Genomic DNA, 251,140 nt, shown 5'->3' with positions numbered 1-251,140 from the left:
CCCTTGAATGCCACTTCATCCTTGCTCTTGCCATTGCCACAGCTTCCCCATGCAGGGTGAGGGATCTGCCTCCTAGCAATGGAGGGGGTAATGCTGCTTTTCAAATCCCAGCTCAGAGGATGGAGTGGACAAGTTCTGGAATCCCAGTGCAAACCAAGCAGCTCTGTGGAAAACACCTTGTACAAAACACAGGGATTTTGTATCCAGTTGCAGGCCGACTACTTTGACAATGGAGCAGTAGCACGTGTCGGCAGCTCTTGTTGAACTTTTGGGGCTATGGCTTCTCATGTGGAAATGGGTGGTTTGGGCTGCTTTCTCACTGGGATAACCTGTCCCAGGTGTCCTGTTGGGTCTCAGTAGTTAGAAGAGGCTGAACAGTAGAGGAAGGTGAGGAAGTCCAGCAAATATTTCTCTTCCTTCTGCCTTCTCTCTTTCCTCCCCCTCCTTTTTGTCCTTTCTTCTCTTTGCCTTCATCTTCAGAAGTCTCCCAGCACTGGGCATTCACCTCTGGATTACTGTATAGCTGTTCAGGTATTTTCTGAAATATACCTACACTTTGTCACTTCTGGTGAGATGTGGCAACATACTATTGCAGCAGAAGGAAGGAAAGAACGTAATCCAGAGAGCCAACAGCTGTGTCCTGAGTGTGTGAACAGTGAGCACTGTCACTGATATTACAGCCTGAAGAATAAAACCATGGTGCTTAATTCAGTGCCACAAGAGGCCATTATAGTTTATTTGTCTTCAGTTCCTAAAAATATCTGAGATTCACCAGTTCATTGGATTTTTGCATGGTAATATTGCACTCCTCTGTAAGTTTTCCCACTGCAGTTTGCGGTCCAACTGGCAGTGCATCAGGATTTCAGTCCAATTTTCATATGGCTCTTCCTGCCTATCACTGTTAACACAAAGTACTTCTCAGAAGAGCTGAAGTCAGGTCCCCTGATGGGGAAAATTCTTCTTGGTCTACTGCTTCCATCAAAGCTTTGCTCTCTTGCACCAGCTCAGAATCTGGCCTGTGCCATACCAGAACAACTGGAGCACTTCCTGAGCCCATGGGACCAGTGTAGTGTAAGCCTCTGTAATTGTAGGGCTGAAGAAATCCTTAGAAGGAAAACACCATAGAAACATGTCATTATTCTAATGGCCACTATTTTTTCTCATGAGACAACTAAAATCTACAAAAGTAGCTACCTTCTAGAGGGTGCTATTGCCATAAGTGCAGAAGCATACCATATAGCTGTATGGATACATGGGAGAGAGACATGGGGGAAGCAACAGCAAGTGTGCATGAAGCCTTTAGCAAGCACCAGCACAGAACCTCTCAGCCCAAGAGCTGTAGTGATCCCAGCGATTTCCTGTCCCCAAGAGCAACTAGACTTCCTACAAGCACTCAAATTGATGGCTTTGTCAGTGTCTCCTCCCAGCTACCTCACTGCAGCAGGAGGCACTGAGGAAGGAGTGACATTTCCACTCCACTAATGAAATCTTCTTGGCATTGCTCCAGTCCCCTAGGAATTCCTATCAGAAATGCAAATGACCTGGGGGGGGGGGGGGGGGAGTAAAGCTTAGAGCTTGGAATGGAATTACATGAGCTTGTTGTGCCTCAGTTTCTCCATCCCCCTCCTGGGGATAATGCAGTTTCCCTGCACTCCTCCGTTTAGCCAGGTTTCCAGAGTGTTGCAGGAGCTGCTGGGCAAGTGCTGCACACTGATGGCTGTGGCAGAACTAAAAGCTGCACCGTGCTGTAACGGTATTGCTCCTTATGGCGCCTTTCAACCCAGATTCTCACAGAAACTCCTACGAAAAGGCAGCGCCAGATTTTTTAACAAACTCTTTGTGAGTGACTTTTTCCACACCGTGCTAGTAGCCCTCTGGCAGCAGAGATCTCCCTCCTAAGCTCTCTCCCTACTTTTCCGCTAGCTAGGAAAAGTGGTCAAGGCCGAGCCGATCCTGCTTGAAGGGCACGGGTGGATCTCCTCCCCTTGCCGGTGCTCCTCCACAGCTCAGCCGCCGGGATGGAGTGACCGGCATCCCTGGAGCCGGGGGCCGAACGGTGAGGAGAGTGGCCGAAGGAAGGAGCTGGAGAGGGCCGGCCGAGGGAGATGGGCCGGGGTGCTGTGTGCATGAGGGGAGCTTCTGCTCATCCCGGCAGGGGCTCGGCTTGGGGGAAATGAGTCCCGGTGGCGGCCCCAAGTCATCCTCCCCTGAGGGGCTGGATTGTGCCCAGGGGCTCCAGAGGGACCAGGCTGGCCTCTGCTCCCACATGTAGGGAGAGGGATAAGCGATGCCCCGGCAGCTCCTGCCGATGTGGATCACCCGCTCCCGGCGCTCTGGAAACCAGGCCGCCCGGCGGAGCAGCCCTCGAGGGACGCCTCCTCCACACATCTCCTCGACCTCAGCCTCTCCCGCCCCGCCCCGCCCTGCCCCGTCCCGCCCTCCCGGGGGCCCGGAGCCCCGGTCCCGTCCCGGGGCGGCGGAGCGGGGGCGGCGGGCGCGGTGATTCGCCGCTTCGAGGGCGGTGGGCGCCCGGCTCATGCATATTCATGAGCGTGATGTCAGAGGGGGAGCACAGCGCGCGGTGACCGCCCGAGAGCGCCATTTCCTGAAGGAGGCGGCGGCGGCTGCTGAGCTGGGAGGGACGGACGGACGGACGGAGCTGCAGAGTAGCGCCGCGGCGGCCGAGCCGGCAGGGGGAGATCGCCCGGCGGCGACCGGACCGGAGCGGACCCGACTCAACCCGACCCTACCGACCCGCGCCGTCGCCCCGCAGCAGGATCTCTCGCGGCTCGCCCCGGCCGGAGCCAGAACTTTGAGCATCCCCGTAGCCTCCCCGAACCCGCCGGTATCGGGCGGCGACGCGGGGCTGCCCCAGCCGCTGTCGCTGTCGCCGCTGCCGCCTGCACGGGCGGTGGGAGCCCCCGCGGCGCCGGGAGCAGGGGGGAGGATGGTGGTGCGGGAGCGATGGAGCTGAAGCGGAGCATGGCGATCCCGCGGCTCCTCGTGCTGGGACTCTGGGCTGCGACACTCCGGGACGTCGCTGCCGTGGCAGGTGAGAGGGGCTGACAGCCCGCGGGTGGCGGCGGGGCAGTGCCCCCCGAGAGCCCGGGTGCGGCGGGAAGGGCTGCGGGGCTCGGCTCCCGCCGCCGGCCGGGTACCCCCGGGCAGCTCCCGCCCCGCCGCCTCTGCGAGTATCGGCAACCCGCTGAGGGTCGCCGGGCAGCAGCGGCCGGGCGCGGTGCCGGGGTGCCTGGTCCGCCCGGTGCGGCGGTCGCGGGGCCTCGGGCAGCCACAGGTGGGGGTCGGGGCCGGCGCATTTTGCCCCTCCCGGCCGGGCACGGGCGGCTCCGCCGTGCTTGTGGGGCCAGCGACGTGGCGCTCGGGAGCCGGCGGGGAGCCCGGGCTGCGCGAGTAGAGTAGCGAGTAATCCTTCCCGGTGTTTGCGGAGGCATTGCTCTGGTATGTGCCTAGCGCGGGCCGTCGCCGAGCAAAGCCGGGCGCTAACGCATTCCTGAGGGGCTTTTGTTGGTTTTTTTCCCCTCCTGAACTCATTTTCCGAAGTTTCACCCCCCAGTCGGCGGGGAAAGGCAGCGTGCTGGAGCGTCTCGGCGCCCCGGCCAGCCTGCTCCCGACTTCAGCGGGAGTTCGGGCTCTGCGCTGTGTGTGGAGGGATGTGCGTGCGGAGACACGGAGCTGGGGAGGCTGTGGCACAGGCTGGATCGCTAGAGTAGTGTCCTAAGGATTCTGAGGAGAAAAAAGCCTTTACCTTGGCATGCATGAGCAGACGTCTTCCTCTCTCCGCTCCCAGCATAACTTCACAAAAAACATATTCTGTTCTTAGGAATCAAAATATTCTGAGGAAGCAAGTTTAAAGAACAAACAAACAAACAAACAAACAGATGTGTAATGTGTTTTGACAAGTAGTGTGTTTGCTTGCTGTCAATTCAGACAACTGCTTGATAAGAAATTTAATACATTTTTATTCCCTATGTGTACATTCACAATCTGCAGCTCTTACAGGCAGGCTTGGTGGAACCTATTTTGGATGAAATTATTTCTTACACAGTCAAGAATGTTGTCAGATGAGGAATGATGAGTGGGAGAGTAGAACGAGGAATAGGTGGAAATTAAAATCCCTATTTGCCTCCTATGTGATTCTTCCTGATACCTGCAGGAAGAGATGCTGCAGCCAAAACTGCATTTTTGACCTGTGAAGTTATTAATAATATCCAATCTCTAATGCTTCATTTTGGTTGCTATTGGTAGAGTGGTTACACTTGGACAATATGTACAACTCTGCCTGAACGCTTGTACTGTCTGTTAATTTCCTGCATAATTGATTCCTGTGCAAACTGAAAACCATAAAAGATCTCTAACTACATTTCTTTGCTTAATTCATGGCTAACTCTTTCAGCAGGGCAGTCTGAAGGATGCTGAGTAGTTTGATTTTCCATGAAGGCACCTGTGAAGAAAATGTCTGTCAATTTGTGCATGTGTTCAGCAGCCTGGCTACATCAGTTTTCTGTAACACAGAGAGAGCTGCTATGAAGCTTTCATGTTATATTCCAGTATTGTGAGTGGTGAAAGGGAGGATGCTTTCTGGCATGCACTGGGACATGTAGTTTGTGTTACATTCGAGTTAAGTAATGGGAGGTTAGATCATCCTCACCCAAGGTGATTAAACCCTTAGCCCAGCAAACGAGCTGTAGCAACTAAACTCAAATGATCAGCTTGTCCGTTTTCCAGTGCTCTCTGTAGATTTGCTAAATGAATAGCAGTAGATTGAAAGTCAAAAGACTTGAGTGTGGGAAACCAACTGGGGAGTCTCATTAAGGAAAGGAATAAAGACTTTCTGCCTGTGTTCTGAGTTTGCTCCTAGACTAGTGGTACTCATCTGGGTACAGGCTGCTGGTGGCAGAGTGCTGGCTGGTCCCACAGTGCTGGTTCCCCTTCTCCCAGCTGTTAGAACCACGCTGTGAGTTCTGTGCTGCTGCTCTGCCCTGTGAGGTGTTGCCCTCGTGGCTGTGGGAGGGTGGCGTTTTGGCAAGAAGGGAAGTGGCACATCCAAAATCTGTGTTGGATCACTGGTAAGGCTGTAACAGAGTTTGAGAGCAACAGGGCTGCTCACTTAGCAGCACTTTCTGACTGGCTCTGTGGGCTAGCAAGGCATCCTGTGAGAAGCTGACCAGCCAGTGAAGTGGATGAAGTTGTAATGTACTGTGATACATGGCCAGGCAAGAGTGATGGAGTAATTTTTTTCTGAAGGATGTGGAGTCCACTGCCAGGGCATAATACTGGACTAGGTTAGACCTGTTCTGGTCTGTCAGTCCTGTGCCACTGCATAGGGAATAGCCACTCTCCCTAACAAAACTAACTTTACATTTATTTTCTACATTCCTGCTTTCCCACGGTCTCTTTTGATCTTCTGGTTCCTCCTTTATATGCCTTTCTTTCTTAAATGTGCTTAGATAGTTGGCTTCCGTGTCTTCTCATGGTAACAAATTCCATACATTCGTTTCTGCTTGAGGGAAACACTCCCCATCCACCCACTCATGTAACAGTGCTCCAGGCCAAATTCTGATCACGTTTGTGTCACCATAAACCTGAGCAGCTTCACCAGCTCTGGCCCTGCTGCTCTGGGGTCGCAATGGTGTAGTTCTGGGTATAATGTGGTCGTTTGGCTGGACTGAAGGGTCCTCCAGGCAGCTCATTTAGCACACACCCACATCACGCGACAGAAATATCTGTTCTCTAAACAGTTCTGCTCCTCAGTGAGGTATGCTGTGGAATAGGCTTTGCTTTCATGGGTTTTGCAAATTGCAGAGAAGCTCTCTGTAATGCAAGGGAACAGTGTATGCTGAATAACAAGACATAATTGATTCTTTCTCATATCCAGTCTCTTTACAAATGCATACAATGGAGCAAGCATGATGATTTCTTAGCAGCACGAGAACACCGTAGCTTAAATTCAGGCCTGGGGAAAAGAGGGAGGTGTGGTTGCGTGTTGAACGAATGCAGTTAGCACTGCTGGATCACTGACATGGCGAAGCTCCCGGCGTTTCTGTGCGTGTCTGCTTGGGCACTGCTCTGCAGAACATCACCCTGCTGTTACATGAGTTGAAAAAATCCCCATGTACACACTGAACCACCACTTTTCTCCAGCTGTTGTACTTTCAGTGCTTGCCTTTGGCTATTGCTTAGCAGACATAGTAGAGCAGTGCTGAAACTAACACACTCCGCTGCAGCGTGTGCTGGTAGGGTATGTAACTCCAGACCACCAACCTAGAGTAATTTGCTGTACTCCAACCCCCCTTCTTCTGGGGGTGGGGCGGAGTAGTATTTTTTTTTTAGGTATGAAATTTACAGGACCTCCAATCAAATTAAAGGTGTCCCAGGGTCAACCCGTGAAACTAAATTGCAGCCTCGAGGGAATGGAAGATCCCGAGATGTTGTGGATCAAGGACGGAGCAGTGGTGCAAAGCGTAGACCAGGTGTACATTCCAGTAGATGAAGAACACTGGATCGGCTTCCTCAGGTACAGCAGATGCAGAGAAAGAAGAATATCGTGGAAACAGTTTTCTGCTGTCAGCTATATCTCTGCAACTGCAATGCCCTCAGTGGGGCAGGGTCCTTAGGTCTGCAGTTCACTTTGTGGCAAGGGCATAACTGAGAGCAGAACTGAAGCCACTGAGCGCTGAGATTTTATGCACTAGAACCATACTGGTTTTCTGACTACTGTGGGAACAGGTGCTTTGCTAATGCTTGTGATGCTCGAGACGTGACTTCAAGGTGAAAGGATGTTCTTGCCTTGTTTACACATCTTGTTCTGCCATGCAGCAGCATAAGTAGGTTTTCTCTCTTGTATTCATCCTGTTCTCTTACTCTCTCTTTTGAGCTGTCAGTCTGCCTAAAGGGTGAGGATTGTTAATTGAAATGAGACTCCCAGGACTACATCCCCTTCCTTTCTTTAAGGAGGAGTGTTTGTCCTCTGAACTATTCCTGATTCATTTTGCAATGAATCCTAATTCACTCCTAATACACTTACAGTACATGGTATCAGTCCTGCCCCATTCAGAGGCATGAAAACCCTCGTGCAAAGCCGATCTCTGTACCTTTATTTCAGCAGAAGAGGGATGTCAGCTAGTTTTGAAAGTACTGAGTTAAACAAGACCCAAGGTTCTGCTCTGTCTTTTTTTATGCATTAAAAGAGCTTGTACAGGCAAACATACCAATACCATGAGAGCTCAAAACTGTTGACTGACTGAGAATCATTCTTCCCTGAGCTCTTGCTTCATCTTGTCCTAGGTTTCTTGGATTGACATTGCACAGAGTCTCCAGTTCCACTGACTAAAAGTCTCTGTGTTAAAGCTGGTCTGTAAAAAACATTTTGGTGGGAAAAAACATCTGTGCACAGTAAAACTATTGCATAACATTGTGTTGTGGAAACAGTTTGTCTTGAAACTATACTGTTTACTTCCCGCCAGTTCGACTAGTTAGCTCTGTCCTTTTCTATCTCAGTCTGATCTCCTTTCTTGCCTCTTGTTTTCCTCCACTGATAACTCTCTGCAGCACCAGAGAAAAGTTAGGGTGCTAAATCTGGATGTGTCTGAATCTTTTTCTCCTTTTTTCTTTCTTCTCCTAAAGAGATCATTTCTACCACCCACGTGTGACTCTCTGCTGTGATCACTGTGTTTCAGACCATGGGCAGGACAGCTGATGCCATTTGGAGGTCCAGCTCTGAAAATCAGGCTGTAGTGGGTCCATTTTGCGCATTTCGGCAAACACTCTCCCTTTTCTGTCTTCCTTCCTGAGCTGCTCTTCCCCTTCTCCAAGGAGGACTGCTAGCTTTAGCAAGGTGGGCACCAGCTCTGCGGAGGATCCCTGCATGGCAGCAGACGCATGGCTGCACATCCCACGGGGAGCAGTCCACACTGGTGCTCTCAGAGTCACACTGTTGCCTTTGGTAGCTGAGACCTCCTGGCTTTGGGACCAAATTCTGCCCTTGCTCACCATGCACCAGCGTAACCCCTTGAAATCACAAACTGGGAGGCCCAAGGAGTTTTGCAGAGTGAGCTGCTCTTGGGGTCAAAATAGGACTGAGCACAGCTGAGCTGAGGGGGACCCTTTTCTGACCCATCTGCTCCTGTACGAGGCTGGTGCCGGTCCTGTCACCTGAGGCAAAGCAGTCGAGCTCGTTGGAGGTTTGCAGTTTGGAGTTTCCAGCTTGCTCAGATGTTGTAGGCCAAGCTGTCGCACTTGAAGGCTAGCTAGAGTCATGATTCAGGATTGAGATGACCCTTTCCTATCCTCAGAGGACGCAGATGACTGGTTTTCTACGAGGATGTTTTGGAGGAAGACTGTCTGCTCTGCGAGGACTCTCTCCACCCACTTTAGAGAGGAGCCTCCCATCTCTGCTGTTTTGCCATGTGCTTTGTGCTGGCTGGCTGTTGATCTCCTTCCAGAGCTGGCTGTGTGTCAGTGGGTGTTTTCCATGCATCTGGTTTGCCAAACACTGGAGGGTCCTTTGGGGCAAAAACATGCTTTATCCACATAAAATATCGATATGGCTTTTGACTTTTTTCAGCTTGAAATCCGTCGAGCGGACAGATTCTGGGAAGTACTGGTGCCAGGTTGAGAACGGGGGGAAGAAGGAAGAATCACAACAAGTGTGGCTCATAGTGGAAGGTAAGGAGGAGTAGTAGTGCTGGTTTCCTTTCAGGGCTGACCCACCAATATGCTCTAGGTCGGAGTGGTGAGAGCAGATTGCTCCAGTGACAGGCTTCTTGGCTCTGAGCCATTGCTGCTAACTGCAGGGAGATCGCTACAGAGCAGGAGTAAGAAATAGGAGAACTGCTTCAAAGAGCAGAGCTGTCAGTTCATTACCTTCTGGTTTTATTTTGGCACGCTAGGAAACAAGATCTTTTCATGCAAACACATTTATTTCCAGCTTCTAAATCCATTATTGCGGTTATCTCTAAATAATTCAGAGAGGTGTGAATAATTCAGGTTGAAAGGGATCCATGGACTCATCTGGTCCACCCCATTTCTCAAAGCAGGGTCACAGCTTGGTTCTGTGTCTCAGCCAAACAGGTCTTTGTGGGCCAGGTACAGTTTTAACTCAGTTGTGAGTTTTGGGAGAAGTGCTGTACATCAGCACTTCATAGCTGTGACTGCTCCACGTGCCACTTTGCTGTCCAGGGTTGTCTGATATGAATAGCTTCTACATGGCTGCCCGTAAGTCACGCAAGGCAGTGTGGGTTGGTGGCTTCTTACTTTCTCTAGTCTCATTTCCCATGAGCTGTGATTCTGTTAGATCCTTACCCTAGTAGTCATAGGATGGTGTAATATTTGGTGAAGAAGTTGACAGGAACAGTGCTTTTGCAGCAAGAAATAGTTTTTTGGATGTATTTAGTAACATTTTAGGCTAGAGCTGAATTGACAATCCTAAACAGGGGGGAGCAGGGAGGGTGTCGTGGGAGGTGATGTGGTCTGGGTGTTTTACAGCAAAGGTCTTGCTCACTCAGAGCATGGAAACATTCATAGCAGCTCTCACAAGAAGAGTAACACATTCTGCCTTCTGTAAATCCCAGGCTTTTTTCCACCTAAATTTTCAGGTACAATTTTAACTGGAGAATGTAGCTTACAACTTAAAACACTTTCTTGTGCAGTTTCAATTTCTGTGCAATTACTATGGCCTGCTCCAGAGAGGGCTGCATTTACATGGTGGGTGCATCAGGAGTGACTGGGGAGCTCAGCATGCTAAGCTATCTGAAAAAACCAAGGTGCCCTTCTGACTGCGCAGGCCAAAAGTATCAAAGTCACAAAAAACAGCTGCAGTTGGGTAAGGCAGAGTGTGTTGAGAATGAAGGCCAAGGCTTACAGCAGAAGTGAAGAAAATGCAACCAGATGCCTTTATGAGAAAAGCAAGTATCACATAAGGTAGTTAAACTTGAACTGAGCATGTAATCATGTGTAAAGGGAGTTGGTGGATAAAATTAAAAATTAACAAGTAGTGATAAGAGGTGGATTTTTAAAAATGTGTCAGCTCTTAGTGTAAAAAAACACCTGGGAATGCAAAAGCCTATCAGTCCCACCTTCGCTGTTATCTGTATGTATTTCTTGTCTGGGTGTGCCAGCTTTGTCTGGCAGTGTTTGCTGTATTGATAGCAACTGTCCTCTGACTGAGACAGGATCTTTACTCTGGTGATTTGCAGCTTTCAGTAGGGGCTGACATGCTTCACTGTGGCACACAAGCAAGTGTGGACTATTGGTGATCAAACTCAAAGTGAGCTTGACTGGATTTCTGTGCTGTATAATATCTGCCTTGAGATCTGCTTAGGTAGATTGTATCTGCCAGAATTGTTAGCAATGGTATTTGAACTGTTTTTGCAATAAAAATGTTTGATCTTATGAAAGACATCTTGGAATTTACAAAAACAAAATTATTTTGAACCTCTTTCCTGGTTTAGAAACTAGACGCTGGCCTTACTGAGAGCATGATAGTGTTTGATGCCTGGAGAGGTGATCTCAGTGGCACACTGTGGAGTGTTACAAACACGGATTATGTTTCTTACAGAATTTTCCTTCTGAAATTACACCTCTGGCTATATGGGTGTTCCTGGGGCTGCTATCCCCCATTGTGGCTACAGTCAGAGCCCAAGCCACACCTGCGTGGACACATTCCTCTGAATTAAGACTCTAAAAACAGAGCTGTACCAAAACAAATCAGCCTTATAGGTTGGATGCTGGCTTGAAAGTGGGAATAGGGGATCATTTCCTTGTTTTGCCACTGATTTCATGACTGCTGGCCACTCAGTGCCTCCGTGGTGCATCTGTGAAAAGGATGTGTTGGCACTCACCTCTTATACCAGGAACTGGGAGCTAAATGTGTCACAGGTAGTGAGCTGTCCAGGTAACATATGGACGGGGGCAGTGCGAGTTCCTCAGCTGGATGAGTCAGCTGCACTCCCTCAACTGTGAGAGTTTTTAATTGTGGTCTTGTCTGCTCTGTTTAGCTGCTCCCAAAGTGAGAAAACCTGCCGAGCTGGGCAGGATCTTCCTGAAAGTTTACCTTGGGTGTCATGACAAATGGACAGGAGGCAGGGATCCTGCTCACAGGTAGAGAAATGGTGACTGTTTTCCCTTCTGATCTTCCTTAGAGAAGGAGGGCAAAGCAGGCAGAGGTGTTGCAGCTGGTATCACAAATGCTTACTCATTTTTATTGTTATTGTATGAATGCAATAAAAAAATGAAGTACATTATGTCAGCAAAAACCAGCAGTATGCCATGATGATGGATATACCCGTCCTTAACATTAGCCTTTGCACAGATAGGCACTGTCATTTCTCAAGAAACTTGGGTTTAGACCTGTATTAATCTGTTCATTTACTTGCTACTGTAAAGGAAGGAAGCAAGCAAGGCACAAAGGAACTGCCACCTGAAAGAGACAAGCAGTGACTGGACAGTCAGTGAAAGACTGAGGAAAGCACTTTTGGCTGTAGCTTGGGCGAAATCTCAAGCATTAGGCTTCTAAATACCTGTTTTGGCACCTATATTAATTGCCTGCTGGTGGAGGTGCTCAACATCTGCCACACCAGTGGGAGCCCTTGGACCTGTCATCTTTGGCCAGGGACAGACAGTGTAATTTCAGCATGTGATGCACAAGCTTCGCAGTTCCTCTGTTTCTGTGAGGCAACAGATCAGTTTCCAGAACACACTTTTCCAGCTGAGAATACCTGACTTTGGAGTAAGTGCAGTTGGTAGCAGCAGTGCTTGACACACAAAAATTTCTGTATAGAAGGGAATGGAACATTCTCTGGGTGTTCAGCTCTTTCACCAATCACCAGAAATACATACTGGCTGTCCTGCATGGTCAGCACTGGTGCTGATGGCTGGTGAAATTTGTGCTACTGGTTTGGAGCGCTGAAACCACAAGAGTTTTGGCATTGCCCATAAGAGGAACCACATCTCTCGATGTGTCAAATTACACTCAGCTATTGCCACTTAGGGATGACCTGAGGAAAGTGGCATTGCAGCTGCGTTCCCTGTGGGCCTAATCTGAGACCCGTTGTACCAACCAGGAGTCTTTCCATGGTGGGGAACAGATAATTATTGAGAGAGCTGTGTCCGTGGATAGCCTTCAGCTCTGCAACAAATTACCCCGACTCCAAGGCAGCCCAGTTGTTGTGGTGTTAGAGTGTGCTGGAAGGCATCTCCAGTCAATTAAGCTCCAGACAGAGCTTTGTAAATGCTGCCAGGCTCTCACCGCGGGGATGCTTTCCTCAATCATGGGTTTGTTAAAGCCGGTAGTTCAACGCTTTCTCAAGCTTCACTTTTTAGTGCATGGCAAGAAGTATCTGCAGCTGGATTAGCTGTCTTTTAAAGTGGTGTCTGCCACCACTGAAGTTATTGACTGTTGCCTCTTTAAGGTCCGATCTCTCCAGCTGAAAAATTGAAAAAATACTACCAGTAAAAGCTGTTTCACAGGGGAGTCTTGAATTGAAAGTGGTTTTTCAAAGGCATTTTGGGAAGCAAGCACTCTTTCTCTCTGACTTCTAGTGGTAATATTTAGGCATCCATGCCCTGAGGTGATCCAGCATATCTGACCCTTGGTTCTTGTGAAGGGCCGAGTGCGTCAGATTCGGCATAGCAGCAGGACAGGTGGGTGTCCAGTGTTGGGCACTGGTATTAGTGGAAATAAAGAACAGGCAGTTGCTGCAGTTATTGTCACTTGTCTGTTGCTTTTCTAGGTGTGCCCTACTTTACTGTGGAACCTGAGGATGTGTCCGTGTCCCCTAATGCCCCATTTCATATGGCCTGTGCTGCTGTTGGTCCCCCTGAACCTGTGACAATTGTCTGGTGGATGGGAGACTCTAGAGTGGGGCTTCCAGACGTTTCCCCCTCCATCTTAAACGTGTCAGGTAAGGCTGCTGCCACTGCAGGGGATCACTTGGAGTATCAGAAGAGGGGAAGAACTCTCTTCTGATCATGCCTTGAACACTGAGTAGCCACGTAGTGTGGGAATGGCCTTTCACTTTGTATTAAGGGTTGAGTGGTCATGATCACATACAAAGATTATCTCGAGGGGTGATGATTGCTCAGTGTGTTTTCTGCTGGCTTGAGGCACAAGAATTTGGGTGTGGCTAGCACTCCTGTTAAAGATGCTACTGAACAGGTGATGCATTGGGTGCCTCTTGCTCCACCTCCTGGAGGGTGTTCATGGTTATATTAAATGACTTGGTGCCATTTCTGTTGGCACTTTCCAAGCATTGACATGTAACAGATGCCATCCCCTCCATCTGTGCACAGCCCTGTCACGCACTGCTTTCCCCTCTCTTACCTACCCCCATCTCTGTTCTTGCAGGCTTGATGGAAGCTCTTACCATTAAAATCTGACTACCTCATTGTATCAGTGCTGAAATGGGCTGGTTAATACCCTTCAAGACCAAGATTTGCCCCAGAGCAGAGCCTTTCTCAGGAGGGTCAGCAGTAAAACTCAGGAGCCAGCAGGTGTTAGGGCCTGTCTTCAGACCACTTTCAGGGAAGGGCGATGTATCTCCACCAGGAACTGACTGCAGCTACTCTTGTTAGCTCTTAAAAGTACCTTTATTCTAGTTAGTTGTCAGACAGCCTTGTGTTACACATTCTCTTTGCTGCTGTTCTATTATTCTCAGCAGCCCTGACCCGAAGTTGAGCTAGTTACTTAGAAAAGGTTTTACAACTGAAAGTCATCTCTGGGGCCTCCTTATCAGTGTTAATACAGTTACACCCAGGTGAGTTTTTGTATGTCTTTGGCCATCCTTTGAACTATCCAGTCCTATTCAGGCTTCCCTTAGAACCTTATTTATACACAAATCAAAACCTAATTTGTGATTTGCAATGGTTTTAATCATCTGCTCCCTCTCTTACGTAGCAACTGTTCCAAGTTGGAAATGAAAACTGCTCCCTTATGATATAATCTGCCTGTTGAAATGGAAACTGAAAAGATGAATAGTCAAGAAGGGAAAGACAATAAAAACATAAGTCACCCTTCCTCCACTAAACTCATCCCATGGTGCCTCACAAAACTTCTGTCTTTGTGGGGCAGTGGCTTGGAGGCCTGAAGAAGGACATCTGCTCCTAGTGATTCTCCAAATGAATTGCTGGTTTGCATATTGTCATCAGCACCTTTATTTGCATTCAGTGTTCTTTGGGATGTTCTTTAGGCACATCCTCTGTCATTGCACTTTGGGGTGTCTCTTGGGCATATCCTGTCTTTGCAACTGAAAAAAGGTAGCAGGACACAACCTGCGTGGTTGGATTACCAAAGCATGTTAAAAAAGACATTTGGTAAGAAAACAAGCATTGCTAACTGCTGAAAGTATCATGCTCTGAAGAAAATAGGAACAAAATACTTGGTTGAAAAGCAAGCATTTAGAAGGTTCAGCAATGTTGTATTTGGAAAGCAGTGCTGGCATGGCGCTAGGGAACATGCAGTTCCAGGTTTGTGGTGTGTTTTGTGTTTTCCTCAGGGCAGGGCTGTGTTAGGTTCTGTCTTGGGGCAGGCCTACCACATCAGGTGCTGCTCTGCCATGCTTCCTGGCCTTCAGCCTGCTGGCAGCATCTTCCTCTGATTCACAGGGACCAGAATAGCACTACCTCCTCTCTTCCATTACACCTTCTTTGCAATGCTGTTAATCTCAGGCTTGGGAGATGAGTCAAAGGTCAAAGACACTGTGTAAGCTGCTGTGTGCAGCTCTGAAATGTTTTTCCTTCCTAAATTGTGTGCCAACAGTGCACCAATCTTTAACTTTTCTCAGACAGAGCCTCTTAAGGCAACTGAGGGCCAAGTCAAGTGGCAATAGTTGTTGGACACAGTTTTCCATGCAGTCTTCCAATCTCTCTCAATTCTGATTAATTTACTATACCTATATGCATTTTGGAGCTGCCAGACATCAGTATGATGCCATGTTCAGGCCCTGTGGGATGGATGCATGCATGCATGCATGCATGCTCACAGAAGACGGGGAACCTTATTCTTATTTGTATTGCCCCTGAAAAGTGTTTCAGTGCTGATGCACTAGCATTTAACTTCCACTTTCTTTACATGTCTTCAAAAGTCTGATGCAAGGTGAGGGGCAGGTGGGCGTTGACTTGAAATAGGCAGCATCTGGTAGGAAGTTTGCCTGGGCTTATAGCCTAGTTAGAAGATGAATGTTGCTGAGGTGTAGGCTGAGGCCCAAAGCATTGGGCTTTGTATAAGCTCACAGATTAGCACAATCCTTGCTCCAAAGATGCTCACCAGAATGTGAGAAGCAGACTGTACTGCCTGAGTACTATGAGCTGTCGTCCTGACAGATTCTTCCTTCTTTTTCAGTGCTTTCTGACACTTCCATGGAAGCTTTTTTACATTGCCACACTCCCTCCATTAAAAATGTGTTTAGCACATTATTTACACTGAAATCCACATGCCTCTGAGTGGCACCCAGCTCACCCCTCCAACTGCCTGTACAGCTTGAGCTGGATGTCACAAATAATTGAAATTCTACTGAAGGTTGAAGCTGGATTATATAGCTGTTTGTGTTTCCTTACCTTTTCTTGGCTGATTTCCAGGTATTAATCAAAGCACAGTTTTCTCCTGCGAAGCTCACAACGTAAAGGGACTGTCTTCATCTCGGAGTGCCACTGTTCAAATTAAAGGTGAGAGACTGGGTGCAAGAGACTGGGCAAGGGCCTTGGGTTTGCTGTCTGGGGAGGGAAGGCAGGGCTGCTTAATGCAAGGAGTTGCTTCAAAGCTGCCAGCAGTGGTTGGAACTCTGAGCAGTTGAAACAATGCTTTGTGTTCTAACAGCAATTCCCACTTCCTATGCAGGGCTGTATCTCAGGCTTTTGAAAATAATCCATATCTGATTCAACAGTGGAAATGTGATGTCAAATGACAGTTTTTCCTTGAGAAGGAGAGAGCTGGGGCTATTAAACTGTTTGTGAGAGATGAAGCTGATATAAATCTGTAGCAGGGAAGGTTTTCCCTCTTAGGGATAGGTGGCTCGTGTTAGAGCTAGAGGCCATTACTTCTGCTTGCTTTTATTAGCATCACATTGGATGCTGAAAAACGTCAATGAAGGTGATCAACAGTGGCAGTAAGATCTGCTCATCCACACTGGTTTTATGGATTTTTTTTTTTTTTATTCTTTGCTCTTTAAAAACTCATTGAAAAAAATCCTAGCCTGTGCATGACCACTTGCCATTTGGGAGTCTCCAGGCTGATGTGACATTTCCTCTGTTCCTCCAGGTGACTGAAATGGGGATAATCAGAGTAATCAGCTCTTCCCTTCCTCTTCATGTTGAGATGCTTCTGCATTAGAATTTTTAGTCATGCTTTAATGCACTTTTAATTATATGACCATCAGTTCCAGGAGAGGCATGGCACAAAAATCATTTGTTCCAAGTGGTAGCTTATTGCTCAGCACAAATACAAGCAATCCTTTATGTCTGTATCAGTATCAGAACTCACAGTTGAAGTAGCTAATGTTCATTAAGGGACAGATCAAAATCCAGCTGTAATCTACTGCTCTTGGAGTGTGTTTTTGTTCAGGACATTGTGGTTACTGCTATGCCAAGAATGCAGTATGTTGGACTAGTAAGATTTATAACTTAATTTAAAACCATTGGGAGTTGTTGCCTTAAAGGCTTGTCTACACCGGGGAGTTAGTTATTGTGGAATATATCTTCTATGGGTATTTTTATCCTGGGATGGAATTTAGCTCACAAAGCTATTGCACTTTAAAAAAATCTCATCAAGCCATAATTAGAAAAAAGCATTTAGCATAAGCAAGCTTTATTACTTTTTAAATGTTAATACAGATTATTACTATTTTTTTAAATATTAATAAGATGAAGGGGTAAAGACCTCAGAAGTCTCTCATTTCCCAGCAATTATATTTAGCTGAAAAGTGCTCCACGGGGGTCAATCATCAGCTAATGGATCCACACAGCCTGTTTAGGAGGGTCTTATTGCCATTGCACACTTGTGTCATGCACACACATTCTCGAGGTGAGAAACAGCAAGCTTAAGTGACTCAACAACTGTTGCACCAGTGTGTGGCATGTCCTAGAGACAAAAGTCAGGTTTTGAATAGCAAGTCTAGTGCTGGTGTCATGAAAGTTATATCTCTAAAACCTCAAAGATATGTCTATAAAAGTAGTTATAAATCTGCCTAAATGATGAGGCTTTTCTTAATAGAAAAACTTCGAAGATCTAGTACAGCCCTGTTAAAATTAAAGCAAAGCTCCTAATCAGCAGAAATAGGGCAGGCCCAAATAATGTTTATTTAGTTCTTGATCCTGTGAACATGCAGAATTCAGTTAAATTACTCCTGGGAGTAGTTGTCTGCACATGCATGTTCAGGGCCTTCCTCTCTTACACAAACCCATCTGCTAATGAGGACTCTAAAATCTTTCTACAGTTTTTTAAACAATTAGCTTCTTCTGTGTTTCCAGAGGCAAATATTTTTGCTAGGACATTGACAAACTGTTAACATTTCTTCCTATTTGCTCCTGTTGTTGTTCATTATCTATTCTCTGTAGTGCCCACAATGTGCTGGGTGTACTCCAAGCAGAAAATTACTGTTATTGTAGCCCACAGTCCCCAGCCGTGTACAAAGCCCCATTGTTCAGCCACTCTCCAAGCACAGAGGAAGTTAACTCTCATTATGTTAACACTCAAGGTCCTGTTCTCAGGCGGGCTTTGCTCTCCTTTATGTGTGCAGCTAATACTTTTAGGGTTGTATCCCGTGTTTCAGAGCACAACAGGAAACAGCCGCCCACAGTTTTTTCCCAAGAGATGATGGGGGAATGCTTCTGGCCCTTCTACAGTTTGCAGAGTTAGGGGAAGGTGCTAGCAAGCCAGCCCTCCTCAGCTGCTGTCTCCTTTACACAGGGGTTGTGTTAGTTGATTTTTTATTCTCACTGGTGGCACAGCACATGCCTCCTTTGGGCCTGTGATCCAGTGTTGAAAATTACGTATTGCTAAGCCCAGAAGTTACAAGTGTGTCTGCAAAAGCTTGAGTTATGGGCAATATTTCAACAATTCCCAAGTAAGAAGTAAAAGCAAGCTTTTTTTCCCCTCAAAGAGTTTACAGACCTGAACATTGACATCAAAAGAGAATGAAATGAAGGTGCAGGAAAGTCTAAGGTAACTCGCAAAGAACTTCTTGCCCAGCTTCCATCCCAGACCCTTGCTCTGCTGCCCCACCTCCCACCACACACCCTGTTCTCACCGAGGTGGCAGGCCCCTGCCCTGGTAACTGGTTAACCAGACAACAAAGGATTTATAGGGTTAATCTGTGCCACCATCTATTCCCTGCCCATTCTCTCCTCTAGGCCCTCTGTAGAGTCCTGGGAGGGGCCTTTGTGCTCTGCATTTCTCCTGCAAGATGACCCTGTGGAGATGCTGAAGGCAGCAGTATTGTGGTTGTCCTTGGTGCAGTGAAAAAGGTGCTCTCTGGCAGAGTAGAAGATGTAGCTGGAGAAATCCTGGCTTGCAATTAGTTTTCCACTGCTGCCTTCTGATGGACACAACTCAGGAGAGGTGGAAAATTTGATCTGCAGGCAGAGACTTGTCCTGAGGATGGGTTTTTGAAAGAGGACTCCTGAGGTACAATTTGTTGAGGTGCTACAGGAAAAGTATTACAGCATCAGATAGAATTTTTTTAAATGAGAAAAAGGTCAGGGGAGAGGTTAGTATTCATGAAGCTGCTAATTGTGTGAGGAGTGAGGTGCCTGAATGAAAACTCAGAGGTGAAAAAGAGATGGTGAGTGGAAGAATAGGAAGTAACTATGTGGAGTTGCAGTGAGAGGAAAGGAGAGGTCAAAGGGAAGCATCAAGGATCCTAAAAGGCAGCCAAGCACTTGGGTGCTGTGCTGTGGTGGTAGGAAGCACAAGCATCTGATTAACTGTCCAGTCTGAGAATCCTGATTTTGTTCCTGGCCTTGCCCTTGGTTTGTAGAGTGGTGTCGGCCATGGGATAGGCACTCCCCTTGGCTTGAATTTCCCCTCTGTAAAATAGAGTTTATTCATCCTAAGCCTGAGGAGGCAGTTTTTAGTCTCGGCTCTGTCCCAAGGTGTTTCAGCAGGAGTTTGCAATGGAGGCAGCACAAAGAGGGTCTACTGCAAATCCAGCTCCAGGGTATTCAGGTCACTACAGCAAACACTCTCCACCTGGTGCTGGCAGAGCTGGTGTCAGAGGCTGGTCTGAGCACCCGAGGTGCAATTTTAAAGCCCTAATTTGGTTCACAATGTAGGTCCACAGGCAACTGTGTGAGCAGGGCTGAGTCATGCACTGCAGTGGAGAGGGCAGGGAAGAGGGCTGAGTAGTGAAGGTGGAAACATCACACACTGGCATTGCTGTCAAAGAGATCAACTGCTGCCTGTGTGCATCAAGCAAATGTGCTGGACAATGATAGAATGGCTGACAATAGCTTGTTCAACATTAAAATAATAGTTTCATTGACAACAGTCAGGGATGCTCTCTAAAGATGTGATATTGTACCACATTTCTGTTAGTGATTTCATTGCATAATTTTTAGCCTCAAGCCTCTGCCATTTCCATGTGAATACCTGTTCAGTTCTGTGTACACTGAAAGGTCTCTTTGTTTCCTTTCTAGCCATGCCTCTCCCGCCTCTCAATGTAACTGTAAGCCAAGTCACCAGCAGCAATGCCAGCGTGGTCTGGGTGCCAGGATTTGATGGCCGTGCACCCCTCCATTCCTGTACTCTTCAGGTATGGCCTCTCTGGGTTGTGCCCTGCCCTGCATGAGTAACAGGAATCTCCTGAGCCACAGCATTTCCTGGGACATCTTTTGCTCTCTCAGCTTATTAGCAGAGTTTCAGTTCTTGTTTCACAGTCTTAAAACATGAAAGCTTAACAGGAGGCAACTTGAGGTATATATAGGTGCCAAAGAGCAAGTCATGAACTTCATGCTCAAAAGTTAAGCATTAAAGACTGGCCCCATTCTCCTTGCCAGCAGGCTATCACATCAATTCCTTTGTGGCAGCTGTTCCATACAGGTTATTGCACTGCAGCACTCATGAAGCACACAGCACCCTGTGGGAAGTGCCCTTGAGCAGCTGTAGCTGCAGGGTGCTCACCCTTCCTGCATGGAGCAGTGGCCCATGGTAGCTTGTTCCAGTGCAGGTGCTCTGAGTCCCATGCCAACTCAGGCCTGTGCTGCATGATGCCAGGGGAGGTTCAAGAATTCAGACATACCAATGAGTCCAAGGAATGAAGAGCTTCAAGTATGGGATGTGGTACAGGAAAGGTAGGAATGATGGAGGCAGGAGACAGATTGGACTTTCTGATACAAGATCAGGCCTATTTGCATGTTTCAGAGTAATTTTAAGCCCTGTCTGTAAATCTTGAAAGGTTTTCCATTGTCTAAGACTAGTTCTGCCCAGATAATCAAGCTTGGTAATGTCCTGTAGCTCTGCCAGGAGCAGAGTACTCCACATCTCTGAAAAATTGGTCTGCTTCTTGAAGTTCTTGAGAACAATGTTATGTGTCTGACTTCAGACAGAGTTAGTTTCTATCATTGCATGCTTAGCTGTAGAATCAGATCAAAGAACAGGTAACCAAGTGTCAGAATAAATGGTGATACCCAAAGCAGGCTGTGCAAACACAGCTAGGCACATTCCCCATGGATTTACTTGCCAGGCCTCTATGCTTTCCTTACCTGATTACAGCAGCATTGTGAGCTGGAGTGGAATTTCTGCCGGGTGTTGCCAACTATGCAGAGGAGGATTATAAACTCAAGATATGCTGGAATCAGTCTAGCTAATTTACTTGCAGTCCTCTTTTTATTTGGGGAGGAAACCCAGAGATTTCATGCTCTGATGTTTATTATATTTCATAAGTAAGAGAGATTATCCTCTACTTTGAACTCACTGGCAGAAAGAGCTCCTGAATGCAGCTGGCCCTGGTCTCTGGGTTTTGTTGCTGCCTCTGTTCTTGTTCACAGTTGAAAATGCTTTTCTTCCTCTGTTTTACAATGCCAGTTATCTCCATCTGGAACAGCCTATTCTCTCTGGCTTGCATGCTGCAATGCTAATCATTCTGGGATTTAAGTTCTCCCTCACTTTTGGCAGGGGCAGGGGTGGGGGATGGTACATGTGGAAAAGAGGCTGAATCAGAACAGCCCAGTTTCTGTCCACTCAGCAGTCTCTCACCCCTTTTCTAAGCCTTTTCTGTTCTATTTGGGGAGGACAGAGTTCCTGCGTTTGAGTCTGGGAGCAGGGTAACTTGGCAATGACCCTGCGCTGTCAGAAAACCGTGCTTCCTCTGACTCCCACATTGAGAGAGGCTGTGTGAGACATTGACCTACATTTCCATGTGAAAATGCACATGTTCCTGGCTCCTCATGATTGCACTTCTGCTGGGAGTCTCCCAGAAAGAGAAGGGGGATTGGAAGTTTGCTGTGTTTTCATGGCGCTCGGCGTTGCCGTGGGTGCCCCAGAAGCACCATGTTCAGACAGGCAGATTGCTTCTGGGGACAGAGCAGGGAATGGCAGCACTTTCTGACTGTTAACACAGCCAAGTTCCAGGGTGTGAAAGGGGCAGATGCAAGAGCACCAGCTCTTGAGAGTGTTGAACAGAAACACATCATCCAGCAGACAGGGTTTTACACAAAAGTCATCTTGTTGTTTCCCTGCTTTGGATGATACTGATAATGACAACAATGTGCTTTTCTATTCAGGAAACTTAAGGTTCTTCCTTTTTGCCAGCCAAATAAATCAGTGTGCCAAAAGTATATGTGAGAGTGAGCAGAAGGGCAGTGAGAAAGGGAGAAAAGCTGCCATATAAAGTATATAAAGTGCGTATGACTGTTCGCTTTTGTCAGTACATCTTGCTTTTACTCTCAGCTTTGCTATCTCATACACACTTGAGAAGAAAGTCTGAGCCTGGAGCTATGCAGTGATTTCTGCTGTTGTCAGTACAAAAGTAGGAACATGGAACCTGTCTGTGGATTAAAAGTGCACAGTGATATCTGATTTAAATTAACATTCATGCTACTTTAAAGCTCAGATTGGGAAAAAAAAAAAGGAAAAAGAAGGGTTGCAGGAGTGGTAAGAAGTTTCTTTTCAGTTTAATTTGAAACAGGTTAGTTGATCCAAGCCACCTATGTCTATCATGTCTCTCATCCACTACAAAATTGAAAATATACAGACTTCACAAAAACAGAATTTGGCAAAAGGTGACAGTAGGCAACAGGCAAGTTGCTCTACTGGTTTTCATTGCCCAAATTTAAACAAGCCTCAGAAGCCTGATGCTAGTACTCAAAGTGACAAGCGCGTTTAGTTTTCTTTAAAGGAATAATAAACTGTAGAAATTGTAACAGAGGGAAGGAAATGTTTTAAAATATGGATCTAAATTTTCATCGGGTGGAAAGTTTTTGAATTGCCTGAGTGATGTCACTGCATGGTTCTTAGTTTGACAACTCCCTTTTCAGAATTTTAAGCATCGCTGCTACTATATCTATTCTTACACGTTCCTAAACTGACAATTAAATGGATTCTTACCCATATGGACCTGTTAGTCATATTGCTTATGGTAACAGTCATCTCTATTTGGCTCTTGGCACAGGTAGCTGAGTCACCAGGTGGCCAGGAGGTCTCCACTGAAGTCACCCCAGTGCCACCCTTTGCCTACGGCGTGCAAGGCCTGAAGCATTCCACCAACTACAGCGTCCGTGTGCAGTGCAGCAATGAGATGGGCAGCTCCCCTTTCACTGACAGGGTGTATTTCCAGACCCTGGAGCTTGGTAAGAAATGTCAGACAAGAACAGGACTGCAGTTCTGAACCTGAAAAAGAGACTGATAAATGTCATTAATTCCTTGCTCATTCTGAAATATGGAAAATGTTGTGCTGTTAGATTGCTCGTCCACTCTAAGGGTCTCCTAGAACAAAATAATGATATACAGTTAAATGTGGTTAACAGCAGTGATGCATAATACAGGACTTGACACAGCCATGGAGCTTCTGCATGCTGGTCCATTAGCTCTGTGAGATTCTTGGGATCTTGAGAGAAATTACAGGTACTGACCTGTTTTCTCCACTTGAAGGCACAGAGTGCTGGTGGCCTGCAGAAGTTGTTCTCTCCCCTCACATCCTCTCTTTTCCAGACGATCTCAGCAAAAAGGGTGAAATTGCCATTTTCGGTGTGGATAGTGCCTTAATTTCCTGCACACAGTGACTGCGTTCTCTCCTCTGCTTTCAGCTCCAAGCAGCACCCCTCAAAATATCCATGTTATTCAAAGAGATCCGGGTCTAATTTTGGAGTGGGAAGGTGTGGCTCCAGATGTGCTAAAAGAGAATGTCCTGGGATACAGACTGGAATGGATTCAGGATAATGTAACGCAGGTAACATATTGAGAAGGTACTGAGCTATTGAACACAGAGTTGCAGAAGGTTCATATTAAATTTTCTGGGCATTTAGGGTCCTTCATCCATACCAGGGGATTAGATTGCTGGCATTGCTTTTGTGTAAATGGGTCTATTCTGATTTTAGGGAATGCTTTAGTATTTGACTTCAAGATTTAGGACCATTTCCTCCTTCCTGGCATATTCAGAATTCCTTCACTTGAATGTTTATCTGCAGACAGACTAGTTCTCTGCCATTCCTTGTACAAGGACAGCATAGAGAGAATCCACTTTGCCTCTCTCTGCCTCTCTCTAGGGCTGTCCAGCTCAGACAGTGCAGGATCTGGGCTTCCTCTCTCCTGTGACTGGGCCTTGGCTTTCCAAATCCTAGCAGCAAAGGGATACTTCACAAGTGAATGAGTTATGCTGTAAATCACAGAAAGAAGGTTGTGGATTCTTTAGCTTCATTTACAACACTTAGGGAGTTGAAAGGACCCTGGCAGGATAGAAGGCCTTTCATTTGTTCTTTGGCATTGACCTTTCCCAGGTATCTATAAGCCTTTGAAGCTCACAGCATTTCTTATGGTTTCTAGCTTCCTAATAGGTATTTACCCAGTGCTTATTAATGAAGAGCAAGCCTATAATAATAGACAGCTAGAGGGAAAAGAGACTTATTTCCTATTTTGTATGACCCATTTCACACTAGGTCAGCGTTGTTGACTTTGAGTGATGGTATTTTCAGTTCTCATTGAATTTACACAGTGTCAATGGTGGCAGCCAAATGTTCATGGGTTTACTGCAAAAAGTGTGTATGAAGATCCACAGAACTACTGAAAATATGTTAGCCTTGCCATCCTAAGTGAAAATTGGTGCTGGAATTCAAAAGCCATTTAGGATTTGGTCTGCAAATTAAAACAGACAGGCAGACTCCTCCCTTGGATTAAAACTGCCAGATGCTTTACAGTAAACCACAAGAAGGAGGTATATCTTTTAATAGCAGAAAAACCCCATATTTCTATAGCAACGTACATGGGAGGACCTCAAAGGAAGAAATCATTAAGCTTCTTATCTGCCTCATGCCTTGGGAAACTATTAGCAATTTTTGGTAAGAGAAACCCTGGACAACAACCCAAATCCCAGGCAAAACTGAGATAAGGGCCTAGGAGTCACAATTCCCAACCCTTGTTATAGCACCAGTGAAGTACATGGTACTATTTTGGTTTAGTTTTAAAGGTGAAGTTTTACGCTAGATTCCTATTAAGACACCTCACTGTTTGTTGTCATTTGTACCCAGGGGGAGATGATCGTGCAGGATACAAAAGCCAATCTCACTATGTGGGATCCTCTCAAAGACCTGATTATCAGGGTGTGTGTGCTGAACTCTGCTGGGTGTGGGCCCTGGAGTGACCTCTTCCTGCTTGAAGCCCAAGAGGTCATGGGTGAGTGTCCATTATTGTCACTTTGGGGAAAAAGAAGTACTGGGACTGCTGTTTTTTCTCACTCTCTTTCTACAGTGCTTACAACTTACTGAGACACATGGATTTATATAACAGTACACTTCATCAAGGAGACTGGTAATTCAGTAATCTTTAAAGAGCTGTATAAACAAAACAGCTTCTGGCCTCTATTGTGTCTTCTTTATCAGGGTTTTACTGTGCTTAGAGCAGAGCAGAAGGGCAGACACAACAGAAAATATGCAAATGAAGGTTTACACAGATTTACACGAGTAAATGTGACAGAAAACTCCTCTAACATAGGTTCTTTTCTTTGATTTAATTTTATGCCATTCCTGACTAGTTTTAGTAAAGCCTGATTTAAACCATGGCCACGTGGGGGTTCATAATGGTTTTACTGAATATATTTATATTAAACCAGTTTAGCTGTCTCCGTGGAAAAGCTGAGCTACTGGTAGAAGAGAAAGACGATAGTACAGACGCTGTACCATGCAATCTGAACCACATGGAAGGGTTTGTTGGGAGGAAAGAACGTGTAGAGTGCACTCCTGGTGCTGAAGGGCAGTTAGGCTCACCTGGCGTGGTTTGCTTGCTGCTTGTGTTTCACAGTGAATGGGAGATCAGAGTCAGGCAATGAAGCAGGGCAGGATGTTACATAGGGACATGGGTAGAAGGGAGAGAATGCTCTTGCTTGTGAACGAAACTTTAAGAGAAGAGGAATACATTGCAAATAAAGATACGGATTGGTGATACGACGTCAGTCAAAAATCCACAGTCTCCTGAGGTTTTGTTTCCAAGTGCCTGTGGCAGGACCAGATAGCAATCTCTAATTTCTGATGCTGACCCACTTGCTGCTGCTTTCCTCCCACTCCACATGGCTTTGAGGAATCACATGCACATTGAGCTCTCCTGACCCTCTGCACTTAAGGATGGCAGGGGGACTCTAGAGGGGAGTTCCCAGGCAAGCAGGAGGTGGGGGATATGGGTAGGGTAACCAGTAGAGAACTGTATCCTTACTTGCAGTAGTGCATTTTATGCTGGTTTTAGCATTCACGTTGCTCAGGTCCTTTGGCTGCCTGGTCCCTGTGACAAAGTCAGCACTGAAGGTTAAGTGTGAGCACACAATCACTGTGGGATCAAAGCCCTCAAATTATTTAAAGCAGAATGAAGGGGTGTGGAGGTTCAGAGCTGAATCTGCTGAGGTTGGTCATTGGCTCCATCGATTTTTTCCTCCTGGTTATTAATCGTGTATTTTTTGTGGCACCCAAATACAGATAAAAATACCTGAAAGAACTAGGAGATCCCTTTGGAAAACGTCCATCACTGGCAAGAGGCTCCAGGTTATGTTTAGGGTTTGCATTTTACAGGGAGCTGGAATGGGATAATCCTGAAAGCACTATATGTTGTTTGATTGTTTTTATTTACAAACCACTTCAAAAAAAGTAGCATAGGAGTGGTGCTTGTTTTTGCTAAATGCTGTCTGGAAGCACATATATTTCTTCACAGGCATAACAGGCTGGAAGTAAAAGTTTGCCGTGGAAACACTGACAGGCCTTAAAGAGCAGAGCTGCAGAAAGACTGCAGTTTTGCTTCAGGCCTGGTAGAAAATACAAGTTGCTTCCTTTCCTAAAATAGCAAACTGGCACTGGTTGCTTTCTGTGAGAAATGCCAGGGGTGGTTTCTGACCAGCTCCCAGTGCGCCAATAAGGATGACTAAGCTCATATAAACTTTAAGTCGAATTTGTCATCACAGCAAAGCTAGTGGGAGCTCCACCCTGCTTATGCAGAGATCTTGTGTGCTATTAACAAAGATTGTTTTAATATTTGCAGAAACTTTCTCAACAGAAACCTTTTTTTTTTTTCAATTGTAGAGCGAGGAACAGAATGGTTTAATAGCTTTTTCCTATCTGTGATCTTCTTGATTGTAGGCAGAAGACTCTTGGATTATGTTCTTTGCACACCTTTGAGATATAAACTTTCTGTGAAATAAAAGGGCTCATCATCAAAGGGCTCCTAAATACTTTTTTTAAACTCTTCTGTTAATACTTCTAATAATACAGTCTTCTCTCTGCCTTGTGCAGTCTTAAGGCATATACTGGTTGAAAAAGGGAGAGGGATGGAGATGGGAGAGAGACATAGTTGAGAGAGGAGAGGCAACTTGTGGGCTGCAGGCTCCTCTCAAGCTCAGTGACAGGAATGGGAAGCAATGATGTGTGGGGCAGAGGAGGAGAAGCAGTGAATTTCAGCATTCATTTCTATTTCTGACACATTTGCTGTAAAATGTGGGAGGGGCTCCTGATTCCCAGCAGTTTAGAAACAGGGAGAAGAATTTAATTTAATTTTGTTTTCATCCATACTCCTTTTGGAGGGGCTCCCAGGAAGTTGCCCTAAATCCCTGCTCTCTCACCAGACCAGTCAACGGACAGAGACTAGAAAAATAAGCCGAGAGAGGTTTATCTCAGCACAGGGGGAGGGAAACCTTATTGTTAACTATCAGAGAGGCCCTTCTACATCAGTGTTGTCAGTTGTTTCTGCCCTGATTGTTTGGCAGAAACAGCCCAAGTGATTGGCTTGGGAATTGTGGAGAGGGTTGGAATTACCTTTATTGTATTTGAGAAATACAGCTTCTGTTTCTGATCTCTTCCTCCTCATAAACAGCCTTGAAGGCTGGGTTGAAAGTTGCAGCAAGAGGGAGTATCATGAGACCCAGAGCCTGTAAAGCCTTCTGGGTGGTAAAAGAAGAGGTGAGTCACTGAAAGAGATAAGATGGTGGAAAATAAATACTAAGGATCTAATAATTTGCTTCAAGTGGAGAAGTACTAGTTTGCTTCCTCATTGGTCCACAATTCTATTCCCTGAAGCTCTGCCTGTTTATTAGACTAATACTACTTCTTTAAAAACTTGGATGATAAGGCTTATCAATGTAGCTGGTAATCAAGCCTCAGAAACCTCTTGCCTGCCAGGACTCTGCCAGTAAGGATCTTCTGACTCCTTTTCATGTGCATCTGTGCAGAGATTCATCCAAATTCCAGCCCATTAACCTAACATCTCTTTTAAGGATAGGTTTACTTCTACTGTCATGACTTATAACAGGGGGACTTACATCATCAAAGATGATTCTTCCTTACCTTCTGGTAAAGGGCAGTCAGCTGCTGAGAGCGAGCAAGTGAGCATGAAGATGAAGGAGGTGCTCAGGGACTTTTTCTTGTTCACTCTTAAACAATTTGGAGATATGAGGGCTATCCTAGATTTTAATAAACCCTTTCAAATTCACATTTAATCTTAAGTAATTGTATTTGGAGAAGAAATCTCTCAGGGAATTGGTTTAATTTTTTTTTTGCCAAGCATACATAATATTCTTTTTATTCATAGCTTCCGTGCCTGGCACCTTGCTCAGCTTGGCAGCATCTCCATTTCTTCTGTAGACAGCTTGTAGTCAAAATTATACATATTCTGGGAGCAAATATTATTTCAGAATTGGAACCTGTAGGCTGACTAACTTATTTCTTGACTAACAGGGGACTTTTTAAAATTCACCTTTTCTTTGGAGATAGACACTGAGAAGCTGCAACCAACCAAACCAACAACCAACCAAACAACATTGTGAAGTTCCAGCTAATACCAAGGCCCTCAGGGTGCTTCTCTTTGTGGGAGGGGTTAGAGGAAAAACGTAAATATTTTTAACCAGATTGCCATGAGTCAATCGTCCTTCTCTGTTGTCTTTCAAAATGTTACCAGGCTGACATTCAGGTAGTGCTGTGTAACCTGGTCAAGGTTCTGATGTCTGCCTCAAACAGGACAGGGTGAAACCTGCACGCAGAATGCTTGTATTAAGCAACCTTTTTGTCCTGAGGCTCAAGTTTAAAATGCCCCAGATCATGAGCTCATGTAAAATAGTATGGTCTGGTGCAGCACCTGTTACTTTCTCAAGGTTCAAAACCAGTAGTTTCTGATAACTAGATGCATTTGCCCTGCCTTTGCTGTGTGAAAGAGCAAGCCTTCCTAATGATTGGCTGAGTACCTGTTTATGCCAAATTCCAGTGCACCAGGATCCACCAGGTGCAGTGGCATGGCTTTCCCATTTAAAAGCAAAAAGGAGAAATTGGTCTGCTTAGCATTGACAGTCTTCTATTTTCTGACTGGTGTTTTCTCCATCATCTAGGTGGCCAGAGACAACCTCCTTATGGTACATCCTGGGTTCCTGTGGCGTTGGGCATTCTCACAGCTCTGGTCACTGCTGTTGCCCTGGCTCTTATTCTCCTTCGAAAAAGAAGAAAGGAGACTCGGTTTGGGTAAGGGAGTTTCTCCTTGTCTTGGTTAGAGACATCTCTGCTTTCTCTTCTGTTGTGGTTTCTGACTCAATTATTTTTCAAGAAAGCATTGTGGATGAAGTACTTTTGACAGTTTCTTTGGATAACTGTATTGGTTGGTTTTTTGGTTGGGATTTTTTTTTTTATTTTGCAGATATTGTTTTTTTCCCATAGTTTTGGGGTGCCTTCCTTTTCTTCAAAATGAGGACACTAAAAATACAGTAGAAAAACTGCTATGTAAATAGCTAGGTCTTATTAGGCTGTAGAAATATAAACTCAAAGTAATTCTTAGCACTGCTGCTTAAGAGATTCAAAGACAAAAGATGCACAGATGAAACATCTGTATTCTTATCCCTTTATCCCATGCTGGTTTTCAATCTAGCAGCTGGTCCTAACTGCCCAGAACCCTCTGGATCCCCAGTAAAGTTTCCTTTCCATCACCTCTGACATTTGGCTGTGGTTTACTCCCTACTGCAAACAAGGTTCCCGTTCCTTCCAGTCTCCCAGACCTCCCTCTCACACCAGCATCTCTGTTTATATGACTCCTGCAACCTGCCCCAACCTGCAGTTTCTCCCAGGCACTTGGGAGGAGTGATTCCCCTGTTTTGGAAGGCTCTAGGTACATCAGCAAGGCAGCATAAACCCGTTGTTCCTCCTCTCCAGCTACACCCTCTTTAACAAAACAGTCTGCAGTATTTATACGCAAGGAGCAAAAAATCATCCATACTGTCCAACACACCCTTTTAGAAGTGAATGGCCCATGTAACCATGGCCCTGTGTGTCTTTTCTGCCTTCTAGCCATGCCTTTGGCAGTGTGGTTGGCAGAGGGGATCCAGCAGTCCATTTCAGAGCTGCCAGGTCTTTCAACAGGGAGGGCCCAGAGCTCATTGAAGCAACATGTAAGTAAAATGATATGAGTGATCCTGCCTGGGAAGCTGTGTTCATGCATGTACTATGCTCTCTGTGTTTTCACTGAAACTGATGTTTCTTGATCAAAAACATGGGATTAATTTACAATGGGGCTTAGACACTATGAATTGCAGAGGTGAAAGGCCAGAATTGCTGTTGCCAAACCAATTACATAGCACTTGCTAATTACAGCTACAGTCATTGTGTATATTAATGCAAGACATAAATTTGCCACTCCCCTGCCCCAGTTTCACTCTGAAAGGACTCCTTCGACTGGAATGTAATACAAAGGTGAGATAAATATAAGCAGTAGTCTTTAAACTGCTTTAAATGTGCTGAGCCATGGTACAAGCACAAAGCAATTAATAAGTCTTAGAAACCCAGGAATTAGTAACTTATCAAACAGGAGGTTGAATCCCAGGAATGGCCAGATGATGCATTAAGGTGATGAATTTCTGTCTCCTGGTTCAGGAGGGGAACAGCTCTCTGTGGCAGCACTGCATAGCTGTGTTAGGGTGATGCTCCAGACAGTCATTGAAGTGGTGCAGCTTCATCAACTTAAATTAAGCTGTATGAAACAGTGCCTATCAATGGCCCTTCATACTGGATTTTGTCTTCTCAGCATTATTTATGTTATTTCTGTATACCTGTTGTTCTCGGTGTGTTTAAGGGTGGTATTATCACACCCTCTCCCTGTAAGTACTGTAGGTACATTTTCTGATGGTTGAAAGTTACTGGCCTCTTGTCTGTGGTGAGAATGGAAGGGAATTCTGGAAGGCAATTCTGCCTTTTTCAGGTTTTCCTGCTTACAGTGTGGGAATCAGACTGGAGATGGAGGTTAGAACAGGTGACTCTTGATGTTGTGACAGAATATTTAAATCCCTCTTATCTGACTTTTCATTTATTTTGTTGTTTGGTTTTTTTCCAGTGGAGAGTGTAGGGATCAGTGATGAGTTGAAGACAAAACTCAAAGATGTCTTAATCCAAGAGCAGCAGTTCACCTTGGGAAGAATGTTGGGCAAGGGTAAGAACCAGAACTGAACAAGGCTTTACACTGAAAATCCCACTTGTATTGCTTTTACTGTTGAGTAGGGAGAAAGCAATTACAAACAGCCTGTTTTCTCTCCTGCTTGTAGATGGAAATTTGAATGGAACTATCCCTTCCGCTGGGATAAAATGTTTCAGAGGTTTAGCATAACTAAGAGGATATTGGCTAAGCCATTCCTATAATATGGCTCTGCACAGTCATGAACTGCAGTCTATGCTCAGCTTTCCAAAGTACTGTTGATTCACTGGTGCATGAATTTCTTTCAGAGATTCAAACAAAGGAATATTCAATTAAATTTCTACTCTTTCTACCAACAAAGTAATGCTATAGAATTCTTTCCATTTACATAAGCATGCATGAAGTATTAAATGGGCCAACACAATACAGAGACAGAGATTATCTACATCAAAAACTCCAACCCCTCAAAAAAGTGATACAGTTTCAGGTATTCTCTATGTCTTAAGTGGTTTGACGCCAGATTTTAATTTGGGCTCTTACAGAGGCACATTTGGAACAGGTACTGAATTTTGCTGCTATTTGTCCTCATTAGTTCAAGTCCTTAAGAGTGCATCTGGGTCTCACACACAGGTGCTCCTAACACTTCTCTGAGGTTTTCAGATCAGGAGGGATGGACAGAGCAAAAGTGGAATGTTTCTCAGTTAACTTTAGCTGAGAGATTGGCCCAGAAACTCTGTGTGGAAAGATAGGTTTGAATTTAGGTTTCCCAGAAGACAGGTCAGTGCTAACTGTGGAATCATCCTTCCCTGCTTCTCAGTTCAAAGGTAGTCTCTAGAAATAAATGAAAATGGGCAAGGGTAAAGCCAGTAACTAAGATGGGAGCATAAGTAAGGGGTCATAAGCAAAGGGAAGCTGAAGTTTTGGCTTCCTTTGTCCTTATAAAACTAGTTTTATTGCAGGTTTTTTGGACCCTTTCCCACAGGGAGCATTCTTCCACTCCATCCCTCCTAGAACAAAGGTGTTTCTTTCAGAGCAGGAAGATGACCTTCCTGCAGAAGTGGTCTCAGAGGGCTTAACAATGCTAAGTAGTTAAACAGCTGTGTCATCTGTTTGTGAGTGTCAGCTCTTGGCCAGTGTCTGGGATCCTGCTTCAACCCTTCTGGCCTGTCCCCATGGCAGGTAACAAACTGAAATTGGCTGCAGAGCAGCCCCAGGGCATGGCGTTCGTGTGAAGATGCCAGCTGGCAGGATCTGGTGTGTGTTGTCAGCCCCACTCCCACAACCCCAGGTTACAGGTTAAAAGGTGACATGACTGTATTATCGTAGGCTCTGCTGACTCTACAGCTGAGCAACAGCTCCACAGGATGGAAGCAGCACAAAATACCTTTGTATTTTCCTGGTTTGTGGTCAGATCCACTGTTCATGGCTATTGTGAAGTAAGCACACACCATAGAGTAGTGAAGGACACCAGTGAAAAGCTAATGGAAAGATAATGATAATGCTTCTGGGATAGGTGTCCTGACTGCCATATTTTGCTTCCTTCTTTTCAGTACCAGAGTTCCTCACACTAATGCATTTTGGGTGGGATAAGCAGTTGAAAAATTAGGGAGAGCAAATCTAGAGCCAGATCTTAATGCAAAGAGGCTGTTAAGCTGTGGTATAAAGCCTCTTCAGGCTAGAATATTTTGAATATCTCCCTTATGGAACCAGGGCAAACACTGCCTTCTGTGAATCAGCATATCACTCACACACAAGAGGTACTCTTACGTTTTCTGTGGTCAGCTGTGATTCATAGAAGTCATTCCCTGAGTTTTGAGAGATAAGGCTGACTGTGTCTCAAATGGTTGAGTCTTGGCACCATCACTTGGCTCTGATGGCTATCCACACTAAAAGCTTCCTCAGCGAACCCATCCATTTGCAGCTCCAGCTAACAGCCTCCTCACTGACCAAAACCTCACTCAGACTCCTGTCTCATGATATGGCTTCCCCAGAAATGTTTGCCTGTGGTCCCAGCTTAAACTCTGTGTCTGTATCGCCTGTCTGGTCAGGGATTGCTTTTTTCCTTCTTGTTTTCCTGTGCCTTCTGGACTGCCAGCACAGTCATCTGTCTACTCGTAGTGAGAGCTCTTCTAGACACACACATGCTGAAAGCTGCTATCTGAAACTGCAGAATGAAAAATGAAGCATTTCTTATGGTTACTCAGCTTCTTTGCCAGTGACCCCCAAAGTGAACCTGTTGTGAATCATACTTTCTTCACAAGAAGCTGTTCCTCACTGCCTGCTCTGATAATTTTACAGGGGAGTTTGGGTCAGTTCGAGAGGCACTACTGAAGCTAGATGATGGCTCTTTCCAGAAAGTGGCGGTGAAGATGCTGAAAGGTATGTGGGAGTGGGGATACCTGAATTACTTAAGAAAAGAGAGCTTGGGAGGATTATATGTTGTCTATCCTATTCTCAGCAAATATCCCCGATGCTCTTTATTCCTTTCTGAGATTCCCACTTGGCCACTCCATTCAGGTTGTCTCCCATCCGTTCTTGTCAGTCTTTTTGTAGTGGAAGCTCTTCAGGGAAGGAGCTATACTCCCATAGTTGCTTCTACAGCACATAGCACATGGTGAGTGCAACCAAAACCACTACATCATGTAGCGTGGACAGCCCAGATGGGTCTGCTTTGCCCTAATAATTCAGCAGTGAAAGAATAGTATTCCTCCAAGCATATATCCTGGCATAAACATGAGAGTTTTTGGGCTGAATGCAGTGGCAAGCTAACTTATCTCAGTCAGCGCATTTGTCTGAGCAGTCCAACTCCCTTCTGATTTGTCATTTGAGTGTACACAACAAGGGCAACTAAACACGTTCATCAGGCAGAAGTCTGTAACAAGAAAAGCAATTAAGAGATAGGTATAAATCAAAGCAAATACATGCATATATATTTGTGTTTGTGTATGTCAACCTGTGTTATTTGATCCCTCCTGCCTGTAAGGCAAAAATTAGCTGACTGACTGAAAGCAGTCACAGTCACTTATCTCTGGACTTTGCTGTCACAGAATACCAGGTTGTACTGGTAAATACACTAGTATCACTCTACTGTAATTTGTATAATTTTATCCAATTTCAACAATAATTCTAATCAGTTTGCAAGCTTTTGTGTAGTCAGAATATCTCCCTTCAGGCATCTAACTTAGGAACAATCTGTCAGCCTGCAGAGGCACTTTCCTTTCTCATTGACTGTAAAAAGGGGAATCTCCTTTTGTCTTCTGAATCATATTGAAATTACTTGCCTAAAGCAGGTAATGTCAATACTCCCCTACAGGTCTGAGTCTGATCTTGCAGCAGGGCTGGAGGACTCCTGCTAAATTGAGCAGTAGCTGTGGTGGAAGTAGTTGACTGGGATACTTCTTGATTATATTGATGTGTTTCCATAAATCTGGAGTCATAGCAATGAGAATAATTCACTCCAAATTTTTGCTGATGTATGCCACTGCTGAATTTCGTCTGAGCTCTCCAGTAGTGTGGTTATTTAAGAAATCTTAGCTCTAGCACCTAATAAGACTCAATCATGCTAAGAGACATAAAAGCATTGATCTTTCCGTGTCAGAGATGAATTGGGCCCTGCTATGCCAGCCAGGAGCTCCAGGCCATCTCCTCAGTTTCAACATTTTCTTTCATTTGTGCAATGTCTCCTCTCCCTGACATTTGTAGTTTAAGTTCTTTTACCTAACTAATTCTTGTATCTTTAACCCCCGCATGGTTTGCACAGCTTCCAATGAAAGTTCCTACTGAGAAAAAAGCTGCTAACCAGCTCTATTCCACCAAGTACCAATTTACCAGATGTCCCTGATATATGCTCACGGCTGCCCATCCCAGGAGAGAGTGTCAGGCTCTGCTTTGTTGTAAAATGGCTTATCTAGGTATAGTTCTGAGAGGAAAGAACAAGCTTTTGATAATCATTATTTGTGAAGTCCCATGGAGCCACCTACAAAGAAAGAAAACTTACAGTAACTTTTTCTAGCGGACATCTTTACCTCGACTGACATTGAAGAGTTCCTGCGAGAGGCTGCCTGTATGAAGGAATTTGACCACCCTCACGTCACCAAACTGATTGGTAAGACAATCAGTGCCACAGAGCACCTCCTGTTCCTGCACTATCCCACACAGCCTCAGTCCCCAGTGCTGTCCAGCAGCAGTGCTGGTGCAACCTGCTCTGTGCTGCCTGGAGTCCTCCGTAGGTCAGCACTGCTCCTCCCCGGGCCCAGAAGGACTCAGAGTGTGTAATGCTCCCCACACCTGCCCTCCTACACCAGTAATAACCATCTCCTATTTAAGCTATTTCTTTGGGTCTTGCAAATGTATCACTGAGACTTTGGCTGGCTGAGATGTGCCTAAATTGCTGTGAAATGTGGACGGGTGGGCTGGCAGACTGTAAATAGAAGGAGGGAAGATTGTGCCTGTCCAAAATACTGAGTAAGAAGCAAGACATTTGTGGGTGGACACTTTGGAATGCAGGCATTTTCCAGCGTGTGGAGACTGCTCTGCAGAGCCTGGGGCTGGGGCTGTCTGGTCTGGAGTGATCCTAAAAACATTTATAGTTGGTCCTGCAAGAAGAGCAGAGGGGCACTAGGTTCTTAGTATGGCCTCTGAAGTAAAGAGGGTTAGAGGCATCTTAACACCTCCTGGCATAAAGTCATAGAAAGGAGCTTGGAGCATGGAATCTACCCACCAAAACTGGACACTTGCCTCCAGATCTGTAAGACAAAGGGGCAGCAACCTGTGAGATTCCCCCTGGGAGTGATCTGTTTGCTAACACCCCTTTGCTGTGTGTGTCCTCATCAGGAGTCAGTCTACGAAGCCGTCCCAAGGGCCGTCTCCCAATTCCCATGGTGATCCTGCCCTTCATGAAGCATGGAGACCTCCATGCTTTTCTGCTGATGTCACGGATTGGGGAAAACCCTTTTGTAAGTCAATCTTACTGTAGAATTTCCTCTGGGAGGGTAGGGATTTTCAGAGAATGTATTTGGGAGCAGTTCAGGATTGGTCTCCCAAAGGCACTGGCAGATGATTCGATTTTAATACCAGAGTAAGTTGAGAGATGTGATCTTGAAGCATTTTATTCCATGCATGTTGAGGACCAGCTCATCCATCCCATCCTCTCCCTATATATCCCCCATCCGTGCTCTATGAGCTAGCAGCAAACTGTGCAGTGTTGTCATACATGCTTGAAAACTTCCAGTAACTTAAACTGCTGTTTCTTACAGAACTTGCCGGTTCAGACACTCCTCAAGTTCATGATTGACATTGCCAGCGGGATGGAGTACTTGAGCTCAAAAAATTTCATACACAGGGACCTTGCAGCTCGGAACTGCATGTAAGCAACTCATGAGTTTTTAGAGAAAAGAAAGACCACAGTTGGTTAAGGAGGGATGAGAAACATTTTGCATGACAGAAGTGTGTGGGTGTCCTGTCTGAGAATGCTGATCCTTGCATTTAAGTGACAATAGGCATAGGGGAGTCATGGTCATTGTGGTGGAGTATGTGGTGGTGCTGCTGGGAGCAGGGAGCAACTCCTAAAGTCCCACTGAGTTTTCAAACAGACCCTTTCTATAAGGAACTTCTTCATCATTGGTCTGCACATAGAGTTTCATAGAGTTGATTACAATATGTGTTTGTAATTAGCCTCTCTAGTGGCTGTGTGTCAGCATAGGCTGTTTGTTCCACAATATAAAGTAGCCAACACGAGGGCATGGGTTTGGCTGTGTTAGGAGAAAAGAACTTTCATTGTATCCTGAAGTCTCTGTTCTTGTATCTATTTTGAGGACTTGATATTCACAATGAAGAGTTGTACTTTCCTTGAAAGCTTGTTGAGAATGTCGTTAAAAATAATTGCATGGTGAACACAGCGTATGATCCCACTTCACTGTTCTTGACACCAAACAACCTTGACTGCTTTGAAGGGAAGAAAAGTCCTTTTTTTATCCTTTCCACTCTGCTTCTTCCCTGAGAATGGAGTAAGGAACAACTCATTCTGACAACAGAGCTCTGTCTCTGAACAAAACCACGACAACCAATAAAATCCACAGTGAGACACAGATTTCCAAAGGCATTTGAATGTCCAGATGTACAAAGAGCTTGATAAGAGCTTGATAGTCACTATGAAAAATGATGGGTTAGCCTGCTTTGACATTTATGAGAAACCCATACTGATTTTCTGGTTTTGTAGACATCCTCCAGAGGAAGCTGAATGCCTATTTCAGCACATCTTCTGGGGAAAGCAGTGAGTCCTTTATGAGGCCTGGGAGCATGAAGTCTTTGTGGGCTTTACTTGGACTATCTGCCAACATTTATAGGTTTAAGTGAGTGACAGAACAGTTCAGACCATTAACCAGGCCTGGAGAGGAGCTGTTGCAGATCTAGTTCAAGCAGTTTTAACAGGCACACTAGGCAATTGCCCTATGATTTTTTTGGTTGCCAATGTGGGGTGCAGGCCTTGGTGGTAGCAGTGAGCACTACAGATGTCCTCCAATAATCTTGGAAACAACAGAAAGTATCTCTTGCTTTGTTTAAGAGAGTAGACCATCTGAGCATAGCCACTTCCCTAGTCATAATTGTTTCCCTGTTAGTCTGAAGGAACTGGTTTGAGACCACTAAGCTACTTCACATTGGTCACCAAGTAGATGAAATCATTCTCCTTTTGTGTAATAATTGGTGAACTGTATACCTCAGTTCTCTGAACTTTTTTTTTTTTTTTACCTGAGGTGGCCAAAAAATGCTTTCCTTTCCTTAATTGTGAAAACTTTCCTATAGGTTGGATGAGAACATGAATGTGAGTGTTGCAGACTTTGGACTTTCTAAGAAAATCTACAGTGGAGACTACTACCGCCAGGGTTGTGCCTCCAAGCTGCCAGTGAAGTGGCTTGCTCTGGAAAGTCTGGCGGATAATCTGTACACAACACACAGTGATGTGGTGAGGTTTGCTCTAGTGCATTTGGGGACCACTCGTATTCCTGCTGAAGTGCAGGAATCCCACTGAGGGTGGGGAAAAGCCCTAGTGGTGGGAAAGGGAGTTTGCCTTGTGCTTGAGGGATGGTGCTGCCTCTGCCTTGGGTGCTGTCAGAACTCAAGGCTAAAAAGATGAGAGCAGTTAATGGCAGAAGACATCAACCCTTTTCTTCTTGTTGTCCTTTTGTCCTTTATTTTTCATTGCTTTTCCCCATCCTCTTCTTCACTTCCCCCTCCTTCTCTTCCTTTTCCTCTCCATGCCGTTTCTTCTCTCGTGCTCTTATTCTTTTTCCTTTCTCTTCTGCATGGCAGTTTGAAGGTGACATTTGAAATGCATGTAACCCACACACTTATGTACAAGGGTAGCAGAGGTACTTTGTGCTGCAGAAGGCATCGGTGGAATTTCATAGATCTAAATAAATCAGTGCTTAAATATTCCCCATCACTTTACCCCTGGGGAGCAAGGCTAAAACCATTCCTCTGAAATTGTTGCTTATTTTTCCTTTGGGATTTTTTTTTTTTACTTCTGATCTCAGCTTCTCTCCTCCTTGCTGCCTTTAGATCTATTTTCACACTAGTATTGTCCTTCAGTCCTGTGGACTTGCCTTTCCAGTTTTCCCTGTCATGATGACCTTGAAGAGATAACGAAGCAGGGAACTGTCTGTTCACTTGGTCTATGTGCTGTTCATTTGCAGTGGGCGTTTGGGGTGACCATGTGGGAGATTGTGACCCGAGGGCAAACCCCTTATGCTGGCATTGAAAATGCAGAAATCTACAACTACCTCATCAGTGGCAACAGGCTGAAGCAGCCCCCGGAGTGCCTGGAAGATGTGTGAGTACTTCCTCACCCTGCTGACATGATTTCTTGCGACATTTGGCTCGCTGGAAGGAAACAGAGGCAGCTGGCTGGGATGCTGATCTGAATCTGTCCACTTTCCAGGACACAGAGTCATTCACTAGAAAGTCTCTGGGTTAGCTACTAGATACTCTTTGCTGGCAGAGCTCCCAGGAACCTGTGGTAACTACACAAGCAGCTAACTTGGCTCAATGGTTTCAGCAGTGTCAACATTAGCAGTTCTTGGCTTAGTGAAAACTGAAACTGTGTTTCCAGAATCACTGAACCTTGCCCTCCTCAGGCCAGCATCTGAGCAAAGGGATGAGTTCCATGGCACACCCTGAAGGCTGAATAGAGAGGCAATCTAGCAAGACCGTGAGGAGGCTGGATTGCAGTGGCAGTGGCCTGCATGTGTTTTTCAAAACTTGGCCCAGTTTTCAAAATTTGAACTACAACTCGCAGAAATAGCAGGCAGAAAGAGAAAAGAGCAGATAGGAGAATCTAAAGTTGTGTCGATCAGTGTCCCACCTCACATTGCAGCTGGAAACAAATCCAGGACAATCATGCAGATTCTGGTTTCAGACATTTTCAGACTTACAGGAAGGACTTAGATAGTCCAAAGGGCAGCAGGTAGCCACATCCTGCAGCTTGTGCTCCTGCCTTAATCCTGCTGCCAAGGGATCATTCTTGGCCAGCAGATCACATGAAATGTTTGCTCAGGAACCCCTCTTCCATGGGTGGTAGCTGGAGATTCTTGGTCTCTTCACATTGGACTGAGATTCCCCCAAGGAGTGTCAACGTAACTTATCCCAGAGTAAAAGCTTGCCTTGCCTGGACAAGGTGAAATCATTTCACTGAGGGCCCAAGTCTCTGTTTTCTTTATTGTGCTCAAAGCAAGACATAAGTGTAAGCACTGATTTTATGGTCTTTTAAAGCCATTCCTTGTATGTAAAATGGACAACATTAAATCTTCTTTCTTCCCTCTTCCCTTCTGCTGGGATGGTGGATTATTTCATGTAGTTGCTTTCTCATTTTTCTTTTTTTTCCCACACAAGGAATAATCTGTACTCTTACTAAAACTGTACACTTTCATTTTCTCAGCAGTTCATTTTAACTTTTACTGAGTATAAACGAAAACATTGTTATATCACTGCTTAAATTCTTTACATGTCTGCATCTTGACTGCTGTGAGTAGCTTTGGTTCCAAGTTGTGGAACTTAAAACTGTAAGATGTTACAGATATAGAAACTAGAGAAGAGACTCAAAAGCTTACCAGGTAGGCATTGGAGAAAAATCCATCAAAAACTACTGAAAAGGTGCAACCACTGTTTTGTGAGGTCCTTGAGCTCCAGGTTTTTGAGACCTGAGAGAATATACCAGAAAGATCTCACTGCATGCTCACTCTCAGCTTGCACACTTTCCCCAAGTGTTGCCACTGAACTGTGTCAGACACAGGGTATTGGGGCAAATGGACTTTTGGGCTGATTCAGTACAGCCAGTAGTTTTCTACCTTTCCTTCAAATGAATTTCTGCTGATTGTCAGCAAGGGTAAAAGAAAGTATTTAATTTGGTGCCACAGAATTGGAAGTTTCTGTTTTATCTGGAGTGTGTAGAATGATTTCTACTGTTTGTGAGAGATGTAAATCAGGAGTAAGACAACTGAACCATAGAAGCTTTCTGTAAAAGTCGCGTGAGATCAAAAACAGTCTTGTAAATCTGATTGCAAGCAAGGAATACAAAAAGTAAAATAAAACCCATCATGAAATGCTTTATTTCCCAGTAAAGGCCATATCAGATTTTTTTCCATTTACAAGTTTAACTGAGGTTCATTTGTATGCAGTGTTTTTCAGTGCCAGCACTGTGCTTTGTTCCTGTTCCCTGCAAAACTGGCAACAATAACACCATAGGAATGCAGCTGCCAGTCTTGTGGATGATGCACAAAGAGGAGCAGGACAATGGCTCTGGCTGTGCTCCAGCTCAGTGCTCCAGCTGGAGGTCTGGCTGGCAGGAGGGCAGCCAGCACAGGCACTGAGCTGTGAATGTGGCCGCAGGGGAGAAGAGCTCCTCTTCCTTGCCCAAGCACAGCCCAGCAGAGCCCATGATTGTCTCTTTATGCTGGCCTTGGTCAGCCAGAGCTGAGGTGGCTAGCATTTGACCATAGCAGAAAGGCTGCAGGATGGGACCTGAGCCTGGTAATGGCCCTGAATGTGTCTTATGCACAGGGGTGGTGCCTTTGTAGTTGAAAGGCCATTTCAGCATCCCTCTTCCACCACTGAAGCTGTTGTCCATTCTCTAACAGCCCTCTAAACAAACCCAGAGTGTCTTTTTCCAATCCTGTTGATAACCTGTCAGGCAGTGACAGCAGCACACCTCTGTTACTCTGTGAGCGCTGAGTCAACATGGCATGAAAAAAAGAATGCTCTGGAAATAACATGCACCTCCCACAGTTTGATCTTTGTTTTTTTCCTGTGATTTATCTGCTCTTGAACTCGAATTTGGAGGGATGGCTTCAGCTGTGGCAGAGGTTGTAAGGGTGCTTTTTGTGAATAAATTCAAAAGCTATTACTAGGTGGTGTCTCACTCACAGTCCTATTCTAGCTCCCTAGAGACAGCAGAACAAGGGCTTTACCAAGAAATTCAGCATGCTTTAAGAGGGCTTTTGGCGTTCTTAATACTGTCTAAATAACTATTTTTACCAAAGTGAGAATGCCCTTGAAAATAAGAAGAAACAAGAAATTAGATCCATAATGGTTATCGATATGCTGTGTCACCTGTGCATGGCTGAAGCTGATATGTTTTGGGGGAAGCACCTGTTAAACTTCACTGCCCAGAGGCCCTGTTCAGAGGTTCAGGGCATGGCTGCTCCGCTTCTCAGTACTCTTGTCTCCCTCTATTTTGCAGCTACGATCTCATGTGCAGATGTTGGCATCCTGAGCCCAAGCTACGCCCCACCTTTGGAGTGCTCCGGTCCCAGCTGGAAATGATCCGTGGGAGGATGTCCACACTCTCTTCCAGTCAGGATCCTCTCTATGTCAACATTGGGAGGGACAAAGAGGTGTCTGCAAGTGACCCTGCCCTGCACGCCTCTTTTGGAAATATGGATGCTGAAGAGACTGTTGCTGGGGCAGCTGCTGCTGTCACAAGTGACTATCGCTACATCATGAGCCCCTTGTGCCTTGGAGATGATGCTGAGGGTGAAAGGCATCCAGATGGACAAGATGGGGAGGACAAAAGCCTTCTGTATGAGCTAGAGACAGGAGCAGAGAAAAGTTGTTAGCCTATAAATAGCAGTGACACTCTGCTTCCCTGGGACGGGATGTGTGCAGCATGGTGCTGTGTCTCTTCTGGGGCTCTGATGCCAGACCTGGAATGGCTTTGAACAGCACTGGCCAGGGCTCTTGGGCAGCTTTTGTAGCTTTCACCACCTGTGTGGGCTGCAGTGGCAAATAGCTTGGAAGAACTGCGACCCCAACAACCCCTTGGATTTGGGGGAGGGAGGCAGTAGGGTTACAGGTTGACCACATCCTGCTCAAAGGAGTTCAGAGCTAAGGCAGCAGTCAGAGTCTGTGCTCTACTCCTCCTCACTGAATGCTGGAGCAGAGCTGAATACACCTTCTGTTCAGTCAGTGCTTGCTCTTGTGTAGATGTTGTCTTCAATCCAGGCTGCGTGACTTTGGGACTGGTACCTCTGAAAACACTAGTGGGTATTTATACTGTCATTCAGGACAAGAGGGCAAAATTCCCCTCGTGTTCACTCAGCAGTACTGCCTAGACTTGTTGCCTACCTCAGTGGTTCTCAAACTGATCAGCGGATCTGCTCCTACCCAGCACTGAATTTGAACATCTGGCTCATTTCATGCAGTGACATTTGCCGCTTCCTCAGTCCAGGGCTCTTTTAAGAGTTTCAGACATTTTGGTGAGCAAGGAAATCAGAAAAAAAAAGAAAATCCAGCATTCCTCTTCGCCCCATGTACCTTTTTTATGTCTTTCTTTTTCTTCTGTTTGATGCCAGTTCAGGCCTGACTAGACTTGCAGCTGACATTAAAATGCAAAGGGAGGGAGAGCAGCTGGCTTGTGTGAGGGCAGAATCCAACTTCAAAGGGATGGAAAGGAAGCAGTGTAGAGAGGACTTAACAGCAGTATGGGGAAACAGTGCTAATTAATGCTAAGTACTGCCCTCCAGGAGAGGAAGAAGACTGAGATACAGAATGGCAGACTTGCTCAGTTTCAGCAGGAGCAGGATTCAGCATTTGCTTCAAAATTGGATTCTTTCAGTCATTCTCTTTATTAGTCCTATGACTTCTTCAAATAACCGAGAACTGTAGCTGCTATAGTGACGTGTGAAATCAGTTTCGGGAAGATGTGTGTGTTGGGGGAAGGGATCGACTGGGAGATCGCTTTCTGAAGAGAGAGGCTTCATGATGAAAAAGCTTGAGAACCACTGGCCTTCCTATTTAGGAGGTTTTCTGGCATCCTGTAAAAGTCACATAAAACATGGAGTAGTATCACTGCAGCCTTCCAGACAGGGCAAAATTAATGGTTTTGCTCTTCGGGTTTTGTTTTGTTTTCCAATCAGCATGTCTGACTCACTGTAACTGCAACTGCTTGTGTGGTTTTTAATAATTTAATATTTTACTGTAAATCAGCATTTGTTTTGTGCTGTGGTTCCCAGCAAGGAAGTGCAGTTACATCTTACTCTACTTATCCTAAATATTTGCTAGATCTTAATTTCTTTTATTTTCACTGCGCTGAAAACTTGGCAGTATTACTTAGGATTCAACATTGCACTTCCTCAAACTAATACCACAAATGTCAGCATTTGCTGAGTTGGCAAAGGTGGGACCAAAAAGTCCAATGAAATTGCAGACTTGGTATTGGAACACTCCACCCTTTGATACCCAGTATTTGCTTATTGTAAGGTTGGGGTCTAGCTATAAAATTCAGGTCAAGTTTTAGCCCTTAGTGAGAACTCTTCCTAGGGAAGGGGAATTTCAGCCTGGGACTTGGGCATGGGTCCTTTCAGTAAAGTTTCCTACTGAACAGAGATGTCCTACAGATGTCTCCAGAAATTCAGTATGGTTTCTCAATCACAGATACAAATACTACCATCTTCCACCCCAGGCGGCACAGGGTTTCTCTTCATTTAGCTGGAATGCTGTAAATGCAGGTGATAAGGTAATACCTAACAAAGGGTAACAAAAACATGTGCAGTGCACTTTTGCAGTGGGGGCAGAAGGCTATGCTCCCTGCAGCTGCCTAGGAAGCGCAGATGTACATATAGACTCTAACTCTGGGAAGCATGTCTTTAGTTTTTATGCATTTTTTAATAATAAAACCTGTACTGTGTTTGAGTCCCAGCTTCTAATATGTGGCAGAACGTGTGATGATGCTCACTAGCTGTGTGGGGTCATAGCCAGCTCCAGCTGAAAGTCGTCTTTCTCCCTTCACCAAGCACAACTGGGCTACTTCTTGGAGGCAGAGAATGTTTGGCCTGCCCAGGTGACAGATACTCTGCGTTGCTCCAACCTTGAGATTGTGAAGGCCAAAATCTGATGGGCACAGGCCAGTGGTTCCACAAAGAGACAGGCTCTGTGGCCACTCTTTGCAGGAACAGGGAGAAAAGCTCTTACTGGGATGTGCTGCTTTCTACCCAGGAATGCAAGACCTTTGCATCAGTTCCTCCCTGAAAACTGTCGCACGCACCCATCTAACTACTGGCAGTGCTCTCAGTGGAAGAGAGGTTTGGAGGTGGTAAAATTCATCTCCTGACTCAGATGTTCCAAGCACAACATAAAAGAGTCCCTGGATTTCCAGCTTGCAGAGAAGAAAAGGTGTACCTCACGCTTTTATTCTTCACAAGCAAACAGCATGCTGCACGCCCTCTGCCTGCAGCTCACACAGAGAGGAAGAGTGATGGGAAACGGCACAAGCACTCACCCCCCCATCTGCAATGCAGGAAAAACGACTTCCGAAGCATGAAGCGGCTGATTTAGTTAATATTTTAAGGTTCCAGTGTCCAGTGATGTCCCTTGGATCTGGTTCAAATTATTACTTAATCCTTTCGCATACAAGCCTGGACAGACCAGGTACAAATGAGGCTATGTTGTGGGTGAGAGAGGCAACACCAGAGGAACTAGTGAAAAAAGGAGGGAAGAAGAATTTAAAATGGGGACAGATGGGATGAGCTGTCAAGACAGCAAACAAGGAAGTCAGAAAGCAGAAATGTGAAATGTTATATACGACATACCAGAACAGAGATGGCATTGCCTCAGGTGGGACCAGGCAGGTAGGTGTCTGAGGTGGGGGCTGGCTGTGTGTTTTGGTAAAGGATGAGGTGCTCTGGTCCAGCCCAGGTGCCCTGCAGTGTTTTGCTCTTAAATAACAAAGAGGCTGTAGCAGAGCTGGCCTGGCCCTGTGTCTGCTTAGAGACAGTGCTGTTACCCTGACTCTGGGGAAGCTCCAGCCTAACAGCTCTGATTTAGGCACCAGCCTGGCACACTGGTTTCCTAATTAAATGAAATATTTCCCCTATAACTACCCTTTTTTTCCACCAGCCCTGTACAACAGTGCAGTCCCTCCCATCTTCCCAAGCAGCAGCCCTTGCCCAGTGTAGTGGGGCAGTGGGATGGTCAACATCTGCATGTTTATGCTGAATCAATCTCTGTCCCACATGGGTAAGCCTGACCACACTCCTTCATCCACATCTCTCTGAGGATAAGACAGGGTCTCCTTTTGAACAGAAGCTCAAGCCATTTGAAGCAGTCCCCAGCTGAGAGGCATCATGATCCCACAGCACCTAGCGAAAGCAGAGCAGACGCTCACAGCACGGCCTGTGTTGTGTAGTAGTCCATGAGGAGTTGGTCCATGAGGAGACATGCCCCAACACCTCCTGTTGCAGGGCGGGCTGAGGGGCTTTAGACTGTGGGCTGTGTTGGCAGCTCAGCCTGCAGACACTGGGATGCTCCAGCCTGACCCAGTACCTGATTAGGAAATTGCATGTTCAGGGCTGACAGCTCAGCAGATGCTTGCAGCAAGTGCATGGATCTACCTTGGAGCTAATGCACAGCCACCTTGGGACCTGCCACCTTTCTTCTTGACCTGTGTTTGGAGGGAAGTGTTGAAGTCTCAACTCTGTAAAAACACTCCCTTGAAGTGAAATGCAATTAATTTTGAGTAAAAACCTGAGCCTTGCTGACCAGTGAAAGGAACGATATTTGTACACAGATATTTTCCTGACTTACATTCTATAGATTGCTGGCAGTATTCATCCTCCCCTGATGCTCGACAATCACTAACTTTTGCAAATCCTCCTATTTTTTACCAGGGATTTGTGTGAGGGACCTTCATAGTCTCCTAATTTTATGCTGATTTGTTATTTCACACCTGCTGAGCTCCCTTAAAGTAGCAAGTTGTTCTACAGACGCTGGATTCCTGTGGACTTGGATCCAATGGGTGACTGTAAGCCCTGGGTGAAGCTTGCCCTTAGTTAAGGTTTGTACAAGACCTTTTCCCTTGGTGGAGTCTCTGGTGTCCAATACTCATTGAACTTCCATGTGTAGTGAAGGTACTGATGGGGAAGTAATAGAGTCTGCCACATGCAGACTTTTTAAGAAAACTTGTAGGAACTTAATTATCCTTCAGACCTCAATCTTGCCATTGCATTTGGCTGACATAAAGCAGTGGATTCCAAACCTATTAGGGCCAACACGTGCAGCTGGTGATCAGAGAGCCTTGTTACCATGGGCAACAGAGCTAAAAAATCAATTACTTTGTCCAAGAACAGAAAAGACCGATGGACATGGGTTTTGATTGCATTTTCTGTCATATAAAAGGAACTTGGCGTCAGTTTGAATCAGAGCTCAGTCACTGCACTGAGGTCTAGCAACAAGATGATCAACTCCTCACTTCCTAATTACTCCGTGGATCCTCCAGCTTGAGGCATGGCAAGCCAAGTCACTCCCAACTGCAGTTAGGCAAAATGGAACATCTTTTGGTTACATTTGACAGTAGGACTGAAATTAGGAAACAGCTCAGCAGCAAAGAAAGTATCTAAACAGCCTTTTTTTCCTCCAGTTTTTTTAATGGCTAAAATAGAACGGAAAGAAATGTGTGACCCCCGGAAATAGATGACACTTGTTGATTTAAGCTTTGCTCAGTTCAGTATAGATTTTATGGGACTGGACTAGTTTCCAGAAGGGTCTTTATGGGAGCTGGCTCTTGCTAGCGTGTGGTGTAAAGAAGCAGATATTCATGACAAAGAAAGAGGGCTTGCATGCAAAAACGATCCAGTATTAGAGATTGCAGCCCAAGCTGGTAAACACACAGTTCAGTAAAGGTGACAGAAAGGGGGAGCTGAAAGAAATGGCAGGTCATTGGAGAGAAGCAGCGTGTACTGCAAACATGGCAGTTAGTACAGCAAATTCAGAGGGTCGCTGCTTTCTTAGTTAATATGTAAGACAGTGATCCTGGCTGCTACCCTGTCATTACCTGAGCTGCGTGGGAGACTGCTGCTGCCTCTCTACTTCTGTTCTGCCAGTGAATGCCTCTGCGACTTTTGCTTGTGAGACACGCTTCCAGCCAGAGCAGAGAGCCCTTTGGTCACTCACTGCTGCCTCTCCCTGTTTCTTCTTATTAAATTGCATTTAAAGAAGCTAAAAACCCCCAAGGTTCACATTGCTGGATGATGTAAAGCAGCATGCCTCCCCAACATCAGGCAAGGTTCAGAGCTAATTAATACATTTGCTGGTATTATTTGTCTGCAGAATCCCTCTTGTGCAAAGAGAAAGAGGAGCAGAAATACTGTACAGGCATGTGGCTGGGCATATGAGGAGGCACTGAGCTTTAACAGCCTTTTGGTGACCCTGAACCTTGTGCCTGAGCTGCAGGGTGTAAGGGCAAAGGAAGATGCAGACTTGGGGCTTATGCAGGGGACCCAATCTGCATTCCAGAAAGAAGCAGGCACTTAGCTGTTGCCAGAACCCCTGTTAAGTGTAAAAAAACCCTGTGTCAAATCTGAACTTCAAGGCTTGGCAACTCATCAGACAGATGGGGCAGCTTGAAACCCTCTCCCCAATATTTGTTTGCTCCCTCTCTGCTGGAATTGGGGACCCCATCAGCTGGGGCCAGTAGTGCTGGTGCTGCTGAAGGTAGCAAAGCTATAGCTGATGATGCACAGAAAAGGATGAAGCACATGCACATGTTTCTACCAGCACTGCTGTGGGGGTGGAAATCTCTGGCAGAGCAAACAGCCGGTGACTTCTCACACTCCCTCCCCCCTGTCTGATTCACTCCAGCTTGTCTGCCAACACTCCCAATTACGCCAGTGCACTTCCATTGAAGCTGATATGTTGGGCTGTACCTGAGGCAATGATCAGGCTCGCTATGTGAAATCTTTCCCAAATTTTCCACCTATTGATGAAGTCTCCCTGGGTCACCAGTGAAATTGCTCAGGACTGCTGCTCTGCCAGCCGCTGACTTTTTCTGCAGACATCATCAAGCAAGGATCCAAATGAGAGGGGCTGAATCTTTTCATTTTTAGCAGAAATTAGCATGGCTTGATATTTGTCTGTTGCCTCTCTTAATATACTCCAGGAAATATTGCCAGTCTGCTGAGCTCTGTCAGCCTGTAGGGTAGGGAGCTGCAGCACTTGAACTGAAGACACAGTTGGCCCACAGGGACTGTTTTTTGGGATTTATGCTCACACACTCGACCATTGTTGTCTCAGTGGAGCAGACCTCATCCCAGAGGCCTCCTGCACTGCAGGTCTGAACCACCCATTGCTGATAGTGGTGTAAATCAGTGAGAAAGGCACCGAGATCATCAGAGCTTGATTTCTGAAATGAAAATAACACAGCTGAGGGATGGACGTAGTCTGTAACCTGGAAATACACCCACAGCCTGCCTATATTCCATGCCCTGACCTCTCCTGGGTGCGGATGATCTGCTGGGATGACGTCGGTTTTCTTCCTTGCGCCTGTTCAGCTGCTGAAGCACTGTTGAGCACTGCTGAGCCCTGATGCTGATCCCACAGCAGGGGCACTGCGCAGCAGCTCACGGAAGTCCAGGGGATGATGCCGTCACAAGGCTGGCAAGAATTCAACATCGTGCTTTACAGCTTGCCAGTTTATCAGAAATCTGCGAATGTAGAAAATAAGCACTTTCCTTTGTTCCAGGAAGACTCTAAAATTTCACGAGAAAATATTAATGGATTTATTCTCTCAGTAAACGTCTTACAGAGCGTCACTGACACTGAACTTGGCAAATAAAGAAAAAGCTGTTCTTAGCTCAACATTAGTGCAAATGGGGATTAAATCTTAAAGAAGATGAGGCTTTCTGTGGCATTGCCATGCAGTAGCAGGATGAGGTGTATCTCTGTCTCTCCCACAACTCTCTTTTCCTGGACCTGCTAGCACAGATGGAAGCAAGGCAGTGCCTTTTTTTTCACCAGGTGTGGTTAAAGGGCACAAAATGCCTTTCTCTCAGTGCAGATGAATCAACAATGGCTTCCATTACCACAGTTTCTTCCCACTTGAGCTCTTGCTTACCAGGAGGATACTGGAAACAAGAGCTGGGATGGCTGAACAGGCTTTGGTGGTGGGATCCATCATGAGATGGCAAATGCACAGAAGAGCCCAGGGCAGCCTGAAGTGAGCAATCCTGAGGAAGTTTGGGGATCGATTCAATTTTGCACCCTCAGGGCCAGTTGCTGAGTTCTGGCCAGTGAGCCAGTGTTGTCTGCTCCAGTGAGAGCCGGGACAGCTCAGAGAGGGCAGGGGTGGGATAGTGTGCCATTTGGGGGCATATTGTACTCAGCAGCATGGCATTTCTGTCTCAGAAATGCCAGTCTCCTGTCCTACAGAAGGAATTGAAGCTGCCCTTGAGACTTGTATGACAGCAGACTTTGCCTGATTTTTAAAATCCCTCACATTCATTATTTACAATCCTGAGAAATATGCCCATAAAGGCAGTTGAACATACGCCCTTCAGAAAGCTGAGACAGTAATTTAATGATCTGCAAGTCTAGAGGGGAAACCTTTCCCAGCAAGTTCTGTTTCCCCTGCAGCTCTCCCTACTGCCTGCTCAGCCATGAAATCCTATTTTCATCCCACAAACACAATTTCAATATCTCCCTTTGGACACACTCTCCTTGCCCCAACTCAGATTGAGAAAACAGCCATCCTGCCTGGCTTGGGGCAGCCCCAGCACCAGCAGCAGCCCCTGATCCCCAGTAGCACTTACACCCACAAGGATGCTGTGCATGCCCAGCTGGATCCTTCCCCTTGTTGACCAATTCAGGACCTTTGCCACCATGCCACTGAACAATTCTGGGGGTCCTTGGCAGCAGGCACACTTCTCTAGACAGCCTCATTGCTTTACTCTGCTTAGTGACCTTGCTGGTGAACAGAGAAGAGTAATCCTGTTTATGTTTATGAATGTTTTTTTATCATGATTTAGCTGTCAAGGAGTAGGAGATTGCTGAGTGTGAGAAAATTCTATTCTCTGGCTCCATGCAGTCTAAGAGTCCGGGGATTTTCTTGGCCAGACTTCTGCTCTGTTACACCTGTTGACTCCTGCAAAACTACAAGAAGCAACTGAAATGAGAATTTGGCCCCAAACTAGTAATTTTTGCTCACATTGACATTCAGCATGCAAAACCTGATAAGATTTCTGGATGTAGAGTTGGTGAACTGCCCTATGAAGCAGGCTTGAGAGAGATGCAGAAACACCTTCAAGTGCCAGCTCTCAGACCATAGAGAGTTCGTTGCTTGTTTCCTCCCTAGGCTGTCTGTGCAGTTTTGTGATGTGGTTATGTTGTTTATCAGCAGCATCTATGAAGAAGCTACTTTGCATATTTGATGATTGCCTTGTCTGGGCCATTTTAGTAGTTTCTCTGAATGCATTTCAGTGAAATACATAACATGAAAACACTGGCTTGAAGTGGACAGCTTAGTGTGTCCTTGCTTTAGATAAGGATGCTGCATTCATAGTGAATGTCTCGACAGCTCCTCCTCACACTGTATGGTGGAGTTTTGGCTGAAGCCACACTGGGAGGTGGGCTGTGAGAATGCACCTACTGCTCACAGGCTGCCCAAGGGCTGCCCGTTCCCAGGCCTGGTGAGGAGCTGGACTGAGGAAAGCACCCCTGCCCAAATGGGTACAGCACAAGCAGCAGGTTGTTACTGCCAACTGCTTTGGTCTGTGAACATGCTCTGACTGCACTGCTCACTGATGCAGCTGTAGCTTTTCAAGCAAGTTTCCTTGCCTCAGGCCAGGCTGTGAGAGCTGGTGCTCTGCTGCCAGGTATCTGAGCTGGTCTCTGCATTGCATGCCTGCCTCTGGAGCTTTATTTTTCCTTTGCATCAGCCTTACAGGTAGGACATGGGTAGGAGACAAGTGCTTAGGGGAGCAAGTTGCTTTGGATGGCAAAACTGCCCATCCTGCTGCTTGGTTCTGCCAGGGCAGCACTGCTGAGGCTGGGAGACAGGGGATTGGCTCAAGTGGGACAGCCAATACCTTGGGCTCCCCTCACCTGCTGCTGACCACTTACACGCCCTTGGGGAGGGCAAAAATTTTGCAAATGCATGAGAGCCTCTAGATAATTCACAATGGTCTAAAAATGGTTTCCAACCCATCCAGCAAATCTGTGCCCCCACTGCTCCCCTCTGAGAAGTACCCCAGTGCCTGGTGCCTCCCTCTTCCCTTTCCTCTACTCCCTTTTCCTTCCTCCCTGTTACCCACCGGGTAGGCCTCCCGCTTTGGGGAAGGTCCAAGACCTTGGCCCCAGTGTGGCAGTGGCAGTCTGGGCTGCAGGGGCAGAGCTCTGCCCCTTGCAGGAGGGATGAGCTGTGCATGCTTGATGTCTCCTCTCACTGGGAGAGGCTGCAGGGCACGGGTAGAGTCTGTCTGTTAGATCTTTCATATCGTTTGAGGCTCTCAAAACTGCTTTAAATGAGGATGTTGCAGCACGACAACGACTAGCTTCACATATCTGAGAAATCGCCCGCACTTTCAGTTTAAAAGGAAATAATTCTAGGAGCCAGGGAGAGGCTTGGGTGCTGTGGAGAAGGTCAGCCAGGAGCGTGTGCATCCCACGGCAAACGTGTGCAAGGGGTTTGCAGCCGGTGCTTCCTGCCGGGACGGCTCCGTGCTCACGGGAATGACGAGCTATCAGCGTTGGGTTCCCGCGGCGTGGGCACGGTCACGGGGGAACTCTGGGCCCGGGGACGGAGGGACCTGGGGCGGAGGGCAGCCCCAGCTCCCGCCCCCATTTATCAGCAGGACTCAGGGCTGTGGGGCCGCGACAGCGAGCTGACCCCGGCAGCTGCGCCGGCAGCCTCCGTGCTCGGGGTTCGGGTGGCGGAAGGTTTAACCCCTCGTGTCCCGGTGCCGCCCGTCACCGTGAGGAAGGGGCAGCCCAAGGTCTGGGGACGGTGGGTTTGAACCATTAGGGCAGGAAAGGGTTTGTTAGGCTGAGGTCCCTTCAGAACGGGAAAAGGAAGGAAAAAAGACTGGGCTCGGCTAGGCTTGTGGAAGCAGAAGAGCCAAAACTGCGGCAAAGAAAGCAATTGGGAAACCAGCGAGGCCGGGAGAGCTCCGCCGGGATGGTCGGCTCTGCTCCCTTCGGCGAGCGATGATCTTCGGCCAGATCCCAAAGGTAGTATGTGCCCGTTAGGAGCTCGCCCACAGCAAGAAAGCGAAATCCCGACGTTTCATCACTGATGCGTTCCCAAGGGGTTTCTGCGTTAAGTAAACACCGTGCCAGCAGCGAGCTGCAGAGAGACGCGCCGGCGCCAGCAGCTCCCCTCCTGTGGGTGCTGCCGCAGGTCTCCTCTCTGCAGCATGGCGGAGGGTGAGGAGCTGAAGTGCAGCCCTGTTTCAGCCCTGTCTTCTTTGGGCTCCGGAAGGCAACAGCTTGGGAATTCAGAAGTCTCAACTGTCCTTGGCCCATGTGGAGGGGAGCTGGGACAGGACGACCTCTGTGAAATAGAGGACTTGGCCACCTTGCAGTGTTCTGTAAAGAGAGCAGAAGCCCAGCCTCAGGAGCACAGGCTCCTGCAGGTGTCTGGAGACAGGAAGACGTAAGAAGGACAGCTGCAAGGGGGAGCAGTCTGGAGACCTCGAGGAGCTCTTAGGAGGCTTTATTACATCTGTGGAACAAAAACAGCAAGAAAGCTAGGGACAGGTCTTCTACTTTTCCTGCCATTTTTCCTTGTCGAATTATTCAAGTAAACCTGGACAGGTTTTCCTCCCAACCTTACCTTTCCAGTCCCCGTGCCTGATTCCTGTCCTCTGGCTTTGGAAAGGAGAACCTTTCTTGCTGTACAATTACACCACTGCCTTTGCAGCTCGGTATAAAGGGAAGGTTCAGGCTTAAATGGTGATGAGGATGCACAATAGCAGTGGCTCCAATGTGACCGAGACAACTCATCTTTATTAAACTTTGCCCAACAAGAACAACATTAGGGAAACTCTTAGAAAGCAACTATCATCAGCGAAACCTTTCCATGTATTAAAATAAGAAATGCATTATTTGGAATGCAAAATCCATGCTAGAAAGCTAGTAAATGTCAGCTTCACAATTATCTCAGCAATCTTTATCTAGTTCCCGTGTGTGTAATGCTGATTTCATGAAAAATTCACACATTATTTTCTTCATATGATCTTGAGTTGCTTAGTGCGCAGGAAGTTGCATCTCTAATTTTGACATTTTGCAGGCTTTGAATGATTGATTAAAGCATTTAAATAACATACTTCAAACATAAGGGTGGTGGTGGTTGTTAAATGTAATTATTGTTGTTTAAATGTAATTATTTTTACATTTTGACTAATTATAAATGGGTATTATTAATGGGAGAACAAAATTTGTTTATAGGGGTTTGATTTCTGCAGCCATCAGGAGTAAACAGAGCAGGTAACGAGTTTGGCAATAAAATGCCAGCCTCAGGCATAGACCAGATTTAGTACCACCCTTTCTCTTTGTATCACACTTCCTTCCTCCCACGAGTTCAGCCCACTCAAAACCTGCATAATTTCTCCCTATAAAAGGATGTGCCTGTTTCTGCTCAGTTTTCTAAAGCCTTTATTTCCTAAATATGCCCCTCAGTGGGAACACTTCTAGTGGATTTCCAGGCCCATTTTATCACTCCTAATGGGATGGGTGGGGATGGAAGAACTGAAAAAGTTGGGTGTTGATTTCAAGTGAAAGGAAGAGGCCCACAGTGAATGATGTGTGAACAGGAGGGTGGAGAGAACTGGGATAGTGAGTGGGAACCCCCGGGTAAACAGATGATGTGGAAGAGCAATGTGGTACCTGGGCAAGCATGCCCCTGGAAGAACAGGTTCTGACTGCTCTTTCTCCACTTGCCCTTTTTTAAAGGTTTTATTCCGATGGGAAAGGAGGGGGAGAGGAGGATTATTCTTTTTCTTGCTTATTTAAGGGTCCTAAATCTCAAATGAAGGATTTAGTTAATTTTTTTAGATTAAAAAAAAAAAAGCCAAAAAACAGAAGAATTTTTCTACAAAACCTCACTATGTAATTTGGGCATCTCTGCTTCAAATGACATGTACATTTCAAAGTTAAGATTTCCCAATCTAACTTGCATAGGAACTTCTTCAACAGAGCAGTAATGAGATTTGCCTCTTTCTAATACAGAATACTTTTTGCACTTAGAGACCAAAACAATTTTTTTTAAAGCTGTAACACACATTTGGCTCATTTCAGTGATATTCACAAACACCATCAGGTTTCCTTCAAACCTGCTCCATTCAAAATGTCTTTTCTCCCCGAGAAATTATCAAAGACCTACTTCCCCTCCATGTTTTGTCTTTCATTTGTCCAAAACTCCAATATCTTTGATTGCCTTGGCATTACTTCTTTATCCTTTCCTATGTTTGCAACATCATAACAGTTAATGTCAAACAGTACATTTTATTTGCATGACGTTTCTGCTGTTTGGCCTGTTAACTAAAACAGATCCTGCAGCTGGGAATTGGGCACTTCATCCCCTATAGCAGCAAGAATTTCAAAGAAGCTATCCCTCAATCTGCTCAGAAATTCAAAAAAGACAGGTCCTAAACCCACCAGTGCTTTGTCTATTGATGCCCAAACCCTCCTGAACTTCGGCTGTAAGACTGTAAAAGTCCAACAAATGTTTAGCTCATGTACCAGCTAATATATCTGTAACTTTTGTATAAGGATTCCTCAAATATACTTATCTAAGATGTGAGGGAAAGTATTCTTGAGCTTCTCAGTAATCTGAGAACCAACCACTCAACTGAGAATCAATTCAACATGGAGTTCAATTTTGCAGCAGTATAAATCTATGCCCAATTAGAAACTTTTCTTTTTACATGCCCCATGGACTCCCCAGCCATACTGCCACACATTCTCAGGAATGTCACCATGCCTGGGGAATGCAGATAACTGCTGTAACTGAGCACCCTTCGAGGCCAAGACTTCCAACACAGAAATTCCAGCCCAGGGCTACATTATGGTGCTGTTTACCACCACCTTTTGTTTAAATTTTAAATTAGCTTCCACTACATGCGATCTGCCTTTACCCTAGTCAACCTGAAATTAATTTTCAAGACTTCACAAGAGGCCTGGCCTTCTTCATTGACACAGTTTCAGTCCGCAGTTGGTTACAATTACCACAGAATTCATCCAACCCAGAGCTCAGGGGGGTTTCTTTATGAATTTTTTTCTTCTTCAACATTTGTTGCATTATTTCACTGTATACCAAATACAGGCTTTCTGGCTAAGAATCTCCGGAACCACCTTTTGCCTAAACCACACAGGGCTGGTGTTATATTCAGAGGCATTAGCAAATACATCGCTATGCTGATGGGCCTTTATTGAACTCTTTCGGCTCACACGTAGCCTCAGGCAACTTCCAGACAACTGGGGGATTGGTGTGAGTGCAGTTCCGTGGGTGCTCAACAAACACTGCCGTCCCCAGGAGCCCTGCCGAGTCCGAGAGCCTTCTGCGAGCAGCAGCAGCACCCAGAACGTGGGAAATCCTTGTGCACCCCAGCGCCGCATCGTCGGCGTTCGCTCGTGGCTCCAGTTACCGCCCGGACATCGCACTCCGCCGCACACGAACCCCTGTCCCGTGATTTACAAATGCTGCCGGGCGGAAGGCGGCGGAAAGACGAGGAGAGCCAGGCCGGCGCCGCGGGCGGCCGAAGGGAGTGCGGTGCCGCGGGAGGAGCGCGCCCGCAGGGCCGGGGCCGGCGTGGCGGCGGGAGCGCGCTCGGTGCCGGACGGCCGTCGGGAAGGCGCTCGGCCGGCACGGCCGCCGGAGGCGCTACGGCGCGGCCCCACGCGCGAGCGGCGTGTTATCCCTCGCGCACGGCCGGGGGAGGGGCGGGAAGGGCGTGGCCCGGCGGCGCCCGGGGAGCGGAACTGCGTCGGCGGGCGGCTCCGGCCAATCGGCGGTGCGCCGCTGGCGGGGCGTCGCGAGGCAGCTGCACCGCGCGGTCGCCGCCGGCCCCCGCGGCCCCCCGCGCTCCGCCCGCACGGCCGCGCTCCGGTACCGGCCTCGCGGGGGCGGGAGGAGAGCCCGGTGAAAGGGCAGGGGAAGCGTGCGCCGCCCACGTGATGGGCCGCGGCGGCCAATGAGGACGGCAGGAGGTCGCGCGTGGCGGGCGAGGGCCGCGTGGGCCGGGGCGTTGCCGGGCGGCGCGCGGAGTCAGGTAGGAGCTGTCCGCCCCCCTCCGCTTTACAAGTTTTTCACTCGAGGTGGCGCGAGGCGTGCGCGCGTCACGTGAGCGCGGCGGCCGCCCAATCACGCGCGCGCGCGCTGCCTGTCCGCGCGCTGCCGCCGCGCTCGCGTTTGAGGCGAGGGGGTCGCGCGCGGGACGGGAACGGGACCGGCGGCCGCGCGCTTCCCTCGCGCGCCGCCGCACCGCTCCGTCCAGGGGCGCGAGCGGGCGGGACCCGGGGGCGCGGGCAACGGGCAGCGGCCGGCGGTCACCTGACCGGGGGGGTTGTTAAAGGGACCGAGCGGCATCCGGGCTCTCCGGCCGGGGAGGGTCGGGTGAGGCCCGGCCCCGGGCAGCTGCCGCTGCTCCCTAAGCCATCTCGCTCCCGGGGACCGGCCCCCTGTGGGGGCGTGGCCCGCGCCACCTGTGAGACGGCGCTGGGCTGCCGGGGGAGCGTTTCCCGGGGAGCGGCCCCGGTGCCCCTGGGTGCCAGGGGCCGGCGGGCTGGGCGGGGCGGAGCGGGGCCCCTCGGCCGGGGGCGGGGCGGCCCGCGGGCGGCGCGCGTGCGCCCCGGCACGTCGCGGGGGGCGGCCGCGGGGGCCGCGGGGCGGCGGTCGGTGGTGGCCTTTGGTACCGTCGCGTTCGAAACTCCTCGTCCTGAGCTGATGAGTTTAAAAGGGAGTCGAAGCGCGAAGGGGAGCTCAGTGAGGAGTCGGTAGACACGAGGGTCAGCGGCTGTTTCAGCAGCCTGGGGAGATGAGTGGTTTCCCATAACGTGGTTGGAGCTTCTCGCCTGACTTGTTAAGATGTCAAGTGTTACGCAACAGTCACGCTGCCTTGCTCCCAACGTGAACTGTGTGAAGGCATGGGCCGCCTGTAATCGTACTGGATGGGCTGGGCTAAAGCCACGAAGATTTGAAATTGCTGCAGACTCTGAAAACCGAGGGTGGTGTAAAGAAGAGGGCCGGGTGGTGCTTTGGTCTTGTCGCTTACAGATGTTCTGCTCAGTGTAGCTGCAGCACTCTTTCAGTGCCCTCGGGCACAGTGCCTTGTGAGTCTGTACTGAAGACTGGAAAGGGAAATTGATTCTGCTTGAAAAGTATTCCTGTAGGTGAGCATTTTTATGCGTCATTATGTGGGGAAAAACCCCATATTTCTTAAGTCTGGTGGAGATGGGCAGCATTTGTTCACGTCTGTATTTCATGTAGCAGCATCTGGCTGTTAACCTCACCTATTGCCGCAGTATTGGTGCAGACGCTGTTGTACTTGCCATGGGAGGGAAATGTGCAACTGGAGGAAACCACTTGTGAGTAAACTAGTTTGGTCACCTTCCAGAAGGAAAAAAAAGGAAAATAATTTTCTTTGACCTTAGGCCGCTTCTTTGTTTATACACAAATCCACTAGATGATTCCTAAAGTTTGTGTTTGTTTTTAAAACCCGTTTTCCTAAGGAATGAGAAATCAAGACATTTTTCTTACAAACACAATGAAATAGGCCTCTGCCTAGTAGAGTAAGAAAGAGCTCCTCACTAAGAGGAGGCTGTTGTCTGTTTTCTGTTCCATAGACAGCAGACGATCTACAAAAAAAAATCAGCCAGTGCATAGGGAACAGTGCCGGTAGCTGTGGCACCAGCAGGACTTACTTCATGTCTTACTCTTCCATACTTAAGGATGTGTTGTGTTGTGTTGGTTTGCTTTTTTATCTTTCTTAAGACTGGGTAACCCTGGAACAAAGAATCAAGTTATGATGGTGGAGTTGCTCTTCTCTCTCCACACAAAGATGGAATGTGCTTTCACTGTTGGATTTTGGCTGAATTTAGTAACCTGTGGTAAATCCTTGATACATCTTGCTGAACTAGATAAGGAAGAATGCAATGAGAATGATATCTGTGAGAAGTATGATGAGGGCTTCTCATGAGAGGAAAGCAACAAGGAGAAAGTTTAAATTTTTTTTCTTTTTTAAATCAAGCCCAAAACAGAAAGGCATTAAAGGAATGTGAACAGTATAAAAGAGGCAAGATGAGTGTGGGAAGCAGATAAAACCTATCTACAATAAAAATGTATTTTTTGTTCCAATCACTATCTTCAGGAAAAGCCAGTTTGGAGAACTACAAGACTATGAGCTAGTAACTGTTAACCAAATACTTGTGATGATGGAATTGTGCTGTTTTGCTAACTGTTGTAGTACAGTGCTTTCTGCTAATATGGTGTGGTCTGCCTGACCACAGGGTAAGTCAATAAACAGTAATGAAGATTGATATAAACCTGGAACACATTGCCAACCGTCTGCACTTTAATTGTTGTCACTTTCCTTTACACCATAACTTAGAAGGGGAATACAAGTTCCATGGCAGTTCTAACTTGCTGAGCCACAGGTGACTCTGTAACAATTAGTATTGCTATAAAATAGCTGGATGCATAGGATAGTCCTAAGCTCAGGTGAGAGCTTTTAATTTACCTCATTTTTTTCCCTTCTATGATGTGGACGAGATCCTCAGCTGAAGATTCATGAATATGATGAATGTTCCTCATGATGGCCATAAAGGAACTGAAATTCATCAAAATGGTTCTATTCCTGCTGATTATGGCTAGTTTCTGCCAGTGTTGCATGGCGAAAAGGATAAAATACTGCTTTATTGTTATATTTTGTGATTTTTTGATAGTTGAAATAATAGTATATTAAAAATACAGCATTCATTGAATGTATGAGTAATGAGCATATCACTGACCAATGAAATATGGAAAGTAATGTAAAATACATTAACCTAAATGTAACACATATACAGATAAAAAAGAGCATTTATTCTAATTAACACTGGCTTTCCCCCCTGCCCTCTTACCACTGGTTCATTCTTCACATAAATAACAGAATCATCTAGGTTGGAAAAGACCTCCAAAGTGATTGAGTCCAACCTTTGACTGCTGTGTCTGTCAACCATACCATGGCACTGAGTGGCACATCCAGTCTGGTGCATTTCTATTTTGCAGTCTTCAGTGTTTGGGAAGTGTTTCCCAAAAGTTCAAGTAAGTCTTGAGAGATACAGAATACTGTGCATTGTATATTGCGGGATTAATGCTGTTTGATAAACTAGTGACTTTATGGGGAGCTGGAAGTTCAGACTCCATGGCATGGTATGGGGTATTGGAGGGGTGAAGTGGGTGTTTCTCCCTCCCCTCCATCCCCCCAGATATGTGCCTTGTTCCTCCAAAAGCAGCTGCTGCTCTTGCAGGCATGTAGCTCTCAGTTGGTGAAACACTTTCTGAACTACCACCTATTCATCCTGCAGCAGTCAGGGCTGTGAGTGTGAAGTGAATTTGGTTTTAGTATAAAACAATGCTCTGGGGTGAAATCTGGCAGTGCACAAGCTGTGTCAGACTCACTGTGGGGGTAAGTACTTTCTGATTGCAGCTGGAACATGTGTTTCAGCATGTTTGCATCAGCAAGAAAGCTAAATCTGAGAAAAACACACTTTTTTTTCTGCAACCATCCATTTCTTGCAATATTTTTTTTTTCTTAATCTAACTTTTTGTCTAGATTCTGCCACCACTTTCATCTTTATTTTCTTGGCACTGAATTACACTTCTTCACTAATGCTAAAGAAAGAATTTAAGCTAGTTTCCTATAAAATGTAACATTATGTAAACTTTTTTTAAAGTACATTTGGGCTGATGTTCTGTTGCTTAAGGACATAGGTCCAGAGGTGACATAGATGTTGCTAATTATTACAGACATCTGTGTACAGCAAACATTCAACTCCTACTACTTTTCTACTACTCTGGGAGAAGCAGTTGAGGGCAGTGGGGCTGGTTATGACATGGAAAATGGGACTAGATACCTTTTTATATGCAGTTTAATCCAGCCCAGTGTTTTGGTTGGATTAACAGAATTTCCTGTGGGGTGCTACTGTTAATCATTCTCCAAAGTGGATAAACATTGTCTAAAGAAAGTATGTTTTCTGTATGTTAACTCTTCTAGTGTGCACATTGCACAACAGTTCTGATTGTAACATCACTAGGTTTTCAGCTCTTTAAATGCTTGTGGATTTTGTTTTTTTGGTTGGCGGGGTTTTTTTTCCTAATGGACAAAACTTGGGATTTTTGAGCCCAGTCAGGGCTGTCTGGTCGTAGTTAGTGATAATCTTGTAGACTGCTGTAATAAACTGGTGATTGCTGCTGTGGGTGTGTTACATTGGCACAGTTGGTTTTGATAGCTGTTGTTTCCAGCTAGTGGGTGTAGATTTCAGCTAGCTTGGTTTTATCGAGTGAATTCAAGAGCTAAAAGCCTCCTTTATGCTCCAGTAATGCTCCTGTAGTAGTGCCTTTTAGACTATACTTTGTGACAGAAATGTCCTGTCATGTATCTACTTGTGTAGTAGCAATCTTTGTATTCAAACTGAAGAGGGGATTTGCTAACAAAAAATGTAGTCGATACCTCTTGTGTTTTTCACAAGTTGGCAGCTGTTCTGTTTTGGTTAACTATGTCTACATTGTTCTCCCACATCTCTATCTTTAGCAAAGCTTGGGACTTGTGACCGTCCAATTCTTGATTTGTTACTGAAATCTCTACCACAGGTTAGACATAAGAGTGGCTGAAGAACAGTTTGTTGCTGCAGCTCCAGCGGTTACAGTCTCTTATTACTTGTAGCATGTAGGCTTGAACATGTAGGCGTTACTGAAAGGAGGAGTGTGATTTACTGAGAGCTGAAATGCAGCTTTTAAAGACTAGTTCGTACTTTCAAGGGAATATGTCTGAAAGAAGCAATTGGGAGAAGAGTGTACTTCTTGGTAGTGAACGTGAGCATTTCAGATACCTTACACAAACCAATAACGTGATGGTTGTAGCTCACTCTGATCAGGGAGGACAATACTCAGTAGGTGCAAACCAGTTCATTTCTGTGTTGCCTATTCATGTTTAGCACAAACAAGTCCTTGAAACTGTTGTTTGATTGATCTAAATGAGATGTTCTTCACTGCAGAACTGCTGTTTCTTGTCAGCTTTAAGCTGCTTAGAACTGGGTTTCTTAAGCTGGTGGGAGTCTAGTACTGCTGTGACTTCTACTGATGAACCCATTCTCTTGATAAACTAGAGATCCAATTTTGTGGCAGACAAGCATTTCTACCTGCCTTAGGTAAAATTGTAGCAAAATCTCTGGCAATGTCAGCAGTCTCTGGTTTGTTTCTTTTATCATCACTGGAGCATGTGGTTTGTGGGCCATGAACATGGGGCACTGTCTGCTCCTCAGTTCTGTGTCTGCTCTCAGTAGTACAAATGTCTCTCTTGCTGAAAAAACCATACTTAGTTCTGTATTGTCATTGTTCAGAAGTAAATTGGTTAATACATAATAATGTCTATCCTGTGGCCCTACAACTTGATCACTACTTTATGGAATACATGATAACTGTAGGCATAAAGTGACTGTTCCTGAGATAAGTATAATTATTTCTGACTGGATTTGTTACAGGAAACAAATCCAGTGCTGGATTCAACAGCTTCAGGCTGTTCCAGCTCCACACCCCCAAATATGACCAGTAATAAGGCTGAAAATGTATTGCTGGTAGGCACAAGCTCATAGAGCACATGCACACATGACATTTTCATGTAAACATGTCTGGCCACACTGAACAGGCAGAGACACAGGAGCACAGCAGAGACAGCCATATCGTGCTGCATTCCCTATGTGAGCAGGAGGAGGTCACTCACAATGCATATATGTGTGTGTGTACATATATATATATTTATGTGTAGGTACTGGGTAGATACCCTCCACTGGCTGAGCTTAGACACTGTTGGTTCCTGAATCCCAGTCTCCCTGGTTTCTGGCAGCACTGTTCCCGGTGCTGGCACATGCTCTCTTTCAGGTGGCTGAGACTGCCCTGCTTACCTAATGTCCAACATTGGGCTACCTCTCCACCCACATGCCCCTGCCCGTTGGTGACAGGTGTGCGTACACTGCCCTGCACCCCCATACAGACCCACTGTGTTACTGTTCTGATGCACATTCATCAAGTCTCTTAAAAAATGGATTTTCTTTGGTTCTGTGCTTCTGAGATAGTTTCCTATACCATAAAGTCATATTGCCAGGAAACCTCCAATGGGCTGCTGGCCTTTTGTAATGTTACTCTGGTTTTTCCCATTTTCAAATAAGGCAAAATAAAACCAAACCAAAAACAAATTGAGAAACAGTCCCGACGAAGTTACAGTTTGCGGTAGGCAACAGTCAGTGCAAAATTCAGGTCTGTGGTGAGCCTGTACCTTGCTGTCACCCTGCTAACTGATGCTTTTACCTTCTGGCACCATGTATGTCTCTGTCGTTTCGTAATGGATGCAGTGTCGTAAAATAAATAACCTTAATAGAAAAAGGGATGGGATGGGGGGGCTTTATAGAGGTCATCCTGCCTGCAGCCGTGATGCATTTTGGTGTGAATTCCCTTAGCATTCAGAATTCTGTTTTAGTGGGCTTATTCTCAGAAGTTGCTTCCTCAAGTGAGGGTTTCCTGGCGAGGCGGCCGGTTCCTGCCGGCGGCAGCGCTCCGAAGTGTGGAGAGGCGCGGTGCGCGTTGCCCGCGCGGAGAGCGGCGCTCCTTTTCCGGAGCGGGCGGCCGCTGCCCAGGGCACGGCTCTGGCGGGGCGCTGCCGCCGCACCGCGCCCGCCGGGGAACCTCCTGGGGCCGAGGCGGCGCCGGCCCCGACCGCCGGGGGGCGCCGTGCGCACGGGGCCTCGCGCGCACTCGTCGCGCGGGCGCGGAGGCAGGCGGGGCCGCGCGGCCGGGGCCCCGGGGGCTTCGACGGCCGCCGGCGCTGGAGCGATGCGCGCGCCCCCGTTCGAGAAGCTTCCCCGCGCGCGCGGCGCTGCGCGGGCCGGGCCGGGCCGGGCGCCGGGCCCTGCGCGCGGCGCGGGCACGTGACGGGCAGGCGGGAGGGAGGGGGGCGCGAGCCCGCTGCGCGCCTGCGCGCGCCGCGGCGGCGTGACGTCAGCACGGTGCGCACGCACGTTGTCCCCAGCTGGCGGACACACGGTCCGCGTGAGAAAGGAAGCGGGAGGCCGCGCGCGCCTCGCGCACGGTAACGACCGGGAGCGGGAGCGCAGCGGGGGCAGCGGCCGCGTCGCGCGCGAGCCCCGCGCGTCTCTCCGCGCGCCCGCCGCCCGCCGCCCGAGCTGCGAAAATTGACACCAGGCGCGGGCACGAGGCGGCCGGGCCCGGGCCCGCCGTCCGCGCCTCGGCGGCCACGCGAGGCGCCGCTGCGCGCTAGCCGCTCGGGAGTGCCGGCGGCGCCCTCCCGCCCGCCGGGGCCGCGCCGGGTCGCGGCGAAGAGCGGCGCGGCTTCCCCACGTGCGCCCGTCCCGCTGCCCTCCGCCAACCGGCACGGGCGGCGTTTCCGGCTCGCGCTGCTCCCGAGCGGCTGCCGCAGGCGGCGGCTGCCGGTCCCCCTCCCGAGGCTTCTGGTTAGGAACCGTCCGGCGGGGCCGGGGAGGGGAGCGGGGTGCCGGCGGGCGGGGAGGAGGGCGTTCAAAGCGACAAGTGCTGCGCTCGGCCCGCGGCTGTGACGCCACCTGCCCCGGGCGGAGCCCTCGACTCTCGCCGCGGCGTCCGGGGCGGCCCCTCCGGTCGCCGCTGGGTCGGTCGGTGTTGAACGGCGGCGTGGCGCGCGCCGTGGGGCTCCCGGCGGCAGCGGGTGGCGGCGGGCGGGGCAGCCCCGGGGCTCGCGCGCCGCCACCGCTCCCCTTCCCACGGTGACTCCCGGCGCTCGCCCGCCCTTCCGCCCCGGAGCGCCGCGCGCGGAGCAGCGTCCCGGTCGCCGCGTGGGGAGTGGCGTTGATTGGTTTGTTGGTTTGTTTGAAAAGGACGCTCTCACGTCTGACTGCCGTGCTGCTTTCAGCGGGTCTGAGTGCGACTTGTGAGTGATTTTGGCCTCTGCTCTCTGCTCGGACGCTGCTTCTCAAATACAAGGTCTGCGTGTAGAGAAGGGAAATACCTGAAGCTGTTTAGAACTTGAGCTTCCACAGCATACACGTGTTTCCCCTGAAGTACTGGGTTAGTCTATGAGTCTATAATAAAATAGGTTACTGTGTGTTACCAAATGTAATAAAATGTATGAAATTGCTCTCTGGTAACAGACTGTGCTAATGGTGAAATAACATAGATTTTGGGCACTCTAATTGCACATAATCACGTTTTAACCACGCTCCTCTTAGATGGACTGGATACCGTGCTTGTTGTAAAAATGGCTACATAAGAACTTTAAGTGTTGGATAACAGAAACTGTTACTGTGTAGGTCTTCATATGCCTAGAACTTTATGCATGATGGTTAGCTTTTTTTGTAATTTGTTTGCTGGTATGTCTTAAGTAAGATAATGTAATCGAGTAAATCTGAAGTAATCAGATAAATTTAAAGCTACAGGCGTTCTGCATATCTTAAGCCAGATCTGAAACCACTTTGATAGTGTGTTTCCTTTATGAGCCAATACAATTTTGGTGCATACTGCATAACATTGATGTGTACTCATTTTCTACTGTATATTTACTATACATATAAATGTATTGTGTGTGTATATAGAGAGTAAGTTGGTGGAAAATCACATAGAAGTTAGACCGTGATTCCATTTTCACCACTCTCTGTATCTGAGATTTATATGTCTATTCTGTTTTTATAGATGAACATGAAAACTGTTATTTTTTGGGGATAGCTTTTTGTGTTGCTGGGATTTGAGGTGCAATCTACTGAAAAAGCAGAACAGTATACTTAAATTAATTTTCTATCCTGGACTGTGCTAGGGAGTCCTCAGTGGGTAGGTGGTTGTAGGTGTGTTTGTGGGGGAGAATTTCCTCTGCAAAGTAGAACTGAGAACCAGATCTTGTAACTCAACAGGTATCAAAATCTGTGCACAACAGTTTTGGTTTATTTCCTCCAAGTTAACTTTTACATTAAGTTTTAAAGTATGAAGTGTAAAGGGTGGAAATAGATCTCTTATATTTCCTGGCTGTCAAGAACATTTAAGATAGGATGTAAATTGTCTCCTCAGCTTTGAGGTCATTTGCCCCATGCATGTGGCAGCTTGTTTGCGCAGAGGAGTGTTTCCTCTACAGTTGCCCAGTCCTAACAAAATAAACATGTCTTATTAAATATCCAGTTCACTTATAACTTGTGTATTAAGAGTTAATTCTTTGGAAAGTGATACGGTTGTTTTCCAACCCATAGAATCATGGAATGGTTTGGGTTGGAAGGGACCTTAACGGGTCACCTAGATCCAACCTTTCTGCCATGGACAGGGACACCTTCCAGTAGAGCAGGTTGCTAAGAGCCCCATCTCCAGCCTGGCATTTAACACTTCCAGTACTGGAACATCCACAGTTTCTCTGGGTAATACATTCCAGTGCCTAACCACCCTTGTAGTGAAGAATTTCTTCTTAATATCCAATCTAAACTTACTGTCTTTCATTTTGAAGCCATTCCCCCTTGTTCTATCACTGCATGCCTTTGTAAATGTTCCTCTCCAGATTTCTCTAGGTCCCCTTTAGGTACTGAAAGGCTGCAGTTATGTCTCTCCAGAGCCTCTTCCAGGCTGAACAGCCACAACTGTCTGACTGTCTTCAGAGAAGATGTGTTCCATCCTTCTGAGCATCTTTGTGGCTTTTCTCTGGACTTGCACCAAGTGGTCTGTGTCCTTCCCATGCTGGAGACCCCAGGACTGGATGCAGTATTCCAGGTGGTGTCTCACCGGAGGGGAGGGGCAGGATCCCCTCCCTTGCTTTGCTGGCCATGCTGCTTTGGGTGCAGCCCAGGATGTAATTGTTTTTCTGGACTGTGAGTGCTCGTTGCTGGGTCATGTTGTGCTTCTCACCCACCAGCAGCCTCAAGTCCTTCTCAGCAGAGCCACTCAATCAATTCATCCCCCAGCCGGTGATTGATACTGGGGTTGCCCCAGCTCAGGTGCAGCACCTTGCACTTGGACTTGTCAAACCTCTTGTTGGTCTCGTCCCTTTGGATGACATTCCATCCTTCAGGCTTGTTAGCTTCACTTATCTCTCCAGTATTGACCTCTGAGGGATACCAGTTGTCACTAATGTTTTCTGAGACTCTGTGCCATTGATCACTACCCTCTGGATGTGACAATTGTACTGATTTCTCATCCACTGAACATCCACATCAATTTTTCTCCAATTTAGAGAGAAGGACATTATGGGGAACTGTTTCAAAGGCTTCATGGGAAGTCCAGATAAAAAACGTCCGTAACTCTTCCATTGTCCACCAATGCAGTCACTCTACTCTAGAAAGCCACTGGGTTGGTCAGGCAGGACTTGTCCTTGGTGAAGCTATACTGGCTGTCCCAAATCATCTCTGTCCTCCATGCACCTTAGCATAGCTTCTAGGAGGATCTGTTCATGATCTTCCCAGGCACAGATGTTAGGCTGACAGGTCAGTAGTTCCCAGAATACTTATTTCTAGCTTTTTTAAAAAATGGGTGCAATATTCCCTTTTTCCCAGTCACCTGGGACTTCACCTGACTGCTGTGACTTTTTGAATATTAGGGAGAGTGGCTTGGCACATCAGCCCATTCCCTTAGGACTCTGGGATGCATCTCAGCATCTAGCAGTGGTGATTAACTCTGGTCACTGGTTCCCATCAACTAGATATTTGATAAAAGAATCAATCTTTTTTTTGTTTTTGTTGTATTCCACATACAATAAGGATCAAAATACAAACATCTGGATGTGGAAATAGGATTCTTGTGAGTTACCAGAACTGCATATTTTAAATTTTCACATAGAGAAATATACAGGCTATTTGAAAAATGAAGTAGTTTATGATCATTTGTTACAGTGTTGACATAATCCTTAAGCTGGGAGGTAGACATACAAAAGTGGAATTGTGCATATGTAGATAAAAGTAACTTCTTCAGTTCCCTAAACAGAGATTTTGCTAATCATAACAGTAGAAATGTTTCCGTGTTTGATTTAAATTATTTCCATAATTCTGAAGATAAAGGAAGCTAAGGCTGGCCAGTGCTTCAAATCTGTCCATTTAATCTTAGCTGCATGGCGTTTTGGGGGTTAGTTTGTGTCTTTTTCCAAAGCTTATCAATTTGATGTATTTTGTCCCTTCTTTTTCTGTCTGCCCTTGGCAGAAAGTTAGAAGTTCTTGGGGTTGGTGAGGGATGTAAGCAAAGAAATTCCAAACACACAAACTTAGACAATTTCAGTAAAGAAATTCAGAGACAATGTTTTAAACTTTTCTTTCCTGTTTTAAAAATTTAACAAGTTGTAGACCTCAGGGAACTCTTTCTGGCAAGATCTTTGCCTTTGTGTCAGAAATGTGCCATTTTCTCTCTTGAAAACTTCTGCATGTTTTGTGTAATGTTGTTAAGCAAATAATCTGAAGAGTAGAGGCAATGTCACAATGAAGTGCTTAGAAATACCAAGAAGAGCAATGAGTTCTGTTGTGGCAAAGCCTGTATGAAAAAGTAATTTAAAGGTGTCATAGCCCCCACATCTATAAGGTCAAAATTACATACACACATGCAGCCTTGATTTTTTACACCCTGATTGTGCTGTGTTTTATAGTATTGCTTATCTTTTAAGTTTTTAATGTGGAGAGCTATTACAAAAGGTATGTCTCATGAGACTTAATTACTTTCTTAGACTGTATTGTACTAATTTTAACTGTGTTTTCCTTTTTTCCAGAATGGTGAACACACATAGAATATTATCAGAACTCTCTAGAATTTGGATTTGGTTTGAGAGCTTGTGAGAGTGCTCATCATGGAGAAACAGCAGATTGTCTTGACTAGCCGGGATGGTGGGACTGCGTCTGGTGCAGCGCCTGCTTTCTTTGTCATCTTGAAACAACAGCAGGGAAATGGAAAAGCTGACCAAGGAATCCTAGTAGCAAACAGTGATGCTTGTGCTCTTGCCAGCAGTGTATCAACTCTAGTAAAACCCAGAGTCAAGACCTGCCTCCCAGCTGACTGTGTGTCGGGGGGCATCACTGTCACCCTAGATAACAACAGCATGTGGAATGAGTTCTACCATCGCAACACAGAGATGATCCTGACGAAGCAGGGGAGGCGCATGTTTCCCTATTGCCGATACTGGATTACAGGGCTGAACTCCAGTCAGAAGTATATTCTGGTCATGGACATATCCCCTGTGGACAATCACCGATACAAATGGAACGGCCGTTGGTGGGAGCCCAGTGGGAAGGCAGAACCGCATGTTCTAGGGCGAGTGTTTATTCATCCAGAGTCCCCTTCCACTGGCCAGTTCTGGATGCACCAGCCGGTATCCTTCTACAAACTTAAACTTACCAACAATACCTTGGACCAGGAGGGTCACATAATCTTGCATTCTATGCACCGTTATCTGCCACGACTTCACTTGGTGCCTGCAAACAAAGCCACAGAAGTCATTCAGCTTAATGGCCCTGATGTCCATACATTTACCTTTCCACAGACAGAATTCTTTGCAGTTACGGCCTATCAGAACATCCAGATTACTCAGCTGAAAATAGATTACAATCCTTTTGCTAAAGGGTTCAGAGATGATGGGCTGAATAGCCGACCTCAGCGTGATGTGAAACAGAACAGCAACTTAGAATTGGAAGGAGGTGATGTTTTTAGCAATTCTGGCATTTGTGGTCGCCCTGCTGAAGTTGATGCATTAGAAGTGCGTCAGAGAGGTTTAGATTCTTCATTCATTGGTCAAAATCCATCAGACATTGAGCTGGATAAAGAGTCCTTTAATACAGAGGGAGACTTCTTGGGTCTCCTGGACAATGACCTGCCTTCAGGTGATATGCCAAAGCTAAAACAAGAAGTCTCTGAAAGGTAGGTAAACACTGCATTTTTATACAACTGCTGGTTAAGTGGGGTGTTTGGTAAATAAATAACAGGATGCTCAGTGTGCAGATGTACAGCTAAATCAGTCTTGACTTTCTAAGGTGTCTGGGGAATGCAAGAGTTCGGTGTTGTTTTCTGTGTTGCTTTAGCTCCCTTTGTTGAAAAGCATTGAGGGGTTTCTGCTAACCCTCTTAGCATTTTAGAAGGCTAAATTTTTTCAGAGTTTTAGACAGAGCACATTGCAGTCATCGAAACACTGCCTTTCCTTTTAGGGTTGCTCACCACGATGACGTGCTGTCTCTATCTATAGCTTCAGTTTTCATTAGTGAAAGTGAATGGTGTGTGGTGTGTGGGTATTTAGGTTGGGTATGTGTTGGGATTGCTGCAAGGCAATTGTAGTTGGCAGCGTGCCACTGTTTTGTCAATAACTGCTTGGTGTGAATTCTTTTATTCCACAAAGAAGTATGAGGTAGCTTGCCTGTTGGTAGTCAGTTGCCTCATATTTGCTGTGAGGTAAGGGAAGTACTTCAGAATAATTTGGCTTTTCTAAAGCAAGCCTGGCAAAAGCTATTATTTTACTGCACTTTCACTTAGTTTTGAAAAATCTAAGCAAAAGAATAGAGCAGACTTAGTGAATAGTTAATGTGCATCAAGAGATACTAGAGATACTTTGAATGCAAAGAAATTATTAATAAAAAATAGAAGTTTCTTTTCTGCCATGTTGCTTCATGTCACGTTGTTAATATCAGGCTTAATCTGCCAAAGATTTAGTTACAAAAGCAAACTTTGTAGATCAGAGCACCAGAAAATTATTTAACTGCATGATATCAGTATGATGTTAATGGTTAACAGTGAAATTAGAGGTCAGTTCTTAAAGGCAAAAAGTTACCTTTATGATGTAATTATACAGGCTGTATTACTGTACAACTGTATTATGCAAAGGCTGTATTACTATACAACTGCAGTGTGTTTTGGAGAGGACAGAGGTTTCCTCAGTTGTTTTAGCTGAAAAACTTCAATTTACAAAGTTTTCCATACTTTGATGCTTTATTGAGTTTATTTGTAATAATTCTTAAGATTACTAGAATTATTTTATTTTGAGATCTAGAGTGTCCAAACCTTTCTTGTGCAGTATTTTCACATGTCAGTCTATTAGAAATAAAGTCTTCTAGACTTACTATATTCTCAGAAAGTGTTGTTCTAACTCAAATACTGAAAATACACTGATTACAGAGAGGATGGGCCTTCTTTAGTTCCTAAGAGTACAGCGTGGAGGAGTGTTTAGATAACTTTGCATATTGGAAGTAAAATCCAGAAAATAATTATTGACAGCTTTATTTTGCTTTCATAGTGATATTTCATTTGCCTAGAGCGAGTCATTGAAGCAAATTGTTAGGAGACCTGTTTATTCCTAAGGAATAAAAACCTTTGTTTTAAGTACTCAAGGACCTTCCTTAAAAATAGCTGATGCAAATTGGCAGATTTAATTTCTTTTGGTCCAGAGCATGCTAGATTCTTACTCTGGTTTTGCCTCCAAGGCAGTTGATCTCTGAAATGTGCTAAAATCTGCACAGACAGGGAAAGACTGCTAAGGATCTTTCTGTTGTCTGGTCTTGGACGCACCTGTCATTTGATGAATAAGTGTTACCTCTGTCCTAGCTACTTTCAGGTATTGGCCACCTTTTTTGTTTTATGTTTTTGTAATCTGTATGAACAAGTCAAATTCTGTACTTGGAAAGAGAAAATTGATCTTACTCAAGAAACGGCAAAACTAATTTGCTAAGTGCTGGAGTTTTTCAGAGCGTTAGTTCTCCTTCCTTCTGATCTGCTCAGTGTTTTCATGCCATGCAGTTGAGTTTAGAAGTATGTCAGCCTTGGACAGCACTGAGAGTATGGCATTTTTCTTTATTGAACTAAACACATTAATATCTGCATATTAATGAAGACTGGGCAGTATTTTTTTGTGGTGGGCAAGCTCTTAGTAGTAGTTGATAGGCACTGTATTGCTTTTAGGCAGGATAGTGATTTCTGTTGAGTTTGGATTTGAGTGAGAGGCAAGTTGGGAACTGCTACCACTCAGATGATCCTCTCTAAAAAAAGTGGAGTTCCTAGTGCTGTTGAGGGTGATACTCCCCACCAATACTCAATTCCTGACATTTTTGAGTCTAGAACCATGTAAAGGCTGTATATAGCTAAGAATTATTTTCATTCTGAGTTATTAGAGGACTTCAGAAGCAAAGCACTATTTTCTTTATAGAGGGTACTATGTGGGTTCTTTTTCTCCTGCGTCTGTAGTTTGATAGTATATTTAGTTTAATTAGGTGTATTGTAAAAAAAATAAATGTTTGAGCTGTGGATATTTCTATAGAAATGCTTATGCCTGGAAACACTTGGATGTTTCGGCCATGGAAGGTACTACAAACAAATTTTACTGGTTCTTAAGTCTTACAGGCTAATGTGCTCTTTATCCCTTCCAAGGTCTTTTGAATTTCCTGCTTCAAAAATAAAAACCCTATTGGATTGTTAATGTTCTCTTGTTACTCTAATTTAGTTGTTTTGTGTTTAGTCTTGACAGTTTGGGTTTTTTCCTTCCTTGCCTTCCCTTTGGGAGAGGCAGGCAAGTGATAAGCCATCAAACCTCTGCCGTAGATTGCTAGATTAATCCCACAAGAAATCGCATTCCCTCTCCAGCTCCTCTCTGGTGTATTTGAAAATTATGTACCTTAAAAAAAAAAAAAGGGTCTTGGTACTTTCAAAAAAATTAGCAGCTTAATGGTTTTTAATTTGTAAAAAGCCAAAAAGCAGTTTCCCTGCTTTTATTGTTTTATTGCGAGTGAACCAAATACATTACTTGGGCTATAAGAAAGTTGGTTTAAATACAAGCATTGTTCCATATCAGGTAAATAAAAAGTTAATTAAGACATTATTTTATGGTTTTTACATGATCTTGGATTAAGTTGAGGATTTTTAGAGGACAAACTTGCTTGATTCATCTTCCCATGGATTAGAGGAAGAGAAGTTTCTCTGACTATGTATGTTGCATGTAACTTTACAAACTAAGGGCCAGATGAAATTGCTTTAGTGCTAAAAAGCAACTTTTTTATTCTTTGAGAAGTTGATAATTGCATCAGAATTCAAAACCAGCATTTTGTGCAAATCTTTTATCTTCTCATGCATAAATGTTCGTGGGTCATACCTCACACTTGTCACCACCTGGCTTATGGTTGCATTATGCAGAAAAAAACCAATATTTGTGTCTAGAAGTTTCAGTTTTACAGCAGGGCTTTTTGGTTTGGATACTGCCCACATTCCTAATAGAAAGGTAATGCTTAGCTTACATGTAGACACCTTGCAATAGATAAAGGAAAATAACTAGAGAAGTCCAGGCTTTACTGGGCTTCCAACTGGAAACACTAAAACTTAGATGAGAAATTTTTTCCTAGCCTGCAAGTTTTCTAGGGTTTTTTTCCTCTTTATTTTCGAGAATTTTAAGGTAGCAGAGCAAATAAATCTTAATAGTACTGACTTTAATTGTGGATCAGCTGTACTGAAACAACCTCTTAGCATAGTATTGTGGTGGGATTTTCAGCTTCCCATAACCTTTAAGTAGTCTGTCTTTGCATTTCTTTAATAGTAAACTCACTGACCAAGAAAGGCTTTTAAATCTTACATTTCACATTATTAATTAAATAAAACCAAGAAAATTTTTAATAGGAAACTTACTGTCCAGAGAAAACAGTAGACTAAACAGGACTGGTATTCCACTGTCCATCTGCCTGCTCTTCCCTCAAGGCGCATTTTTGCTTTAATCTTAGTGCTAGTTACTTAGTGTCCTTCTCAGTTGTAGCAGGCTTCCTGGATAGCTTCTCTTGTTCTTTAGAATTTTATGTGTAATACATAAATCTGTGTCTTGACTGTCAGCTCCGTGTTTTGATACAGCAGTCTTTCTTCATGAGGGGAATACTCCCAGCTCCATGGTGTGATTCTTGTGTGTCCCAGCTTTTCTCCCTTAAGTATATCCTCAGTCTATACAGGGAGAAAGCAGCTTCTTCCTCCACTTCTTTTCCCCTATCTCAGTCCCAGCTGTGGGTTCAGCTGAGCATAGCACTTCTTTAAAGGTGGATAATATTAATGGTAAAATAGGCATACATATATACATCCATATATGTAAAGCAATATTCACTGTATATATATATATATATATATATATATATATATATATATATAGTGTTATTACAATTATGTTAAATTTTATTTGAACTCATCATCATTAACAAATAATTTTAATAACATGAAGTTGACAATAATAATATAATTAAAATTATATGTAGTGTATAATAAATATAAAGTTATTATTGGAATGCTATGTGATATGTTTAGTAAATGAGTTGTGACTTTTTTTCTGAGGTTCATTCTGGATATGAGTTTCTGGTTTCATACCTTAGCAATTTTCTCTTATGTCAAGGAGCCAGGTTCTGATACACTAAACAACACTACTGACTGTAGTTCTTTGACCAATGTGTCTGGCCCTTGAAGAAGCCCATCAGCGGAGTGCAGCTGTCTGTACTGTTAGTCCTCAATATCTAGTACATGGTATTTTGAATTGTGATTAGGTTAGTACTCAGACCTAGTGGAAAATGCAGCAGGATTCAGTAGGATGTTAGTATGCTGTAAGTGTTCGAAAAACAGTTCACTTAGGAAGTGTCTGTATGTGGCACTAACTAAAATTTTAGTGCATTAAGGGCTCACTTGGCTTCTTACTTGCAAGCACAATAGCTTTAGTGTCTTAATGAGGTACACAGCAAACTAAGGCCATTTCTGAGCATTTCAAATACTACAGTTTAGCATTAGTTCATGCTGAGTAAAAGGGGAAAAAGTGCAAATGTCACCCTGATATTAGTAGGGAAGGAAGTTGTGCTGCTGCTGTCAGATAAGAAGTTGGATTGTTTTTAATAATGGCAGTTTCTTGGGGTTTCTTGAGTGCTTACTTCTGAAAATGTAAGCTTGTAAATGATAGCTTATTTAGCAGATTCATGTCTGTGAGCATTTTGGAAGCTTTTTACAATATGCAACCAAGGATTATGGAACATGGTGGAATTTTGGTAAAGGAGATTTGATAAAGATCTTACCTTGTGTTTTGGTTTTGTCCCCTCCCTCCCACCCCAGTCCCATAGCTAGCAGTTACGAAAGCAATTCCCGTGTGGAATCTCCACTGGACCCAAATGGACACTTTAATGTAGTCATTAAAGAAGAGCCAGTAGATGACTATGACTACATGTCAAGTGTTTGCACGCAAGGAGTAACTGTGAAACAGGAAGACACAGATGAAGAAACTGATGAATATTCCAATGCTGACGAGGATGATCCTGTTGTACAAAAACACCTAGTGAGACGCCATGAAACAGATGGAATTGATGGAGAATTCAGGTCTAGGAAGCGTATGCTAACCACTCCTTCAGGTGTTGCCAAAGCAAAAATGTTAAAACTGGATAGTGGTAAGATGCCTGTGGTCTATTTGGAACCTTGTGCAGTCACAAAGAGCACAGTGAAGATATCTGAGCTGCCGCAGACCTTGCTTTCCTCTTGCAAGAAGGATAAATCCTCTTTGAGTGCAATCCTGGATGCCTTGCCTGTGTGTTTTGAGAATCACAAAGACTCTTGCTCAGACACAGTGACTGTGCCTGAGGAGTTAGTTATGAAAAAAGAATCTCCTGGGAGTAAAATGTCACAGAAATACTGTTCAATTGGAGAGGCCCAGTGGGCTCTATCCAAATCACCTAATTTTAATCTCAGGGGCTCAGTAAGTGACTTTCCAGATAAAGAGATCTGTGGCAGAAAAAGGCCTGGCATACTGAAGAACTCTATGTCCCTCAAAGGCTCCGGGAACAATCAAACCACCCTATCATCAGTTACAAATAAAAGAGGAAGGCCACGGAAACTGAAAATTTCAAAGGCTGGTCGACCACCTAAAGGTATAGGGAAAACTGTAGGAATGAGCAAGAACACTTCTCTGGGTCCCCCGAGTATCCTTCCAGATGTTAAACCAGACCTTGAAGATGTTGACGGCGTTCTTTTTGTGTCCTTTGCATCAAAGGTAAAACCTCACTCTTGAGAGTAAAATTCAAAACCTGTTTAAGCCCTTTGTGCTTACAAGCTGAGGGTACATTTTCTTTTAAACTGAGTTTGGAGCTTTGTGGCCTCTTTTCAAATCTGTTCTTATTCTGTGTTCTTCATAACATTGTCTTTCTTCGTGCACCTTAGGAAAAAGTAGTGGAATCTTGAGTTCTGTATAAAAGAATGCATGCTTGTTTATAAAACAGTCTCATGTTTTGAATAATTTGGTGATATGTGATGTGGCTTAGTTTGCATCTTAGTGTTTCAGGGTATCTTAACTTACTCAAGGCTCTTCGTGTATGTAGGAAGCTCTTGACATTAACACTGTTGATAGAGCTGGTGGAGAAGAGTCACAGAATCTTCAGGCTCCCCTGTTGACTACGAGTGATCCAGGTACTTCTTTTTTTTTGTGAGTGGCTCTTCCCTGCAATAAGAGAATTTGTAAAGACACGCTGAAAAATTAATAATTAAGTCAGGTTTTTTCATGGAAGAAGTTTTTTATATGTTCTCTTATTTTTTGAGTAGATTGTCAAGCAAGAATACAGGTGCTGGAAAAGGAGTTGATGGAAGAGCTGAAGACATTGAGGCATAAACAAGTAATACATCCTAGCCTTCAGGAAGGTAAGTGGTGGTGTACATACTGATGCACCTGGTTGATCATTGCACTTAGTCATACTGAGTTGATCATTTCCTACTGGTGGCAGTACTGTATATGCCTAATACAGCTGGGGCCTGGCTTTTCATGTGCACACATATTTGTTGCAAACTAGAAAATGTGGAGTGGCAAAAGGTGAATCCTGAATCTCCAACAGGAGAGAAGGAGTCTGCATGTTACATGCCTTTTGCAGAAGTTGCTCAGTGTTCAGACAGTGCCTGTTCTGCAATGACCTAAACGTGGATGAAAGCAGATGGAGTTGGTTTTACTCCTTCGTCAGAGTAGGCACTTTCTGGTAGTAGAAGAGCTAGAGATCCAGCAGGACGTAACTAAGACTACATTTTCTGGTTTGAGTCCTTATTTCTTTGAGTTACTATTCATCTAGTTCACTAGCCACGTAAAAGGGCTAAGCAAAGTACTTGTAGTTCATGGTCTTCTGTTTATATGCAATGTTATCCTGAGGTAGATGGAGGAAAGTCAAGGATCCAGAGAGTGGAAGTGATGTTCTTTCTACTCATGATGTTTAAACCCATCAGCATTAGTAGTCCTGAGACCAGTGACATTAACATAGGCATGAGAGGAGGTGGTGAAATTACTGATCCAAATGGAAGTATTGTACCTCATACTCCTGTGGTTCTGGCCCTGAATGTTTCAAACACATAACTGTAATACAGTAGAGACATAGACTCCAAATGCTGATGTTGACTCTGATACGAGCTGTTCTGGGCCCTCACAGAGCTGCTGTGGTGAAGAATGTTGGATTATCTTGGGGTGTCATGAGAGCTAGCAGTGTTAAACCTTTTCAGGATTTTATTGTGCACCTCCTAGGTGTTACCTTTACCCAAGAAAAGTATCATAAAATTGCAGTGTGTTGGCAACCATGTGATACATTGGCAGTTGCAGCACTAGCGAGGGCTGTTTGACTCATGAGATGATCCTGAAAGTGGGAATGTGTACAACCCACATGCTTTTTTTCCAGCTGAAGTGTGAGGTGCCTTCTGTAGGGTTTTGAGCAGTTCATAGATACTACAAAATGGGCAAGAAATGTCAAGCATTAGGCTAAGAAAGAGACATCTGAAGAATTTGGATTTTCTTGAGTGGTTATGACCATGATTTCCAGTGTTGGGATGGTAATCTGCTGAGCCTGTTAAATAGTGAAATCGCAGTTCAGCAATGGTGGAGATGAGCCACAGCTTCTAATTTTTAGAGGGAAAAAAAGATATGGGAAAACTTATTTGTAGCAAGAGCATTACTATAATAGGTGTAATCTGATCAGGCTGTGAAATGAATTACAATATGAATACTTTAGTTGTTAGACTTCAGCTGCTGCACGTGAGCAAGGAACCAGACTCTCTCCAACTACCTTCATCTTCCAAATAGTTACAGATCTCTTGGATTGCATACTTGAGATCGTGGAAGGAACACAATTATGTTAATGGAGAGAAGGAATATTTTTTCTTCTCTCTCTCCCTAGAATATCATCAATGAGATGTAAGAAGGTGCCTGGGGAGTGCTTTTGGGGCAAACTTAAGGGTTGTATATTTTTTCAAACATACTGATTCCAAATAGCATCCTAGATATTGGTGTAGCCTCATTACCCCTCTTGATTCTGATACTTGTTTTCAAAATGTCTTGGCCCCAGATCATCCTTGTCATCTACCACACAACAAACAAAGAGACATGGCTCCCTTCTGTCTGGAAAATGTGAAGTGCACGTTTCTAAATGTGCTTTCAGCCATTTTGTGGAAGCTTAATGGCTTGTACTGGCTTGCTGTATTGAAAAACAGACACAGTAGTTTTGATGTTAAATCTGGTTTTGATTCTCAACAGTGTAGTTGAGAAGTTAAAGATTCTTTTGGAGATTCACCGATGAAATGTTGGAGCTATACCTGAGCCCCACAATTGCTCTTGATCTGTGAAGTTAATAACAGGGTGATTGAGGCTGTCCAGATCTTAGAGGCACCAGAATTGCAGGAAGATGCTTCAGAAAGAAGGGAATCCAACTTAAGTGTGTTAAAAGGAAAGTTCCTGCTGGAGCATTGCAATGGTATGGGATGCTTCTTTTACTGAGCTAAGTTGAATCCCTGATTATACTCTTGAAAATTGAAGGCCTGTTTCGATGTGTTGTATTTCAGATTAATCAGCTGCAGCTGATGGAGGGGAGAAAGTTCTTAAAGTTCTTCATTTGCTGCTGTTTGCTTACAGCAACTGAAATTTAGCAATACTCTGGAGATGATAGAAATTTTAAAAAGTGATAGTTCACCTGCTGTGTATGAGGATGTCTGTATTGACTTATAATACAGACATATTTATTATACAGACATATAATCTGACATACAGACATACTTATTATACAGACATATAATCTGTATAATACTTAGCTGTTACCATTTGTTCCTCTTTTGGCTGCCTGCGGTCATTCCGTGTTGCACTTCTTGGACTCATCCTCTTGGGTTTTGTCTCAGTGTATTTTGCTTCACAATCCTAAACTGAAATAATAGATAGTCTGCATGTCTGATGTTCATATTTTTGTTTGAGTGTAAAACAAAGATAGGCTTGGTTTTGCAGGTGACAGAAAGGAGTGTGAAGAAAAACTCTGTACTCTTTCAATTTTATTTGAATAAAGAAAAGGATGGCATCTTGACTTTTGTCAGTTGGCATGTTTTTATGCAGAATGCCAGATTGACTTGCTTGCTTCTCATTTTTCCTATGTGGATGTGAAAATTCAATCTCACTAGACTGTCTTTGATAACAGTATTGGTTTAAACAGCCATGCCTGAGATTTGTTTCATGCTGATTGTTTTCAGGCTGCTAATAATCTGGTCACCGTGTTTCCACTTGTGAAAATAAATGTGTACTACCAGCACAAGGTTTCTACTGTATGTGCAAATTCTACATTGTTTCTTGAGCCTTGTCAAGTCACACATTTTCAGTTTCAAGATGCGCACATTTAATGTATTAATTTTGGACTTGTGAGCAACAGGAGCAACATTTGTAGGTTTTTAAAGCTAAAAACCAAAATAGATGTTCTCAGCTCCCAGCTGTGAGCTGAATTTCATTGACAGTGATGTCCTGAATTTGACGTAACAGTATTTGCTGAAAAGGTGCAATATCAATTTTCCTAGCTTCTGCTTTTCTCAGCATTTCTGTATCTATATTTGTTTTGCCATTGACAAAGTTAGCTTTTGTTACCAAGTAAATCTTACAATTTGAGTATTGGGGGGTTGTTAATAAATGAATATGTTGATGCCACCTCAAATACTTCACTGCCTATAATAACACAGATTGTTTAGTTTCTTCATCTCCATTTTTCCCCGTTTCAGGGGGAAAAAAGTGGGTTTCATTGCAAAGTGCCAAGTCTGAGGGAAAAATAACCTACTGAGATTTGGAGAATTTAATGAACTAAGTCCTGAAATCGCTGTTTAAACTCAAGTTTATATCATAACAACCAATCAAACAAGCTCACATTCTTCAGAGCTAAAATGTGGTGTGGTATCTCTTATTGCTGGTTGAAACTGATAAATGAGTGGTGTATGTTCCTGCACAAGTTTAGCTCAGTACAGCAGGCTTGATAACTTAGGGACGTGAAATGTCAGTCAGCTGAATTGGGTTCAGAGAGTAACTCTAGCCTTCAAAGATGTAAATGGGGCTGACTTCCTCAGAAAAACAGACAAAAGCTTTTATTATGAGATTTATTACAACACTGGCACTGTGGTTAATAAATTTCTGTGGAAACTTAAGTAGCAGTCAAAAAACCTGAAAAGTAATTCAGTTTTTTTCTCAGATTCCTATTGTATAAACAGCTCTTTAATTTATACCTGCTATAAATCCAGTGTAACTGTTATGGCAACAATGCTTTTTTCCAAGTCTCTTTAACTTGTGGGTGAATGCTAGAAAAGCCAGTGTATAACTTAATGATTTCTCTTTTAGTAACAATCTTGACTTTCTTTTTCTTAACATCTGGCTGCATTGAGACATTTTCTGATGCTTGCATTTTGTAGTGGGACTGAAGTTGAATTCTGTGGACCCAACAATGAGCATTGACTTGAAATATTTGGGTGTGCAGCTTCCTCTTTCCTACTCAAATTACTCTGTGTGGAGCTATCCAGGTACCAACCCCAATTCTCCAGGTGGGTAGAATATGAATTTGCTGTGATCTCAAGTATCACCTTTTTATTGTCAATAATGAGAATGGCTGTTTAGTTCAACTTGGTATCTAAAGAGATCACAATGATACTAAAATGACAAAATATGAGAACTTCCTTAGATCATTATGTGGTTACTGGGCAAGGAGTCCTAGGTAAATTGTGGCTGGATTGTTTTCAGGGTTCCCCTTTTGTCATGCTTGTGATTATACTGACCTCTTCAATTGCTCAGAAAATGCAATCTGAATTTGTCTGATGTTGCTCACATACCAAACAAAAAAAAATTGTCTTTCACAGAGCTGAGTATCAGAATTTTCCAGAAGAAGGGCTTGAGATGTCACTTGGGGGCTACCCTATAACTTCATGTAATTGTCTGTTACAAAAGTTGTGGCTGATTGTTTTTTCTTAAACTTACTTGGTGTCCAAACAAGTGCATTTCTCATTGTACTGTGACTATGATTCTCGTACTGTTGGTAGGTACTGTTTTTAATAGTGAACTGGATGGACAATGTATAGCTTATCTTATATGCTTATCTGTCTTCCACTTAACTGTTTCTCCCACTGTAATATTCTGATTACTTATGTCTTTCTTGATCTACTGCATTTAGGAGCTGGTCTGGTAGAGTAAGACGTTGAATCTCAGATTGTTTACACTGTAGGAGAGGAAGATACAGTTCAGAAGACCTCAGTCAGCTTAGTGTCCAGTGCAATTATTTGTAGCCTAACAATATGTTAAACAGTCACACAAGTCCCTGTTAGTATTTTTACATTCCATTTTAGCTCCCACAGTTGATGCATAACTTGACAGAGATGTAACTGTTTGCCTTTTGTGGTTATTCACTCTCCATGCCCCTAATTGATACTCATCTAAATTTGACAGAATAGCAAACATTAAATCAAGTTTCTACAGGTCTTGTAAAAGTCATTGGCTCAACTGAGGGGAGAGAATCAAATTACTCTTCTAGCTGAGTGAGGCTGTAGTACCAGCTCAAAACCTGCCTGTTCCATTTTAGCCTACTAATTAGTTGATTGGCCCATTAGACTTTTGGAGCCCACTGCTTTTGCATGTTGCTAAGGAAACTAAAACTGAAAACGCAGGAAACACTTTTTGTATGGGATAGCAGGTGCTTCACCATAGAGCAGAACGGTGCTTGGCCTTGTTAAGTATTCTGTTAATTAAAAAAAAAAAATGAAGTGGAAATGAAGTTGCATCAAACCTTTTGATTTTGCTACTGTTCACCTGTCCCTGGAAAGGAATAAGCAGAGTTTGCTAAGAAACTGGTAAAATCAAACTTGGTTCATAAACTGAGGCTAGCTTTCTTCTTTTCCAGATACCGGATTTCCTTTTGTTTCCAGGACAGGAAAGACAAATGATTTCACAAAAATCAAAGGCTGGCGAGGGAAGCTTCACGGTGCTTCTAGAAACGAAGGTAAAAAAAATAAAACGAGAGATCAGTATATATATTTCCAATATGTGGCCATTTTCTTGACCTTCCATAGATCTCTCAGTTTGGTATTTGTGTGTGTCTTAATGAGAGATTTAATTTTTTTATGTTGAAGCGGCTATGATTAAAGAATTTTTTAGTACTGGTTCCATAGTCAGAATGGAAGTTAATGAGAGGAGAGAGAAACCTTGAGTAAGATAAAAATACATGTTGTGTTCTACACAGAAAGCTTGAGTGAAGATCAAAGCTGTAATAGTTTTGATTTTGTTGGTGGGTTTTGAGTTTATATGTAAGTACGGTAATTCCAGAATTCTCTTGCCTCAGGGACCCTAATGAACCTGAGTAATTTTCATTTATATTGGTGTATTTTTAACTCCAGTTAGAGCAGGTATTCCTCGCATATGTGATTATTTTGCCATACCTCAAATGGATTGTTGAAAATTTGCCAATTTTTTACATTATATGTAGGTTAAATATTTTTATTGTACCTTGCGCATGTCTATACAATGTTGCATTGTGTTCAGGGAAGTGCCTGAACATCACCTGCTGATGGGAAGTAGTGAATAAATCTTTTATTTGCCTTTGCTTTCACACATGGCCTTTGCTTTTACTTTATTAAACTGCTTTTATATTGACCCATGGGGTTTTTTTGCAGCTTATTTTCAACCTCCCATTCCACTGAGAAAGGGGAGGGATAGAATGGCTTGGCAATTACCTGGAGTGCAGCCAAGGCCAGCCCACCACAAATACACATGTAAGATCTCCACAAAAATAGCTGTGGAGGCTGCTAGTTGTATTTCAGAATGGATTATATTTGGTGTGCCTATATTATATGCAATTCTTGTAGAAGAGTGCATTTTTTTGAGATGTATTTACCTATCCTATAGTGTTTAATTATTATAAGATTTAACTCCAGGAGTTAAAGTGCTCTTTATTTATTTAGGTGGCAGTTCAGAAGGTTCATTGAAGAATCGCTCAGCGTTCTGTAGTGACAAGCTGGATGAGTACCTAGAAAATGAAGGGAAATTGATGGAAACAAGTATGGGATTCTCTTCTAACACTCCCAGTTCTCCTGTGGTGTACCAGCTTCCCACTAAGAGCACTAGCTATGTTCGAACACTCGACAGTGTTTTAAAGAAGCAGTCCACTGTAATTCCATCAACATCTTACACATTCAAGCCTGCTCCTCCATCATCTACCTCTAGGAAGACGAAGACTCAAACCAGACAGACATCTTCGAGCAGTAGAGTAAAAGCGTCTTACAAGCCTATTCTGCCTTCACCTTTTCCTGCAAAGCAGAAACAGAACTCATCAGCGTCAGGGGAAAAGGCTGCGAAGTCTGCTAGCAGTTTGAGTAACCAAGCAGATAGTTTTGTGATGTCAACTGTGGATGAAAATGCATTTCCAAAACAGATTAGTTTGCGACAGGCATCACAGCATCACCAAGCAGCTCGTCCACCGGGTTTGTCTAAATCTCAAGTGAAGTTAATGGACTTGGAAGACTGTGCTCTTTGGGATGGGAAACCACGGACTTATATTACAGAAGAGCGAGCAGACATCTCTTTGGCAACCCTGCTTACAGCTCAGGTAGTTCTGTAATAGTTTCTCTCTTCTCTGTACTGTTGCTTATTTTAATCTGCCCACTTCTGGATGTTGTGTAGAGATGCAGAAAGTAAGACTGAAACTTCTGAGGATCATGATAAAGCATGAGATTCCTTTGTGGTGCAGTCTTTGCAGTGAAACTTGAGGAGTACTGACTTAGCAGTATGTGAAAAAACTAATTGTGATAATAGTGTGTTGATAAAACTTACTAATAATATGAATTGTCTAAAATTTTCAACATTAAAAATTTGAGTTAATACAAGTGTTATTCAGTAACTGCATTTCCTTGCTGTTTTTGTTTTTATGTTTTCAGTTGAGCTGACTGCAAGAAAATTCTGGTCGTGTAGCCTGGTTGTCACATGATAATTTCTTTTGCTTTTTTTCACATCCTACTTATTACCAAGATGGTTTTGCTGTCTCCAGTTGCCTCTCAAAAAACTTCAAATGCAAACTCTGTTCTTTTCTTTTTTTGTTGTTGGTTTTTCTTCTTTGGTATGGATAACAAATTTTCATATGTAAACAATGTAGCTGGAGGAGTTTTCCAAATGAATTTTGAATAGCAATTTTGCATATGCTTGATTTAACTTTACGAAAATATTCCTCTTACTAAAACTTAAAGTTTATGCTTCTTTAAAACTTTTTTTTTAGGCATCTCTTAAAAACAAACCTATCCACAAAATAATAAGACGACGAGCACCTCCTTGCAATAATGATTTCTGCCGACTGGGTTGCATATGTGCCAGTCTGGCACTGGAGAAACGTCAGCCTACCCACTGCCGCAGGCCAGACTGTATGTTTGGTTGTACCTGCCTCAAAAGAAGGGTGTTGCTGGTGAAGGGAGGATCAAAACATAAGAAAATGATGAAAAAGGCTGCGCGTGGAAATCTTGTGCTGTTTGGAACACAAGGACAACAGCAAGCGGATGAAGATCTGGAAGAAGAGGGGGATGGGGAAGAAGAGGAGATGAAGCAGAAAGATAGGAAGAAGAGAAAAAGGGTGGAATACAGTGAGTACTGGTGGAGATTACTTACAACAAATCACCAATGTGGTGGGCATTTTTTATTAGGACATAGTATTCCTAATTTCTGAATTCAGCTGACTTACAGGAACTAACACCTTTTTCTTCTTTTTTCCCTTTTTTTAAATTCTTATGTGATCAGCATTTTGAGTACTGTCTAGTTATTTATTGAATCAAATTGCTGGAGTTTCTTTTTGGTAATTTAAACTCTTGCTCAGCTCTCCAAATATCTTTAAAGGCTGTGGATATGAGACAATTACTGATATAATTGTTGGTAATGTTCACTGTTACAGTGCTGTTATCTTTCCCTGTTAAGAAATACAGAGCATTTTCAGTTGCTCTGTATATAGCTGTATAGTTCATGGACTTCACTGAAAAGAAAATTTCAGATCTGGCCTAAGGTATGCTCAGAAAACCAAATTAGTAGAAACTTTTAATGAATTTACATTTTCAGTTTCTTGGCAACAGTACTTTTAGCAATAGCTAAAACAAAGTATTCTCTGATGTTTTATTGAAATAGAATAATTCTTCCATATAGCTGCTGTATACAGGTCTGGGATTTTTTTGGGGTGTTTTGCAGTTTTTCAGTACACAGCATCAGTGAAGGTCACTAATTTTCAATGCTTTTGTGTGATCTTCTATCACAGTAAAAGTGAGAAACAAGGATTAGTGTAGTAACATTTTTATTCTCGTTTCTTCTTTCTTGTAGACAAATCCCAGTCATTTTTGACTAGAATTTGAGGCAAGAAAAGCAACCAGTAGTACTTTCTGGCAGTTTGAACTAGTGATTGCTGCATGGCGAGACCTCAGTCTTAAACAAAAAATTCTGTTACTGCTGTGTTAGATGGTGTTTTATTTGTAAGCTGTTTTTGTTTTCTCTCTTTTTTTCAGCTATCTGTGACTCAGAGCCAGAACAACCTGTTAGGAATTGTCCATTGTGGGTGAAAGTAGAGGGTGAAGTAGATCCAGAGCCAATTTACGTACCAACACAATCTGTTATTGATCCAGCTAAATATATGGTACTGCCCAACCCTGAGGTCTTGCCTTCTAGTAGGAGCAGATCTTCCAGTGGAACAAAGCCAGGCAGAGTGTACACTCCTAGACCCAATCCAGTGGTAAGGGAAAAAAAGAGATGCATGTTTTTCTTTGTACTGAAAATTAAAACAAATACTGCCAAAAGCTTCTGTGCTAGGCAATTTTAGAGATATCTGAGGTGAAAGCTTAGGACTGACTACCCATAGCATAGGTATGTTGATAAGCTAGGGTGAATTGTATACAAATCTTCAACTATGTCCATCTTCTGTTGAGAATTTACTATGGCAATATGGAGATGAGGGAAGGTGATTATGGTTCACTAATAGCCTCATTTAAAAATATGGTAATATATGCTATTTTTGTCAAAATGATTATTAGTCCTGTAATGTTTGTAGAAGATACTAGCTGCATAATGTAGCCTATCTAAATATGAATTACTTGCAAAGAAATGTTGGGATGCAAACACAGAGCATTCAGTGTAGTTCTGGAGTATTCCTTTTTTCTTCTTTTTTGAGGTTTCACTGCCAGTGTTCAAAGAATCTGGCTTTGTGTCTCCCCTCACCTTAGTATCAGACAAAATCAACAACAGCAGGAGAGGAGAAACAGCTGTAGATTGGAGTGTAGTTATATCTGAAGAGCAAACATACCAGAGTAGCTATTTAATGTATACCAGATAATGTTAAACAATGTGTAACACTTAGTATTTGTTTGTTCACTTAGAAGAATATCTGAATGGGTTTGAATTTTTGGGGTTAGTGGTGGCAGGCTGGGTGGTGTGATGATGCTGAGAGGGTAGATTCAGCTTTAAGTGCTAGACTTTTCTTTTGACCCTTACTATTGAAGCATTTATGTTGAAGTAGTGCTAAAAAGCAAAGCTGTTTCATGAATCTAATGTGTATCTAGAACAGAGAGGACAGGTTTTTGTCTTTTTTATTTTCTTTTAGATTCGAGAGGAGGACAAGGATCCTGTTTACATATACTTTGAAAGTTTGATGACTTGTGCAAGGGTGCGAGCCTATGAACACAGGAGAGAGGAGAAAAAGCAACAAAAAGACAAAAATGATTCACAGAGTTGTGTTGTAAAGGTAAGAAGTCACACTGTAACTAGTGTGTATTATAGAAGAGGCAGAAATAATCAAAATGGCGAAGTAATTTTTTCCCCAGAAACTCCTACATTTCATGAGGGCTTGACTTGCATTTGGTGGTGGTAGGGCTGTGGAAGCTGGAACCTAAATCACTTTGCAGTGCTGATAAACTTACCCTGTTACTGTGATATACATTGTCTTGTCTGGGGAAATTCCTGGCTGCCACAAGTGCATTATTATATAAGGCTCAAATGTTCATTGTTACTAGAGCCCTTCTAAGATGAAACTTGTAACATTATTAGACACACCATATTTTTATGATTTGGGGTGAATAGTTCATTTTGTGCTGTGATTTTTAGTGTGGAAGTAAGATGTGTAGGATGAATATTTTCTTGAGTTTCTTTCTTCCAGCAGGAGTGTGAGCCAGAGCTTCAGTCTCCTGAGAAGGCAACCTGTGAGGTAGACAAAGACACTAATAAATCAGGAGGTAAGAGCTGAGTCTTAAGTGTAATTCGACCTCTAGGTAGTTCAAGGTTTTTGTGGTATGTCTTAAAAAAAAGTTGGAGCTACTGAAGAGACAAAAATCTGTTTGCTGGGGGAGTTATTACAGTTGTTAATAAAAATCTTATGATATGCATGCAGTTTCCTGTTTTCTTAGCAGCTGTGTGTGTGGGGGCCACATGGAGATACAGCAGACTGAATATCCAGTACATGCTGTTGCTCTGAAAGTAAGATGACCAGTGCTGCAGTGGCTTGTTTAGCAGTAAAAGATAAAGCTTCACAGCAGACTTGTCTTCAAGAGAGATAATTGGATACTTGGAAAGGAATGGAGATGAATGGTTTTGCTTTGTCTGGGTATTTTTTTCTCCCTTTTACTTCTTTAGTATTACTTTGTAGTTACTGAAGAATTGAGTATCCAAGTGGTACTGGGAGAATGGGATCCTCATGTTCTTCACATAAAACTGTATGGGACAAAGAAGCACCTGTGCTTTATTTGGAATTTTTTTATGTTGAATTTGTTTAGTTCAAGTTGAAAAGTTGAAGTTTTGCTAAGTTATAGATCCTGGATTTGAGTTTCTAGTTCATGAAGAAGTAGGCTAGACATCTGTGTTCTCTTTCAGTCTGAAGCAGCCTAGATCATGTTATGAGCCTTAAAATGAGACATATACTAGAGGCATTGTATCATCCACTAATTAAATGTATCTGCCTTTTTGAGCTGATTTTTTTACTGTTTAATGTATACAACAGCGCACTCTAAATCTAAGGATGGGAATGGAAAAATAATATGATTCATTGAAAATGCTGGTACATTGGTAGGTGAAATTAAAATGGCCAGGACACAGGGCTCAACATCCTCACAGTTTTGCAAAACGGGTCGTTGTATCTCTAATAACAACAAAAGGTCAAGCTTCTGTTTACACATCTTCTGCAAAAGACAGTTCTGCTAGCGGCGTGTTTGCCCCTCATGCCATTATAGTGCACGGGCATGTTTCTCACTCCAAGATAAAAGTGCCATCTCTGGAAAAACCAGTGATGCTTCCTACTGTGTGTTGGTGTGTTTGGAGAACTTTCAGCCATGTGTTGAAACAACCCAGCTTTGTTTAGCTTGTGATGCAATGGGATACAACCTGACGTGGTATGGCTGCAGGGATTGAACTGTGAGAAATAATTACATTAGTTTTGCAGTGAGAATTTGCTTGCTTGTGAAGCTCTGCAAGGGGAAGTGATGCTTTGAACAGTTCTTTTACTTGTTGTTGGCCTGCAGCTCAGCTGAGACAAGGGTGGAGGTGTGGGCAGAATGAAATTGTTTGACTATCTAGGTGATTAAAATGCCATCGTATTGCAGAAACCTATTTCAATTCTTTCTCAGAAAAAAGCTGGTGTTCTTCCCGTAGTGAGGGGGACTCTTTCTCCACCTCCTATGTTCATCACACCACTCAAGGTGAACCAACCAAACTTATCGAGATTATCTCTGACTGCAACTTGGAGGAAGATCACAATAAGATCTTGACCATCTTATCACAGGATATCAACAGTAACGCGCCACAGTGCCTCAAAGTGGGTAGCTTCTTTATTGAATTGGCTTCGGAATACAATGTCCAGGATGAGAATCATCCTCCTGTCTGCTCGTCCAGAGTGAAAATTTCAGTGCCGTCCTACCAGGACAAGGACAAGAAGCCTGAGATTCCTGTCTTGGAGACTCCTGATAGCGCAGTGCCGTCGTGCAATAACTCAGAAAATGTAAAGGTCATGCGGGCAGAGCCAGTGGACAAACTGCGGGAGAAGCTGCATTGGGGCAAAGGCTTGCCTTTTTATGCAGGGGTTTCTCCTGCGGGAAAGCTGGTTGCCTACAAATACAAAGCTAATATGAGCCCCTCTGGCTTGATTCAGGTGGGTCCCTCTGCCTTTACTGTGGAGATTAGATGCAGTTTCATCCAGTGCCATCCCAAAACTCCTTGAATGGGAGAACACTTTATTTTTCTACCTAGACTTTTGTCTGTCCATACAAGAGTTCTTAATATCTGGTGGCATTCCTCTCCATAAGCTTGTCTCTTTCAAGATTGACTCAATAGCAGGAAATCTGATTGGAATCCTGACATCTGATGGTTTAACTTGTCTTTTTGACAATATGAGTCTTGTTGACCCAAATACAGAATCTCTCTCAAGATCTTTTTAATTCTTTGGAAAACCCCCTGAAGGTGCAGTTGACAGATAATGCTTCTAAATGAATTACTGTATGAGTCCACAAAAAGAATATTTTCTGGGGAAGTATACACTGGGACAAAACTTTAAAATGAAAATGTAAACCTTAAATTGCTTTTTGCTACAGTTTATTGTTAATCTTCACTGGCAGCCTGAATCGTCTTTGTAGAATATATGTTTTTCATCAAGAGACTTCATAATCCTAAATTCAAAGGGTCTTTTCCCTGCAGTTTTATGTTGCTGGCTTGGTGTTAACTATTAGTAGTAGGAACTGTGTCACTAGGATGAAGATCTTTTTCCACCATAGAAATTTGCATTTATAGTAAAACCATTTTCAGGAAAACCATATGAATTAGAAAATGAGAGTAACATAAATTTTCATGACATTTTGCAGGTACAACGCCCTGTGAAAGAGAAGCTAGTGGAGAGAAAAACAATAGATTTCTTACCTTCAATAAAAGTTGATCAATAAAAACCTATGGTTTATTTAGTAGTGTGTTAAATATATTTGGCTTTTAGAAAGTATTATCAAACAACTTGAAAGCAAAATGCAACACTACCAAAACTTCCTATCTTCCACTAGGCATAAAGCCTGACAGTCAGAAAGATGTTCTGTTTTTCCCTGTGCAGTCCATTACCACTACAGCTTTGAATTTGAAGTTAGTCAGCTCATTATACCTTAATTACAGCATCAAACAATAGTGTGGATAAGGAAAAAGCTGATACAGCTTTTACAAGTTTTTTAGAGTTTTGTCTCAATGTATATGTCATCAGTATTCTTTCTTTTGTGATGCTAGGTCTTAATTAGGTTTGAGAATTTTATCCAGAATTCTTGAATTTGGGAACCTATTTTTATTCAGGGCTATAAGTAAGGGATGGGAAAAACAGGTGCTGGCTTCAGTCTTACCTAGTTTCAGTGATTTCACATGTTCCTTGGACTCTCTAGTTTTACTGTGAGAGTCTGAGCAGCATTTAAAATCTGTGTTACAAAGATAAAACAAGAGGTGTTTGAGGGTCTCCTGGGCAATAAGGAAATTAGGAATTCCCATTCCAAATTGCAATGGTTTTTTGAAAAGGGCATTTAGAGGTCCCGTGGAATGAAACACCTCTCCAGAAGTGGTGAATTAGCATTCTTTTCACAAAATTTCCCTTTTCCACTTTTTTCAGGTTAATGATAAAAGGTATCCTCAGGCCAAACTGCTTTTGGGACAGATGGGGGCATTACATCCTGCCAATCGGCTAGCAGCTTATATCACAGGCAGGCTGCGGCCCACAGTACTTGATATCGCAGCCCTCAGTACTGTGATCTCCAAGGTAGCACCCAGTGCTAAAACACCTGCTTCTGGGACACCATCAGTCCAGGGGCCCACAACATCAACTCCTAAAACTACATCTTCCTCCAGCACTACTTCAACCCCCACTGTGACGACTCTGAAAACCCATGTCCCAGCACAGAGACAGATAGGTAGGTTGGAACTTATTACTCTGTTTTAAAATGCGTGAAGCTGAAGTACAGAGTGAGTGTACAGCGTTAATGTTGATTTCTGTGCAACAGTGCATGCTGCCTTTGGCTGCATTGCCTACCTAAGCTACCTCTGCAATGAATAACCTCTTTAAAGCAGAAAGTTTTATTTTGACTTCAGAATAGGATTACAGATGTTGATTGTAAGTTATTTTATTAAAGCTGCTAGGGCATATTTTCAAGAGACAAGGAAGAGGAGATAGAGACTCGCCAAATACTAATTTGGATTTTTGTTTGGAGTTTCGTTACTATCGTTTTTAATTGCTTTTGATCAAACAGAGATTAACTCAAATGAGTAAAGTATCACTCTAATACATGGTTCTTCGCTGGTAGATTTTCTGCTGATGTTGCACTCATAATTCTTGTGACCACCAAAGATGTATGAAGCAGCAGTGAAAGACAAGATGGTCCAAATCTGGATTAGCAAAACAACAGGTGTGCAGCCAATAACCACGCCAGCCTCTAATCGCATTGGATTTCACAAGCTAAACGGGGTTGGACTTAGACAGCACTTTGAGTTTAAAAAAAAAAAAGATTGGAAGATGCGTGAGTTACTTCTGTGTCTGAGTTGGTACTGAAATGGTTACCTCAGCATGGCAAGAGAGAAAGTTGACTTTAGCTATTGCATTTTGTATGAGTTTAAAAAAAAGAAATCTAGTACCCATCCACATATTCCCACACATTATTTAAAGATCTGAAGAAGCTTCACAAGGGAAAAGGATGTTACCTGTGTCCTGGCAAAACTTTAATTTCTGATAGATTTTTTGTTGCCTTTCTGCCTAAATTTGCATTGCCGTATAAATGGGTGTGTTGTTTTTCTTGTCCTGTAATAAAACTTGTTTTGTGTGTTTATGCAGTATGAAAGAGCTGGCTGTGTTTCATTGATGGGTGAAGTCATTGCTGCATATGTAATTTAAGTAAAAAAGTACCAGTTTTGGCATAGTCTAGGTTAAAAATGCTGTGTGCATAAATAATTGCAGTATTTAAGTTGGGCTTGCTCCATAATCTCTCTGCTGTTGTACTCATTTGTGGGCATCTGGAGTGACACAGAGTGCAGTTTTCTGATCCCTTGGAGAGCAAGGGATGAGGTAAAGGATCTTCCTAATGGTGATTAATTTCTTTCCATTGGTTGAATTTGTTCCATCTAGTCTGAAGTTGCATGAATGTTGTTGCAGTTAGAAGGGGAAACTCTCCATCCATCCCATCCCTTTCCCCTGTGCCTGTGTAAGATGAATACAGTAGAAGGGGGATGAAAATCAAGAAGCAGTAAAAAGGGGAAGATGGCACATGCTGTTACACAAAGAATTTGAGGTTTAGCAAATAGTTGGAGCTCATTATTTCGCTTAGGGGTTTGTTTTCCTGCACTGTTAGTTAGGATTAACCATTGTTTCACAATGAAGAACAGCCCTTCGAGACCTAATTCTTTTATGTGTCTGGGAAGAAGTGCAATAAAAAGCTACAGTAGTGGAATAAGGCAGACATGTTTCTAACATGTAAGGCATGTTCAGGACTGCCATAAAGGCTATGATTCAATTACAAGGTACATAGAAAATGGAGGCTCAAATTCATGCTGAAATGACAATTGTAGCACCTCATCAAAGACAAAAAGGAAATCTATTAAAATTTTGACCTGCAAGTTTTTATTTGCAGCTGCCCGACCCTCACCTGGTGGTGTGTTTGCCGAGTTTGTGATAAACAAAGCAGGAGTTCTCGAGCAGATTCCTGGAGTCAACACACGCTTGCTTGCCTCAGGGCTACCACAGTTGGTCAGCATCAAGCCCACACCGATCACGGTTGTTGCTCCCGAGGTTCCTTCAACACCATCTCCAGCTCAGTGCACAGTCTCTCCTGGGGACACTACAGCCAGCACCACTTCTCCAGTAACTGTGGAAAGTAACAGTGTAGCAGCATCTCCTGTGACCTCTCCTGGCCAGACAAAAGCTGGTGAACCTGCCTGCTCTCCTCCTTCAGTTGCAGTCACAGCTGCTCCTGCAACACCTGGAGTCAGCACCTGTACTACTCCCTCATCCAGCACTCCGACTACTACTGTGAACACAGCGAAAACAACAGGGATTGTTGCAGCAATAGCAACGACATCATTTCCAAAAACTGTAACACCACCAACTGTTACTTGCCCTGTTGTCACAACATCCACTTCTACAGTTGTACTAACAACAGCTGCAGCAGCAACACCTGTGGTGACCACACTAACTTCCTCTGCTGTCTCTGTTCCAGTGATACTATCAGGAGTTAATTCAAGTCCTCCACGGAATCAAAAAAAAGGTGATGCTTAGGGCTTTGGGTTTTTTCTGCAAATGCTTGTTTTTATAATTCTGCCTCTTTTCATAGCTGTAATACAGTCTGCAAGTGCTTTCAGTTTAAATATGGATTCACTTGGCTCACCCCCCCTTACAAAATAGGATAAGAAATGTCATCTCTTAAATTGCTTTTTGTATTCCAGCCTGAACTGGTAGCGAAGGAAAAAAATGTAACTATCTGGTCAGTGACTGCTATGAAATGAACTGGAAGCCTCACATCATTCCTTGGCCTATAGAAATGTGTAGCACAGTTATGACTGCTAGAATTTCATGGTTGGCATAGAGTCCAGGAATTAGGTATGGAATTATTCTCCTGTGTCATGGTTGAGAAATGTCAGTGGAACTGCATAGAAAAAAAATCAAAACTGTTCTGATCTGGTTGGTTCTGTGCATTCTGTGAATAAAAAAAGAAAAACGTTCCTTCAAATAAATTTAGAAGAGATGCAGTTGTTTCCAAAATATTTGCACTTGTATTTTTTAAGAATAATGCCTGATTTGTAGGCAGTCTCTTAAACTGATTTTATGTAACTTTTTGAAATATTTCAGAAGAGGCTGTTCCACAAGCTGCAAGTAAGACTCCCCCAAAGATAGCTCCTGGAACAGACAAACGTGTTGGACCTCGATTGCTGCTGATTCCAGTGCACCAGACGCCTTCTGCTCTGCGACCGCTGAACAACACGCAGCTGCCACAGAGACAGAAGATGGTCCTGCAGCCTCTCAGGAGCCCTGGGGCTGTGAACCTGTTCAGACATCCCAATGGGCAGATCATCCAGCTTGTTCCCCTGCAACAGGTTCGAACTGCGGGTGCCCAGCCCAGTGTGCAGCCAGTGATGCTCCGCAATCCAGGTACAAGTCCTGTGCTTCTTTAATGACTGACCAGCGTGTTACTCAGAAATTAACAATGACATAAATGCCTTTGTGATTCTCTTTTCACCTGATGAAAGTAGTTGAACAGGGTCTAATTTGATTCTCTGTGAGTAGTTGAAGAAAGTAGTGTAATTATTCAGATCCAGTGCAACTTAAATACCATGTGTGTAACATTCAGAAAGTGCAGTTAATAGCTAAGTCATCAAAATTTGGAAGTACTGTACCACAAGTAAAAAGGCCTATGTATGTGTGTGGCAGTGGAGTCATATTCATTGTACTGTCACAACTTAAAAGAGGCTGGACCTGGTGATGCTAAAATAATTCTTGTTGGAGATTCTCTTAAAAACAATGAGCTGTTACCCATGTTTCATTGGATGTGCTGCTCTGTTTTTGTTGGGTTTCCAGGTTGGTTACTGTATTTACAGAAGACACTCAGACGAAATGTTCACTACAGTACAAAATTGCCAGGTTTTTGCCTCCTTAAGAGCGTGAGAAGAAAAATAAGTGTGATTTTCAGTGTATCTCTAGTGCACAGTTAAAGACAGGGTTGTAAGAGTTAGAAATTGCAGGTTGGGTGTGCTGTTGTATGTATTTGTAAATGCTAACCCAAATGTACTTTAAATGCATGTTTACTCTATAGTAGGACTTTCTCTTCTGTTCTCCTGTGTCAAAACACATCTTGAAGAGAGTGAGAGTAGGGTGGAAGGGAGAGGTGAGAGCAAGCACAGTAGATAAAACTGTGGGGAGGAGAGAAAACAGTGTTGCGCTTTAGTCAAGGTTGGAGCATGAGGTGTAGTGAAGAATCAGCCAAGAAGTTCGTTTAATCTCTTTCTGTTTTGAAGTTCTTGCTGAACAAGAGAAACTAACTGACAGGGGTAATATTTTTCTTCCTTGTTTAGAGAGTGTTAAAACACTGCAGAAGAGTTTATAAAAGTGAAAAAGATTGTGATATAATTGTGTATTAGTGACATATATTTTCTCTGTGTAAGTCTTTTCCTGAGAGAAAAAAAAAAGGGATTTTAAAATTAAATACATTTTTTTTACTTCTTTATTTTGCAAAACTGCAATTTCCCTGTTTTCCAATGAATGGGAAAGTAAAATGCAGGACTTCCAATGCAGTCTCTTTTTTGATTAAAAAACTTAATGCTGGAAGTTACCATTAAGTCTGTTACTTTTAGAGTGGCCAATGCATGTCTTTTAATGGGGTGTTACTTAAAAATTCAAGTTTGTGCAGGACTGAGTTTTCCACTGAAAACTTGTGGTCAGGCACCTGATTACATTATGATCTGTGAGAGTGGTGTCTGCTTCTAGCACAGCATCAAATACTAAAACTGAAAGAAAAAAGTTGCTCTGAGAAGGTCTTAGCTGATGTTGTGTTTTCCTCACAGGATCTGTTGTAGGAATCCGGTTGCCTGCACCTTCTAAGCCTCCTGAGTCACCTGTTTCTCCCACTTCCTCTGTGTCTTCCACTTCTCCTGCCACAAATTCAGCTGTACAAACTGCAGTACCCAAGTTATCACCCCCATCTAACTCAGCCACTCAAGCATCTTCTGTTCTTCCTTCAGTAACAAGTTTTGTGTCACAGTCAGGCACTCTGACTCTGAGGATCTCTTCCTCTGCTGCAAACAATGTCACAAACCAAACAGCTTCTGAGTCTAAAATAACTTGCAGCGCGGGTGGTCTGCCAGCCACCACTGCTAATATCATACCTTTACAATCAGGAAGTTTTGCTTTACTTCAGCTCCCAGGACAGAAGACTGTGCCAAACTCTATTCTTCACCATTTTGCATCTCTTCAGATGAAGAAGGATTACAGGAAAATATGCAAGAAAGAGGAGTCAGGTGCTACTCAGCAGAAGGAGAATGGGAAGGCTCCATGCTCAGGTGAGATTGAAGTTACAGAGTCTGTGGTCACAGTGCCAGATGGGAAACAAGAAAATGAGTTGTCAGTTAGCCAGTCAAATGCTGTTGAAGAGTCAGCATCTGGCACAGACACACCTAGTGGTGATAAAGATTCCACTACATTGGAGATGGTGGAGAAGAACTCGAAGGTGCTAGAGAGTTCTTGTGATGATAGCTTTTCTTCTCAGCATGATGTTTCTGCAGATGTTGTTTCATCTGACCATTCGTACATCAGTGAGAAGCCAAATGATAAGGAAGAAAAAGGGGCTTCTGGAGAGAAAGAGGATTCTCTCACTTCTGAAACTATTGTGGCAGTTTCAGCTGACTCTGGAACTGTTTGTGGGTCATCAGACCAGTTTTCAGTTGCTCCTCTGGATAATGCATATTCACAGAGTCTCGAGAATCAGGAGACTGCACAGTTGAACAACCATGGGAAGGAACAAACACATGCTGAACATGAGGAGAAACAAGTAAAAGAGGAGGAGGGAGATGCACAGACCCAGATGAACAAGGACAACAGAGCAAGTTCTGGGCAGTTGCATAGTAAACAGGAGCAAGATATACAGGTGAAGATCAAGGAGGAACAAAGAGAGACTGAAAGGTTTCAGAACAAGCAAGAATGCCAAGGTGATGCTGCACAGCTAGATGTGGAAAGGAGGGAGTACAAGGGCTCTACAGAGGTGGAAAACATACGAGAGAAAACAAGAACTAAGTCTGAAATTGGTTCTGCAAAAGAGCAGGATAATGCTTTGGGAGAAGAGCATACACTCGATACTGAGGAAGGCAAAGGAAACATCACTAGGCAGGAGGGCAGTAACAGCAAAGAAAAAGGTGCTTTTGATTCTCTGGAAGAAATGAAAACAGGCCATGATATTCTAACACATGTCAACAGTTCTTGGAGCAAAATATCTAGCATTGTACCCCCATTAGAAAATAGAAGTGAAGTGGGTAACAAAGCTGATACATCAGAGAAAAATGACTTCTTGACAGAACGAGAACAGAGGGCACACAAAAAGGATTACATTGATAATTATATTGATATAACTGCTGATGATACGGAAGAGGATGAAGAGGAAGATGAGGAGGAGGAAGAAGACGATGAAAAAACTGATGATTCTGCTGATGAGATGCTGGATGGTGCTTCTGACTTCCCAAGTGAAGAGGAAGTAGATGTTGAAAAAGTGGTAAGTATTTAACTATTTATGAAGTGATACTTTTTCTTTTTTTTTTTTTTTAATTGATCAACTAACATGTCATAACCTATGGATTTGAAAGACAGAGTATGATGTTTGTGTTTTGGACTTCAGTTTCTTTAGAAAGTCTAAATCAGGGTTCCAAGTGGAAATATCTTTTATTCTTCTTTTATTTCTTAGTTGCATGGGTTTTTTTAGGTAGCAGTGTAGCGAGCTTGTAGAAATTGCATGTTTTTCAGATGATAGGAGTTACATTGAGCAATCTGTAATAGAACCATTGCAAGTTGTCTTCCTCCAATATTTACTCAGATAACTTGGGTTACTTGTAACGTGACTTAATGATCCAAAAATGTAGTAGCCAATCTAATATTTCTGTTATCTTAAGCTGTTTTCTTCTGTTTAGTTTTTGTAGCCTTAGTTAACTTTAATTTCTGGAAGGAATGTTTGAATCTATCCTTTATCCTTTTTTAAGTTAATAATACATTTAAATGGTATGTGAAAGCACTAATTCCTTATTTAATAGAAAACAAATTGCTCCAAAAGTCACAGAATAAGGGTAAAACTTTGTGGTTAATGTAGTTAAGATATGTTTAGATTTTAATGCTTGTAAAATTTCCATCAAATTTAACCCAAAAATTAAAATAAAGCAATCCTATGTGTAATTCCTTTACTTCTTACATGTCACTACATGACTTAAGACACAGTGCATTGTTACTTAAAATTATGACACTCTAGTTTCATGAATCAGTCAAATGGACATATGAACTAAGATAGCCTTTTCTTGCAATGAGATACAAAATGGAAAGAGAAAGGTTAAACTGGAGAAGAATTAAAGAACAGACAAATTAAAAATAGGAGAGATAATGTTAGTGTCTTCAGGATTTTGAAAGTATAGGATTCTTTTAGTCATTTTGTGTTAATGTCCTTGTGCAGTTGAAAATCAGATTAGAGTTCTTTGGTGCAAACAGGTCCAGAAGATTCCTAAAACACCTGGGCAATAACTTTCTGGTATTGGTACTACAGGAGCCAGCTAGAAAAGGTGCCTTCCTTGAACTGCTGTTTGGTAACAGAGGGGGCCTGTGAGTGAAATGGCAATTGTTTGCTGTCTTGGCCACAGCAGCTATGAAACAAGCGAGTTAAAATCTCTGGTGGCAGGAGGAAAAGTCCCACCAAAACTTAAACCGTAGATATGTGGAGAGCAGACTTCAGGCTGCTCAAGGAACGAGTTAAGGTGCCCGAGGTTACCCACCTAGCTGACCAGTGGAAACCAGTTGATTTAATCTTTTTGGATTTCAGTAAAGCTTTTCATACTTTCTCTCGCGGGATCCTTCTGGACAAAATGTCCAGCACTCAGCAGGATAAACACATCATGTGATGGGTAAGCAACTCGGTCACAGGTAGGGCATGAAGGGTGATAGTGAATGGAGTGACATCAGACTTGGTGGCCTGTCACCACTGGGGTTCTGCAGGGCTGCATCCTCAGCCCTGTGCTCTTTAGCATCTTCATAAATGATTTGGAGGCAGTAGTGCAAGGGATACTATGTAAGTTTGTGAGGGACACTAAACTGGGAGGAGCTGTTGACTTGAAGGTAGAGAGGCCCTGCAGAAGAGACCAGCCATATGAAGTTTAATGCGGGCAAGTGCTGGATTCTGCACCTGGGGACAGGGCAACCCTGGGTGTACAGACAGCCTGGGGAATCAGAGACTGGAGAGCAGTGCCATGGAAAGGGACCTGGGTGTCCTGGTCTGTGGCAAGTTGAACATGAGTCAGCAGTGGCCTGGTGGCCAGGAGGGCCAAGTGTGTCCTGGGGTGCTTCAGGCACAGCATCGCCAGCTGGGCAAGGGAGGGGATTGTCCTGCTCTGCTCTGCACTGGGGCAGCCTCACCTCAGTCCTGTGTGCAGTTTTGGGTGCCACAATGTAAGAAAGACATTAAACTATTAGAGAGCACCCAAAGCAGGGCCATGAGGGTGGTGAAGAGCCTGGAGGGGAAGCCATATGAGAAGCATATGAGCTGGTCTGTTCAGCCTAGAGGAGACTTGAGGGGAAACCTCAGTCTGCAATTCAGTTGCAGTCTGCAGCGTCCTGGTGAAGGGAAAAGGAAGGGCAGACACTGATCTCTCTAATCAGTGACAGGACCCGAGGGAATGGAATGACGCTTAGTCAAAGGAAGTTTAGATTGGGTATTAGGAAAAGGATTTTCACCCAGATGGTGGTTGGGCACTGGAACAGGCTTTCCAGGGAAGTGGTTGCAGCACCAAGCCTGACAGAGTTCAAGAAGAGTTTGGACAGTACTCTCAGGCACGTGTGTGATTCTTGGGGATGGTGCTGTGCAGGGCCAAGAAATGGACTTTGATGATCCTTGTGGGTATTTTCTAACTCGGGATATACTATTATTCTGTGATAGCCAAGTGAGCAACTCTGGGTTTTAGAGAATCTCTTCAACTTCCAGAAAAATAGACTAATCAATTCATATTCAGCTCCCTATTCTCAGACAAGATGATAGCATCTCAGCTGCATGAAGGTGAGAGAACTGAACACAGATGTTATTTTTGGAAGTTCTTTTAAGCTGAAAACTGAATTGTTGCTGTCTTGTTTTCAGTTGGGTGGTGGCAGTTTCATACTTCCTGTATCCTTCAATAACTTGAGCAGAGTTATCATCGGGTTTTGAGAACCACAGTTAATTTGTTCCTGATGCCAGATGAGCTTTCCAGATGTGGTAGTCTTTGGAATTCGTTGGTAAACCAACAAGAGGGTCTAGGTCACTTAATAGTCTGTTATTAAGGTTGATGTTTGAAAGCTGTATTTTCTTTTGTCCTGCAAAAGGATGATGAAGCAAAATAGTAATTATTAGAAATTACAAGAAATGCTTGTTTTGGAAGAAATGTATTGTGCAGGTTTTGACTAACAGGGTTTGGAAAGCCATCTAAGGGTGTGTCACATGAATATGGTAAGCTAGCCTTGGTTCTAGAGCAGTAAAGCTGAGGAATGAGATCTCACAGGACTGTAAAAACCTGTCTGGAATTTGAATTTCTTAATCTCTGTTGCCTGCAAGTTGAGGTAGCATGTCAATGCCTAACGGAGAAACCAGGTTTAGATTTAAACGTGTTTTTTCACTGGGATGTACTCTTCTCTCAGCGTAGTGCTTACAAGACAGACTGCACTGGTATTGTTTGTCAGACTGTATGAAATCAGATCATGTAAATAGGCTAGTAGAGGATGTTTATCTGCTTCCTTAAGCTAGTGGAAACAAAGATGTTAAGAGTACACATGTGTCCACTAATAGTTTTGTTTAGTGGAAATACTTAAAACAGCTCTTTTTCTACTAGTTTGGAATGTGAGCTGGTTTTAGTTGCTCAGGAAATGGCCATTTAAAACCTCAGAGAACTCCAGTGAGAGTCAAGATGATTGCTACCTACCTGTCGTAGCTATTCCTGGTTATTTTTAGCACATTTTTCCACACTGGTTGATTGTTCTTAGTTTTGCACATCAGAGCTTTTGGGATTACCTTCTTACCCTGTGCTGACTTTGTGTCCTTGATTTAGATACTTTTCTAGTCTCCTCTACTCAACAGAAAGAAGCATCCTGGGATGGTACCTTTGCCCTTTTGCATTTCCTACCCTGAATTGCAACAAGAGGGGCTTAGGAGGGTTAATCATTGTGGGTTTGGTGATATGAATAAAACCTCCTGGGAGTATCTATAGAAGCAGACTAAAGAGTATCAGGACCTGCGGTCTGAACAAATTCAAGTGTGATGGTCTGGGAGGTGATGTTAAATTCTTGATCTCCAAGGCATGATGACTGCACACAGAGTTCCTGCTTGGCCTGGGCTAAGTCACAGACTTCTAATTGTGACTCCTGATTGTTCATCAGTCCTTGTTGGTTTAAGGCAAAACCATGCCAGGGGTTTTTCTGGTATTGTAATGCTACAGATAAAAGTCCCATGGTTCAGCTTACTTACTAATCTAAACACAACTTCTGTGTCTGGCAAGATACTGTATTTTAAGTGTTGTTTAAAAAGTGTGGTTTTCAGTCATTCTTCTTCTGAGCTGAACATTGAAATTGTAGGGAACTGTTGTGAATTACTATAAAATGCTTAGTGTAATAAAAAGTGCAAGTGATATATTTTCTGGACAATTTAAGGTCTTACAATCTCTTGCATGTTCTCAGCTTCTAGTTCAGACTATGTGTGAAACCTGCAGACATTGTAGCATAGAAGGCAGCTCTAGAACTTACACATTTATTTGGGTAATATGTAATGACATCCAATGTCATCTAACCTCCTTCCTCAGCACTGTCACTGAGAGTCCTCTGCCATCAGGAAATTTGCTATTTAGGAATTGACAATAAGAGTTTAGGCTGCCAGGAAAGAGAGAGAAAAATCAGAGGAGGGGGCTTATAAACAGGTGCTGAAATGCAGGGAGGGGAAAGTCCTGTCATTTCTGTAACAACTTCAGAACTTCTCTTGTAGGGTGGGATTGCTCCTCTTGTGTCTTCATTCCTTAAGGTGTTTTACCCTTACTCAAAGGCATTTAGAAGTTAGTAACTACAGGCAGCAGTTTGGAAAGACTGAAAACAGTACAGATTGAGAAATGCTAGAAAGGTAGTGTTTCCACAGGCGCCTTCACAAATCATGATTGTAAGGTTCAGCCTATGGCAGATTGGCAGTACTTATATAGAAATAGCTGTTCTTAATGTCAGAACTTATGTGGACTTCGTTCTGGTGATCTTCATGATTGTGGTATTTTTCCTGTTGTTAGGAATTCAGCGGTAGAGAGGAAAGATTTACCAACCAGAAGCGTTTTTCCCTTTGTTGCTAGATGTAAGAATGAAAAAATGAATTACTTTTGTTTTTCACGTGTCCACATTCAAAGATGTGAAGCTCTTGGTGGGCAGCGGAGTTTTCTACTTCTGGGTTTTTTGTCCATCTTTCATGAAAAAGATGCCACATAATGTTTTTTGAATACCATTTTTCTAATATAGCATGTAGAAAGTTTCAGTCCTAGAGCAGCTCTAGCTGTATAATTGCTATCAACCCTTTGATTATCCTGGTATAACTTACCAGCACTGAAAAGCTTTATTACGATAATGTTTCTGTGGTAAGCTAATTTCCTGTGTTGTTTTTCTTCTTACTGTCTGGATTGTAGCATCTTTTGAACTACCTTGCCTGACCACCTTCCCTACAATGTAATGGTTTACAAATGCAATTTAGACAAGGCAGTCCTATCCACTGAACAAAACCAGTATGCATCTCGTGCAAGTAGGGGTCGCAGAAATGGTATTGTATAAAGTGGAAAAGCTTAGAGAAAGTATCAGAAGGCTTTCAGCATCAAGGTGGCTTTATGAATGATCCAGGAGAGCAAGCCACAATGTGAAGTGCTCTTTGTATAAAGAAGTAGATCTGTGTTGCCATTACCTCTTGTACATGCAGTATTTTCAAGATAATACTGAACAAATACTGTATTTATTCAGTAGTTCTGTGATTTAAATGATATCTTTATTTGAATAGTTTTTGTTTAGCCAGGATAGTTTAGGCAACTGGGTGAAATAGAGTAGAGAATGGAAGCATAATTACATTTTCTTGCTTGAGGAGAGAGTTCTTTGTTTTGTAATCAGACCAAGGATTATAATGTAAAAACCTTCAGTAAAAAGTGTAATACAAAACAGTTGATTGAATAGGCATGTTTTCTTGGAAGAGGAGGTATCACCTGGAACTACAGATGGCCACAAGATTGATATTTAACTACTGTAGTTGCTACAGCACTGCAGTTCTTCTTTATCTCTCTCTTCACAAAGTAGCAAGTTTTCTTGGTCAGGCAAGCATGGAGAAAAAGTACTCTTCAGAATATAATAAATATTTAAAATAATGATTTGGCAGCATTTTGGAAAGGGCCAAAATCATACTCCTCATTGTGTAAGCAATTACTGTATGATCCAAAGAAGTCTGACTGTATGGTGTTCTGACTTTTGCTGTCTTAGGTATGACAGGCCATTACTCAAGGTGATAACTGTTTCAACTTCTGTAAAAAAAAAAGAAGTCAATTAGCAAGAGTCTACAGTAGTAGGTTGTAAAGGCAGTTTGATCTTACTTGAAAATAGAAGCAGGAAAACTCTGCCCTGTGAAAGCTTTTATGTCACCCATAATAAAAGCATAAATGACAGAGATGGGTTCTTCCCTTAACAAAATGCATTTTACAGAGTTGCTAGTGGGAGGAATTCCTGGAGGGTACAGTAAAAGTAACCACCTGCTTAGCACTGTTTATTGGCCAGTGTAGCTGGAGATGTTGATTCCTTGATGGTTCTATATGTTATAATGTAATCTCATTTGAGACTGAAGTGAAACTGTTTTGGCCTGAGCGCTATTGCTAAGTAGAGACTCATTTTAAAAAAACAAAACAAAACCTGTTCCAGGATGCGTGTGAATACAGAGAGGATGACGAGCAGGTGGACATTGAGACCGTGGAGGAGCTTTCAGAGAAGATTAACATTGCCCGTCTGAAGGCCACAGCTGCTCATATCGAACCCTCCGACCAGAAGTAAGCACCCCTGAGAGCACTTCATACAGTTGTGTATCCTATTGCTGAGCTGCTGTCGAGTGATCCCATTAAACAGCAGCTCTAATGTGATGACAAGCTAAAGCAAGGCTTCTGTCCGGCCTTCATCAGCACTGGTGCTTCCCAGTGACTGTGAGGATGGTGCTGGCAGAACTAAGAGTAGTTCCAAGGTGTTTTAGACTTTTTCCCCTCTAATTAAGGTGTTTATGGGGATGTATCTTGTCTTGTAAAGTTAATGAGTGAATAGCCTCCCTTCCTGCAAACTGAAAAGTAGCAGGGTTGTCTTTGTTTTAAATGTAATTTTGCAAGTTTTGTTTATTCTTGCTGGTGGACTTTTGGGCAGGAACAGTAATTAGGTTAATCCCTGACCCTGTAAATGAAAGATTTGTCTTTGGGACTATTGCCCCAGCAAAGAAAGTATTTTCTTATTGACGGATAGTCTGCCATGGTTGGATAGGTTGGTGTAATTTTTTTTGTTGGTTTGTTCTTGTTACTGTTGCTGCCCTTGCATTTATAATGATGAAGGCAGAATAAAAGCATGGCTTACTTGAGGAATGTAACGATAGTCATGGCTGTTTTGCAGTTCCATCAAACAGAGGAATGGAGAACATTGTATCTATAGTTTTTTTTTGTTTGAAGATATTTTTTTTAGAAACCTTGAAAAAACTATTTGGTGATATTATATATCTACCAGATAGTTATCTTTTTCCCCCTCCCTTTTAATGATACAGCTTGACTTTTATCCTTAGGTGCTGACTTTGCTTTCAATTGTGAAGATCTTTCAGTGAGAGAAAAAAAATGTCATGTTTTGTAAAAAATAATTTTCAAATGTGTGTTTTCTTTATTTTCTTGCAGCTCCTGAGATATGAGGAAGCTGCTGTTATTATGTATTAGGAATGTTAATAAATGTGAGGATTTTGATTGGTGGCTCTTGGTGGGGGAGGGTTTGCACTGCCATCTATATTAAATCTGTGTTTATTAAAAACGGAATAAAATGTAATTTTAAAAGACACTTTATTAAGCTAGCAGTCACAAACTGAATTTATTCTCTTTATCTTATAGTGAAATAGTCTGTCTTTTGCACTATGAGATAATTTCACAGCTTTCAGAACAGCTCAGTTATTTCCAGGATGATGGCATTGGAGATAAGAGTTCACTTTCTTGAGAAAACTCAACAGTCTCCTGCTTTTATGCAGTTACACAAGAAAAGTTTATTTCAAGGCATAAAAATGGGCAATTCTAGACTGCTGGAATGTAGTTAATGGGAGTAGAGTGTATGAGATGAGTAGCGTTGGGAAAAACTTTTTACCTTTCTTCCAGATACCATCCTCCTAATTCTTCGGATGAAACATTATCAGAAAAACATTCAAAGGTATATGCTTGCTCTCCTCTTTCCTTTTAGTATCACGCCTCCATATTAAATATAAACTTTCATGTCACGTGCAGCTCTTAATGTGCTTTATCTGCCTTGCAGATACTTGTGATTAAATGCAAGAAACCAAATGTATTTGTTGGGGGGAGGTGCTCAGTCCAAATCTCCTTGAAGCAAAAGGGCTGGTGCTGGCATCAGTGGGTTTCAGATTCAGCTTTATCTATGGGAGGAAGATCTGCCTTTTATTTAGGACTGCGTTTGCTTAGGTTTTGTGTTCTTGGCATGAATAATATTTACAGCACACTTAAAATAATAAATGAGAACTATTTTCATGTGTTGAAGAAGACATGTAGGATTATATAGGCACAGCACTGGATGAAGGATTTCTGAAAACAGAAGTTTGAATATGTGTTTAGGCAAGTTAAAGATACCACAGAATCCTTTCAAACCAAAACTCGCTGCAGCTCTTCAGAAACTTGTGCTTTATTTTCGGGTGGCTTTGAAGCCACTTTCTCTGTCCATAACTATCTGGGAAATACTTGATATCAGCTCTCGAGCTTCCTCCTGTGGTGGGGTGGGGCTTTGAGGTGCAGTGGGGACCTGGTGTATGTCTTACGTGTTGGAGCAGACTGGGATGTATGCCTTTGCCTGACACAGGGATGGGTTCCAGGATGCTCTGTCTACCTCACCTTCCTGGTGTATCCTCCTCTCTGCCCTTGAATTTACGTTGTAAGGCCCTCTCTTGACTAGACCCTATGGCAAACATAGGAGTAGATGCAGCCATACTGTGCTCAAGTCTGCCTGTGAGGGCAGAATGGATCTCAAGAGCCAGATTTCAGGAGATAAGTCTTCAGATTCCTCCTAAGGCCAGCAGGCTCAGAAATAGTATCATTAGATCTGAGGAGTCTTTCCACTGATGCTCTGGAGTTTGAAGCAGACCTAAAATTACCTAAAAAACTGCATTACTTGCTTCCCCATTAAATAAATAGCATAGTTGTACAAAACTTGGAAGAGTAATGATGGCATAACAAACTTTCAAATCTGTGAAGATGAGTAAGTTTGCTTGTTGTCTGGCAGTCTTTCTAGAAACTTAAGCAAATTCAAAACCACAGGCTTTTGGCCACATTCTATTTGTTGGTGGATGTCTGGGGTGATAATTGTCAATGCCATCTTTCACATTTTGACTTACAGTGTCTCCAACACTTATGAACCTATGAAAGAAAATGGAAATCAAACTAGTTTAACACCAGGGAAACATTCAAGTCTCCTGTATTTGCTGTAATTTTTTCATTCATTAGTAGACTTTCTTGACAATCGATAAAAATATTCAGCTCAATATTCAGCTCAAACGTGTGATTTTGTATAATCCTGTGGTTTATCAAGTAGCCTTGTGTTGCCAAAAAGGAAAGCTTATGAACAGAAGGGACTCACGATCTTTTCCGTTAGGATTGATGTGATTATGTTGGTCACTTCCTTGGTCAGCATTTCATTTCTTACTGCGTGTGCTTCTGATTCTGAACTTTCAGGAAGACACAGTAGCAGGATAGTATGACATGGAATATTGAGATGTATGTAGAAAGGCTGTAAATCTTTGATTTTTTTTCTTTTTTTTTTTTTTGGCATGCATTTGAACATTGTCTGCCATTACACTGCCTTCTTTGCTTAAACTGGTCAATCTGGTTACTTCTCCAACAGAAACATCAGACCTGGAAAAGAAAGCTGAAGTCGCAGGCAGAAGCCTTTGCTCATTACCGCCAGACACACACGGCAAATGAGCGTCGGCGACGTAATGAAATGAGAGGTCTTTTTGACATGTTGAAGAGAGTTTTGGGGTTGCAGAACCTTCCCAAGGTCTCCAAATGCTACATTCTCAAGCAGGTAGGTATTTTGGAGCTTAAGTGGGGAGGAGAATCATTTAATCTGGGCAGAGTAATTACGCCAGTATGAACTCTTCAAGTGAGTCCCAGTGAAGAGGGAACTTCTGTCATTTCTGCAGGACTTTCTAGAATAAAACAATACCTGCAAGAATCTGTATTCCTAAAAGCTTAGTCTTGTTGACATGGACACATGTTTTTGGATTAGCCCTTCCCTTGAATTCTTTGTGAATCATGGAAGGTTATGTCTTACTTCCTTAGTGGTTTACTGTGTACATCAGGAAATTTTTAAATCCATTGAAGGTTTACTTTTTCAATACTCAAGAAGATGGCATTCCATTATCATTGTACTGACATTAAAAGCTTAATTGAAAAGATGTAAATGGCAGGAAATGAAAGATGAGTGGTAGATACATAATTATGCTTATCAGCTGTACCTGGAAATGGGGAGATAAAAGTTTGGGGGTTTTTCCTAAAAATTGCTGACCTTTGGGGGAAGTTCAAACAAGATGTTTATCACTCTTCAGCCTGCATTTAGGGAAAGCTTGCATTCCATGGTACTTCGTGCTTTCTCTCAATCCTATTTTCTCAGGATTACAAAAATTTGTAAATAAATTCTGTAAAAGTTTCTGCAAAGGAAAATTATTGTTTTCTGCGTCACTGGTTGCGAATCAGTTTTCTGATACTATTCTAGGCCTTTGAAGAAATCCAAGGACTGACAGATCAGGCAGATAAGTTTATTGGACAGAAGACATTACTGACACGCAAACGAGATAGTCTGATTCGAAAAGTATCTGCGCTTTCAGGTGAGACTGGTTTTGGACTCAGACTTGCTGTAATAATGAAAGAAAAGGCTTTTGGGAGTGAGAATGGGTGGAGTAATCTGGGGATCTGGGTGTGTAATTGGTTCACCTAAAGTTCATTTAAAATTTTGCCAAACAAAATCTACTATGCTCTGATTCAATGGTAGGCTCATCATGCCGATAAAAATGGCCTTTGTTTTCCTTCATGCCTAAAGGAAGTGTAGAATGCTCTCTGTGCTGCTAGCCACAGGCTTGGGTTCCTTTGGAAGATTGGAGTGATGGTGATGGTGTCACTTCATTCTGTCATTGGACACTCCCTGAAATGCTTTTTCTGCTCAGCCCTTCACAGTTGCATACAGCTGTCTTTGGTCAGCACCGAAACCTCCGACTCCTTGCATAGCAAATGACTGTCCTTGTGCTGCTTTTCCAAGAACCAGTGCTCCTAGTGGCTAGAAGGCATCAGCTCTTTACACAGAACACAACTGCAGTAGATTCGAAGCTGCTGCTCATCCAGACATTTCATGTCGTACTTACTGTGTCTGTCTCATTTGGAAGTGTAGGAAAGCTTTTCAACCAGTGCCAAAATGTGTGAGCAAACAAAATACTCTTCTACTCTTCTTGCACTCTGGGAATATAAACAGGAGAATGCCTTTAAAGTAGAAATGAAAGATACTTAAATCTTCTGTATTTATGTGAATCAGTTCATGCATATTTGAGATATTTGTTTTATAAAAGTAAAAAGCGTTTTAGTGAAGTCTAGTAATTCAGAAATGTATGAGAGGCCTTTTGAGCAGAGATTGAAAGCTAATAGCTTCACAAAGTAGTTACCTGATCTTTTTCATTCCTAGTGAAGACCCCAAATGTGATGAGGAAAATGTCTTCTCTCAGGACAGTTAGTTAAATACGGACTTAATTGAAGATGTAGTATGATGTTAGAACATAAATACTAAGCAGAAAACAAGCTAGTATAGTTCCTTGAACTTTGATAGTATTAAACTGTGTTCACTTGTAGAAAACAAATTATTTATAAAATCTTTGTGTTTGTCCAAGATTAGAATTTTCATGGCAGTGATAAACAGTATGGGAGTTTACATTCAAGTGTCATTTGAGTAACAGGGTCCATTTGTCCAAGAAATTTCATTCCAGGTAAAGGTAACATTTTGTCCAGTAGTTGTGTGTTTATCATTAGAAGAGGTGGGAGGATTTTTTCATAACTGTGGGTGTTTTCAACTAGTACTTGTTCAGTAAGAGCCTGTGCTTGTCCAAGCTGATTTCCGCTTATCAAAGTAGAAGGTAAATTCTAAAATGTGTGGATGTTTCTTAAGGAAAAAAATAATACTGGAATAAATAGATAATTGCTTCCCTCTGATACTAAGTATGCTATTTAGTTGGTTGGGGGTGGTGGTTATCTGTTTTATAGTAATTGAATAATGTCATCTTAACTGACTATTAATTCTGCCTTCAGCATTTTACTTTTGGAAAGAGAGTTTGAAGGTAGGCTGACTCTGATAATTTTTCTGTAGGAAAGACAGAGGAAGTTGTCCTGAAGAAGCTGGAATACATTTATGCTAAACAAAAAGCAATAGAAGCACAAAAAAAGAAGAAAGAGCCTGAGCCACAGAAATCAGCTGCACCCTCAACTACCAGCACACAGCAAGAAGGATCCTCTGCTCCTCCCAGAGAGCCAACGCCGATAGCGATGACAAACAGAAGGGGCAAGCCGTTGATACTTGCCAGGAGAGGAGTGCGAGCCACAGGTGGGCTAAAAGTGATGCATGTTCTGCATTGGGGGGAGACAGCCATTGAAGCATCACCCTGTGGGAGTGCAAAATGCCAGCTGGCTTGTGCAGGCAGCCTCACTCCTGAAACAGAATTGTGCATAGGACCAGGAAATGTCCATATGATATGTGTGGAAACCACTTGGTTTCAGTAAGGATGAGACCAGCAGTACTGAGGTCTTCAGGTGAACATGACTTCAGAGTTTCAGAGTGATGGGAAGTAACTTCTTACTAATTTGTCCTTTGATCTCAGGGACTTTCACTGCAATCCAGCAGTAATTTCTAAGAGTTGAAGGTAGTTCTTTTTCTGCTGACTCAAAACCTGAAATTCAACCCCCAGAGTGCTGGAGTTGCTAGAATAGACTCAGTTTTTAAAACCTCCCTCCTCAAAAAGCTAGCTCTCAACATGGTGGAGACTTGCTCTTCAATTAAATGGCAGAGTTGTCAGACTCTTGAGAGTTTTTTTGTAGCTGAGAACTTGCAGAGAAGTGTTCAACATTTGTGGAGACCATCACATCATAAATGTGGAAAGGAACAAACGAATGACAGAAATCCAAACTTCAGTTGTAGCACCACTGTAATATTCTGGTGATGTTTCTTATTTTGGAAATAATAAGATACTTGAAGTATCCTTGGACTTATACAGACAACCAATCATTTTGGTTTACTAAGCTTAATTTTTGTCCATTCCTAGGGAAGTTTCACGTCAGAATTTAGATGTTATGAAAGAACTTGCTTTCTTTTTTTTCTTTCTTTCTTGGCACTGAACAAGTCCCCATTGTAATTTCAGCCAGACTGCTCCAATAGTTGTTCAGGATGCTGTTCTGGAGAGTTAGGATTGTTACTACATGAAGAGATAGTATACACTGTTTCTAGCTGTGTAGATGTAGTTCCCAAAGCCCTCGTAGGTTTTGGGCTTTTGTTCTGGGCCTTGTAAACCTTCTAGCCAGAGTTCCTTCCAGAACTGTACCTAATGCTGGAATGCAGGGTGCTACTTGCCATCCAGGCGTGCTGCACCAGAATAAATGAGTGTTTTACATACTTCTTTTCTTGCAGAAGACTCCTCAGCCCCTCTCACACTCACTGCTGCAAGCGTAGTGATGACTCCACAGGGACAGGTGCTTACTCTGAAGAGCCCCCTGGTCCCAGGGCAGGTAGCAGCTGTTCCCTCCACGCTGTTGCAGGCTGAATTAAAGCCTCGAGGGGTCGGTACTACCATGACAGCACAGCCAGGTAGGATCATGTGAGATGATGCTAAAGAAAATGAGTATAATGCTGTTCACAGATGCACAGAGCAGTTTATGAAGTAATAGGTTATTTAGTTTTTGCTTTAATATTTCATATTTTTTTACAATTTGACTGAGGTAGAACCTGACTCTGATAAGAGAGATTTGATGTCATTAACTCAAACTATCAGTTTATCAACAGGTAAGTGTGTTAAATATTTGCTATTCAGAAATTAGGGAAACATAGGGGAAAATTCCTAGTCACATAACCAGTCTGTATTTCTGGTTTTACTACTTTACGTTGTTATTATAATGTAAAGTCTTGCCTAGAAGTGCACAACTCTTATTTTCCATGCTTAAGAAAGGCTCTTGTTTCTACTTTATCCCCTCTTTCCCTTTTCTTGGATAAGGTATTACTTCTGTGATGATTCAGCTGCCAGGATCAACAGTTCCTGTCCAAGTAAAAGGAATCCTTACTAACTCTACCATTCCTATTACACTGTCAACTGTCGCTGGAAATCCAGTGCCCTCAGCTACAGCACCCAGTTCAGGTAAGCTCTTTGTTTTTCATGGATCTTTCTGCTTGCATGCAGGGAACGTTATCCTTGTAAAATTGAAGGTAAATTGTTTGCTCACTAGGAAGTAATTGTTTTTGTCTGGGTATTCAAAGAAAATCACTATTAAATGTTTTGCACAGTTTAGAGGAACCTCTAGGAGGTTATGAATTAGAGCTTTTTAACTTTCATTCATCTCACTGAGCTTCCTTGCTCTCAGCAAAGTCAGAGTAAGTGGGTAGTGGGATGTGTCTGTGGTGTAATGCATCCCACTGGGGAAGCTTCAGCGCAGCGTGGTGGTGGGGCTGCTGAAAATCTTTGCCTGTAACGTGCAGGCTCTCACTGTGGCACAACCCCTTTCCATACCCTGCCAGCTCTGCTGCTCCTGGGAGGGCTGTTTTTCAGGACCCCATCCTGTACATTGGGTCTAGGTGTGGGGTGGTTCCTGCCAGCAGGGTTCTGCTTGCCATCTGTTGTGCTAAAAAGCAAGTCACTCACTTTCTACTTCCTTGTAGTCATTTGGTCATAATGAAAAAGGAAAGGTCACTTCAGATTTGGGGCTGGGAAAAATCTGTGTGCTGTTAACAGGGAACAGCTTGGAGGCAGAAAATAAGTAATCATTTAGTCCCTGGAATGCCTCTGTGGTGCACAAAACATTACTGCAAGATGTGATCATAAAAACAAAGCAAGAAAAAACAGTAAGAGGGAAAATTCTCATTACCTTGTGCATCACCATCAGAACTGTAAGCATTGCAGTTAGTTGCACTGGAGCTTGTTCTTGTTCTACAAGGTGAAAATTAAGCGATTGGTGTGTAAGAGCTTCACTTGACCAAAGCTGTGTAAGCGATTTAACTTGGGAATAGCAGTTTACTTGAGGAAGACCTGATAGTGAGGAAATGAAACTTAGTTAGGAATTACCTCGCAGTTAACACATATCCTGATGGATGCTGCTTTGTGTGGTTTTGCAGAAAACGAAGATTCATTCATGATGCCAAAGATTGTTAATGTAACATCACTGGCTGCTGAAGCAAGCATGAATCTAAACCTAAACCGAAACAAAAATTCTAATGTAACAGCAGCTGCAGGTACTCCAGCCTCTGAACAGTCCTTGGCTGTAGCACCCCTTGAAACTACAAAGAGTGACAGTGCACTTTCAGATGAAAAAATCAAACCATGTCTGGGAGATGGTGGTGGAGATGGAAGAAATACCACAGGTCCCACAAAAGTTTCTTTTGAAAATAAAGATGCCCTTCCACAGCTCTGGAACGTATCACGTACAAAGGAACCTCCAGAAACCTTCAGCAAAAAGCTCTGCACTGGTGAGTGTGTAGGAAGCCAAGCCAGGAGGAAAGATGTTGATTCTGGAGGGGAAAGATTAAAATCCAAAGAACTGTCATTCCGCAAGCTGCAGATCAAAGATTCCAGGATAGAAATGGAGTTGAGGAAAGTAGCATCAGCAATGGAAGAAGCAGACCTGGATACAAGTGAGATACTGAGCAGCATTGAGGAGAGCGATGACACTGATGAAACCCTCACTTCACTGCTCAATGAAATTGCCTTTCTCAACCAGCAGCTGAACGATGATGCCTCAGCCATGTCAGAGCTGCCCAGCAACCTCAGCTCAAATTTCTCTCATCAAGATGCAGAAGCTCGTCGGGGAACAGCCAGTGATCTCTCCACTGCAGATGGCTCTTCCTTCCAGTTTGGCCATTTGGGAGGCAGTTTTAAGGACCTTTCTGAAGTTCCAGAAAGTGGTGGCTCTTTAAGCCCTCTCCTGCTGCACTTGGAAGATGATGACCTTAGTGATGGGGACAAGAACTCCGGAGAGCCTTCATCTGAAGCAGATGTCTTAAAGATAGTGATAGGTACTGAAATGAAGAACCCACTTTCCAATCTGTCCACAACCAGTGGTGGGAATGGCAAAACAGTAACAACCTTGTCAGATGCCACTAATGTGACTCCACCAGTTTTGCAGATGAAGACTAATCCAGAAGCCAGTAATGCCGACACGTCATGGAGGCCCATGCCCAAGCTGGCACCGCTTGGTTTAAAAGCGGCAAGTCTGCCAGTGGACTCAGAAGGGCAGAGTAATAAAGTGATGCCCTTACTGGCACCTGTAGTTGCAAAACTAGCACCTAGTGGGGTAAAAAATTCATTACCTGCAACTCTTCAAGAAGGACAGGATAACAAAGTGATGCCCATGTTAGCACCTATTGTTGGGAAGTTGAATACTGCTGGAACCTTGCCTTCAAATTCAGCAGGCAAATAGGTTCAGATGTTTTTTATCAGACTGGAACAGAGATCTGGAGCAGTGTGAGCCAGTGTCATTGTTCAGCAGCCTCCACTGTCTGCAACACTTGTTTTCTGTATGGCATCAGCACTGTGTTCATCTCAGGGGCAGGCCCCAAACTGACAAATAAGTGTTATGAAATTGTAAGCATGTTGATGTATTTTTACCTCACTGTTGTATTTTGGGTGTTCTCCTTCCCCTTCTCGTGACAAAAAATAAGATCTATAACCATTGCTGGGCATATGGTATCCTTCCAAAATTGGGTTCTTCACAGGAATAGTTTGTCAAGGGACTGAGAAACTGAGGCTGTTAAAAGAGATTTTTTTTTCTCTCCCCAGTAGGGAGGCAGCTGTCTTTTTTGGGAAAAAAATACGGATTATTTGTTTTTGTACCAGGCAAATTATCTATGCAGAAATGGCATTGTTCACATTTGCTTGTTTTCATATTTGCAGAATATGATAACTGTGCAGAAATCAGGTTGTAGTTACTCTCAAAGTTGATACTTACAGCAGCAGAACAGAAATGTGAGATTGCAGAGGGCTGAAGTGAAAAGGCTTCTTTGGTGCTAGGTAGTTCTCTAGCAGAGACTTTTTAAGAGCTTATGCACAGAAAATTTTAATAAACATTTATAACTCACTTATTGGGGAAGAAAAATATATTTCCCAATGTAATTAGAAGTAGGACAGTATGTTAACTTTAATAACGCTGTCCTCACTTTCACCTCCTGTCCCCACACAAATACTTCCCCCTTTGATGCTTAGGACATCTGTAAGGGAAAATTGCAGAGAATTGAAAGAAAATATGGGCACCCTATTGCTACAGTTTTAAATACATTGCTGAAGTAGCTCGAGTGTTTTCCCAGTTCCTATTTTCTTTCCTTCTGTCATTCCTCAAGATGTATGTGGTGGCTGGGAATGTTAATACCAAGTATTGCTTTGTGAAAATGTGGAATTCTTTCAGGACTGTTGTAGCCTGGCATAAGTGAGCGAGGTGTACATGTGAATGTAAATATGAAAATATGTGTATAGCTTTCCAAACCTTTCATTTCTTTATAAATTCAGGAAAGGTACTCAGAGGTTTCTCACTGCATTTGCACAAGCTGTGTATAGCAAAAAAGTCAACAAAAACGCTCATTACCAGGGAAATAGGGCAGTATTGAATCACAAGATGTATTTTTTATTCTTCTCTGCCACTGCTTACTCAATAACCTGTAGATGCTCTTCACTGTTCAGCTGTTGGATGTGAAGGGCCTGCAGACTGTAAAGATATTTATATTTTTGTACACAATTTCTGTTTTCATAGTTTTCTTGACAAATGAAGTTTTCAGCCTCGGAGAGATGATTTGTTAATGAGTGTATACACAATCTTTTCCTATCAAGTTTGTAAATATAAGTTACGGTGCGACTGGGGGGCTTCTTAACTGCTCCAAAAAGGTAAAAAATTTTGCTGTGAAAATTATACAGAATTTGATGGTGCATTTTGTTTGATGTTTAGGAATGTAATTCCATGTCTTACTGTTCCAGCAACAGCAGCTGGGATCACCCCCCCCCCCCCGCCCTCCAGATTCCCCATCTTTGGTGATGCAGTAATACAGGAATTTCATCCTTCCAGCACTGAGGTTGTGCAGGTGTTGTGAGTGATGTTCTTCCACAGTTAGGGAGCAGTGTTTGTGTAACCATACGCCCTGTTCAGTACGCTGCATCTTCTGGATCCATGTCTAGGTTAGATCCATCAGGGAATATACGTACCTTGGGTGTTTCCTCATCTTTTTATTCTTTTATATGATGCCGCAGAGGAGAGAAGCCCTTCAAGCTCAGTGTGTGTAAAGTTACTCCAGAGACAACGTAAAAAAGATTTTTCACCTGGCCGTTCTAAACAGTGTGTTATAAAGCAGTTACATACAACTCTATTGCCTCTTGCATATTTACTATTTTACTATTTCATACAAGTCCTGTAGTAGAGATTTGGAAAAGAGAGTTTAGGTCATTATCAGAGTCCTGTAGGGTCTTACAGTTGTCACTGACTGCCTTAGGAAAGGGGATTTACAGTCCCAGTAAGTACTTAGACACACGTTGCTTATTATTAAGGAATTTTAACCTTATTTTAAACTAGTAAGGAATTTTAACCTTATTTTAAACTAGTAGAAGTCTGGAGTAACTAAATTATTGTACTAGCACTACATCAGATTTAAATTTATTTACCTGGGAATCTGGTTCTGAGCATTTCCAGTAGGCTGAAGTTGCTTACTTTTTTAACTTGTGGCAGTTTTTTTGCCAATAGATTTCATTCCTCCTGTGCGAGAAACAGCAACAAGACTTCTGCTGTGATTACTTTTAAATTCCTAATCAATGACCCTTGTTTCTGCACCACACTCATTTATGGTTCCACATAGCTAATTTTAATTAGCACGCAGAATTGTGGGACAGAGAAGGCTGTAACATGATAACTGATCATGCATGATCTAAAATAAATGCTGTACTTCTAAAGATGTTCTGTTTGTTACCTGGTAGTGTAAAGTTTTTGGATGTAAATTTACCGTTTGGCACTGGGCAGTAAAAAAATTTTACTGCAGTAAAAATATATTGTGTCAAGACAACAGCAAAACTTCTTGGTCCCTAAATGTTATTACTAAATGAATTAAGAACAGCCCCCTAGTCTGGCTGTAAAAGGTGGCATTTGGTGTGGTTTCAAGAAAGGTCTTTGATGGGTTCTACCAGCCAACAAAGCATGTTCAAAATGCTCTTGGGTTTTGCTCCTTTCACTGTCTCGTGTCTGCAGCACAGTATTTTGCTATGTATTTAAATGCTGACTCTTCTTCCTGCTTTTCCCTTAAGCTCCCAAACTTTAAAAAAATTATATATGCTGTCATTTGAGGCAATAATCATAGAATATGACACCTAATGAGATGATTTTGGAAACAGGAGAACCAAGGAAACCCCTGCAAGGCGCACGCTCTCGCTAGACCAAGAGACCTGGAGATTTTGTTTTTTACACATCTGTAAATAGACTGGAATGTTTTTAAGAATATAATAAAATGTCAGATTTAGCTTTTTTCCTTTTATATATTAAAATATATCTTTCCCTCTTTTTTGCTTTTGAAAAATTGATATTTTTGTAGAAATCTAACAGTACAAGACTGTATGTGAGGGACAAAGTGTAAAACTAAAATAAACCAATCAAGGTCAACTAGAAACTGGCTTTGAACGTTTGTTACAGGGAGGGAGAGGGAGCAGAAATGATATGGTGTGCTGTTGGTGACACGTGGCATTGGACCTGCACAAGTGACACACAAATGCTCTGAGGCAGAAGTTTTGGCAGCACAAACATCTGGGTTTTGGTTCAAGTGATCAGACAACTTGGAGATTTCTCCCTTCAGTCTTGTCAGTATGCAGGAAATGTCATAGCTTAGAAGAGGGAATTTTGACTGACTTGAGTGCAGAAAAGGTACCAAAGGGGCTTTATTTTCAACGAGATGCATCCTGAGCAGGAAGCCAAGGGGGTAAACATTTGATCATAGCATAAAAAGAAAAAATGGGAGCTGAGAGATTAGGCCCACATAAAAGCATTCTCCAGATTCCTTACCCCAACCCCAAACCAGGATTTGTCCTTTGTATCTGTTTCCTTTAGAGAAGTTGAACATGAAGGCTGTCCTAATGGGAGCAGGTTTGCAGATCTGCCTTCAAGTGAAGTGTCAGAGAAGAGAGGCTTTTAAAAAAGAAATAGATAAAAAGCCTGTCATGAGTAGCTGTCTATTGCTTCCATATATGGTAAATGGAAGATAACACACTTGAGAGTGTGTGTGGGTTCTTTCATTTGGGATTTTTTTGGTGTTTCTTTTTTCTTCGTTATGTAGTAAATGTCTATAAATGAGAAGTTAGTCTTACAGATCTGAGAAAAGAAAACACAGTGAAGAGAACTACACAAGAGGGTAGGTGATAACTGGAGAAGAGATGTCACAGAATTTATTTAAAGAGGAACATCAGACCTCACAGGAAAGAATGAATAAAAATGGTTGATGAAGTCAGCATATTTATGATTACTTATGAAACCCTTCAGCAAGGCCTCATCCTATTACTCCTTATTTCAAGGGCTATCATTATTTCTTGGAATAGAAAGAAATACAAGCATACAGTATATCCAGTCAGACTTGCAAGAAAGAACTTTCCAGTAGAGTCCCGCAATCTGTGCTGGGACCTATGTGTTTTCCAGCATATTCATTGTGTTTTTGGAAATGCAGATGGTGGTACAAATAAACTCTGTTGACAATGAAGAGTTACAGGGAGACTGTGCTATAACTGGTGCTGAAGCCAGATTTGAATCCATAAATGAAACCCAAAAATGTGGGGACCGGTTTGTCCATAATTAGCAATGAATGGAATCTACACCAATAACTGTCATTTGGGGTCATGTAGTGGAGGAATTGTAATGCCGTTTGTTGTCACTTATGCTCAGTGCCTCATCTATTTGCTCTTTTAACTGCTCCTGCAGACCAAAAAGGCATTGTTACACCATGGTGTACTTGGGTGTTCCGGTTCATTTGGATTTTGTGTTGCCTCAGCTTGCATGCGTGTGACAGGTGAGAGAGAGCTCTTCTGGAGGTGTCCTTCTCTTCATTCTCTTAACAAAATTCTGCCCTAGAAGGATTTAGTCTCCACTGTCTTGCGTGTTGGCTAATGAAGAGGAGAGCCTCAGCGTGTCCACCTCACCAGCCACCTGGGTCTCACAGGCTGCCAGCACAAACTTGTGCAGTGTTTCAAGCAGCTGGAAAGCCCTTTGCCCCAGGCTTCCAGCCACACAAACCTCCCGCACGCTCATCAGTACGAGCACATCCCCATGCCAGTGAGGCCTCGGGACCTACGGTTGTGTCTGTCAGACCCAATTATGCATCCAGCCCAGCAGCCTGGGGTGTCTGAACTGTGTTGGTGTGTATGGCAATGTCCCTGCTGTCCCCTGTTCCCATGGGGCTGCTCTCTGGGAGCCCCTTGCTGCCAGCAGTTCCTGTGACACGAAGCACAAAGACCTCTCCTTGCTTTTATGGTGGTGGCAGGTAAGCACCTGCTCTTTTTAGGCTTCCCTGGATTTTGCAGGGCTGTCAGCATACAGGACTGTGGTTCTGTGAGGTTACAGCTTTGACCCTGGCTCTAGTGGAAAGCAGATGCTGGAAATCAGAGTAGAGGGACTTGAAGGCAACATTTGCCAAGGCAACATTTCACCCAGCTGTCCGTGCATCCCTCACTCCTTGGCTCTCAGCGTGGGAGTAGCTGCTGGCTGGAGCAGGATGCCTGCCTGTGTAAGGTGTGGATGTGATGGGGGTGTATCAATGGACAGGGTGTGAGCAGGAGGGTGCTGTGCTGCAAGAGCAGGGCTCAGTCTCTGCCAGCCTGCTGGGACCAGCTCCAAGCAGGGGGAGGAGACAGGCTTTCCTGCCTGCCTTTGAGTTCCTTTCCCGTCCCTGGTGAGCGCAGGGCTCCCTGTAGTTCCGCCATGTGGCGCAGAGCGGTGCCCCTGGCAAGTGCTGCAGCGTGCTGTGCCTCGTGGGCTGAAACCAGGCAATTAAATAGCAGCTAAAAAAAGATACGCAGACATAAGCTGTGTGCCATTTTTAGTGGCTTTCAGCACAGATTAACTCCTTAGGCAGCAGCTGTATGAAACAGCCTGCCCAGCTCTTCCCGGTCTGTCCTGGACAAACCCCAGGCCTGCTGGCGCAGGGCTGTGGCTGCCCACAGCTGAGCAGCAAAACCTGAGGGTGTGCAGCTCTTCCCTGGCTTCTCCAGTGCACAGGGCAGTACAGGCACAAAGCTTCTGGTCTGTATACTCATGTGCATCTGCAGAGCTTACACAAGCAGTGGGCTCCAGTTTGCAGCTGAAGGTGCTTAGCGCTTCAAGGCTGTAAAATTCTATGCCTCTGAAGTGCCACTGGAAAATGGACTTTGGATCCCTGAACTTTGGGAGCTAGTCATCTGTGATTGTCATAAGACAAAAAATGTAAGATAACCCCAGTGTTAATACCAATCATCTTTAAAAAAGAGGCCGGAGTTCAATTTTTAAATTGTGCTGGACCCAATCTAGATAAAAAACCAAAAGGGACGATGAATGCATGACACAAGCTTGCTGGTTTATAGCACAATATGTTTTCAGCCCATGGGGATGAGATGACTGATGACTGTTGCCCTTCCCCTGGATCTTATGCAGTGTGACAATATGATCAAGAGTTGTTTGATTTGTAGATACTTGACTATTCTATTTAACAAGAAGCCCATTAGCAGGACAATAAGAGCTTTACAGGTATTTTTAGGACAGCACACCACTGTCCACTGAAGGCTGTTGCAGGAGCACGTGCCACTGTAGCCTCCATTTCAGTGCCTGGTCAGGATTTCCTGCAGCAGTGAGAGGAGAAGGGTGGGTCTGTGCTGGAGCTGACTGAGTAGTTTGGCAGAAGTAAGTGGGGAAGCTGCTGCCAGCTCTTGCACCACCCGTGCCTTGCTGCCTTCACAGTGCCCTGGGAGCCAGATCCCCATGCAGGAGCTGCACATGCTGCTCTTGGCCTGAGGGGCAGGTGCTCCTCTTTCTCCCTTTCTTCTGCCTGCTCAGGCCTGGACCTCTGAGCCCTATCCTCAGGAAAAGGGGCTCAGACCCTGCCTCTTCCTGCACTGCACCCTGGCCTGCTGTGACACACACACCCCAGAACCACAAAGCCCAGGCCTGTGGCTACACTTGCCTTCTGGCACTAAGTCAACTGCTAAACACATGCTGGGTTTTCTCTTCTGAAGAGCAGCAGTGTCACGCCAATCCCTCTGCTCTCTTCTTCTTCCCTCTGGCACACCCTGCACTCAGCATGGCTCAGGACTTGCCAGCTGTGCTTTTTTATTCACAAAACATGCTCCAACCTAAGGTGTCCTAAAACAGCAGTAAAATTTTTGAAGTGATCCTGGAATTCCTTGCTGAATTTCTTTTCCCCTGAAGGAAAAACCTCATTGGAGACTCAAGGTGTCTGGTTTCTTTTGGTATCCAATGAAGGCCAGAGCTGTTTGTGTAAACAGCAGCTAAAGGTGCCTCTTCCTGCAGGAGCTGCTTGTTGCTTGGCATGGGTGAAACTGTGCTGTCCTTGGCCATGAGCCCTTGGCCCCCGTGGCTCCCCATGTCCCCACAGGGGCACAGCTCTTGGTTAGACAGCCTTGTCTCTCCCTGCCTAAGCATGAGGCATGGCAGTGCTGAGCTTTGACAAGGTGTGAGCTAATGCTGTGCCTTATTTCAGAGATGTGCTGGACCTGGACATTACTATAAAACATTATGTGGCTAGAGTAAAACATGATTTGATCAAGCATTAGTGTCCCTTCGGGGCCTGGCTGGAGCCACGTTTGTATGTTCAGCCTTGGAAAGGCAGCAGGACCTGGACAAGGTTCCCCATGCCTGAGCAGCCCTATGTGGGAGCAGGACACTGGGGCAGATGGGGGCTGGTGGGAGCCCCACAGCATGTGCCCCTTGGATGCAGAGTGGGGGCAGCTGCTGGTTTGGCTGGGGCTGGCTGGATCTGGGATGTATAGGAGGTGGTGGTGTGGCCTCTCTAATGGGGGGGACAGGTCATGGGGCTGGATAACTTCAGATGGGCCAAGCTTCAGCAAACTTCAAACACATGTGAAGGTTATCCATATGAGCTGGCTAACACAGCAGTATGATTTTCCTGCTTATTTTGATACCTTTTTTAATGGTGTAGATCTGATGTGATCATGTTTTAACTTCTGTCAAGATCACTGGCTATAAAAGCATGACAGAAAAAGGAGGTGCTGGCAAACCTTTTGCAATAATAATGATTAACTTCTGCTCCCCAATCAGTGCTTGCACTTCTAGATTACAATGGCTATTTGGTCTTTAAAAATGGCTCATGGAGACTTGCAGCTTCTGACTGCTTTTGCAAAGCTTTGAATTTCCTTCCTCAGCTTTTGAGTGTCCATGGTAAAAAAATCTCACCCCACAAATGTTTTGTGGCTCTGCCATGTGGGGCAATGAACTTGAACCGGGAGGTTTAGTCTTCAGGAAGAAATTTTAATAAACGGCTCCTACCAGGCGAGCTGAACTGATGGCAGCCACAGTGGGAATTGTTACTACTGTGCTCCAGTGTAGACAAGGCCTCATTGTCTGGCTTTGATGGGGAAAATGTCCAGTTTCGCAAAGTTTGCTGAGCAAGGGGGAAAATAATTATATTGCAGATCAGCTTACAAGGGGCACATTCATGTTTGAAAGAAAACTTGATTTTCATAGGGTGAGGAAGAAAAGCACAACTGACAAAGAAAAAAGCCAGTGGCTTTGGTGACCTACTAAAATTGCCTCAAGTCAGAAGTTATTCCTGGGTGAAGGTGAGTCCCAGGGGGCTGGATCCTTGACTCTGGCTGAGAGGCATGCAGTGCAAGTAGGAAGTGTGCAGGAAACCAAGCAGTCCTCTGCCTCTGAAGCTGCTCTGTGCTGCCAGCACTGGGGTGAGAGGCAGATGTGGCAGAGAGCAGAGTCCTTTTGTGGCTCGACACAGAGTTGTCGCTGCAGCTGTGTCATGCTCATGTCTCCAAGCATTTGCCAGGGCAGAAGCCATGTAGCAAAGTCCCACATCCCCATCCTCTTCCTGCTGCCTCAGAAGCCCACAGGGGCTTCAGGCAGGTCAGCACAGTGTGTCCTCCGTAGGTCATACAGCCCTGCTGCTGCCCCCGGGTGTGTGACTGGCCACAGCAGTGCCACTGCCTCAAATCTGCCCAACTCCCAGTTTTCAGCTCCCAGTTACTGCAGCTGAGATTTCATTTGCTATATTTGAGCAAAACATTGCAAGTGTTTTGCTTCATGTGCTTTTATTTAAGAAGACTATGGGGCAAATACTGAAGAAATATGCTCTATAATACTTGGGCTGGCTGTGCTGAGCCACAGGCAGCCAGGCTGGGCTGCTGACTGGCTGCCTCCCACTGGCACTAGGAGTATTTGCTGAAGCCACTTTGGTTGTCTCCCCAAGGGGGAGGATGTAATTATCTTCTTTTTGCAAGATTGCATGTAATTTTCTCTTCACTATCTTAAAAAAAAAAAAATTGAAACAGAAGCATAAATGAACTGTGCAACAAGCTGATAACCCATTAATTCTTTCATTAGATTGAAAGCAAAGCTCAAATGAATCTAGTGCTATAAATCTTGGGGGGGTTCTGAGCATTTCTTTCAAGGAAGTGTGCACTCTTCTCTTTGCAGGAAGCTGCAACACCAGCAGAAACCCAGTTTGTTGTCATGGCAATGTCAGTAGTTGCCTTCTCTGTATGCCAAATCATTGGCATTCATAGGATCATAGGAAAATTCATTCAGGAAAGGCCCTCTGAAGATCTGTAGTCCAGTTTCCTGTCCAGGGCAGGGGCAGTCAGGGGATCAAACCAGGCTGGTCAGTCCATCTAGGACTTAAAAACCTCAAGGGATGGAGATTGGGACTCCTTCCTGGGCAGCATTTCTAGGCTGTTACTACCAGCTTTATAGACTTCCTAATTCCAGTCATTCTGAGAATAATATTTGGATTTGCTGTGACTTTGGTATTTAGTCACTTTGTTTTCTATTTTTCACCACTGTGAGAGTGAGATCTGGTTATACTTTTATATTTGCCTCTCAGTCAGTTATCTTGCCAGGCGAGTAACGGGCTGTGTTTTCTTGTATTTGACATTTGTTTTCTGCCCACATTGGCACTGCTTAAGGAAAGCATGCCTAGTCAGACCTGTATTTGCACATTAGCAACAGGAACAAATGTATCCATCCATACAGGTTCAATGTGTGCTTTAGTGCTCTTCAGATAGACTTACAAGCATGCAAATGTAGCCGTTAATCCCAGTCATTCCTATTTGTTGTCATCTATGTAAAGTGTGCTGGACTAAAGAAAGGAGAGAACGTGTGTGTTTGTGTGTGTGCCCAAGAAGGGCACCCTCTTGCCAACTCTCTTTTAACAGGATTGTTTCATGAGTTTTGTGTTTCACTCTCCTCCTGCTGGTATCGTATTTAGTATACCACGTCCTGTCCAAGGACCAACTGCTGTCCAAGGTTTGTCTTGTTTAATTGAATTATGGTTGCCATGGGGACTGGAAAGGTCAGATTTCATTCTGCATGGTGAATTTTGGAAGCCAAGGTATGTTACAGAGGAAGGGGGAAACCTGGATCTCAAAGTCTGTGCCAGGGAGCAAGAAGTTGAATGGAAGGGATTTAAAAAGGGGTTTATGGTAATTTGTTGCTGTACTTCCCAAGGAAATTAAGTTAGATTTGGGTACAAAATTTAGGCTTCTTGGAAAATCCCAGTTCCACAACCAAGTGCCACAGCCCTTGTTGCACCTATATCCTTGCTGTCTCCCTGCTTGCTGGATAGATTCTCTACTGGGACTGAGTTGTGCTCTGCCTCTGACACCTACCAAAGTCCTCTGAGAGAGTCTCTCTTGAGAATCAATCACAAGCAAAGGGACTGACATCAATTGTGTTCTCCTAGGTAGGGCTGGGCAAGATACCAGCAAGGGGCAGGAAAACTACAAGTAGATGCAGTGCCAGCATTTCTGGTATTTGGTTTCCAAGCAGCACAACATGTAGTTTGCATTTCATTCCCTGTGCCTTCCTCCAGCATCTCTGAGGTGAGAGGATAGAGCTTGGTGCTCAGGGATGCCACAGTGCTAAGCCCTCCTCTACAGGCTCTGTAACAACCCCTGCAGGCTTTGCTACTGACCTCTGTGCCAACCTGACATATGGACCCCAGCACAGCCCTGCCTGCAGCAGGGGGACACAAAGATGGGCACCCCAGGGGGAAGCAGCAGAACATCTCTGCAGGAGGATCTGAAACACAACAGGAAGTTTTGGAAAAAGCTCTCTTGCAAAGTCTTGTTTCGATGTTTAGTTTTGTCTTTTAAGGACGTGAAAGGTGAAAAGCAGTGCAAGTGAATGGAACATAAGGAACATTCATGAGCTCCCCCCTCCAAGCAGGAGTTCATGAGAACAGATGGGGAAACTGAGATAAAAAGTAGTGCCTGAAACCTGCCCAGCTGAGTATTGCCCAACAGCATAAGGGATCGAGTGGGGTAACTTGCATGCTCTGTTGCATTTGATTTTCCAGCATTCACACTTCATACCTCATGGGGAGAGCAGGGTTGTGACATGAGAGGAAATTTAGAACATCATCAACATGCTAAGCGTGATTGTGGGAGACAAAGCGAGCAGCTGTGAAAACTGATACAAATGGGTGGATTTCATGGCTTGCAATGTAAAACTTTGACATCACTTGCCATCAGAGGGACTTTCATATTTGCTTGTTCACTTACAGTTTTGCTCTAGTTCTTTAATTTTGTTAGAAGTAGTAATAATAAAAGACATCAGTGGAGGCCATACAGTACAGTCAAGCAGTAAGATATGTCATGCCATCTCTTTCTCAGGGCAAAACCCAAAGCTGCCTGAGTTCTGATTTACGTTGTTAGCTTGCTGAGGAGCACCAAGGGCAAGACTAACTCCAGCCAGGCCACTGTCTGCTTTGGGCTTGCAGAAGATATTCATGCTGCATTGTTCTTTTAAATTACAGCTCTCTGGAAACATAAGGCATGGGATGGAGGAAAATGAAACAAACAGGCTTATTTAGGTCAATTACAAAAGTACGGGCTAATTGCAAACAAAGTGGTAAAACAGGAGCAGTTGAGGCTCAGAGGAAAACAATGTGAACAGTGACCTACATACCCTTGGGGAGTGGGGGGAGGTTAGACAGCAGGCCATTCAGAACACCGGCTCAGCAGAGAGCAGTTTGCAAGCATCTCTCCTTTCAGGTCCCTGGGCCAGGGCCAGCCCGTGTGCTGAGTGCCACCCGTGCAGTCTGTGCAGAGCTGGCCTAAACACGTAAGAACATTCAGGGAGACATCAGCCAAGTGATGCAGTGGCTTTGTTCCCATGTGATATTTGGCCCCATAGAAAGCTGCAAGGCCACTTCTGTGAGGGCAGAACCTGGGAAATAACAGCTCCCTGCTTTCCACTGCAGAACAGTCTGGGAGTGAAGATGGTGTTGGTTTGTACACTCTTGTTTATGCTGCCAGAGGGAGGACAAGTGAAGGACAATCAGTTGCTTAGACATATGCTGAAAAACCTATCTTGTGATTCCTTTCTGTGCCTGTAACAGTAAGGAGCTCTCTCTAACCTAACCTGGCCCAACGTTATGTAGCCCAACCCAACCCTTCTACAGTAAACAGGCTTCTGGGTGCTCTTACAACAGTCAAGAAACAGCTTTCAGCCTCTGCTCAGTGAGCCCTTGCAAGTACTTTTAAGACATTTGTGAAAAGTAGCTCTTCCCAATTGCCTTTCACAAAACTCTTAAGTCCACTGCCAACAAGATGAAGTGTGTAGATGTCTGCACCCCCACTCACTGCAAAAGGGTCCAAAACTGGGAAAGGTATAAACTGATTGCTCTAAGGGAAACCTTTATCATTCCTCAGAGAGTTCAATGGTAATTTCATCCTGTGCTATGTCTTTCCAGAGGGCAGTTATTAGGGAGAACAATAGAACACAGCTCTTACAAAAGGGAACAAGGATTTGGCATCCCTTATTAAGTACCAGCTCAGTCAAATGCTTTCCTATAATGTGGTTTTCAGCTCTGGACTCCCCTTACAAGTAGGAGCTTCTGTATCAAACATCAAATCTCTGTGTGCCTGGCAGCCCTGGTGCCTGGCCAGCCAATAGGAGACAGCCCTCTCCTGTCTGCATGCTCTTGTCACTAAGCACATCTAAGGTCCCAGCCAACTATGCTCTAAAAATGACAGAGTTCATGCAACACTGCAATTCCACTGTCGGCTTTTGAGACTGTGTGTAAGTGGGGCCAGACTCTGTTAGATCTATGCTTGAAGGAGCCCCTGTGGGTTAGCCTGGGTAACGTCATGGCTTATCTGACCAGCCAAAGCTGCGCTGGTGGTGAGTTCACCAGCCCCAGGCAGTGTTCAGGCTGAGTTTTGCCTCAGTACTTGAGGTATGTCCTCCCTCATAACCTCCATGGGGCCAGCAGGAAACACAACACATTTACATTCAGCAGCTACTGCACAGCATTCTGACCCCTGCCACTGAAAAATGGACAACAAAGCCAGGTTCTCCTTCTGGTGGAAATTTAATAGGGTTGTAATATCATTTATCTCCCTCCACAAACTGGCTAAGGCACAAATGTGTGGGCCAGGCCACAACTAGTGGGGATAGCTGTTTGCACAACTGGTGTTGTACTAGTGGAGAGGCTGGAGCAGAAGCAGTGGGGGCTGTGCCTTGCTCTTGGGGAGCCACTGGCCCCTGAAGGGCCCTGCCAGGCCTGTCTGCCCCTGCAGCACTCAGGTGTTGCTGAGGCTCACCTGAGAACCATTCACCACATGTGCTGCCCAAGGCGGCTGTGGGAAGTCCAGCAGCCATTCCCCCAGGCTTCAATCAGCTGGCACAGATATTTTTAATCAATCACATCTGCCACGTCACAACAGGCTTGGAAGCACAGCTCACTGCACACTGGATGCACACGTGCCTCGGGCACCAGGTGAGTCAGTCAGGTGCCTTGCTCTGACAGCTGAATGGACATTTGTGCGCACTTTGCTAATTATGTTAAAAACAGTTTTAATTGAGGGCATGGGTTTTGTTGATCCCTTGAAATACAGGAGTGAGACATAAGCAGACTAGTTCACCTGTTATAATAGCAGAGTGAAAATTTACATGGATTTGTAATTTTTTTCTTTAGTTTAGGGAACAATCTTCTAATTCAGAAAAAAAGTGAGTGTAGCCGTGCCTAGGATTTCCAAGTACATCTGTGCACCTTTTGTCTTATTACCAGAAACTATCCATCCTTGGTGGATACAAGCCTTTTCTATGCAGTAACTTTCTATCTTCAGCTGGACTTTCTATACTACACATTTTGTTTGTACTCCCCATGATTTCCCTTTATCAGCACAATTTCTTGGCAACCAGCTGAATGGCATTCATGCATGTATATTTTTCTTTATTTAAAACACAGCTGGGATCTGTGATATAAGCATATTCTCCCTGGATGCACTATGAACCATAGATGTCTACATGACTTTTCCATGGGAACACATTAAGAAATGATCCTGTGTAACTGCTGGCTGGAATCTAAACATTTCAAGTCAGGTATCAGGAGCCTGATAAAAAGACCTAACCTATGGTTGGAAACAATTTCCAGAAACTCATTCTGCTTACCCCTTGTAGCTGTGGCAATAAATGAGAGAGAGGAAGGTACAAAGCTCACTGCTGGAAAACAAGTCAACAAAAGCAATTAACTCTGTTTGGGCTTTATCACCTGACACATTGTGCATTGAGCTTTGGAGACCTCTGTGTGTCCAGAAAAGAATTCTCATCACATTTTGCCAGAGCAAATTCATATGTAATTAAGAGGTTAATAATTAAATTATTATTAAGCTCATGGTTGTTTTCATAGTTGAAGAAAAGTTAAATGTAAAATGCCCTCTATATACTGCCTGGTAGCTGCTTTTCTTCTCTTACCCTCTACCTGTCTAGTTTCTCATATAGTTATTTTTACACTGGTCTAGACCAAAGTTGTTTATCTTTCCTCCTCCACCCTCTCTCCACATCTGAATGCCTGCTGTTCACTGTTCTAACAAGAAGTCAACAGAAGGAAAAAGGCATAATGACCCTGCTGAATCAACATCCTGTGAGGCTGAAATGATAGTCATTATCCTAACTGGAAGGCAGTGTTATGGTCCTTTGGAGGTAGGAGGGCAGGCAGCTCTTTACAGGAGACCAAATGCTCTTCTTTCATGGAGTTTCAAAGCTTGTGGGAAAAATGTGTTCTCTGCTCTTCACTTGGCCTGAAAGCTGCTCAGGAACACAGCAGTGAGGGTGTGGAGCAAAATGTCTGTCCCCAATATTTTTGCAGACATGTGTGAAGCAAGGTCAACCCATGCTCTAAGCTGTGTGGGAGCTATGAATCTGCATGAGTGTGACGCTGATCCCTGACTCACTCACCTGGTCGCTGAGCTGGCCTCAATTGCTCATGCTGGCTGCCTCAGCTTCCAGTTTGGAGCTCCCTCTAGTACCAGGAGAGCAGGTCAGCTCCAGCACATTGGTGTCTGAAAAACTGAAATCCTTTCTCAAATCTGTTTCCCTGGCTAAAAAGCCAATTTTAAAATGGCAAAACCCCAAGCCGATCAAGCTACCACCCAGGGGCATGGCTGTGGTGTGGTATCAGCACATAAGGGTTTCAGAGGCACAGAGCACCTTGCAGTCCCCATCACACAGGGAGCTTGGGAAGTGCTCAGTGGATCCAGTCATGAAACTACATCTGCCCTCAGCACATCAGCACAGCTGGCTGGAGACTCATCTCATGCTCCCTGCCAGGCCACAGCTAGTGAGAAGAGCTTTGTAAGGAGAACAAGTTCAAGGAAAGGTTTCATATCACACTGAGAGGACTCCTGTAGCACTTCTGCTCTGTTGCTTTGTGTCTTCTTTTACATGCTCTTTTTTATCATCATATTTTTAACTATGAAAATAATTTTGTTTAAAATCACTTCCAAAATGTTCCTTTTGCTTGGAGCCCTACGGGATTACAGAACTATTGCAAAACGCTGTTTCTTAGAAAAGCACAGAGGATTTCTGCAACAACGAAAAACATTTTCAGATACTTCATTACCTAACGCTTAAAAATATGGCATTTAATTTGTTGAGGCATCTGTTCTTTCATTATTTAAGCTATCCCTAAGAAGACTTCTTTAAGAACACATCATTCAAGACGAAAAATAAATGACATAATTTATTAATGGTACATTATCCTTTCTGTCAAGGAAGAATTCATGACCTCTGGAGTGAAGCTGAAAGTCCTGTTTCTTTTGGTTATTATTAACTGATCTCAGTCAAGGCACTGCCCTGTGGAGATGGGCCTTACAGGAACATATTGTGAAAACACAAGCCTTGTTCAGAAATAAAGGCAATCTGTGGCAATAGTGAGGAGGCAATAGTGGCACAACAAAACAAACAGCAGCAACCTTAGTGGTGTGTGAGCAGAGTGAAGCACATTCTGCTGCACAAGCCACACACATACTTTTAATGAGCTTCAACACAATGACTGGCCAGCAGATTAGCAGCTTGACTGCTGCCGTGGGAGAGCTTATTTTGGACACCATGGGCAAGAGCAACATCAGGAGGCTTGTCATGGAGAAGCAATTGCTTCTAGACATGCCACTGGATGAAAAGCAGTTTCTCCACTTCAAGTGGTTTGGTATTTATTGGAGGATAGGGCTGGGAGAACAGAAGCCATGCAGGACAGCATGATCTACTCTGGTTTCACCCCAGCTAAAGCTCCAGTAGTTGTAGAGTCAGTACAAGGGTTTTGCACTAACCTTTCATAAATTTGATATTACAATAGGAAAATCGTATCACTCTAACAATGAAACAGGTGTGTGGTAATATTTGTACTGCAATCCATAGAGGAAACTGGTGTTTCCTGCCTGTTCCCTTTTGTACTATTGAGATCAAAGAAAAAAAGAGCAAGTGTTTTTATGAATGAAACCATAGAAAAAAGTTTCTAGTTTATTTAAAAATCACTGGCAAGATCTTTCCCTTTAGGACGAACTGAAAAAACTGTGACCTTTCATGCTGCTTCAAAAATAACTAGAAAGGTAGTATGCTTTAGTCTGAAAATCAGAAACATCCATTCCCTGTCCCAGTTCCTTTTCAGTGAATTTAGAAGTCCAGTGATGTTTCAGAGTTAGCCTGTCTCTTCAGTCGCTTCACAGACACAAAGAATTGTAATCACAAATCACATTATGCTGTGCTCAGCTTCCAACAAAAGAGGAACAATTCTAGTCGCATTTAAACAGCTTCTCCCAAGCATACATCTCAGCTGTCCCTTGTTTTCAAAGACATCCCTCAGTTCTTTCTCAAATGTATGCATATTTCTTCCAAATGTGATGACTGTGATGTTTCAGTGTTGAATAGCGGAAATTTAAGAACTATTGACTACATTTTTTTTTCCCTGTGCAGCACCAGGTCCCAGTCCTGTACAGGCTGGTGCACATTTCAAACTCTATATCCACTGTGAGTAGTTCCACTCACTAGAATTGATAGCCTGGATAAAACTAAGCACGTGTGCAAATCTTCATAGAGAGGGATTTTATTTTTGCAGCAGTAGCAGGCCTGGTTTCCTTCATGAGTTTCTCCTCACCCTTAGCAAAAAGGCACCATTACTGAGCAATAGCAAAACGGGGTTGGAAGGAATGGAAAATATTCACATTTTCTAAAAGAATCCTTTTCTTATGTGCCACCTCTTGGTGGCTGAAAGCTAAGATACTTAAAAAAGCTAAGATACTTAAATGATTCCATGATTCTATATGTACTCTCTTAGCTCCATGGACTTCAGTCACTTTTACTTTAAAAACAATTGCAATATTACCAACTCTTGCAATTTTAATATAAATCTCACAAAATTCAGTATCTTTCAGAAAGCCATAGTTCCCAGAACCTTGTGACATTTTGACACAGCAACAAGAACAGATTTCTTTATGGCACATGTATCAAAACAAAAGCTGTTGAAGGTTAGACACTGACATTTTAAATTCACTTCCTGCAGGTTACTGAGACATGACTGGAGCTTAGGTTAAAAGGATGTCCTGTTATGCCTCTGGGTGTTTTCATCAATCCATGCAGATTTCTGACCAGAAAAACCATAAGATCCTCGTCCTGCAAGCCCTTGTGCCTGCTTGGAATGCAAACAACCTTTTCCTGAAATTCAGGTGGTACAGGTTCACACAGTCACAAGCTGTGATGGTGACAGTGTGCTGGCCACACTGGGGAAGACCATAACCCATGTGGATCATCTGTCATGGTAAATCTCTGCCTGAACTTCAGCAAATTTTCATGGGCTGTATTTTTTGAAGGATCATCTCCAATTGCTATGAATACTCTGGGTTTGAATTAGTCACTGAAAACAGGGCAGTCACCAAAGACAGGAAAAGGAGCAGGTCACCCACAGAAGGCAATAGGAGCCAGAAAGATACTCCAAGGACATACGACAGATTGCAACAAATGGCATGTTAAGGAAGAGGGAGCTAGCAGGACTTTTCCATGCTATGAAAGGCTGGTTTCCTTTCCCCCCTTTAGGGCTGTGGTGTGACCAGTGTGGACACACGCAATCTCTTTGAACTGAGAGAACTACAACCTAAATGTGTGCCCTCTGATAGCAATTCAGGCTTGCTGGCCTGATGTATATTTGCTTCTAGGCTCCCACCTGCTATGAGCCAGCACACAAGTGTTCAAATTTTTGACTCCGTGGCCATCTTGATGTGCCAGTGGGCTGCCAGACTCCTAGCAAAAACTTTGAAGAGCTGCGGGGAAAAGGAGCTCCAGGACTTCATCATGGGTGGGAACCTATGGGAACCTATGCAGTGGGGCCCTACCATGCCATTTTGTGGCTGTGGACTCCTGTGGTCATCCAGAGGTACCCAGCTCAGCTCCTTATGGGTTTGGCTTTGCCAGCAGCCTCCACACCACCTCTGTGAACGTCACAGCCCCAGTGAAAGATCTACACACCAGATGTGAGGTGTTGGCCATCCCACACTATGGGGGCACAAGCTGACATCCTCTGTCACCTTTCCCACCCCAGAGCAGCAGGGTCACAGAGTCCCACGGTCCCCTTCCCTGTCACTTCCCCAGAGGGCTTCTGTCGTGGCACAGGCAGGATGTGGTGACAAGCCAGGAACGGCCAGGCAGGTGTGTGGGACAGACAGGCCACTGTGACATTCCCAGTGACAGCAACACCCCCAGGCACAGTGTGATGACATACCCTGAAGGGAAAGGAAGCACCCCAGATTTGTAAATGCTCGTGGTCAACAGAAACAAAAGTCAGAGTCCACAAAGAGTGTGGATGAGTTGTAGACACACTAATTTGCACCAACGATTCATCCCATTTGACAGACTAAGATGGGTTAAATGGCATCTGTTGTTGTCCTACCTTTTGCATTATGTATGGGCCAATTTCCCATATTTCTGTGGTGTCACTATCCAAGGGATGCTTGATGGGCTGGTTCTCCAAATTTCTGGTGTCACTGTCCAAGGGATGCTCCACATTTGCTTAGCTGGTGGTGGTTGTGTGAGGGCAAGTGTAGTTTGGTTATTTTTGGGAACTGCTACATGAAGTTTGGATGTTAAGCCAACCCACGTTCCATTTCGCCAGACACACCACATAACAGGTTCAACCAGGGTAAAGACGGACAGGCTGACAGGGCACGGTGGAGGTGCGGGCAGGAGCAGTGGGCCCTGAGGGGCACCGGGCACGGCAGGACGGCTCTCTAAGGTGCCTCTACCTCCCCCCTGCTCTCACTTGGCTCTCGCACGGGAGACTCGCCCTCAGCTCCCCCGTTAGAGCGCGCCGGAGCTCCACCAGCGCCGCCGGGCGCCCCGAGCACAGCGCAGCGCGGCCTCCCCACACACACCGCGCCCCGGCACGGCCAAAGCGCCGCGATCCCTCCGCCAGCGCCGCCCGTCTCCTTCCGCCGCCCCCGGCGCCGCGGTTTGGCCCGGGCGGGCCGCCGTAGGGCTGCCGGGCCGGGGCCGGGGAGCGGCGGGACGGGCGGGCGCGCTCCCCTCTGCTCCCCTCTGCTCCCCTGCGCTCCCGGGGCTCGGCGGGCGGGTCCCGGCCTCGGCCCCAGCGCCTGGCTGGCACCTGGCACTGCGGAGCCGCCCCCTCGCTGCCTCCCCCGCCGCCGCCGCGGCCGAGGGTACGGCCCCCGCCCCAGCCCCGCCCGCAGGGGCGGCCCGCGCCGCGGCCCCTCCTCGGGGCAGGCCGGTTGCATGGGCAGGCGCTGCGGGGCACCGTGGGCGCCGGGATCGCCGCTCCTGGGCGCCAGGTAGGAGAGGTTGAGCGCGGCGGGGCGGGCTGGGCTGGGGCGGGGGAGGAGGCGCGGCTCGTCACCCGCAGCGCTGCCGCCGCAGGGAGGAGGCCGGTGGCTCTGCTGGCTTGGACCTTTCTCTCCTCCTCTCCTCTCTTCTCTCTCTCCTTCTCTCTCTCTCTCTTTCTTTCGCCCGCCCCCATTTTGCACAGAAGCCGGGAGGGTAATTCACTGCAGGCTCTGACTGCATCCCTCTTTTCCCCCGGCCACCAGCGGCGCTCCGGGAAAGGTGAAGGTGTTGTCCAGGGGTCCGCAATCCTTGGCAGCAGCTACAGAGCCTCCTTGAGCCACTTTATAAATGGGCTGGGGGGACTTGGAAACATCATGTGCCTTTATTATCTAGTATCACGCACTATGTGATTGTATGGACTTAAAACAGAGATAGATTTGTTAGAGTTAAAAACTCCCTCGTGTGTTCTCGGCGTTCTTCTGCGACTTGGCGTTTAATAGTCATGTACAGCATTGTGCTTTCCAGGCTGTGATGCATAGGGTGGAATGGATGTGTATGGAGCAAAAGCAAGGGGTGGGAATTTTTGTCTTTGTCATAAGATGATACTGAAGTGCAAAATCTAAATTTTGAATTTGGGAATTAGTGTGGATGTGTTAATTGATACTAACTGGATCATAATTTGTGTGGAAACCTCTGAAAATAGTAATGCTGCCTCCATCCTCGTAAGCTCTTGCATTAACATTTATTGTACAGAACGAGGCTAGAATTTATTGTGAATATCATATTGACTCATGGTGCATCTTTCAATTTAGATTACTGCTGTTTGATCCTCTGGAATCTGCAAAAGGAAAGTCTGCCAGCCTCTGTGAATCGCTTTGCAGTGTAACAGGAGTGGAGTTCCCGAGCAGAATCGCTGAGAGATATGTGAACGTGTGGGAGCAAAACTGAGCCCTTCGGTGTTTCTGCCTCCACCCGGGGCTCGTTCCCCAGGCACAATCTGTGTGTGGGGTGAATACCTCCGTGGCACCTGGAGATGATGTCTGTCGAAGGATCTACGATAACAAGTCGGATCAAAAATTTACTTCGCTCCCCTTCAATTAAGCTGAGGAGAAGCAAGCCTGGGAGCAAGCGAGAAGATATAGGCAGCAGGGTGAGTGCTCTGTGCTGCAGCCAGCATGCTTTTACTTTGTTATCTAAGTTTTCATCTGTACTGATAATGCTGCTTTGGGAGACCTGGTATAACTGCAGAGGAACTGATCCGTGACTGGTCTGTCTTTTAGTTGGGATCTTTGCTGCACTGCAGGTCCTTCCTAAAGCCTGTGCCCCTCTTCCAAAACATTCTTTTTGCTTGTGTGATATGAACCCAGTCTATATCAGAAAGCTTTTGTTGTTTCCCACACTGTGGTGTGTGAAGTTGTTACAGATGACTGACAGGAGAAATGCAGTGCTGCCTCTTCCTCCATGTTACTAACTGCTAACCTGTGTTACTGGCAGCTGAGGATACAGAAACACCTGTTCTGTGTAAGCAATTGCTCTCACTCTGCAAAGGAATGTTCTGTGAGCACGTGGAGAAAGAAAGGATGCTGTGAAAGATGTGAAACATGTCTTGGAGATGTCTGCTCAAATAGGGTCTGTGTTCCACAGGTCTGGATGTGCTTTCATCTGTGTACTTCATACCACCTTTCCTTGGGGTTATCTTCTGTTGGGTGTAATTGGTTCTGCCAGAAAAATCCATCATTCTTCTTGGTGTTGTGGAGAATTCCTGACAGACAGTCACTCACTGGGAATTGACTGGTGTCATGAGCAGGGGAGGATGACTTAAGCCTGGTGTCAGGGAGCACAAGAGCTGGGTGGCATTGCCTTGTGCTGACAGCAGGTGCCTCTGAGTCAGGGCACCTTGTTCTGTCCCTACCACTAATTCACCTGTAACCCTGGGCAAATCACTCAGCCTTTGTGTAGCTCTGTCTCCATAAATAGGAAGCTTAATCCCTTCCCTTTTGTGAAGACTCGCTAATAAATAAGAAATGCTTGTAATATATGTCTGAAAAGTGCATTCATTGGTCTCAAAACAGTAATGCTTCAAAATTTCTCTCTTGAAGTGAAGAGTGTATATAAAATTTTTGGGAAGGTAAATGACTGTACCTAAAAATGGTCTTTCCCCAGCACGACATCCTGTTCTCAGAACTTTGGTTCAGGTCAGAGTTTCCCTTAGATGGCTCTTTAATACCAGGGAACACAGTATTCTTCTCTTGCCAAGCAAGAGAAAAACTTGCACGGCTTCCTCAGAGTTGTCTAGGGGAACGTCCTTGGTGCTTGCTCTTGACCTCAGCATGTGCGTGTGCATGCATGTGCATTTAATGCAGCCTATGGACTGCCACTGAAACATGCTTTTGGTCCAGCAGTTTGCTGGTCTGTATTCTGCAGAGATTTCTAGTGGAAGAGACAAAAACCACTTGTACCCCCACATATGGTGGGCATTTGATTTTGGGTCTGTGGTCTGCACACTTCTTTTCAGGGCTGGGACCTGCTGCTACATACCCTGGGTATTCTCTGGTATATGTTTTCCTTACACGTGCTGTTTGGAAGAGCTCCATTTTATGCTTTGTGCTGTCTCCCAGTGTGCAGTCAGGGCTCTCTGAGCCCCCGGGAAGGGATATCATGGATTCATTCTGCACCATCGAATTAGGGTTTCGGGGCTGGATTTTGTCTATCTTATTAGTAAGAGCAGTTAATCAGTGAGATACAAAGGAACTGATGGGGAGTTGGCTGGTAGAATCAGTTTGGCATTACGAGGAGTTAGGTGCAGGTGTTGGTTTCCTAAAGTGATCTGCTCTGAATTAGCTCAAATGAGTTATGGTCTGCCTTCAGTGGGCCAGCTGGAGTGGTCAAGGTGAAAGGGAGTGGGCCCTTTACCAAAGGTCTGACATTTGTTGGGTGTCTGTGGAGATGCTCCTTCTACTACATGTGTGCTCCTCTGCTTTCCAAGATGAGAAGCAGCTCTACTTTTCTAAAATAGCAGGAAACAGATTTCAGTTTGCTGTCTGGTGTGTGTAAAACCCCTGGGACTAACACTGAGCATCATACACATTACTCCTGAAGGATCTTTTCTGACCTGCAGGAAGGAGTTTTTCAGGCATCTTTGTCTCTTGGTCTTTTTGAGAAATGACTGCTCCAAGAGCTGTATGTAACTGATCAAATGGGAGCATGGAAGGGCTTATGGAGTTGGTCATCTCACCTGGATGCTGCTTGGTTACATAGGATGGAGCTGGACTGTTGCCCTAAATTGATGCCTGAAAGACTGTATTGTGCTTTGCATGTTGAGATGTAGGTGAAGAACGTGCCCTCAACAGCCCTCTGAGTCCCTCAAGCTTTCATTGCAACCTGGTGCTCAATTTAAGACAGACAAGCACCCTCAGTGACACTGCTTGAAGTTCCATGAGCTGTGATTTTTAAATTTTTTTTTGTATCCCTCCAGTGGGACGAGTCCTGGCTCTTTCCTAAAGAACCCTTTGGGGTGAGGCTTGCCAGGCTGTCTTGGTGGTCAGGGACAAACCCCTTGGGCAGTTGGTCATGCTGAAGAGAAGGCTGTGAAATTGGCTCCTTTCAGTGAAGCAGCTGAGCAGTGCTAGGCTGGCCGTGGGCAGGCTGTGGGAGGCTGGCTCTGCAGAGACCTGTTTGTGCATTGCTGTGGAAGGGGGAGTGTGGGTAAGCAGAGATATTTTGCATGATGGCTGTGCAGGACATGCAGTGTGTTACTTGGGATCTGTACAAGAGAGAACTTGTTTTGTGACTTCCACTAGGACTTATTTCTTGGTATAATTCATGCGTGGTTTTACTGTAGAGCTACAGGAGATCTTTAAAGGAGTAAAACTAAGGAGCCAGTAGATAATCATGGACATTAAAAAAAAGAAAAAGGGGGGGAAAGGAATGGGAGCTCTTTAAGTAAAGCTTGTTGACAAACTGGATGTAATGTTTGGTTTTGTTGCTGCTTTTTGAAAACAGCTTATGTTTTGTGGTAGTCCTGATTTTTGTTGCTGCTTGACTAGTTTTGTGTTTAGACTTTTTTTTTTTTTTTTTTTGCATGTGTCTTCTGGTGTTCATGGCTTGAATCCACTTTTGCTGTACTCTCCAGATCTCTGTTTTTTTCTGTTTTGAAGCAATATAGACCTAGAGTACTGTGACTTAAGTCTAAGGCCTGTTGACTGGTGGGATTTGTAAGGTATTGGTGTGGCGGTTGGAAGCTAAAATTTCCTCAGATAAGTTGGTTGGCCTGCATTCAATTTCTAGAGGATTACTAGCCCTGCCAGAAATCCAGCCGTGCATCTGGTCACGGTGCTTGTGATTCCAGTAGAGACACAGGGTTAAAAACTGGGCACTAAGTGCCTTCGAATCACCCTGCAGAGCAGCGCTATCAGGACAGTGGGGAAGCTAAGGGTTGACCAACCCTTACTAAAATGTCCTGGTTGCTGTAGTACCCTGCTCACAGAAATAATGTACCTAAGCAGGTACAGTTCCTGCAGGGGCTGTTTGTATTGTTGAGCTCTACACTTGTAAATATAAACCTCTTTTTAACTGAGGTAGCTGTGCCTGTTTTAGTGAGGTGGTGTGTGCCAGTATCCTTAGTCAAATCAGATTGTGAATATCAATGTAGAAACAAATTGCTACAAAACCTGCTACAGGCTTTCCCTAAAAGGGGGAGCCAGCAAATCAAAGAAACACATTTGGAATTTGCTGCTTGTTTCTTTGATCTCTCCTGTTTTTTTCTAAGCCAGAAATATTTCAAGTTGCCTGTTTAGAGGAGTGCTTTGACTAAAACCTGCATTCCTCAGCAGGAAGTCATTCAGCAGGGAACTGTTGTGTTGTGGTCTCCCTCCTCTCCAAGTGGCATGCAAACATGTGCAGCTGGAGTGCCTGTTCCTGCCCCATCATGCTAGGTTGGACTGGGTGGCTCTCTAAAACCTTCTTGAGAGCTTTTGTTCTGAAAATGTATCCTGTCTAAGTTGCTCCTAGTGGGACAGGGTTTCCTGTCCTCCTTTGGTGAGGCATGGTCTGTTCTTGCTGCCAGCCAGCAGAAACAAGTACGTGTACTTCTGTGTCCTGCCAGTGAGCTTGCACAGATATAAAAGGAAAGCAGATCCATGGAAGCTTCACACTGCTCATGTCTTGTCATTCCCAATGAAGTTCTCCAGCTTCTTAATCCCCTGAGAAACTGGAGGGCTGAGCTAGGACCACAGGCTGTCCTGTACACAGGAGAATGGAGTACTGTTTCTGCCTGACTGTAGCTTCTTGCCTTCAGCATAAAGTCCTTTTTGTTTGAAAAAATTGTAGCTTCCAACTTGAATCAGTTTTAGACCACTGCTGGCCTTAACCGGATCAGCTGAGAATAGTTAAACCTGAACTGGAACAGAACCAAAAACCACACAAGTTTGATTCATTGATATAAATGCATAAACAATCATCACCTCTTATTAAATCACTTCAGGTGTAGCTGAGGCTTGTTTCAGAGTGGGATTCTTTGTAAGTCTTTGGGAACAGTTTGGTCCTGCAACAGAGCCTGCTGGATTCCTTGTAGGCAGCATTTCCCAGGGAGCTGGATGTGGGGCTGAGCAGCCTGGCCGTGTGGGTCAGTTAGAGAGCAGCCTGTCTAAAGCTGACATACATTCTTCTTTTGGCAAGATTTGAAAGGGTGTTTTAGAAAATGATGGTGCTTTTGAGGAGCTCTTCAGTGCTGTATTGCCCCATACACCCTGCTTGTTCCACCACAGTCTGAGTGGTGCTCAGCCCACCATCTCTGGGACCTGTGCAGCCAGGGGCACAGCTGAGGGAATGCATCTAGTGCTGGTCTGGCTGTCTGCTGCTGTGCCTGTTCTGCTTCAGCATCCATGAATATTGCTTGACCCTGGTTGATAGCTAGGGATCTCTCTCACAGCTCTGCACTGCTCAGTCTAAACATACCCAATTGCTTCAACAGCTTAGGGCCTGCTGTCCAGAGATAGAAGGGATTTCATGTCTGTCTCTGGTCAGGCTTATAATGTCCCTTGAAGTGGAGGACAAAGGCTGGTTGGCTTCTCCATAGCCAGACCTGCATTTCAGTGGTGTGTCTGTATCTGTAGATAGAGTGAATGGAACAACTGAGAGTGTCATAGCTTGGGGGTTGAATCCTTCCCTGCTGCGTTGCTCTGGTACCCCCTATCCCATCCTCAGATATGTGGTGCACAAGATGATTCTGTGTTTGTTAATAGTTTCACGCACAGCATTTTCTTGTTCCATTCTTCACTCTATTAATGATATGCCTTATCCTGAAAATACAGGGTGATCTGGCTATCTCCCCTGGTCTAAACGTGAGTGGTGAATGTGACTTACATACACAGAGCATATCAAAGCCAGACTTTGTTTCTTGAAGTATGGTAGATATAAAAGCATATAACAATTCAGCATATTTGATCTTGTTGCCTGCAACTGTATTCATAAACCACTGTGATGCTTCTTGCCGATCTTGAGGCAGATTGCTGGCAAGATCCTTCTATACTCCCCTAAATTATGTGCTGTCTGTACTTTGAAAGACAGCAGGAAGACCTCTCCATGGCAAGGGGAGCATGATGATGTGCTGGGGTGAAGTCAACATAAATAACACAAACCAAGTCATTTGCCTAGCGGGTTTAAGTGGTTCTTGCTTCCTGTGGGTGGTCATGTGCTGCTTACCTGGATAGGCTTTCACAGCTACTGTTGTCCTGCTTTGAATGTTGTTCTTCACCTCCTTCAGATGAGCTGGGTCCTCTGAGAGGGCATGTGGGACTTGGCTAAGCTGTCTGGAGAGGCTTGTAAGCAGGTTTTACACTGCTGTCCCTGCTGTGCTGGGTGAGCTGTGCACACACAGCTCCACTTTTGCCTGTGGGCTGTGAAGCATGTAGTGTTTGCAAAGACCTGGCTGGGATGGTAAGATGGCAGAGCTCAGGGCTGGTCAGAGGTCTCTCAGGTGGTACATTTGCAGCTTGCTAGTCAGAGCTGTTGTTCAGTGGGGGCTGGTGGATAAAGGCATCCTTAGACACAGTAGAAAGAGACCTCCCTCAGAGTGTACCATCTGTTTCACTAGCTCTGTGCTTGGCCCTATCTGTGGTGTGTCACCTCGTTTGTTTCAGAAGGGCAGAACAATTGAAGTGATGGTTGGGAGTTAGACCAGGCTGGATCACTATCTGATTTTATATCATCAAGGATCTGCAAGCACCTGTAAAATTACTTGTATATTATTTTGCTGTCCTCTGTGTTTAGTGGACAGTAACTACAGGACACCACCTCGATTTCTGGCTGAGAAAGTGGTGGTCAGCATTTTGAGGGGGCTGGAAAATTGAAGTAGGTATTTTGTTTCCTGTTGCTCTGGTCTTAGGGAGAAGTTGCTTGATTAGCTTTGGAACAATTTTCTCTGTGAGTGTGAATGCAAACACCATGCACTAGCAACTCTTCAGCTTTTTTCAACGGTTTTGATGTTTGGTGCCAGGAGTGGTGCTTACATGGCACTCAAACAGTGCTTAGCCTTGACATTAACGCTGAGTGATCCCATCTAAAGACTGAATAATTAACTATCACCAAGCCCAGTTTCAGTTACTTCAGGCTTCTGTTTGTGCCTGATGTACCTGCCTCCACATAGCTGGAAGTTTCTGAGGGCTCTGGTATGTGCGCTGCAGGGTTGCAGCATGCTCGCTGCTCTGGTTCCCAGATGTGGGCTGGTCCCTGTGCCTGAAACCCTGTGGGCTTTGCTGAGGCTGTACCCACCAAGGGGTGGCTACTGCAATTCAGAAAACCCTCCTACTATTTTCTTTCATCACAATGCTGCTTAGGCTTGCCCTGAGAACGTCTGTGTGTTGTGCAAGGAAAATACAACTGAGGTCTGCAGCTGTTGTAATCAGCTGTGCTATGTGATCTGTATTCAAAAATATCAATGCAGAGGTGACTTGTTGCTAGTATTTGTATGACCACAGACTGCAGGAGCATCCTATCTCTGTACCTTGCTTTGGTGAGTGCTGGACACACGGGATAAAGTAGACCCAGCCCAAAGGAGCTTCAGACTTAAAAAACTAAAGGTATGGAGGGAATGGAGCATGCTTTTTCTATACAGACATGGTTCCAAACTCCCAATGGGAAGTCTGAGGCAGACCTCGAAATTGAATCTTGATTCTCTAAGACCAAGTCCTAGCCTTAGTCGCAAAGCCCAACCTCTTGCAGATTACCAGGGATGTTTCTCGCCTCCCACATGTGAGGGGGACTTGGGTTCATATAAGATTATTTGCTTAAAAGTCCCCAAACTGTGCTCTTGTAAATGCTGACTCGGTCCCATTGTCACTAATGATTTCAGTAGCTCTGGTGATGATGACTTTCCAACAAGCTCAAGTAGATTAAGCACCATAAGAAGGTGGAAACCCCAGTAAGCCTTGTAAATTTGCTAGTGTCCCAGGAGACCAGTACTGTTGTTAGTTACTGTGAGGAAACTGATTGAAAATAGTACTGTAGAAGACTATGAACTGCTGGTGTATTCAGAGTTTCCAAGTCAATAGCAATAAAAGTCAGACCTGCTTGTTCTCCCAAATACAGTATTAAAATTCACAGTTGGTCAAGATGGCTAATGCGATATAACAACTAATATGAGATTTCTTACCTGATGAAATTTTAACAGTAGCATTCCTGCCTTACAGTGATGCTTCTTTAATTTCTCTATCTCCCTGACATTTTGCACAGTTACTCTGAAATTTCCCCCATTATGGATCCAGAAAGACTCCTTTCTTTGGAAGAAAGTGTATTGTTGGAGGTTGCACTGTAGTAGAGAGTCATAGCATTAGCAAACATCTTGAGAGCAGGGAGATGGAGGAGTATGTGAAAGGAGAAAGCAACTTTGTCAGTGTCCATGGATTCAAGGATACAGACTTGTGAAGCTCTCTGCTCCTGTTTTTCTCCCAAGCAGGCACTGTGAAAAACAGTGCTGCCTGTTCAGAAACCCTTCCCTGTTGACAGACAGGCCCAGCATAGGGCAGCTGTTTGAAGTGCCAGTATTGAAGTGTTAGCCACCTCTCCTGTGCTCAACAGTGGTAGCCTTTGAGGTCTGCCAAGGGCTTTGAAATTAGCTGCTCACCTTTGAGTAGCACATAAGGGGCTGCTTGCCTTTGAAGTCTTGTTTGTACTAGGGATGCTTTCATTTGCAAAAAAAAAAAAAAAAAAAAAAGCACCATTGCTCAGGCTAGGCTTTGCACCAAAGGGGCTTGAGTTCATTGCACAGTTCCTAATGCAATCTAGATGCTGTGGATACTGAAACACTGAGTAGGACTGAGGGTGAAAGGAATGTCTGCAAGACCTGCCTCCTTATTTGGTGGCAGGTTTTGGTGTTCAGAACTCGCTGTGCTCTGTGCTTTGGCCATGGCCATGCTGTGACTGGAACCATGAGGGCACAGGGATGGTGTTGGAGGTATCCTGAAGGGGCATGAGTGTCAAGGTGTACTTTGCTAAGCACTTGCCTGTGCTAGGAATAATTTGCAGTCTGAACTTCAAAACCAAGTATCTTAATGGTAACATAGCATCAGAAGAGTCTACTGAATGATCCTGTCCCTCAGAGAAACAGACTGTACCAGTGAAAGGACTGCTTTCTTCCAGTTATGTTTCATCAATACTAGTCTTTTCTGCAAGAGCTTTGTGTGGGCTAAGAGTCATATTTTTCATGCTCTTAACCAGTGCTGCTGAACTGTATAAAGGTAGAGTGAACCTTGAAACAGAGCTGTGTAGTTATTTTTTTTTTTATGCAGTTAAAGTTTTTGGGTTCTGTGCTCCACTCTTCAGCTGCCTCTGAGCCTCTTTTTTTCCGTCAGTGCAAAACAGACAGGATACTTTTCCACTTACTGCAAAGCGTCCCAGCATCCAGGGCTTTAAAGGAGCTGCATAACTCCTTGTGTTTGGCTTATCTGCCAGTTTTGAACTAGATATAGTGGTTCTAAGCACAGTTGTTTCAAACCTGCTTTGGGGGTGTCATTCTGCTCGAGCAGCTGGGTCCAAACGCACTGCTGACTGTAAACTGGAACTGACAAATTTGGGACCCGCTTTTTTTGCTTAAGCCCATCTTGTCCCAACTCATCTAGTTTTCTTGGACTGAATCATGGCCAGACAGGCTTCAGAAATGGTTCTGTGTATCTCTCCAAACTGCAAGGGCTAGCTGGAGAGTGTTTGTCCAGTGTGTACCCCAAACCTGCTATGGGAGTGGTGTGGGGAATAGGTACAAGGTGACATGAAGTATTCTTAATGAAATGTATGAACAAATATTTCTGGTGAGAGTGTGCTGGGCCTCAATGAATGTAGCTGTTTCTAAAAGCCTGAGCAGCTTTTGAGGCTAGAATTGGGATTCTACTGTCCTCTGCACCCGGAGGATAATCTTCCTCCCTGATAATCTGTGGTTTGTGCTGCCTGTCTCTGCAGGCTTCCCGAGCTAAGCTGTTGAGATGTATTAACACGCAATCAGCAGCCTGAATAACTGGAGCTGGGGGAGGATGAGGGTGAAGTGCTCTGGGTGAGAGGCAGCTGTCTTCAGCTTCTTTGATGCTGCTTGCTTTGGCCACAGCTTCTGAAAGAGCAGGTCTCCTGCATCACCGTTGTGGTGGGTGACTTATGGACTCTTCCTTTGTGACGTTCTTGGCCCATTTTCTGTAGCAGGGCTGCAAATAAGCTTTTTGATGTTTGAGACCTGCAAAAAAAACTTTTTTGATGGAGCTATCGGTGGAAAAATGAGTGTGGTGCTGGGGGAGAAGGTGCAGCGCCTGGACTATTTCTGCTGTGTGTCGAAGCTGCTCCAGCTCCTTGGAATGAATGTCTCTGCCCAGGAGTGTCAGTGTGTAAACATGGCTGTTAATAAAATGGCCAAGGGGCTGATTAATGACCTTCTGCACAGCCTGCTGGAGTCAGGGTGAGAGCCAGTGGCCGCACAGCATTTGGGACGCAATTGCATGGCCTGGCCTGCCTGCTTGCTGGCAACTTCATGGCTTCTGTCCTGGCTTCTTCCAGGTGCTGCAGCCTCCCATGGCCATGGGCATGCTGTGGTGTGCTTGGGGAGGGGCACCGTGGCCCTACCTCCAGCTCTGTGGGTACCCAGTGCCTAGGGAGGGCTCTGCATTGCCTGCGGACTGTGGCCCTGGGTAAGCCTGCAAAGCTTAGTTTAAACACATGTTTGGGAAAAGGAGACAACCAAGCTCCCAGTCTAGACAAACCTTCTATAATATGCTCCAAGTCTGTTTGTTTCCAGACAGTGTCTGGACCTGCATGGTGGAACTCTGGTGGCCCAAGTTCCAGGCTGACCAGCAAGCCTTGGAAAGACCACCACATTGCCCTGGGTAGTAACATTGCCCTCTGTGGTAGAGGATATGATACACTGGGCAGCTTCTGGCTTTGCACGTCTGCCAAGGAAACTGAATTGTCTCATTAGTTTGGAAAAATCTGCCTCTTTGGTGAGAGAAAGTGTTTTACAGGGCACCTGGGGAAATCTGAGGTCGCCAGGGGTTGAGAAATACTGCTCATTGTGGACAGTCATATGATGATGTTCTTCTGGGTAAAGAAGAGTGCTTGTTGCAATAAGGCATTTAGTTTTGCTGTTAGTATTTTCCAGAGTTTTAAAACAATTGGGAGCACTCATCACCTACTGCCTAAAGGTTTGTTGGCAAGCAAAAGAATCTTTCTTTCTACTCCTAGTTTTTTCTGGCACTTAGGGCCTGTTGTACTGGGAGGAGCAACTCGGCCCTCTTTAGCCAGCAACCCTGGCTGAGGAGAGGAGGAAGCTGTGTAAAGAGTACTATAACTGTCCAGGCAGAGAGGAGCTGGTATTCCTGCCCTGGGTTGTGGGGAAGGGAGCTGTGGGCCTGAAACATGTTTGTGTAGCATTTGGGATTAGTTGTGTTGAGGAGCTCTCATGCTAAGGAGATGGCAGAACTATAAATCATTAGTGATCTCTGTAGCTGCAGAAGCAGTTAGGAAGAAGGAATGGCTTAGAAAGAAAATTAATCATAAAATGTCAAAATGGGTGGTTTCCCTTGCTGGGGAGGGGGTCTTGTCTCTGGACAGCAAAAGGAATGCTGCCTATGTGTTGTGACCATCTCTCTGGAAAAGGAATTTGCTTCCAGGTCTGCTGCCTGCGTTTTGTCCCATGTCCTGCTCTCCCACTCTCCAGTGTGATTTCATTTGGATGCTTTTCTCAGATCCCCAGAAGGGAAAGTACTGTAAACAGCTGCCAAGCAGGGTTTTGCCTTGTAGAGTGTACTTAAATGCTGAGGCCTGGTTGGATGATGGTATGATTATGTTTCTATTTTTCTGTGTGTGTGTTTAATAGGAAGAACATATTCTGTTCTGGTTGAGTGTATGTTACTTTTCTTAGTGTGCCTGTTAGTACAGTAACTTACAGCCTGCTCTTTTCCCCTGCTTATAAAGTGACAGTGGTATGGTCTTACAGCTGTAATGTACACAGTCTTACACAACTCTTTGTAACATTTTTAGCGTTGTGATGACCTTGAAAGGTTTAAAAGAAAACTGAATGCAAACTCTGGCACCACTCCTGTGAGTGCTTCAGCATGTGCTTAATTCTGTGTGAGGTAGTACAAGTGTGAGTAGTTCCATTTCACCCAATGGATATAAAGATAAGTGCCTCTGTTGCTGATTGCAAGATCAGAGTCTGTGTGTGATGATTCATTTAATGCATGTAACTGTATCTGTGTGCATGCCTTATATGTATATCATGCAGTTGTCCTCATCATGTTGTTTTGACCAGCTCAGCTGCACTTTGTCCATTAATCCATATTTCCTGAACGTGTTGTTGCTAACCAGTCCTGTGAAGCCTGGAATAGAGACTGTTTCTCTTTCCCTGTTTCACATGCCCCAAATAAACAGTTAACCAGAGAAGTTCCATTTTTATTTTGTATCCATTATCATCCCTGAAATTGGTTTCCCCTTTTCTCCTCATCTAGAAGCTCCCTGACAGAGTGACCGAGCCTCCTCTGATCAAAGCAAGATGCTGACCTGGCATGTTCAGGAAGGGCAGCTTCATCCCTGAAGTTACAAACAGGTTTATGCAGGAATAAAGCTGGGTTATTTATACCCCAGGAGAGGAGACGTCTGTCTCTTCAGAGGCCTGAGATGGTGGTCATTAACTTTTCTGCTTCCCATAACCAAAGGTGCCGTGCCTTTTTAGATACTTCTGAAGTAGTGATTATGCTTTCCTCCTCTTTTAAGTTCTGTCCCATTGGGTTCAGGCATAAGAAAGGCAAGCTTTTTTAAAAAACATGTTAATCACATATCTGTCCTTCCACCCTCCTGGTATTTAGCTGTTGCAGAGAAAAATGTGATGAAAGGTTGTTTTTATGTCTGTTGGGAAGACTGACAGGGCTGTGTTTGAAGCCTGTGAGAGGGACAATCTGGTGAAAGGCATGGTAATTATCACCTGGTGCTTCTCTACATGTGGGCTGCTGTTTGCAGCTTGGCTCACCTGAGGTTGTGTTAAAGCCTAGGCTCAGCAGTGAGATCAATAACCTGTGAGGTTTCTAGCAAGTGTCTTCCTCATCTACATGTCACTGAGGCCTCTGCAACCAGTGCTGAGGTAAAAACCATTTGGATATTGGGCTGGGGCTCCTGCTCCTTGCCATTCTTGTGTCTTTTCAGTGTGTGAGTCAATGGGTACTGGATTCAAGTCAGGCTCATTAAAATATGGCAGCACTGCTGAAGTTTTCAGTACAGGGTTTACAAAGAGAGCAGTGCAAATCTAGCTATCTTCTGTCCACTCTTAAGTTTACAAAATGCAAGTGGATACTGGCAGATGCTCTGTGTATTGCATGTCTGCCCTTATGCTGGCCCACACCCTGGTCACCTCCACATGGTCTCTTGGCAGTCAGACACTATATCTTGATGTGACAAGAGCTGGCTGTTAACTTAAAGCTATAAATCTGTTGGGGCTACAGTGGAAGTCTGTCAGTGCTGTGCAGGTGGCAACTGGCTTACTTAGCTTCTGGGTGGATAACTTTTTAATTCTTTTTTCCTATCACGGCTTGTGTTTCTGCAGTTGTAGAGCCTGTTCTGGTTACAGTGGAGCAGCAGTTAGCAGAGTTTATGGGACATTGTTTCCAATTGCTGTGGTCTAAACATATGTACACCAGCATTGAGTTACTTCTGCCTGGAAATAAGCCACAGAGCTATATATAAAATATGTTTGAACTGTTGCAGTAATGTTGTCGGTATAAATAGAAGAAAGTGGTAGACCCAGGGCTTCCCTTCCTTAGAGCTGATTCAAGAAGACTTCCCAGATACTTTATCTTCAGTGGAAAAGTGGAAGGTGGCTGAAAGCAACAACAAAATGCCATATGGCATGCTTTCAGGGAAGAACAAAAGTACTTGGGTCTGGAGCATTAGCTTCCTGCTTGAAGATTGCTCAGCTCTTTTTCCTTGTGGTGGATCATCTGTCAGAAATCCCATAGGATTCAGTATGCAGCAACCTGGTGACCCAGCGCCACAGAGTTTGGTCTGTGACAATATTACTATTTTGGGACTCCAGAACTGTTGCTGAGTTTGCTTGAACTGTCAGATATTTTTCTACTCAAATGACTACACAAGTACTGTGGGTACTTGTAGAGCTGCCTCGATCAGCATGTTGTGACACATTTTGCACATGTAGGGAGCAGTATTTTGAAGTGGCATCACCTGTGGCTTCACAGGTGCATTGGGATGCTGCTATCATCTTTTGAACTATGGGAAGTGTGCATAGGACTTCACCCAGGCAGTGCTTGGAAATGTAACTCTTCAATTTAGATGTACTTTTCTGTTTTTTTGTTGAGGTTGTTTAGTGCAAGTCTTTGCTCAGTCAACTTGGCTGGTGTAGCAGATTGTGCCAATTTCCATGGTCCTTTCTGTCACTAATAGATTGGTGTCTCCCCTAAAAGGAATGTAGGAAGTGACCTCTGTAGAAATAGCAGAAAGTGCTGATAAGCACTGAGCAGCCAGTTTTAGTCTTTGCTTGTGGGTGATGTTAATACCATCTTTAAACTCTAAGTACTTCTTTGGCTAATTTTTAAACAGATCCTTCCACAATATTGTCTCCCAAGTGCTCTATTGCAGATACAAACATGTGGCAATGTTTGCAGGTGGAAATAATGTCTTTTCTTAAACAAACTGATGAAATTAGAAGAAGAAAGGCAAGACTGTGTATATGTGGGAACATTTTTGGGGTTCAGAGGTCCACGAACAATTCTCTAGAGTAATTTCTTTTTGCATTTTCTTTTTAAGAGTCCAAATCATCAGCTGTGTTCTTTCAACTCTGACAGGCCATCAGCTCCATTTCATCCAACATCTCTTCTCTGGTCAGTGATGGGAATTGCAGCCTGGCTTCCTGCAGGAGCTAGTTCCGGTGCAGGAGTGACAGTAAAACTTGTATCCAGCAGTTGCCCACTACCTCTCTGACAGTGTACCACAGCAGGGAGTGTTCTTGCTGCTTACAGGAAGAGTTATTCAGGTCTTTGGGATGCTGGTTCTAGGTCATAAAACTTGTAAGACATTTTAACTGTTTGGAAAAGACTAAACTGAGTTCTGCATCTGCTGTAACTGTGTTTGATTATTGCCTCTCCTGCAGTACCAGTTTGCATCTTTGCAGCAGAAAGATGGTGTAGTGGTGTGTACCTGACTGAGCACATGTGGGTTTGCTGGAGGTGTCTCTGCTGGTGGCTGAGCAGAGGGGGCAGTGATGGGGACACGGTATTACCAGAGAAGGGCTTTCCCCTCTACTGGAACAGGAGGAAGTGGCAGCAGGATTGTTGAGGGGACAATGGAAGTCAGTGCTTGCGCTGTTCTTTTCAGTTTGCTTTCTCAATCTTTGGCCCATGTTCCTGTGTATTGTTTCTCGTGGGGGACAGGACAAATCGTTTGGGTGCTCAATATGCATGTTGATGGACAGATGTGAAGAGCTTCTTAATTCCAGGATGCACGAGGGGCAGTATGCTGATAAAGGCTATTCTGTAAGAAGCTTATTCTTTGAGGCAGAGGGCAGGGAAGAGTACAGGAAGGGATTGCCCAGAGCTAGGCAGGGAGTGTTGGCAGGGGGTAAGCAGGAAGATTGAAGATTCAATATATACTGTATATTGTATATCCCTGTATATAGTGGTTGGTTTGGGCAAAATAAAGAAATCTTATGCTTTCTTTTGATTAATTTTTAAACATTCTTTAAAAATATTGTCCTTGACCTCAAGCAGGAGTGAGATATGGCAATGGTGCATCATGGTCTGCACAGTGGATAGCTGCTTGAGTGAGGAGAGTGGATAGTGGATAGCTGCTGGAGTGAGGTTTTTGACTCCCAACAGTTCTGTTGCTAATTTGTTGCGACATCAGGACATTTAACCTCAGTGTTCGTGTGGTATTGCCACCTAGTCCTCTTATACTTGGTTATAGATTGCCACCTGTGTGAGAGTACCTGTTGCTGTCTGCTGTATGTACAAGGAGGAATTCATGTTTGTTGGGATTTCTTGCAAGTACTGTGAAACAAATAATAAATAGTCCAGACAACATTTAGGGAGAGAAGAAATACGAATCTCTTTACCTCCTGCCTCCTTCCATAGGGATGTTGTCTGTGCAATGCTTTGTGCTTACTCTGACATTCCTGTTGTGTTTATTCCCATCTTAGTATCTTTTAAATTGCTGCTATGTAATTTTTAAATATAATTTAAGTCAGTTTACAACAAAACCATTTTCTCATTCCCTGAGGATGCAAGTATGTACCTTCCCCTATAACATCACTGCAATCTTAAGGAGATGCGTGCATGGGAGAGCAAGGTGTCTAGTCCTGCAGTGGTTCAGGTGTTACAGGCAAGATCCTTCAGGTGTTGGGAGAGGTGAGCTCTCTGACCTCCTATGGCAGGGACAGATACCTGCTCTGTGTAAGGAATCTATGCATAAAAAAGTGAGGCTTTTACATACAGAGGGTCTATTTAAGACACTGCTTACAGTTTAAGACTTCCTACAGCTGTGCCCTGCTTTAGAAAGCATAGTTACCTTCATGGCAATGCGGGCTGGGTAGGCAGGGATGAGATCTGGCAGGTGAGGACTTTTAGGACAGAATGGCTGTGTAAATCACTGGTGAAGGATAAAAATTAATTGATTTGGCATGGGGTCATGGGTGAATAAAGAAATCACGAATGCATTATGTGTGTTGCCCCAGGCAGGCTGATCAGAAGACTTCTCTTCATCCCGCATAGCTCTGTGTGTTTCTACTCTTGGACTCAAGATCAACCACTAAGTTCCCCCCCAAGCCTTGTCAAACAGTGCACAGATCCGTTTATACCAAAAATAAGCCCCAGAGAAGAAATTAAAGGGAAGGAGATTGTAACATGATGCTTTTCTTGAAGTGCTGAGATGTGACTTTACTTCTCTGGTTCCCCTCAGCAGGGTTAACTGTGGGGAAGGCTTTCTGCTCCCTCTCTTTCAGTCTGTCTTTCCCATGTCCAAGTTTAGTTTGAATGTATGCATTGTTTATAGAGTTCAGCAGGAGGTGATTTAGGAGGGAGCTCCTTGCCATGACAGTATCAGTATTAGAAGTGCTGTGTTATGGTCTCTGTGTTTGACTTCTCCAGAGTCAAGAGTTATGTGGCGCTGCCACGGTTTCCTTGTACTATATGCCTGAGAAGCTGTGGACTTTTAACTGTTGCCTATTTGTGTTTAGGAGCAGGCTCAGCTCAGGCTTGGGACCAAGAGGAGGGACTTAAGCAGAGCCACAGAGGGAGCAGCCTTGCCATCCTGTGCCTACATCCCTCTTTGGCTCTTTTCCTTATTCTTGTCTCTTGCTTCTTGTGAGTGCTAAAGCCTGGACGAAACAGAGGGGAAGGAGCCTTTCCTATCTGGGAAGTGATGATTAATGATGATAAACAATGACCCTTATGCTGAGAGAACCGTTTGTTCCTGCTTGATTTCAAACCCTTATATGAGTAACTGAAACGCTGCCCAAGGGAGCTATATTGGCCTTTTTTTTTTTTTTGTTTTTAATTTCTTCTCACTGAAGCACTTTCTTTGCCTATATTCAGGCCCCTGTGCATAGATTTGGAGACCAATATGTAAGACTGCCAGAAAGTCAGAAATTGCTTCCTTTGATCTCCACTGTTGGGACAGATTAGGGGAGTGTTGCAAGTTCCCCTTTGTACCTTATCCATGTGTAGGTAGTTCTTAGTACAGGGGAAGGTGAATTGGCTCCATCCTCTACTACAAAGAAAAAGAATCACTGGGCAAATTGCCTCCGTAGGAGGGCAAAAGCATACCCTATGTGAAGGCTAGTGTCTTGTTTGCTCTCCTTCCTTAAGAAAAAGTAATGCACATTTGCAAGGTGGAAAAATCTAGTTCTTGTGAAGAAGTGATCCTGCAGAATTCCAGGTTCCAAGAGCTCAAGGAAGGGTTTATTTGAAGCCTGACCACACAGAGGCGTCTCTCTTGTATTCCATGGGGCTTAACTGCCTGTGAAGCTGACCCGATTGACTCCATGTGCAGATGCTTAGTCTGAAACAAATCAAGATTGACTCTTTATGTGCCAGCAATACCTGTTAGCTGTTTAATGTAACTTTTTCTTTTCACATTCATTCATACATTCATCACACAGTCTTCACAAACTTTGCTTACATCAACAAAAAAGAATTTCCCATACCAAAGTCAAAATAGCCTCATCACCACACTGAGAATTGTGGACAATTTACACATGCTTTGTCCCTTGTTCCTTCATCACACTTGTCTCCGAAGCTCAGATTTTCTGAAAGTTTTATGAAATCTTATGAGAGTTTGAGTTGATGTTGCTTTTACAGTGAGAATGATGACTGAATGGTAGAAGGAGGAGAAACTGCTGCTTGTCATGCCTTTAGCCAGAGCTGGTAAGGTTACGTGGGCCTCTCCTCATCCCTGTGGTATTCAAGAGAAAATTGAACCTTGATGTGGGAGTGGGGAAGAGAAAATTGGTGGTCCAGGCTGGTCTTAAGTGAAGAAACAGAAGGTAATTATTTAATGATGGCTAGATTGTGCTATAGAATCTGATAGGAAATTAATCCTCTATATGTCCCCTTTTACAGGCCACAGGGACACTTGCAGGTGTGTGCTGCTGCCAGTTCTAAGTTCCTTCACTATAGTTTCTGGTAGAGGTGCTTTTAAATAGCCTCCCACCCACTCCCCAGGGCTCTGCAATGGTATTTATGGCCTGCCTCAGACTCTCTTTCTTCAGGTGCATGAAGAAGAAGGCAGAGTGCAGATTCAGCACGTAGCCCCTGACAGCTGGGGCTGATGGGTCAGGAATGCAGCCCTGACAGCTGGAATTGGACTGAAAGTGGCCAGCACTGTGGGGAGGCCAGGAGGGGAGAGCAGGCAAGAGAGGCTCTGTGGAGAGATGGACAAATGCACACACTCTGTGGAAAGAGAGCCTGTGGGGACCCTGGGTTGCTTATGTTCCCTTTCTCCCACCTTCGTCCCTCATTTGTTCCCTGTTTATCCAACTGGCTGGATCATTTTTAATAAATGTGTGCACACCCCTGTGCAACCACTCTAGTGGCACCTGACAGAGCCATTAGAACTGAGGCTCAGCATTTCTGTTGGAATACCCCGCATCCCACCTCTGCTTTTGTGCAGGTTTACAAATGTAATGTAATGCTTCCATAACTCAGTGATTCAAAGCCTTTCAGCAAGTCAGTTTCTACCCTTGCCACTCTTGTACCAAGGAGTGCCATTCATAACTTATGGTGTGGGAGGTTGTTCCCTGATGTTCTTAAAATTATTATCTTGAAATCAAACTGCATAAAGTTGGTAACTGCTTGTGTCAGACTATGATGTTCAGGTCAGGTGTTTTTCTGTTTTGTTTTGCTTTGTGGTTTTTTTCCTCTCCCACTTAATTTTTTTTTAATTGGTTAAAATGTGAGGACTTTTTCATAGCTCTGAATCCTTTTTCCCCATGAATACTGCTTTAAACTTGGCACTGGCTGGAAACACCTTAAAATGTTGCAACGAATCTGTGTAGTGGGTTGCATGAAACCAATTTGATGGTCTTGAAGTAGGTCCTGGGGTCAATTAAGCAATTGGTGTGAGTGTGCGATGGTGGCCGTGAGCAAGGCTTGGGAGGCTTGCAGCCAGACAAATGGAGACTCTTCTGTCAGACAGGGACTTTTGAATGGGTTGTGTGTTGGAGCTTGGCTTGCTACTGTTGCCTTTTGGAGTTGGAATATTTTCAGACTCCAGGCTTGTCAAGTTATTACCCTTGGCTAGCGCTGGAAGAAAGACTCAGGCTGGAGAAAATATATGTATATATATGTATAAAAATACATATATAAAAAAGAAATTTAAAAGTGCGTATTCCATATGCATATACAAAAGCAAGGTAACACATTGGGTAGGTGAGGAACAGAAATCAACTATGGAGCTGAGTGGTTTTGGTTTTTGTGTGCTTTTGTAAGTCAAACATCTCCTGTTGTTAATTCCATCCACCCATCTTCAGCCCTCCCCCTGCCAGACCAACAATAAAAACCCCAACTCTCAAAAAAAAAAATCAGGCAGAGGAACCTGGTCCAAAGCCAGACCATTGCATGTTAAGCTGAAGTGCAAAATGAATATTTCACAGCTGTGTTATAAAGCCCTGAAATGAAGGCTTTGCAGTGGAAATGCTGACAGCCCCTTAAGTAGAGCAGTATACTGTAATTAGTGCTCTGTGTTTAATGTGCCAAACGAAGCTCAGCAGAACTAAATGTAAAACTTCAAGCCTTTGTTTTTCTGCAGCAGTAACAGGAGATCAGACAGTGCGTTCAGACGATGGATTAGAGCCTACAACGTGTGCACTGGTCCCTGGAGGTTGGACGTGCTTTTTTGTGGTGGGGCTCGGGGGCAGCAGCAGAGACGTACAAACAGGGCCAGCTGTGAGATTTGGCGCTCTGGATCAAATTTCACTTATGTAAGATAGACAACTATTTCTTAAATGCTGACGCTGACAATGTACAGCTACATTTTCAGCATTTTCACGTATTGGATGCCAGAGTGCATTGATACAACTTTGCTGTGTAGCAGCATGGAAAACATGTTGGAGTGCGTGCAGAGGTGCTGAAAACTCTGGGAGCAGAATATAGAGAGACAGACGTGCAAACCACAGTGCTGTTGTGAAACTCAGGCCTGATGCTGGAGCTCCCTGTGTCATTGTATTGGACCGAAGAGTACTGGGGTCTCAAGTCGGCCAGTAAAAGCCTTTTTTTTTTTTTTCTTAGACAAAAGAACAGATGATTATGTAGCCACTTTGCATGAAAGATGGTTCCTTAATTACAACTGATTAATTGACTTCTAGGGAGGGCTTTTCGAAGGTAACCCTCACGGGTCATGTATCTCAGGGATTTATGTGTCTTCTGCTTTTTCAGGAGTGCATGCCTTTGCACATGCATTATTGATATGCCTACTTTCGGGCAGGAGAGAGGGATGAGGGCAGGCACACTGTGCAGTGGATGGTAGATGAACTCTGATGGATGTTGTCTTTTCATGCTGACTCGATGCTGCTCCTTAATTAAATGCATTCAAATGTTAACTGAGTTATACACAGGCCCATGGGAAGGCTTTTAAAATACAACTTGTCTGCTTGTGGACATTTATTAAAGTAGCCATTCTGGAGTGGATTGGAAGAGTTGCGCTGCATGAACTCCCTCTGAGGATGCTCTTAATCATAAGTGCTCACAACGGCTTAGAGAGAAAGGGGCAAGTTGAAATCAAACTATTAATTCAAGGATAGGATTTCCCATTCCATAGGGGAGCAGACAGGACAGGATGGGGGATAAGTTTAAAAATGCAAAGCAGCAGGATTTCTTATCTGTGACTTTGCTGAGCAGGGTGACCTCCTTGTTGCTCTCTGTTAAATTATATTAGATGTCAGAAAGACAGCTTGAGGGTACGTTAGTAATGGGAAAAAAATGGAAAACAAAACAGACTATATTAGCCTGCTCTGTAAACACTTGCTGTGGCCATGCCTGAAAAGCTGCATGTGGTCTTGGTGTTTCCCCTTCATCTCAGGAAGAATATAGTGGACCTGGAAGGGGCTTCACAGAAGAACTGATAAAGGATATGAAATGGCTTTCAGGAGAGCCATGAAGTGACAAAGTGAAGACTCTTGTACTTGGAACACAGATGACTTGGGGTGATAGTACAGATCCTTGTGAAATCATGAACCACCTAAAGGTGGTGATTGGGAACTGGTTGCTCACTGTCTCTTCCCGTACAAGGATTGGAGTACATCAAATGAAACTATTTGAAATGAGGTTTAAAACGAATAATGAAAGATGGCTCTTTTTGCAATATACCGGACTGGTGGAGTTCCTTGCCAAAAGATGTGGTGTATGCTAAGCTTTTTTAGACAGAGTGGATAAGCTCATCGTAGAGAATTCTACTGATAAAAGTTAAAAAGGGACAATATCTATTTTGAGGTTGGAAGATTGACAGGAAATGAGAAATAATCAAATTTGCTTTCCCTGCTCTTAAACTTTATCCATACATTTCTTTATGATACCATTCTTCCTGACTTTCCTTTTTTGGTTTTGGTTGCAAATGGAAAAAGAAACTAGGGCTAGATATTGGTCTCTGATCCAAGGCAGCCAATCTCATGAAGTCTGGAACAGACATATCTGCTTGCTGGACATGATTTTCTCAGGCTGTAGCCTCCTGCCTAATGCTGTAGGTACTGGGGCATGTGGGCAACCCTATCCATTAACACCACTTTTCTCCCCTTGGTTTTTATTCTGAACACTGGAGATTAGCACATATCCTCTCATATGCTTTCCTTCTTTATTTCCATGCTTAAATAAATTGTGCTTGTAGTGAACGATGAGATTTTGGGCCCAAAAGAGAATGAAGATGACATAAGAAGGCAGGAGGTGAGGTAATCAAGTCAGAAAACTCTAATTTCTCTAGCATATGAGTGTGGGGATGAGGGGCTGAAATACTACTGGACTCCTACTTAGTCTTTTGCTGGCCTGAGTAGGATGATGGAGTGAGTAGCAGCATCATTCAGACTACAGCTGAAACTCTTTGAGGGATGGCTGGTGTTAAAGATGGCTTTCTCTTGAAAATTTATTTTCCTCTCTTTAAGATGAAGGTAAACCACAGAAATCTGCTGGTGTTCAAACAGGCACAGATACAGGAGCTCCTATCCAGCAGCAGTGGTTCAGCAGTAAAACAGAGCAGCTGTAGGCAGAGTGCCTGTGACACAGGTCAGGCAGGGCTGTTGGTGTGACTAGGTTGTCCCTTTTGGCACGCGTTCTGGTGGAAATTATTGCTGTGCTGGGTGTGTTTACTACTGCTTTCTAACAGTGTGCTGGCTGGATGTGCAGGCCACAGTGTTTGTCTCCTGTACTCCTGTGTGGCTTCGCAAGTGTAGATGCTCCCAAAGGAATGCAAATATGGGCAAGAGGAAAGTGTTTGCAGGGGGGTGAAGTTGGGCTGATCCTTCAAGGATTTCTGTGTTGTCCTTATAGCATATGGAAGTGATTGTTTGTGCTAACTTCCTCAAAACAAGAGAGAGCTCATGCAAATATGAAACTTACTCTGAGACCTGGGAGCAGCTGGTCAGACATCATGTTTTCTTGAAAGCCAAACGAAGCTGACAGGGGCTGTTTAGATCAGTCTTTCTGAAAGGATTATCTTCACCTCGGTAGGAAGGCAGAGATGGCACGGCATTTTCCCCCAAGCATGGGCTTTCCCCATGTGCTGTGTGGGACTGTGCCTGATGGAAGCAAGGGCTACTGTCAGATATGTAAGTCAGCCCTTTGACTTCCAGGTGGGATTGGGCTGAAGTGAGACCCCTCTTTCTGAAAAGGCTCAGCTGTGGTGAATACCTGTTGGTACCCTGAGTCCTTCAATTCAGGACTCTGCTGGTTAGGTCCTACCTATCTGATGGTGTTGGGATTTGATGTGGAAGGAACAGGGTAAGTGATCTTCTTAGGCATTAAAATTTCCTTACATGTTTGTGCAGTTCCAAGTAACCAAATTTAGATTTAAGCCTGTAAAATGGCTGAATATCAGATTTTGCAAGACAGGCGTTACCTGCACAGGTTTTGGTGCCTAAGAGTGTGTATTGAGCCTCTAAATTTGAATAAAAGTTGACCTTAAGGGAATGGAGATGGGATGGTTCCAGACAGCATAGTGGCAGTGCAAAATGAGCTGCAGAAGTGTTTTGTGTGTGAATTGATTCAATAACTCTCGCAAGTAGCATAGAGAGCCTTGACTGAAAGTGCCAAATGCTATTAATAGAAGCCTCAAGATGAAGTAACAAATGGAGCTAGTAAGCCTCCTCTCCTGCCTCTAATTTAGGTACAAATGACAGGTTTGATGTTGCAATTGTTTCCAGGTTTAGAGTGAGGGTGTCAAGGTGACCCATTAGTTGCCTGTGAAGGCCTGAGCAAGCAGTAACATGTCTGACAACTGTAGGATGTAAATTGGGCAAACACAGCAGCCATTGATAATGAACAGTGTCTCAGATCTGTGGGGGAACTCTCCAGGTCCTGTGGTTAGCTCAGATCAGACTTGGGAAGGTGTGTGAGAGAATGTATTTCTGACTGGGATGTGCTGAAGTACCACTTGGGAAACTTGTATGAGCAGCAGTGTTTATGGCTGTATAGGACTGGGAAACTGCCCTTACCACAGGAGAAAGTGGTTCCTGCCTTATTTTGAGTGGTAACTTCAAAAGTGGGATAATGGCAGACCTGTATCGACAAATCTGCCCTTTGCTGACAAATCTTTATTTCAGATTAGGAAGTTAAAGTTGATGTATTTTTACCCTAATTAATCATATTAAGAATTTGGTTTTTTAACTGGCAAGTTGAGAAGAATCCAGTTCATACTGCGTTGTTACCTGACGTTTTTTCTCTCTGAAATGTTTTTCATTCTGTCAAGTTTTGTGACAAGTGACTATCTCTTGCCCTTATGTCACCTAGTCTGGAAGTTGGTCATGGAGATAAAGCTGTGGTGTATTGGGGGTAGGTTGGTGGAAGTGGAGCTCACAAGTCTCATAAGATCACATTTAAAATTTATATACACTTCTTTTTGATGCAAGTTGGTTTTAATACTAGAGTATTATCATGTGGAGGTGCTGCCATTGGATAGGCTTTGTGGGAGTTGCCTTTCAGGTTCTTTACACTAGAAAGTTTTTGAAGTGAAGACTAGGAGCAAAAGAGGGGAAACCTTTTTCAGAGAGTTAGTTATGAGTCTCTAGACACAGGTATCTGTTTCTGTGGCACTAGGTCTGTCAGTACCAGAGGTGTGGCCTTGATAGTTGCCTTTTTCTAAAAGAAACGTGATTTATTGGAGGCCAGACGATACTCACTGGCAGCAAAATAATTAGACTGGAGGACTGAGCTTCTCCTTTTATGTCAAGCTGTGTGCTGACTGCAGGAGAAAGGTAGACTTTTCGCATCCTAGCACTGCCGCCAAAAGTCTATTGGCAGAGCTGCGGGGGACCTCCACTGACTCTAGAGTGAGAGAGGAAGCTGGAGTAAGGGTGACATTTTGGTGCTGGTGAGGTGAGAGTGTCAAGACAAATCAGGTAGTGCTCCTGTTTGGTTTCCCTTCCTCTTAAAGACTTGGAGGGATCAGACTGGGCTTTGGATGTGCAGCTGGGTTGATCTAGTTGCCAGTGAAAGGGTATAGCTTTTCTTTTTCCTGACTTTGAGCTTTCCATGGCTTTTCCCAGGCTGGCGAACAGAAAACAAAAAACAAAAATAAAAAGTAGAACATGGTTTTCTGCTAGTTTGGCCTGCTAGACAGGTAATTGCCATGCTAGGACTGTCTGGAGTGAGGGAAATGGCAGGGGTGTCATTGGGCTGAGTAGGATGATGGAGAAAGGAACTGCCCCCTCCAAGACAGGCTGCTGTAAGATCAGCTCAGCTGTGATGTAAGACTGCACACTGAGAGGCTTGATAAATGTCTTTGCAGAGCAAAGCATACCTGTTGGTGAAAGTAGGTTGCTGAATATCTGCATAGCCAAGGTCAAGCAGTGCCTTTTAGGATAGTGGTAATTACAGCCAGACTGAGCTGAAGTCTGCACTGAGAAGTGTAATCACCGCATTGCTAAATTGATGTTTGCTGACAGCATCAAGTAATTGGTGCCTTATCTAGATGCAACTACTTCAATGGCACATGTCTCTTCCACTTCCTCCTTTGCTGTCAAGAATGCATTTTCTCTAGGAATTTAAACCTCTCCTAGTTTGGGAACTGCTGATAGGAGCTGGAATCGCAGTGGTCAGAAGCATTGAGTTCTTTCTCTGTGTTTTTGAGGCTGCTTTAAAAAGAAATGTGTTTTGGAGTATTGTTAACAAGTCTGAAAGTGTAGATATCCTCCTGGCCTTCCTCTCACTCCTTTCCCCAGCCCCCACATTTTTGTTCCAATATTTAGCTGAAAAAAAACTAGTTCCTTTCTTTATTGGTGGATTTGTAACTGCATTTTTAATTGCATGTTCTTACTTAACAAAAATGCAGTGGAGTTTTGTAAAAGCCCTATTTTCAGAGATACTCGATTTGCAAGGGAAGGGGACGATTTGGTATTTTCTCATAATATCTCAAAGTACCTGGGGTATATTATTAATTAGAGGGAGATAAAAAGACCAAGTTTTCCAGAGGTGTGATATGAAATCTTCCACTTTCCATGTCACTGGTTTGAAGGCAGGCCAAATTTGAGCTAGCTGAAAGTACAGATGGCTCATGTTAAGTGGTGGCACCTCAGCCCTGCTTTACCTGCTGAAGCAAGGTGGTTCTCTGTGTGGAGTTACTTCTGTTCCCTTACCTAATAACCTGAGCCATGAGTTCAGTGAGACCTTGTTTCTTCACCCTGAAGCTGAACTCCTCTGGTCTGGTTAGGTGTGTGGTCAGGGTGGCGTGGGAAACCTGCCCTGCCCTGCCTGTTGTGCACCACATTGGTATAAATGCAAGATGTTCATCTTCAGGGCAGCTATTAAAGACAGTAGTAATTATTACAATAATAACTTTTTATGCTGTGTCCATGCCCCTAAGGCCTTAAGCAAATATGACTTAGATGATGATAATTAAAAACAAAGACTGTGACCCAGTAAAATCGTTGAGTTTGGCATGGATGAAAATGCTGAAGAGGAATGTATGCATCAAATATATAGTAAAAAAAAAATCAAGCTGTGCAAATGTAAAGAAAGAGAATAATTTTGTGTCAGTCAAAACAGCCCCAGGGCAGAGAACTGCTTTGTGCTTAGAGGTTCTTTCATGCCACAAACCAGATTTTGTGCGGTGTAATCCCACTACAACCTTTTGCTTTGGGGTTAATTGCTGAATTCTTATGCTTTCTGTGCCAGGGTGTGCTCCCCAAAACATTGTGTCGTGTCAGTCTGTCACCCGCCCTTCCCGTTTTGGGTTTTTTAGCTTTTATCAGCTTCTTGCCACAGAGGTCTTTGTATCTTCCAAGTAGCTCTTCCTGGTTGCATTTCATTTCTTTTCCTAAAAATAGTTGAGATCTTTGCCTGAGGGGAGTGTGGGGACATTTTAGATTACTGTATGCAGCAGGCTTATGAATGTTTTTGGTGTTCTGTCTTAAGATTCCTGGCAAGGAATGCCCTCTACCACTAGTTGTGATTTCCAATTCAAACACTGTAGGAAAAACTTACTATTCAGTTCCTAGGAATACAAGGCTGGGACCAGGATGAACGACTTACTACTGGATGGAGGCAACAAAGGGAATCGGTCAAACTGGAAACAGTTTTCAGGAAAGAGACAGTGGTATCTCTAGAAATATCCAGAGATAGTATGTTGCTCTTACTGGGAGGATGGGAATTGGTGGTCAATGAATGTGGATCCCAGCTTTTTACCAGCACTATCTGCTGCTTGCAGTCCTGTGTTTGCAATGCTCTGGCATAGAGAAAGTAATAAGTGTATTGATAACTCCTTCTCTGTACCTCAGCAGCATTTTCCTATGCCTATGTTGAAACTTTAGTGGGATTGCTTTTGTACGTGGGTGCTTCTCAGTGGATTTCTAGGAACCAGTGTGAACCAGACCATCAGCATCTGTGTTATGGGTCTATTTGAACTGCACTCACATTTCATGATACTTCTTTCTTTCTTTCTTTCTTTCTTTCTTTCTTTCTTTCTTTCTTTCTTTCTCGTTTGCTCTAGGTGACTTTGGAGAAGGTGTTGGGCATAACTGTGTCGGGAGGCAGAGGATTAGCCTGCGACCCCAGAACTGGCCTCGTTGCTTATCCAGCAGGGTGAGTCACTAACCACATTCCTCAAAGCTAAAATAAACCATGACTGATGCGTTAACATAAAGATTCGGGGTGTTTCCACTATCATCTTCTATAGGAAGCCTCTTTACTGCTCTTTAAACACCAGAGAATGATGAGATACAGCACTGTTAGTGTAATTGGCAAGGGAGAAGGATTGCATTATCAAGTTTTAATGGGATCCCTTTTAATAGAACTTCTCTCATTCCTCTTGCTCTAAGCTGGGAGTTAAATACATTTTGTGGACCTTTCACTGTGTTCTGTAGTGTGATGAATATAAGCATAACTCTGTGTGATTCTCAGTCCAATAAATACCTAATGGAGCAAGTGATGCTTTCAATGAATTGACAAAAGCCTTCTTGTAGATGCCCTGCAATTTATGACTTACCATGTTCCTCAGCCAAATGTGAGGGAAGATTTCAGTCTTACAGCCTGAAGCTGCTTATATGAGGGTTCTTTGGAGAGAAACACATCTATCAACTGTAGTCTAAGTTCAAATAAAGATATCCAGAAGGACACTTTGATGGAAAGCAAAAGAGCTACCTCTAGGGACATAGGTGAGGGCTGGAGAGGTCTTCTGGGTTGCAGGAATCAATCTGAATTTAGCTATCCTTTGAGCTTATTTATTCTGCTGGTCAGCAAGCTAAAAGAGAACTATCTCCAAATCATGTTGCATGGCATACTCTTAAGACATAAAAGCTGAAACTAGGAGAAAAGACCTTCCACATCAATTATAGATTATGTTTTCAAGAAGTGTGCTAGCAACATTTCAAGATTCTGTTTGTGGCTAAAATGAGAGATGGAGTCAGTGAAACTGGCTAGAAATTTTTGCTTGTCCAGGTGATATCCTATTTCACAGAATCATGACATTGTTGTGGTTGGAGGAGCCTCTTGAAATCATCTAGTCCAATCCTTATGCACAAGCAGGGTCACCTCTAGCAGGTTGCCCAGGACTATGGCCAGACAGCTTTTGAGTATCTCCAGAGATGGAGATGCCACGATCTCTCCGGGCACCATGTTCCAGTCTTTGACTACGCTTACAGTAATACAAACAAAATAACACAAACAGAAAGGGTTTTTTTAAAGTTTATTTTTCCTTTGTATTCAAATGGAAATTCATTTGTTTTAATTTCTGCCTATTGCTTCTTTTTCTGTCAATGGACAGTCTGTTAATCTGCAGAAAATTTGAGGTCCATGTTAGTGTTCAATAGCATCTGTTATGCTTGAATTCTTTGGAGCCAGGCAAATATATTCCAGTGTGTGTTGCCTCTTCCTCTGCATCTTTTCTGACACTGAATATATTCACACTTGAAGACAGCAAGGAGAGAGAGAGAGAGAAGAAAATGAGTGCAGTAACAGATATTTTGGGCTCTTCCATAGCTGAAGATAGGTTAGTTTTGTTAATAGCAATGTCCTTTGATGAGTGTGCCTGAAATTGATTTAATCAAGTGTGAGTACACCTGGGTTTTCTTTTGGCTAATTAAAAGGTTGTGTGGTTCCTTAGGGCTTTGCAGGGGAATTCCTGTCCTTACTTGTTGGTGGTAGCATCTCTTGGCCTGGGCAGGAATATACTAGATGTGTGTTGTAAAAGTTTAATGGCTTATTTGACTTGCTGCTTTTTTACTGTGGCTGGCCTGTTTTGTGATACTGTTGTAATTTGCTGCAGTCAAGACAATCTCAAGTTCACAATCTAAAATGACCTTTGGTTAAGGAGTCATGAGAGAGGTACTGATGCAGACCTTACTAAGTTGACGCAAGTTTCATCTTGTTCACTTTGGATTTTGTTAGTTTTTTTTTTTCCCATTCTGATTTCCAGTGAATGTCTCTTGATTTGGAAGGATCTTGGCCTGTCTGGTACACTGGCTTCATTTGGTTTATTTTTGTTTCTGTTTGAATTACACAGGCTCACAAAATAGGTAGGGCTGGAAGGGATCACAGTGGGTCATTTAGTGCAAGCTCCCTGCTCAAGCAGGGTCATCCTAGTACACATGGCAAAGGATTCCATCCAGATGGTTCTTGAATATCTCCAGTGAGGGAGACTCCACGACCTCTCTGTTCAATCTGTTCCAGTGCTCAGTCACCTGCACAGTAAAGAAGCTTTTCCTCCTATTCAGATGGAACTTCCTGTGCATCCATTTCTGCCCATTGCCTTGTATCCTATTGCTTGGCAGCACTGAGCAGAGCCTGGCTCCATCTCTGACACCCTCCCTTCAGATACTGATAGACATTGACAAGGTTGCCAAATTCACCTCTCAGTTGTCTCTTTTCAAGGCTTAAAAGGCCCAGCTTCCTTAGCCTTTCCTCATAAGAGATGCTTCAGTTGACCATTCATTCTTGTTGCCCTCCGTTGGACCCACTCCAGGAGCTCCATGTCCATCTTGTACTGAGGATCCCAGAACTGGACACAGCACTCCAGATGTGGCCTCACCAGGGCTGGGTAGAGGTGCAGGATCACCTCCCTGCAGCTGTTGGCAATGCTCTTCCCGTTGCATCCCAGGATACCATTGGCCTTCTTGGCCACAAGGGCACTGCTGGCTCAGGGACAGCTTGTTTTCCTCCAGGACCCCCAGGTCTCTCCTGGCAGAGCTGCTCTCCAGCAGGTGCTCCCCCAGCCTGTGCTGGTGTCTGGGATTGTTCTTCCCCAGGTGCAAGATGCTGCATTTGGCTTTGTTGGGTTTCAGACAGTTCTTTGCCCATCTCTCCAACCTGTTGAAGTCCTCCTGAAGGGCTGCACAACTCTCTGGGGTATTGTCTGCTCCTCCCCTCTTTGTGTCATCAGCAAATTTGCTGAGGAGGCATCTGCCCTTCCATCCAAGTCATTGATGAGCAAGTTAAACAACACTGGGGCCAGTGCTGAACCTTGTGGGACACCACTGGTGTGTGTCTGGACTCCAACCAGACCCCATGACAGTGATTATGACCCTCTGGGTCCTGTTGTTCAGACAGAACTGTCCATTTACTGGACACCAAACTACTTACTACTTACATGTAGCAGACTGGGTGTGGCTCATGCACAGTTGTTTCATGACTGTCCATGCAACTTGGTCATCCCCAACTGTGCTCCAGTGATTTCCTCATTCCACTTCTTGTGCAATGAGGTTCTGCAATGATGACATGTGGATGCTTTGCTCCTCCCCCTACCCCAGTCTGTCCTACCCCTAAAAGCTGAATTTATGTAACAACTCTGTATTTTCCTAAGAACACTTTCAACATACCTGCATTGATTTGGTTGAGATCAAAACAGTTGCCCCAGGCATCCTGACTTCATCCACATCAGGTATACAAGCAGCTATGTGAATGAAGATTTGTGCGTGAGAAGCTTTGGCGTTCTTTGAGCGTAATCCTAATTTGGGTATCTGGTTTGCCTAAAATAATTTTTAAAAAAAGATGTGATTGTTTTTCTGAGTTTTCTCTTTCCTGGAGTTTTTGAATCTCCTGGGAAGTTTCTTAAACTGATGAAAGAAGCAATTCCCAATGCAATCAAATTCTAACTCCACTGTGGTGCCAAAGTGTGTTACATTACTTTTTCCTTTTCTTCCCACTGGCTTTTGCACATATTATCCTTTCTCTGCTTTTACTCTAATGAGGCTGCCTCTCTGGCAGTGTGTGACAGCAGCTGTGCTGATCCTACTATATTTTTTGTGGGGTGCTTGTGTTATAGGAGACCTTTTCTTCATGTCAGTGGTAAAGGGCTAAAGGCACTGAGTGCTGCAGATATTCCAGGCTACCACTTTCATGTAATGCAATTGTCTTGGGCGATAAGACAACATAAGAGAGAAAATTGTATCCTCTGCAAAGGTCTTGCATCTGCTGCCTTCATTCACCTGTTTTTATATTGTCAAGTGAAACAAACCTAGAGTTGCTTAATTGGATCTGTTGGATCTCTGTTAGGGTTCTGCAGTGAGTAACAAAGTTGATCTTGTGAGGGGAGTGAGGGGGGACAGAAATGTACCCAGATTTTTTACTTCTTGTGGCAGGACCAGTGCTCTGTCCTTCTTTTGTTTCAATTCCCCTGCTTTGCATTTTCCCTGCTCTTCTCTCAGTTTATTCTCTTTTTTTTTTCTTTTTTGTTTTTTTCTTTTTTTTTTTTTGTTTTTTTCAGTAGCTAGCTGAGGCTCTGTTTCCTAGAAACAAGAAGAGAAACAAAACTAAGAAAATCCTCTGAGGATGACTAACATTAAAAAAGGAAAAAAAAAGGGTGTGTGAAATGTCTATCATTTAAATTCTAGACCAGCTGCTAAGATAGCTTAAGTTGGCTTATCTGGTTTTGGTTTTGGTGTCTTGTTTTCTTGTTTACTGTTGTGTTTTAAGCCTTGTAGGTTGGTGTGACAGATTGATTTTTTTTTTTTTTTTTTTTTTTTTTTTAAACTTCTCATTATTCTTCTTTTCTTGGCTCTCAGTTGATCCTGATATCCTGATCTTCAGGTGAGGCACTTGCCTACTTGAGGAAGCAGGGAAGCAGCCTGTGCTTTTTCTTCTGAGGAGCAGGAACATAGCTCTTGATGCCTTTAGTATGCAATGTCTTTTAAACACTCTGCTGTTATGCTCTGATCAGCTTAAGCATCTCTTTAGCTCTGCCCATCAATTTGGAGGCACTCTGATAGATTGCAGGATTTTTCACATTAGTGTTCCTTACTGGGAACACTGGTATTTGAGACATAGTATGTGTGCTGGGCTGATCAATCTCAGCCTACATATTCTTTTATTCTTTCCCCCTTTCAGCTCTTGCATACAGCAGCTCTTGCTAAAGGCAGATATGGGTTTAATATAGAGTATTCTCTCCTAGATATGGTAAAATGAGTTTCTATGGCTTTCTCTCAGAAATTACTCTAGCCAGTACAGACACAGGCCCTTGGCTAGCTCTGTGCATGTGCACAGTACGTTTGCCAAACACATGATTTGGGTGCCCCTGTATTCTTTCCCATTTCAGAATGAATCATCCTTATTTGTAGATAGGGAGTGACGATAGAAGATGGAGCTGTATGATCGAAGTTAAAATGAAGGTGCTGAGTCCTTTTTCCCGCTGCTTTTTGCTGCATGATCTGATTGAAGAGTTAGATTTGTTCTTGCTTCAGCTTTATCACCTTGGGTTTTTTGTTTGTTGGTTTTTTGTGGGCTTTTTTTTTTGAGATAGGACAATTAATATTCAGAAGTAAATAGTTGTATGAGTGTTCAAATCAGAAAACTGCACAGTTGTCTGGGTCAAATTTTATTTTACTGCAATTGTGCTGTGCATGCTGGATGTCAGTGCAGCAGCCTCCTGTGTGCCAACCTGCACTGCAGCAACATCCAGCCACAGTCTCATCTCTTTTCACTGTGCCTTCCCCTGTTCCACCCCTCATCCTCAGCTGATTTGCAGTATGGAGTGGAAGCCACTTAACTCTGTCAGCCCTTCTGAGTCATACCCCTCTTGGCTGTCAGGTCCTGCACTGACAGGCAGTGATGATGGTCTCGATCACAGCAAAGGGAGGAAGGGGATGAACAGGAACTGAGTGAATTGGTTATAATCCATCCAGGAGCCTGCTCAACACATGTGTAGCTGTCTCACATAGTTGAGTGGTAAATCCCTCTGGAAGCTGAAAGAATGAAGAATTTTTTTTTCCAGAAGTGATTGTTGGTTTGCTCTCAAATACCTCTTTCCAATTCCTGTAGGTAGACTGTAAGGCTGAATGGTTTCCAGCCCATCCACATGTGGAGTCTCTTGGAAAGTTTTAGTCATAATTTTCTGTCATTATATATATAGATTACTGCACAATGTAATAAATTATCAGCTTAGAACAATTTCCCTTAACCTTAAGCTGTATACAACTCACAATGGAAGAATAACATGTAGGGTAAACATTGCATAACTTTACCAGGTATGATGTTGCCTTGCTCCTTCTTTCTTTCTTAGGTCAGTGAGGTACAGGAACAACATGTGAGCAGCAAATCTAATAGATGACTGATGGTGAAAGAGGCAAAATGCTGTTCTGAACTGGGATCTTTCCAAGACATATGACCATTGTGGCCAGGCTAGAATTGGTGGCACTATGGACAATGAAATCCTAATTTGTAACATAATAATATTCCTGCCTTATTTCAGAGCCTGTTTTTATTAACTAATTGAGCACATTGCTGGGATGCTACAATGGTGGTTGCCTTTAGAAAACTGTAGGTGCACAGAAGGAACCCACTTCCTTACAGAGCTAGTACATGGTACATGTGCAGCTTGAGCAAAGCTCCACTGCTCTGTGCAGGAGCAGTTCTTCACCAATTTTTGTTTAGCATAAATGCTAATGCTGTTTGATTGTATCCCAAATGCAGCCTGAATTGGCACAGGGATATTGAAGTACTTGAACTTCTGGGTTGTCAGTAGATAAATCCACTTCTGCTGGTGCTGTCTCCTTCAAGTTTACTTACCCAGAGTTTGGAAGGAGAATTTCTGTGCTTTCTTTTTATCTTCTTTTGTAAAGGAGAATCCTGTGATGTTGTAAAGATGTAGAAACCTACCATGAAATGGAGAGAAGTTCTTGTGTATGGTTCAAAGCAAGTTTCAGCATCTTTGGTCACATCAGAGGCAGCTGTCTTTGTTGTCTTTGAAACAGCACAGTTTTCAAGGGTTAGACCTCTTTTCCCTCCTCATCTCGCAGAAATCTGGAGTGTTGTTAATATATTTCTCCTGGGAGGCTACTGTGCTTAACATGCCATCTGGGGACGTTTTCCAGCCGGTACAATTGTGGTGATGGGCTCAGAGATAAAGACAAGAAAATCCCCTTAACTGAGATTGTTAAACATGATTCAAATCTGTACTGCAGATTGGTTTGGGTTGGGCCATTACAACCAAACCAAACAAAATTTTCTGTGCCAAATGTGAACAGCATTGGGTTTCAGTGTCCAAAAAGATGATGAAAAGTAGCCAAGCCCTTCCTTCCCTCTTCCCCAGCAACAGCAGATTTCTCAGAAAGAAGGAGGGATCCTTTGTTCGTCTCTCAAATCTCCCTGTCTTAAATACCCACTGGACAGAAAGGAACATATCTGCACTGAGGCATGAAGACCTGAGGTGTAAAATACTTCCTTTCATTACTTGCCTTCATTAATGTAGTTTAGGAGGAGGGGAGGATGTAGCTGAAGAAGTAGCTGTAGAGCAGAAGGGTGGGCTGAAGAAGGCTGATGTAGTCTTAGTTTTTGGCAAGAGAGTGAAGTCTTTGCACTTGGGACAAAAGAATGGAGATATCCTTTGCAACAGTGCTTTATTCTCAGGCCAAATAATTGTGACTGATATTTTAATTTGCAGAGGTGGTTTTAAGAGGGCTATGGCCTCTCCCCTGCCCTCTTGCAGTTGATCCATGACATTCACAAGTAACAGTCAGGAAGTCTGGAGCAATTGCCCTCTTCAAACCTAGGTTGCAGCTGGATGCAGTTCTGAATCCCCATCATTGCAGTAAAAGGTCCTGCCTGCTGGAGTAGGGGCAGTCTTTCTTGCGTGAGCTGTTTCCACATGTCCGTATCAGCCAGACAGGAATTTCTACACTGGAGACTCTTCCACATTGAATCCATGTCTCTCTAATAAAACTGCACCTAAAAAGTAGAATTGTTTGCTGAACAGTTGTGTATTGATCCAATTCAGCTGTAATCTTGCTTGGTGTGGCAGAAGAGACGATAAATAAGAAAACAAAGCAGTACTCGCAATCACCTGGACCTGTGGACAAACTCCCCTGGTTTAAATTTTTAGCAGAATTGGTGTAAAGCCTGTCAAATTGACTTCCAGGCAGTTTTCATCAGCCAGTCCCCAGGTGTGTGTGTGTGGCTGCTTTTGATCTCGTCTAATTGATTTAAATTCTTTACCTTCGACAACCAGCAGAGGACATAACATTTGGTATAATCTTAAATAATGATGTAGCTGTGAAGTTTCAGACCTGCAGCAAACCTGTTGCCCAGCAGAAAAGGGAGAAAAATAGGACAAAACCTCAAAATAGATGGGCAGAAAAGCTTCTTACTAAACCTGAGGGAGACTGTGTCAAATCTGCCCAAAGTGCTGCTGCATGTGTTGAAGACTGCAGCACTGGGCTGCTGTCAGAGAGCTGGAGGAAGGTGTTGAGAGCTGAGCCTCTGAGTCTGAGAGCTCAGCTGCTGGTTGGGGAGTTGGTTAATGCTACCTCTGCCAGCTGTGGAATTGCTCTTGTGGTGGACAGTGGGAATTTTGTGGAATGCTTGGCTTCAGACCTTGTGTGACTTTTACGTTGTGTTGTGCTTGGTATTGAAAGACTAGTCAGGGCAGTGCTGATGTTTGGTGTTGCCAGGTCCCTTTGACACAAGCTGCTGTTGTGCTGTACACAGAGTGCTGTTCTCTTGTACACAGAGCTTCTGGTTACTTGTCCAGAGTGCCATAGCTAATCCAGCCTTCAGGTTACAAGGGGGTGGTTCGCTGTTCTGTAGCCAGCCACTACAGCCTTGGGACAAATAGAGATGTAATGTGATGCTTTATCCTACAGTTACTATTTGAGGATCTGGCATCAGCAATAGGTCTGATACGGCATCCTCCTTCAAGCCTCCAGGTACTAATGTATCTGTTTATTCCTTGTCTTTCAACAGAAGCCATGTGACACGAGCCCTTTCTCCCAAAAATTTTTTTGTGTACCCCACTCTATCTGGGATCAGCCTGTGCTTAACTGTGCTTTTGTAAATCCTCCTTTCTGTCAGGCACCTGGAAAGGGTTTGACTCTGCAGCTGAGCTCAGTGTAGGAGTGTGTTGCTGCATCCCTGTCTGGCTACAGAACCCCCTGTCCCAAGAGAAGCATAGTCTGTGCCTCCTCTTGCAGCCCTTCAAGTGCCACGATGTGTGACAGGCAGTACCCACTCTCTACACTCAGAGGTGAATCAAAGTTGAAGTCTGGTGACCCTTGGTAGCAGTTTGCTGCTGCTCATAAGAACAAAACAACACAAGCCAGAAAACCTCAACCAAACCCCTAAAAACCACAACAGGAAGCCTTGACTTGTTTAGATTGCCAGATGTTTTTTGATGTTTAGATTGAATAGAGAATTTTTCAAGGGAATGATCCAGCTGAAATGAAACATTTTGGGAAGTGTTTCACAAATTGTTCACAGGATATCTATAGAGAAAGGGAATATATGAGAGGAGGCAGATGCCTTTCCCCAGAAAGAGCAGCCTGAGGATCTCCTTAGGGAGCCCTACTTTGAGTTGAGCAGAAAACTGAGTTCAGTTCAGAGGTGAGCTGGCAACTCTATTCTTCCTTCCCATTCCCACCTTCAAACTTGCAGAGCTGGGGGCAGGAAAATCATAGAATCATGGAATTTGGGTTGGAAAGGGACCTTTAGAGGCCATCTAGTCCAACCCACCCTGCAGTGAACAGGGACATCTTCAACTAAATCAGTTTGCTCATCTGTCACCCCTCTGGGCAACCTGTTGCAGTACTTCACATTACTTTTTTTGTAAAAAAAAAATTGTAATTTAAATCTATTCTCTTTTAGCTTAAAGCCATTCCCCCCATTTCCTACTACAATAGGCCCTACTAAAAAGTTGGTCCCCACCTCTCTTGTAAGTTGCTGCTAAGTACAGAAAAGCCACAGTAAGGTCTTCTGGAGCCCTTTCTTCTTCTGAGAGCTGAACAACCCCAGCTCCCAGCCTGTCCTGGCATTAGAGGTGTTCTAGTCCTCTGGTAATTTTTGTAGTCCTTCTCTGGACCTGTTCTAATAGGTTTGTGTCTTTCCTGTCATGAAGATTCCAAACCTGGATGCAGTTCTTCAGGTGGGGTCTCACCACAAGCGTGTTTTTCTGTATTCTTTATGTTGCTCTATATTTGGAATGATTTTGACAGTTTGTCTGAAGGGCAGGAAGACTTTTCTGTAAAGAGCCAGCAATGGGGAAGAGGCAGTGTATTGTAAGGCATGGAGAACAGACCTTTTTTCTTTATATTTTTAGTGTGTCACAGGACTGGACGGTAGAGAAAATCCCTTTGCTTCTCCCAGCTTTAACTTTTTTTTAAAAATGAAAGTAGCAGTTTTCTATTTTCTGCCTTATAGAGCTGTAGATAACAGGAGTTGGATATTAAATAGATGACTATATTAGAAAAGGGAACAAAAGGGATAATATGAAAGATGCTGTATTATATAGCAATCCTTACCTGTGCTAGTTTGGACACTCTTCTCCCAACACCACACACTAACCATCCTTCAAAGGTAGTAAAGCCCACAAAGACACGTTGTGCTGCCTTTCAGAGCCTCTGCAGTGTGATGCTCCTGCTCAAAGTCCCACAGCTGGTTCCGTGAATGGGACATGAGCTCAGTTGATGTTGTGGTATTGTACACACAGAAAGTTAAGGACATGATTATGGCAAAAAATACCAGGTGCTACTGGATCCACTCCTTATGTGTTCTCATTTTCATCTGGTTCTTAGAGAGAGAGAGAGGAGGGCAAAATGGGGCAGTGGTGGAAAGAAATGCTCTCAGAACAGTTTGTAGAAGGAAATAGGATGGAGTTTCCATAGGCATCTACTCAGTGGTATATTTTACATTTTCTTTTCTTTTCAAATCAGAATGCTTTTACATGCAAATTCTTTGATTACTAATTACCTTTGAACTCCAACCCTTCAGTACCACAGCACGGCACACAATTATTTTAATTTTAAGCGACTTTTGTGCTTAACCACTGGTGAAGTTGGGGATGGATTTTAGTGTAAGAATGAATTGCAGGACACTTATTCTGGACCAAAGAAGGCTCCTTGCTTGCACTGTCTATGTAGGCAGTGTGAATGTGCTCTTCCCACTGGTGATGGAAATCTTGGAGAGTGGTTTCTTTCTGTATATGATGCTGCAGTGGTATGAGTGAGCTGTAAATGAAGTTGGGTACTGTGGGTAGGGCAAGTAGTTAGGTAGCTTCTGTCCCACACTGTCTCACACAACTGGTGTGGCAGGTCCAGGCACTGACTGTGCAATGTTTCTTGGGGGGCCAGAAGTATTAGCTGAGTCCTCAAGAACGTTAATGTTAGTGTGGATTCTTGCTGTTGCCAGAAATGTTAGTGATGAAGAAAGTGAGAGCAGGGAAATGGGTGTGCTTTTGTCTTTGCAAGGCTGCAGTGAAAATTCTTGTCACAGTAAAAGCGCTTAACTGCCCTTGAAACTTCCCTCTGCTGGACTCCCAAGGCTGCAAGCAGGAAAAGGAGAAGTCCTGTGAGTTTGTTGCTGTTTGGGTTGCCTGACAATCCATAATAAGGAAAAGTACACAGTGCATGATTCTTACTGCTGCCATCCTAGTTCCAGGGCAAATATTCCTGTTCCCTCAAAAGGAAAACGCCATCATGCCTGTCACAACAGCTACAGCAGTTGCTGTTTTAACAATTATATTGGTCATATCTGACTTCAGCCTGCCTTAAGAGAAACCCTGACTGTCCTCAATCCTTGAGTGGGTCAACTGGATTTTTAAATTGGGAGGCAAGCTAGTAATAATCCCATGTAGATGGCTGGTCTGTTACTTTGTGCTTTGACCTTATTAACCAGCATGTGAACTAAAGAGAATTCACTATTTAAAAGAAAAAAAGGGGGAGAGGAGGAGGCTGGGGAAGCAGGCCTGTGGTGAGGGTCATAAACTTGCAGTTTGTGTGCAAAGAAATGGAAGCAAGAGAATAAGCATGACTGCTTTATTTAATAACAGAGCCAAACACTCAGGTAGAGCTCTGCAAGTGGGAAGCTTTGACAGGTTTGGAAAGCTATTGCATGCTAGTGAAATAGGGAAGAGGAGTGTTACAAAGCTCTCGATGCCTTGGCTATTTTGGAACATGTAGGCCTTATCTCAGCTTGAAGCTCTGCAACGTGCTGGGGTTTGCCCATTAGCTGAGAAAGGAGGGGGATGGCAGAGAGCACGAGTGCCTGAAAGCCTGTGTACCTGCAGGTAGCAGCCTGCTCTCTGCTCTACCTGTTCTGGATCTCTCCAGTTACACCTCCTAGCAACCAGTGCCTTGGTGCAGCAACACCTCTGGCCCGTGAGCCAAGTCCTGAGCTTGCATAAGAGCAAGGAGGGGGAGTGGGGGCTGAATAGCAAAGTCTGGGATGAAAATGAGATACCAGCTGCCTCAGCTGAGCTCCACCCTTTTTAAGAATCTCAAAACAGGCACTGTGTCTCCTGGCAACCTTGACACAAATCATAGAGTTTAACTTAAAAGAAGTACATACAGTCCAAAGGACGTATCCCATCACCAGGTGTGAACAACAGGGAGTCAGTAATTTTCCTCTTTCTGGAAGATCTGTCACTGTAGATGGTCTTGGGTTTCACTCAGTGTCAGAAGGCTATGAGTTAAAGGTGAAAGAGCATCGTGTTAGGATAGCCAAGAAGTGCCAAGAAATGGTGTATTTTGTTTATTGTAAGCATGCCCAGAAGTGCCCTGACTATTGCTTAGGAACCAGATGTAGGACTTGGCCCTCTCCCTGCTGCACTGGAAGTGCCCTGCAGTGCATGCACACGTTGGCCTATTGTACACCTGAACCTGGTTCTTTCAGCTGGCAGCCAAGGACTGACAGAGCTGATACCAGCAGATTTCTTGCCTTCGGAGTCAGTTGTTATGCTTTTGCAATGCTGACCTAATGCTTTTTAGGAAATAATCTTAGTCTTGGACTCCAACCTGACAACATTTGTCTGAGGCAAGAGATGTAGATATACAAGAAAGCAAAACTGAGTTTTATCATGATTGCTTCCCCTTCCAGGAAAGCTGTCTTTTCAGATCTCCTGGCAACTGATGCTCATTAATTGCTCTGAAGAAAAATTTCAGTGCATTCAAAATGCTGTGTATTATGCAGAGATAGAGTTAAGCAGAAGTAAATGTTCATCTTCTGTTCAAGGCAGAGCTGTCATAAGGCTTCTAAAAAGATAACATGGGTAGAATTGAACTTTGCCAATCTGGCAATGTCTGAACTGTTCCTTCTGTGAGAAGTGGGAGGGCTGGGGCAGGGAGCTGGCATGAGCTCTGGATGTTTGGGCCTGGGAGCTGCAGCAGGCTTCCTGTGCATTGTGGTGTGGACAGTTGTGGGGAGAAGCAGGCTCCCCCCGTTCCTTCTTTCAGCATCTGCCAGCCTGCCCTTGTAGGGTGCTGAGTAGGCAAGGCTGGCAGGAGGCTTTAGTGCCTTTTTGTGGACCTGGCAGCCTGCTGCCCAAGGCAGCTGTGAGCTTTGCTCATGCCTAGAGGAGCAGAAAACAACTGGCTATTTGAGCAAATGATTCTTTAACTTCATGCTTTCCAAGAAGCATTTTTTCCCCTGTGTGTGTGTGTGTTTGGTATGGGGTTTTTTGTTTGCTGTGGTGGGTTTTTATTGGTTTTTGTTTTTTGTTTTTCTTTTTTTTTTTTTTTTTTTTCTTTTCTGACGCTCTTGCAGAGAAGTGGCATGGATTATGCTTACTGAAGCATTCAAGGGGAAAAGCTGCTCCAGTTTCTTTGCTGCAGTGGGGGCTTTTGCTGCCTGCTCTGGAACACAGGAGAGATCAATAATGGGCCGATGGGCCCTGAAGGGGTCTGCCCACTACCTTACCCCTCACATGACCATCCTGCCTAGGGAGATGGTTGTGGGGAGGGGGCTGGCAGACAGAGTTAAATTTCATTACTTTTTTGTTTTGTTCCTTTGAATGATACCATTTTAGTATTGATACACTTTTTGCTTGTGGTAGAACAGTTAGAGCCCTGAGGCATCAGCCATGAGCTGTCATGTTGGTCTGTCCCAGATGATTAGTTTGATGTATGGATCTTTTTCCCAGCTCTGGAGTTGCTCAGGCACAATGAGGGAATGCTCTGGCTGTGCATGCTGCTGGAAACAGAGGTGTTGGCCAATTGATTGCAAGCAGGATATATTTTTCCTTTGGGACTTGATATTAAAGGAATACACATACTCAGCTTTTGAAGCTTCATGGCAGGCCATCCACTGCTCTTGCAGAGAAGTTGGTGCAAACCTGAAGTGTAGGGTCAGATTTCCCGGTGTAATTCCAGCTGGGTCTGCAAATCTCTGCAAGGAGCTGCTTGTTCCCAGGAGGGTACCTTCAGAGAGAGCTCCCATCTTCTCTTGTTATACCATTGGGCTGGAGAGCTGAATTTGCTTAGCACTTTATGGCAGATTTGATTATTCTGCAGGAATTTTATTGTAAACTTTGCTTCTCTTTATCTTTTTCTCGCCTTTCTCTCTAAACCGCTCTTTGCCTGTTATTTAAATTAAAAAAAAAAAATTTCTTCAACTTGTTGTTCATTGCTTTCTCTTCCCCCATATCTGTGCCTTTTCTTTTCTCTGAGGCACTTCCCTTGGGCTTTGTTATACACACTGTTGTTCACAGGTAAAGAGGAAGCACCCCTTATATATGGGCTGTCTATGAGCCTAATTAAAATGGCAGGAATCTCTTGTTTGTATAACTGAATTCTTAACACTCTAATTCAAGAATCATTTTACTTTGCCACCAATTTTGACATAAAAATAAGGAATAATAATAATGCATTATGATAATTCTATATAGAAATGTCTCAATAATTGTGATAATGCAGCTAAAACTGTAATACACTTCTTTGTTTCTCTTTGGTTTTCCTGGTGTTATGCTCACCCTTATGCTGCTCCCGTGGATCTTAAAGTCAGTTGTTGAGGGTAAATCTTCAGCTTTGTAGCCCTTCTCTGGGAAGAGTATGATATGGGTTTTGCTGGATTCTTTCTCACTCCAGGGTCCATCTGTGTAGTTTTTTATATGTTTGCTAACACACTTCCACATCTTGCACTTGTACAGCTCTGCAGTGCTTCTGAAAATCACTATATATGGTGTCTTTACTGCATGTTGGATAATTTTCTTTGTTTTATTTGCTACTCCTAAAACTTGTTTTTTTCAGCTCCGGGTCTGTATTTTTTTAAGAATCAGTGGGTGATTGTTCACAGCCATTTGGTCTCCAATACCAAGCATGTACCTGCTCTCTTATCATCCCATTCCTCTACTCCTCTGCACTGTGTCCTGCATCTCCACTTCTCAAGGCCTCTGCTCTCATACCATGCCTGTATTTTTCTCCACTATGCAGTCATGTTAGTTGCAAATATCTCAGCCTACATAAAATAGCTGTTGGTTGAGGTTGTTTATATAAAACTATGGTTGAACTCCACAAAAGATAAACAGAAGTAAAACAAATTATCTATAGACACCTGGTCAGTTAGAGAAATTGCTGTCACAGCTCAACCAAGTAAAACAGATCTACAGGCAGGTCAAGAAAAGTTCAGAGCAAGCAAACCCAGGAAGCTCAAGGCCTTTGAGACTCAGTAAAAATCTTGTGGCGTGATGCTGAAAATGGCAAATCCGGGGCTGCCAGCCAGATACTGATCGAAGAGGGACTGGATCTTGAGAGCAAGTGGAGGGGTGGAGCACAACTGGGGAGCAAGAGATCCCCAAAGCAGGTGTCTTGGCTGGTCTATCAGGACAGATAGTTGCTCTTTTCTTCTTGTTGATGTGCCTGGGACAGCTGTAACTTTGGAAGACCTCAGCATATGGAAACAGGTCCTTTCCCAAGAATTTATATAGCATGCTGTGATTCTGTAGTGATTCTGCTCATCCTGGAAAAAGTTGCATTCTCTGCCTTGCACGCAAAGTTCTTCAGGTTTTCAGCCATGTTCTGGCTGTTTGTTTCATCTCTCTTGGTCACATCTGGAACCAGCCAGGTTCTGCTCAAAGCTCCATTTCCTAGCGCTTCTCAGTCTTTCTTGCCTGTCTGATCACATTTTCTGGTCATGAACTATCTCGGTGATCCTTTTATTCCTCCAGTCTTCCTATCATCAGTTACCCATTGCTCTAACCCCAGGGCTGCTGCTTATCTGCAGTATTCCGTGGGTGTTCGCCAAGAGGGCTGAAATAAAATGCAGCTCTGCAACTCCTAGCAGAGCTAGCCCAGTTGAGTTGATACTTCATGTAGGTGTATTTCTGGCATTGCTTCCCTGCCCCTAGGGAAGTGAGTGGTTTTGGGGAGAGAGAGAGGGAGAAATGTGCACTCTCTGTGTGCATGTGTATGTTATAGTCTGCCGTGAGCCATATGTATGCATGTGTCTGTGTATATCCCTACGGATATATGTGTGTGTTTGTGTGCACAGGAATTTCTCATTGGTGCCCTGTGTCTTTTGAAGCTTGTCAGATGTGCAGGCTGATGAGCAGCTACATTTCAGTCGGTGAAAATGCAGCTGCCTCTTTGCGTGGCTTCATTTTTCCACCTACCTTTGCTGCAGGTTGGAAGATAGGTGGAATATTCTGCAGTGCAGCAGAGATGGCATGTCCCTGGTTCTGCTAGGACAGGGTTTTGTTCCTGGTTTCTCATTCATGACCGTTTTTTTATTCCTCTCATTGCTTTGACATGTTGAAGGGAATGGGGTTGTTTTGAAGGTGAAGTTCCTGCTGAATCACTGGTGACTAGGCAGCCGTGAGCCATAACAATTAACTGGAAATGTTTTCATCTTTCTTGCAACTGTAATGATTCCCAGTTGGTTTTAATTTCATGGTTTTCCTCTGAGCCCTTTTTTCCCCCTCTGCTTTCCCTACATGCACTTCTTGCCCAAGTCTTTCACAATCTCTGTCTGGCTTAGCTCTTTGCCTCCCAGAAAAGGTGTCTCCTTATTGTGCAGCTCTGTAAAAAGCCATCACTCTCCTGAGGGCACTAATGCCATGTCTCTGGCTCCAGTGTGGCTGCTCTGGAGTTGTGTACAACTTTTCCAGTGGCAGACAGGACTCAGGCTGTCTTTCCTCTCTGCATCCGTTTTGTGCAAAGTGTCTTCCTGAGTCATCACCCTGCCTTATATTTGCCCAGTGTCAGAAGGGTTGCCAGTTTTAAAAATCCTCCTCCTCCTCTTCTGCTCTGCCTCCTTAAAAATAAGCCTTGAAAGTGCATGAAAACCTCCAATGGTAGGTTAAGAATTTTCCACATGCAATAGTTCTAGGGGGGTGAGGGTGTGTTGCAGTGAGCTCAGCTGGACCCGCTAGAAATCACTGAGGCCAGTCCATGTGGACAGGCAGCACCTTCACTCTGGGAGGAGGCAAGAAGGAAAACTTCTGCAGTTTCTCATCTATGGTCCTGGTAAAGCTGAAACTTCAGTGCTGCCTTGTGTGTATGCAAGAAGAGAGGCCTGGGTTGGTTGGTGTTATAGTCACAGTCTCTGCTCCTTGTTGGATCTTTTTATCCATTTATGTGTTGAGTATTTTTAAAGTATTTTGGGTGCCATTTCAGATCTGTGCATCTGTTCTCTGCCCTCTGCAGTTGAGGTCAGAGACACAGCTGGTTGTTTTAAAGATATAGTCTGGCAGGTGTAAAGGGGCTGCTGGAAGCTGTCAGCTGTGTGTGGCAGGAGTTTGTGTTGACCCTCCCTGTGCAGGGCAGGAGCTGAGGAGAAGCTTTCTGGGCACTCAGCCCTATCCCCTCACATGCAGCAGAGCCTGTTCAGGTAGAAAGGCACAAACCACATTGGCAGCAGAAGATCATGAGGATGGCAGCATCCTTGCCAGATGATAGGGAGAGCAGGCTGCCTATTTTTCTGGATGTCATCAGATCCCATAGGCATTGGTGGAGTTTTTGCAGGGGCCTCAACTTTCAGGCTCAGTTAGTGTGATGGATAAGGTGAATTCAGTAGGCTGAAATGGTGGTGAGAACAGAGGCTGCCCTTGTCTGTTTGGGGATTATCCCTACAAATCCTTGCCAGGTCAGCTCTGCTGCAATTTCCTCTGCTGCTCTCCTCCTTGGGGTATGGGTGCCCCCTGTTTTAAGATGTCTCTGAAAGTCAAGTTTCTGGAGGCTGGGAGAACAGTCTGGACAAGTATCTTAAAATATGCCCTGTTCTACCCTAGGGCTGGGCTATTGGAGGCAAGAAATTGGACTTCAGTTTGTCATAGTTCTTCCTGTGGTTTTTGCAGCAGAGCCTATTGTGTGATGTGTTTGAATTCCCACTCCTGCAGATTTGGGGTGCCATGCAGTCTTTTAAATAGAGCAAGCATATCCCTGGTTGGCAATCAGAAATTTCTACACTATTAGTGTAGTGATACTAAATATATAACTGACTTCCTTTTTCACAGTGGGTTTCTTGTTCAGTATTCATGGCTTTTCATTAGCCTGCATTGGTTTCTGAAGTGTGAATTTAGCTGAACCTCTCAGGCTTTCACCTTTTTAGTTTTCTCAGTCATTGATTGGTACAGGGAGCTCTGGAGGCTTTTCTGCTCAGGCAGTGACACCCAGCTCTTAACCTCTCAACAGACAGATCTTTCTTCTCAGCATGCATGTAATTAATACAGTTTGCATGAAAATACCTATTCAGTTACATAGTCAGTGTGCACATCCTCTCATCACTGTTAACCCACTCCCAGTACTGGCTGTGAATTAAAGAAGCTTTTTAGCAGGAAGAGTTGCTGCACAGAAAATTAACACCATCTTCTGTAGACACTGCTTTGCTCTGATCAAGCTTTCCTAGGCAACCAGTGCAGTGTAAAAAAGATTTTGTTCTTATCAAAGTCTTTTTTTTTTCCCATGCATTTAGTGCGTAGGAAGCTATTGCACTCTCATTTGAATAGCTTTGGGTGGGGGAAGAGAGCAAAGTATGAGCCAGAAATTGAGAAATGGAGTCATTTTGAAGGGATGGGACTGTTTGCTCTTTTCATTTATTCTTCCAGTGGCATGAAAGGAGTATATTGTGGGGGGAAAAAAAGAATGCTAATGTTTGTTTTGATGTCTTAATGGAGTTTTCTTTCCTCTGTACAGCATCCTCTTTATAGCATAGGCTCCATGCATTTGGGAGAGGAGGACTTGACACATGAACTCTGCCTACAGTCATGTGTCCCATGACATAGGGCAGTGCTAAGTTGGTTGGTAGCTTGTAAAGGAATGCTACTTCAGCCTTTTAATTTTCCCAAATCCCTTGGAAGGGGGGCCTGCAGAGGAAGGAAAGGGGAAATCAGACTTCTGCAGAAATCTGATTTTTGGAGATGGCTGGGGTAAGGCAGATGATAATAGAAAGATGTTCTGGGAAGCAGGAGGACAAAGAGAAGAGTAAAATGCCCAGAAACTGATTGTGGTAAGTGCAGGAGTGAAGCCAATAGGAGAAAACTCAGAAGTAAAGGTGGGGGGAGCTGCATGGAGTGACCCACTGCTGCTCACTTAGTGAGTCAGATACTTTATGTAAATGTGATACTGACATCTGATTCCTCTCTATTCCTGCTACTATATTTAGCCTAGGAAAATTGCTTATTTTTTGTATTTTGTAGGTCTTTTTGCTTTTGCTGGAGCCAGTGGAAACTACTGTGACATTCTGTGCCTAACGCCTTTCCTCTCCCTCCCTCTCTCCCTCCCCCTTTTTCAGCTGTATGTATGGTGCACAGCTGTGAACATATAAGATAGGACTGTGCCTTCATGGTGGCGTGGAATGCTCTGCAAGAAACCTTTCTTGTTGGCTGATACAAATGGGCTTGCTGATGGACGACACTCCTGTTGTCCGTTAAAACCTTTGACATTGCTGTGAGAGCTAATTCTGTCCTTCCCTTGTGTAACCTGAATGTCCCACAAGAAAGACATACTGGGAAAGATTCCCCAGCCCAGCTGTTTATAAAATCTGCTTGCATCAGGAAGGTGTACTTAAAGGTTCTGAGGTGGCACCATAGACCTGGGAATACCTTTGAATATGTGTGCAATTGCCAGCAGCTTCTGCAGGAATCAGCATGCAAACAAACAGGACACTTGATCTCAGTTGGCTGATACATGGTTTGTACAGCAGTAATCCATACAGCAGTGAATAGTTTCTATAAATGTCTTGGAAATCGGAATATACTTGTGGATTAAAAAGGTGCTGTGATTATCAAGGGCTGATTGCAGCTGCAGAGGAGGCTGAAACAAGATTTATAACAATGTTGATGTTCTCCACAGCTGGTGTGTGCCAGGCTCTGTAGGTCTCGTGAGGTGTTAGTTTGCGTGTTGGCGCTAGCATTTAAAAATATCTCTTCAGACAAAGGTGTTTTGAGAACTTGAATTTGTTTTGAAAGCTTCATTTTGGGAAAGGGGTGGAATGCATGGAACAGGTGATGTGACCATTGTGGTACTTCAGGTTTGAAGTACTTTGCTTTGTCTACATGCACAATTGGAAGCTGGGAACAAAATGATCGGTGCTCTCTTCCCATGCATCCTTTCCTATCCCTCTGGCTGTAAAATACTGAATGCAGTCTTAGAAAGGAGCAGACAAAGGTAAAGGATGGCTAGATGGGTGTATGCTCCTTGATGCAATTAATTTTCCAAGGTAATTATTTTTATTATTTTAACTACTGTAAGATTAAAGCTAGCATAAATGGAAGGGAGTAGATACTTTGACTCTCCTGAGGACATGATAGCCTTAGTGGACTAGGAGGCAGTGTGGAGCAGGTGGGTCAGCAATCTGATCATTCAGTTTCTCTGTTCCATTTATTTTTCTAGACTGATTTCCTTTGCTAAAATAGAGCATGCCTAGAGGACTACTGGGTTGTGAACTACCTTGTTTGGGAAACGAGCTGTGAGTGTCTGAGCAGGCACTCAGACTAAAGGCAGTGGAGGCCCCCCTTTGTCATTGTATTGTTTAGGTTGTAAAAGAACCTGAGATCATGGAGTCCAGCCATTAACGTAACATTGCCATGACCCTGTGTGCCGCATCTACATGTCTTTTAAATAACTCTTGGGATGGCAACTGAACTACTTCCTTGGGCTGCCTGTTCCAGTGCTTGACAAGCTTTTCTGTGAAGAAATATTTCCCAATATCCAATTTAAACCTCCCTGATGCAACTTGAACACTCTGAAGAGATTAAAGAACTAGAAATAGTTTATCTGTTGTGGAAGTGTGCTCTCTAGGATGGAATGGGCTAGAAGCCTTCTCAAGCATTTTGAGAGGGAGCCAATTTTCAAACTTGGATGCTCCTGACTCCCAGAACGGTATCTGTGTCCCACTGTATGATTGATGGTTTGTAGTTTGCCATCTTGCTGAATAAGGTGTCCTTGGAGTTTGCTGAAGTCTTCACTGCCCTTGTGTGTGGCAGACAGGAGAGCAATGGTGGAAACTCAGCACAGGACAGCATTGCAGTAATGTAGCTTTTGTTGGGTAGCAGTTAACTTAAGAAAGCAAGTTCAGAACACTAGTTAATCCTGGCTAAATGGCTTTGTTGGCAAGAAGGTCATAACTAATTTGTAAGTTATGTTCTTTATTAACTGACAGATCAAAATACCTTGTTTTGATGAGCCTATGAGTTAAAATTACTGTTTCAGGGTATGAATCAATGGTTGGTCACCAGTAAGGAGATACTGTGATTTATCCCTCCACTCTTCCAGACAGTATTTGTTAATTATGGGTCAAACTCAGTGAATCAAGCATAGGGTCTTTGTCTCAAGATGAAGTTAAAATATCCACATTTGTGATGGCTGCTCTGGCACTAGGAGCTGTGTGGCTCTTGGAATGGTTTGCTGATTTGCCTTAGTGTGTGAGCTGGGTTGTGGCTTTTACCTTCCCTGTAGGCTCTGGACTTGGCCAAGGTCTGGAAGAAAGCCTGTTGGCAGATAGCCTGTTTGGGTTGCCACTGAGCTAAAATTCATGATTGTAAGTGGCCAAAAGTTCTGTCCTGTAAGTTAATAATGGCAAAGCCCTGGACCTTTGTGGCTCACTACACTATTCTAGGAAGTGGTTTGTTTGCTTGCCTGGTTTGAAGACCGTGGTTTATATTTTTTTTCCTCTGTTTTTTAAACTGTATTAACTTCTCCAAAGTCCTGTTTCTCTGCTGAGTTCCTCACAATACAACAGAAACTTAAATTTAGAAGCTGCATAGGAAAGTCTTTGCCAAGATTTCATGTCTTCCCTTTATTCTTTCTGGTTTTTTGAAGCTTATTTTAAGCACAATTCATCCCTGTTATAACTTGGCAGGATTGTGGTCCATTAACCCTATCCAACTCCACATAATGGGGTTTTGCTTTGCCTTTGTGATTAGCTGGAGGCTTGGGATTAGATAGATTTTCACATCTGCTAACTTCTTATTTCATATCTTGTGATTTGCAAGGCTTAACCTTCCCTGACTTGTTAATGGATCACAAACCACCTGCTTCTTTACACTAATCCCTCAGAAATATGAAGCATAGCTTTGACTTGAAACTCTCCAGTTCAGTCCCCAAGGTAAAAAGTGCAAAAGGAACAATCCTGGTCTGAACAAACTGCTTATTTACACTTTCTCTGCTCTTCCACAAGGTTACATCTCCAACCATGGCTATCTCTGCCTTTTAACTATCAAGAAAGTTTGGTGCCTTTATTGCCTTTGCCTTCCGAGTAAGGCATGAGTGAATGGGGTGGGTGAAATAGCATAGCTGGAGAGGAGCAGAGTAGTCTAAAGGAGTAGAGGGCATATCCTGTGTATCCTTGATGCTTTGGGTGTTGGCTTTGAGCTAGCAATGTTAACGGGGTGTGACAGTTTCAGCCAAGGACCCTGACCTCAAGGTGTTGGTGTGTCACTCCTGTTTTCTGCTGTCTTTTCCATTTCAAAATTTACACTGCTTCTGGCAGTGTAGCCTGGTCAGACCAAGGGAAAGGTCAGCTGCCAGGGCTAGGTGAGGAGATGCCAGAGACATTGCAGGTCCCTGTCAACCTTGAGCTATGCCTGCAGCACTGCCAGCCCTGCCTGCTGCTGAGGATGTGGAATGGGGACTGGAGTGTTGTGGGTCTTGTTCCGGGCAGCGTGGTGCCAAGGTGTGCTTTGTCCTGTGCATGAGTGTGTGCTGCCTATCTTGAAATGTTGGTGAGGTTCTGCAGTGGATTTCTGTGATGCCTCAGCTTTTTGCCTTTCTACTTGGCTGATTCAGGCCAAATCTTTCTGCTCTACTTCAGGCCAACTCCTCTACTTCTCCTGCATGTCCTGCGTGTTACTCCCTCTGACTGATGTCGGTAGCCTGGCATGTGCTGCAAGCAAGCACCAGTATAATGGTGATGTGAGTGAAATCCCCAGTGCAGCAAAGGCAGTGGAACAGGGACATCCTGCAGTGCCCCCTCAACACTGCAGTGAAGGAGGAGCTGGGACTCTCCAAACTCCAGCACTGTGTTCTTGTAGTGGGACAGGCAAAACCCACAGTTTCTATTTTAGAGGTGAAATGAAAAATAGGGCACAAGGTGGTCAGAACAATTGTTGTTCTATCTTTTTATTCCCTTAACAGTGTTTTCTGTTACTGGTTGTTACTGTGCTCTGCTTCAAGACAAATGAAGATTTAGAAATGGTGTATAGGGTGTTTGTGGAGAGTGGGGAAGGCTGCAGTACCTGTGACTGCTGTAGGTTTAGTTGCGGTGGGCTGAGGCACTGAGGCAATGTGCTGTGGGCAAGAGTAGTGGGAGATGGCGTCTCTTCTTCTTCCTTTGTTCCTTCCTTCCCTAGTCAGCAATAGAGGTGTTTTGCTCCCAGTGGAGGTGATCATATTGCTTACCAGGAGCTTAGTATTGCTTGCTTTTGCAGTTCAACTTACTGAGAGATTTCTGCAAGGCCCCTGAGCAAGTTGTTTATGCAGATAGACTTCTTGGGTCAATAGTTTTTTGGCATCATATGTCTCACTAATCAACTGGCCAGTTGTGCTATACTCAGTGGTGTCTCTTCTGTCTATTGTTAAGGTCAGGCACAGAAATTTAGTGCCTTTACTTCCCCTTCCTCATCCCCCCCAAAATCTTTTCCAAAAGATCCCCTTTTTCTGTCTTCCTTACGTTCTTACTCTTACACCAGATGTGCTGGTTTGGTGCTCAGTACACAGGGTCACTTTTATGGCAGGGTACATAATCCATTAGGGCTGTTGCACAAACTTTAATGGTCAACCTTTCTGTCCAGCTTGAACAATGATACTCAATTATTTATGGTACTAGCCAATGGTACTCCTCAACATGTGAGACTTGTGATTTCCCTCTGGACTGTTCTTTTGCTTTGTGTTTTCTAGTTAACTTTAGCTCAGTCTGAGATTAGGAGGTAAAACATCTTTTTGGGGCTGCTTTTGCTGCCTTTTTTTTTTTTTTTTTTTTTCTTTTCCAGCAAGGATAGCTATTTGGTTATCTTTGTGCATGTGGTAATGTCATCTTTTTGTTCTTCTGTTTCCTCCATCTAGGTGTGTTGTTGTGCTGTTCAACCCTAGAAAAAATAAGCAACACCATATTCTAAACAGCTCCAGGTGAGTAAAGCTTTAAGATGCACTTGCTTTCCATGAGAGGTCAAGACTTTTATGGCTTGACTGAAGTGCAGGAGCTGCTGTTGCTCCAGGCTAAATCCCCTCTGTTAGAGTTGCCTTAGGAACAGGCTGCCTGCCTCTTTGATTCTAGCTCCTTCTCATGTGAGGTGCTATTGCTGACAAGGTACCTTCTTGTAAACATTGTGACCCCAAGAGTAACTGCTAATGGTCATGACATGGAGGAGATCTTACTGCAGCTCCGTGGTATCTGACTTTTTTTCCCCTGCACCTAAAATCATGACTTAATTATTGGAGCCAGCACTGTGGCGTGGTCCTGCACCTGCAGTAAAAGTGCAATGACGAACCTCACCTTTGGAGGTTTTTTTCCACTGATGTAGGCTGCTGTTCAAGACTTGGGCAGCAGGGAATCCCCATGGCAAAGCAATACCATTATGTCAGGCTATTATGGGTGACTTTAGCATCTTTTCAGTTCTTCCCACCCTACACCCAACCATGATGTATTGAAATGAAGTCACATGTTGGAAATGCTTCTCAGTGTTATTTTCTCTGTTTTAGGAAAACAATTACAGCACTTGCTTTCTCTCCAGATGGAAAATATTTGGTTACAGGAGAGGTAAGTGTGAGAGGAAGAGGGTGCACCTTGTCTGTCACATTTTGAAGCAGGGCAAAGAAGAAATAAGCTGCTTTCACACAGAGAAATAAGTTTCAGCGTTGCCTCACTGTTCAGTGGACCTGCTGCCTTATGGGTGGCACTGGGTGCTCCTGCTGGGAGTTTTTCAACACACCGGCTTGGGGGATGGATCTTCTAGGATGGCATCTGTGGGCTGAAGGTAGAGTGAAAAAAAGTGAAAGGACTCACAGCATGGATCTACTCTAGCATCAGTGAAGAGTACATGGATGGTCCTGAATCTTGGTCTAAGTTTAGCATTGTCCCTTTAGGATTTCAGGAAGTAATTGAAGCCAGTAACAGTGTTGCAGAAAAAATGAAAAGTGCATGTGGAGTGGAGGTTTAGGAGTAGTCACAGAAGATGCTGGTGCCTGTGGTTTGGCATAGTGTGTTTGGCTGGGGGCAACAATTGCTTCCTCTTTCCCAGCATGCCCAAGGGGGAGAATAAGGATGAGTGCACTGCATGTCTGTTCTGCATTAGAAGTTCAAGATATGGGCTGTGTCATGAGGCTGGAATTGCTGCATGTTAAAAATCCACAGAAATGCTGACCTTCATATGGTTGGGCTCAGTTTGTTCTTGTGTGTGATTAATGGCAGTTTATCCATAGTCACTGTGCCTCTGTAAGAGATGGAGAAGGAGCATGTGAGAGACTGCTCCCCTCCTGAGCCTCAGCCACAGGGAGGAGAAGTGTGTCACTGTCCTGTGGTGGAGCTACCAAGGTGGACACTGTTGACTCCAGAGGGTCCCTAGTGCAGTCACCGTAAGGGCAGCTGTCATGTCACTGGGTGGCTCCAAAGCCAGGCCTGGATCCTGTATGGATAACACCAAGGGTAGAAACAAGAGTGGGTTTTCTGGATGGAGGGTACCATGTCACAGAAAAAGTAAGAAAAATTTTCCATCATTAGAAGTTCTTAATTTTTTTGTGAAAACATGAGGTTTTTTAGCTGTAATGTTTTAATGCCTCCTTGCTCTCTAGAAATCTTAATATAATAAAACCCCTTTATATTAAAATTATAAGTATTTTATCCATAGTGTTTAGTTCTGATGATTCTGGTGATTTTTTGGTTTTTGTTTTTTTTTTTTTTTTTTTAATTCCTGGTGCTCAATTCCTTTCATGTGGGGTAAGAAAAATGGTAAAAAATGAAGTGGGTACTTTTCTTACTAACAAAATTTTCTGTTTGAAAGTTCATTGCGGTAAATGACAAATTCAAATTATAAAAAAAAAAAAGCCTTTCCAGTTATACTTGAACTTTGTTGGGGTTTTGTTGTTGTTGTTGTTGTTGTGGGGTTTTTGTGTTTTTGTTTTTTTGGCAGTTTTTTGGTGGTTTTTTTTTCCCTTGTTGCAAAACATGTCTCTTCTTGCCCTGTTGTAAAACCATTTATTTTTTTCAGTATCTTCCCACGTGTCTGACATTTGAATTATTGCTTAGGGTAGCAGTGTCCCCTGCTGGTGTCAGCAGTCGTGTCTTAGTTCAACCTCTGTCCCATAGGGAAACATTTTCAGAGTTCACTTTGTCAAGCTCCCTTTTAGCTGCCTTATGCTAATTATGCCTAATAACACCTTAGTTTTCTGCATGACTGGCTTTTCAGGGAGGAGACCATGGAGATTAGTCCTTGGCTGTCTTTTACATATTCCACATTCATAAGGAAACTCCTTTTTTTCTCTTTTTAACTGTTATTTTTTATTTCTCCCCATGGAAGTGTAGAATCCTTGTCCACAGGGGTCACACAGAGCTCCCTTTTGGTGAACATTTCTTAAAGGATTAAATGCAAATTCAGTTTATTAAGGTCTTGGGGTGTGTGCTAAGGTACTGGGAAATATTTATATGTATATGTGTGTTTAAGTACAGCAATTGTTTGGAAGAGCAGCTGATTCAGCTCATTGTAACATCTTGCCAGCCACCTTGAGACCTGAGCTCTGCGGTGCAGGAGGGAGAACTGTACCAACTGCAGTTAAATCTGACTGTGGCATTTTTCCAGGCCACAAGCAGTTGCTTAGCAAAGCTTTTAAATAAAGCAATTAAAACATCCACAATTTTAAGCTTTTAAAGCATTGACTTTTACTTGTGATGAGACTTTCTTCTCCCACACAATCAAATGACTAACTTATAACTGATCAAAAAGGTACCATTCTGCTGTGTTGCCATGGATATGTTATCTTGCGAGCTACTGTTTTGACAGACTTCAATGTGAAATCATGAGCAGTTACTTGAGTAAGATTTGCACATCAAGCACATTTTTTGGCCAGTATTTCAGCTCATCTTGTGTGCCTTGTTTTAATTTGGCTTAATAACAAACAATTAAACAAAAGAATAGAATTGTCTAGCAGAAAGTGCTGAATTGGCATTTCTGTTTCTCGGGAGAACAAACATAAAACCAGAGGCTCTGTTCCTGGAATTTTTTCTTCTCTGACATTACCCTGCCCATACTCTTGTGCAGAAGGCATCTGTGTGTTACCTTGTGACAGAAGCAATGCTGCTAGTCCCTCAGAGGCATCCCTCAAATGGTATGTGAGAGTTCCCACAACAGCCATGTCATCTTTTTGTATGGCATGACCTGGCGTGATATCTCAGATGTCCATGTTGCTAGGAGCAGAGGATGTGAGGGTTTTTGGTTCACTGAGTCTAGGGATAACAATCTATTATAATCCTCTTCACAAGAAGGCTGTGAGTTCCCATTACAAAGACCAATTTTCCATCAAAAGTATTGTTCTAGTCCCTGGCTGGAACAGGGACTAGCATTTTGTGAGTAGTGTAAGACAAGGATTAAAGCAGGGGAGGTTGTATTAATTTGCACACTTGTCGAAATGCAGTACTCCTTAGGCTGTCGGTCTTAGCCTGGGCTTTAAAGAAAGGAACCTCTAAACCTATTGTGAGTGCACCATCTAGACATCTTTTTCCAAGCTCCTCCACATTTACATGCTTCAATCTGTCAGCACTGACCTTGGTGTTACATTTCCTGTTCTGTGTCTGTTCTTGTCCCTTCCAGAGCGGACACATGCCAGCAGTTCGGGTATGGGATGTGGCTGAGCGAACCCAGGTGGCTGAGCTCCAGGAGCACAAGTACGGTGTGGCCTGTGTGGCCTTCTCCCCCAGCTCCAAGTACATTGTTTCAGTGGGGTACCAGCATGACATGATTGTCAACGTGTGGTCATGGAAGGTAAGTTTTCTAGGAGATTGGGTGGACCACAAGGTGTTGCTAAATTAAAGTGAGTTTCCAGTCTTGGAAACTTTGGTTCAATCTTGCTTTCTGCCTTTTTAAAATTCTGTGGTTACTCTTTGGTTTTTGACATTCATAGATGCAGACAAATTTGGGCATGAGAGAAGGCTGTGGTTCCTTAGGGAAGGTCTCAGCCATTTCCATGAAGGGATATTCTTTATGCTTGGAGATGTGTGACATTTTGCTGTCCAGCCAGGAAAGCCTGGACTTCGAAACCTTGCCAAACCATTGTGCTTTTTTAGAGGCTTATTAAAAACTAATTTATGTGGTTAAGGAAGGTAACGCTCATCAACCAGAGATTTCTTTTGTAGTGTAGTGGATGCTCTTGGCTTGTTTTGCTTTTATTATGTTAGCATTTGTGATAATCTGATCCTATCCTTGGTCAGTGAGAAGGGGAGCATAGGGAATTCATATTGGGTGAAAGCTGATGAAAGTCACTCTGCCTGTTGCTGGATAGAGGCAACACTTGGTAGAAACAAAGCCTGTGTCTTATCCTCTAGCAAACATTTAAGCATTTATTGTTTGTAGATAGGAAAATAAACATTCATTTTTAGTAGGCTAGGAGTCTTCTGTATTAATAGATGCTCCTACTACCTCTTCAAATGCTGTAACCCTCTCCAAAAGAGATATGATTGAAGAAAAAAAATCAATGCACTTGTTAAATCTCATAGATCATAGAATTATAGAATAGTTTGGGTTGGAAGGGATCCTAAAGATTATCTAGTTCAATCCCCCTCCCATGGGCAGGGATACTTTCCACTAGACGAGGTAGAAACCCAGTCAAAGCCCTGTCCAATCTGGCCTTGAACATTTCTGGGTATGGAGCATCCACAGCTTCTCTGGGCAGGCTGTTCCAGTGCCTCACCACCCTCATGGTATAGAATTTCTTCCCAATATCTAATCCAAATCTACCCTCTTTCAGTTTAAAACCATTACCCTTTGTTCTGTCACTTCACTCTTTGATGAAGTGTTCCTCCCCATTTCCTGTAGGCCTCTTTTAGGTACTGGAGGGCCACTATAAGGTCTCCCCAGAGCCTTCTCTTCTCTTGCAGCTTGTAAGTCCATACTCATTTCGTGTGTTACTCTTTCATCACATTTCCTGTGCTGTAATTTAAGATCTCACAGTTAGTTGTCTTCTGTATAAGCTTACGTTTGACCTTGCTATTTTTTCATGTAGCTGAACTGTGTGTAGTGAGAAAACCTAAGTATGTATGTTGGTGTTGAAAATGGAGTGCTCAGCCTTTGGCTTCTTTTTAGTTATACAAATGAAAGTAGTGACTTGGGCAGGGTCAGAATGTGTGGCATGTGTGGAACAGTGCAAGTAGTTTTGCTTTCCCTTGCTTATGCAGGTTTTTCTGTTCACTATGTATATGTGGACATGAGAACGTGGGAAATAAGGACTGTCTGACTCTTCGGTGCTGAAGGACACACACTTTAAGCTTAGCTCCAGACTGCGATGGGAGGTCCAGCTGGCCTTTACTTTGTTTCAGGAGCAGGCTGTTCCAGCAGGCTGGACATAAAAACTAGAGATACTTTACCTGACCAAAGTCAATGAAGACTGAGAATACAGATCTCCTGAAGCATTTTCCTGCACTTATAGCCACAACCCTTCTATCCTCTGTGCTGCTCCTTTGATTTCCCTCTTCTTTCTGACTGGAAGATCTCATCATTTGACTGATGGAAAAGAAAACCCATGGTGTCTATAGGATTTGATTGCTTCCCTAAAGAAAGACCACAGCAGTGATCCAGATGTTGAGGTCTGCAAGGGTCCTAAGCTTTTTTCTGTGCACTGTCTGGAAAGAATTTATGGTAATTGCTGTCCAGCATGCTTTTCCTTCGTTCTGGATTGGGGGATCCACCATGGTGACTGTGCAGCAGGCTAGACTCCTCTGATGCTGGTTTCTTTAGTTCTGTCAGCACACAGTCCAATGGGGCCCTTGGAGTGACGTGGTTGGTGTGCTGAGGGCATTGTGTCTGGAAGACTGGGAGCAACTGAATCCCTGAAAGTAAGGGTAAAGGAAACACAGCAAGAATGAAAAGGGGTGCACTGTTGTCAGCCATGTGCTGCATCCTTGCAAACCCACAACAGACAGAGCAGAAAACTTTTTCTCACTTCTAGCTGAGGAAAGGCAGGGGGAGAAAAACTGAGCAATGACACTGTGAACAGGGGGCTCCTTGTGATAGCTGATCATTCTGCTTGGGCAGCATCCATCCTGGGTTTTGTCCCTGCATCTTCTTCCTCCTTTCCCAAGCTCTTCGACATTTTGAGGTGCACACTTGAGGTATAACAGATTTTGCTTTTTCTCTTCCAGTACAGGCATGGTCTTTGTGTATTTTGGGTCTTTTGATAAAGTATAATGTGTTTAAAGAGAAGGGAGAATTCAGAGAAGAATTGGTACTGTTTTCTCAGTGAAAAATACCTGTTTTCCATCTTGAATGCCATGCCCTCATTGCTGCTTGGGGGCTGGGAGAGTTCTTCCTTGTGCTGGCCTACATCTGCATTTGCTGTTTAGGAAGGGAAATGGGTTTGCTCTGAACTCCTGGTGATTGTGAAACCAACATGTTTGTCATGGCTCAGACACCAAGTTCCTGCAGACACTAGTGCCTGCTGATTTATTGTTGGTCACAGTCAATGTGGAAGAGGAATTGAATATAAATAAGAAATGTTCTGTATGCCAAATTAGTGTTCCCAGCTAATGCTGTGGAGGTTGTATTTGAAGGTGAATGGGGAATAGTTTGGGCTTCTTTTCCCTGCTTCAGTGCTTGTACTGGCTATATGCCTGTAATTGAAATTAGTTTCCTTTGCTTCTGAGCAAAGAAATGAAGTAATCGAAACAATTATGTTTCCAGAAAAACATCGTAGTGGCAGCCAACAAAGTCTCAAGTAAAGTGACAGCGGTGTCATTCGCGGAAGACTGCAGTTACTTTGTCACTGCTGGAAATCGACATATCAAGTTCTGGTACCTGGATGACAGCAAAACCTCCAAGGTGAGAGAATGTGCATTAAGGCCAACCTGTAAACAGGCATTTCCATTTTAGAGCAGGGTGTATTTTGCCCCAATGAGCTGTGGAAAGTGGAAACTTTTTGATTTTGCTGGGATGCAAGGGTAGCCTTCTGCTGCTGGCTCTCAAGTCTCAGTCTCGCCATGGGCTGATAGCACCAAAAGCTTGACTTATCCTGCCCTGATGTAGGGCCATGGCTCATGGAATAGCAGCATGCATAGCAGCATGCTTGTTCTTTGGTAGTCACATTTACTGCAGGACAAATAAACTAGAAAAGAGCTGCAGTCATTTAACTCCTTGGAGCACAGAGGTGCGTAGAGATGTTTCGCATTGATATGAGCATCTCAAAAGGTTGAGAGTGTCATTTTGAAGCACCAACCAAAGTTTTTAAACTTTCAACTGTTTTGTTATTCTCTGGGGGGGCAGAATCCACCTAGGGTGATGTTTCTATGTACTCTAGAACAGTTGTGAACATGAATAGCAAGTAAAACCTCTCCTTGTGGGCTGTTGATAGTTCTTTCTTTGAATCACTTCAGCACTCAGGTGTTGATGTTCTAAAAATCACTGTCTGCCTGAAGTGCCTTGCTGTATTTCTGACAAACTGTTTTCTGTTGGTAGGTCAACGCCACAGTCCCCCTGCTGGGTCGCTCGGGATTGCTTGGGGAACTGAGGAACAACTTCTTTGCGGACGTGGCTTGTGGAAGGGGCAAAAAAGCTGACAGCACCTTCTGTATCACGTCCTCAGGCCTGCTCTGTGAATTCAATGAAAAAAGGCTGCTAGACAAGTGGGTGGAGCTGAGGGTGAGTTTTACATCCTCCTGTCTGCAGTATTTAGGCCTGCTGAAGCAGAGCAGGAACAGCAAATAATAAGGGCACTCAGAGGTACAAGCTGACCACCAGCAGGGAAAGTAATTGTGCCTCTGTCACCCTGTGACTTACTCTGGAAGGCCAGGCAAAAATAATGCTGTTTCTTGGCAAAGGGATTTTATTAATAATTGAGGCTCTTTCGGTCTCATGCCTCAGCATTACAGCGACTGCTCTGTTGGCAAAGCAGTGTCCTTATGGCAACTCCTGTATGGTCCCTCGTGCCTTGGCCTGGGCAAGTGGGAGTTTTAGAAGGATTCTGATTTCTGTCCACTCTGCAGTGTCCTATTTGGCTTGTGCATCTCAAATGCAGGTGCATGTTCCTAAGGTGCTAGCTGATTTGGCTATTTTAAACCACCAGGTTGGCCCATAGTTAAGAATTTGATCATACTTGTTTTCCTTTCAATTGAATGTAACATGCCCACCTGAAAGGATCCAGTGTATTAAAATCAAGGGAAAAGGTCTGTCCACGCTTTCACTCAAGTGAAATGCCTCTTCTTTTCTTTCCTTTCCTTTCCTCTCTAAAATCTGCCTTTCACTCTCGCTCAGAATACAGACAGCTTCACAGTAAGTTGAAAAAACTTTTTGCATTGAACTCATCCCCTTTTCACCACACTCCATTTTGTACCATTTTCTGCCATTTGTACCAATCCCAAAGGGAGGGGAAGAAAATCCATTTTTTTCCGTTTCTTGTCCCCTCCTGACAGGTAATGTGTTGGTGTGCTAGTACAGGGTGAAGTGCTGCTTGCCTGCCAGTGGCACTGAATGTCACAGGAACATTCAGTGTTGACAGTAGGACTCAGCTGGAGCAAATGTGTAGCTCTGCTGACCTCCCGTCATAGTGGATGGCAGAGAAACTGGGCTTTTTTCTAACTACTTGGGATCTGCAGTGGACCTTGGCTGGAAAGTTCTTCAGAAAGGAAAAATGGATATTTAGGCTTTTCCTTACTTCACTACAGCTCTTCTGACCATGATTCCTTTGTCCGTCAATGTTCTCCCTGTCATGTGTCTGGTGCCCTTTGACGTGAGAGCACATTTCTCATTTGCCTTCTCCTGTGCTGTATCCTCCTCAGACCACTGTGGCAAACTGCATCTCTGTGAATCACGACTACATCTTCTGTGGCTGCGCTGATGGCACCGTGCGGATTTTTAACCCTCTGAACCTTCACTTTGTCACTACTCTGCCGAAGCCACACTTCCTGGGAACCGACATCGCAAGTGTAACTGAGGCCAGGTACTGTGGAGAAGGGTGGAAAGGAGCAAGAGAGGCTTTTGGGGGTTAGAACTCTTCCCCAGACCTTTTCCATCTGGAGCACAGTCTTTTTGTGGATTAAAATTGGCAGCCTGTTGCAGATCTCTCTGAGCTGTTGCGGCCTTGCCCTGTATGACTGGACTACTACCCAAAGCTGGTTGCTAGAGTACACACCTTATCTTCCTCCTCATCTCCCTGGCATTGCTCAGGTCTCGTGGCCTTTTGGCATTGGTTGCTATGAGCAGGCAGGCAGAGGGCACAGGATGCTGTGGCACACTTCAGGTGTTTCTGTACCATGGCACATCCTTTGCTTATCACTCTCCTCCATAGCAATGTTGTTGCTAAGGAATGCCCATGCTCTCATGAGGCATTTTTTTTCAAAGGCTCCCTTGCAATCTTTTGTAGACTTAAATCTACTACTGTCTGTAATCTTTCTTCTCCCTAAATCTTGTGCATTCCGTTGTATTGTTTTCCTACATTGCTCTAGTATCTTCTGCTGTGCCTATTTCTTACCTTTTGAGGTGAGTAATGTGATTTCTGTGCAGTTCAGTCTGCCTCTTGCAGAGGCTGTTTGCCAGTCCTGACTGGAGGCTTTCCCAGTCTTCTGTTGCCCTCTTTCACTTCTGTCTCTAGTGGGGAAAGAAATCCAAAAATGCTATGAATCCACCAGCCATTATACCACTGGATATCTGGAGTCTCCATGTCTACAGAGATATACTGTAAACTTTTCTTGTGAACTTTACCTAAAGGTTCAAACAATGCACTGTATAATCCTCCTCCAGAAGATAAGTGTGAGATGGTGCTTGAGTAAGTGAGCTAGAAAAGGAACTCTCTCTATTTAAAATGTAAACAGTTTCTGGTAGTGCTAAAATCAAACAATTGGATACATGGACCTTTTAAAAAACTGTGCTACTCTCATGCATCAGTTAAGCAGAAATACTCATATGAATTTTAAATATGTATTTGTAGTGCTGATTACAATCCATCAACATTTTAAAATTAGTTATTACTTCTAAAGAAGCTTTAAAACACAGGATTCCTTATGTTCCCAAGCATGTGAGAGCCTCTCTTTGGGGTGCCAGTTGTCTGCAGTGAACTGCCCATGACTGTATCAATGACTTGATTTTTCAGTAGAATTTGGGTTGTGCTCTTCCAGCCCTCAAACCTTTGCAATTGCAGAAGCAGGATGTCAGTTGTTTGGTGTGCTACGTTGGCTTCATCAGTCCTTTTAAATTACCTGTTTTTAAATTTAAATTTTAAATTACCCTGGCACTCTGGCTATAATTACCTTGCTCAGTATCATTAGCAGCAGTGTGGGATGGCTGAGTTCACCTCAGGGCAACACAGAGCTCCTTTACATGTGTGGCAGCAGGACTGAACAGAGAACCCTTGTAGAGAAGATACAGGGTTCACATGGCCACAGGATCTTGGGCCACACCTGGGCAAAGAGGTGTTTACTTGCTCTGCAGAATTCCTTTTTAAGTTACCATCAGAGAGCTTGCCTAACTAGAAAGGACAGTACCCATCTGCAGTTGCCTATCTCACAAGCTGCTGCAAGCAGTGCCATGCTGGCCTGTGTGTGGGGCAGGGGTGGACGGGGGAGCAGGTCAGACAAGTGGCCACTGGAATGAACCATTCCTTTGTCCCTTGTGCCGATATGCTCCTGTCTTTCGAGTGCAGTACTTATTCTTCTATTTGGCTAGAGCAGTTCCTGCTATCAGTGAACAAAATATAGTACCCACCAAAGATGATCATCTCCTTTCCCTTTGTTTTGAGATTATTTGACTTGGATTTTACCATGAGATTATGCAGGGGAAATTATAATGATTTCCAGTAATGATAAAGTGTCCTGTTTGGTTCTCCATCAGGGAAAATGAGTCACCTGTCTGTGGTGGGATTCTGAGCTGGACATCAAGGAGAACGACTTTTGCCATGGGTCTTTGAGGCTTCTTTTGGGACTCTGGTTGTTCAAGAGACAGGTCCTCCTGGCCAGTTACTCTCTCTACCTATATATGCCTGAGTGTTCACCTCAACAGCACCCAGTGGAGAATCTGAGCTCTCCTGTTTAAGCATTGCCCCAAACCCTGGAGAGCACAAGTTAACCAGGCTGTTGTTCTGTCTTTGTGCAGCCGTCTTTTCTCTGGCGTGGCTGATGCGAAGTATCCAGACACGATTGCCTTGACCTTTGACCCCACCAACCAGTGGCTTTCCTGTGTATACAATGACCACAGCCTGTATGTGTGGGATGTCAAAGACCCGAAGAAAGTGGGCAAGGTGTACTCTGCTTTGTATCACTCTTCCTGTGTGTGGAACATTGAGGTATGTTGTCTGTAGACAGGTGTTGGATTGTTGCAGCTGAGGAAGTCATCAGATGAGCTGCCAAATTTGAATGCAAACACTTATTGTAAAGAATTGACTCCAATTTTCCCCTGTGGTTGGTGTGTTTGCTGCTGGGCCTGGGAGCAGTTCTTTGGTTGCAGTGCAATGGCTGGTTGAATGTGTGAGAGGCAGTGTGCTACTGGGAAAAAAATCCTCACCATTAAAAGGTGAGAGGTGGGAGAAGGAGCAGAATTGAACAAAGCTGAATACAGAGCCTCCTTTTGGAAAATGCACAAGAGTTTACTGCAGACCTCGAAAAAAATTGTTTGAGATCTGTGGTGAGCAAGTGCTTCAAAGTCAAAAAAATGAAAAAAGTGGTAAAATCTGATCTCTGATCCTTCTTAACCTATTTACCAGAACGTGCAGAAGTAGCATCTCCAGTGTCTGTCATCTTTCAGTCTGCCTAGTTGGCTTTCCCTCAGAGGGACAGGGAGGGAAAGGAGGTATAGGAAACAATGTAGTTGTTAGCATGCTGAAATGTGTCCAACAGTGGTCAGGAAAGGGGGGAGTGGAAAGAGGGTGAGAAAAAGTTGAGGACTCTTATTATTTATTAATTGCATCTCACCCTTTCCTTCTGAATTATAAGCTGACAGTAATGGATGAAAGTTGCAAACAGCAGTGCAAGGTGGTTATTACATGGTCACTGTTCAGGATTTGTGGTGCTCTCTTTGAACTATTACAAAGAAAGGATGCTGGCTTGTTTCATGATTCTTTAGTTTTCTGTGATCCAGGAAGCTCAGCAAACAGGTGTTTGAAGTCAATATCAAGGTCTGGTCTGCAAATACATTTTTGTCAGAACACCTTTAGAAAACACAGAGCTCAACTCTTTCATCTCATTTTGTTTTGAAACTTGCTACCAGGGTCTAGGATGCCAGATGCCAGGCAATATTATTCAGGGTTTGATTTTATTTGCCCTTAGATGTATCCAGAGGTGAAGGACAACAACCAGCCCTGCCTCCCCCCTGGTTCTTTCATCACTTGCTCCTCTGACAACACCATTCGTCTGTGGAACACTGAAAGCTCCAACATCCATGGCACAGCCCTGCACCGCAACATCCTCAGCAATGTAAGGTCCTAGGTTTGGATCCCCTTCTTGTCCTTGGGGTTGCTCTTCTTCATGCATAGGTATTCCCAGGTTAAGGCCCAAATTTCTTCGATCTCCAAGTCAACAGGTTTCTCTGTAAACTGAGCACAAATCTGGTCAAATTATGAATCTGAAGAAACATGAAAGGAGTACTGGATAGAAGGACAATTTGTCTGAAATGGTCCTGGGGACTATTGCTGTTTCCATAAACCCCAGGATTCATCAAGCTTAGTTTTTTCCATAGGGCCATATGCTTAGGAGAGCTGGTTCTCTTTTTCTGCACCTCTGTGATATGTAATCACTTTTAAGATTTGTTTGGACAAGGTGCATTAAATGAAGCAGAGGTTTGCGAGAATTGAATGAAAAACAGTTTACACTCACTTCGTCTATGTAAGAGGAAGGATAATCATACAGAACAGTGATTACATATGGACATTTGCTTCTCTTCTCCTCTGAGTTGGAAGATCTGTGGACACAGCAGCCCTAACCTCAGGAATCAGGTGGAAAAAATTCCTGCTTTTTCTGTCAGTTCTCGGAAGGCTGACTTAGATGATCCCTAGAAGTCTTTCAGATTGCTGCTGTGTGCCCTAATACGTTGTAATCACTAATCTCAGAGTTTATCAGTAGTGCAGGAGATGCTGTTAGTTTCTAGCTTGAAACTTCTGCAAAGGGTGATTGTGAGACACAGCTGTGAAACTTTTGTTTCACAATATGAAGGGGCTAAGTGCTTGCTCCTAGCTAAAAGGTTCTACCAATTACAGCATTATTGCCAATAAAATGTGTATGTTGGCCAGGAGCTCAATTTCTCAGGCAGATGCTTTGCTTTACTGTTTTGTAACTAGTAAATAATTCTGGGTGTATTGTGTCCCCAGGACTTGATGAAAATCATCTATGTGGATGACAACACTCAGGTACTTCTGGACACTGATTACAACTCAGCAGGAAGTGCAGACAAAGCTGATGCACAAGTGCTGGATACGAAGGTGGGGATACGCACTGTCTGTGTGAGTCCCAGCGGGGAGCACCTGGCCTCAGGGGACAGGATAGGCACTCTCAGGTAATCCCACAAAGCTTCTTATGCAGATTGCAGGCTGGTCAGGCATGAGAATCAAAACCAGCTCTTGCTAATTTTATTAAACATACTGAAATAAGCCATGTTGTGTCTTAGAATATATGAGTTGCAGTCTCTGAAGGAAATGCTGAAGGTGGAAGCCCATGACTCCGAGATCCTATGTCTGGAATACTCCAAACCTGACACAGGTAAATGCAATTGAGCTGCTTCTCCTTTGCCTGTGAATGTAATGTTGCGCAAGTCAGAATGTCCAACTGTGGGATGTTAGAATTCTCTGGGTGAGCTACTCCTGGATTTCAGAGCAGGCTTGTAGTGCTGGGCCAGTAGGGCCAGGCTTTGAAAAAGTCTTCTTTCTCTTACTTTTTATTGGAATATTGTATGTTGAGATTGAAACTTGTTCTGTTTAATATTATGGTGTGAAAATCAGGGGTGTTACATAGTGTCCATCTATGCAGTTATCTACAGTGTAATGTTTTGTCCCTAAGATGACTTGAGAAGCTGTTTTAAAAATTACTTTTAAAGTCATGATCTTGCACTGTTTTTAACTTTCTGACAGGTTTAAAACTCTTAGCCTCAGCAAGTCGGGATAGATTGATTCATGTCTTGGATGCTGGGAAGGACTATAGCCTGCAGCAAACCCTGGATGAACATTCTTCTTCCATCACTGCAGTGAAGTTTGCAGGTAGAGAATCATGGCCTCCCTCCAAAGCTGTATTTGAGCACTGCTGTTGTCCCCTTGTGGCTGTAAAGTAATTTTAGCTACTTAAATACTGGGCTAGGCCAATTTGAAACTGCAGCTGGGTTTTTTTTTTTGGGTTTTTTTTTGTCATCTTTTTTAGTTGCTGTCCTAACAGAAGGTGATACTTGCCTTGTTTTCTGGTTTTGCTTTCTTTTCCTCTCCTTCCTCCCCACTAAAAAAACCCTCCTGATTGAAGTCCTTAGCATTTCTTTGGAAAACTGTTTTCTGTAATGATTTATTCCCTTTAACTAATTTCAGAGGCCTACATGCTGCTCTTAGTTAGGAGAGCTGTGAGCAACCATTGTCCAAAAAAATTCTCACACACACCAAACAAAGTTTTGGGTAAATAAATTTGTCATTGCAAACCACTGCAAGGCTTTGCATTCCTGGTAATGGAGCATGTTTTATCCCCAGTACTCAGTTGCTACTGATAGTCAGACACCAGTAGGGAACAGCAAGAGTTGGCTGCTCTGTCAGGGGAAGCCAGTAGCCAGAGGTGACAGGAAGGCAGGCAAAGGTAGTGGCCTTTTCCACTGGCAGTGGGGAAGTACCACAGGACATGAACAGGAACAGATCAAGTCCAGTGGCAATAGCTAGGTACGGCCATTAGTCCAGATCACCTGACAAATCCATAGTGGTAACACTATGGATTCAAGCAATTCAAGGTCTTGATCAGTCTGGAGTGGTCAGGTTCAGCTACAGTTCAGTGCCTGCCAGGCAAGTCCATACCAGCAAGAAAAGATGGAGTTCAGGTCAGGAAGGTGAGTCCATGGGTTGGGTCAGGATTTGGATCAGTAGGGTATGTGTCCAGGGACAGGTGTGGCTGCAATGCTGCTGCAGTGTAGCTCAGCTGGGGCTCAAGGATGAGAACCTCAGCTTGAAAACCACTCCCGAGTGAAGGGACTCACTGAAGCTTCATACCAGGGGCTCCCCAAAGCAACTATGTGGCTTTTTCAAGTTTTTTTTTCTGGAGGAGTTCCAAGGCCAGCAAAAGTTTCTCTGACAGATCTGTCGTATCAGTGAGCTGGCCTTGAATGCAGCCAGCTGAGCTTCTGGGACATGAGGGAACTGGGCTCAAGGCCTGGCAGGTAAGGCCTTTGTGCTGGTCAGTGGGCCAAGTGCTGCTCTAAGTGTGTGCAGTTCAAGGGCCTGTGTGATGTTGGATGCATTGTCATTACTTGGAGTTTTATCAGGTCTTGCTTTGCTGAAGGAGTTGATTGGTTACAGAAGAGTCCTAAGGGGAAAAAGGGAAGCCTGTCCCTGCAGTAAGAAAGGGCAGCAAGAAACATGTGACTAACTCTAAGGTCTGAAAAGTGCCTATTGCCTGTTTTCAGCTCCTACTGAGTGTGAATGTGCCATGTAGCCACAGAGTGCTGTGGCACATAGAGAATCAGTATATGAGCATACTGGTGAGGGAGAAGACAGAATTACATCCTAATCTGTTCTGTAAAGCCTCTGTGTTAAGGCCTCCTGCACTCTGAGCATGAAAGACAAATGCTGTCCCTGAGAAGGGGTTTCTGTTTACTGCTCAGGAAGGGGTTAGTCTTAGCTAATCAGGACTGGAATAAATGAGCTGTGGTGTAAATTGAAACACCTCCTCCACCTTGTATATATGTTTATCTTTTGTCTCTTGCCTTTTTACTCCAGCCAATGATGGGAAAGTGCGAATGATAAGCTGTGGGGCAGACAAGAGCATCTATTTCCGCACTGCGCAGAAGGTAACCTTGTCACGGCTTTTTGTACGCTTCTAATTTATAATCTCTCCACAAAGGGATTACTTCAAAGAATTATATCAGAGTTTCTCTATGTGCTTGTTGCTATTTCAGCCTCAGTGCCTCCCACTGACTCAATAGAACAGATTACATTCAGAGAACTAGTCCTGTGAAGCATGTAGCTACTCCTGATTTGACCTCTCACAGCAAGATGTGAAATAGAGAACTGTTAGGATATCTGCTTTTCTTTCACTGCCAGAGCTATTGTGAGGACTGGTGAAAGAGTATGGGCTGGAGGGAAGAGTTCCTTGTGCCTCCAGCCCCATCTGCTCCTAGCAGCTCCCTGGGAAGGATTGTTTTGTGCTGGCTGTGTGAGAAGACTCATCTGTATTTACTTGTTTTTAATAATGGATTAACTACATGATTTTGACACAGTTTTTACCCATATGTTTAGACAGGAGAAGGGGTTCAGTTTACCCGAACACATCACATTGTTAGGAAGACCACTCTTTATGACATGGACGTGGACCCCAGCTGGAAATACGCAGCTATTGGATGCCAGGATCGTAACATCAGGTTAGTTTCCTTCTCATCATAAAAATATTTCTGCAGTCATAAACAAGGCAGTCCCAACTCCATCATGTATTCCCCTAAGTTCTTTGATACAGCATTTTCAGACAGACCTGAAGCACTGTGAGGTTGAACTCTGCCTTTCCCCTCACTGATAAAAAGCTGTGAGTATGTGCAATGCCCATGGGACTTTTGGCTTCTCACCGGGCTGCTCTGCAGAACACAGGCTTTCTTCTGGGAGAGCAAGTGTGCCTTCTTTGGCACATTCCTGAGCTATGGGGCAAGAACTTCTGCACTGTGATAATTTTTGGTTTTGAAGATACTTTGTGAAAAGCTGTGAGGTGCTGTGGAAGACCTAGGACTATGGGAACCTAAAACTGAACCAGATATGAATGTCTTTGGACAAGTGGAGTCCATTCTCTGCTCCCTTTTTATCCATTTCTCCAATCCGTCTGCTTGAAAGCAAAGGAATCTCTCTAGTTGTGTGTCTCTTCCTATTGTAGTTGTTGGAGATGTTAGAGAGTTTTTTCATAGCTAAGTATCACTACTGGATGTAATTTGGTTTGGCTTTTGTATTCTAACATAAAAAAAGTGTCTTGCTCTCCTAAGCTTTCCTCTAGCATGAAGGAGCCCAGGTATTTTTACAGCACTGAGGACTGATTGATTATTGGCTTGAGAATAAAGCCTCAATTTTAATTCAGATAATCTGCCTCTACACTACTTCTGAGGTTGTTTCTTGAGCCATTTAACTGATTTGTGGTAAAACTTCATGGAGATAATTTCTCCATTTCTTGTAGCTTGGCCTTATTTCCTGTATTTTATGTGGAATGAGGAACAGGGAGTGAAAAAGATCCTTGTGACAAGAGTCCCAGAGCAATACCTGGGCAAAATGAGCCATGTTATCTTATGTTATCCCCTCAGGGTTTTCAACATAAGCAGTGGGAAGCAGAAGAAGCTTTACAAGGGATCTCAAGGTGAAGATGGCACCCTTATCAAAGTAAGCTATTTTCCTCCCTTTTTCATTTTTTTTCAGCTTTTCTGAATGCAGCTCACGGCCAAGAAAATGAAATACAAATCAGAACACAGTAATTTGGGGGTTTTTTGCTTGCTCCATAATTTGTCCTTTACCCTGCTGCTGCTTCCTCCTACTTCCACTTTGTAGGGCTGGTAATGTATTTGGAAAACGTAAAACAGGAAAAGAGTCAATGAATGCTGAAGCTGATGTATGATTTTTCTCTCTGTCCTGTTTCTGAAGTGAGTCACAGGACCATGCTGTGAAAACAAGTAGAACTGCACCAATATCTGTCACGAGATTATTTAATCAATATAATCCTTTACTTTCTGCTCCAGAGATTCATTCTGGCTTTCTGGACTGTTTTTGTTTGGATTTTTAAAGTGGAAATGCCTGTTGATCAGTGTTTGTGAAGTGGATTTCAAAAGGCAAATACAAGCACAACTCTTTGAGTTGATAGAATTAAATAGCATCTGCCCTGAAAATCCTGGGTCTTGAAGTTCTGGACAAACCTGGTACAGCTCAGAGAGAGTCTGCTTAAGTTTTCCACCTGCTGAGTGCCTCCAGGCATTGGGGTAGGGTAGCACACCTGCTTCTGCCACTGTCCAGGGCCTACCCTGGTAAATCAGGTGTGCTCAAGATTGGCATTTGAGTGGAAGAACTGCATTCTTGTCTATAAACAGGGAAAAACAGTTGACACAATCAAAATATCTCTCAAGTTAAGTTGCCAAACAAGCTTCTTCATTGTATTTTTTTATTTCACTGATAATTTTCCTACTGCTGGACAGGTCAGCAGTATTATTATTAGGGACTAGAAGGAATGTCCTTTGAGGAGCAGCTGAGGACTTTGGGCTTGTCTAGTTTGGAGAAGAAGAGGCTGAAGGGTGACTGCATTGCTCTCTACAGATTCCTGAGGAGGGACACAGAGAGGGAGGTGCTGAGCTCTTTTCTCTGGGATCCAGTGATGGGATACATGGGAATGGTTCAAAGCTGCACTGGGGAGGTTTAACCTTTAGGAAGCATTTCTTTACTGAGAGTTTGGTCCAACGCTGGAACAGGCATCCTGGAGAAGTGGTCGATGTGCCAAGCCTGACAGCATCGAAGATGCATTTGCTCAATGCCCTTAATGACAAGCTTTTATTTGGTCAACTCTGAATTGGTCAGGCAGGAATAGGTGATAGTTGTAGTTCCCTTCTAGCTGAAATTATTGATGGGTATAAATAACAGGATAAAAAGGGAGGGGAAAACAATTTTGTTCAGTGTCAGCTCTTCTATTTTACAGAGAAAGGCAAGTTCTTTCACTTTGCCTGTTATAATTCCTACAAACTTTTTATAAGCCAGAGTAAAGAAAATGAAAAATTGATGCTACTCTTTAAATTGCTGATGGGGAACTATGAAATGTGCTGGGAGCTGGACTTTATTGGTTTTAATATCCTCTATGTTTTTTGTGGGTTTTTTAAAATGTGTATTTCAAGTGGGGAATCTCAATTACTTTAACTGTTGCTTTGCTCATTTTTAAGGTAATTATGTAACCAAGGGATTATGGTTGTCTCTGGAATTTAAACTTTCTTGGCATCTTATTCTGAGATCATAATACACTTTGCAGTTTAGAGTAGAGTAGAGTAGAACCCAAACAGTGACATTGGAAGCAAACATCAACAAAATAAACATAACAAACCAAAAGAATTACCATTATTTAAATACCATGTCTCCCTTGAAAAACACAGTTTTCACTCTCAGTTCCTTAAAATTCTATAAAGGACAAAGCAAGACATTTGGTGACAGTCACTATATTTGCTGTGTAGTGCTGCTTTAGACCTGGTGAGGCATTTGCAGGGGATTTTGTATTTGATCCAAGATAAAACAACAAATAGGTGCATATGACAAAACAAACAACGAACAAAATAGCTGAAAAATGGGAGTTGCAAATGCTGGAGATGTTTGAAGCATCATTATTGAAGACAGTTTCTTGGCATATTGAATTTTTTTGCTTTCTCTCCTGAAGACTTGAATCCTTTAATGCTTCACTTAACTCTGTCAGCTCTGATTTTCTTTTTCTATGTGTTTGTTTTGGGGTGGGGGGGTTTCTTGTTTTGTTTTGATCTTAACATAGAAGAAAGTAAGACCCCAGTAGTTATAAGAAAATAGGAGAGAGAGGTAGAAGTCTGTCCATTGGTGGCAATGCTTTCATAGCCATGAAGGTGTTTAATTTAAGTGCCTTCAGTCTCTGGTTAGGTTGGAGATAGTCTAGTCATATTGGGCATTTGTCCTGGGATGCTTGATAGGAATTCTATGGGAGCTAGTTGCATTTTATTCTGTCTTGGGTATTCGGGATTATTTTCATGCAGTTTGAAGGTACTTTCTCACCAGATCTTTGCATTCCTCTGGTCTCCCAAACCAGGTGCAAACAGATCCTTCTGGTCTTTATATTGCAACCAGTTGTTCTGACAAGAACCTCTCCATCTTTGATTTCTATTCGGGCGAGTGTGTTGCAACCATGTATGGACACTCAGGTAAGGCTTGCAAACTTCTGGAAATGTATTTTTTCTGCTGATGGCTATATAGTAGGGTCCAATGCTAGTCAAAGCTTTCTGAAGATTCCTCCCCACCCAAGTTTACCCAACTGGTATTTTTGAGTAGGTTGTAGTTGGATGAAGTTGCAATAGCTTATTTTATTGCAAGTTCAGTTTTTGCATTTTCCACACAAGCACACCCACACACACCCACACACACCCACACCTGTCAAGTCATGTATTTATTTACACAGTTTTTCTAATTGCCTGTAAGGTAGTCTGTGGTTTTTTCAGTGTATATTAAGTTTCATTATGATATACCCTCGGGTCCTACCATGCAGGAGCTATTCTATTATAGGCAAAAAGAGAATTCAGTCTTCATGTATATTGTGCCATGGGGTACCCTTTCAGTGTCAAGCCTAGATTCTTGGATAAATGGTTATGGTAATGGGGGCATATTGATCTGTGAAGTGTGAATTACTGAGTACAGAGGCTGTTTGGCTCCTGATCTCTTCTGTCCATTGGAATAATTCAGGGAAGATTGTTTTTCTTGTGCTTTATTTCACACAGAGATTGTAACTGGGATGAAATTCAGTAACGACTGCAAACATCTGATCTCTGTTTCTGGTGACAGGTAAGAGGTTTTGCTTGTTTGTGATATTGGCCCATGCCATCTCACACTGGATTTAACATGTCCTTAAGGAAGGTAGTTTTTTTTTTTTTAGGGATATTTTATGAATTCCAAATAAATTTCAGAGCTTTCTGAATCCTAAATGTGTACTGTTGGCAAAGCTCACAGAGCTTATGTCACTGTTCCATGGAATGAGACCCATGTGAAGTATTTCCCTTTTCTGAGTGTAAATACTATTCCCTCCTGGAAAGGAGACAGAGATGTGACCTGTTTTCTGACCAGCCTTCAGCTCTGTAATGTAAGGCACCTTGTGCTATTTTTGCAGTACTCCTGTTGGTGAGGTTTCACCAGGTGGAAGAGCCTGTTTAGCAGCAAAATGGACAGGCCTCTCCCCACTTTTTGGGGCTGTTTATATGGTCCTCTTCCTGCTGCCCTGAGTCAGCAGTGGTACAGCTGACCCCTCATTCAGCTGATTCAGGTCACTACATCAGTACTCCCCTGAGATGAGTTTTCTGCACATTTAGTGAGATAAATCAGTTCACTAAAAGCTTAAGTAATCACCAGGCTGAGCCCAAGGGAAAAAGGAGAATATATGCCTAGTATGATGATTGCATAGGTGAGTGGATCCACTATTTCTGGAATCAGTGAATGCTTAAATCAGCTGAACTGAATAAAATTTTTCCTCTGAGAAAGAAGGTTTTAGAGGGTGAGTTGTTATGGAACATACAATATAGCACCTTAAATCTCATCAGTTTGTTACTTCTGTCTTTCGGTAATAAAAAAAAAAATAGTTTTCCTCTTTCTTTACCTTTCATGTGTGTAAATAGATTAGGGAAAAAGTTGCACGAGAGTGAGTCGTTTTGCTGTGAACTTCTGAAAAATTCCAGAAACATGGCAGGTTTGAAATCCCCAGTGATCCTTGTGATTTAGTGCAACATTCCTTTGTTGACATTTCCATGAGGAAAAGGGTAATTTTCTTCATTAAGGGTATGCAGGAGGTGGAGTGAGGAAAGGATTCATGGAGAACTTTGCTGTAAGGAGATGAGAAAGCATCTTTTTCAAAGAACAGGGAAAATAGTCTGTTCACACACATCAGCATGTGCAAAGAATAAAACTGAGAATAGAAAGAAAAATAGAGATAAGAAAGGACACAAGGGCTGTGAGATTTATGTGGGAAAAGTAATGCAAGGTAAGAAAAAACAAAACAAAACCCCTCCCCAACCCCAGCAAAAGGGGGTGGTGGGCTCATGCTTCTGTAGTTTATGTTGAATGCTAATGTATTCACAGGCTCAGGTTGTTTGCTATTTACCTCTAGGTTTGATAACTGCAGGGGTGGGGTAAATGAACAAGCCAGGTTTGCTTTCAGAATTTTGTTTCCTCCATTTCAGTATTTTTTTCTGCAGCAGATTGTGGTTGCTGTTATTTGGAGAGAGCTCTCCTTGAAGGGAAACAGCTGGCTGCCCTGGGTTGCCATAGTTCCCAGACACAGTGCCTCACCCTTTTTGTTTGGATGAAAAGCTCCAGTGGGAGGATAATAGTGTGTTCACAGTCAATTGGAAGTGTCTGTATGTGATTTCAGTCTCTGGGAGTGATGCTCCTGTGCGTGGCACTGGAGGGGACAAGAAGGGAATTTTTAGTTTTACCTTAAAATCTCCGCAGACTGCAGAGAGAGGTTTATGGGGGTTTTTTTTTGTGTGATATGGAAATTAAAACCTTTTAAGCTGTTTCCTCATGAGAGAGAAAAAATGGAGAAGATTCAGGTATTCAGGATCCTGGCAGTTTTGACATTTGCCTCAGGTGAGGGAGACCAAATTTCCTGGTCATTGTTCAAAATGGCAAAGCAACTTAATGTTTACATGCTTTCAAGAAAGAGGGAAAAGTCAGTCATTGAAAAATCTTGTGTGTATTGGAGTGCCCATGGAGTGCCCATACTGGCGCTGATGGATCTTAAAGAACTGAATTAAATCCTCTTTGGATTCCAAAGTAGGGTGCAGGATTTTACGAGTGATAACCAAAGCACCATCTCTATTTCTACATAAGTGTAGGTATACCCAGCTAGACAGGAAAGATTGCTGAGATGAAAAGAATTAATTAGTAGTGAGGTAAAATTTCAAAGACAATACTGGTCATTTTACTTTCTAGTAGCTCAAGATGAGATACAGTGTTCTTTAATGTGATGAGGAATATATTTTTTTAAGCTGAATTTTGGAAGAAATTCATGAAATGAGACCACACTGTTGGTTTCCTTCTCTCAAATGCTTTTGAATCCATTGACCAAATTCAATCAAATTCCACAGAGTATTTCACAGAATGTTCTGAGTGGAAAGTGACCCACAAGGATCATCAAGTCCAACTGTTAAGTGAATGGCCCATATGGGGATTGAACCTTGATGTTATTAGCACTGTACTCCGACCAACTGAGCTAATGGCTGTGTAAATTCTGTGCAGGTGTCCTGTAGGGAGTCCCAAGTAAAATGTTAGGAGCACTCTGCAAAAAGTACTGCCACATAAGCTTAACTGTTATTACAGCACAGAGTCCGTGGGATGGGGGGCATTAGGAAGGCCTTGTCTTTGCGGGTAGTGGCAATCAGAGACTTCAGCTTAGCCACTGTTAGAGGATGCAAGGGACTTCTGTAGGCTCCACTTATCCTGCTGACCATGGAGGGACTTGTTATGGCATTTCCTTCAGCAGCTGGTCAGATACTCAAATAAAGGTATAGGATCAGAGATGAGTCTGTGTAAATATCTCTGCAGTTGCTCTTGCTCACAGGGAGTCTTTGACAGGGAGTCTTTAACCCTTTATGTTATGAAGCTTGTGATGAGATTGAGTTTCTGTGGAGCTGTGTCTGTGTGTGTCTCTCTGCCAGAGAGAGAAGGGCTCTTGTTTGTCTCTGCATTAGGAATTAGTATCAATAAACTGAACTTAGACTTGATCCCAGCATCACCTTTCCCTCTTTCAGCTGCATCTTCATCTGGCGTTTGAGCTCAGAGATGACTATCAACATGCGGCAGCGACTGTCTGACATGAAACAGAGAGGGAAGCAGACAGAGAAGTCTCCTCCTCACAAGGCAGCTGGACTCATGAGGTGAGCAGAGCAGACTGAGAGGAGGTGGCTGGCTTTGTAGGGTGGAATGTGAAAAGTGTAGCATTGGGGTTCAACTGTAAAGGTTTTTTCTGTCTTCACTGATTGTGTCTTCCAAAGTTCTTTAATTCCTCTGTTGAATTTTGCCATGGGGGGTGCCCCTGTTCTTTGGATATAGAAACCAGACAGACATAGTATACTTCAGTGATTGCAACGTGTGTTGCAATGAAATGCCTCTTGTGTCTTAATTTAGGTTAATGATGTGGTCAGAAACTTTAATAAGCAGTTCACCTAGGAATGCTGAGGATGGTACACAGAATCCCACAGGGAAGCTGTGATGCGTCATGAATAAAGTTCTCTAGATCTAAGCTGAATGCAATTTAAAGGCTGTTTTCTGTCATGTCAGTACTGAAGTACACCTGTGAACTGTACGAGTTTGCTATGTTGATCATAATTTTGAAAGAGTCCTTACAGTTTTCCTGTTTCTTTGTTAACTATTTTGAAAAAACTCAGCTAAAATAATTATCATATGAATAATTAATATAAAAATAATTTAAATGGGAAAAGCTCTTGCTAGCTAAACAACATTATTATTTTTTGCTTGGCAAACAACGTATCAAAAACAAATTACTACAGCCTACAAGCTGAATAGATCTAAATTTATCTTGTGACCTTTAAAAACTAATGCTTCTGTTTTTAAACAGAACAAGAGTGACAGGGTATTTTTGATTATTAGTGTAATGTGTTTGGTTTCTCTGTAGTTTGTAAGTAATTGAAACTAGTTGGACTGTGACCAAGCTGATAATGAGATCACACTGGGGGAAAAAAGGATAAACAGGTTTTTTTTGTTCCTATGTCCCAAATGACTGCAGATTGAGTTCTGGATGTAAAAATACCAAAACATTGGAAGATTTACCACACTGTTTGTTGAGTATCACGAGGACTTTCCCACTCCCTTTGGGAGCAAGCAATGTTGTAACAAGTCTGTCTGCATAGTTTTGTTTTGGAAAGTCTTGATCTGTTCATTCTTGAAATGAGTCTTGTCTAGTAAATGCTTTTGCTAATGATGCTGGGAAAACTCAGGAAGCCTTTTTTCCAGCTAAAGTTCTGGATCCATCAAGCAATGTGCTTTTTATAGCAGTCTCTCCATTATTCCAGCAGCTGCAGGCTTACCCTACCGGGGTTTAGCCTGTGATAGATAATCCCAGTCCTGTTCCACGTGAGGTGATACTTGTTTCCATCACAGACGCTCACTGAAGGGCGGTGCTAGTGCCACGCCAAGCCCAGAACTTTATTAAACTTGTTTGGTAGCCTCTTTGCAAGCCTGGAATCTACTTGTCAGCTTTGAAAGCTTGTTTTCAGTTTTGATCGACCGCTGTGCTCACTGGAGATCAGCAAAGGCGTAACTCCAGAGCATTTTGGATTGGGACTGACTATGGAAGAAGAGCTTATTGGACCAGCATTATTGAGGTGGGAGAAGGAAAACTAATGAACTTGGGTGAGATTTGTTTTCTAGGTGCCCTGTACCTGTACTGATTGTTTCCAAAGCTGGTCTGTGTAGGTTGCAGTTGAGAGTTGAGTTGTTGGTGTTGGTGTAAAATTGTTGTCTCGAAAGACAGTAGTATGAGAAAGCTCCCTGCCTGGTGTAAGTAATTTGTTCTACTAGATCTTCTTTAGAACAGTATTGCCAGCATTTTGTGGGGGAAGTGACACTTTCTGCTAGTTCCATGGTATTGAGGGTATTACAGGATGAGTAATCAAAATAATACTGGGATAACAAAATTCATCTGAGGAGGCAGTTAGAGATGAAGATTTCCAATTCAGGACAGTCCTGTCTATCCAGTTGCAACTGTCAGGGCAGGAGCTGACCACCCAGGTGTGTAACATCAGCAGTGTAAACACACGGAAGATGTCTTTTGGGTCTAAACAGTGTTTCACAAAGCCCAGTGTTCTGCCTGTGACTGTGGCAATGGAAGGTTCTATTTAGGAGACATGGTGTAAACCTTGCTATATGAACCTTTGTGGTCCATTTGCCTCGTGCTCAATTGTTATATCAGGGATGTTAGGAGGTACATCTCTGTCTGTTCCCTTTATTATCTGGTCATGGACCCACTGTCCACTGAGTTTGTATAAATTCTTCTTGAAATTCATAATATTGTCTGCCTCTGCAGTCTCCTTTAGTGACAAGTTTCCAGAGTTCAATGTTCTCTGTGGAAAGAAGAACTTTTTTTGTCTGTGTTAAAACACATTCCTATTAGTTTTGTTGAAAATCTCCTTCTGAATATTGTGAGCTTTGGTCATCTATTGTTCTGCTGCATCTATTGGTAGTACCCATGGTTTTGTAAACCTTTTTCATAACCTCTCTTCATCCAACCTGCTCTCTGAACTGAAGAGTCCCCCAGAAATTTCTAGAGATACTAGTTTCTCCTCTGAATGATTTCTCTGACTCACCTTTATTGGACATTGTGTTATCTTGGAAGTGCTCTGGTCTATGTGACCCACAGCTCTCCACAGTGTGCCTGAGAGCCTTTCAGTTCTGCCTCTGGTGGTAATTGCAGAGGTGTGCTTTTTTCTGAACATGAAGAGCTTTGATAGTTTGGGATAATAGAACTTGTACTCAGCTGATATTGCCGGTACATTTTGGTTTTAAGGCTTTTATATTTTCAGTGAAGGAATCACATAGAGACCATTTATTAGGGTTTTGATTTTGATCCAAGTATGGATTTATAGTTTAGAAAAGTTCAGATTTTTGGAAGGGAAGTTTTAAACTGATTTTACTGTGGAATATTTGCAGGGCTTATAGTCATGCTTTAGCTGAGCATTTATATTTTTATATTAATTTTAAAAAATCATTTTATCTGTGGCTTTCCTTGACCCTTTAGTATAAATAGCAGAGATAAAAATGTTACCCAGATTAAATTGTCTAAAAGTTTTATATATGTATGCTGAAGAAGTACTGTGTGCTGTCAGATATATTTGGAAAGAAGAGCTCCTTATCAGATTCTCAGTGAGTCTTGTCCAGTCCAGAAAAGTGTGTCATTTCCAGGACTCAGAATGGGGCAGCCTTTTGGTGCCATATCAGAAATCATACCTCAGTCTGTGATGAACGACTGCAATTGTAACACTAGGGAAACTCTGAAGTCAGTGGACTGTGATCCTTCTGTGGGGAAAAGCAGAATAACTTTCCTTTTAAAATGCTTTGACATTTGATGGGGAAGCAGGATGACATTATCTACCAGGGATACCTGCCACACAGGATGTTACAGTTTCATAAATACATCCCTAAAGTGAGGGTTTAAGTAGCACAAGATCAGAGTGGGAATGCTGACAACATACCTCTGCAAATGGATAGTTGCCATTCTTGTCTGCTTTGTTTTGTTTTGAGAAAACAAAACAGGGTTGGATTCAGGTCATACAAAAGAATACAGAGTACTTATTATCAGATGTCTTAATACTAGAACTCCATAATGACGCTTGGCACCTCTAAGTCTATACCATATCCTGAAGACTTTCTAATTTAAGGTCCTTCCCTGCCATTGAGCCTGTACTATCTAACCCTTCAAAAACTGGGAGCCGAAGACAACTGACTGCTGCCTCATATAGAACATGATCCAGCTTACAGTGAGCTGGGAGTTTGCCTCTTCCCCCAGGCAACTAGCAATAGAACAAGGGGAAATGACTTCAAGTTGTACCAAGTGAAGTTTGTGTTGGACATTAGAACAAAATTCTTCACTGAAAGAGTGGTTACGCATTGGAACAAAGTCCCAAGGGAAAATTGTAGAGTCACCACCCCTGGAAGTGTTAAAAATTTGAGTAGACATGACACTTCATTATATGGTTTAATGTGCATGGTGATATTCAGACAAATGTTGGACTTGATCATTTCCTACCTTAATGATTCAGTGATTCTGTGACACTAGAATGGGGTAGTTCCTCAGCAAGGAAGATGAACAAGTACAGTTAAAACACTTGCTCTGAGTCACATGTATCATGAGAATTGGACATGTCTGTACGTGCTATTCTGGAATAGCTACTCTGAAACATGCATTGTGGTATAAACATGGCATAACCTCAAACATACTGTGGTGTTTGGACTTTGTTGGGATTCCTCTGCTTAGACACAAGACCCTGACAGTGACAAGACGGGCACATGAGGAGACAGTGGAAAGATGAAGAGACTGACCAACTCAGATGTGAAAAGTAAATGAAGATAGCCAATATGAAACTGTTTCACTTGAGAACTCTGCAGGCTACAGTCAGTTTCACATTTCTTTTTGCCAGAACACTTCAAAGCTCATCTGAAATTGTTGGGTAGTTATTACACCTAATGAAATTGAAATTAATGTTCTGCCACTACACAGGAAGAAAAAAGATTAAAATACCTAACCTGCTACTTACCATGTTTCAATACTGCCTGCTGTCTGTCAGCTGCAGGAGAAGTTGGTCCCTCGCCAGACCACTCTCTATTTGGTGGATGAGCTATTTTTATTTAATGAATAATGCTTGGCACTTGACACCCACCAGTGATATCTTATAAATATCACTAATGATGAGTTTGACCCTCTAGCTCAAGGCCACAGATTGGGGGCTACTCAAATGTATTTGTTGGGAATTCTTCTTCAATTATTATCCAAAGGTTCATTTGTTTATTTGGTTCTGTGGACTGAATAAATGAGTGGAGAAAAGGGAAGACAAGAAGAAAGGGGAGGGTAAAGTTTGGTGTTGTTGTGTCCCCTTGATTGGTAGTCGGCAGTTCTGTGCTGGGAGTGCCTCTGAGGGCTGTGTGGTAAAACTTGTCCTGATTTACTTTAATCAATGATCTGCCCAAGCTATGTTTTACATGATCCTTGTGTTTGAAAGCTAAAAGAGTCATAAGAGCATGGTGCTCTTATGGTGTGTGGGCTGTGCCTTTAGGTTCTGCCTGGAGCAATCCTTGAAATGAACCTGTCTCTTATGGGATAATTTGCTGTAAACCAAATTATTTTCAAACAGAGACTATCTCTGAGATTTTTGATGTGTAAAACACTTGCAGAGGGGGAATGCTTAAGGGTGGGAAAAATATTTGCCTTTCAAAGATAATCTACCATCTTGACCATAGCAATTGGCAGAGTTTGAAGTGGAAGGCCCAGTTGCATTTCATTTGACTTTCTCAGACTTGTTTACTTCTGATTTCTGTCAACTTTCCACACATATGAGAGCATTACTGTGGCAGGGTTTGCCACATCTTTGTGCAGGGTTTAGCATGCCCTGTTTCTCAGTGGTGGGGTATGCTAGAGCAAAGGCTGTTTGAGAGAGTTGAGGCTGCTTCCCGAGTATGGGTGGAGATAAGGTGAAGAACTGTCTGATGTGAAGATTGAAATGGTGGGCAGTTCTTGCATAAACTATAATACTGCTTCCAATCCCTGCCTTCCAGGCATGAGTCCATCTCTGCCCTGTCCTCTGTGCCTGCACTCTCATCAGACAGTGACAAGGATGGTGAAGATGAAGGAAATGATGAAGATGAGTTACGAGGACTGCAGTCTTTCCATATTCAGTCTAATTGCAACACTGAGAGAGACTCAGGTATAAAGGGGAGAGGGGCATGAGCAGAGGTGGAAGAAAATGGCATGAATGTGAAGGGAGGAGAAGATGAGAGACAGTGGCTTAGGGATAACAAGGTGTGAGCAGGAGAAAGACCAAAACAGAATCAGATGGATTCTATACTACCCCATAGATTACGACCTATACGATAGATAGATTACGATTCTATACGACCCCATAGATGGATTCTATACAACCCCATACTACCTGTGGGTAGTATGGAGTTGCCCATTCCTGCATCTGAAGAAGGGTACATTTCAGAGTTCTCTGTCTAGAAATACAGTTGTTAAATTGGCAAGCTTCTTGCTAGTTCCAACCGGCTAAAAATTTTTAATTAGTTTCATGGGCTGGGGCCTACAAGCTATTAAGAGTCTGCAGAAGCCAAAAGAGATCAAGAGATCACCTCAAAAAAGAAGATTTTAGAGATGTCTGATAAAATTTACCATAGAGATTGCCATTATTAATTTGATGATTTTTTTATCACAGGTGTTACAGTGTATTGGAGCAGACTTTTTTCCCAAGCCTTTGAAAGGGCACTGCACTGTGGCAAGTGTTCTGCAGTGCTCTGCTGATTTAGTGAAAATATTACATAAAACTGTATCTCTCCATTGAAATTTTGATACAATGAGTTGGTAGTCTGTGGGAAAGCATGTGTTGACAGTGGTTCAAAAGGTTTAAGAATACTGCCTTTGAGGAAAGATGAAGTAAGGGGTTTTTCAAAAGCTGGACTGCTGGCCAGGATGTCAACTAGGTGCATTTCTCTTTACCTTTCCAGATCCAGACCTCACCCTCTCAAGAAGCCTTTCCCACTGGGAAATGAGGAGGGTGAGTTACTAAACCTTCAGACTGTATTTCTTGTTATAGGGAAACTGAAGAAGAAACTCCCACAGAGATTAAAAACTTAATTTGCAGGTATGGGAAAGGTGAAGCTGTGGTGGGAAACCATTTAGAAGCCTGTCTCTGAAGAATGGTTTGGAGATAGCAAAATAAAGCTTTGTTTAAGAGACTAGGGTGTTTAGGGTCTAGAGTTGCACTTGGGATTTTGACATCAGTGTTTTTCCATCAGATGTTATGCTTTTGTCTTTTCATTTTTGATCTGAATCTCATGTGGTGCTGAAGCTGTTCATATACTTACATCTGAGCAAGACGTTTAACTGTTCAATTGTGCAAGAAGCAGCAACAAAAGTGTAATTTTTACTTGATACTTTATGATTAAAGGTGCAATTTCAAGCTGTCTCTCAGACAGTTTGGAGGCTTTTATGGAGATGGACATAATTGTGTTTTTCTGTGGGTCTTGTGTTTTTTTCTCCTGTTTTTCTATCAGCAGAACTGAGTCCCTAAGTTTGTCTGTCTTTTAATTTCCTTCAGGCCAAAGAGATAGCAGCAATCCAGCGTTCAGAGGCACAAATGAGCAAGATGCCCCGGCAACGTAGTCGCTGGTCCCAGCCCACCAGCAACATAGAGATGACTGTGAAATCCATGCTTGACCTGCGTCAGCTGGAGTCCTTCTCTGTCTCGCGTTCTCCAAGTCGAGACTCGCTGTCTCAAAACAGCAATGGGGACGACAGAGAAGAGCACACTGACCTTCCTGTGCACATCAACAAAGTAAGGGCAGTATTACTCTGGGGAGGTGAAGCAACTCTGAGTGCATCTGTCCTGCATCTGTTTGTTATTACCTACCTTTATTACTATCTGATGCCATTCTTTTTATTGTTAGAGGTGTTCTAAATGATTTCTGAGGAAGTTTATTAGTTAACTCTTTTGCAATGTGTGATTCTGCCATCTTATAGCAGAGACCATATAGGATCAAGGTTTCTTTCCAATGACAGGAACACCTCATGTTTTCTTTTAGCTCTTTGATTATTTATATCAAAAACAAGGTGAGAAGTTGATCTTTGAATTAGAGGTGTGTAAAAACCTGGTTATCTGATAGCTCACTCTGTTGGGATGCAGTTTCTTGAGTCCAGTGGCCACTGAAATGTGACTCATATGATCCCCTTAGTTGTGGGCTGTGCTAGATAAGTAAAATCTCTTTAATCTCTGTAGTGATGGGCCACAGCAAGTAATGTGTGCTCATCCTCAAAAAGCTTGTGCCTGTTTTCCAGTAGCAGTCTGTCCCAGTGCCTAGCTTCATTAGAGACTTTCTTTCCCCTATACCTATGTGACTGAGAAGACGATTGAGATTGTTGTGTGCAGTAAATCAGCTTTTCAGCTGTGACCCAGTTTTGTGAATTGTCTGATCAGTCCATAGAAGATAATGGAAGAGCCTGCTGCCACATGGCTTGCACTCCTGATGTGTGGTCAGAGAGTACCAAAGGATTTTAGGAACTCCAAACAAGAAACAGAACAGGAAAATACAGCAGTAATCTGACAAATTTAGTAAATAAGGAACAGAAAAGACATAGGATTGCTGTGTTTTCTGATCTTAGATTGCTGATCATATTCTGTACTGTAATGCATACTTTCTAACCCTGTACAGCACTTGCTGATGTAAGATAAAATACTGGTTATATCTGGTTTTCTCTCTTTTTAATTAAACCAGGTTGGCAGCTCAATACCTCCCCAAGATAATGGGTCTTGTGTGCGACCCCAAGTGATTCGGCTTGTGTCTTGTGAAGAGGGGATTTTCTCTCAGGAACTGGAACCTTCTGAGAGTGAGGAATGTGTAATCTACCCCGAGCAAGATGAAATCCATCCCACAGACTCTAGCAGGTTAAAAATAAGCTCTCTGCTGTGCATGGCTTAGATGTTTCTGTTCTGGCTTTCTTGCAGCTTGTGTGGTAACTTTGATGAGTTGACTTACTGCCTGGTAGATGCCAGGCATGTTTAGTTGAGAGTTTTGTCAGATGGATACTAGAGGAATATGAAACTAAGAAGGCACCATTAAAATAATTTTCCTCTGAGGAAAAACATTAGCAGTTTCCTCCAAGTTTTTTTTTGTTGTTTTTTTAGGTTTATTTTGGTTTTTTTTTAATAAACAACATGGGAGCAGCCTTTTTGCTTTCTCCCTTATCTGGGTTGAAAATAGCAAGGGAAAACTTGGAAGCTGGAAAACTCACTGACAGTGACATATGTGGCATTGAAATGCTTACCCAGGAGAAATGACAGGACACTTATTTATGAAAATTGGGGAAGAATTTAGCAAATGTAGTGTGTGATTACTCTTTTATGGGAAATAGAATGACTTGCATGATACAGATGGAATTGAAAAGGACACTGGAGACAGTGGAGACCTTTTTTATTCCTCTGCTGTTTCTTCTGTTTTAATTTTACATAATTTAATTTTTCTGTGCTCCATTTTATTTTCCTTCCCTGAATTGTATTCTTCCCTTCCCCTCTTAACCTGATGCTAGTAGCTGTTTAATTTCCTTTGTCTTCTTCCTGTTATGTTACAGAGAGGGGAGCTGATAGCTTTAGACAGACTTTTATGCAAGAGGGCATGCAAAAATTTTGCAGTTGAAGCTGCTAGGTTTCTACTAGTTTGTCTTTATTTTTCACTTTTAATTTTATGATGATAACATTTGGACAGACTAGACCCATGTGCTGCTCCACCATGTAACAGAGGGAGGCCCTCTGGCCATGGGGACAGACTGGACACATGGCAATGTTTGCAGAGTTTGGGAGCTGTCAGGGGTAGTTGCCATTCTGTCAACTGACTTCTGCATCCTGCCTTGCATTGGAGTACATTTGAAACCAAAGTATTTCAAAAAGTGGAAAACCGAAGTCCTTAGGCATCAGGCAAAAAGAACAATGCTGGTGACATTTGACAAAATAAGATCCATGAAATCACAACAGAAATCAGGAACCCTGTCATACAAGATTGTATTTTTGTATGAAGTTCTTCACTAAATTACTTTTCTCAAAGCCAGAATCTTGTATATTTTGCATCACAGCATTTGCCCAAAGAAGCAGGCCATGAACATGGGAAAAAAAGTGTATTAGAGCTTAAATCTATGGAAAACTAGAGTTTCTCTCCTGCAGGTATAGGAATGGTTTTAGTCCCTTTTTCATCATGTAAACTTCTACATTTGTTCCTCACCTGTGCTGGAAATCAAGCCAGAGCAGTATGGTGCTGGTGCCTGGTAATCATGGGAACTGACAACGCCCAGAAAATCAGACAGTCCCCTTGGGACTTCACTGTCCAAGCTCAATGAAATGCAAAAAATATACTGTATTATGATGAGAGAAATCAACTTCTTTTTCTCTTTAAAGCCTTACATTTGTAATAAAAGGTGTTAGTAACACAGGTAAGGCCTTATTAAAGTTGAAATGTACTTATTTACATATAAAAAAATATCTCTTCTAGTGCTGTATCTTCCTGTCTCTCTTTTAGTGAGTTCCAGGTAAAAGCATTGCCCCATGGGAAGCTCTGTAGAGGTTATCACAGTAATGGATGCCCAGACAAACATAGTCCAGACAGTGCCTGCTCTGTAGATTACAGCAGCAGTCGTCTGTCCAGCCCAGACCATCCAAATGAAGGTAAGATGCAAAGACATTATAAATGCATTTATATGTGAGCTCTTCATGAACTGAACTGAGGTCACAATCCTGTTAGTCATACTGGTACTGCTGTACTGATTCAGGAGCATTTGAACAGACCCTTCAGTGAAGCCTCTGTAGAAGCAGGAGTTGGTGCACTTTCTTTGTGCTTCCTTGGCTTTCTCTTACCTTGCTGGTTAAGGAGGCAGGTTTAGTACTGATTATCCCATAGGCTAAGCTGTTTGTGGGATATGGTAGATTAGACAATTATTGCACATAATGCTGACGGACTTGAACATTCTAGGTTCAATTTAGCATCTTTGTTGATTTTTTTTTTAACTTAGCAAATGTTACTTTGATATATTGTTACAGCACTTGGGGTTTTTTTGCCTTTTCCCAGATTCTGAAGGCACTGAGCCTCTAAGTGTAGATGGTGTCTCAGACCTGGAGGGAGAAGGAGAGGAGGACATGGGTACTACCATGCCAGAGGGAGAAATTCCTCAGATACCTGATCAGGAAAAGTTCCTTAAGGAGCATTTTGGGACCCTGAGCAACACTGATGGAAAAGGTACATCTCTATGTTCAGAGGGAAGACTTTGTAAGGTCACTTTTGGTTTTTCCCCTGTGTAAACCAAACCAGGCTACAAGTTCTGTTAGCCTTTCATGGATGTGTGTATACAGGGAGGGGGGCAAAAATGGAAAGCAGTGTAAAGAGGCCTAAAGAAGAGCCACGTCTGTTAACTTCATCAGTCTGTGTGTAAGTTTGTGTGCATGAAACTGGGGTGTGTGTCAGTTTGGTTAAGCACTGTCCCTGGAATCCTGAAGAGCTGTTCTCGTGTTCCCGGACTGGTTTTTCCTGTTGTAAAAGAAGGTATTGACTGCGCGTTCACCCCGCCGTAGGTGACATGCAGTGGCCTCTAGTGGTGCTTCGAGACATAGCCAATGTCACAAAAGAAAAGGCTGAAATGCTGGGTGGAGGGAGAGAATAAGAGGAGACATCAGAGTGCAAAAGGAGCTGGTTTGTCTTTATTGGCCAACTCCAGAACAAAGCATACCTTTATAGAATTGGTAATGCTTGCAGGCAGCAATATGTATGTGAGTTGTTTGAATTCTTTTTTTCCTTTTATTTTTTATCCTCTGGGATTGGTTTGTTTTCTGCTTGATGCCAGTGCCTCACAGTCCTACAGGCAGGATAGGACACAAAGGGAAGCAAAAAAGGAGGAGGCGTACCCTTAGGGAGAGTAGCAGCTTAAGGCAGAGTAATCTAAGTAGAACAGTAAAGGCAAAGGAAATATAATTATTTCATTCTCTGTGGCTTTAGCTTTAAAAAATCCCTTTGGATATGAGGGAATACTTGATAGTCTCTGTGATAAGAAAACATATGTGTCAGAATGTTCTGCAAATAAACTGCTCTTTTTTCTTTCTCCTTTAACCAAAATTTTTAGGTGGCTCATGTAGGAATCTGGAAAGAACTGAAAACCTCAGCATTTCCTCTCGCTTTCTTTCCCAGTCCCCAGCTCTCAGGTATGGCTCTGCTTGTTTTAAGTATTTCTGTCTGTCTATTTATACTAATTTGAGTATGTCTAATGCTGGGTCCTGTGTGAAAATAGTGGAGCAAACTTCTGGCTTTGGTGTGCCTAGGCACAGCAAAGTGTTAGCATAGTACCTGCCAGGCTGTTTGCAGACTCTTGTAATTTGGACAGGCTATCCTGGGTCATTCTGTTTCTTCCTAATGTAACATTATTGTTTTGTTCTTTTTTCTCTTTCAACAATGTGCTTAATTGTTTCATTATTAATGCCTTGGTTGATTAAGTTGGAGGAATCACTAATAATCTAATTTACTCTTCACTGTTTATGCTCTGTTTATTCTTTTGCATTTCATTCAGCTTGGACAATGAAAGTAGATTTGTCAACTTTTCCTTTGTTTTACAGTCCTTTCTTACTCAGCTTTGTTTCTTGGTCCCATGCCTTCACAGGGTGTTTTGGTGTCTCATCCAAAGCCCCACAGGAATATTATTCTTTCAAAGACCCCTCAACCCTAAAGCACCCCAAAAGGCCTCTGCAAGCTGTTTTCCTTATTATTAAAAAAAACCCCAACAAAACAAATAAAAAAAACCAAACAAAAAATGAGGTCAATGCTTTTGTTGATTTGGGTTCATAAATGTTTAAAATAAACAAATATTCCTGTATTCCTCTAAAATGACAATTTAAAATCTCAGCTCAAATGAATTTCATTGTGTAGGACTAAGCAGATTTGAGTACATTTTCTAAGGCTCACCAGCTGTGTCTAGATTCTGTATGTTAGGGAAATTTGTTTGTTATTGCTGTATTCAGCTGCTGTTGCTGCTGTCTTAAGGAGCGCCTCTTGGTCTGTCTCATGTTGGGACTATGTTTGGGAAGAAAGCCAGTGGTTAGTTATTGTGTAAGCTTCTGGAGAGCTGCAGTGATGAGTAAAAGAAGTCACTGGTGCTCTAGAGATGTAACAAGGGACGTAGTTTTTGATGATGAAAACCTCTGGGCTTTTAATCTGTTCAGCTGTTGAAACATGCCAGATTGAAAGTTGCCTCCTTTCTGAAGTAGCTCACTGTATTTGTCTGAAGTGGAGAGGAAGAGGAAGTTAGGCTTTCCTCTTAAAGATACTGATCAGCTTTCCTAGTCATTATGCTTTCATAATGTTAGGAAAGCATATTTACTTCCTCTTAGGGTTATCTTAGAATTGAAAATATTTAAATTTTAGTAAGGTGAGCTGAGAGAAAAGACTTGACCTGACTTTGCCCAGTCTTTCCTATGCCTGGAATTTTTCCGTCTTTTGTCTTCACTTTTTACAGTGTTCTCCCTGGAAACAGCAACCCAATGCTATCTGTGATTGTGCAGCCTATAGTCAGATACCTGAAGACCAGAGTTGCACGGTTGAGTAGAATGAAGTGGTAACAGCTTAGGGCATTTTTGACTCAAAAAAATACAGTCAGGGAGGGGCGTTTTATCTCAGAGAGACTTAATGCATGTTCCTGTCTATCCAGGGCAACATACTTACTTGTTTTAACTGGGATTTCTTTATTGTGTTCTTTAGACGACTGTCACTCTCTTCATCAAATCTAACACTGGATTCAAAGCCCATCGAGCCACCAACCCAGACCAGTCAGTTTACACCAGACCTGTTGAAAAATGACAGCAGCCATCCTGGTGATGCATTGGAGAGCAGTCAGCTCCTGGAGAGTGTAAATTCAAATCGAGCTATTTATGCACAGAAAAAACGCAGATCAGCTTTGGAGGCCAGCAGAGTTGGTATGGCTCCTGGACGGGTTATTGCCTCCTTTCCAGAAGGCCCTATGAATGCAGTCATGAGAAAGGCACAGTCAGTGCATGACCTCGTGCATGAGGGTAAGGACACAGGTTGGAATGATGGGATGAACCCAAAAATGAAATGGGGACATTTGAGTGAAGATTTGAATTAAGCTTGTCTTTCTGCATTCTGAGCTACAAGCTTTACATGTCTTCTAACTCCTAGCCTGTCAAGGGAAAATACTTTTAATATATTAATTAAAAATATTATTTAATAGTTTTAATTTGTAATGTAGATGCTGGTCTCCTAATTATCAGTCTCTGATATTTGTTTGGCAGCTGTGGGAGGAGCGCTGCCAAGGGTGAAATGAAGTATTTGCAAAGAAATTCTCTCTTGCTGTGGGTGGTTGCTCCAAGCTAAGACTGAAGCTCCCCAGGGTGAAGAGGAGAGAAAGAGGGAAGGAGGAGACAATAACAGTGTGCATCAATGCCCTCTGTGTGAAATAACTATTTTTGAAACAATCAATTCACTAACGATTAATGTTTGTTTAAAAAACAAAAAACCAAAAAAACTCCCACCTGATCATTACAATGGTATATATAAGTTTTGGCCTGCTTCCTCTGGCCTCTCTCTTAAGAGTCACAGTGGTCCGAGGTCTTGAGACCATACACTTTAGGAACAAATCTCTTTCATGAGGAAAGCAGCAATGTGTGAGCAGGATGAGGGATGGGAAAAATAGAAAGTTGTTGAGGTTTGGTGATATTAACCTGAACGAGTCGTTTTGTTTATACACATCTTGCAGGGGCTGAGCTGGGCCATGTTAAATTCCAATTTAGGAATTCACTGCAGGCTCTTGTCTATTTTTGGTATGTTTGTCTGTTTAATTTTCACAGATAAGGGTCCTGGAGTGATATCCTCTGCCAAGCAGCGTCCTCAGACTCTTTTGGTGGTTGAGAAGGATCCCAGACCTAACAATTGCAGGGTGTTATCAGCCAGTATGTTGAAGATGGATGGATCTGGTGCTCTGCTGGCCAAAGATGTCAGGGCTGCAAAACCAAAGTCCTACATGAACCCCACAACCAGCTTCCGGGCTAAGATGTCAAGGAGCATATCTGTAGGGGAAAATCTGTACCTTGGTTGCTCCACTGAAATTTTGACTGATGGGAGGACTAGTCCTCCAGTGACAGAGAAGACACAATTTAGTTCCACACCAGATGCTGAGAAGGTTAAGCTACCAGTGAAAGAAAATGTTCAAGTGAAACCTGCACTCCAGCCAGTTGTAAACTGCTCATCTCCCAAGTCCTTCCACAGCAAGTTGGCATCATCAAACCGAGCACATCTGATTCTTGACATTCCCAAGCCATTGCCTGATAGACCCACACTGGCCTCCTTCTCACCCACTACCAAAACAAAAACCCTGCTTGAGCCACAATCTCCACAGCCACCTGCTGGGGCCTCTAAAAAGAAACCCTCTTTTCCTGAGGTCCGAGCCTCCAAGAGAGAGAATCAAACTGCTGGGTCTCTGGTTCCTGGTAAAGAGATGCCAACAGGGCTTGCTAAGGAGAGCCCAGTGGATTATCCAGTCTCAAGGACAGATTGCCAGGATGAGCCAGGGGTCACTAGTCTAAAACTGAGGGAGGTGTCAGAGGGCCAGCACCTCAGGTCTCCTGAGAGCACACTGCCCAGGGGCAGGGAGCGGATCACCGGCATTGCCTGTGTGCTAGACAACCAACCTGGACTTTGCCCACTAGACCCCATCAGGCCGAGGTCTCCTACATCTCTAACTGCCTCGGCACAGGTCTCAGGTGTGCATGGATACCCATCTCTTATCTTCCCCCTTCTGTCTCCTGTCTTTGTGAACCGCCTCACGATCCCATCACATTTCTTTACGTCCAGCTTCTGGCCTGTCTCGTCCTGTCTGCACCTGTCTCGTTCCATAAACCATCCCCTCAATGGTGAGACACTTCTTCAATCTAACATCTTTTTCTCAGTCTTTAGTTTCCATTTCCTCTGGGTCTTATGTCTGGCAGTCCTTCATAGCTGAATGTTTTGTAGACCTCAGCACTGCTGTGTTTTTAGTGATTTAGCTGTACAATTTCCTCTAGGGGCTCAAACCCTTTTGTGGTTAATGCTAAAAGCTCACATGCTGGGAATCCCCCTGTGTGTAGGTCACATCTTCTGACCTCGTCTCAGAGGAGGTTTGGCCAGCAAATGAAGGTGCAGGCCAACATGTGCTAACCAAACCAAGCAAGCCCAGATAATACTGACAGTGAAGTTATGCCAGGCAGATCGGGATTTCCTTTGTTAATGTGCAAGTGTGCAGGGTCCAGAAGGGTTTGCATACAATGTTTTTCTCATGAGAAAATGCTTGATGGAGGTGAGCTCCTTGCTGTAGCTACTTGTGAGAGCAAGCAGGTCTTTGCTGCTATCACTCTGCTTTGAGGACATGTCTGCAAACTGAATATGCAGTGCATGTGCAGGGTTTAATGTAAAAAATGTGAAAAATTTTTGAATTATCTCTAGTGTGGAGAAAAAGGTACAAGATGAAAAACTTTCACCTGCTGAAAACAGCTCAGAGATCTGTTACAGGCCTCAGGTTAAGGTACTTCAATTAAGTGAAAATTAGCAGATAAGTTCAAATTGATGCAAAAATCCTTCCCTCCAAGGCAGGAAAACCTCTAGTGTCAGAGAAGACACTGTTTAGTCCCACATCATCTGCGGATGTTTTTCTTTTGTGTCACAATATGAAAGAAAATACACCTTTCTGAGTTGTGCATTAGAAAGCTGGGTATTAACCACTGCACTGATACCTTGTAGCTTCAGGGGCTATACAGTGCATAGTTTTTTGTCCCTTTTGTTATGTTGTTCTTACTCATATCTGAGAAGGGATAGCTCTGTAATCTTGTGATCAATTACCTTCTGTGGTGCCAGGCTGTTGCACCATTCATCAAAATGGTTAAGCACAATATTTCTGCACTGAAGCATTGCAAAAGGATAATCTGATTTTGATGCAATGTTATTTTTCTTTTTGCATTTCTAAAGAGATCAAACACCCTAGGGTTGAAGCACTGTTACGTAAGACAGGAAATGTGATGTTTTGTCTAAGGGACCTGTTGTTATACTGTAGCTGCTCTGAAGACCAGTGAGTGCATCTGAACCTTTCAGACCCTCCTCCTACTGGGGTGAGGTTTCTTCCAGCACCAGATGCAGCCTGAAGATGTGGAATCACATTCTACAGCAGAATTGTAGTTGTCTGTACTTTTTAGGCTGAGTTTTCTCATCTAGATTTGGGAATCAGGCTACATATAAAATGGGTTTTGATCAGTTTGCAGAATTAACATAGGTAGCTTAGAGAAAGAGCAAGGTTTTTTTCAGTATTGATTTTTGGTTTTTATAATAGCTCCTAAGACATAGCACTCCCTGACAGAATATTTAGCAGCATCCTTTAGTGAGTTAGAATGATACAGCACTGTGGATCCCCAATTTTTTTTTTCCTCAGTAGGCAGCTGTCAGCCTTAAGCTTCCTGCAGACCATATTTCCCAAATTTTTAGTGGTAGGTGCTGGAAAATCTGTTTAGATCAAGTTGGCTGTCGTTGTGAACAACTTACTGTGGCTTCTGGGAATCACAGTGTGGCAGTTTAGATTAAAACTGTAGGGTCGATAGAGACCTGTTCTGCTTCTGACTTGTGCTGTTACTTTGGGTTTCTACTTAATTTCTCTGTCCTTCCATTTCCTGCTTGAATAATGGCTACAAATAAAGAGACTTAATTGTTCTTGTTTTAAAGCGTTTTGACATCTACAGTTAAAATGCTGTAGATGTGCTTAATATTGTTGCTGTGTTTAATATTCTCTGCTAGTTTCCGAAGAGCTCTGCTCTGCACATCTGAGGGGCAGAAAATGCCTGTTACTTAAGCGTTTATATTAGGTTTTGTGGCCTTTCTCCTGACTGGCACCTCCCAGAGCTGGAGACCAGCATAAAAAGAATGATCAGAGGAGAAGTCCAGAAACAATCATGAGAAGAAACAGCTGTGTTTCAAAGACAAAGAGAGAAGGAGGGGGGCAGAATGGAAGGATCTTGGATCGCACTGAAGCCCACTGTGCTCAGACTCCACGGGTGATTTGGGATCAAAGAATGCAAATAGCAGGACTCGTCCATGCCCCTTTGTTCTTGTAGATGTTTTTGTTTATGTACAAATAGATGTTTTTCTAGCTGTATTTGTTTATGCGTCATCTAGATGTATTCTTAAAATTATCTCAAGTCCTCTCCAATCTGTTCAAAGATGGTGTTCTTAGAATTGCAGAAATTACAGTGCTAATGTGACACAGTTTTGGGTTTGAGTAACTAAAGGAAGTTGAGTGGCCTTTGTCCAGGCATTTGCAAATTGGAGATTGTGTGTGTGTGTCTGTGTCTTTGTTCATGGTTTGTGTCTAACTCATGAAAGTGTTTACTGTACTAAAAGATTGCAGGACTTCAACTCATGTTTTGGAGATAATACCTGGTGGGGACAGACAGATGATGCTGTCCCTCAGTTGCTTGCTTTTATTTTTCAGTTTTAAATTATGGCGTACCAGCAGTGTATGTCATGGGGTGCTCAGAAATGCAATTCTGTTGTGATAGAGTTTGCTTGTCACCACTCTTCTGGACCTCTGTCCTCACTAGAAAACACTGCAATAATTCAGTATAATCCATCATCCTCTGTACTTTAGTTGTACACTGTGCAGAAGGATGCATGGGGAGAGCTTGTAGATTTCTGACTAGGTGGAAGCTAAATTAGAGGCTCCTTGGCCTAAATTACAGGCTTCAGTCCCTCTTGCCACTGGGAGCCCTCATACAAACATGGCTTTAATTGTAATTGAAAATCACATGGGTAATCTATGACTACCCATGACTGCAATAAAAATGTGCAATCTGAGGAAAAACATTGCTGCCTCTGGAGAGTCTAAAGACTGGACAAATAGGGGTGTTTGAAGCAAGCAGCATGTCTAGTTAGTATGAAGGAAAGCTCATGCAGAATGTGCTTATTTAGTGATTTGCCCAAACCAGCCCTAGAAATTGAATGAGAAGTTGTGTGCACATGGTCTTTTGGATATGCATTGAAAAACCTATTTATTTATGGAACTGTGAAGTTGCAGATAGTGGAGCCTGTGCCTTAACTTGTGCTTTTATGTTTTCCTCCCATTCAGAATCGGGCATCAGCATAGAGCAGTGTGAGCACGTGGTATCCGAACTCCAGGACAGCATGCGCAGAGCCCTTCACCTTTACCGCAGGGTGAGTGACCTCACACGGGCCTTTGCTCCAGTTGCTGGGCTTTGCAGCCCATGGACATCACACAGAATGGAAGTGCTTGCTGCCTCAAGGGCTTCTCTTGACTGTGTGCTAAGTGACACAAGCTGCCTTGCTGTCTGCTTGACTGCACCTTCAATTTGAACCAGGGATGCAGGAGCTTCTGATTTCCAGCTTTTGGCTTTTTCAGTGGTTTGCGATGGTACTCTGAGCAAATCAATTAAGTTTTCAGTCTGTTTAGCCTATCTGTAAACTGAAGATAACAGTATGCTCTTTTTCAAAGGGGTATTAGGGAATTAATTAATGGTTATACAGTGTTTCAGGGATATGAAATATTATAGCAGCTTTGAGTTTCATTATCCCCATCTGTTCTTTGTCTTTGATGCCTGGGAAAAGGATTAGCAAATATCAGATACCATGGGAATCCAGCTGTGAGAGGAACATGCAGCCATTTGCCTGTCCCTCACACCACCAGACCAGAGTCACATGCAGAGCAATATAACAGCTTTGTTTCTTTGCTTAGCACTGATCTGTCAAGTCTCTTGTAAAGAATGTGAGACTTCGATTGTGAGCATCTGCCATGTGGTCCTCTGCAGCTCTGGCCCAGCACTTGCATTAGCTGTGTGACCTTGCTGTATTCTTCGGACCAGCTGCATTTGGCAGACAGGAGGGACAGGAGACTGTGGCCCTGTGCTGCAGCTGGGAAACACAGTACCTCCCTAAGCCCACTATAAGGGGAACACTACCCAAAAATTCTTCCCAAGCAAAGATGCTTCCCATTTCTGTCCTATTGCAGCAATGCTTCTGGATTCTGTGTTACTGGGAGTATTGGATGCATGTCCTGCTGTATGTCTAAATAGGCAGTCTCAAATGTTGAAGAAAAGTACATTTGACTGGTCTGCAAATCTTTACGCCTTCACTTCCTAAAGAGCTAAAATTGCTTACTTGGTGCTCTACTTAAACTGCAATGCATTCCTTTTTTTCCCCCCCCCCTCTTTGTTTCTAGGTATTAAATGATATGGAATCTTCTACTGACAAAGATAAAATAGCAGGCCTCCTGACAGAAACATTCTCCTCAATGAAAAAAGAATTGGACTCCCTGAAAGATGCAGAAGAGCTTCCAAAAGATAAGGAGGTGCTGGTGAAGCCACAAGATAACACTAGCCCACTGAATGAGGGATGTGGTGCCAATCTACCGAGTCCCAAGAGCTTGGGAGATGAGCAGACACTAGCTTTGTTGGAACAGTACTCAGAGCTGTTGCTGCAAGCTGTGGAGCGACGCATGGACAAAAAACACTAAGGGGTGGCTTTCAGGTGTTTGTGAACACACAGACATAATCGCAAGAAGAGGACCACAGAGAAAGCTTCAGACCAATGCTACCATCACCTGGTCTAGGGCTGGTGGGGATACCTTTATAAATTGATTTCCTCAGGCTCCAACAACAGACTTGTTCCAATTCTTAGCAATGTGCTGGGCACAATTTTAATACTTGTTTCCCAATGGTCTTCAACTTCCTGTCTCTAAACAAAGTCTTGAAAGAGGAGTTTGGAGAAATTGCCTTGAAATTTCTTCATAGCCAGGAGGTCAGGATGTTTGACACCTAAAAATACAAAGAAAATCCAGTTTATCCAAAAAATTCTGAACTGCTGACTAAAAGCAAAGGAGTCCAAGTGAAGCTAATCCCTTCCTCTCCACGGCTTCATGAGAATCAAGAATCGGACTTTTTATGGGTTTATTTATTAATTTATTTCTCTTGACTGTTGCTCTATGCCACATTTGTGGCTGTTATCTTTGTCCTTTAAAAAAACTGTCAATCCCTTTGCCATATCCCAGCGAGAAACAATCTCTGTATTATAAACCCCCAAGAGGGAGACAGGCTGGAGTGTCTGTGCAATTAATGAACTGTTCTCTGCTTAGATCTCATCTTGCTGTTCTTGCTTTCCCTGCCTTAGTTTTGTTCCCTGCAGTAATCCTGCTGTTGTTATGACGACCCTGTCTGCTTTCCTCTTGTGTCAGGACAGTCCCCACACTGTATTTTATCTGCATTCGCCTCCAGGGAAAGGCTCTGTATCCCTTGGGCCATGCTTTGGAGCTTACTTTATGAATTCATTAGTGGTGTTTTTAATCTGGAATTCGATGTTACATTGATACTTCAGACCGGGTTTTCTGCAGACATTTAAAAAATTGGATTTAGATACAATACAAAAGTTTGTTTCAGCCACCTTTCATGATTCGGGATTGGATATTGACTTTGATGTTGTTATGATTTATTTGTGGAGAAGTGACATGGAAAAGCTGGTTTCCATCTGTTGCAGTGTAACTCTGGATTTGAGAGCTCTTCAGTGCTGTGGTTCATCCATGTAATTTGTTCATTTCACTGTGATAGGAAAATGTTTTCTGCTTGCCTTTACAGGAACACAGAATATTTACATCCCAAGAAAGCTGGGACTCGCTTACCTTTTGTAAAGCTATTTCAACTCCCCACAGAAAATTATTTCCTAAGAACTTCAAATGAGATATTTTGGGGTATGATTACTATTTCCTCTGCCTCCAGCCTCTTTGCTTTTCATGAATTTCTGGTCTGAGAAACAGAAAATCTCTTCTTGCATTTGTATGTGCAATATTCTTCTCGCCCTGTGGAGCTTCTCTAAACCCATGCCATCTTGTGTCTGTTGTGGCTTAAAATTGTCCAGTGATATTTTTTAGGTCAATGATAAGACAAAAAATTTTAAACCAATGAAATTCTTCAGCACCTTCCCCCTTATTCCCACTCCTTTCAACAACAGGGGCAAATACACAAAATGTTTTATTTCTTCCATCTCCAGTGCGGAGTTTAGCAGTTATTTTAAGGCAGAGCAGTATAATCCCAGTTCATAAAACTAACGCAAGCAACAAGCCTTTGGTGGGAGAGAGACTGCTAGCATCTGTGGAAGTCAGTCAGAGGCAGCCAGACTGCATCACTTGGTTACACAGGTTACGGGGTGGGAGCAGTTTTCTTTCATTTTGCTGTCCTGGCTGCTGTCTCTCTGATACCCTGTGGCACTTGGAAATGTGGTCTGTTGGCTTCTCTGTCTTTCTGTGACTGCAGATCTGCAGTGCAGACTTTCTTCTACTGGTCTGGCCAGACAGGCATAGGATGCACTGTTTCTTCTGAGTAACTCTAGGGCTGAATAATCTGCAGTTCTGTCTCTCCCCTAACAGGTTTGCTGCCTGATCACTGCCGAATGCTTCAGGACATGGCAGTATGGGAATACTTTGAGGGCTTCTCAGCCTGTAATTGAAATCTGCCTAATCATGTTTCAGGTGTCCTTGCTAACCTTTTCTTCCATGGGCTTGTACTAAAACTTTAAAGTGTTATTTTCTAGTCCTGTCTCTGCACTGTATTGTGCTGAATCAGCTGGTGTGCTCAGTCCCATGCACAGCTTCTCTTGCACAGACAAGTTTTGCAAAGGAAGGCAAGTTGGAAACCAGAGAGGAAACTTCTGGCAGTTTCTTTGAGTGAAAAGGTGAGCTGGAGATGCAGTGAGTAGGATGTGTGATGACAGTTATGTTGGGTCTGTGATGGCAGTTAGTGTGGGTCAAGCTTGCTTTTGAGGTGACCAGTTCCTCCCTTCTCAGACTGTGAACATAAGTCCTAGTATACAGGAAATTTCTTGCTGTACTGGGGCCACAAGACACTCAGGAAAAATAGCAGTCCCTTGAACCCAGGTATATTTTGGTACTGTTGATAACGGTTTGAGGGTTCTTTATATTACTTCCTTGTGCAATTTTATACCATTTTATTATTTAAACTTTGAGCTAGTGACAAAAAGGTCAGAGATGATACAGAAGAGCCAGTGGCGAGAATGAAATTCCCATGAAGGTAAAGGGCAACTACCAGTGAAGCTGGCATAGAGATATGAAACAAAGCTCCTTGGAAACAAGTTGTGTGAAGCAAGTCTGATTTTTAAGCTGATCAGAATGGGTTTTGTTTCCTGGAATGGATTTTACTTGGGGTCGTGGCTGTGTACAGGAAACCAGAGGTAAAATCTGATCAGAATGGTGGCAAGAAAAGTGTCGGGCAAGTAGATCAGTTGGAGAATGGTTGTGTAGTTTAAAATAAATTTAGAATAGTATATGTAGGAGACTCAGGAAAACAGAGTAGAAGTAGAGATGGTCTTGGTCTGAAGAACACTATTTGGCCAATACCTGTCAATGATATAGTACTAAAAGGCTTCAGGAAAGTAGATCTAGGACTTGGAGATGGTGATCTGTAATTAAAGAATGAATTGGAAGGAGTTTGTTTTAAAATATGTTCTATTGAGCCTATTGCTTTCTCTCTTGCAGTTCTATAAGCAATTATTTTTTTCTTAAATGGCAAAGTTACGAACTGTTTGTTCAAGGCTTTGATGTTTTGAATTGAGTAGTGGAAGCCCAGTAAAGGAGATGCTAGTGCCACAAGTTTACGGCTGAGAGGGCTGAGGAGATAGTGTTGTTGCTCTTTATAGTTTAAGACTGATCCAACTAATTCTTCCCTGCTAACTTCCTATGGCAGTAGGAAGTATTCCTAAAACCTCTAGTTTACAGAACAAAGAGAGCATAAATGCATTGCATTTGCACCTTGTGAATATGTTTCACCACAGGCTGTCATTTGGGCCAGGTAGAGAAATGAATGGTAATTGCCTGGGAAGTGAAGAGGCTTGTCGGAGGAGGTAATAAATTTGAGTCGATCCCTCTTAATGGTTTGTGATCCCTCTCACTGGTTTGTGTGGGTGTTAGCATAGGCACAGCAAGATACCTGTATTAAGAGAAGTTATTTGTTTAACGTAAAGCCTGAAAAAATAATTTGGACCATACCTATCCTCTTTACATATATTTTCTCCGCTCCAGCCAAATATTCCTGGTCAAAGTGAGAAGTTTTAAGTTTCTTTTCCATCTTGCATATAGTGCTGCTTTGCCTGTGGAACCCCTCAGTTTGTTCTAGGGCTCTCTTGAACTGGGACAGTAGGAAGGGCTACAACCTGAGAGGGCAGCAAACTCTGTCTTATTTCCTGCTTTAGGCAGGTAACACCTTCCTCCTCCTCATCCCTCAGCAGCACCCAGGAGCTGTGTGTATGGTAGTCTGCATTTCTTCCACCTCCTCTCAGGCTGTCCTTTCCTTTCCATGTGAGCTCGCAGGTGATGACTGGGGCATGGCCTTAGAGCAGCCCTGCCGCCCAGCCTCCCCGTATTGCAGACTTCATCATGACTCAGAGGAATTGGGACGTTTCTTTCCGGGAGTAGAAACATACCAACTTAATTTTTTAAAAAGAACGAATATGTATATAATTATATATTAGGAAAAAAAAAAAAAAAGAAATGCAGGTATTTAAACACCCTTGGTAAATTAATGCATGTATACAGTGTCTTCCCCCCACCCCGCTGGATGTGTAGCATCCAGGACACTAAATGACAAAAAGCCTCATCGAAATGGTAGACAGGTCTTCTAGCAGCCCCCCGAGAGAGCAGGTGCTTCCTTCTCTGGCTCAGTCCGGCGTGTCCCGCGTTTCAGCTGGTGTGTGAGTGGCACGGGGCGGCTGGGGCGGTGCTGGTGTCCCCACGGGGACACGCGCGGCAGCCTCGTTCGCAACAAGCCATGTCCTTGCCCTATGTCCTGCCGCGCCTCGCTCCACGCTGCGCTCCTCACCCTGCTCCCCGCACTGCCCTTCCCTTCACCCTTAAAACACAAACGAAAATCCCCTTCCTGCTTTATTTATAAATGTGTGTTTTTATACTTTTGCCTTTAGGTAAAATAGTACTTTGTCTTTTTTTTTATTATTATTATTTTGGGAAAAATTGAAAATTCCGTTTGTTGGGTTTTGTTTCGGTTTTGTTTTTTTTTTTAATTTTTATTTTTATTTTGCACTGTGAGGCTCCCGCGGGAGCTATTTTTAACTCTGTATGCATTTGTACTCGGTGTCTTAAGCGGTTTCAATAAAGACGTGCCCATTTGTTACGGAGCTGCGGCTCGCTGGCTGTTCCGGGGGAAGGGGCGGGGCGGGCGGTGCCGCCTGCCGCACGGCCGGGTGCGCATGGCGGAGGGCGCGGCGCTGCGGGCCCTCAGGGGCTGCCTGGCCGCCTTCCCGCAGGAGGCCCGCGGTGAGCGCCGGAGCGAGGAGCGGGCCGGGGGAGGCCGCGGTGCCCCCGGCCGGGGCGGGCAGTGGTGCTGGGTCGGCTCCGCCGCCCTCCCGGGGCCGGGCCTGGCCGGCCGTGGGGAGCAAAGCGAGCCTGCAGCGTGGGGCGAACAGCGGCTCCCGCTGTGCTGCCAGCGTGATGGGTCCGAGGTCAAGGTGAAGCAGAAAGGCCGCCGCAAAAGAAAGCGAAACTCGAGGAAACAGTCCTTTAGTGGTTGTTTCTCTGTATATAAAATAGCAAAACAAAGCACTATTCCAGCTTCCAAAAGATCATCCTGTGGTATCACCTCTGTATGGGAGGTACACCTCCTTCACCACAGGCCCTTTATCCCCACGGGGGCTGGCCTGAGGTTTCCATCTGGCTCTGAAACCTCCCTAACACTGAGTTAGCAGAGGGATTTCTGGATCCGGGAGGGGGCACTGGGCACTGCTTGGTGTCAGCATGGTGTGGTGTGTGAAGCCTGTGTGCTGGCAGCATGGTGTGGTGTGTGAAGCCTGTGTGCTGGCAAGAGGTGGTTCTCCCGGGATTCCGAGTAACGCCGTTTACCGTTTGCCTGGACAGAGCTGGGGTGGCCAGAGTCCATACCCTATCTTGATAGGCCTCCATCTCCGCTGGAGTTTTATCGAGAGTGGGTGAGTCCGAATAAACCCTGTATCATTCGCAATGCCATCAGCCACTGGCCAGCGCTGAAGAAATGGACCTCAGCATACCTCAGGTATGAGCGAGGTGTGGAGCAGGACTGGTGCTCAGTTTTGGGTGACCTCACTGAAATCTCTTGGTTAATCTTCGCTCTTATTTGTAATATTAGCTCAGATTCCTTCCTGGTTCTGTACGAAGGTGGTCTTCCCAAGATGAGGTGTGTCTTCCTTGCACACATACTGCCCTAGCAGTTCCGATGCAGCCGGGAGGGTGGGTGTTAGGGCTGTGTGCAGCCCAACAGACCCAGGCTCTTGAAACCCAGCCAGCTGGAGTGGGGCTCTAGTACTGTAAGAGCAGACTGAGTTCTTTGTGACTGAGCACACCTTGTTTTTTTCAAAAAAATAAATGATGAGCATTTTAACAATGACTGAAATTTTAAAGAGAAGTCCCTTAAGAGAAGATTTCTGGTTAGACCTAAAATCTGTGGGTTAGATCTAGTTCTGTGGAGTTTAAAGCTAAATATCTTATGGAACTAGGAGCTGTTACCCTCATGGGGTGTGTATCAGTTTCTGTTCACCCCTTCTTGCTGGTCAATTGCTTTTGAACATGAGAACCCTTGGATTTGGCTGGGTTGAATGGCTGCAATAACATCAAGCTCTGCTATGATTGGTGAAGTGGCTGAAGAGGGCCCTCTGACTGCACAGAGGAAAAGGGAGCTCTTTTGTGAATTGTATTGTTAGGAGAGAATTCAGAGAGGAAAACGAAGCTAGAGTTGCCTTGACTGCAGGGAGCAACTGGAGCAGCGTGCCAGAGTCCTTACTAGACAGGAGAAAATCTAATTTAAAGACACCCATCCATGGAAAGATAGGCATCTTATTTTGTTGTCCTTGAAACATGTTTTGAAAATAACCAGTATGTAATATATGAGCTAATTGCAGGCCTGGATATAAACCTTTGATTTGTTTTGCAGGGAGGTAGTAGGTCCCAAGGTGGTGAGTGTAGCAGTGACACCAAATGGTTATGCAGATGCAGTGTTTCAGAACCGTTTTGTCATGCCAGAGGAGCGCCAAATGCCTTTCATGGACTTTTTGGACATTGTTGAGAAGAAAGTGACCTCTCCCAATGTATTCTATGTGCAGAAGCAGTGTTCAAACCTCACTGAGGAGTTCCCTGAACTTGTTTGTGATGTGCAGCCTGACATACCATGGATGAGTGAGGCACTGGGTAAACCCTCTGTTTCTTGTGTATTCAGTAAATATTTTGCATGGAGCTTTAAAACAATCACACTAGGTACTTGGTGAATGCTTGTTCTCTTTTTAAATGCCACAGCTCGGTTTGGTTTCATCATCTTAGAAAGCAGCAGTGGTAGAATACCTAGTAGAGTAATTCAAGTTTTGAGGTTGGATTACTCTGGAATCAGTATCTCTGTTGTGTATTGGGACCTTCACAACTGAAAAAATACCATGTAGCACTTCTTTACATTGAGTGGCTTTTGTCTGATCTAGAGTCATGTTTTGGCTCAGTGTTCCCTATGCAGAAGGAGGTTGCTGTTCACAGAGTGCTATTTGCAATGAAACCTATCATAGTTGTGAAGGAAGATACAGGACAGAAATTGGCAGAAAATTATTTGAAATGCTTTTAAAAATGACACAATTTTTTTTGTTGTTGTCATCATATCTGTTTTCCTTAACTATACAGGGAAGAAGCCTGATGCTGTGAATTTCTGGCTTGGGGAGTCAGCTGCTGTGACATCTTGTATGTATCCTATGGCACTTTAAGTCTTCTGTGTGATTTCAGCATAGGTTTAAGCTGGCTTGTTTTGAGTCAGTGGCTCAGGAGGATGGTGAGGCAAGGCAGTTCTTTTTCTGACAGGCAGTTCAGATTTTCTGACAAGGCAGTTCTATTTTAACATGCTTTTTTGCATTCTTTTTTCTGCCCTTCTGCAGCCTCCTGCTGCTGTGTCTCTGGGTGCATCTACCTGGCATTGTGTCAAGCATGGTACTGACAATTTGCTTCATTGAATAAATTTTCTACAGCATGATATTGTGACTTTCCTCTCTCACTGGCCACAAGAGGAAGAAGCAGCCTGATAATAACAGGGAAAGCTGACACTTTCAGTTTACTATAGTTTCTGCTACAGAGAAAGAAATAGCACTGATTTTCTGCCTTTCTCTGCATTTCTCTTTTTTTCCTCAATCCTAGTACATAAGGATCATTATGAGAACTTGTACTGTGTGGTATCTGGAGAGAAATATTTTCTGCTGCATCCACCAAGTGACCGTCCCTTCATCCCATACGGTACATCATTTTACTGTACAATGTGTCTGAAGGTTGGGAGGACAGACTAAAACACTGAAAGATATGAGAAAAAGGAAGCAGTGATAGCATTTTGATGTTTGTGCAGTGTTACGCTTTCTGGTGTGAAAAGAAATCTCTTCTTTTTCATGCTGTAGGTAGTTTGTAATACAAATGTTATTCTGAGGTCAGGTTTTCCAGTCCAGTAAAGTAATGGGTTCATTGATTCACACCTCGAGTCCTGTGTCCAGTTCTGGGCCACTCAGTTCAGGTAGGATATTTAGGTGCTGAAGTGAGTCCAGAGAAGGGCATTAAAGGGGTGAAGGTTCCAGAGGGTAAGTCCTGTGAGGAGCAGCTGAGGGAGCCAGGGTTGTTTAGCCTGGAGAAAAGGAGACTCAGGGGGGACTTCTTCCTGGGTGGGGGTTAGGCTCTTTTCCCAGGCAGCCAGTGACAGGATGAGAGGTAATGGTATCAAGTTGTGCCCAGGGGAGATTTAGACTGGACATTGGAAGGAATTTCTTCACATAAAGGGTGATTAGATAATGAAATGGACTGCCCAAGGGGTTGGTGGAGGCACGTCCCTGGAAAAGACTGGAGGTGGCACTTAGTGCCATGGTTTAGTTGACAAGGTGTTGTTCATTCACAGTTTGGACTCAGTGATCTCAGATCTCATCTCTTGATGTGTTTTCAAACGTAATTGACTCTCTGATACTCATGGCAGCCTCTTCAGCTTTAGAATATTTAAATTATTTAAGTATTTTGTCAGTGTTGTAGCATGTCATCTTTGATGTCTTACAGGTTTGGATTCTGCCTGCTTGCATTTCTCTAGGAAAAAAAAAGCCAGGAAGCTAAAAAAGTAGTTGTATTTTAATGAAATATTCAAGCTACTAACTGAATCTCTGAAAATTGGAGAAATGAAAAAAGATTCTTATGGCAGCATTGTTTCACAATGCTTGTTTTCAGTTTCTTTGTTTTCCTATGTGCACAGCAGTAGTTTGTTTTGTTGCATTTTCATCTAGAAGAGGCACAACCTAACTTTATGCCTCATAAGACTTAATTTTCCTATTCCTTGACTTTCAAACCATCAGATTAAGTGAATGCAGAATGTTCTATGACACAAATATAATTTTACCTAGAAGCGTGCTGCTACAATATTATATTTATGCTGGTTTTGTTTTGTTTACAACCTTGAAGTTATAAAATCACAGGATGGTTTGGGTTGAAAACGACCTTGAAGATCAATCCCCCTGCCATTCAATAGACCAAATTGTTCAAAGCTCCATCCTGCCTGCCCTTGAACATTTCCGGGGACAGGGCATCCACAACTCTCTGGGCAACCTGTTCCAGTGCCTCATGACCTCATTGTAAAAAAATTCTTCCTTATATTTAATCTAAATCTACCCTGTTTCAGTTTGATACCATTAGCCCTTGTCCTGGCCTTGGTGAAAAGTCTTTTTCTGTCTTTCTTACAAGCCCCTTTTAGGTACTAGAAGGCCACAATGAGGTTTTCTCAGCACCTTCTCTTCTCCAGGCTGGACTTCCCCAGCTCCTCAGCCTTTCTTGGAGAGGTGGTGTCGTATGTATGTGAATGTGTGAAATACATGTGTGTGAGATAGGAGTCATTTATAAAACAAGTTACTGTTAAAGCATAGAATGGAGATAATGCTTACATTTCATAGTGTGTAGTAAAAAGAAAATTCAGGTTAGCATTAGATTAATTAATGGAGACAAACTCTCTCAAGGGAAGGCTTAGAAAACCACATGTGCAGAAGCAATGAAAGAAAAGCAACTGGCAGTATCTGAAGCAGCTGATGAATCCTATCAATTAAAATTACAAGTGAAAGGCTGGCCACAAGCCACTAATAACTCTTGGGAATGCCTCCTTGCTAGACTGACCTAAGGAGAAACACCCAACTGTAGAATGATGTGTAAATCAGGAATGCATTTATGATATCTGAAAAGGAAAGAAAACAGTTACTGGAACAAAGTAGGACTGGGATACAAATAGGCTTTGAGGAGAATAAATTCTGAGAAGAAAGAAGGTTGGAATTCCAAAAAGGAAGAGAGCTTAGTATTCAGACTGACTTAAAAGAATTAAGAAACTGGTTAAAATTTGAAATAGACAAAGGGAAGGATAGTGAATACAGTAAGTTGCAAATGGTTTTCTCTTTATTTTTTTTTGTGAAAGTGTGGCATGCTCTGCCATTAGGTTCTCTGACACGTGTAATTTAATTCTTTTTCTGGTTCCAGAGCTGTATCAGCCAGCAACTTACCAGGTATCAGAAGATGGTTCATTTGAAATTGTGGATGAGAAGACTGCAGAGAAGGTAAAGAGTTTGTAAAGAATGCAATAAATACAGCAGAGAAATTTTGGGGCATTTCTGAGCCCTAAAACTCAGCATATTATGGTTGATATTTAGAAATCCTTCATTACTGGAAAGAGAATGCCCAAATATTTCACTTGTATTTTACTATTTGCAAAGGATCCCCAGCTTCCAGAAAAGACTTTTTACTGCGCACCTGAAACTATTAATATCATAAACTGTTGCCTTGCACCTCACTTAAATAGATCCACTAAAGAACTTGGAATGCATCAACAATTAAGGAATTGATTGCATTATGCCTGAAATAGACGCCTCTACATTCATTTTCTTTTGGCCCTCTACTCAGGTCTACAGTGGTATTGCCCAGTGCAATGAAACATACCTGACTGAATTAATAAATTGTATTTTCTTAGCAGTAGCAATATTTATTTGATTAAAATGCTTAGATCTGGAGGCACTTCACAAATCTCAGTGGAATCTAATCTCTCACCTTTTGCCTGTGGAAACTGTGAGTAATGCTACAACAGAACTTGAGCTGTGGCTTGTTCTCTGTTTCCAGAGTGATGCTCATGGAATCTCATTCCTGTAATGCAGTAAGTTTGGAATGCTGAGGTTTATAATTCTGTAGGTCAGAGAAAAAATTAAAGCAGGCAAGAGGGACTTTCGAGCACGAAGGGGTGTGTTAGATGCTGGAAGTAAAAATTAGACCAGAGAATTTAAGAAGAAGAAGAAAGGAATTTCTAAAAAAAGTGGTTGATGCAGATAAAGTGTTTAAGTACTGAATGTAGGAGGAACAAATGACTTAAGGGGCTCGAGGTGTTCTGAAAGTATTTTCACGAGACTGCAGTTTCATGGGTGACATTTATTACCTTTTCCCTAATTATAAATGCATCACTGAAGGAGGCACATTTTTGCATCCTTGACCTATTCCCAGCTGAATGTGGAAAGCTGTGTAGCTGTACATGTTTTGCTAGACAAAGTAAATGTTTTGTAACCTAGTGAGTTTGATTATCAGCTGTTCTTCTGAAGTTTGCACAATTTTTTTTTTTGCCAGGGTCAGTACCTTATGCATACTCTTTTGCCTTCAGGTGCCCTGGATCCCTCTGGACCCCTTGAACCCAAATCTAGAACTGTATCCAGAGTATGCTCAGGCAAAACCTTTGCAGTGTACAGTGAAAGCTGGTGAGATGTTATATCTGCCTTCTCTCTGGTTCCATCATGTTCAGCAATCTCATGGCTGTATTGCAGGTAAAATAGACTGTATTTCCAGATACATATTTGAACTGGGTGTGCAGGTGGATATCCCGCAGCAAAGCATCAGAGGGATCAAAGGTCCCTTTAAGGTTATCTGCCTCTCTGCAGGAGGGAATAACAATCTCGACAGATCCCATGGGACTGCCTCCTAGCAGCCTATTTTGCTTTTAATTTGTAGCTTTGTTTACAAGTGCTAGGGATGTAGCAGAAGACAAAGTCTTGTAGCTGTCAAGTCTGGAGAAGGATAGCTAATGCAGACCTGCATTAGACCATAATTTGAACCTGATCCAATTTCTGTTTAAGACATGCAGCTACACAGTTTGTCTGTCTAGCCTGCTAACTGCAACTGGTTACCTACATCACTTTTGCAAAGGAAATGCAAGTTGCATATGCTGTTGCCATATGGCAAAAAAAAAAAATCTGGAGGAAGAAAACCAGAAAGTGAATGACAGGTATGAATATAGATACAACAAATTCCATATAACTGAAATTTTTGCTTGTCCTTTATCTGTAATAATCCTGATAATGCTGTTCAAGAAAGAAGTATTTTGAACAGTAAAACAATTAGTATTTGTGTAACACTGTAAATATTGCAAGTCCCTTTTTTCAGTTCTTGTGATTCTGTGATAAAAAGACAAGCTAGCAATAAAGCAGTGTTTGTGATTCTTTTTGCCCAGTGCTGCTGTATCAGTCCTTGAAAATTTTTTTTAGACAAAGTAGAGTTGTTTCCAGCTGCAAGACCCTGGCCACTCTTTTTTTTTTTTCTTTGCTTAGCAGAAATGCCAGAGTTTGAGTTTATTTGTCTTTCCCTCTGTTAAATGCAGTACAGTCTGTATACACTTGAAAAATCAATATTCTCTGGGTCTGGTCCAGTGAATATCTGAAGCTAAAGCGTATCCTCTTCCAAGAAGCATTGGTACAACATTACAGTGTATGGCTTAATTTTCCTAGGAGAGGTACCCCAAAATTAGCATAAGAAACAGAATTAAATCACTGTCTAATGGATGACCACTGTGAAGTAGTGGTGAATTTGCCATCCTTTACATAGGAAGAGAGGTTCCCATCTAGATATTAAAGTTTGCAGTTTGATATTTTTGTCTAAATTTTTTGTTCCTAAGTGTTCTGTCATCTTCTGCTCCAATGAATCTCCAGTATAGCATCTGAAGTTGGTTTGGGTTAAGACAGAGTTGCCTTGGCAGCACTATTGAAGAACTCCATTGTTTGCTTACGTGATTTTTGGCTGTAGCCAAAGTTTTGCTCATTTCAAAGTTCAGTCAGTAATAAAGAAGAGCCTGTACTAACTGAACTGTGTAAAATAGTCTGTGAGCACATTTGTAAGTCATTACATTCTAGCCTTAAAATGTTTTTCCCTTTTCTTGTCTCCTCAGTGAATTATTGGTATGACATGGAATATGACATTAAATACAGCTATTATCAACTACTAGATTGTCTCACAAAAACTGTGAAAATGCTATAGCAAAGGTGGGAGACTCAAGCTTGGATTGCCTGTTTCTGATGTGATACAATCATCAGCATCTGCGACTGGAGTACAAACACTTTTTCCCTGAAAAGAACTGAACATTAAATTATCGTCAACAACACCTGCCAAACACATCATGGCTATTCTGCTTGATTTCAGAGTCCAGACCAATTTGCCACAACTTTTGGTTTGTAAGTAGAACTTTGATAGCAGCATTTTTAGGCCTTTGAGTGTTGCCTCGGTGGTGAGCAAAATAAAGTTTGAAGGGAGGCAATGCAGGTTTTCAAAATCCCAAAATGGAAGCTCTGACTGTTTGTTCAGACCTCCAGATTGTTTTCATAACAATCCAAGTGGACAAGGAAGGATCTGCTCTGCCACCCACCCATGCATCAGGCTGTATCAGGCTGCATCAGTCCAACATATGCATTCTGCTTAAGGCAAAAGTCTGTCCTGCAGTAATTCACTAAGTTCAGTGGCTGTGGTGTTTTGGTGGTGAGAAACTACAACTTCTGCAATAAATAGGTCAATTTAAAAGCTTATTTCTGTACTAATTTTCTTCCAAAGTAAGCAATGGCTGGAGGATGTGTAGGAGGACACATAAAAGTCAATGGTGGCTATTTTCTATGTTAAGCTACATGTTTTTTATTGCTGTTTTGTATTTCTTTCTACTGTTGTCTTTAAACATATCTGCATTCTCTTGCATCCTGAGGGATGATTTTGGAGTTGCTTTGCCAGATCTGCAACGTCTGCATATCATCTGTGTTCTTGTGGCATGATGTTTGATTCTGCAGCTTGTAGGCTCATTGATTGTTTCATTCCTTTGCCATTAATTGCTGCTTAGTGCATGGTCAGGCAAGTTGTTTGAACCAGGAGCCTATTTCTGCACCCATAATTCCCATTTGTATTTTCACAGAATGGGATGAGACTACTCACATGGCTGAGACCCCCAGGGTAGGACTAGAAGGCTATTAAATACACAGATATTGCAAAAATGTAATATTGTTGTTTATGCAAACCAAAGCTGATGTTTATTGTCAAATCTTCAAACAGTTCATTAGAAACATTAGCAATATAGGGGATATTTATTTTGCATGTATTTGTCAGGAAAATACAGATACTGTTTAAACAAGATTGAGTATTGGGAAGAAAAATTTAGTAATTGTTTTACTTTGTTTGTTTTGGTTTTTTAGAGAAACATAGCATAAAGTTTCGTTTTACCTTGTGGTCCTTGTCCAAAAATGGCAGACAGCTCAAGAGGGATTAAGGGATTAAGAGCAGGCTTTGTTTCGTGGCTAGATTAAGATGTCATGCTGCTTCAGGCTTTCCAGCTTGTTTGTGTTTACTGTACCTTGGCAAAGGCTCACAAGGCAGTTCTGCAGTCAGGTATGGAATTTCCTGCAACGAGGGGCTGGCAATTTGGATATCTCTTTTTGCTGCTTTGGGGTTTTTAATTTAGTCTCTATAACCACAAGTAAAAGCACTCGGCAGGAACAAGTGACAGCTTGTGCCCGTGCGAGTGACTGGTGTCCCTGTGCCCCTCCTGCCCGAGTGTCGGGCGGCAGGCGTGCTCCGAACTACGTCTCCCAGCTGCCCGTGCTCCGACTGAAGGAAATGGTGACGATGATTCCTCTTGGACTTTGGACAGATCGTTTAATCCCGAGAGAGGACAGGCTGCTGGGGACCGTGTCTCACGCAGTTTCGGGCGGCCCGTGGCTCGCAGGGATGGCGGTGCGGGTGGCCGTGCTGCCGTCCCCCCGGTGCCTGTTCGATGAGCCTGTGCAGATCCGGGTGGCTGGTCTGCAGCCGCGGCAGGCGGTCACCCTACGGGCCAGCCTGGTGGACGAGAGCGGGGAGCTTTTCCAAGCCCACGCTCTCTACAGAGCTGGCAGCAGCGGAGAGCTCGACCTCAGCCGCTCCCCAGCGCTGGGCGGCAGCTATTTGGGAGTGGAGCCGATGGGGCTGCTCTGGGCTCTGCAGTCCAAAACACCCTATAAGCGCCTGGCAAAGAGGAACGTCCTGACCCCTTTCTGTGTGGACTTGGAAGTGTATGAGGGCCATGGGGACATGAGCCGGTTGCTGGCAAAATGCACCAATGAACGATTGTTTTTAGGAGAGGGGGTGAAGAGGATTTCGGTCAGAGAAGGTCGTCTCAGAGCAACCCTATTCCTCCCTCCTGGTGAGTTTTAATTTCGTTCTAGTTTTCCAGGTGTGAGTGACACCACATATTATGCCCCGTGGTCCCTGAATGCACTCAGCAACCCAGAGCAAAGCCTCGGCTAGCACTTCCCTCAGCCTGTGCCTCTCCAGATACTTGGATCCTCACAGCAGAGCAAAGAGGAGCAGGTGTTGCCCGGCGGGGCAAGGGCCAAGGCAGGGGTCTGATGCTGCAGGGAGGGCAGCAGTGGTAACACAGGGTGTCTCCTTGTTGTTCAGGTTGAGTGTCTTGACCCCTCCTGCAGTGAGAGCTCTGTCAAAAAGTGTGTTTATTTCTTAGCTGTTCTATTTAGCTGACCGGACAAAGGCCCTTGGTCCTTGGCAGAGCTGTGATGCATGACAGCTCTGGCTGTGGAGTGAAGAATAATGAGGTATGGTGGGAGCACTGGACTCAGGCTGCAGCCAGCCTAGGCTGCTCCAGCAGCTGCTCCAGATCTTCCTGCAGGCTCTGGACTTGTCTCTCTGTGTCTCTCTTTAGCTAAGGAAAAGCCAAAGAAAGAAGTGATTGAGCAGCTGGACTGCATGGGATACTTAGGAAGATGGGACACAAATGGGGAAAAACAAGATCTTTAATTAAACAGGTCCCATATTTCTCAACTCCATACACAGACAGTGCTGAGAATGGATCCTGTGCAAAGCTGCTTTAAGCCCTGAAGTGTTTTTGTTCCTTGAGTGGAACTTAAACATGACTATCTTGTTCTGTAATTAACAAACAGTGCCTTGCAGCTGCAGTGATACCACATCTTGTAAGGGAAATCTGGCTATAAGAATGGGCAGAGCAGTGGCAGGAAAGGAAGGTCCTATTGCTGCAGGAGAGCTGAGAAGCCCAGGGGTAGTTACCCAGATCTTGCTGAAGCCTGAATTAGCACAGGTCAGTGCTGGCATTTGTGAGTATCCTTCGTAACCCAAGGATCCCCTCCATGGCATACCTCCTAGGACAGTTCCTAAGGAAGAGCCACTTTTCAGTAATACTGTTTTTCACTGATCCTCAATGGCCTGAGGACTTGTAGGCCAATGCCAGCTGAAATTCAGGATGAGAGAAAGATGTCCAACATGTGAACTTCCTGTAACGAGTTCCTAAGAGAGAAAAGAAATAATCCAAATTCATGTCCTTACATTCATTTTGTGTGTTCCTGAGAATGGTAGCCACCACAGATGGCTTCAGAGGATGATTTTCTTCTGATATGTGCTGTCCTGATATGTGCTGAGGGGGCACCACAAAAGGACAACTCTAGGAACTTTTCTTTTTGGTTATACATACACACCGCTTTCATTGCAGGACCTGGCCCATTCCCTGGGCTTATTGATTTGTATGGATCTGGAGGAGGTCTTATTGAATACAGAGCAAGTCTTCTAGCTAGCAGAGGCTTCGTGACTCTGGCTCTCGCGTACGTGTCCTTTGAAGATATCCCTGCTATGCCAGAGGTTCTTGAACTGAGCTATTTTGAGGAGGCTGTGAACTTTTTGCGGAAGCAGCAGCAGGTAGGAGAAAAATTATGGTGCTGTTCCTGTTGGAAACTGTTTTCCAGTTTTCTAATCCATTCCTGGAGTAGAAGTAAAAAACTGCTTAAGCAGGAAATAGTAGTTTTTTACTAGTTTTGCATTTTTAAAGGTTTTAGAAGGGAAAAAAAATCCATTGGCTTTTTTTTACCGTTTCTGAGATATTACAAGCTTTGCAGGGGCAGAAGATGAGTGGTCTTAGTTGGATGAGGAGTGAGGAAGCAGAACTGGAGAGGTTATGTAGGCTCAGGAAATAAAGAGTAGTTAATAATATTGTTTTCATTATTCCATTTCAGGTGAAAGATACTGGGATTGGTGTTTTGGGCTTGTCTAAAGGAGGTGATCTAGCCCTTTCCATCGCTACATTTCTACCTGGCATCAAGGCAGCTGTCAGCATATCTGGAAGTAGTTTTAATTCCTTTGTTCCCCTGAAAGGGGATGGCTTCACTATTCCTCCTCAACCATATGACTTGGGAAGGATGAAGATCAGTGAGAAATCTGTAGTAGATTTTACAGATGTTGTAGATGATCACATGGACCCAGCAACTTGGGACTGTCGAATTCCCGTGGAGAGGTCCTTAGCCAAGTTCCTCTTCCTGTGTGGACTGGATGACAGGAACTGGAAAAGTTCCCTCTATTGCCAGGAGGCTGTTCAGCGCCTTCAGCAGCACGGACGGGAAGTGGAGTTTTACTCCTATTCTGGAGCAGGGCACCTCTTGGAGCCACCATACTTGCCTCTGTGCCAGGTTTCAATCCACAGGGTGCTTGGGATGTTAGTGCATTGGGGAGGGCAGTGGAGAGAGCATGCTAAAGCCCAAGAAGATGTGTGGCACAGGATACAGGCCTTTTTCTGGCAACATTTGATGGACTCAGACATCCCTAAGAGCAAACTGTAGTGGAAGGTGTCAAAGATGCTGGCCAGGGTTGGTATTTCAGCACTCACTGGATCTTAGAAACTCACCAAAAGTTTCCTGGACTGCCTTCCTTTAAACTCCGCTGTTGCGTAGTTGTTTATTTTCATTCCCCAAATAATTTTTCATTTTTTAGTTGAATTTCAGTTGTCTTCTCGCCCCAGCTTCACGTAGATTGGCATCATCTGGTCTGTCTGTGTGCTGTAGTCTGAAATAAACATAACATCCAATCATGTGTATTGCATTTTTACTGAGCTATCTTTGCCTTCAATCTGCAACCATCTCCTTTCATAAGAAGAAATACTCTCACAGGAGGAGTTTTCTGTTGAATTGTTTAGTCTTGCACCTTTAACTAACCTAGATATAGTGTTTTTGTTGGACAACACATTAGTACACTCATCTTTCCTCCTGGTATATTGTCTTCTCCCATTTTGTAGTAAAAGTGTTGCAGTAGTTCTCATCTAAGCTAAGGGAAGAGGCACTCTTCTGGCTTAATCAGAAGTGCAGTGATAACATTTTTTTTCTGGTACCTCAACCCAGAAGTGAATTTACCCAGGTCACCCTTGTTGTATCTCCTGCTGACTCCATATCAGTTATGTATTACGGTAAAGTTTTCACTGCAATGCCAAGTTAAGTGCAATGTGCAATGTATTTATGTGTGCACAGTTTGCTTGAGATAATCTTAATGAAGCCTTCAACTATCTTTACACCTGTCAATACATTAGGGAACAATCTGGGTGTAGCCACAAAACTGTCACTTCACCCGACAGAGTTCATGAACAGAAGTCCTCACCTCCTGTCAGGAAGAGAAGTGTTGGAGTCTGCATTTTTGCACCCTGCTCAAGATGAGGGTGATACAGATGTGCTAAGTACTTGCTCTCATATGGTGAAAGTTAGTTTATCTCCAGTTTGGGTGGGGTGGGGGGAGAATAAAGCTGCTGCTGCTGAATTCCCAGCAGCCCTGTGGAATGGGCTGCCTCAGTGGTCCTGCCACTATGGCAGACAGCTGTGGGCTCAGTGACAGCTAAGAAATGCCACTCTCTGAGAGAGGACTGACCTCTCTGAGAGAGGACTGACCTCATATGGGGAGAATGTGCATTTTCTCACCCTTTATGAGTGTCCAAACCTGCCAAGGGTGGCTATAATCTACCTTGTGCTTTGTTTGCCTGTGTCCTGCGTGGACTGTGGTTGTTCCAGATGTTTAGTGAGTGGGTAGGACCTGGCAACAGAGTAACGTCTAGCATCAGGGAAAGTCAAACACATTTAAGCAGTTCCATTTGAGTAAGGGACATTGTCTTTTCCCTAATTTTTTCCGTTTTATTGCAGCAGTCAAAAAACCATGGGCTGACCATCCACATTTTCCTCAGACTCAGGGCCTTAGGCTGTGAGTTTCTGTGGTATGAGTAATTCTGTTCTTTTGTTTTCACTGAACACAGGTTTATACAAAACAGTGTGTTGTTCTCCAGCCTGTGGGATAATTCACATTTATTTTAATCTCTTCTGAGGGAAAACCAAGCTTTCCTAGCCTTTAATGGGCAGTTTAAAAATCTACAGTTTGCATTACAAAATTGTGAATTTCTGAGAAAATACATAATCTATAGGAAACTACCATTACAAATAAAAATACTTTCCATCAGTAAATCAACAGTGTGGTCAGTGATACGTACATCCAGTTACGTTGTCACATTCAGCAGTCAGGTTCAAAGAAAACAGTGTTGAAAATAAAGGATGAAGGGAGCTGACTGGTGACTCCATTGATGAGGACAGCACATAGGACCTCTTTCTTTTGTTTCTCTGGAATGAAAGCTTTGCTACCCATTTAAAAGCCCTTTATTTATCACTTGGATGGCATCTGACAAAAAAGACTGAAAAAACTAATTTAGCTGAGCAACTCGGGGCCACATACCAGAAAATATTCAAGCCAACTGAGTTGCACTGGAAATACTTTTAAACTTAAATTTGAAACTTACCTTCAGGAAATAGAAACTGGTGTCAGACTAATATAAAATAACTGGAAATGGCGTAATTTCAGTAAAGCACTTCTGCCTGTTTTTAAGATGTTCTTCAGCATTTTGCTGAAGACTTTGACTTAACATTTCTTCTGCTGAAGAGATGATTTAGACCAATAAGGCTAAGATCATGTTGTTTTTCCAAGTCAATATTCTACTAATTGTAGGCTATTGAGTCAGAATGCTTTATGTCGTTTCTCCAGGCATGCTGAATAGAGACAACGTTATTCAAGAACAATGTGAAAGTTACTATTTAATTAAAGATAATAGATAACTGATAAAACTAATAGAAATTGGATGGGAAAGGCTGTTCTTGTAATCTGCTTGTAATTGAGAAGTGCTTCAGATAAAATAGAGTATCAAAGGACTAGTTTGAAATAGTCCATAGTTTGTCTTGATTCGTACATAGCCATCTCCTGTTTAGCACTTTGTACTACCTTTCTATTATGAGAAGAAGAGAATCTCCCCACATTTAAGTAGCTATGGACTAGTTTATTATAAGGGAACAGTATATCTTAGAGTGATCTTTAGGGCAGGATGATTTTCCTAGCTACCATGGAATCAGGCAACAATGGAGAGTGCTGATTTGCCCAATGCATTCTTAAAATTTTCTATCTTTGCATTGGTGCAACTTCTGGTATCTCTACATAGAAAGGAGACTACAGGAAAAGGAGAGTGAGAAAAAGCATGTCCTTGAGTGGAACATCTCTACTCACCTTTAGCCTTACTTTACTGCTCAGAGCCCACAAAACTGAAATAATCTGGGTGAATGCAATCTAAATTGTATGAAGCATATTTATTGTACAGTTTTAATTTAGGTGTCCCTGAAGCCACCCACAGACTGCACACTGTGAGACTTTTGGACACAGCTTATCCTTTTCCTTGTGGGTTTTCTGTATCGCAGTGCAGATGATTTATTCACACAGCTTCATCCTCCTGTCCTATCTACTCAGTAACCCTTCGTGAAATGCTCCAGGGACTCCTAACAATGTGAAAACATTTGGGCACTGCGTGGAGCAATCAGTGTCTTCTTGTACTTTTAAAGGCTTCATGAAAAAGCCTATGGGATTCTCTCTTCACCCTTTGCTGTATATGTTGTAAGACTGTGTATAGCTGAGAAAGAAAGAATTTCATGGTGTTCTTTCTGGAGACCTGAAACTATGAAGACCAATGAGTTTGATTGGACACAAGTGAAAACTGACCCTGAAGCACTTTGATATGCAGACGGTATAACTTGGAGGAAACTGCAGAATGAAAGTAGTCAAAATGCCTTTATTAGCAAAAAGTGAACCAGAGGTACAGAAGAGGTGAAACATTTTTGAGAAAGTGGCTGTCTCTGCAGAAGTAGTGGGTATTTGAGGTTTCAGTTGAACTTGAATAGGGACTGTGCTGAGCAAGGAGATTTCAGTGCTATTGTGCTTCTGTGAGACTAGGAGCTTCTTACTCAGGTGAAGCAGTGTCTCTGAGTGGCGTCTGCAAGCAAGGTTATTTCATGGCCACAGAAAAGGAGCAGTGAAGTGAAAGATGAGAATATATTTTGTGTAGTATAATTTAGAAGCCACTTTTCTCCATTTCATGTTTCTGTTTCCTGTGCATTTTTGGCAGACTAAAGATTTAGGTTTGTTTTTTTTAAAATTTAATTCATGTAAAAAGCTTAAAGAGCTTAGTCAATTCTGTAATACATTACCAGACCATTTGTTACCAAGCTGTAGGATAAGGCCAATGTTTAGTGACAAAATAAAAATAGTAAAAATTTTTTATAGTAGTATTTTGCTTAGAAATTTATAACTCTACCATTTCAGGAAAAAAAAATCATATTCTGCACTTTTTAGTGTTCTGTACATGTTATTCAGAAATGGAATCTGAACCAAATGTAGTATTAAGCACAGAGAAAGCAATACTTTAAGTCTGGTGAGAAGGAAGATTAATATTTCCAATGAACTAGCACTCCTTGCAGTATTTGCTGCAAAATATTGCTACTATTTTTCATTGTCCAGGACAAAAATTAGAAATGCTGAGTCTTAAAAAATTGTCAGGGCAAAATTTGCATTAAACCTAAATATGTCTGTACCTGATTCTGGATAGCACTCAGAGAAAGATGATTAAATTAGTTACATTCTATTTATTTAGGATTGTATATTTTCAATTCCTT

General features: G+C 43.6%; 5 protein-coding genes across 25 annotated transcripts; all 5 read left to right on the top strand.

Moving 5' to 3' along the window:
- The first annotated feature begins 2,692 nt into the window (after positions 1-2,692).
- On the top strand, positions 2,693-44,254 carry TYRO3 (TYRO3 protein tyrosine kinase). 5 transcript variants are annotated; one of them, XM_085062380.1, is made up of 19 exons: positions 2,693-3,052; positions 6,338-6,535; positions 8,585-8,685; positions 12,750-12,920; positions 15,592-15,678; positions 19,645-19,760; positions 22,617-22,794; positions 23,251-23,393; positions 24,688-24,832; positions 29,010-29,139; positions 29,956-30,056; positions 30,995-31,090; positions 33,371-33,451; positions 35,085-35,177; positions 35,906-36,027; positions 36,328-36,437; positions 37,874-38,033; positions 38,764-38,900; positions 41,805-44,254. In XM_085062380.1, the coding sequence occupies exons 2-19, from the start codon at positions 6,354-6,356 to the stop codon at positions 42,178-42,180; spliced, it is 2,529 nt and encodes an 842-aa protein (XP_084918506.1). In that variant the 5' UTR covers positions 2,693-3,052; positions 6,338-6,353; the 3' UTR covers positions 42,181-44,254. The 5 variants fall into 5 exon arrangements, with proteins under 5 accessions (XP_084918506.1, XP_084918508.1, XP_084918507.1 ...); XM_085062379.1 differs by having other exon boundaries at positions 2,898-3,052; positions 6,352-6,535; XM_085062383.1 differs by lacking the exon at positions 2,693-3,052 and adding an exon at positions 7,698-7,855 and having other exon boundaries at positions 6,394-6,535.
- Positions 44,255-56,311: 12,057 nt separating this feature from the next.
- Positions 56,312-116,689, top strand: MGA (MAX dimerization protein MGA). Of its 12 annotated transcripts, none has more exons than XM_085062374.1 (25): positions 56,320-56,598; positions 68,290-69,431; positions 74,610-75,537; positions 75,863-75,950; positions 76,083-76,178; positions 80,214-80,342; positions 81,689-81,787; positions 82,746-83,389; positions 84,053-84,410; positions 85,314-85,537; positions 86,402-86,542; positions 86,957-87,029; positions 88,413-88,933; positions 90,413-90,710; positions 92,418-93,050; positions 93,632-93,931; positions 95,341-97,037; positions 103,457-103,581; positions 104,920-104,971; positions 106,667-106,849; positions 107,540-107,651; positions 109,172-109,405; positions 110,483-110,659; positions 111,063-111,203; positions 112,175-116,689. In XM_085062374.1, exons 2-25 carry the CDS (start codon positions 68,368-68,370, stop codon positions 113,473-113,475), a joined length of 9,618 nt encoding a protein of 3,205 aa, XP_084918500.1. In that variant the 5' UTR covers positions 56,320-56,598; positions 68,290-68,367; the 3' UTR covers positions 113,476-116,689. The 12 variants fall into 12 exon arrangements, with proteins under 12 accessions (XP_084918504.1, XP_084918500.1, XP_084918498.1 ...); XM_085062372.1 differs by having other exon boundaries at positions 106,664-106,849; XM_085062373.1 differs by having other exon boundaries at positions 86,954-87,029; positions 93,635-93,931; positions 106,664-106,849.
- A 16,713-nt stretch (positions 116,690-133,402) lies between these two features.
- MAPKBP1 (mitogen-activated protein kinase binding protein 1) lies at positions 133,403-234,187 on the top strand. Of its 5 annotated transcripts, XM_085062345.1 has the most exons (32): positions 133,403-133,632; positions 134,160-134,497; positions 161,503-161,594; positions 185,699-185,761; positions 186,335-186,392; positions 189,436-189,606; positions 192,517-192,654; positions 193,288-193,470; positions 194,083-194,100; positions 194,607-194,767; positions 196,915-197,104; positions 198,084-198,230; positions 199,121-199,305; positions 199,417-199,508; positions 199,877-200,002; positions 201,707-201,777; positions 202,226-202,347; positions 203,263-203,338; positions 205,755-205,866; positions 206,437-206,500; positions 209,458-209,583; positions 214,994-215,142; positions 215,936-215,985; positions 216,529-216,765; positions 217,703-217,872; positions 219,494-219,639; positions 220,040-220,207; positions 221,085-221,163; positions 222,710-223,020; positions 223,816-224,877; positions 228,108-228,193; positions 229,215-234,187. In XM_085062345.1, the coding sequence occupies exons 2-32, from the start codon at positions 134,381-134,383 to the stop codon at positions 229,506-229,508; spliced, it is 5,064 nt and encodes a 1,687-aa protein (XP_084918471.1). In that variant the 5' UTR covers positions 133,403-133,632; positions 134,160-134,380; the 3' UTR covers positions 229,509-234,187. The 5 variants fall into 5 exon arrangements, with proteins under 5 accessions (XP_084918471.1, XP_084918470.1, XP_084918475.1 ...); XM_085062344.1 differs by having other exon boundaries at positions 133,403-134,497; XM_085062346.1 differs by having other exon boundaries at positions 133,405-134,497; positions 223,816-224,727.
- A 34-nt stretch (positions 234,188-234,221) lies between these two features.
- On the top strand, positions 234,222-242,893 carry JMJD7 (jumonji domain containing 7). The gene is made up of 8 exons (XM_085062365.1): positions 234,222-234,326; positions 234,924-235,077; positions 235,972-236,225; positions 236,700-236,756; positions 237,204-237,299; positions 239,547-239,623; positions 240,709-240,868; positions 242,263-242,893. Exons 1-8 carry the CDS (start codon positions 234,260-234,262, stop codon positions 242,349-242,351), a joined length of 954 nt encoding a protein of 317 aa, XP_084918491.1. The 5' UTR covers positions 234,222-234,259; the 3' UTR covers positions 242,352-242,893.
- LOC146436375 (acyl-coenzyme A thioesterase 1-like) lies at positions 242,458-247,215 on the top strand. 2 transcript variants are annotated; one of them, XM_085062364.1, is made up of 4 exons: positions 242,458-242,545; positions 243,545-244,530; positions 245,848-246,050; positions 246,365-247,215. In XM_085062364.1, exons 2-4 carry the CDS (start codon positions 243,657-243,659, stop codon positions 246,962-246,964), a joined length of 1,677 nt encoding a protein of 558 aa, XP_084918490.1. In that variant the 5' UTR covers positions 242,458-242,545; positions 243,545-243,656; the 3' UTR covers positions 246,965-247,215. The 2 variants fall into 2 exon arrangements, with proteins under 2 accessions (XP_084918490.1, XP_084918489.1); XM_085062363.1 differs by lacking the exon at positions 242,458-242,545 and adding an exon at positions 242,736-242,876.
- The last annotated feature ends 3,925 nt before the right edge of the window (positions 247,216-251,140 follow it).

Source organism: Lichenostomus cassidix, chromosome 5 (genome assembly GCF_008360975.1).
Source record: "Lichenostomus cassidix isolate B80296 chromosome 5, HeHo_3.0, whole genome shotgun sequence".
NCBI classification, from domain to species: domain Eukaryota; kingdom Metazoa; phylum Chordata; class Aves; order Passeriformes; family Meliphagidae; genus Lichenostomus; species Lichenostomus cassidix.
Note: the sequence above shows the minus strand (reverse complement) of the source record. Positions and strands in the feature narration are given on the sequence as shown.

What these genes read in the sequence shown, in the direction of transcription:
- LOC146436375 (XM_085062364.1), top strand. Translation starts at nt 243,657, where the DNA reads ATGTCATGCTGCTTCAGGCTTTCCAGCTTGTTTGTGTTTACTGTACCT. An exon ending in AACCCTATTCCTCCCTCCTG is followed by an intron (nt 244,531 to 245,847) that starts GTGAGTTTTAAT and finishes CTTTCATTGCAG; the next exon opens with GACCTGGCCCATTCCCTGGG. An exon ending in TTTTGCGGAAGCAGCAGCAG is followed by an intron (nt 246,051 to 246,364) that starts GTAGGAGAAAAA and finishes ATTCCATTTCAG; the next exon opens with GTGAAAGATACTGGGATTGG.
- JMJD7 (XM_085062365.1), top strand. Translation starts at nt 234,260, where the DNA reads ATGGCGGAGGGCGCGGCGCTGCGGGCCCTCAGGGGCTGCCTGGCCGCC. An exon ending in TGGACCTCAGCATACCTCAG is followed by an intron (nt 235,078 to 235,971) that starts GTATGAGCGAGG and finishes TTTGTTTTGCAG; the next exon opens with GGAGGTAGTAGGTCCCAAGG. An exon ending in GTCAGCTGCTGTGACATCTT is followed by an intron (nt 236,757 to 237,203) that starts GTATGTATCCTA and finishes CCTCAATCCTAG; the next exon opens with TACATAAGGATCATTATGAG.
- MGA (XM_085062366.1), top strand. Translation starts at nt 68,368, where the DNA reads ATGGAGAAACAGCAGATTGTCTTGACTAGCCGGGATGGTGGGACTGCG. An exon ending in GCCCCTCTGGCTTGATTCAG is followed by an intron (nt 88,934 to 90,412) that starts GTGGGTCCCTCT and finishes CACTTTTTTCAG; the next exon opens with GTTAATGATAAAAGGTATCC. An exon ending in AGCTACAGCACCCAGTTCAG is followed by an intron (nt 111,204 to 112,174) that starts GTAAGCTCTTTG and finishes GTGGTTTTGCAG; the next exon opens with AAAACGAAGATTCATTCATG.
- MAPKBP1 (XM_085062345.1), top strand. Translation starts at nt 134,381, where the DNA reads ATGATGTCTGTCGAAGGATCTACGATAACAAGTCGGATCAAAAATTTA. An exon ending in TCAACGTGTGGTCATGGAAG is followed by an intron (nt 189,607 to 192,516) that starts GTAAGTTTTCTA and finishes TTATGTTTCCAG; the next exon opens with AAAAACATCGTAGTGGCAGC. An exon ending in CCTGTGTGTGGAACATTGAG is followed by an intron (nt 197,105 to 198,083) that starts GTATGTTGTCTG and finishes ATTTGCCCTTAG; the next exon opens with ATGTATCCAGAGGTGAAGGA.
- TYRO3 (XM_085062379.1), top strand. Translation starts at nt 2,965, where the DNA reads ATGGAGCTGAAGCGGAGCATGGCGATCCCGCGGCTCCTCGTGCTGGGA. An exon ending in CACTGGATCGGCTTCCTCAG is followed by an intron (nt 6,536 to 8,584) that starts GTACAGCAGATG and finishes GACTTTTTTCAG; the next exon opens with CTTGAAATCCGTCGAGCGGA. An exon ending in GGCGGTGAAGATGCTGAAAG is followed by an intron (nt 33,452 to 35,084) that starts GTATGTGGGAGT and finishes AACTTTTTCTAG; the next exon opens with CGGACATCTTTACCTCGACT.